Source organism: Homalodisca vitripennis, chromosome 4, assembly GCF_021130785.1.
Source record: "Homalodisca vitripennis isolate AUS2020 chromosome 4, UT_GWSS_2.1, whole genome shotgun sequence".
Classification (NCBI taxonomy): domain Eukaryota; kingdom Metazoa; phylum Arthropoda; class Insecta; order Hemiptera; family Cicadellidae; genus Homalodisca; species Homalodisca vitripennis.
The window spans coordinates 181,166,377-181,397,330 of NC_060210.1; the positions used below are offsets into that span (position 1 = coordinate 181,166,377).

The 230,954-nt window shown below is 32.1% G+C and overlaps 4 protein-coding genes across 14 annotated transcripts; 3 read left to right on the top strand and 1 right to left on the bottom strand.

Moving 5' to 3' along the window:
• Positions 1-5,193: 5,193 nt before the first annotated feature.
• On the top strand, positions 5,194-38,851 carry LOC124360719 (dnaJ homolog subfamily C member 3). The gene is made up of 10 exons (XM_046814557.1): positions 5,194-5,342; positions 9,231-9,355; positions 10,614-10,688; positions 16,729-16,869; positions 20,593-20,774; positions 21,603-21,753; positions 24,318-24,510; positions 30,066-30,234; positions 32,597-32,709; positions 37,930-38,851. Exons 1-10 carry the CDS (start codon positions 5,216-5,218, stop codon positions 38,067-38,069), a joined length of 1,416 nt encoding a protein of 471 aa, XP_046670513.1. The 5' UTR covers positions 5,194-5,215; the 3' UTR covers positions 38,070-38,851.
• A 25,522-nt stretch (positions 38,852-64,373) lies between these two features.
• Positions 64,374-74,136, top strand: LOC124360720. Its single transcript, XM_046814558.1, has 2 exons — positions 64,374-64,495; positions 71,466-74,136. Exon 2 carries the CDS (start codon positions 71,471-71,473, stop codon positions 73,313-73,315), a length of 1,845 nt encoding a protein of 614 aa, XP_046670514.1. The 5' UTR covers positions 64,374-64,495; positions 71,466-71,470; the 3' UTR covers positions 73,316-74,136.
• Positions 74,137-79,090: 4,954 nt separating this feature from the next.
• On the bottom strand, positions 79,091-209,354 carry LOC124360721 (protein transport protein Sec16B). 11 transcript variants are annotated; one of them, XR_006922270.1, is made up of 31 exons: positions 209,187-209,354; positions 202,933-203,060; positions 189,919-190,908; positions 181,032-181,173; positions 178,907-179,594; positions 177,012-177,151; positions 164,531-164,732; positions 163,621-163,803; positions 161,862-161,954; positions 161,673-161,750; positions 160,500-160,579; positions 159,492-159,684; positions 159,134-159,238; positions 156,171-156,265; positions 154,389-154,551; positions 152,716-152,833; positions 150,489-150,669; positions 149,749-149,918; positions 145,799-145,916; positions 142,422-142,888; positions 140,073-140,168; positions 132,662-132,833; positions 130,990-131,198; positions 129,466-129,486; positions 126,833-127,006; positions 122,677-122,911; positions 117,871-117,999; positions 116,351-116,448; positions 100,354-100,405; positions 89,147-89,227; positions 79,091-82,756 (listed from the first exon to the last, which is right to left on the bottom strand). XR_006922270.1 is itself a non-coding variant. In XM_046814560.1 (30 exons), exons 2-30 carry the CDS (start codon positions 203,017-203,019, stop codon positions 82,709-82,711), a joined length of 5,553 nt encoding a protein of 1,850 aa, XP_046670516.1. In that variant the 5' UTR covers positions 203,020-203,060; positions 209,187-209,354; the 3' UTR covers positions 79,091-82,708. The 11 variants fall into 11 exon arrangements, 8 of the variants coding, with proteins under 8 accessions (XP_046670516.1, XP_046670515.1, XP_046670518.1 ...); XR_006922271.1 differs by lacking the exon at positions 89,147-89,227 and adding an exon at positions 101,842-101,871; XR_006922272.1 differs by lacking the exon at positions 100,354-100,405 and adding an exon at positions 101,842-101,871 and having other exon boundaries at positions 82,706-82,756.
• Positions 209,355-210,768: 1,414 nt separating this feature from the next.
• Positions 210,769-222,455, top strand: LOC124360722 (vesicle-trafficking protein SEC22b). Its single transcript, XM_046814568.1, has 5 exons — positions 210,769-211,017; positions 215,216-215,325; positions 215,943-216,103; positions 219,882-220,028; positions 221,968-222,455. Exons 1-5 carry the CDS (start codon positions 210,943-210,945, stop codon positions 222,114-222,116), a joined length of 642 nt encoding a protein of 213 aa, XP_046670524.1. The 5' UTR covers positions 210,769-210,942; the 3' UTR covers positions 222,117-222,455.
• Positions 222,456-230,954: the final 8,499 nt, after the last annotated feature.

Sequence of the window (230,954 nt, forward strand, 5' to 3'; positions counted from 1 at the left end):
CAACTGAATTGTATCGGCTATTTTATTGGTAACATTTTTCTGGGCTACAAAGTTTTTAACTATTCCCCAAATCATCTCGATTGGATTAAGGTCCGGGTGGTATGGCGGTAATCGAAGAACTGAATGACCGAATTGATGGAGGAGGTTATCAAAAACAAAAATGTTGTATCTGTCCTTATGGAGTTTTATTAGTTCGTACAATTCAGGTTTTAGTAATGAAGAGTCGTATTCAATTTCATGTTCATCCAACCATTTAGTCATATCAGCCTTTTTCGAGTTTGAATTTAGAGCTTTATTTACTTGTACGTTGTGATAAGAAGCATTGTCAATGACAACGACCGAATTTTGTGGAAGGTTGGGAATTAACTGTGTTTTTGTCCAAGTCACAAAGTTTTCATGGTTCATTTGCATGTGATAGTCACCTTCGGTTGTTCCAGCCTTCCAAACTAGACATGCATTGCGAATGAAACCCATGTCCCCTCCTGCGTGGACTATAATCGCTCTATCGCCTTTACTTACATTACTTTTGAAACCCTCTAAGCTACCATCACACCAACCTTTTCGAGTAACGTGAGTAGACAAAACATAAGACTCGTCCATATATACGACTGGTTTGTTTTCTTTTCTGATTTCTTTTATTTTTTTCAAATAATCAATCCTCTTAGCTCTTATTTCATTCCGTTCAATTAAGATTTTTCTGTTGTTTTCAATTTTTTTCCATTTGAATCCTAATTCTTTAATAATTGTTCGAAGACTTGATACACTACCTTTGAAATTTAAATCTTCTGCGAGTGTGTTTTTTAATAACTTTAGCGAAGGAAGTGAACGCTCGGATTTGTAAAAATTGTAAATTTTTCTTCTTATTACACATTTGTCAAAGTCGTCAATATCTATGACGATTTTACTTCTTTTCTTTCTCTTGGGTGTAGCAAATGAGCACGTTGTATCATCCGTGGTGTCAAGATCTTTCTTCTCTTTACGAATTTTCTTCACTACTCCAACCGAAACTCCGCAAGCTGCCGCTGTTCTTTCTATACCTTTCTTTAACGGTATGAGGTTTTGCTCAATAGTTTCGTTAAGCATGAACACGCTCACTCGCCAAATTATTTCTCTTGCCTGACTGTGAAGTTTTTTCCCTGAAGTTACCTTCGATACGAATGTTTCCATTATATAGAAGCCCGCACTAACCTAAAACACACACTCCAGTAAGCAAAACTTAAAATGTTAAAAATAAAATTCACACTAAGTTATAGGCTAAGCAATTTTCACGAAGCGATCGTCGAGGTCGCGGCAAGTGAACTGACTGAACTGGCAGGCAGGCAGGCAGTCGATATAGGACAATAAATATACCATAGAGTTCTGTGTAACGGTATATAACTTTACTGACAGTCGATGAGAGGTCCGACCGTCTATTCGCATCTATCCCGCTAGTCACAAGCGCGTGACCTTGAGCGTACATTTGCAGAAAGCCCTTTACAATCCTCCCGCACCGCACCCCTCGCCTACCACCGCTCTCCCAGCTCGAGTCTACGGTTAAAAAAATTGGACTGTAATCAGTTGACTTTTTACATCTGGTGCAGCTTGGCTTGTTTCATATCTTTCATTTATCTATTACTTTTATATTTATTCATTTTCTAATTTTACACAAAGTAACTATTTAGAATAGTTCTTTATGTATAATTTTTTGCAAATTTTACGTTTATCGGTAAAACATAACCACTTAATACGAAAAATAAGCAAAGCTGATTTAATCGGCCCATAGCATTTCTCGGTCAGAATGTATGATTGGAGCACATTTGCCGTAGTGAACTTCAAATGAAATCTGATGGCCAATTAGGTGATGCTCAAAATTAACTGTAAGCAGATTAAATCAATGGTAAGACGGTTAAACCTATTATTTGAAATATGTGGATCCATTCTCAACTGGCTTGTTACTATTGGGATGTTAGGTTTTTATAAAATTTGTTTAATAACTAATGCTTAGTATTTTTATGATAATCCATTACAAAAATATACAATTTAAATTGAAAATATATTCTTCATTTGAAATCTCATTGATCTCCCATAGGAATAACACAAACTTATAGGATTTTACTCTTTGGTAAACTTTTGTTATGTTGGAAATTGGTAGCTTTGTTAACTAACATGCAAGATTCCTGTAAACATTTTAAGACAGTTATGTTAAAATGGCTCAAAGAAAAGGCCTTTTACTCTGTTGACGAAATGCTACGTTGTAGCATGGACAATTTAATGTTTTTAGATTTCTGACCTGTACTTTACCGTATGCAATCTAGTATGTAAGCATAAGCCTAGGAATTATGTGCTTTGTAGTCTGTAGGTTATTGTATTTCTACAGACAAAGGTACACCTTTGACAATGTCAATACATTGTATATGTGGGATGACAATAAACATCTTGATTCTTGATTCTTGTCTCACTAAGGCAATCTGCTCACCTTTATGGTAAATAAACAGTTGTTTAATACACAGGCCTGATATTTGTTTAAACTTTGCATTAGTGTAGAATATTAGTTTCTTGCTGTAACACTAGTGTTAACATTATTAACCGCTTCCCGGTCTACTTTATTTGCCCAAGTTGGTCATATTTAGATCCACTTTTTTTACCATCGGAAATAGTATTTTTTTTACAAGCGAAAAATATTTATATTGATTAAAAATTGTTTTCATGCATATTTCATGTCTTTTTTTTAATTTTAAAAACTATATACAAGATTAACCCGAGTATACTCGGACGTATGTATATGTATATATATTATAAATAAAATGAATGTTTTGCACATGCAAACATACTCACATTTTATTATAAATTGTATCTCATATATTATGTTGTTATATTCATGATATATCTAATAAACTATACAAAAGGAATATAATGAAATTCTGGTAGAGAATAAATGAATGTATTGAATATAAAAATACAACATACAAATATGGTTGTTATGTAAACTTAGCATGTAGGCTCAAATGTTGCAGTGACCATTTAACTGATGGAAGTAAGAGTTTTATGTAATACAAACTAATAAAGTATCAAATGTTTAGATTGAACTACATGGCCAAAGATATGAGTTATTATGAATAGCAACTAGGCAGTATCTTAGATTGAAAATGCCTACTTATAATGAAAATAAAAGAGTTTCTTCATAAACATAAAATCTAACGTATAAAAGAAAACATATTATTTCCAATTTATTACTCACTTACTTTAGTTTATTCTTTGAATTTATATGTCTGACACGGTGTGGTACACTCGAAAACAGGGAGAAACACACAAAGCAACATCACAGTCAGGGCAATAGTAGCATGATTCCCGTCTTATTTTCTTGCCATTAGCATCACGTCCTCTGCTACATAGAGCACACTGGCGGGTAGGATCGGCTTTTTTCTCCGTAGCAGGTAGGTACTCTGGAAAATGTCTCCCAGAAAGTCTCAATGGAGTCATACTGTTGCTTGGCCTTCCGAATTTGGTCCTCATATCCTCAGTATGGTAGGTCTCTATCAATTTTTCAACTACAGCAAGGCGATAGAGCAGTGGACTCAGAGAGCCACCTGACTTTTTGTACAGTACAAGAGAATTCCATAGGGCCAGATCAACAAGATGCATAAATATTTTCTTATAATACTTTTTGCCTCTCTTTCTTGGTGTTGAGTAGTCAGAGAGTTGCTGATCCACCCGATCAACACCACCAATTGTGTCGTTGTAAGCTACAACACACTCTGGTCGCTTCCTTATTTTACCATTCTTCTCAACGTCAATCATTTTTGTTGAATGAATGGTCGGTATAAGTGACATAATTTTCTTGTCTTTCTATGCTATCACAGTCACCTTACCTCTTTGAAAACCCTAAAATTTCTCCTTTTTTCATTTTATTTTTCTTTCAGTTCTTTTTTGTTCAACTTACTAGGAATTTCCTAGGAATATCGATCGTTTCATGTACAGCTGGACGTATGAGCTGACATCAGTGATGTGGTGTGAGCGGGAGTTAGACATGGCGTCAAAAACTGTTGTTGACTGGAACCATTACATGCGCAAGGTGTGTATTTGTTCGGTTGAATCACGAAACACGGGCATAATCAGAGGAAATTACAGAATAGTATAAATAAATGAGAGTTTATTTACAAAACGACAAAGTAATGCTGGATGTGTATTGCCACAACAGTAGGTGTTTGGTGGTTTGTGTAGGGAAACAAGTGAGAGATTTCTTGTTAGAGTAGATAAACGCAGATTAAAGACAATAATAGGGCAGATTGATCTAGATATTAAACCAGGCAGCACTATCATGTCAGATAGCTGGAATGGGTATAACTCGCGAATTAGAGGACGCTGAGTTTACTCATTACACAATAAACCATAAATACAACTTCGTGGACCCGGAGATAGGCGCAAACACTCAGCAAGTTGAAAGGATGTGGGGGTCAGCTAAAAGACATTGTGGTGCAGCACGGCACCGCCTCGATACTTACCTAGCTGAGTACATGTGGTGGTTGGGGCGGTAGAGCATGACGGCAATCCATTCCAACGCAATTCTTCCTGACACCGTCTAGTTCTGGTCGACCCAGTAAAGTGGCACACCATCCTTAAATATTATAAGTTTGTATTTTCATCAATAAAGAGTTGTATTTCAGTTTGGTAGGTTAGTTTCTCTTTATTTTCCTTATTTTCATAAATAATAGGGTGTGCTCGGTATAATACCCAAGTACCAATAATTTAAAAAAGGTTGTAATTTGCAGGTCAGTTTAGTTTCCCATGCACATCCTGTGATCGGTTTACTAAAAGGTGTTAGACATAGATGACACCCAATGTGTTTCTAAAAGTTACAAGTGATGTTTTTATTCAGCATTTATTTTAGCTCTAGGGAGTCTTTTTAATACCTTGATAAAATATTTCATAAACCTTGATTTTATTTAAACATTTTATATTGTTATAACGGTAAAATTATAACAAAAGCTCTTCAGTGTTATAGAAGAATTAGATAATAATACTTTTTTTATTATTGATTACTTTAACTTTATATTATAATTATATATTATTCTATGTTTTTTACTAGTATTGTATATAATGCAATTACTGTTCTTAACGAGTATGTAAATAGAGATTGATGACTATGACTAGAAAATGCAAATTTCACTCATAATGAAAACTTTTCCTTTAAAATTGTTATATGATTACTATGATAAAAGATTATATAATTTCATTGATGATTTCAGTAAAACAGTCACTAGCTATTCCTCAAGCAGAGATAGACAAACATCTAGAAATGGGAAGACTATTTCTCTCTAAAGGACAGTTACAAGATGCTCTATCACACTACCATGCTGCAGTTGGTAAGTGTAACAATGATTAAAATCTGTACATACACTCCAAACGTTCAAAAAGGGGTAGAAAAATCCATCTAAAAGTATTTAGGTCTTCTGGGAGGTAAGTTTTTAGTTAAGAGAAATTTTTTCTTAGTGCGTATGGTATACTATTAATCTATGTCATTTAGGATAATCCTAACTTCCAAGTAATCAAAACTGATCGTAACCACTCGAGTGCAGGTGGTAACTATATTAAGGATACAAAACGTAAATATGCTAGTGTAGACTGTTATCAATTATTCATATTTCGATAATATTTAACCTTCTACTACATTATTCTGGTTATCTAACCATATGATAAAGTTTGCTTTTGATAACTTACATTTAGTCAAATATAGTGTGGTGTATACTGAATTTGTATTGTTACCTACATTATAATTATTGTGTACTTTGGTGAAAACAACTACAAAGTTTATTATTACAATTGTTTTGCTGTTTTTTTGTAACACTGTGACTGTGTTCTTTAATGTGGAAATGTGTTGGTTTTTAGACTAGTTGTGCCATGTGTGAAGATTTGTGGCAACTTTGTTTACTTTCCTTTTAGTTTGTCTAAAATTGTTCGAGTGATATTTTATCTTAAATAATTATATAAATTGTCAAGACAATATTGCCAAAGACGACAGTAGGGTTTTGCATAACTAAAAGGACTGATTTACATTTTTCATTAATAAACTGCCAGGGAGAAGTAGCTGTGTTGGCAGCCAATAACATTTTATGATAATAATTGTTTTCATATCTCACAAAAAATTTTTTTTATATGAATTTTATTAACACTTTGAAGACTAGAATTTTTTTAGTGCCTCTCTTCTTCTATGTAGACTATATCTGTAGTATCTATTATGACTATGATTCCTCCTGTAGACTGACAATTTTTTGCACTTAGCCTTTCTCCAGACGACTGTAGCAGGTACAAGTAAAGGCTTTGGACTGATGGTTTTATACCTTTTTTTTAATTTCATACATAGAAAGCAATATTTTATAAATATGATAACTGTGTTATAATCAAAAAGAAATATAACTACATTTTTATACAAATCAAATGTATAGCAGTAGATTAACACGTTCGCTACCAGGCGGCGCATATTTGCGCCGCCCGGGTCACCGTAACAGACCAACGTTACAAAATGTGGTTGTTCTACACAGACCGAGAATAATTGGCGTGAGACTAACCACAGACCAAGGATAAAATATTGTTGAATTGAGCTGTAATTCAACAAAATAACCTAAAATGTACGTCTGTACTGTTCTTATTTGATATATTGCTAATTTGCGTAACTTTTACGGCGGCGCATATGTGGGACGCTCGGTCTATAGCATCAAAATCTTAACGTAGACCAAGCGTCCCATATATGAGCCACTATTTATTTGCTCAATTACTGTAGGTTTTAGGGTAAGTTTCAATCAAACATGCATATCTTATTATGATAGTATTTTAATTCATGGTACAAAAGCTCAAACAACAGAGTCATAAATACAAGTTCATTGAATGTATTATCATACATATCTTATTAGGCTATAGGCCTACAAGAATTTTAATTTTAGAAATTAAAAAAGTAGAATATAAGAAAATAGAGTAGAAATAAAGTTTATTTTATTTCAAGGTACAAAAACATAAATGGGGTTCTTTTTACTCTACAAGACATAATACATGAGTGTTAACCCATATGTCATAACTATTTAACAAAATAAGTGAACATTTATTAAATAAGTTATTAAATTTACACTTATATTCAGAATGTTCCACGCTACATTATATTTAAGTGCTCACATATTCATAGTCTAATTATTGTGCCACTGGTTATAACAAGTTGGCATGATAGGCCATGATAGGACGTAATTTGTAAGATATCCAGAGACCAAGCGTCCCACATGTGAGCCAGACATCCCCATAGACCAATACAAAAGTATCAAGCCTCTAAAATAGACCAGTGATTTTTCATGGCAATAATAGTGGCATGCAAACAGCGGCGCAAATATGGGACGTCAGTCTATTTGAGGTGCCCCAAGCGGCGCATATTTGGGACGCCGGTGCACGGGAAGAAACCGTGCGGCTCATATTTGAGCCGGCTGGTCTGTAGGTATACGACTTTTCTTAACATGGTGGTAGCGAACGTGTTAATTGAATTTTTATGTCCTTTCGTGCCAAATAGTAAAAAAGTATATCCAAAAGTATTAGGTATATCAAAAGTTGGTTCAAACTTTACTTTTTATAAAAAGAAAAACAATTTTTTTAATTATCATATTTTACTTTTTCAAATCTACAACATGTACAAAGTCTGTGTCATGTTCTCTGTCTATTACAAAAAACATGTAAATATTTTGTTTGGTTATAGTTATTTACTAAGTTTAACTTTCACAACTTGAGCCAAGACAAGAATATTAAACCATCTAGAACAGGACCTACATTATAAATGTTTCAAACTGTAAACCATCATAATTTTTTAAAGAGTGAACCCTTTGAGGTCGGATTTGCAGCATTGTACTCTACTAATAAAGCCTGTTATGTCGTCAAACCTCAGAGCTTTGAGCTTTCTTGACGAGAGAAAAATCAATTCCTGTGCCATCAGTTGCATAAACATCTATTAGATTTTCAAGTGATGCTTCATCACTCCTGCCATATAAAATAACCCAAAATCCGCTCTCAGCTCAGATGTTGCCTTACAATCTCTTTCCCTCAAAAAGTTTTCCTTATTTTTCAATCCAAATATCAGTGTTCAATCTACAAGCTCTGCAATCATTTCGTTGGTAAAGAAAAGATTCCATACATCTGAAGCAATAGTGAATTCTCTAGCTCTTCTATCAACGTGTCTGACATGCATTCTCAAAATGTTCCTTTCTCTCATTCTATTTTGTCTGGTTACAAATCCCAAAGTGTTTCATATTTTTTTAAATCTTCAAATGCTGGGATTTCTTCATAATTCTTATTGTCTGATTGCCCATATTCTTCCCCTCCTTAATTTTGGCCATGGTCTTCATCTGCACTCTCCCCTTATCTTCTTTCCCATAAATATTTCTACTGTCTCCTCCTTCATCAAAAAATAACTGTCTCTTAAATTGTTCCAGCTGGTCATTGAATCACGGTAAACTCTTCCCTTTCAACACTGGCTAATAGCCTTGCTATATATGATCATTGTAAATGTTCATTTTACCAAGTACAATAAAACACTGAATGACCTTTTAAAGAAGCAAAGAAAACTATTCAAACTTACACATTTGTAATTTTAATGACACGGGTACTCACACACGGAAGCAAACACCGAGTTTCATGCTGTATAAAAACTCGCACATGGAACTTACCTCCAGGGCATCCCAAATAGTATTGCCAGGCTAACACAAAGCAGCGTAACGAAACAGAGGAGGGAGAAGTATTATTCTAGGAAAGAAGCTCGTAAAGCAACTAGATCAGAATAGCCGACCCCAGGCTTCTTAGAAAAATTAAGAAATGAACTTTGACCCTGAAGTAACTTCCGTAATGTGAGTTCTGGAAGGTTAAAAGCAAAGTATATAAAAGACAAAACAGATGTCAAGGTCGTATGAAACAATATATAAGAAGTGAAAAGTCAAGCTCCCAAACTTCTTATTATAAGTCAATCACAAAATTATTACCAAATTCCAAAAAGTACGTTAAAATGCTGTGGGTGTGACCTCTTGCTCGTTAATGTTTTATATTTATAAATATTAATTGTATAAGGTTAAATTTAATTATTCATCTTTTAATGATTTCATTTTTGCACTCTTTATTGAATATTGTATGTATATTTTCAATAAAGTTACTCTATCACTGTCAACTCAAATTGACGTCTTCCATTTTAGGCTGAAAAGTAATTGTCTCTAAAGTAACTTGTAATTTTACAGATGGAGACCCTCATAACTACCTAACATATTTCAAGAGAGGAACAGTGTACCTGGCTCTTGGAAAGGCCAAATCTGCTATTGCTGATTTAGATAAAGTTATAGAACTCAAACCAGATTTCATAGCAGTAAGTTTAATGTATTGAAATTAAAAAGAAATGTATGGTATTTATTATTGTGATTTAGATAGTTACGGAACTCAAAGCAGTTGTAGGTTTAATCTATAAGATTTTGTATTAACATGCTCAACTATGTCTTCATGTATTTGCTTCTACCTAGACGAGGGTTTTGATTTGAGAAAACATTTCCTCCATTAGATAGGTATTCGTGTTGATCAACAATAATAATAAAATGCATTTAAACAATTAAATAAGTAATTCGATGTTCTGTGTTGTAATTAATTAGTAATAATAAAAAAGTTAAACTTACATTTATGATTTTACAAAAATCCCCAAACTTCCCCCTCTTGATTTCTCTGAGACTTATTAAAATCCAAAAAGACGATATTAATTTCACTTTAATATTATCATATCAAAACATTGTGATACATTATTTTAATGTCATCTGAAGATAATTAAGTATTTTTTTATGAACAATAACATAGTTTATCCACCGTATCTTAAGAATTTTTCTGAATTAAAATATATTTACCCACGCCTTCATTAGTTAGGATCATTACCTTGTGATCCTAGTGAAATCATACAAGCGTGGGATGATAGTAGAAATGTAGATTTGTGTTACTAGACTTCTGTCATAACTATTTTATATCTTATACAATACTAGTGCTAATTTGCAATAGATTCATACATTAAAATAAATATGAATACTTTGTTTGCCAGTGGAAGCATTGTGAAGGAAATCAGATTTTCCGGTCATTTTTTATCATTCAGTGATACAAAGGAACAGTAACACACTTTTTTGTGTCACTGAACAATTAAAAAAATGTCTGGAAAGATCCTGTTTCCTTCAAAATATGAATCCAAAGCAAAAAGTTACGTATTTGAACTTGAGGAGAGCTAGAGATAAAGTTATGTAAGGGAGATTTTAGGAACCTTTAGAGAATGACTCTCTTGGTCACGTCTGAGATTTTCAGTTTTTTCTATTCACTGTTGACATCAGATGCTATTCAAGCTTTCTGTGACTAGGTTAAATTGTAAGGTTATCAGTGTGACGAATCTCGGTCAAAGAATAATTTTGATATGTCTCATTAACAACACAATACCATTATATTATTTCAAATCAGAATAATTTACAATTAAAGTGCAATCATGTTCTCAAATTTATGTAAGTTTTGAATTCTCAAAATTATATTTTATAAGATTGTTTGAATTTTAATTTTTTCCTCCTTATCTAGTCATACTAAGTATTCTTCTAACTTTGTTATAGGCAAAGCAACAAAGAGCAAATGCGTTTTTAAAGCAGGGTGATCTACATTTAGCGAAGCAAGATTTCATTGATATAGTAAGTATATTATGATTAAACATTTAAAGTTAACAGATTTTTCTGTAAGTTTTAGACACAAAGATACCTAATACACACCTGGTTCTGGACTTGGACTGTATATTACGTATCATAGGTACTCCTGTACAAACCAGAATGTAATACAGCATCACTGCAGATCTGTTGAAAATTGGATAATCTTTATGCCTCATGCTTTCAATGTTTGTAATGAGAACATTTGTTTACAGATATAAGTTAGATTTATTAAGTTTATAGAGTGATTTCTTGTCTGTGTGTATGTCCGCATTGGACATTGTCCCAAGAGCACCTTGACATCTTAGAAATAACCATAATATTTAAAACATGATATTTTAATCCTCCATCAGTAATACATTTAGTGTTGACTGGCACATCATCTTACCACTTCTTGTAAACTTTTTATTTTTATAAAACTAATTATTTAGCAAAATATAGGTTTTACAGTAATTGAGGGTACTCCAAAGGGAAATAAGCTGCAATTGGGGTAATTCAATTGAATAATGGTAGATTTTTACTGTCAGAAGGTAACATTTTTATGTTAGAAGAAATCAGTTTCTGCTTAAAAATAAAATATGTTCCTTGTACACTTTTGTTTACAATTAAAATACAAAATAAAACATAGAACTACATACTATTTGTGAAAATGCAAGTTATCTAAGGTAATATCTACTACAAATCATATTCAGTTTGAGCTCACTTCCATCTCGTCTTTTTATCTCTGCAGAAGATTACAGCAACTTTAAAACCCAGAATTGGTTTTTATTTGTCACTGCTTCCATCTACAATAATAGTTAGATAATACCATTTATTATTACTATGACACACAACAGCATTACTCAATGGGAGCTGATATTCATGCAAATACAAAAAAAGTACTGGTAGACTGCATGCAGAGTGACCACTCAACTGGGAATAGCCAGGAATCTTCGTGAGAACCAGGAAAATTTTAAAGGCAGTTTTTCTGTCTCCAAGAACTTATAAAACCAAGACATAATTTGACAGCTTCGTGAATCAAGAACTGATTAATCTCAAAACATTGTATTTTATGCGACGTTGATCATGAAATTGTGAATGAAGATCGATATATGTTCACGAACTTCATCTGAGAGTTGCCTCCACTAGTGTAGTGGAGTATATTTTATTAGTTCTACTCCTGTCCCGCAGCAAGCCACCCCTCTTCCCTAAAAAAAAAACCGTAACAATGCATTGGACAATTTAACCTCTGTCAGTATGAGGTCTGCTTCCGTGCGAGACTGGACGATTCCTCCCTGAGCGCCCGATGTTGTGTTTGCAGTGCTTGGACGAAATCTCCGTGAGCACCTTATTGTGTTTAGTTTTTATGGAGTAATAATCCGTGTGCGCCTAAATGTGTGACCTGTGATGGTGTTAGGTTTTCATATTTAGTTATAATAATTAATCAAATTTTACGCATAATATAGTTTTTTACTAATAACCAGAATTGTATGTTATTTAGAACTGCTCTTTGCCCACCATTGTTCGATACCATTTTTATTATAAGCCATCTATTTCCACTTATCTTTGTACACACACACACACACACACACACACCCACCTGCATTCCAAATCTATAGTGGTCCGATTGTCACGTGGTATGAGGTGACTTCTGTCGACCAATCAGGCGTCCAAGACGCCGGACAAGAAAAGCTCCCCAAGGCATCTCTCCAGTTCTTCTAAAGACTCCGTCTCGCTAGGTTGTACGTCAACACCAGCTTTAACTAAGTTCGGGCCGTGCCCCCTTGCCTTGTCTTTTGTGAATCGTAAGCCGTTCTATGGCAATTAACAGTCCCCTTGCCGGACATTATTTGGTTAACGAGCCAAAAGTAACTTTGTCTCAACGTTCGTGAGTGAACCGAAAACAGTGTCAAGTGAAGGTGGAATCTTCATGGTGGAATCTTCATCCATCAACAAGGACTCCCCCCGCTCAGCGTTCCTTGGAAGCAACCCAGGTCGAACTACAATCAACCCAACTTCATGTGTGTCGAGGTGTCAGACAATGGACGGTGCAAGGTAACAGTGTTTCATCATTCTTATCATGGTCCTTTGCAACTAAAGACAATTCTCTTCTCAACCAAGATTTAAAAATCCTCAACTAATTCGGACATTTTTGGACATTTTAATAGAAAACGAAAATCATTTTAACACCTGTATTTTGCTTTAATTGTGTACCTTTTTCTAATACTATGTTTTGTGATCTCATTTCGTATTTTTATTTTTCCCATTCGACTAATAGTTATTCTTAGAAAATCAACGTATGGGCTCCACCTGCTCAGCTATCGAAGCATGAGTTTTAAATATTAGACATTTTATTGGTCCTTCGAATATAATTGCGGTCCGCCAAGCCGGATCTCCTAACATACCTTTTGGTCCTTCTGACCGGATCTAACAGATGGTTTCTTTTTAAGTTTTATAATATATTTTATTTGAATTTTGTGAAATGGAGAATAAAGACGAGAGACTTGTCAGACTTTTGGACAGTGTGGAGAGGGAAGAACAGTATGAATATATCCAAAAACCAACCGGTGGATTTGTTGGGGAACTTTTTGCAGATGACGTAGTAGATGATGCAGATTTGGATGTTGGATCAGACAATGAAGAAGAAATGCAGGAGCAATCTGGTGAGCAACAAATCCTTTTTCATAACGAAAATTCAACACATAATTCATTGTCAATCACTGATTTTGATGATTTGGAAAATGTCCCATTGACTGCTAGGCTAAATGAAAATATTGTAACAAGAAGAAATCGGAAAGAAGCTTACATTAGTAAAGGAAGACATATGCTTTGGGATTTAAAACCTAATGAAAATGCTCTGTCTAGAACTCCTAGCAGAAACATATTGAGAATGAGAATGGGGTATGTAGCTCATTGTGCTAAAGAAGCAAAAACTCCTCTTGATTCCTGGAAAACATTTTTTACCGATGATATCATCAATGACATAACAGGTTACACAAACGTATACATTACTGAGAATAGATATAAATTTTCTAGAGAAAGGGATGCTAATACGAATACACCAATTGAAATGAAATCAGTGATTGGGTTGATGTACATGGCTGGTGTCATGAAAAGCAGCCACTCTATTTTAGAAGATCTTTGAGAAAGATGGTACTGGAGTGGAATTTTTCAGATGTATGTCAATCAAACAATTTAAGTTTTTACTTCGCTGTATGAGATTTGATGACATCCTTACGCGAGAAGACAGATTGGCTCTTGATAACATGGCTCCTATCAGAGATTTATTCAATGACTTTGTAGAAAACTGCCAGAAGAATTTTGTGCTTAGTGAATTTGTTACTGTCGACGAAATGTTAAGAGTCATTTCGTGGGCGTTGTGGTTTCAGGGTCTATATGAAGTCAAAACCAGCAAGATATGGACTATAAGTGTATGCATTAGTTTGTGCAAAGACTTTTTACACATCCAACTTAGAGCTCTATGTTGCAAGACAACCTGACGGGCCTTTTGTTGTTGATAACTCTCCCAAGGAGGTTGTCAACCGTATGATTGAGCCAATTTCAGGATCAGGCCAAAATGTAACTATAGACAATTTCTTTACGTCTATACTTCTTTGTGAAGAGCTTATGTCTAATCACCGTCTAACGATCGTTGGCACACTGCGAAAAAACAAACGAGAAATTCCGTGTTCCTTCCTAAACACCAAGGATCGGCCAGTTGGAAGCTCATCATTTGCCTTCAGGAACAACTGTACTATGGTATCGTACAAAGCAAAACGAAACAAGGATGTCATTTTGTTATCTTCCATGTACAGTAGGATCGGTAGTGACTGCGATCCATACAGGTTTATTGTATGAAATATACAAATTCGGATCTCCAGACAATGTTGTCCAACTCTTATTCTTCATGAAAATAATATTTTGACAAAATGTGTATTAGATAGATAGCAAAGCCCTAAAATGTACAGTATTCATCCTATAAACAGGGTTAATAGTTCGGTTCGTTGAATGATATAATATGTTTGACTGTTTGATAAGAGGTCCTTATACGTTTTATGATTACATCAGAATTTCAGTTGGATTTTTACCAGGCCTAATAAGATACCTTTTGGAGAAGAAATTAGTGGGTAAGCTACAACAAGTAAGGGCGTGTTTGCGTCCGACATGTTGCACAGCAATGACAGAATGAGCTGAGGACTGGGCTGCAAGAGAAACATTTATTGTTTAGAATAGGCGGCGGCAACCAGTGTCGGACAGTTGTTTACAAGAACTGGAGATCAATATCTGCTATTAAAATTTCAGTTACAAGTTTCAATACTGTGGTTTATAAATAATATTTAAATTGTTGTTCGTATTTCTATGCTAACATTTGTCAATGCCGTTGTGTCTTTTCTGGTTCATTTCTCTGAATCTCTACAAATTACTTTGAAGTAGTGTGCTATTCTTAGGCTTGCTCCCCCCCCTTCCCAAAGGATAAATTAATTGAGTAGAGTTCAGATGAAAGTATTTCATGAAATATCAGCTGGACCGACCTTGTGTATCGACAAAATCATTGTTACGTACCGAAAGTTTATCCACCGCAAACCTCTGACCCCTAATGCTGGACTACAGTCAGTCCCATGGTAGCGCTGTGTTTGTATTTATTTGTTACCTTTCTTTTTTCCGTATTGGATATATGTATTTTCCAAACATCACAGAAAGGAAAGTTATTAGATATATATGATGTTATGTTGACACATCAAAAGAAACAGAGATAAAAAGTAAGGAGCTTAAAATAGGTGATAGCGATAAATCATCACCGAATTTCTCGCATATCACTAGGGACGAAATTTGGTAGAGCACCGCATTTGTTGCAAATACAGCTGGTTACGATAAACTGTCACTGTTGCACTCAGCGTAAGGGTTTAATACAGTTGTTTATTTGGCTTGAAAATATACTATAGAATCAGTAATTTTTAATTTCAACTATCAATGTTTAAAATAGCATCAACAACTTTATAAATTATTCACAATTCCTGTTCGTCAGTATTAGACAACAGTTGTTTATATATCTGACCATGATCAAGAGTTATTGATCAATTACTCCCTGATTTATATTGAATTTTAATTTAATCTCTCAACATGGTATGATGTTATATGTAGATGCGTCAACTTAAGACTACATTTTGTAATTTGGTGTCTTTATAACACAAGTCAAAATCCCATCTATCTTGCAGAAATTTCCTGAATTATGTATATTTCGATTAAGTAATGAATAGCAAACATTGTAGACAAATCAAGAAACACATGTTTATATTGATGTAGTTGTTTTGTCTTCCTAATTATTGACATTACTCAAGAGGTTTTTATTAAATGATTCCAGAGTATTGTGATTCTTGTTCACTGTGACATATTTCTTTGCTTTTTACGTTAATAAAATTAATTATTGTAGAAAACTGTTTGAGGATATGATATGTTATCTGAAAGCTGTATAAGTTGTAAAAATAACAGCTTAGGACAGCGCAATCTACCATTGGATATACAATGTGTTTTTGTATATATGATAGTAGTATATAAATGTCACCATACAAAACTAATTATTTAATAAAATATTATATATTTACTGTATCTTTCATTGTGAATAATTTATTGTAAAAGTCATAAAGGTGTGAGCAAAGTGAGATATTGAGTATTAAACTTTTTGTTTTTCCTGTAGCTTTGTTCAAAAACTCATTTTTTTATGACAATAAATTTCAGTGTATTTTGCTGGTGAGTGGGACTCGGACAAATACTAAAAACCCAATCAGTCCAACTCCCTCCCTAGACTGCTTTCTGCATTAATTCCAGAGGGTGTCTACTTAAGCCGACAAAGGACTTCTACAGTATTAGTACGTCTGTCGGGCAGTACCAAAGATCCATAGTGATGTTTAGTGTAGCAACAAGGACATTTATCAAATTAGCTAATAATCTAGACTCAGTGTGTATTTAATTCTAGAACTGGTGTAGTAATGCATATTAAAACTAAATTGATTTAAGCCATTTTTACAACTCATTATTTGATTATTTTCAGTATGTGGTTGATGGTAATGAAGAATCAGAACAAGCAATTCAGAAAATAGATGTTTTAAGTAGGTATGTGGACAGTGCAAGACAGCATTTATCTGATGAGAATCATGCTCAAGCAATTGATTTACTTACCATGATTATAGAGGTAAGTTTCTTATATTAATATTATTTGGCTATAATGTATTTTATAGTTTCAACAAATTTGGATAGTGTTTGCTACATCATTATTCCATGTAAAGCTTCAATTCACATTCTTAAACTCACCTTCTTGTCACTATCAAAAGCAAAAATTTTGGAGATTAAGTATCCAAAACACTGCTATAGCCATAAATATGTATTTTGTAGATATAAACAAAATGGAGTGTCTGATATAAATGATTTGACATTCATCCAATCATATTAAGAATTAGCTACTATCTAAAAGTCATTGTAAATATTTAATTACATTTATGTGTGTATTTTGTAAATTTCTTAGACATCAAAATACAATTTTATGTACTGAAATAATTAAATTAAGTCTTGGCATTTCTAGATGTTGCTAGGATCATTAGAGCGTTTATCGTAACAAGCCATACACTTCTCAATGCCAGTGTTTTATTTATCTGCTACCGATGAATTAATCCTTGAAGCTTTTTCCTAAGCACTTTCGTCATATTCATAAGTGTCTCATAATAAATGAGCATTGAAACAGATTTATATTATTTAAAATCCTCAGTTTTGGGAATAAATCACTAGGCGGGCTAAACAGTTATATATCTGGGGGATGGCCAAAACATCAAATTTTAACCATGACAATTCGTACATCAGTAGGTTGATACCTAACACCATCATTAAGAATAGCCAAATTAGAGAAAGGATTCATACTTAGAGACAATTTTCTTATGTCTTGTAACTGGTTTATAAATTCATACGGTAAAACATTTTGTCCATTCATAAATTAGTATTGTAATATACTATAGATTCCCTGTTGGCGACAGTAATATTTATTACAGTCCCCATCTAACCCTCTCCTGCTCATAATAGTTCCAGGGGCTCGCGGTGGTACTGAACGCTATTAATTCACTACACCAACTTGGAACGCGGACTCGCAGCACTATTATAAAATATCAAGCAGGGGGTAGACAGACAGGCGCAGTCAGAGCCTGAGCTGTTGGTTGGACAGAAGCAGTCTCAAGGTCATCTACACCAGACTAACAATCACTCTCAACATCACTGTTTTCACTCCGAACAATGTTGTCACATCTTGTTCGGTGACAACATCATCACTATAATCATTTCATTCACAAGATATCACTATAATCGTAACCATCAAAACATATTTCAAAATCAATTTCAATGTCGTGAAGTGCACGACTTGACCCAGCATGTTTTCAGCTCAATTATCCAAAATTTACTATAAAAACAATTACAGAAAGTTACAGGAAAAATTAAGAGTCTCATTATAGCGAAATAATTGTAATAACATAAAATATCATCGCAAGAACGTAGCTCTTGACGGTAGAAGATGATAAAGCAGTGCAAGTTGTGTGTTCCACAGTGGCGAGTAGTTGTCCAAGTCAAGTAGTATGGTGTGCAGAAGAGGGTTAATAATATTACCGCTGATACAATCTTAACTCAGCTCAGATAACTGTTGTTCACCCTAGTAAGTCTTAGATACAGTGGAAACATTTCTTACTTTGTGATTTAAATTACACAAGAATGGGTTATTTTGTTTAATGTAATGATTCATTTAAATATTGACTAGTTACTGTGTAGAAATTCAATACAAAACTATTTTAAATTAATTGAAAATTCATAAGAACGTCCTCTTACAAGTATATCCTGTGTCAAAGAAGGTTTGAGTGTTCAACACCAGGAGATTTTCTAATCATTAAATGTTACTAAATTTATTTAAGTTTGTATTAAGATATTTATATTAAGAGAAAGATTAGAACAGTTACCTGGAATATTTTGGAATCTGGAAAAATTGGTAATTTTTATGTTTCATAAACCAAATTTAATGAATACTAAACAGCAGTTGACATTTTCAACTGAAGTTCGACAGTGCCTGAAACATTTTATTTAAATTTTATAAAATATTAAGTATACAGTGCTTGGTCAGTATAGTAGTGCAGATAGCAAAGACAAAGTTATACTACAGATTGCGCCAGTGACGAATTGAAAGCATCTAATGCATTGTAAATCCTATTTAACACTCTTATAAAACCAACCTTAATAAACAAAATTGTGAATGTTTTCACATGAGGTACTCCAAACTGGTGGGCTTCCTGGACATTGTGATATGGCATTTTAACATTGCCTTAAGAGAAAATGGTGAAATTAACAATAAAGTCTCAAAGATCCATTCTTCCCAGATTACAGTCCTAAAAACATCACAACATTTATAACGCAAATCCTTATAAACAATTATTTTGAAATGTTGTATGAACTTAATAAGCGTTTCCCCCTTATACCAGAAATAGGAGTTCAGTAAGATTTTCTCTAGACCGTAATAGGATTCTCAATCCTATGTAAGTATGTATGTTTTCTTCACCCGGATTGAGAGTTTTGACTACATATACAATCTTTTAATTGGGGTGATAAGGAAGACTCTATGGGGTGGGAATATAATTAATGTGAACCAGAAATGCTTGTACATGCTAAACACGATATAAGACAGGGATGCTACAGGTCAGGGAAATCAGGGAAGTCAGGGAAAAAAACAGGACTGGAAATCAGGGAAAAGTCAGGGAATCCGGTCTCAAGTCAGGGAAAAGTCAGGGAAATTCGACGTTGGTCAGGGAAAAATATAAAATCCCTTTACACAAATAAACTTACTGCTGCCATTAAGTCAATCTTTTTGTACGTATTAAACTGTGTTCACTTTATTTTTTGCTTTTTTTATATTTGCCACCCTGTTAGCCTCAACACCGCTTTTTTCCACCCATTAATTGCCAAAAACCCTGGGGATTGCGTCGAAAAAAGTCAGGGAAAAATGAAAAATTTGGTCTGGAAATCAGGGAAAAGTCAGGGAATTTCATTATTGGACTCCTGTAGCAACCCTGTAAGAGTCAGGTTAAATGCTTAACCATGATTACTACATCTTAAGCGCTTTTACTAAATATTATAAGAACTTGAAAATTACATGCGAAGCCGCAGGTACCATCTAAAAATACTAAATACAAATGTATATCGGTCAAGTTATAGAAAAAACAAAGTATTAGAAAAGCAGGTGATAGATCATCTGCTGGTCCTAAAATGGTCAATAAAATTAGCCTTACAGATGAAATTTGGTGATGTTGAGATGATACATATTTAAGTATATAACACATTAAATACAAATGTTGAGTCCATTTATATTTCAACTTCCAAATAGTGCAGCGTCTGAAATCTGATGCTGTCACATCAGATAGATTCCAGGAGTCAAGCCTGCAATGACATCATCAGATTTCAGATGCTGGCTGCACTAAGCGGAAGGTGAGATAATACTGACCTCAACATTTGCACATATTAAATTTTATGAAGCAAACATTAACATATTGAAATCGAATAATTCGAGGTACATTAAGATAATAGTGAAATGAAATTAAGGACACACCTTATAGTTTTTTATGTGTGAAAATTTGTTAGCATGGACAAGTGAAACCAATGCTGGAATTCTTGTGACAACTGGCTGCCTTTTTACTGAACAGCTCGATAACAAAATTCCTCACTTTCTTCAGCCATTGATATAATTGATTGATTATATTGAAAATTATGGAAAAGTCTATAGATTATAGAAGTAAAAAATGCATGTTCTGAACAATTCAAAGCTTTCTGCATATTTTAAATTTATGTAATGTATCATAGATCAATGGTTATTATTACTACAAGGTAATTGTGTGTTAAGGACTGTCCATGGTCATATGAGATGCGAGAACTGCGTTCCATGGCTTATGTGGCAACAGGGGATACAACCTCTGCCATTTTAGATCTCAGGTCAGCCAACAAGCTCCAGTCTGACAGCACTGCTGGTTATCTAAAGTTGGCCATGCTGCATTACCAGTTGGGTCAGGCCCAAGAATCTCTCAGGTAATATTATGTTATTGTAAACTTCACTTTAGCCAACAAGCTCCATTCTGATAGAACTACTGGTTATCTAAAGTTGGCCATGCTGCATTACCAGTTGGGTCAGGCCCAAGAATCTCTCAGGTAATATTATATTATTGTAAACCTCAGTTTAGCCAACAAACTCCACTCTGATAAAACTACTGGTTATCTAAAGTTGGCCATGCTGCATTACCAGTTGGGTCAGGCCCAAGAATCTCTCAGGTAATATTATGTTATTGTAAACCTCAGTTTAGCCAACAAGCTCCATTCTGATAGAACTACTGGTTATCTAAAGTTGGCCTTGCTGCATTACCAGTTGGGTCAGGCCCAAGAATCTCTCAGGTAATATTATGTTATTGTAAACCTCAGTTTAGCCAACAAGCTCCATTCTGATAGAACTACTGGTTATCTAAAGTTGGCCATGCTGCATTACCAGTTGGGTCAGGCCCAAGAATCTCTCAGGTAATATTATGTTATTGTAAACCTCAGTTTAGCCAACAAGCTCCATTCTGATAGCACTACTGGTTATCTAAAGTTGGCCTTGCTGCATTACCAGTTGGTTCAGACTATCTCATCTCAGCTAATATGTTATTATTATTAGAGATTATGTACTCTGTCATTTTAGATCTTAGATCATCCAACAATTAATTTGTCTTTTTGTTTCAAGGACAATTATTTTACCTGATTTTACTTGGAACATGTTACTCATTATCTGTTCTTTATATTATAATATAAACAAAATTAATTTAAAATGCAATAAAAAATATGCCAATAATCTTTTATTTACATAGCGATTGTTACATTGTATAGAGAGGTGAGGGAATGTTTGAAACTGGATCCAGAACACAAAGACTGCTTTCCTCATTACAAGAAAGTGAAGAAAATAGACAAACTCATCAGTGATTGTCATAGTGCCATAGAAGAGAAGAGGTATGACAACTGCATTGACTCTGCACTCAAGGTATGGCTATACATTTTATTACTAAAATACTGTTTTAATCATATTTATGTTAGTATCAGTAGCCTATTGTATGATGCATGTTCTGCATGTCATACTTGCAGAAGAGGCCCACATAACACAGCGGTCTTATAAGCATGGCAGTTTCTTTGATCAAAATGAATAATTAACTGGACATGTGTTTTAGCTTGACATTACAATGTAAACACTATACTGAAATTTTGCAATATAAACAATACAGTAGATTGACGTTCATGACCTAAGGTAATAGAGAGCTGCACGTGCAGTGGGTCTGAGCTCCCACTCGGATAACTGCACTCCATTTGAAAATTAATGGTGGAAGCCATATCTTGTGACTAAGTTATTTTTTAAGATTATTATGAATATAAATCTGGTAAAGGTTTTAAAATAAATGTTAAGTTTGCTCCAGTTCACCTTCCTCTTAGTGACGCTGTCACAGACTTAACTCCTGAAACCTGAACTTATGTCATATGAAGGGATAAAAAGATGGTGAGGAAGAAGCTTAATACAATCTCTATTCAATTCTTGCATCGTTTTAACATCAGAGATACCTAGACTTCAAAATATAGTGTAATGTAGGTGAAGAGGTATTCCCAAAGTCTCATCAAGTGAGCAGTTGAGTGCACTAAATGTTTTAGACACAATCCCAAAGCACGGTGAAGCAACCACATTTTTTACACAAAACGTAGCCATGGTAGGAACAGTTGGTTCTATGTGAAAATTGATTTTGCTGTAGTTCACCTTCCTGTACCTTGAATCAACACTTCCCACCTTAGCTGTGTAAACATTTTAAATCAGAAAAACTTACTTTTCTATGACAAGTCTATTATCTTAGTAAACTGTGTAAGTTTTCATGTCTTTTGCAATGTTCCTGTTAATGAAAAAAAGTCTAGTGCTGAAGTCTTTTTTAGCTCATCTTCGCCTAATATTTTGATGAAGTCAATTATAACTTGTTATGTTGCTTAATGACTAATAAAGACATCTTGAATCTTACCTTGATAATTTATTGAAGAACAATACATACAGAAAAATAATAAGTACAAGGACAATAATAAATATCTCAAAAGTAACAAAAGTTTTGATGCAAAAAACTAGCTAAGTAAAAATAAAGAATTGTTTTATATACATTTCAAAGGCACATCTCTTAGGCTACTTTTCAACTGAATTTTTGTTCAAATTGATGCATTTATCATAGTGTTACGTACATTTTTTACTCCAACATTGAAAGAAATCCTCCACTTGAGATCTTAACCACTGGTTAATGCAGGACATAGAGTTCATCACTATCTAAGTACATTTTTATTTGGAGTCAGGTTTACATTGCTAGAACGAGGTGGTAGTCAGTTGGGAAGTAGACCTGGTCCATATGGATGATTATCTCCCATCCAAAATCATACAAGTGCTGTCAGGCTGTTTGTGGGCGTTGTTGTGAGGAAATAAATTATTTAAGCTTAGTTTTTTATGAAACTTGTTTTGTAGCGTGTACCATAGTTTCTGCAGTTTCACAATACCTTTCTGCATTGGTTGTCGAGTCTATTTCAAGGAAATCAAGCAGAACCACACCCATATTGTCTCGGAAAATAGTAGCCCCAATCTTACTGGCTGACAATTTGGAAACATTTTCTAGATATTTTGAAAAAAAGGTGTATGTCCCCACTCCATACACAGCCTTTTTGTCTTACAATTAACACACTTCAACCATGTTTCATCACCAGTGTTAATGATTCGATTCAGAAATTCATTACCATGTTTATAATAATCTTCTAGGAAATTCACCAACGCAGCAAGTCTTTGCATTTTATTTTTCTGTAAGGAATTTTGAATCCCGACAGGCATAAACAATTGTGATAACCAAGCTTCTCTACATTTTTATGAATTTTTTCATTGATTTTCGTCAACCAGTAATCAGGCTAGACTGACCACTATGATCCTCGTCATGATCATTGGTCATCATGCCATTTTTTAAAAATCAATGCACTGCCTCACTGTTCTTTCACACATTATTCCACTGCCATCAACGTTACAAAGTACGGGATGGATTTCAATCGGTTTGTAGTTTTTACTAACAAAAACCCAATCACTGAACGCATTTCACAAGTAGTGGGGTTTTTAATTTCAGCGTACATTTTAACTAGTTACAGTGAGAAAAGCAAGGAGATCACCCACTACTACAGCTAAATGTGTACTGAGTGAAGGAATCTTTACCCCATGATGGCGGCTCTAGCCCTGCCCACTCAGCAGTTACAATTATTTTCTGGACAACTCATATTTCACAGTTACTTTTTGCATTCTGCAGATTATGGGTGGAAAAGTTAACATTTAAGACCTGCATTTGGACATGATAGGAACATATCTCATAAACCTTTTACTTAACCTCGTTTCCATGGTGGTGCAGACTGATCAGTACCTTCCTTGACCTGCTCTTTGAGAAAACATTGATTATAAATAAATATATAGTCATTCCTTGTAAGATAGCAGAGGTATATATTTCTTTTGATACGTTTGTTAATGGTTTATAATTTATTGTTTATGATGAAATTGTACAGTTGCTCAAGAGTGAGGACCAGGTGCAGATGATACAGTATGTGGCCAAGGAGAAACTTTGTCACTGCTACTTACAGAGTGATCAGATCACTTCCAGTCTCCAGTACTGTGGAGCAGCATTGGCAATACACAAAGATCCTGCTGTTCTGTGTGACAGAGCAGAGGCTTATATTGCTTCCGATATGTTTGATGATGGTTAGTAATTTGCATTTTATATTTTAATTGTAATTTTTTTACTGTAGCCTGTAACAGTTACAGAATATTGTAAATAATAGTGTTTGAATTTTTTATTTAGTAATTATTTATGTAGAGATAGAATTTTAACATAATTACATTTTTTGTAGAGTTTTGGGCCACTTATTTTTTATGTGTATGTGTGTGCATGAGTGCGCGTGTACCAGTATGTGTTGATCACCATCTTTTATTATCAATATTATATGATATTGGAGTTAGAGGTATTGCACTGAATTGGTTCAAATCATATTTGACGGGTAGGAAACAGTTTGTTGAAATAGCTCATAAGTCGACAAATAGAACTTTTATTTAACAAGGTTTAAATCTAAATTAGAGCAAAGTGTAATTGGAGTCCCACAAGGGTCAAATCTTGAACCTCTTCTTTTCTTATGCTATTTGAGGAATATTGAAAGCAAACTATCTTATACTGCAAACAGTACGTTGTGTTTATTTGCAGATGATACAAATCTAAAGGTTTCTGCAATTTCGAAAGAAGAAGTTGAATTCATCTCAGCAATTGAATTGGTTAATCTACAACAATTTTTTAACAACAAAAAACTTAATTTAAATTATGAGAAAACTAAATTCATTAATTTTAAAACTAAACAAAATAATAATGATTATGACTTTGATATTTTTATAGACGATTCAGAGATTGAAAATGCATAAAAAATTAAATTTCTCGGATTGATCATGGATTGTCACTTGAGCTGGGATGAGCACATTAAATTTGTGCTTGGTAAAATTAGTTCTGGCTTATATGCAATTAGGCAAATGTCTTGTTTAGGTACTACTGAAGTGCTAAAACAGATTTATTACGCTCATATACATTCACACATTGCTTATGGCATAGCCATATTTGGTGCCACAACTAAGAAAAACCTAACTGTCATTTTAAAGGTGCAAAAACAAGCCATTAGAAGTATAATTAAGCTTAAATTCTCAGAATCTGTTAGAAATTGCTTTAAAGAATTAAAAATAATAACAGTTTTTGGACTTTATATATATGAAACCATCCTATATTTTAAATTCAATCATGGCCAACAAATTAACGTAGAAAATAATGTGCACGAATATAACACACGCCATAAGAATGAAATCATCAGTGATCATAATAGACTTGAAATGTACACGAAAAAAACTATGTATATCGGGAAAAGATTTCTGAAAAATATTCCTCAAAGCATAAAGATGGAAAATAATATTAACAAATTTAAAAGAAAACTAAAAAACTATTTGATAGATTTAGTTTTGTATTCAATAGAGGAACTTGAGTATGTTTAGTACTTTTATATATATATAAGTAATGTATGACACTATTCGATATACCGTTTTGTACAACTAATGAATAAAGAATTATTGATTGATTGATGTGTGATTGTAAATAAATAAAATTTTGTAGAAAGGGCTCATGAAGAAACAGTTTAAAAAATTTGTGTATCCTTGAGAATCATTAGAAGTCAGCTAAAAATGTATATTTTTATTCTTTTATATTAGTTGGAAGTATTAATGAAAAGGTAAGAAACTTAAGACGTCCCATTCTCTTTCATTTGAGTTCATAGTCAAGAGTTTGGGTGCACATAGGGCACAAAATTTATGATATCCAAGTTTCTCAGTCACAATGTTCAACTTGACACAGAGTTTTTATAGCTGTGGAAAATTTTTTGAGATATCTGTGATTGTAAGCTTTTGATTTTCCTTAACATTATCATTGAGTTGTTTGGCATCATCAGTAATTGCAGGTGGTTGGCCACTTTTCGTTGTGAACTTTAGTTTGTTCTTCATGAAACAATGGACACCATTTTTTAACTACAGTATAGTCATTTTTAACTCATGTCTTCTCCATACAGAGAACACAATTCTGGATGAATTTCCACTGGTTGCATTTGTATACCAAAAGAAATCTGATAATGTTGATGGGAGAGTTGTTTGTGGTGGCCATTTTAAACACCAGTCCACCCCCATCCAAGATGCCTCAACAACTTATTTTCTGTACAACCTCTTGTATAACCAAAAACTGTAAATTATAAAAACTTTATATCTACGTTGTTAAGCCAGAAACAACTTATGTAAAGGTTAAGTGAAAGAGAGTATAACACTACATTTTGAAGATTGACATCCTCTTCTTCAGGCATCAAAAACCCCAATGAATAAAAAAATGTATAATTTTAATTGTGTGGCAATTGACTGTCACTGAAATGTATAATTAAGTGATACCTGATTGGTACATGAAGTACAGAGTGGAGAATCAGAATCTTTATTAGTTGGCCATGGTTGGTAATTATATCTCCAGGTTCATTACTTACATTATTGTCACAATTCAATCAGTAACCAAAGGAAACTACAATTAAATTTTTTGTTTAGTGGCCAATATGTTTAGTGGCCAATAGTAACAACATTTAACAAAGGCAACAATGAAACACAAAAAAAGAAAAAGAATAATAAAAGATAGGACTAGTTTGAATACATCACCTAACAACTAAGCCTTATTAAAAACAATAACAAGGCAAAGAATAACATAACATAAAATTTTAAAATTGAAAACGAGATAGCTGCAAACCATAGAGTACAATACTATTGAAAGAACCAGAATAGGCATGTCTCAGATACGTTTTTTGGGTACATTTTTCTTAAGCTAGCTCGACAAAAATACTACTCTACTTAGCCTTCCAGACACATAATTAATATGATCAGCCCAAGACAGATTACAATCCAATTATATGCCCAACAGCTTTACACACTGACAAAAATCAGCATTACAAGTGGATGTAGCACCAATTTTCTTTAAAGTAAAACAAATTTGTCGAGTTTTCTTCTCATTTAACACCAGTTGATTACAGTTAAACCATCTTTTACCGTTTTATTATACTTTCATTCGTGTAGTTGATTAGCCTATCTGAGAAAATGAACTTTCATGATATCACTACATAGGAGACGAGCACAAACAGCATGTCACTCCTGAACTGATGAGTGCAACACTGACGAGGAAATCAATGTCAACATTACCTGTAGTATCACAGCGCATTATCTGAAACAAAGAGAAAAGGAAGGCAATTGTCGGGACAGTAAAAGTCAAAGGGCAGCCATCTCCGGCTTTATATTTTGGTCCTTGACTTAGTCATGGTGTGTGTACAAATTTTATCGTTTGAGGTTTGCTTTAGTGTACAAATCTTTTTTTTTGTTTCGTAGTTAATTATTTTTTTACATTGGTAGCCAAAGTGACCTAACCTCAACAGAAGGTTGACTTTAGCAGTTGGTCTGTTAATTTTATGACCAGTTAGTCATTGAAGAAGAAGTTCTCTCTGTGTATTATTTTTGCTTCATGTGATAATTTTCAGACCAGCAGTGTTGAGCAATGTTAGATTTTTCCACTAGTCCTTTCTTTGTATTTTCTTTATGTTCTCACATTTAGTGATTCTTTTGTCTCGCTTGTTTATTTCCTACTATAATACATGCTATACTATAAACACCGTTTGTTGAATCTTGTGTGCACTTGTTTGTTTGCACTTTACAGGACTTTGCCTAAGAGTCCAAAAAAAGCAATTCTAATATTGTATCTTCTTATTTCATCCAATAATCGTGGCAAATAAGGGATTTACGTGTGTTCATTTTCCTTTGTTTTCATTTTCTGGCTTAGGATTCTGCCTAATTTATATTGCACTTGTTTATGACAGATTGAAGTTATCCATTGTTTCATCTCCTCAGACACAGATAGACAGCGGATTTGAACTGTCACTGCGTTACAGCATACTCAGTTGAAGATTGTGCATTTCACTCATTCTTGGAGTACCATCCCAGTCACTGTAGGAGACTAAACTCTACTACTGAAACTTTCCTGGCTAAGATAATCTGATAGACTTATAAATAGCTTATGTCTTCTTGGAACCCATCTTTGTCGGAGCACAAGCTGTTTGCTCAGTAAATCAAAGATTTTGTAAGTTTGTTACGTATTAAGGGTTTTGACATCTGAAGAAAAAGATATGTTTTAATCCTCGAAATATAGTTCTATACATTTTGTTACATATAATGAAGGCAAATGTCAGAATCCAACTATCCTTTCAAGTCATCTGTCATTAATTACAAACTTTAAACTATTAATTTTTGTTGGCTTTATCAACACAAGTTTAGAATTAAATTATTGTAGCAAGTTTTAATTTTATTTCCTATACCCATATATGCATAGGCAAGACATAATATTTATATTTTATATATAGTTTAGAACCTTGTGCATCCATTTGTAGAAATATTGTGATATCTGAAAATATGTGATTTCAGTAATGATACACTGGATGTATCATTAGGAGTAGCCATTTCATTTTTTAACTTATTTTATGAGAATCTGTGTGTGTATTTCCTGATGCTGGTTTATTGCTTTTTTTCGGTTAACATGTTCATTATTTGTGATTTGTGTGTGAAAATCTCAAGTTGATCAGTTTTTATCTTAAAGTTGTGGGTGGCTGAATAAGGTATACGATTTTGCGAGATCCTATAATTTTATGTTATTTAGTTTAGCACTTCATACTTTAAAATAAATTTAATTACTAGTTATATTTTTGTGGTGTACACCTGGCAATAACAGACTGTTTTTGGACAAAACCATGTATTACGAATGTTGAGTTTAGCTCCATTTCACCTTTTATGTAGTGCAGCATCTGAAATCCGACACTGTCACAGAAGACTCGACTCATGGAACCTGGAGTCCACGTCTGAAGAGATACAAAAAAGTTTGGTAACGAAGAAGTTCAAAACGAACTGTTTGCATCGTTTTGACATGAGAGACATCTGGACTACAAAAGAGGATTGTCTGGTTTCCCATTAGTCATCCAGTGTAATCCAGATATAGGGGTGTTCTCGTTGTCTCTTTAGGTCAAACAGTTCATTTTGAACTTCATCAGCGATTTTTTTTTATATCTCTTCAGACGTGAACTTCAGAGTCCAGGAAGTCGGACTGTTTCAGATTTGATACACTGCAGTCAACGTGCTGAAGTGGAAGGTGAAATGGAGCTAAATGCAACATTCACGTTGAATCAACCCTTTCCACCATAGATATGTTATAACTATACTAAATTGTAATTTTGAATACTGATTTTCACTTAACCATTGAAGAGTATCTTTTACTGCAAATTCATTCAAAAACTTGATGTTTTTGTTACGTATCCCGATTAAACAGGGCATTTTCCTTTATATCAATGTAACATTACTATGTATGATCCCTTGCTGAAGTAAATCTTTTTGTACAAGAATAAGATGTTTTATCCATGACACCTGTTCTCCATATAATATTCTGAATAAAAGAAATTAATAAAAAATGAACATCTGTGATATGCAAAATACTATTTATGCCTCCACGATACTATCACATGCTTGTTTGAATTTCTAAACATATATGATGTGCTCCTGTCACATTTCTAAGGTTAAATAAACTTTTTTAAATCCAACATTTGTTACTTTTGTGAAAAAGTTGTATTTACAGTAGTATGTTGATTTAAGTATTTCAATTACTTTGTATTTTACAGCAATCAGAGATTTTCAAGATGCACTAGAATTAAATCAACACTTTCAAAGGGCAAAAGATGGTGTCCAGAGAGCTCAGCAACTTCAAAAGCAAGCAGAGAAAAGAGATTACTACAAGATTTTAGGAGTGGGAAGACGTGCTACAAAGACAGATATAACAAAAGCTTACAGGTTTGATATCTTGGCTGCTTTTTATTTATTACAATTATTGTATCATAAGGAATTAACCCTTTGAGAACCACTGTATGTAGTAGTTTTGTAGATGTAGTAATATATGGCACAAGCACAAATAAATTTAGTTCAAAAAATACTATTTAAAATATTTACAAAACATAAACTTGTCTTGTGTATTGAATTAAAACTTATTTGCAAGTGCCTAACAAAACACACTGCATGGCAACCTTCATGGCACTTGGAGCATACAGTTGATCTTTTTCTATTACGTCCAAGTCCAGAACCTCCTGTTGAACACACCCAACATGTTTTTTCTTTTTTACTAGGAAGTTTCACAAATCCCTTTCCATTACTTGTTCCATTGTCACCACTACCATTTTCACCATTAGTTTATTTGGAGTGCATCCATTCTTCCCCCACAGACTCAACAATATCTACATTAAATTAATAGTGGCCTACAAATGTTATTTGTTTGGTTTTGCAAACCTCTTTATACAGAATGTAGGCATTCAGCAACATTCGAGAAATAAAGTTAAATACAACCTTTTTCTAATATTTCACCTGCCTTGTTTCATTCAAATAACAATACAACATCATATTGTTTGAATCTATTTCCCCCCACCATGTATTTATTGTAATCAACACTATGGATGGTTTTTCTTCATGTAATATTCTACCACAGCGTCTTATGGTAATTTTGTCAGTTGAAATTTTGGTTATGGTAAGAAAGTAAGAAGACATGTTTCGTTTGTCTCGTCTTTTCTGTATAACCCAAGAGTATTAATAGTTTTCCATTTTTTATGATAAACTTTTTCTCCTACAAAACATTTTTTTATTTAATATGACATAGTAGGCCCTTCCTATCCTGCTGGCATGTTCCAGTCATGAAGGTTTCTTCAGTATACAGCCAGTTAGCTAGGCCAACTGGGACAAAAAATTATCAATAAACAAATAATAGCCCTTTATTAGATAATTGCATGCCGACAAAAGGTTTTTTTTATAACAGTGAAGGCAAGACCAAATTGTTTTTGTTCAGTTTTATCTTCTTCAGACCTGGCTTCCTTGTATTAAAATTGCTACATACTATTTTAACCCTGCAAGTGATGTTACCGTTTAAGTTATAAAAGGCATAATTTGCACCAGTCAAATTCTCTACTTATAAATACTAATTCATTTTATATAGTTTATATTCGTAATATTACTCGTTGTCAGTTGATATCGATCCAAATGCAGCATACAGCTGACAGACTGTGCAGCTGGTGACATGCTGCACGGTCTTCATGTTCTTTGTTGCTGCCGTTGCTAGCTTATTATGTAGGCTAGTTGTTTATAATTTGATTGTTATGTTGTAAAAAGGGCAATCCTCATTCAAATTATACACGTGAACTATTGTATGATGAAAATATTAGTTCTGATGATGAAAGCAAATAAAGTGCTGATTATAAACTGGTGGAATGTGAGTTTAGTTGTGAAAATTGATTGTGACAGTGAAAACAATTCATCTTTATCTGATATTCTTCTTGTCCAAAGAATTAATGAAACACCAATATGGATGCATACTGACAAAAAAAGTTGTACATACTTTACATTTTTATAAAAAAAACTTTTTTTGTGTTGTAAATAAGTGTATATATGTGATAATATTTCTGTCGACTACAAAACTGTGTATATTTTGTACATTTACAGTATCTTACTATCTCAAGTCATATGAAAGTTACATGGATTGAAACTTGGAAAACAAAAAATTTTCAATACACATTTTTCAATTTATGTACAAATAAAAAAACAATATTCTAGTAAATACTTTTTTGTATTATTTTACATTTTTCACCGGTTTCTAACAAAAAATTTATATATAACACTTATTACTTAGCATTTAGCATGTATTTTTTTTTAATATCCTAAAAATATGCTGTGCAAAGACAAAAACCAGTGTATGATTCTGGGAGTTTCTTATTATCAGTCGGATGGTTAAAAATTAATTACCTCCTATTTTATAGTTCATTTATCATGGTTTATGTCAAATTTGAACAGTAAACATTAAATCCTGTTAAACATTTTTAGAGAAGTGTTCTTCGGGTTCATTCAGTTTGTGTTAATTAATTTGGTTTTTAATAAAATAGAAGTTTTAAAATTATAAAATAATGTTTACAAAAAACATTTTAGAGAAACGTCTATTTTGTATACTTTTGGGTTCACAATTAAAAAAAAAATCAATGGAACTGCTATAAACATTATAACATTAGTCTGAGTTCCCACAACAGACATTTTCACTTTAAACCTCAAGTTGAATGTGTACTATGACTCTCTAGCATAACTCTTGTTGAATCAATTAAGTATTATATCTTTTCCTTTTCAGAAAATTAGCTTTAAAGTGGCATCCAGACAATTTTCAGGATGAAATAGAAAAGAAACAAGCTGAGAAGAAGTTCATGGATATAGCTGCAGCTAAAGAAGTTCTAACAGACCCAGGTGAATTTTATAATTTTCACATATACTTTTAAAGAATATATAGTATGCAAAATTAATGTCATATTGTTAACTGTAATAGTATTGTTACAAAATTATCAGCTGTAATTGTGTTAAAATAACTTGTCAATCAGTGAATGTTAGTGTCGATGAATGTACATAGAGACCTTAGTCTAGTCACAGGCACGTGTCAAATTTCATATTTCTAAGACATTGGGAGTTGGAAAACAAAAATATAATTCTTGTAGGGATTTCAACCCCATTTCGTATTGTTGATCTTCGTGAAAATATTTGTGTTTTTTTATTTTAACCCTTTTAGTGCCAACATCCTTATATACGGACGTTTGGAGTAAAAGTCATACCGCAATCATTTTTTTAACTTGTTATAAATTTGTTGGTATACAAACAATCAGAATGAACCAATCTAAAAAAAAAAATAATAATAGTAATATCGTAAGGTTAGTCAGGTGTTTAGACATGATAGAAATGGCCGTGGTTGTTGCATCAGACAAAGTTGTGTCAGCTGATAGTTCACGTCTAACCTCTGTGTTTGGTTGTTTGTGTTGCTGCTTCCACAGTGTTTGTTTGTTGATAAATAGTTTACTAACAATGTTTTACTAACATAAAAAGTAAACTTCAATAAAATGAAACACTCGCGATCTCCACTTAGCGAGAGTACAGTTTTTGCCGTATTAGAATCAAATGATATGAGTGATGGTGCTTTGATGGTGCCTCACCATATTTGTGTTACCGCCTAACTATAATACCTATGTACAAAAGTGTGTACATTTTTGTTGTTGATATTTTACAAAGTGTACATTATTTTTTAAAGTAGAAAGTAGTTTCAGACAGTTTTTAATGGTTTCATAATGGAAAATATTATAAGCTTTATAAAGAAGCTAAATAGTGTAAATAACACAAAAAGTGAAAATGTAACTTTCTAAAAAAAATTAACATGATTTTTTTTGTTTTTGAAATATTAATCAAAACTTTTTATGTGTGTATTCAGTTTTAATTCCTCTTTCAAGTGATAGTATGTGTTATAGTGAAATAATTTTTTTAAAGTACTATTTTTCATGTGAAACTGGAAAAATATAAAAACTATAAGTAAAATGTCTACTTTTTAAAAATTTTTTAAGTTAATTACATTTAGAAATATAATTTGCTTTATAGTTTTTTATAAGGGAATTTATTTTACTGCAAAAAAAATGAAAAAATTAGGAAAATATCTCAATATTTGTAATTTTTACAATTTTTTTAGTAAAACACTGCAAAACGGCTGAAATAGGCCTGGCATCCTTCAGTAGTATTATGTGAAAAATCACTGGCATTTCTCAGACCAACTTTTGTTTTTTTGTCTGGCACTAAAAGGGTTAAGTCATGAGGGTACTTGTTTTATATTTAAATTTTCTAAAATTTTGAGAAGTTTGAGAATTAGTGATGGGTGAATTATGGTGTAGAGATTTCAATTTTCCACATCTACATGCCCCTCTATACCAATATGTAAAATAAGATCTTTTTATGGTGTAACCTTTTTGGTTTTTGTAAAAAGTTAAGTTAGATAAAAAGACTTATTTTATATATTATTTTTTTGTTTTATATTGAGGCAAGTAACATTTTTAAGTTTGATTACTTGCCTATCTTAATTTATTTTAGTCAAAATCTGAAGGCAACAGTTATAATAATTATGTTATATTCCGAGTTCCCGCATGAAATAGTCAAATTTTGACCAATGAAAGTGTATAAAAGAATACTTATATATTGGTAAACTGTAGATTTGAACCACATATAGTTAATTCCACTTTAGGGATTTTCGTTAGCATTGTTCAGTTGTAATGTTACATCAGTATATGACATGAATAATGTTATATCAGTAAGTTGTAAACAATTAATAAATAAAATTAAAACAATGTGAAATTAAAACAAATTAAAACTTTAATGAAACATTGAAAGACAAATTTAACAAATCTATATTTTACTTGTTGATAAATAAATATGATAATAAACATACATCTAATAGTAAACCAAGAACTTCAACTCTAATCAAATCTTTTAATTTTGTAAATGCGTTCAACCATTTGTAGTAAATGTTTCTCATTGTTGCCTTTAATTTTTGTTATGGATACTATGTGCCTTAGCATGTAGCATCAATCCACTCAAATGATTGCCCAACCATCACAACTGTGAAAACTAGAGAAATAGTTTCAGATCTGGAGCCTTATAAATTCAGAACTCTATAGAAACTTATCTAACTCCGAAATTGGACAGATCGCTATTATCCTGCTGTTTTTAAAGCATTAAATTTTGTTCAATCTTCTTCTAATTTTTACTCATAGCTAAAAATACAATTTTGCTATATACAAAATTCACTTATCCTATGCCTGTCATTGTGTGTAAGTGAATATCTTCTGGAGGCGACAGATAACATGAAATGTTAATCATAATTGTCTTTCTTGATGGATTACACTGACTTATACAGGGTGATTCGGTTAGTGTTACCGGCACTTTCTGAGCTGATTGTACTATAAAAAATAAAGAAAAAAGTTCATATAAACATAGGTCCAAAAACGCTTCGTTAGCGAGTTACAGCTAGCGAAAGATTTCGCCTGAATTTCTGGGTTTAAAGAGTAAAATAAAGCCATACTGAATTCTTGGAAAGGTTAATTAAGTAAGAAATATCGTGGATTCTTATGTATTTTTACCTGATAAAGCTAATAAAATAGGTTTCAGAACTGTACCTGTAGTAGTTTTTTGAGGGATTCAGGGTTAAATGCAAAAATTGGGGCACGAAACAATGTTATTTTAAGTTTGATGTACAATAACCTTTGTTAAATTGATAATTAAATACATAAAATCAACAAACATTAATTGTAGAGAATTTAATTCTGTGAAAATTGATATAATCAAAGTCTAAAATAAAAACAGAAATAAGTACCAAAAATCGATTTTATTCAGTATAATACATTACTAGCTGTAAAGAAATACCGTACGGTATTTAGTTAAAATAAAACAAAAACAAAATGTTTGTTCCTTAATGATGAAATAAATTGAGAAAACAAGATTAACTGTAAAATAAATTTGTTTGTAAATAAAAATATCATGTTTTATTACGTTGTATTTTTTTCTAAATAAAAATTTACATCAAATTTTACATTTTCCCATTATTGTTTACTAATCATCGAAATGCAGTTTTTTGTTTTATTAATTTCTAAGTTGGTAACGCTACGAATAACAGCTGATCAACAATGGTATTCTGTACTGTTACGTTAGAACTGTGTATTAGTGGTGTTTTGCAAGCTACAGCAGGAGATCGGGTTCTGTGAATCGTGTTATTAAATGCAATTTTTCTGTGAGTTATAATTCGATTGTTTATTCAGCGAAAAAATGCCTTACTTATTTACATCAGAGGAATACGCTGATATGGTTTTTATTTTGGATTCTGTAAATGGTAATGCTAGAGCTGCTGTAGAAGAATATGAACTAACGTTACCCTAATAGGAGGATTCCAGATACCAAAACAATTTCAGGAACTTTTCGTACTCTTCGGGAAACAGGATCATTACCAAGTACTAGAACCAATTATGAACGAGCTGTCCAACTTGATGATGATTATTGTTATTAATGCTGTTCATCGCAGTCCAGGTGTAAGTGCACGACGTATTTCTAGGCAGATAGGAGTTTCGCAGTCAACGGTGTGGAGGTCACTTAATCGAAACAAATTTTATCCGTTTCATAAAACAAAAGGTTCAACATCTACAGCTAGGGGATGGTCCGCTTCGCTTGGAGTTTTGCAACTTTTTGAATATTAATAATCAACTCTACAAGCGTATTTTGTTTACGGATGAGGCACAATTCACTTGGGATGGTGTCAATAACTTGCACAATGAACACTCATGGGCAGAAGAAAATCCACATGAGGTAGTGGAACAGAACTTTCAACACCGATTTAGCGTCAATGTCTGGTGTGGCCTTTTGCACAATCAGCTGATTGGACTTTTCATATTACTTGGACGCCTAAATGCTGAGTTCTATTTGCATTTCCTTCAAGAAGAGTTGCCACAGCTGTTAGAGAATGTTCCTTTACCATCTCAGACAAATTTGTACTTCCAGCATGACGGAGCACCTCCCCACTTTTCACGTGCCGTTTCTGCTTACTTAAATCATCAATTTCCTGGAAACTGGATTGGTCGTGGAGGGCCTCACCCTTGGCCACCAAGATCACCAGATCTATCTCCATTGGATTATTGCATCTGGGGATGGATGAAAGACATTGTATACAAGACAAAAGTGAATTCTCGTGATGAATTATGTATTATGGATTCGGCTGTGTAGATACAGGGAAAGTCCTGAAAAATTAAATACGCAACAAAAGCAATACACAAACGTGCTGCAAAATGTATTGATAATGATGGCCTCATTTTCGAACATCTATTATAAAAAGGTGCGTACGGTTGGCCCAACCTGATTAATTTTGCTTAAAACTAGTAATGTATTATACTGAATAAAATCGATTTTTTGGTACCTATTTCTGTTTTATTTTAGACTTTGATTATATCAATTTTCACAGAATTAAATTCTCTACAATTAATGTTTGTTGATTTTATGTATTTATTACCAATTTAACAAAGTTATTGTACATCAAACTTAAAAATAACATCGTTTCGTGCCCCAATTTTTTGCATTTTAACCCTGAATCCCTCAAAAACTACTACAGGTACAGTTCTGAAACCTATTTTATTAGCTTTATCAGGTAAAAATACATAAGATAAGAATCCACGATATTTCTTACTTAATTAACCTTTCCAAGAGTTCAGTATGGCTTTATTTTACTCTTTACCCAGGAATTCAGGCGAAATCTTTCGCTAGCTGTAACTCGCTAATGAAGCGTTTCCGGACCTATGTTTATATGAACTTTTTTCTTTATTTTTTATAGTACAATCAGCTCAGAAAGTGCCGGTAACACTAACCGAATCACCCCGTATATGTGTGATGACACTAACTTTGTAAAGTGACATGCCTTCCGGAGGCGATAACTGGGCTGAAATGATTAGCTGATAAGTGAGACTGACTGTCAAGTGAATCCAATGATTACCAGAAATCACAGAGAAATCATCATTTGTTAACAGAAAGGAAGGAAGTTTCACAACCTCACACACCTCCAATCACTGTTAGTCTAACATAGACTACCATTAATATCTAACCTAAACTAATATTTGTTCACAGAGAAGAGAGAAAGGTTTGACAAAGGAGAAGACCCGTTGGATCCTGAAAATCCTCACAATCAACAACATGGCTTCAATCCTTTCCAACAATTCCATCAATTCCATGGGAGTCCATTTCAATTTAAGTTCCATTTTAATTAGTTTTACATAAGTCTTTTCAAAAATAAATAGGATTGTTAATTTAATACAACTGGGTATTATTTTCTAAGAGATATCTACAGTGTTGGATCTATATAAATATAAATAATTATGTACCAATACAAAGCTTTGCCTTAGTCAAAATTATTAATACTGTGGAAGAACAATGATGTAATTGAGTTCAAATGTTAGCCAAAGGCAGAGTGTTTACAATTTTGTAATATATTATTGTTTTTTATTTGTTTGAATGAATGAGCTATACATTGTAGTTCATTAGTTATTTATTCATGTATGTATTGATGAATGTTAGTTTAAATTATAAATCCTTTTATATGTTAAATGTCTATTGTTACATTTTTATGAAGTATTCCCATACTTTTTTCAAGAAGTTAAGATTTTATTTTTAGATTTGACATCCCCAATCATTTAATTTTGAGTTTTATTGGAAAAAATTACAAGCACTATACTTTTGGAAGAAACTGTTTTGGAATATTGTTGTCCTTCTGTCACACAATGTATATTATGTAATACTTTTTATTGATAAAGTTTGTTAAGATTTGCTATTATAGCAATAATTGATGTACCCTATACAGATTCTTTAATTCTGTAGCTTGATTAATTTAATCAAACTACATATAAGTTTAATAATAGAAATTGACTGAAACGTTTTATATTTTAATTTTGTATAATCATAAACTTAATCTTTAATGTATACAGTGTTCTTATACCATGAAAAATATAAATACTCAGAAGAATTTATAAAAAACGTATGGCTACAATTTTGATATTTGTTTTTTCTTTACATACCATTCCTTTTTGTTTCCAGTGTTTTGGTACCACAGCAAAAACATGTTCCAAACTTGTGCTAAATAATTTTACAAATGTAATACATTTTTCTTTCGTTTTACATATACAAGTATTTAATGATTGAAGTTTATAAAGACTAAACCTAAGTTACTATAACCAAGATATGATGAATAATATGTGATAGAACATTTTTCAAAAGTTGTAATGATTGTCTTCTTTGACACAAGTAACATGAATTCAATGACTACCATAAAGAAAGTAAGTATTAATTGCAGAGTCCTGTTGTTTAGATTAGCTCTTTTTATAATCTTTTTTCAGAAAAAAAATTGTAGCGAGTTGTGTTAACCACCAGTTTAATTATATAGTTGAGGTGTATATAATTAAACAAGTAAGTTACTATTTCAAGTGATAGTCTCTATTGGTTTTTGTTGAGTTTTTTAAGTCTTTTACCACACTGTCCTCTTAAAGTTATGTTTCATGAGGTGTGAATAGTGTATTCAAGATTTGTTTCGAGTAATAAGTAAAATTAAGGTTTTGCTTTTTTGCAGTCATGATTATGTTAAACTATAATATTTGGGGCAGTCACTAAAATTTCCACATTTTATAAGTTACACCCTTTTACCATTTGCACTTTCTTACAAAGTCATGAGAGGAGAATACCACCATTTGGAGGTAAGACCATTTTTTTTTTCATTGTTTAATGGAGTTTTTTGAGAGTCACAACTAAAAATGTTATCACATTGCAAAAGTGCTAGGTGAAATTATGTGGTATATGTAAGAAATGCCGAGTGTTCTAGAATAAAAACACAAAAGGTTTTTTAAAACGTTATAAAAATTGGTTTTACTAACATATTTTGATGATTTTAAAATTTATTTGGTAAACAATTTTGTTCTGTTGTATCTGTAAAGAGTACATAAATAGTCCTAGTAGTTTTCATATTTTTGAAAATATCTATATGCATTTTTAATTTTGAAACTACTATTTAAGTTTGAGAAAAAAATTATTTTAAGTTATTGAGCATTGAAAACCTATCAGAATTTATATGCATAACATATATTTAAAGTAAAACCTACTTGAAAAAAATACAAAATTAAAAACCAATGGCAAACACCTAACTTAAGTTACTGTGCTGTAATAAATTTGTGTTACAACAAATTTCACAAAGGCAAATAATTTTTATTCTTTTAATATCCGTGAAGTTTTTGATACAGTTTAACCCATTCGTGACTGAATAAATTACTATAATTTTTGGACTACAGAACTGGATATTTTCCATGATTTCGTGTAAGAACAGGTGCACTTTGCATAACACTTTCTGTATAACATGCTATGAATATTATAAATTAACCTTAGTTATTCCTTGTTATTGTATGAACACAAAATGTTAGTTTTTTTTTATATACATGTATTTACACTATTTACAAATTTTTATTATACTTCATTAGAAGTTGGTTTGGGTGTGAAACACTTCAAAACATGTTTCTAGATGAAGTGAAACATGACACTTTTTACATTGATACACCGTTTCACTTCTTTTTCCCTGTGAGGCACAAACTTTACATTTTCTTGAGGGCCTGGCTTTGGTGGTTGGAGATATCTTTTCAATAAAAATGCCCCCAAAACTTTCCTTGAAGGGGCAGTGGTGTTTCTCCACAAACGGGAGGCCAACCAAAGGGTTAAATGAGCCCCAAAGGTATCGTCACAGAAGTGATTGAACACATCTGATTCAGTGCAGTTTTCTCTTAACTGCCTCCAAATGATAGGATTTATTCCATGATTGCCGGTAAAACGCATTGTACAACAGTATTTGATCCAACACACCACGCAAAATCATAAGGCCTAGCCAGTGGGTTATCGTCACTTTCATTATTACTGCTGTCATCGTTTGTACCATCAGACATCTTATTATTTTCATGTATCATGTCATCTTGTTCACTGTCACTTTCCTCATCACCACTTTCATCTAAAACATTAGCAACGTAAGCCGTAAAATCATCCGAATTTACGAACACATCATTCCGGTCGCGAGACGCCATCTTGACTGTTTATAAACGAAAGAAAGCTGTTTTGCCAAGATGATTTGAGGCAATATTAGATGATTTTCAGGAACGAAGAAGAAGAAAAACATAGACTAGAATATTGAGAACAAAATATGCAGCAAATGTGAATGCCTCTGCGATCTATCGGCAATATATTCAACTACGTCGATGTCGTGTCTAGCGGACGGGCGCGGCCCGTCTTTAGTCGTTGGGCCGCGCGTAGTGAAGGACGGAAACTGCCCGTCCAATGTCTTGAATGGGTTAAGCTAATATAATTAGGACACTATTCTATAAAAATTATATAATTATAAGTTCCCTGATACAGATGACCCTGGCATTACTTACAGGGTTTCTTAAAGTCAGCTTAAAACAGGATTTCATCAAATGTAAGTCTGTTTTAGGTGCAACCTAGATGTAAGTAGTTTTGATTGCCTCAAGTAAGGCCTTAACAGCCTGAAAGGTGGAATCGTGCCAAATGCAATATGAGAATTAGTAATATTGAGATTATAAAAATACATAAAAGTTGGTATAAAACATTGTTAAAGCCCATTGAGGATCATGAAAAAAGGAGAATTTTCGGAGATTTACAAAATATTCATAATTTGAGTTATAAAAAGTATATGCTAAAATGTTTATGCTAGAATTTTCTAGCTAATTTTCTATCGATCTTTGAGTATATTAGATGGATAGCTATATAGCTTCTTCCACATTAGGGAATAAATATACAATTCATTTTTTTTTATTTCAAAGATTCTACATTTTAGCATTAAAGTCAAAAATATTTGTACTATAGGTAAAAATACCCACTACCACTACAGTTACTGTGTGTTTATATTGTAGATAGATGTTTTGAAAGTACATTTGAAGAACATCAACACAAAATTTAATTTTAATTAAAAAAAATATATAGTTATAAAAATTAGTTAATTTGTATTTATGAAAAATGAATCTATCAAACATTGTGACTAAAAATTCACAGTAGGTTATTATGAGTAGTAAATATTTCAGTTGCATCAATAGGAGAATCATAAAGTACAGAATATATCAAAGTCACCTCACAGTCATTTAAAGAAGATAAAAAATTACTAATTACAAATGAAGGAAACTCATTTCAGTTCACACATTCATTGTCCAATTCATCTTCCAAGTGTACACACAGCATGACATCCTTCTTGGTATTTAGAGTACAATATGGAATATGCAAAAGGTAAGAATAAAAGTTGTTTATTTCTAACTGCAAAACAGCTTGCTGTGACTGCGCCATCAGATGATTAACTAATAATTATTAACAAACCTGTTCATTTCTATTTAGGGGTACTAAAAGAAAAATAAGAGTAATCATAACAGGTACAAAAAGACATATAATTGATGTTTCTAAAGTCATGGAATATAAATGTTCACACGAATCTGTTTATTTGTAACAAAGAACACATTTTGAAGATATTTTCTTCACCAGTCTTTTTATAACCGAACATGGTTGAACAATGTATCGTCCAGATGGTCTTGTATTAAACACTCTACTATGTACGATATATCGTCTATTTGTCCTCAAATGGTTAACCCATTGACCTAGTCTCAAGACCGTATTTGTTCAGTGGTAGAGTGGACCAGAACTAGACTCATGACCTCTGTGTGATTTCAATTTGCGATGTTCTCTTGGCAGTAATAGTACATGGCTCACTCTGCTTTGAAAAATAGCAGTGCAATGTGGGCCTTTTCAAGTAACTTCTTTTAAATTTGTTTTAACTGTAACTGTTCAAACCGTTTTAACCCTTCAAGATGGTAGTGTTATCTCTGGGGGTTTTCATGGTTTGGTGTTATTATGGTTTAAATGGTTGCTCTTGAAGTGACAGGATATTCTGGATGGGTAAGTTTAGGGGTAGGGGACACCTGTCTAGATCCATGAGGAAGGATTTTGGGCATTAATCTCAGAGTCATGTCTCCTTAGAAGAAGGGGAGGCCAGCTCTCTACTAGCCTCTCCAGTCAAAGCAGGCAGTGGTGACATGTCCTTATGTCTTAGCAGGTTACCAACTGTTTTATCCAATTGGGGAAGACAGACGAGCTGGATTCGTACCAAGAGATTTGGAATGAATGCCGAGCAACGAGCTAGTCTTGTCTCTGTTAAGCCATTCTTTTTTGTTATGGGATGTTCTAGTTCTGAAAATACCTGCTAGCTATCATTTTTATGTTCTTCACTGATCCTTTTACTAATAGAAAAATTGCATTTTAGTTTATTTTGTTTCTGACTGAGTTGATCACCTGTTCGAGTGTTTGTCATTGTTTTCGATTGCCAGCTACTGCATGCGTGGTTAAGTGTGTTGTGTGGAAACAAGAAGTTTAAGTAATTGTCCAGCCAAAACCGTAAAAAACATTACTCAAAAATACCATTCACATGATTCATTACTCATAATATTTTCCTTTATTTTATTTTTTATTATTTTAAATTAACTCCCAACAGTCATCCTCCACAGTAGACGACCCATCAATCTACCCTTGCATCTCATTATCTCGATGATTTGTGTAGTTAGTGATGTGCCACTCCTGGAAATCCATAAGGTTAAACCATATAAGGTTGCACAGATTTAACTGACATTGTTTTTTATTGTACCCAGTGTAGGTTCGACTGAAAGGTGTAAACCAGCCAGCCAGAAGTGAACTCCTAGGGATTGTAAGGTATTATGATCATGATTTAATAAAATACACTTTTCAAAATCAGCGTCCGAGAGTAGTGCATAAGACCATGCAACCATGTAGTTTGGACCTAATTTATAGATTTGGATTAGCAGATAGCTCACTTACGATGTCGCTATATCCTGATTCTCAATCAATCATTAGTCAAAGAACCGTTGGTAATATAGGAAGATGACGTGTAGTGTCTGTTAAACCATCTTGAAGGGTTAATTTTTTTGACATCAAAAACCCATTATAGTATATTTTTTATTAATTAGAAACCCATTAATTTTAGTTTGATATTATGCTTCATGATAGTATGCAGTTTTGTTGAAAAGTATTTACTTTCGTTGAAGATACTTGTGGAAAGTTACGTGCTGACTGTATGCAAGTTTATGAGTGGTTTAAATGATTTAAAAAAGGTTGTCAAAGTGATGAGCAGTGTGGAAGGCTCATGATGAGTCAAAGTGATGATAACCTTGACAACGTGCAGGAATTAATGACCGAAGACAATCGATTAATGGTAGAAGAAATCAGAGGACTTAGGAATTGGTGTTGAATTAACAAATTTCTTTTGATAATTTGGATTTTAAATGTAATTCTGCAAATTTTGTCCTAAAAGTGCTCTTTTCTTAGCAAAATGAAGCTTTAATCTCGGCTGCACAAGATCTAATCCAGTGCTCTGAAAATGAAGTTACTTTTTTGTTACTAATATAAATGTCAAATAGCAGGGCACCGATTTCAAGATGTAGGAACCAAAGATTTTTCTGAAAATTTTTCTTGCGCCATTACATTTAGTAGTTACAATAACTCACATTTATTTACTCATGTGGTGAACACAACAAAACGTTTAAAAACTATCAAGTCAACTGGTAACGTAAATGTGAGGTTACAACATGTATCCAGTACACAAACAGAAATAGAATCTGCTTATTACTTGGTACAACTATAAGAAAACCGTCATATGGTAGTAAATTGGGTCTAGAACAAGAGTAACTGTGATCTAGTGGGAACAACGAAAACTATTTGAAAGTGTTTCATATCCATTCCACTAGATAGCATACGTATTCAGGTGAGAGTTTATTCATCAGAAATCATAACTGTGAAAACTGTATAGCAACATAACACTTCTCGTATGGCTATCGTGATTGCTGCAGATGGCACGTAGTACACTCCTGAATTTGTTTGGGGATTACTAGTCACAGGGTTAACAAAATTACATCTCTTGAAAATTTTGAAAGTCAAATAACAAAAAAGTATAATTGTAATAAATTTACCTAATACCAAGAATTTTTATTTCAATTTCAACGAAATCAGTCAACGTATAAACAAGCACTACTACTTTAAAGGTATGTCAGCATAAGCCGGGAGTGACAAACATAACAAACAGCTGATGTCTCTCAGCTGATATAAACAAACTCAGTTCATTAAGAAACTTATATCACTAGATAGTACATTTTACAAAAAAACATCAAGGTAGTTCGTTAAAATCTAAATTGAACTAAGTCTAAGTAGTAACTAGTTTCAATTTAGACAAGTGTAAACAGTGTTCTCAAAAAATGTATGTGGAACTGAAAATGTATAAACAAATGTTCAAAAAGGAATTCTGCAAGCAGTAATGTACCAAATGCCACTACCGTATGAAATTATCCATGTCAAAATGATATGTGGACAAACAAAAACATCAAACCAACAGTTTATTGCAATATTTTTTAAACATAAATACTGAGACTTGCCATTTAATCTTACATACAATATGACATATTTAAATTTGGTTAATAGGCATAACTGAGTTATTTGTTAGGTCAATGCTAATCTTTATGTATGTGCTCTAACATTTGTTAAACAGCATCCTTTAATTTAACAGGCCTGTTCTATTTTCAAGATTTTTACCAGTATAGTGTATTTATTACTTACTACACAAATTATTTATGATTGTTATTTTAACATTTATAAGCTTAAAGTTCAAAAAAATAGTACAAGTATCTTGTATCTAGATGCTTTCTTTCATTATATACAATAGTTTAAATTGTGTATGTTCTCTGTGATATGTGTTTGCTGTTAATTTTAATGTATTACAGGCTTAAAATACAATTTAAAATGAGTTTTTATCACTAGAGAAGTTTTATATTTATTATCTAATGTTATTCGTTTACAGAGATTATGTAAAGTCAAATTTTGTAATTTATTTATTTTTAAGAAACATGCAAGTTAGTTACGAGCAAAGCATAGTTTTGAGTTCATTATGTATAAAGTTATCATATTAATGTTCATTTGGTTTAAATTTTTTATATCAGAAAAGCTGAGTTGTCTCTCGCTGTACTATTATATAAATAACAGTCGGAAAATGTATATCATTTCAACTTAGCCTTGTACAGAAAATATATTAGTGGTAACCACCTGCAACTTTGTGAAACTCTCATATTTTTAATAACCTAGGTTCTTATGTATATACTTATCTGTATTATAGTTTGTATATAAAAATATACAGATTATTAATAATTATTTTACATATTTTTCTCCTGTGTAATGAATTTATAATGTTAGTTGAAATCTATCAAGATTTTAATATTTTATTACAATTATTTAATTAAAAATTTATAAGGAATATGAAATTTCACAATAAAGCTCAAACTTCAATTTTTAGACTAATATATGTACAAGGTGTTTGAAAAGTCTGGGTACGGCTTAATATTTTACAAACCATAGCAGATAACATCTATAAACTTTGCACAGTGTCATATGGCTATGTAAACTATTTTTCCTTGCTATTACCATGACATGCCAACCATGGGGGGACGGGCCCACAGAGGAAAACATGGAAATCTTAAATTAAATCATGGGTCGAGTGATACCTCATTTGAAAGAGCTCACTTAGTAGAGTTGAATGCTGCAAACCGCATCTCAAAAGGTTTTACCAATCAGAAATGGCGGGTTGTTTTAGGTACACATTGTGAAGTACATTATGCGCTGCCATTTCTGACGGGATCGTCGTATTCTGATGTGGTAGACGGCGTTTCATAAAATAAAAGGTTAGTTGCAAATTATTAATAAGTAAGTACTTTGTTCTAAGATTGTATTTTCACATAGTGAATAAAATAGCATTGCTAGTGTGTAACTATGTTAATTCATAAACATAAAGACGACGAATTCATTTTAGTTTTATTTATTGTGTTATAAATTAATGACATAATTTGCTAATTAAAAAAAGTCAGTGAAAACACATCAGTTAGTAGAGTGAAACGCCGCCTACCGCATCAGAATATGACGATCCAGTCAGAAATGGTAGCGCATAATGTACTTCACAATGTGTACCTAAAACAACCCGCCATTTCTGATTGGATAAACCTTTTGAGATGCGGTTTGCGACATTCAACTCTACTAAGTGAGCTCTTTCAAATGAGGCATCACTCGACCCATGATTTAATTTAAGATTTCCATGTTTTCCTCTGTGGGCCGTCCCCCCATGGTTGGCATGTCATGTTAATAGCAAGGAAAAATAGTTTACATAACCATATGACACTGTGCAAAGTTTATAGATGTTATCTGCTATGGTTTGTAAAATATTAAGCCGTACCCAGACTTTTCAAACACCTTGTATATATATTTATTTATACATAAATACATAGATTCAGGGTGATTTGGGTAGTGTTACCAACACTTTCTGAGCTTATTGTACTATAAAAAATAATGAAATACGTTCATATAAACATAGGTCCGGAAATGCTTTGTTACTGAGTAACGCCCAACTAAAGATTTCATCCACAATTTAGTACCTGAGGTTAAATGATCATTTTCTAGAAGTTTGGGAAAATGGATTTAGAGATGAATGCAGTTTTTTCTAATGGTTTTTGACATGATAAATGTAATAAAGTTTGTTCCATAGGTGTGTCTCTCTTATTGTTTAAGATGTACTATGTAAAACACAAAAAAGAGCATTTGAAAAACAATTTTTTATGATTAACGTACAATTAATTTGTTAAATAGGTAACAAAAACATACATTTTTCAGCTGATCAACAATGTAATGTTGTGAGAAGTGGACATTATTTGTTATAGTTCCAAAAAGTGTAGTCTAATACAATACAAATAATTGGAAGTTTATTCCACTGCAAAATGTCTATTTCTTGCACAGTAAAGTTTTGGCAGTAAATTTTAATTTATAATTTTTTAGGTATAACTCAACAAACCTTTACATTTGAAAATTTTTCAAAAACCATCCCTACCCCCCAAAAACTACCCTTTTGGGAAGTTTTAGAGATTTCAAAATAATTTCTCCAAATTCTTTGGGGTCGAAATAGGGGGGTTTAAGTTGTTACGAATAATCTACCTCAAAAATGTTATTATACCTTTATAAACTTCCTGGAGGTTGGTGGTAGAATGGTTTTTCTGTAAACTATACACTCTAACCTGATTTTTGCCCTCCTTTTATTAGTTCAGAAGTATTATAAAATAATGATTCTAGAACCTAATATTTTAACATTTTCTCATGGCAGGGTCCTCGAATCCAAAGTCACACTGGATAAATCCATAACTTTTACATTCTTTCACAATACTACATTCAGACATAAAATCTTCAAGAGCATGAATTAATTCATGCATACCACTCACTTGCCAATTCTCTCTATCGCCAACGCCAGTGTTAGTGTTCTAGATTGGAGGTCTCCCAACCATAATCTAAAAACTCGTCAACACTATGAAATGCCTTCTACGCTAAAATGCGTTTCAGACGAGTTTTTAACGCCTTGGGCGTTTGTTAGATTTTCATGGAATTGGGCAATATACTGATGAAATGAAAATACGCCTGCAAGGCAGGTTTTCATAAACTACCGTTCTGTGTCTACCCAGTTTGGTAGTTGCCTCTGCTTCTCGTTTCATATCCATGTATGTTTCGGCCTCTAGTCAGGTCACATTTTGACATACAGAATAAAATTGCTCTCTTTAAAATTGACTCTTTAAAGTTCGTGTTAGCGATTTCTTCTGCTCGCTTTCTTTTGAAGCATGAAAACTCCAAATTTGATTGTTTGAACTAGTTCCCTACAAAATCACTACATAGCAAAGGTTTGGATAGATCAGACCATAATATGCAGCCATCAGTATCTGACAGGCAGTATTTGGCTTAAGAACTTAAACATAAACTCTAGGTGCTAATTTTGAACAAACTGAAACAATGTGAACATTACATGTCAAACCTTGATTAAGGTATATTTCAAGGAATTTGGAGAAGTAAACTTATTCTAGTGTGGAGACTCCCTGCATTATGTGAGGTCCACACTCAAAGTCCATTGGTCTCAGGGTGGAATTCATAAAATTAGGTTTTGCGGGATTTTTTGTGAGGTTGATGCTGTGGAAGTGTGGGATACAGTTGTTGAGGTCAACAAAAGCTTGTTGTTCCAAAACTTCCTTTGATTTTTCTTTGAAACAGAGAGTCGTGTCAGCAACATAGTGTACGAGATTCCAGTATATAAGTGACGACTCGTTGCAATTGACATATAAGAAAAAAAGAATTGGACTAAGGATGGAGCATTGGGGAACTCCATAGACGGTGATCCAATTGAAAGGTGATTTGCAATTTGGACAATCTGTGTTCTCTGACTTGGAAATGATCTAATCCATGACAGGGGCACACCTTGTATGACATGGGATTCCAGTTTGTCAAGTAGTATATTATTCAACACAGTTGAATGCTTTGGATAAATCGAGAAACACACTTATTCTTCTTTTCCGACTTTCTAACCGCTTCACACCCATTTCGATCAGACTCACCATGTCTAACGTCGATTCCTGTTCTGAAGGCAAATTGGTCTTCAGAGACCTGATTGTGTTCGATAAGAAAACAAAGCATTCTTGTCAAAAATATTTTTTTGAAATTTTGCTCACAGTTGGTAAAATAGAAACGGGTCCCTATTGATATCAGGGGTTTCCATGTTCCAACTCCCCGGTGTTCTGGACACCACCCAGAGGAGATTTCTGGATGCACCACTGCTTGTGGGACATTTTCCAGATAAAAACCTACATTGTCTTGCAATTTAAGATGTTGCAATTTAAATTATGTGAGAGCTTAACCAACACACTAACTTTTCCATAACTTTAGAAATAGTTGTAACTAAGGATACGGGCCTGTAGTTTTTTAGCTCCTATTTACTTTTGTTTTTGGAGAGAATGAACTTTTATGTTTTTAATTTAGATGGAAACGTTTCTAGGGACAGAGATTTATTAATGATGTAAGTGGGGATTAATAATTTCATTAATACAATATTTTACCAACTTGGAGTTCATAGGTACCCCAGTATAAGGTAGTGATTTTAAGGAAGAAAGCGCATTTAAGACCTCTCTATGGATAAAAGTTGGCAGTACGTAAGAGCTGTTTCTGTTTCCCTTGGAACGAATTATATATCTGAGCATTATGTCTTTTGGATGTTAGTCTGGTGTAACATTTTCTCAGCTGCAGTTGTGAAAAACGTATTAAAATGTACACTTACTTCGTCAAGATCACTTGAAGAGATCACAAGAACAATTTCTCGTGGAACTTCCATCAGTCTTGTACGAAATGTGACTATGCCAGACGACAATCTCCCATTGATAATGTTCCTTATGGCTTTTGATTTATTTTTGGATCTAGCAATGAAAAGTTCATTTGCCTCCTGTCCTCAGCTTCAGATCGTAATCCTTTTCTTCTTTGATAGACAATCAGTTTGTTTTCTTTTCCAGTTGATTTGGAAGACCTCTTGAGTCTCGATGAAGTGATTTCTGGATAATAAGTGACTTGAAACTTGGTCCTGTTTGTTTTATTTTGAGATGTCTCTAGAGGACAGACAATGTACAATGCATCTGTAGAAATATTTATAAAATTAGAGTATTTTCATGGTAGATTCTCTCCCAATATTAATGTGCAAGAAGGCTTTCCTTTTCATAAAAGATGATCCTTATTTAAGTGCCTTAAGGTTGAAGTAATATAATTTTTTATGCATTGATAATGCATCAATAAAGTTAAAGGTGACTGACAGTAAAGGTTATACTTTATGAACAATTCCTCATTATTACAAATTTTATCAAAGAAATAACATTGCCATTGCCAAAAATATAACTGAATTCTTTTTATTTATTTAATTTTTTAGTGGTGTTAATCTTCAATATACTATCAAAAGCATTAAGTGTTAGAATGATAGTATTCTTTAGGAATGACAGTTCTTTCGAGATGCTATTACAGCTGTAGGGGGCTACTATTATGAGATTCTATAACAGCGGTTGGGAGTTCATATCGTGAGATGCCACTGCAGCAGTAAGGAGTATCTATTACAAGATGCTACTACAGCGGTTGGGAGTTTTCTTCATGAGGTGCTAATAAAGCGGTATGGAGTTTCTGAGATGTTATTACTGCAGTAGGGAGTTTTTTCATGAAATTCTATTGCAGTAATATGGAGTTTCTATCATGTTGACAGATAGAATACACTCTGGGTGTGTCTTAGTCCACTACCACTACTTGTAAATAGTACCTGGCCAGGTACAACTGGGTCATTCTCAACTAGTAATTCTGGAATTGCACCATTCAAATACTGAAGTCCTCCAATCCCATGGTGTTAGACAACCCATTCCTGAAGGATGCATGGCATAGGAGTTGTGCATTGTGAATGGAGCCTTGGGAAGTTGTACAACTTCCAATCATAAATACCCTTACCTGGTCATACCTCTCACCACATGGACCTGTTATTTCCTCAATACTTGTGGGATTTGCATTTAATCTGAAGCAGAAAATCTACCAAACAAATGTTGATCTAGAATAAATTATTATAGCTGGCATTCTGGCTTTGAATATTTCTGGTTTTAAAATTAATTTATCATAATTAATCACTGACAAATAAATGGCAGTGTAATGTAGAGAGTGAGTCCATGCACACTTAAGCCTGAAAAATGCGAACTGGACTACAATCTTAAGCAACCTTACTCAAATTGTATAAGCAGAAGATAAAAGAGCAAAATATTGGAACTGCATATTTACATTAGTTGGTGAAATAACAGCGGAGGAACTGGGCATCAACATGATTCAACGAACCATTGAATGCAATAATTTGAGGTAACAAACTAGTGCGGGAGTACGTTATCGTTGCAAATGGAAATGCACTAGTGGTGTACTGGTGCCGGAACGCGGTTCCGGTACTGCTTTATGTAAGAAAAGTTAATTTGTGGGTAAAATATGTTCCAGAGACTAAGGCGGCTCGAGCAGATTTTGCTTTGTACATTTAACTTGATGCTTTACTCCACTGTAATTCCGTTATTCAATTAAATACCAAGAAATTATTTTATGGTTAACGCCAACCCGGAATTTCGTCAGTTGGCGCTAGGCCACTCACTATCGGCTGCGCCGACGCGACGTGACATTGGCGTCGATCATTTCCAAGTTTTTAATGTTAATAAATGCAGTTTTTAGTACACTTGGTTTTTATAATAATTAGATCTTGATGAACGTGTTTATCAAGTAACGGTTGTGCCAGTCTTTTTCTTTCAGTTCAGTGTCTATTACCACTAACATGTTAAAAATAGCATCAAATATATAATTAACAGCTACGTTGCAGTTTTTTCACCAGAAAACCATTTCACCAAAGGAAAGAAGCAGTCAAGATAATTTAAAGGTTGGATTATGACCTTCAACCTCAACCTTCACTCCTAGTGGCGAAAATATACAACACAAATCTTACCAGACTCTGTATGTATCTTCATAGACTTGACAATGTGGAACTGAAGATTCGTCGACATGTCTTCATGACTCTTAAAGCTCAACACGAATCAAGCTTATTATCTCAAGATTTTATGATTAGTGGTAAACCTTTTTATATAGTTGTCCTTCAATTTGGACCAAAGAAATCTGGGAATACAAAATGTACGTTTCCTTGGTTGGATTCTTTGCAACGGAAAGCTTGGTTGTAAGATTTGAAAGGCATCTGAGTCGCCCCTAACATTAAAAAAAAGAAATAATTTAGATGTATTTGATGAAATGTTTAATTTTCATTTACTAACAACCGACACGTTTATAGAACAGCTTACTAAAGAAGTTAAATAAATTGCTAAAAACAACAAGCCTTGCACCGACCACTTTGCCCTTTTGGAAACGCAAAAGATAAACAGAGTAGATGACGGATTACTATATCTAAAATAAACAATTGAAATAATAAGCAATTATATGAAAAATATTCAAAAATAAATTTTGGAAGTGACTGGTAGCTGTCATCTCCCGGATGTGTACATGAGGGTGCGCTCTACCACTCAGGCGAATTTTGATGCAAGTGTTTTGAATGTGCCTCATTGTAAACTCATTTTTGACCTATTAAAAAATATTATTTAATTAAATACATTTTATATAATGATTTACCGCTTAGACCGGCATTCCGGTGCAAACTTTTTAATTTTTTTCCACACGTGTCTTCTCCACAAAATACACATTTCACACTTACATCACTCATTACTGTGATGCATATAGAACTTATTGCATTAAATTCACAAAATTGTTTTAAGACACGAAAAAAATCAAAGCATCATTTCAAAAGTTGCCAGATTCTAAAGTCACCATATTCTAAAGTCTACATCAGCAAAGACGTTATTATTGTGATCATCTGAGATGGCGGCATCATGACGGCAGACGGTAGTGTGGGGATGTCGTGATATATATATATATATATATATATATATATATATATATATATATATATATATATATATATATATATATATATATATATATAGAAAGCGTTGAGTACGAAAGAGAGATACGGAGTGGGAAATAAAATAAAGTCCTTGGCAGCTGTATTCTCCGCACTTTATTTATGGTTTTAGCTACATCGCCCCATGAAAATAGATCATATTTTTCCGGAATCCTTAAAGGATTTCCTTCAAATTAAAAAAGTTCAACCATGATTGAGTATTTCAAGATGACGTTTTTTACAACTTTGTAACTTACCCTTTCCTTACGCCATGCTCAAATCGTTAGATTATTGAAATATACTCTGCTCTTCATGAACTTAACTTACCTGGTCTTAATCTGACGCGCTCGAGTTTTTCTGAGGATCGCATTTGTTTACTAATCTGACAGACTGCCCTCAACGCACGCGTCTATATTAAGGGTTCATTCGTGGTAGGGGTACATTAAAGGGTACAAGGATTCTCCCCATATGATTTTCTGACGCGCTCGAATAATGCGCATACTCCCCGCTTGGGCTCCCCTACTACGACATTATTGTCAGTTGGGAGGCATCAGCTGTTTTGACATGTTTTTGCTGTCGACTTGCGCAAGCATAAAAATAAAAAATGGCGGCAGCAACTTAACAACACATTTCTCAACCTATTCAACCCATTTTTGTTTGAAATAATGAGTATTATCATCAACAGAAGTTTTTGACACCCTGTTCTGATATATGATATATCCCGTATTCACACACATGTTTACATATCATATATATATATGTGTGTGTGTGTGTGTGTGTGTGTGTGTGTGTGTGTGTGCGTGCGTGCGTGCGTGTGTGCGTGTGTGCGTGTGTGTGTGTGTGTGTGCGTGCGTGTGTGTGTGTGTGTGTGTGTGTGTGCGTGCGTGTGTGTGTGTGTGTGTGTGTGTGTGTGTGTGTGTGTGTGTGTGTGTGTGTGTGTGTGTGTGTGTGTGCGTGTGTGCGTGCGTGCGTGCGTGCGTGCGTGTGTGCGTGTGTGCGTGTGTGTGTGTGTGTGTGTGTGTGTGTGTGTGTGTGTGTGTGTGTGTGTGTGTGTAAGTGTGTAAGTGTGTAAGTGTGTGTAAACGGCTCAACACTCGCTCTTCCAGTTTGTCTTTAGTTGGCAAGAATGCACCTACCAGAACCTGTAATGGAGTAATCTTATTATACAGTTATGCAAAAATAGCTACTTGGCTATTTTCTAATGCAGACGCAAAATTTTACGTTTTAAAAATTTATTAAGTTATTTTAAACCAGATTTGCACTTACACATTTTTGGTATTTCGTTGGGTTTCAAGACGGCGCTCATTCAAGTTTGGTATGGGAGTGATTATATCTAGAGCAAAGCAAAATAATTTAGAATTCTCAGGTAATTTTCAATAAAGTTGTCATTTCATGTGTTTCACACCTCAAAAGGTTTTTATATAGTGACCGTACAAGTTTTGCATAATACACAGCAACATTGTAGAGATAAATACGAGCATGATAATAGTAGGTATTTCTAACGTAAACACAACAGTTGTTGAAAATTACTTAAGAATTTTAAATTTCGTTTCTATATTGTTCTTTAGTAAATACTAACTGAGATATAACCAATACTTTGGGTAGCCCCTATCTTGACAAGATTAGAGTAATTTTAAAATGTGTAACTATAAAATTATCTTAAGTTGTGAGTTATCTTAGTTCAATTAAGATATTTGAGTTTTCTATAAAACTTGTAATTTTCCTATGTTTAAGATAGCAACTTTTTCAAAGGTTCAAACTACCATTTCAAGACGTTTTTATATAATTGACACTGGCTAAATAAAGAACATATTCAAGATATGTGAAAGTGATATCTCTGCACTCTCTGCAAACATCTCTGCAAAATGTTTGTTTTATTCGGCCGAAACTGACGGAAAATATTGTGTCCACTTCAATTTCCACTAAGCTACATAAACTTATCAAACCTTTGTAGGACCGATAATTGGATTCTTACTAGATGTCACAGAAAATTTTAGGAAATTCCTCGTGAAAGTGGTTAGAATAGATTTCTATAAAATATACACGAACAATATTGTCAACAATTAAAAATCTAAAAGCGTGTTGAGTAACTTATAAACGTAAGTACCACTAAAAATACTAAACCTACCAGCTACAACATTCTAAGACACACTTACATATTTGTTTTGATTAAAATTATTTAATTATAAATGTTACCGTGATTTAGTATAAAAGGTTTCACAGTCTAATAGCAGTGGTTTTCTTATTTTTAATAAGGAATATCTAAACACAACGCCCAAACTTATTTTTGTTCTAAAACCCGAATGAACGGGGACATAAGCCTTACAAAGACTGTGAGCAATAGGAACCTTTCTCTGTTCAACTAAGCAGTTGCTGTTCGTATTAATTCGTTCTAAAGGCATGGGCAAAAGTAGATGCTATCACATATGATTAAGATGACAAGAGACTCACAATTATACTTTTCAACAGCTCTCATGAAATGTGATAGGTTTCCATCATGTTCTCTGAGGTCTTTATCACTAATGGTAACATCCTCATAAGAATCGGAAATCGAGTGAACTGATATGAACTCCCACGTGACTCACGTGCTGTGTAGTCTTTCTTCATCTTTAATATATACTTTGGTGGTAGGCATTTTGCAGCGGAAAATAAAATATGGGAAACTTTTACTACCTAGGCCTATATCATCAATACGTGGAACAAGATATGCACCCAGTAAGGTATATTAGTTGATCGTTTCCAAGTAGTCAATTACCATTCTTTTCTTGTGTTTGCGATTTGATACAACTAAACCCTGGACCTTCCATAGAGATTGACTAGATTCAATTGTCATTTAAGAGACACATGGTTTCGGTATAAAAAAAGCCAAATCTGCTGATGAGTGGAAGTGGCGTCCAGATTTTATAGCGAAGGATTTTGTTCTGTACAGATGGGCCACGGGATCTGCGCTCGTGGGTCGGGCGGGTGGAGTAGAGGGGTGTCTTTTCCAAGAACACTGGACTCTCCCTTAGAGCCAATTCTTCCGTATTTTCGTGTCCCTAGAGGCAAGAACTAATTTATTCTATAACTAGGAATATTAACTAATTCATGGTTATATTCAAATAAACGGTTTTTCGATATTTTAGCTCTCACAGAATGACAGCGGGCAGGTGAGGACAATGTTTCATAGATGGCTAGTAGAATCACGGCCGCGCGCTCAGATCCCTTGGCTTATTTGTATTGGGTGCTTCCGTTTTGCGGTAAGTCATAATCTCGGGACAGACGAGTACCAGGTGTAAAGTATCTTTTGCAGTAGTCCCGACGTGATCATTTGGTAAAATAGTGAGTGAGTTGCCGAGCTCTAAGCAGTTCTGTACTGTGTTAGTGTGTTGCCACTACGAGGCAACACCGACCTTGAAGTCTGGAGATTTACGCGTTAAAACGAGTATTTGCCGGTTACGGTAAAGGAATTAAACCGGTTTAATTTAATCTGAGTTAAAAATTAAACGTTTTAAATAGAGGTTTACAAAATTAAACGCTCAAGATAAACTAACAGCTCCCTAACGTGACCAATGCTGAATTTTGTGGACCACGCGGTGAAGGACAAAAGTTGAAGTGGTAATTTGATAAATCTTTATTTGATATTCTAAAATTACATACCTAATTACAGTACTGGTTTAAACATCTAGTTTGTATAGCATTTGACTTAATTAGATCACAAGTTTCCACGTTATGAATTTTCGAAGCTGCAGTTTAGTTGAAAAGCGCCAAAACCTTATTTATTTTGTTATTATCAATATAAAAACTGGATGTTATTGTTAGAAAACAGTTTTATATGTAGGAAATAAAAAAAATAAACTAGCTACATTTAGATATAACTCCCGTTATTGAATCTCTATTTCTTAATTTGTCAACTTTCAAACTCAGATACACTTTTTGATCCGATAGTATACATTAAGAATTTGCTTTGTCTTAATTTGATTTAAACTTATTTTGTTCAATATTCTGTTAATGTTATGATTAATTTTTTTTAGTTAAATACAGTTCATATAAAATGTATTTGTTGCAGAAGATTTTATTTATCCCTGTATAGGATTCCTGGTGATTGGTAGTAGTGGTTTTACTGTAAACTTTGTACACTCTGACCTGATCTTTGCCCTACTTTTATTAGTTTATAAGTACTATCAAATAACGATTTTATGACCTAATGTATCAAAACATTTTCAGGGGAGTGCCTCCAGACCCTTGCTAATCTTGGATATTCCAAACCCCTAACTCCCCAGTGTTCCTGACACCTCCCCCCTCCCACAGAGAAGTTTTCTGTCTGCAGAGCAGAATTAAGGAGTTTAGCAGGGATGGGGAGAGTAGCCGGTATGAGGCGTCAAGCGATGACTCACCGGAAATACAGTCGACTAGATGAGTCATCTTTTTGTACCTTCAAGTGTCACTGATATTGTTTATGTCGGTGAATTGTTGACATTTTCTGCTAGCTCATTGTTGATTTATTTGGCTACTGCTGATCAACTGAGTTGTATTGGGCTATCTGAGTGAATTTGAGGTAAGTTATATGATACAATAATCATTATCTGTATCACTATTCATGGTGATTATTGATTATCACATTCATATCAGTTAATATTATAAATAATGCGTACCGTAACATTACATTTTGGTTATGTTAATTTCCGTGTCCTAGAGTAACCATAGCACGCTAAGTTGAAACTTGTTTTCTGTTACTAAACTTGTTAAAAAAAGGGATCGTTCTATAACAGGCCTGACACAGCCTTTCTGTACAATGTCTTGTAAGCCCAAGATATATTTTATGTAATAACCAAACAGTTCGCTCAGACACTACTCTTATCGAACGCTAAACCTTTTAAATAAATGTAACGCTTATAAAAAGTACATTTAACCACCTATAAAATTTCAGTTTTTGAAGTGAGCCAACCAAAAAAACGTCCATCTGGGGCTAGTTCATGAACAGAGCTAAAATTAAATCTGAAAAAGTCAAAAAGTGCAGTGGAAAACTGGTTATCACCACAAGAGGACAAGCCTAAAACAGATGAATCGTTTCCTTTAATCTGTGCAAGTACTAGTGGCATCTCTACTGATGAACTCTCTCTTCCTCCACTGCCAGTGTAAATGAACGACAACAACTAAGAACAAATTTAAAACCCGAAACATATTGCTATGATCCCGATCCTGAGAACTGGGTTGTAAAAATAATGTAAAGGCAGTCGCGGGACTGACCAACAGAAGTGACTACTTGTCATAACGGTCTGTGAATATATTACATATATGTATATACATATATGTACATGTATAAATGTATATGTATGTACATGTATATCTTAAAAATTATGTTTTCTAACTATTAAATAGTGTTTTTAAAGTTATACTAATGGTGGTATTTTAAAGTAATATAAAACACTCCTTTCTTTAACATAAAAAGTTTTATATTTTCTATTAATTTGTACATATTTTTAAAATATTTATTATATTTCATATATTATAATGATCACTGACTTCTAACTACTAAAGTAATAAATGTTTACACGTTTTCACTATTCTCGTTTGTATTAGTTTCTATAATTTGGCCAGTATCATTTTCACTAAAATCTTGTATTTCCGAATTAATGACTTCGTTTTCATTCTTATTATAATCAAAAAATGAAATTATGGGTTTATAATAACTGACATAACAAGGAAAGATTTTTGAGTAAAATATTGCTTAATGTCTTGTTGTTCTTGTATTTCGTTGTACTTATGTCCTTATCGTTTGACATTGTTAAATTTAATTTACCTGTATAAAAGTCAATTAATGGTTTTGAAGTTTCTTCAGCGAAATTTATATTTAAATCCGTTTTTACGTAATTTATTTTTTAAGTGAATGTGAGGTAATGCCCCATGTAATTGAGTAGGCTAAAGGTTATTATTATTATATTCAAGAGAAGGACCCATTTTCTTCCAGGATTAAAGTGCACTACGGCTTTTTTTAACTAGAAAAGATCTAATCAATTTATTTTAAATCCTTTTTAAAATCTCATCAGGATGAAACTAGTAGTGTACTGGAATAGGAATTAATATTAACCGTGCTGAAATTCAATTTAGAATCCAATGAGCTTTAAATACTGCTATTAAATGATGCAGTAGGTCAATCACTTTTACGCTGGATTCATTAATAAATGAATTAGTATTTCGTAGATTTATTCAAACCCGTATTGTACCATATATTTTAGTCTGTGTTTGATTTTATTCACAGCTCGAAGAAGAAGTCTCTTCTTTCGGTTAGTCCCGCTACTGTCTTTCCATTTTTCTCCCGTGTAATACGTACATCCACAAGAAGTAGTCATGCCCGCCAAAAGAAGTAGTCACTTCACCAAGCAGTGACAGTAACCTCTCTCTCACTAGCACGTCTGAACAGTTACTGAACCGAACGGAGAAACGCCCTGACATCAATATGGCCACGATAATCCCGCTTCTAGAGGCTACAGAGGGAACAAGCGTGATGTGATATTCCGTAACGCGAAACAAAAGTTGTTCCCCGTGCAAAACATACATCCATAGTCCGCTAAAGTAGTTACTTCAATAATACATTGCATGATAGCGTATCCACAACTGGGTTAGTTCAAAATAAAAATTCAAATTTTTTTAAAGGCAAATGAGATGTATGGAAACCGTTCTTGGCGTTTTAATGTAGGCTAAATAGTTTTTAATAGACAGTTGGTGAATGGATAAAAACAAAACATAGCCTATTTGGTTTTCTCTCCAACTAAAAATGTAGTTTTTTTGTGTGTGGTTCTTGTCGTATTTTTCATTTAGAAACACAATCTTAGTCGTCTATTGTGAAAGAATTCTTTATGGGAAATGTATCATCGAGACTCAAAGAATATGAAAACTCAGTTTCCCACAAAACCAATACAATTATTTTAAAAGAAAGAGGAGATACACTGAGTAAAGTTGATTTCAGACTTACTGAAATAATTGATCAAGAAATGAGTTACTGGAAAATTATACTTCAGAGTTGTCGTTGTGATAAAGGCTTCAGCTTCTCGTGGATTGCTGTTTCAGGGGTTATAAGAAGTATTTGGTTCCAACTCTAATGGGAACTACATGATGATGTTCGTAGTTCTTGCTGAGTTTGACCCTTTTTTGGCCGACCACATTAAAAAATATGAAAACCTGGGAGAGGAAACATTTCGTATCTCTCATGCACTGTGTGCAATAAATTCATTGAACTATGTGGAAAACACTTATCACCTACAGTTTAAATGAGGCTAGAAAATCTCAATACTTTTCAGCTGTTTGGAAGTTCTCATTTGGAATACACTATGTGAAGAAAAGTAGAGAGAGGTTGAAAAAGTTTTATATGTTTACAGCCGTCACTGAGGCTCGGGTACTTTTTGGATTGGACATACTAAAATTCCGTGGACAATCTTACGACCACGCGTCAAACATGTCTGAGATTTATTCTAGTCTACAAGCAAGATTTCTTGAAGTAAGTCCACTTGCGTCAAATGCCACTTGTGCGGTCTATTCTCTGTACTTAGTTGATAAACGTAGTAGATTCCTGCCTTCAAGCGGTACACTTCTTTAATCTCCTTCAAGAGAGTTGTATAATTATTTTTTGTAGCTCAACTTACAAGATGGACAGTACAATCATTTTTAATAAATTGTCTATTATTTTGTCATTTTCAGTTTGAAGAGTACGAAAAATTATCACACGTCAACGATGCAACAGGCGTGACTTATTATTATTCTCTTGCTCTCCTGTGCATCGAAGCCGATGTGACAAAACGTATTGACTTCAACCAGACTATTGACTCGTATTTGAGTGGGCCAAAGCACGGAAAAATAAATTTTGAAACTCCACACAAAGTGGTTTGAGTTTGTACTTGTCTTTGTATTATTTAAATTGTAATTATTATGTAACATATTATTGACTGTAATTAATAACATTGTTTTACTCTGCATTATATAGTTATTCGCGTATTTTTTTAAAGCTTTCAATAGTGCCGGTAGTAGTACACTACTGAAACACTCGCTGAGCTGTCTCGAGGCCAAATGTTGGTACTGTAAGGGTTAATAATAACCTAATTTTCTGTGAGATGATCCCGGACTTCCGTTTGCCGTGAGATTCTATAACCTACCTCCCTCCACTCATACCGTCCCGGTACTGTAAGGGTTAATAATAACCTAATTTCTGTGAGATGATCTGGGACTCCCGTTTGCCATGAGAGTCTATGATCTACCTCCCTCCACTCATCGCGTCCCGTACTGTAAGGGTTAATAATAACCTAATTTTCTGTGAGATGATCTGGGACTCCCGTTTGCCGTGAGATTCTATGACCTACCTCCCTCCACTCATACCGTCCCGGTACTGTAAGGGTTAATAATAACCTAATTTCTGTGAGATGATCTGGGACTCCCGTTTGCCATGAGAGTCTATGATCTACCTCCCTCCACTCATCGCGTCCCGTACTGTAAGGGTTAATAATAACCTAATTTTCTGTGAGATGATCTTGGACTCCCGTTTGCCGTGAGATTCTATGACCTACCTCCCTCCACTCATAGCGTCCCGGTACTGTAAGGGTTAATAATAACCTAATTTTCTGTGAGATGATCTTGGACTCCCGTTTGCCGTGAGATTCTATGACCTACCTCCCTCCACTCATAGCGTCCCGGTACTGTAAGGGTTAATAATAACCTTATTTTCTGTGAGATGATCTGGGACTCCCGTTTGCCGTGAGATTCTATGGTCTACCTCCCTCCACTCATACCGTCCCGGTACTGGAAAGTTTACGAGAAAGCCCCTTCTGGTTAGGGAGAGTAGGTTATAACGAATCATATATTTAGGAAAATATCGTGTAGTAATATTTTAGAATAATTTTTAGAGCACGATAATAATCTAAGATTACTAAAAGTGTAAATATCCTGCTGATTAATTAACGGCGATCAAGAGTGATAACAAACCGTTTCTTGATATTTTATGGTAACAATTCAAGCATAACATTTATAATACCATTCTTAGTAATATATTTTGATCAAAACCGAATTAATCTATATATAGTGTTAAATAAATTCTACCGTCTCATTCGTATAAACACTGAAATATTACAAGGTTTTATGAAACTTCAACTAAACTTATATGTAGTCAATAACCCAAATAGTCTGCCAACGTCGCCAACACATCTTTTTCTTTTCATGACTCTCATTGTACGAGTACAATGCATTGCCTAATATTAAATAGTAAACAAGGATATTGTGCCTTGCTCTCCACCTCCCTAGGTAACTGTAATCTGTTACCTTGTGTAGCAGAGTTGCTGGAATCTGCAACTTCTCAGCTACTTATCAGAAAATCAAGTCTAAATTTATATACATTTGAGGTTTAAGTTCAGTCTCATTAAATTTTGAAAAAGGGCACTCCAGAAAGAAGGAGTATGTAAAAGCGAGTCGAACGCTCGTACCGCCCAGTGAATTGTGATTATCATCAATGACATGACATTTAACCCGGTTGCGCGTAATAGTGATGGGGAATTATTGACGCCATTACAGGTTATCATTTTATAAGGTTGAAAGGGATAAACCCTTTGCCAATTGTTTTAATTACATTTAGAATTCAAAACCAAAACATCAACCTCTCCGAGTATTGATGTCGGCGCACGTTACGTTTCGTGTGTGTCCGAATCTACGTTACGGCGTGGCTTGCATGTTCTAAATTGATTGAGCCTGCGTCAATAAATTACAACCATTCCGTCTTTCAGGATGGAGGTGTGCTTCTGTTGTTTCGACTTTGTTTAGTCTCTTCAGTCGTAGATAGGTCCGAAGACCACTACAAGACAACATTATAGTGAAAAGAAAGTGATGTCATGTCATTGATGATAATCACAATTCACTGGGCGGTACGAGCGTTCGACTCGCTTTTACATACTCCTTCTTTCTGGAGTGCCCTTTTTCAAAATTTAATGAGACTGAACTTAAACCTCAAATGTATATAAATTTAGACTTGATTTTCTGATAAGTAGCTGAGAAGTTGCAGATTCCAGCAACTCTGCTACACAAGGTAACAGATTACAGTTACCTAGGGAGGTGGAGAGCAAGGCACAATATCCTTGTTTAGTAAACATTCTCTCCTCAACAAATATCAAACACCGTTCTAAATTAAATAGTACATATTTTACAAGATATAACAAAACTCTCTACAAAAAATTTAGGTATTTTTCCATAAAATAAGAAGCGCTAAGAACTAAATTCAACCAAAGGTCTATCTCTTTTCGTTTACCGTGTGTATGTAGGCCTATGTGGTTTTGTTTTTATTTTTATTTCAGAAACCAGTAGAGATAAGAAACTCAAATGTGGTAAAATAATTTTTCTTGTAGTCTCAAAATGAATAGAAACATTTGTATAATAATATGATAACAGTTTCAATATGGCAGCGGTTGAAATATTTAAAAGTTCATACCGAAAAAAAACTAATCAGATTATGAAACTTTGTAAAAATGATTAAAAGTGTAATTGAAAAATGTTTATAACTAAATCATAAAGTTTTATCAATAAATAATTTAGATATGGTCTTTTAACGATTGTAATGCACGGCAAAATTGTCATTGTTTACGTATTTAATGGTGTATTACATAAGTTAAATCCCACATCTACATTATTCACGGACCGACGTTTATGTTTTAATATAATGTCAAAATTTGTGAACTGATATTTAGCAGTTTTTATTATTCTTTAAAAAGTTTCATAATATTATTAGATTTACGGTATTAAACTTTTAAATGCTCGTTATAGTTGTTTTAAAGTGTTACATAACTTAATTAAACGCTTGCAACTTCAAATCAATTAAAGGATTAATACAACAATACATATTATTGCATTTAAACTCTGGTTCAATATATTTAACCATTATGTTTTTTGATAAAGTGATATTGAAAATTATTTGTTTGGTGTTACGTGGTCAATGCTATTGAGATATGGTGCGTAAGAGTAGATTTAGAAATTTTGAACGTGGAATACATAATTTGTAATGAAAAACACTGTACATTGCTCAGTAACGACAATGTTCAAATAAAAAAAACCTTAATACTTAAATTGTATGTAGCCTATCGTAGGGCTGTAAATATTAGTATACTGCCAAACATCAGCTGTCGCAACAATAAGAACAGGACCTGACATGAGGAGGACGGCCGACTTGGTTTAACGTCTCCACCAGTCAGCAGCACACTGTCTCTTCAGGTACGGATTATAAATTTGTAATTTTCCTTTTAAGTATCTTGCGGAAAGTTTATCTAACTCTTCAGATCTTTAGATCATTTACGTATTGCCAATATAACGTCATAAAATATTCAGGAATTGTATAAATTAAGAGAGATTAGACTCTTTATATAACCTGTTCATTAGGCCTACTTCCTGAGGGGGATGCATGTGGTTGTATTTTCTACATAAAATACAAATGTCGAAACTTGTGTCGTTGATATAAAATATTAAGGAGGCTAATTGTATAAAGGTCAAAAATATTACGATATTACAAATAGTGTAATTTAAAAATCCTGATAAGAAAGTGACACCTATCTTATTCCAATTAGGGAAGTACTGTAATAATCGCCACTAGAGCAACACAACAGTAAGGGATATGTAATAACCGCCACTAGAGCAACACAACAGTAAGAGATATGTAATAACCGCCCCTAGAGCAACACAACAGTAAGAGATATGTAATAACCGCCCCTAGAGCAACACAACAGTAAGAGATATGTAATAACCGCCCCTAGAGCAACACAACAGTAAGAGATATGTAATAACCGCCCCTAGAGCAACACAACAGTAAGAGATATGTAATAACCGCCCCTAGAGCAACACAACAGTAAGAGATATGTAATAACCGCCCCTAGAGCAACACAACAGTAAGAGATATGTAATAACCGCCACTAGAGCAACACAACAGTAAGAGATATGTAATAATAACCGCCACTAGAGCAACACAACAGTAAGAGATATGTAATAACCGCCCCTAGAGCAACACAACAGTAAGAGATACAGTAAAGGAGATACAAATGTGATTTATCTCGAGTTTTAACTTCCACCCCCTCTTAAGAAGAATATAAAGTAAATAAGCCTAACATGAATTTAAAAAATGTCATATGACTTTATATTACTGAATCATTGTTTGTTGAATCGTAAAGGTTTATTTCCTGTTATTTGCCATCTGATATATTTTTAGGAATATTTTTTTACTTTTGTATACATTTGTACCTATTTGTTTTGTTTTCATGATAGTTACAGCTTTATAAAATTTAGTTTTAATTTTATAAACTCCCCTCCCAAAATACGAATTAAAAAAGAAAATACAGAAAATTCAGCCGATACACTTTCTAATGGGTTCAGAGAAATGTCTTCTTCTAGCCGAGTAGACATTTCCCTAAGAAATCTAATTAAATTAAAATAGTTTATATTTTTTGTTGAAATAAACAGTTGAATCATTCTAAATGTATAACTCTCTGCAGCAACAGTTTATATTATCGAAATCGCCAAACTATAAACTTTTAAATGTGTATAAAAAATATAGTAAAAATATTGGATTATTGTTAGATATTGTTATATAGAGATTAGTGTATAGTTTTAGTCAGTCGCTGTTTTTTGTAATTGTATGAAATATAATATATTAAATACCCATTTTATTGTTTTATTAAACACATGTTTATCACAATGCGTGAATATTAACATTTCGTAGATATGCAATACTACTTATTTTGGGTACCGGTAATAAAACCAAAAATACTTACTGCGTTTCTTTATAATTAATTAATAAAGAAACGCCATTAATACCACCATTAATTAATTAATGGTGGTATTGACACCCACCATTAAACAGAACACCTACGAAAGCATTCAGACTGAATGGTTCTAACCAAGTAGGCTATCCACAAACGCTCTTTAATCATCACATAAGTCTACTTTCAAAATCAGATCAATAGTTTTTTCAATTTTATATATATAACTAAAAGTTTTTTATATTATTAGCTTTTTAACATTAAGATGTACATGATTAAAGATTAAACATTTAAAATCTGGTGTATTTCCTTCATTTAAATGGTGGAAAAAATAATATGGGTTAGTTGTAAACCCAGATAAGTATAGATAACTTATCAGTTCCATGAGCAATATACAGTATCGTGATATTTATAGCCTGATATGACAGGGTCCGCGGAGGGGTGGGGGCGGTGTTGTCAGTTTGAATGCTATGACCGCCACAAAGAGTGGTCTTCACACCACCGGCTCATCGGCGACAATAGCTTGTTGATAAAATACGACATCCGACCTTTATATAACTACTATATTACATTACAATATTAAAATAAAACTCTTTATTATCACAATAATGTGTTAGTTATAATGTTATCATTCAAAATATGTCCGAAACTTAGAACCGCACGAGGTATTTTGGATAGCTTTGGTGGTTTCGATTTAGATATAGCGCTAAATACAACTGTGCTTATTGAACACAGTATCTTTCATATAAGAGAATTCGTATAGATAGAATACTAATATAAAAGTTTAACCCGGTATTAAAACACGTTTTTACCATTTTCAGACATTGTACGTAACATAAGAGTTAAGTCTTGAAAAAGACTGTTGGTCGGAAGCAGGCAAAACTCGAATAGGATTACAAACACAACGTGTGCTCACCACTAGACAATCACTCCACCAAAGCTACAATGGCACTAAGGGCGATGGGAAATTTGGGAACAAGGGTCGTCAGCCCGGCAGAATGAGGGCTGCCCACGACGGCAGCCGTCTCCCCCTCTGGCCACTTTCATTTTCGTAGAATCTATTCATCAGTTCATTTTCAAAACATCGTGCAGACAGACAAACATTTAGATTCGCTTACGCTAACCCAATCACCTTAATAAGATACAATTATCAAGAATGTTTAATTATTTGACTTTTGTGTTTAAACAAGTTGTATTCTGGAATAAAATATATTAAATAGTGAATATAAACTTTTTAAATATGAATAATTCTATTGATCTGAGTTATGTAAACAGATTATATATAATATTTCCTATTTTCACTAAACATGAGGGAGGGGGAGAGGGCAACTTTAAATTTTGCATTAAACTTAATTTTTACAAGAATGAGTTCAATGATGTGTAAAATTTTCAGGTTAACTAGTTTTTTTGTGATTGTCCTTTTGAATTTGTCCATAGGATATCTTGAAATTGAAATTAGCTATTGATTTGACATTTATCATGCAACTTCAGTGAAGCGTGTTATGACACGTAGTGTGGCATACTCTAGCTTTTAGTACCTAGATATTATCCAAAGTTGTGGAAAAAAACCTATTTAGGATAAAATGGATTTCCAGTAAAAACCTGCTTCTGGTGGGTATTGATATCTAAAAAAATGAACAATGGCATCACGCACATACGTACATGTTCAGCGACAATAGCGAGCTCCGGTGTTTGTTATTTATTACTATAGAATGAATCAATTCCTACATATACAGTACTAGGTATAGAAAAGTTTACAGAATAACAAATTTATTTGTCAAGACATAACAATATTTCAGCGTTTGCATGGAAACATCGCTAATGCCAATATAGCCTGACAATCAGTTTGGCTTTGACTTGTCCGCTGATGTAATACTCGTGAAAGGTTCTTTTTTATCTTTGTATAAAATGTACCGAGATTTGTTTTGGTATCCTCAGACAGTAATACTGAGGATTAAGGATGCCATTGGGGGGGGAGGGGGAGGTTTGGCATACTGGGGGGTTTGGACTGTGTGAAACATTCCACAATCAAGTGGAGGCTCAAGAGGTATTCTCCAGAGAAAATTTTGAAATGTAGACATTTATGGATGATTTATGGACAATTTATGGATTTACAACATTTATGGACAATTTATAGAGATAAATTTGTAATTTCAGAAACTTTATTAGTTTATTTTTGGTTACTTTAATACGTATACTGTGCATGTATTTATGATTAAATTTAATCCTTTCTTTATTCAATTATTACTCTTCCAAAATAGCTTAAAGATCTTATATGACTGCAATTAAACTACTGTAAACATTAAAAGCTTTTCAACAGTGTGATAACAACCATTTTTGTTTTCTATCTCTACAGCGCAAAAAGCGATAAGATTAGAGCTCCTAATGTCAAATACATGAGCACAAACCTTATAAGTCTGCTAGAAACTTGTATAGAATAAGAAAGGTACACTTAAAAATGGAATGCTTCTAGCAGTCAATGGCATCATTGGCATCAACGAATATTTGTAAAAGTAATGGTAGCAATAATATAGTGTTAATAGTATTGAATGGGATCTCTTATGAAATGTCCTTGTAAAACTTTTATGTAGGCCAAGGCATTCTAGCATGTGCAAATACTTAGAACAAAACAGCGTTACTATCGAGCAGATGGCAGACCTGCAGTGCAGAGTAAAGCCCTACAGTGCAACAACTCATGGTTCAAGACGTTTTTAACCGGTACACAAAATCGGTTAGGTACAATAAAAAAAATTAAATATGAACTATGGAACTATGAATGAAATATAGAAATTTGTTTATATATATCAACTACGAAGTTGTATCCTGTATTTCCTACTTATAAGTGACAGATGATAAAATAGACTTTCATAATCAGAATATATTAAATTTACTGAAAATATAGAATATAATATGAGTACAAACACCAACCAACATTAAAAACAAATCAAATCTATATTCACAATAAAAAATATAATATATTTACATACGACTACATAAAATAGTCTACAACATAAACTAAAACTTAGTGGTCATCTGTCTGTCTACTGCCATGTTGAACAGCGGATGTCCATGCATAGAACTAGCAGACACATTGGCATTACAAGAACATAGGCATAGACATTGCAAAACTCGGTTAAATACTATTTTTTTAATAACAATATGCTCTATACTTTAGTTATTCATACAAATTTTTTTTACATTTAATAAATATGTTTTAAAATAAATATAAATCAATTATTGTGTAGTTACAAAAATGAAAGTTCAATTTTAAGTTCTCTGCTACAATTAGGCCATACCAACTACCAACATCGAAAGTTTACCATAAAAATCTTAAGAGATTGCAGCTATATATGTAGGTAAATAACGTTAACATTATGTGGGAAAATAAGTCATTTAAAGGCAACATGAACTATTTTTGTCATCTATTACGCCAGCACAGACTTCCAATTTATAAATCCTCAGTAAGGGAGTATAGGATATTTAAATTATTTAATAATACTTTGCATTAATACACTCAAGCGTACACTAATAAAATTAAAAACTCATTAAGTACGTTATGTTTATAATTATAAGTTTATCAAAAGAAATTAATTAAATTACTTTTATAGTTCTATCAATCAATCAAGACATAAAATTAACAACAAAATAGCATCAATGTCTGAATATTAAATTTTTCATATTATTAAATTGTTTTGAAACCATTTTGAGCACAATTTCAGGAGGAAAAGATTGATTTGTAGTAGAAAGGCAAAATGTCAACAACAAAAAATACTTAAAGCAGACCTAACTGTAGATGTTGTAAATTTAATTTTATAAACTATAATCAATAAATTATCAATGGCTGTGGACTTAACAGCATCGTCACCACAACAAATGTTAATGTACTTCATTAGTAGCAATAAATGTATAACAAGAAAGACTGTGGTTCAGGTCACAGCTTGTTCATTAGATTATAGTCAAGTACTCATAAACGTCATGAAGTGATGTGACAGAGGGGTGTGACTATACAATATAATCTCAACTACAATAGAGGAGGCAACCTTAGATTAATACAATGTATAATGTATCTACAGATGTCACAGTTTAACAGATATCAGGCAGGATTCGTGAATACATCACCAATCACACCACAAACTGTAGCAACCATGCCCTCCCAAAACACTCTGTAAACAATTTGGTATTATCATCATCCGCACTGCTTTGATCTTCATTTATAGTTTAAACGGATCACTAGGCGTATAATATAATATATGGGATCATGTATTATAATCCAACTTCCGATTCAAAAAGCTGGTCAATAGATTTATAGATTTATAGGTTTTATAGATTTTCCCAGTTCTACAACAAGACTCCTTGCTTATTCTCAGTAGGGTGGCCACCCTCTCGCAATGTCACAAGATTACGAGACAAGGGTTATCCCCTCCTTAATCCACACCTTCTCTTTTTAAATTCAAATACATCACATTCATTGGGCATTCAATTTATAAACAGAACAATTGGTTCATAGAAAGGTAATTTTAGTATGAGAGAGAATCTATTTTCAAAAATATTTGATAATTAACAACCCAGTAAAAAAACAGAACATTTTCCTGAGAGTGTATAAATTAAAAGCTTATAAATATAAATATTAATATACAATAATAAACTTTTTAACATTTTTTATATGTTTTATTGTATAAAGTCATTTCGAATTCAATGAATTCATCATCAGGTACTTGTAGATTAAGGTAAATGAAATCATTTTATAATTACATCATTTTATAAATACATCAATTGGTTTTAAAAACTTCTAACCTAATAATCAAAAACAAAAGTAATTCAACAAACCAAAAGCAAAATTCAAAATTTAACAATAATGGAGTATACAATTAAATTGCAAATATTATCAAAACCACAATATTGGAAAAAAACCGGCAGATCCTTCAAAATTAGATTTAATGAACATATAAAAGCATTGAAGACATCATTAAATTCAAAATATGCTGACCATTTAAATAACACTGGCCATATATAAACAAACATTGAAAACAATCTTGAAATTTTACACACGTGCAAAATAAAGTCAACTTTAGAATATTTTGAAATTTACAAAGGTGCCAAAATTAATCCTAATGTACTATTAAATGAAAAAGGTTTACAAAAAGTATATTCAATAGACTTTTAAACCATATAAATTGATCACATAAAACATTAAATACAAAAATTTAACCACCAAGGTAGTTAAAAACATATGACAATTTGGTTTAAATTTATTTACTTAATTTACCTTAACCTACAAGTATTTAATGATGAATTCATTGAATTCGAAATGTAGGCTACATTGTACAATAAAATATGTAGAAAGTGTTAAAAGGTTTATTATTGTATATTTACATCAAACACTTTTCGAGCTACATTTCTAATATAAATATTATTTACATCCTTTTATTTTCCAGGAACAATGGAGCAAAACCAACCAAACTGGGTTAATGAAGAATTATTACAGTCGGCTCTCTCAGAGGATACCAAGGACCTGTATGATGTTCAAGTAAAAAATGATGGAGTTGAGCCGTTCTTCTTAGTGGAGCCAGTTGTTGATGAAGAATTATTACAGTCGGCTCTCTTACAGGGTAACATAAACCTGAATGATGTTCAAGTAAAAAATGACGGAGTTGAGTCGTCCATGTTAGTGGAGCCAGTTGTTGATGAAGAATTATTACAATCGGCTCTCTTGCAGGGTAACATAAACCTGAACAATGGTCAAGTAGAAGATGACGGAGTTGAACCATTCCTTTTAGTGGAGCCAGTTGTTGATGAAGAATTATTACAGTCGGATCTCTTACAGGGTGACATGAATCTGAATGATGTTCAAGTAAAAAATGACGGAGTTGAGCCATTCCTCTTAGTGGAGCCAGTTGTTAATGAAGAATTATTACAGTCAGTTGTCTTAGTTGATAAAATGAACCTGGACGATGTTCATGTAAAAAATGACAATATAGAGCCAGTTGCTGATGAAGAATTATTACAGTTGGCTGTCTTAGTGGATAAAATTAACCTGGACGATGTTAATGTAAAAAATGACAAAGTAGAGCCAGTTGTTAATGAAGAATTAACAAGGTCTGTTATTGTAGAGGATAATAAAAACCTGCATAATATTCATACTGAACATGACAAAGAGGAACCAACTGTTGAGTCTGAAAATGACAGTTCCAGCATACTGAATAGTGTTGAGGTTGAATTGGACAATAACACTGAAGAAAGTACAACGTCAAAGTCAATGACAATGAAAGGACCTCTAATAGATGGCCATTATTTTAAAAACATGTTGGATAGTGACAAGTTAGACAAAAATCAATTTAATTTTTACAGGTATATTTTTCCTCAGATTGATGATATATTTAAACGAAAGTTTGGTCCCAAGGTTCATTTGTCCAAATTAGATAATATCTTGATGATGGAAGATATAATAGGATCAGGTTATGTAATATGCAATCGCATCAAACAACTGGACTATCCTCACTGCAAACAAGCAATAGAGACACTTGCCTGGTTTCACGCTGCGACTATTGTTCTTCATAGTGAAAACCCTGAACTAGTTGAACGTAATGGAAGTGAACCTGTATATAATGATGCATTCATAGGGGAAACTAAACTATCTCTCACTTACAGATCACAGTTGACTGCTGTTGCTGATATGATCAAATATTGCGATGGGCTGGAATCTCTCTCATCGGCCATCCATAGCCACAGAGATTCCCTTGTACAAACTATAGTAGACATATTCAAACAGAGAAGAAAGTTTACTGTCTTAAATCAAGGAGACTTTTGGACCAATAATATTTTATTTATTTACGAAGATGGAAATGTTGCAGACTGTAAAATAATGGATTTCCGATTAAGAAGATTTGGATCTCCAGCAATAGATCTCTGGCACTTCGTAATGACAAGTCCTAATAGTGATGTAGATCTCATGAAATTGTTTAAAATTTACATTGAGAATTTGAATAAATTTTTAACTGAGCTAGATTGTTTAATAACATACACTTTAGAAGACCTGAAAAAAGAGTTGAAGCACTTTCTTCCTTGGGCTTTGACTGTTGTGGTTTCTTACTTGCCTTTAATATTAAATGACAATTCATCTTATAGTGAAAACATTCTGGATCTAGATAGTGTGAACGTTGAAGAAGATCTGTATTTGAAACCAATGCTTGGTAGCACATACATGAGACGATTACGTCATGTCTGTGAGCATTTAATTTCATTTGGATTGGTTGATTATTTGATAAATAATAAAATAGAAAATTAGGACATAAACTAGTTTTAACTTAAAGATGATTAAACAATAAAACTGTATTTTATGCATGTGTGATTTTTAACAGATGAATAGATTGTCATCATACGTAGCTGACTAATTCTAGATTAATTGTAATGTATAATTTTATTATGTGTACGTGTTGTACTTTATCAAGTTGTGTTAATAACAATTTTATTCAATCAATGCTTGTTACGATTTATAGTATAACAACATTGTTTCTGAATATTTATTGTATGTAGTATATTGTAGGCAATATTTTACCATGTTTTACTATGTTATCTAAAGCCGAAGTCTTTTTATAGAAAGCATTTTGAATGTAAAGTATAAATAATGTATTAGTGTGTAAAGTATAGCTTAGAATATAAAGTAAATTATATAATTGATATAAGCAGGCTGTTTTATTCATGAAAAACATTAAACATACTCTAAAATGCTGTAAATTTATACTATTGTAACTACAATAAGGCTTGTTAATACTGTAATGCTTTTACTTAACTTAATTATATGATGATAGTGTGCTCACACCAATTGATAAATTTCAAAAGAAAATTTTGGTAATGCAGATTAAAATTTTATCAAATTTAAAGAATTTTTAGAGGAAATTTGTTTGTGACATTATTACTAGAACTATATCCACAATGTAGTAAAAGCTGTGATCCTGTTTCACTGAAATATTTTTATGTTTTTATATGGGCACACAATTTTGTTTCATCTCTATCTTCATGTTAGTAAATACGTTGTCCATATTTTATCTGTATATAATGTAATAATAACATTATTTATTGAATAGTAATTTTTTAACAAAGTATAAATGAGTGGTATTATTCTTTCGAACTAAACCTGTTGCCTCTGTAACTTTTTAAAATTTATATTACAATACTTTATAACATAATTCTGTCATGTAATTAATATTTACATAATGGAATGAACAATTTTTATTAGTATTTAATAGTACGGAATTGTAAAAAAAGTACTGTAACTGTAAAAATTCCCTACTATTACACAGGGATAATAAGAGAAAAATCAAGAAAGATAACTTCAACAAAGAAGATAGTGTAACATTGTAGAAAAGCTAGCAAGCAGTCTGTGGTATTGTCACAGTTGGTTGGTTAAGCTCAGCTAATTGTGATAAATATCCACCCTTTCAACTCACCTCTACATACGAATGCTCATTTTTTGAAGTCTCAGTTTAACATCTGTTGACTTAATAGCACACCTCAGTGAGACCGAAATATTTCAAAAATGTAATTGTGTAAGCAATATAACGACACCACAGCGTAAATAGGAAAACAGATTTGTACTAAAATGAACTGAATTTTATAAATCAGACCAATGCATATATATATACTGGTGCATTATGATGGTTGATTATGATGGCTGTGAGTGCGCATAAGAGAGTGCTTGGGTTGACACTGGATTGATGCTCAAGGTGGTATTACCTTGGCAGCCTGGCGGCTTGTGTATTCTGACGAGAAGATGCCAACCACAATAAACTATCAAAACTTACTTAATTACATCAGTGTTAAAAATTAAATGTTTTAAATAATGGTTTGCAAAACTAACTACATGCCATAGATACTGATTTTAACCCTGCAGCGGTCGCACCTAAAAAATGACGTTACTGGTAGCACTGTATCTGGCAGATACATTTTTCTCCAAACAGCTTTTATGGTATTATGCAGTAATGTATGCTTATGTAAAATATCAATAGCAAAACTATAACTCCTTACCTTCATATACCGGTGTTTGGTTCTTATAAAATACACATGGCTAAATTTAAAAATATATATTTATAAACGCACCACATTTTGAAAGAAAAAAAATCTGACGGCAACGGTCGCACTGTATCTGTTAGGTACTATGTTGGCTACACCTGGTATTATATGTATTTTTTATTACTATACGATAATTTACTATTATCGTATAGTAATAAAACAATACAATATTATCGTATACTAGTATTGTATGTGTTTACAATTACATTATACAGTTTACAATAATTTATATTCCAAACAAGTATTATATTGTCTATATAATTAAAAAAAAAGAATTGGATTGAAATAAAACACAATTTGTGTACAAATTGCCTTATATTACAATAAAAGTAAATTATTAAAAAAGTTATTAGAGGTATAATTTTAGTCAAATTAAAGTCTCACATTGTAGCCTCACACAGTATTAAAATATTTACTCGTCAGATATGTCTTCTTCATCCTGTACACTTGTCATTTTTAGAGCACACTCCTTGCAATAATATGTTTCTGCATGTTCCAAACATATCGAGTTCATACAATGATAGCACATATACTTTGCGTCACTTTTACTCAGTTTTGCACAGCTCACACCTTTTACGCTTTTCTAGTTGGTTTGGTCTCATTTCTGATGGCTCTGGCTCTGCAGAGGCTGTCTTGAATCTCTTGCTGAAGATTCTGAGAAAGCCCTCCTCTAATTGTTGATTTAAATCTTCTTTGGAGATGTTCATCAATTAAATTTTTACTAAGCTTTCTCAGGAAAAATCTTCTACATTTAGTTTCTACTCCATTTTCAAAAGACACTACTAAGGCATTTATACCAGCAACATTCAACATGGAATAAAACACAACCATCGGCCATCGTCTTGTGTTTCGTGCTCCATTGTAGGTTGAACAAAGCTTGTCTACGCAATCTACACCAGATTTAGTTTTATTGTAATGCATTATAACTTCTGGCTTACCTCTATCTTCATTCACTTTGTCATCATGGTGTAGTGAGGAAATCAATAGAAAATTTTTTTTTGGTTTCGGAACATAAGATACCATAGTAGAGCTGTTATCTCTAAAATACTAAAACAAAACAAAATACTAACTGGTCTATTTTTGATGTTTTTCAACTCTTCAGGAATGCTTATTCTATTTTTCTTCAATGTACCAACATAAGATAATCTACTAAGTCTACAGAACTAAACCAATTATCCGCCATCACATTTCTACCACTTACATAAATTGGTTCTGAGTCTTTTTACGATATCTGGGGTTAATTTTGCAGGGTAAATTTCGAGATTGTTAGTGCAAAAGGTCTAGTATCGCACAAAGCAAAAATCTTTATTCCATACTTAGCAGGTTTGATGGAATGTATTGTTTAAATTTACATCGACCCCTGAAAGCCTCAACTTTTCATCAAGGGTAACATTTTCACCTAATGAATATGATCTTTTGCAGTTGCTTAAAAAATCTGAAAATATCTTCCTTATTGCTGCTAAGTTGTCACTTTGTTTGCGGACAGGTCTTGTGGTCAGGTCATCAAATCTAAGACACCGGATCAAGAACTTGAAGCGTCTCAGACTCATGGTCATTTTAAACTTTTCTATACTAGAGCCATCTGTGGCCTAAACTTCCTCTAAATTTTGACTGTTAGAATGGTTAACTCCAAGAAGATAGAGGAGGCCAACACATGCTTTCAATTCAATCATGTCTGTGGGCTTTGCATCACGGACTCGTGCAAAACCTATTCCGAATACTCTCAATATTCTTGTTTGTGAACCTAACAATTGACAGAAGCATCGCCTCTGTAAAAAATGTCTCCAACATTCTAGGGGAGTTTTACTTTGCATTGAAAGTCCATTAACACCTGGATCATCATCCGTTATCCTCATCCGTCAGTGTCAAATTCGTCATCAATTTAATTTAGATTTACTCTATTACCTTTACTAATGTCATTGAACAATATCTCATTCAAACGCGTAATGTCTTCTTCAAGCTCCAAATCAAAATTATAACGGTTACTAGCTTTAACACAATATTAAAATACGAAAAACTACACTAATAATACTGAAATGAACCTAACATTAAGTCACACTGTATCTAGAAGATACAAATACAATAACTGTGGGGTAGGTCGCACTGTATCTGTTAGATACAAAGTGCCTTATCTTATCGCAGGTTAATTCATCAAAACTATATTCATTACTAAGACGTAGGTGGTGATGACGGCAACTCACATACAGGTCGACATTGCTGATAGAGGGGATGAACAAAAAATGGTGGCAATATTTTACTCCCTGGTATCTAATAGATAAGGTAAAACTGCTGCAGTGTTAAAAGCCCCACAACGTGACCGATTCCGAATTTTTTGAATTGAGGTCAAGAATAAAAGTTAAGATGGCAATTTTATAATAACTCTTTTTCATATAATTCTAAGACTACACCCAAAAACGATACTATCTTGTATAAAAATTTGGTTTTAATTGGATTACCAGTTTCAAAGTTATTAATTTTAAAAGTTGCAGTTTGGTTGGGTGCTAAATAAATAATCTATTTCGTTCTTATTAAAATGAAAACTGGAAGTAATTGTATGTAATTTATTTGATTTGTATGCCTAAAGACATAAATACACAAGCTATATATTAATGTAACTCCTGTTATTGTAGCTCTACTATTTAGTTTGTGGTCAACTATCAAACTCAAGTATCTATACTTTTTGATCCATGAGTAGGCTAGAATGGCAATGTTGTTTGAGAAATAGTTTATGGTCCTGGAATTTCAACCCTTTGATGGTAAAAGGTGCTAATGGTTGTTGTTGATTAAAATATCATAAAAATATACGAACCAATTTATGAACAATTTTGTGGATTCATAAGACATAGTTTTGTGGAAAACAATTTAACACCAGCGCTACGCCTCAATGGCTCCAAAATAAGTGCTAGCTAAAAGTACGTCTTATTTTTTATAGTTACATTAGCTTGTACATACCTTGAAAAAGGTTTCCTTTAGAACAAGTTTAAACACAGACCAGACCAGGTCAGAGTGTTAAGCTTTATGTTCACCCCAGACCGCATTTTGGCATGGAGAGTGACTCCCCATGAACTGAAGTTTATCATATTTTTTATATTGATCTAGAGGTAATAGAGGTGGAGTTTCACACCAAATTTCTACCCTTCAGGTTGACTCATTCTAAAGTTATCGTTAGTAGATGGACACACACAGAAATCAGATTTTGTCATCAACTGATGGGAGAAGCTGAGTGTTGGCAAACAGAATTATAATTCTTAGTGGCTAATTTTTATATAAATGAATACATTTCAAAAGTGCAGCCCTACGTTTCATGATCTATTAATTTGTCATAACATTTACTTGTGCGTCTTCTGTACATACATAGACACAAGCTGTAAAAACCTAGTTCCCTCATATCTACAAAATCACACAACTGAATATGAACAGCTTGTGACAAATATCTGTTGATTTTCAGATGCTAGATGGTATTCACTCTGTTTTAAGACCACTACTCTAGCCATATGTGAACACTCGTGTAAAAAGTTATTTATATGCATATATTTTTAATGAAATGTTTTCTTAATTAAAATTTTATATAACAAAATTTCTTTTTTTTAAAGGTTTTAAATTTTATTGTTCTACCATAAAAAAGTTATTATGGTATCAGTAAACTCTTAAAATTTCACCAAAATTTATTGCTGCCACCAGGACTGTAGAGGTTGAGATAAGTACTATCTCGACACCCATTGAACAAGTAAAATTTATTATTAGTAGTTTTTTTTTTGTATTTTTTTGTAAAGGCAATAAAAACATATGATTATTGATTATTTTTATATTTTAATTAAAAACATCCAAGAATAATGCTTCAATCCTGCAGTTTCTGCAATAATGAGAAACCAGATGCCAGTGCCTGCTGGTCTAGTCATATATCTTCTACACAAGTAAGTTTCCACTGATATGATCATACTTGAGATGTGAAAATAAGGAGAAAGGTGAAGAAATAATAATTAATCACTAATATTTATGATATGTTATTTATTTAGTTACAATAACTTTAATACTTTACCACATAATTAAAAAAATTAACTACTTAGTTGATTGGACAATACAACAGTCGGGTATAATCATGACCACTTCCCAATTTCAATTTATTAAAAAATCCATAAAATAAAACATAATACATAAAAGAGATCTAACGTTACCCAAGTTTTACAGTATATTTATAAAAAAATTTAATTAATTTAATTATTATATACCTGACACCGCCCTCAACTTTATACAATCAACAATCCTATTTACATATCATAACATATCTACACACATCTGAAGCATGATGTTTCAGAGCACATCATTTATACTGCATTTTATACTCGACCTGGAACCATATTGGAAAATTCACCCAATTACAGTAATTGATGAGCATATTTTGTGTTGATACAGTGATACAAACAAGAGCCACTTCTTTAATATGTATATGAGTATGGGCAGCTTACTGTGACTTGTGATGGTTTATAATCTTTATTTTAAATCAATACAAATAAACTATTGATAAAACCTTTAAAAAAACAGTTCTACTTACAACAGCTAGAAACAATTGGGGCCAAACTCAAGTCTGTATGTGCAAATCCACTTTTACAGAATTCTTGCACAAAGCAAAATAATTATATAATTATTATGTGCTGTAGGAAAGGTAAATAATTAGGATTAACAGTATATTGTGATTATAGCCTTAAGGCCACACATACAGTTTTAACATGTTATTGTTTGAAACAATGCAAATAACAGTTCCTCTAATTAATAAAAGATTAATAATCACTAATTTAGCAGAGGGGATGTGAGAATGGCGGAACTGGAAAAGTGTTTGTTAATGTGATTTTTGAATCTCCTACCCTTATATTTATAAATAATTTATAAAAATGTCTAATTTTCATAACATTCTGCAGCAATAAAATATTGACTTGTTTCACTTATCTAAATTTAACTAATATTCTGTACTGATTTTAATTGTCTATGTATCATAATTCGCATGTCAGCATTTTTTTGTACTGTGTCTTTAGTACTAGTATTTTATCAAATCACAATCAATAATTGCGTAGAGTTGTTTAAAGATATTAATTGGGTATTTTCAATATACAAGAGTTTAAAGAAGCTAATAAAAGACCTAAAGATGTTGGATTCTGCAAACAAATGATTGAAGATAAGCCTGATATATTAGATCTTGCTTTGAAAACAAAAATATTGAAAGCTCCTTTTTACTCCTTGTGTACCTCTAATTGACTTTAAATTTACTTTAACAATAATTGTTATTTAATAGTAATTAATTAATTATTACTAATTACAAGTACATAATCAATAGGATTCATTTCCTTGAAAAACATTTGTATCACAATAAGGTCATCTAAGGAAGTTCAGTTTTAATTTTGCTAATGGTTTATTTAATTCTCTTTTATAATAGTCAAATTTTTGTTCACTGCCAAATTATTTGATCTATTATATTTTATATGTTAAAAATAAAACTGTAATAACTTTGTAAACATTGAAACAATATTTAAGACCACATATAAAGTTCTTTTATAAAGAAATTAAATGGATAAATAATTTTATGAATTTTAAATTAGACTTACTAAAGAATAATACTAAATAAGTTGTGTGAAAGATAAAAGGTATGTTTGGATATCCCATACTTATATACACATACAAAAATATTCAGACTCTTTAGGGAAAAATTCTCAAGAAATTTAAAACAAGCTCAGTACTTAAACTAGAACAACCCATGAAAATAATAACAATTAAATATATATATATTAGCATCACTCACATAAACAAGTCTACAATCTGAATTAAAATAATCAATTCATTATTTGTACATATAGGACTATCTATAGTTGATACACATTTTAAAAACTTAAAAATATTGTTGAAATATAGATCAACAATTTGATTTTGCTCAGAGCAAAAATGGGTACTTTCCACATGAATAAATAATTTTTATTTCTGTAATAAGCTGCATGCAACATAAATACTGAAGCACTGCTCCAAATAACTTCTATAAACAGGTACACTGAGAGTTAGGTAGTGTTCACTGACAATGACTGATTCAGCACCTAACAGTTTAAGCATTTCGATCAGAAGCATCAATTACATTGTGACAAAGTAATCTTATTTCTTACAAATAAATGGCTGATACTACTACAACGCAGTATTAGTCATTATGTCCTTTGTAAGTTGTGTATACAAAACAGATAAATGTAGCACTTCTCTTTTAAAATAGCTATTTCTACTCAGTCCGAATAAGGTTATGGCATATATATATTATGTATTTGACAAGTACGAGTAGTAGGTCAATCTAGGAGCTATCTGTCCATCACGACAGCCTCTTGAATCAAACCACAACTGAATACAAAGAGAGAGAGAAAATAACGTTTGGAGTACTTATAATATCCCTATTAAACGTTCTAATTTACATTTAAGTGCTTCGTTTTATATTAAAAATACATGTAAAATAACCAAAGATTACAAAAAACCGTTTACATTTTGCAATATCTTTCGAGGAGCAATTATTAACTAAAAACGTAATTTAACACGTATAACTGAAATATTAAATGTTCTGTACCACTAATAATTTATTTCATTTTTAGATAATTTTTAAATTAGGCTATTTTAAAATGTATGACACAATTTATGAAACAATACAGCCTAAAAAATATGAGTTATCTTCAATGATATATTTGCATACATACAACTTCAAAGCTATCAGAGCTTTAACTGTAGTACTATTATACAAATATTCATAAAAGCGTGGCTCACAGATAAGACTCTACATTTCAACAGTCCCGCTTGTTAACACAGTAAACTATCCATAACATATGTTATTGAGCATTGGTTATGTATTTAAGCATTTAACATAAAAAGGTGATAACTGGTAGACATTGAATAATTCTTCCTATGACAATTTATAATTCAATCATACACACATTTAAAATAAATCAGTGTAAAAGTAAGATACTACATACTTTTGCTAAATTTGAGTTTGATTTAAATCCATAAAAATAATTCCAATATAATTTTTAAACAAATTTAAATAATTCATTATTATTGGAAACAGTCAATCAAAATTAAAAAAAGATCCATTTCTCCTTCAGTCAACATTCTCAGGAACTAAGAGCTTGTTTTAAGAAAAGTTCACATCTTTCCCCCATAAGTAACTGTACAGATGTTTTATTAGAACAATCTATTTTGGAAGATAAGTTTATTTACTTACAAATACATAAACCTTTTTGACATGAGATTTTTTAACACAAATGATTACAGTATTTTATTATTACATTTATAAATAAATTAAGCATTCAATTTTATTACAGGTTTAATATTATTTTTAATGTTAGAATCCTTACATTCTTTACAGGGTTCAAAAATAACCTACTAGAATAATATTGATACACCTATAAATAAATTTTAAAAAACAAGCATAATAAAAACAAAACTGATAAACAATGAGGGGCTGTATTATGTATATGGTTTAATCTATATCACAATAAAATACTCACTTAAAGAACAGACACTGTATAATGGGCTAAAATCACTCAGTGGGTTTGTATATTTGACGAGGTCCAATAGAACTTAATACTCAGAGCTGTTATTTGGTCGGATTGTAGAACATAGTATTTCCTTTACCGAATCCACCCTGAAAAATTAAAATACAAGTCATAAGATATTTGCATTATAATTTAACTAATCCAATATTTTAACAATATCATCACCGAAACATCGTCAATATAATGGTAGCAGTATCTTTCTGAAACTGACAATTTTTTTAGCAAATCATTTTGATACAATTTATGTAATTAAATTGTACAACATTGATAGATTTTGCTATGCCATATACCAGAGCAGTTTATCAGTTTAGACAGTACTAGACTAAGGAGCATTCAGCTATAACACTTGCTTTGAAAGAGTTACAAACTAAAAGTATGATAATACATGGTGAAAGTCAACCGTAAATTTTGTATTGCTAACAGACTGTGTGTGTGTGTGTGTGCCCTTAAATGTGATCACTATCTTTCCAATAAAACCGACTCATTCCAAAATTCATAAAAAAACCTGCTTTTACACTAGACATTGGTAGAATTACTGGTACTCAAGGATTAAAAAATAGCAGGTTCTTCCCAATTAAATCCAATTTTAGTTTTTATATTGATACATATAATTATTGTTAAAGAATTTAATAGATACAATTGGGGTATAAAATAATTAATGGAACCATTTAGAGTAGAACTGTTTTTTAGTTTGCACACTAAAACTAATGGCCAGACACATAACCGGTATCAGCTAATTATATAATATGGTACCTTAAAGCAGCGACTATCAGTCTCTTTTACTAGTTATCTAGTGATGATGTAATTATTAATTATGTGTCAAGCGTTAACTAAGCTTTAGGTGTATCAAGCCAGGAAAACTATCTAAGATTTCATATTTTAACCCTTTCAATACACATTTGACCTCTGCCAAAACTACGGCTAATGATCAATTTCTTTCTTAGGAATGATTTCAAGACAAATAAAGTTGTGAGCTTACAGAATATTTTAAACGTATTTTCACCTTTTGATTACCACAATAGGGTAGATAATATTGAGAATGTAAAAATGTATAAAATGCTGGCTTTTTTAGTTTTGGTCATTTGTATTTTTATAATATTTGAATACATATACTAATAAAATATTGTGTTATTTTGGTTATCTAACCATATCACATTTATTTTAATCCACTAGCCTACCTTTACAAGACCATCTCACCAGCATGTAGTTGAATGTTTCCTCACAAAATATCAGCATTATTCATTCTTAACCTCATTTACAGCTTTAAAGGTAAAAAGCAAATTTCCTCATTTATTTTAGTATGGCAATAAAAAAGTCTAAAATAAATATTTTTCAACAGAAAAATTGCTTTTAGTTTAAATATTACTTTAAAATTAAAAAAAAACTATCTATAATAGGATAAGAAAACACTATTGAAATATTAACATAAAACAAAAGAAATAAAACAATTTTTGCCAAGAAACATATATATATATACATTTTTTTTATTAACATGAAATTAACACAAATTGACATTAACTTTTCATCTTAAAGTTAACATAATCTTTATGCTTGAAAACATTATAATACAAAATAATTCTAAGAAAAATAATAACTTAAGTTTTCAAGTTAAAACAAATGAACAAAACCTTAAAAATGAGATTAAACCTTATGTGCCGGGATTATGGGAGAAAATTAGAAGAGTAGGTAGAAAGTACAACATTAGAATCGAGTTTAAAAACAAAACCAAAAAATGGCACACAGGATTCCAAAAACTGTGTTTACAGTATAAAATGTAGTTGCAATAGGGAATACATAGGTGAGACAATGAGACCATTAAATGTAAGGATAAAAGTGCACAAAGAAAACACAAAAAAGGGTCTCACAGAAAAGTAAAAAACTGCACACCATTTTTGGTCCGAAGACCATCATATGAATTGGGATGAAGCTAACATAATACATCGGGAACCATATTTCTTCAAAAGGAAATTAATAGGACCAACATACATTAAATTGGCAGACCAACCAATCAGTCTAGATTAGGCCGCTTTGGTTGCCAATTCTAAAAAATGAACTAAAAAAAACCAAAAGTATCAAATGGATCAGATATTTGAAATAAACCAATGCAGAGTCACAATTTGGTTTTAAGAAGTTCATCTAGCATGAACCAATAATGATAATAAAAAAGGCCAATTCCTGTCCCCCTTCCTTTTTATTTCCGCCATCTTGTTTCTTTCTGCCATGACGATTGCCATTTGCAGGTAGGCGAATACAGACGTATTGTGACCTGTATAATGTAGTTCAGTTTTAATAATTGGTGTTGTGTACAGTTTTTTATTAAGTGCGTGTTTTAGAGTTAGTAAAGTTGACACACAACATGGTGGTTGTAATTCCTGACTTAGGCGTGCCACAACGCTTTGGTATGGTTTGTTTATTTTAACCTAGTTTGTAATTATGTATTAGGTTAGTTATTTACCGGAAGAAGAGACCAGATTGCAGATCTCGAAACGTAGTGTTACTGATTTTTTGGTTCACTGAACAGTGGCACATGTCCAGTAAAATCCTGTTTTCTTTATAGTATAAGTTTTATTAAGGGCTGAAATATGCTCTTTAAAATGGGTTTTAAATGTTCCTCCCGTTTGGACTATGTAAAAATGTTCACAGTCAGTGCAGTTCAATCTATAATCACCTAGATTGAATGTGGTTTTTAAGTTAGTACCATTTTGATGTATAAATAAAGTAAATTTTTTGTAACAATACTTTTACACACACTTTTATCCATACATAGCTGTCATCAATATTTATGAAATTATTGTATAAAATAACAATCTTATGTATATCCTAAAATCAGATATTTAACTAACTTTACTACAACAATAACATGCGTGTGATGGTCGATGTAGAAATTGTATCAGCAACTTGTTCTTTAACGGTAACTGAAGACAATGACAACCATTCTGATGATGAAAACACTGGAGACGCTATGACTCATTATAATGCCACATCATAGCTATATATTTATTTGAATACCATTAGTTATTATACGATTTACTTCCATTTTAAACTATTGGAATACAAATCCAATCAGTTGCCAACAGATTTAAAATTCATGCGATACATAAAAAGGTATTTTGAAGATTAGAGAATGTTATGCATTTAATGTTATTGTTCTACATTAAATTAAAAGTATATTATTGGTCTATGTTTTATCAGCAATAAAATGTGAATATTATGTGTTTATAGTACAAGATTGTGTTGTTGCTGCAAGAGAGTAGCCACTGAGTAAGCATTTCAAGTGAGATTATTATACATTATAATACAGATTATACGAACTAAATAAATAGTATATTGTGCTGGCTCCAACAGTTACGTAGTAACACTTATACCTGTATGTTATATTGCAACAATGTATTGAAAATAAATTCAATGAGCATTTGATACTGCAGTATTCAACTTTTAATTGGTTAGGAAACTCATATTTAGACATTTAGAAATTACACTACAGGATATTACACTCTTATATATATATATATATATATATATATATATTGGTACATTCTGAAGACTAATAACTGTGGTCAAAATTTACATTTATGTACAGGAAGTCTTGATTTGTATAAATATACAAAGAGTTAGTGTTAAGTAAGAGAACCTTAAAATACATATCTCGATTAATAATTTAACTTATAAAGATACTACTTATTAAATAAGGCATGTATATTACAGTTGTTTTATTACCTGTTAATAAAGCTGTTAGTACAGGGTAAAGTTTGTTATTTGCTCTACATAAGCACATGCACATTAAATAAAACCATTCATTAACAGAATTTAATTTTTTACATTCGAATCTTCTGGCTAGGTTTAAATTATTTGTCTGTAGAGCAATTTTAGCTATCACTAGGCTAAGATCTTATAAAATTGTGATGATGAACAACTTTTTATGAGTTTTACATTTAGTGAATGATCCACTAAAAAGAATGGGACGTACAAGCTACACAACACTTAAGATGGCTCTTTTCTCAATTGTTTCATTAATTGATAACAGCTATAAAAATCCCCAATAAATTATTGTATCTGTAACATTTATGTACGGCTAACTGTTATAGTTCAGATTTTACAAAACATGTCCTAGAAATGTCAAACTTTCAAAATTTAGCTTTGAAAATTAATTATTGTGAATTCTAATGAATATGTCATAAGGCCTACTCCTAAATGCCACTTTGTATTTCCATAAATAAATCCTAACTGTAAATTTTAATTTAATGAGATTTTAATTGAAATAGCTCTCAAAATTACAGGCTCAAAGTGATTTTTGTGGATTCATGAAAATTCTTCTATATTTATTTTAGTTGTAAAATATCAAATTAATTCGACAATATCATATTTTAGATCAATAGACTAAACATTTCTATTTTAAAATTTCAAAATAGAAATTTAAAAATAATAATTAATTAATTTAATTTAATGATAGTGGGTGGCTTTAGAATATGAGATTCTTTTATGGTGCAACAGAAGTAATGCTATATTTGATGAATGGTCATAATTTAAGGGTTCCTAAACGAATGTCACACTATGCGTTTAGTAGAGAATTATATCAGCAGCAGTCTTCTCTCAAATAAACCAGAAAAGCACATTCTTTCAAAGATATTTCATCTAATTTCCTTATTATTGACACTAAATTTTGAAACACGAAGTTTTTAGCACAACAGTAGTTATTATCAGATTGGGCTAAAATTTCACAAATGTGCAGACACCATATCCTGTGGTTTTGAGGAGAGTTTAAACATGTTATGAATAAATCGTAACAATTTTAAACACTGGTACTAGTGTGTACCAAACACAGTACAGTACATAATCATTTAGCTTGTTGTTCATTAATGTTGAACCTACTCAAACGCACCTTAGATCTCAAAACAAACATAAAGCTAATATGTCATATGTCAAAAACTTAAGCATCACAGTGATTTGCATAATTATACAGATTTTATCTATAAATGAATTACATTATCTTAAATTACAATGTGTTGTGCTTCTTTGGGTCAAGTGAAGAAATTATAGGAAACTATGGTATTTGTAACAAAGAGCTGGGTAGAAATATAAAATAAACCGATTCACACACAGGCTATATAAGTTGGAAAACTGTTTGTAAATCCAGACTGGCACAGACCCAAGTTCACAAATTAAGAGTCAAGAGTTTCTAACTAAGATTCTTATCCCACCTCTTTTTGAACTGCCAAGTCTATAAGATGATAAAAAGGACTGAAATACTGTCAATACAGATCAAGATCGCCCAGTGACGAAGGATCAGTACTGTGGGTTTACAAGTTAAGAAACAATTTGAAATAATAGCCTGATATAAAAGTAATACGGTAAATGGTTAAGGGCTCAACACCTTATATCACCACAAAAATCCAAGTGTTATAGAGAGCAATGTCTGATAATATAAAATAAAATATGTATCAAAACATTAAATTACAAATTTTGGGACATCAAAAATTATTCATTACAACACATCAAACAGACCATTACGAGAATCCAGGCCCTAATGCATTACTTTAATTGCATACAAAGTACGTAAGAACAGAATATTTTGGATTAATTTATCTAAGTAGGTTTTAGTTCAACATAGTGATGTAAAATGCCTATATTTCACAGCAATTAAAATAACCAGTTCACATTCAATTTAAATTAAACTTACACACTATAAGAATAGTCTATACATTGCACTCAATTATTTTATGGCAATTTTATTATATACATAATTTAGAATGCTCTATAATTTAAAGAAAAACTAAAATACTTACCACTTTATAGTAAAAGGAGACTCTATTAATAGGAAAAGTAACAACAATTTTGATATTTTGTTTATAATTTGAAGAAAAATTTCATCAGAGATATAGACCTGATCTTGTTACAAGCTACTTCTGTTCATTGTTCAACCAAATACATATGTTTTAATCTTCACAGGAACTTGAAAAACTAAAAAAAATTTAAATAACAAGTAACTGGAAAAAATAAATGGAAAATTAGACTTCTAAGCTGGCAAAGAAAAGTGAGTAGCTGAAATACTCTTCAATAACCTTCCACAGAACAGTATTTTCAGTTTTAACTGATTATCTTTAGTGTAAAATGAAGAATGAGGATTCAGGAAGTTGCAAAAATTTTGTTAATATTTTAGACAGCACAACCAATAATATGTAATGATAATTTGGTATAAAATTCCCACAACTTTTCAGTACTTGTAAATTGTAATGTTCAATGTATAAAATTTCAAAGTATAAAAAACTGTTTTTTTGTGTGATTAATTAGTACATAACATTGCTTAACTTTTGTTTTCAAAACTATTTCAAAAACTTAAAGCTCAATAAATTATTAGGTATTATTTATAGCCTTTCTGTTTGACTTTAACAATTTTGAATACTTTTGTTGTTTTAAAACATCTACTACTTTTTAGTGAATGGAATTTGAGTAGTTCAGTTGATATGGCCATTATTACTTACCATCCGCGGGTTGGGCTGTCGCCGGCTCATGTAATACGTCACTTCACGAGAGAGGGAGCTGGCAGAGCTGCTACGGGACAACTAGTACAACAAACCTGGGCTATAACCTGGTCTGTCCAAGTTATGTTACGCATACACTTCAGTTACTATTGGGATTACAAAGCTGTGATTAACCCATCAAGTTTCAAAATGTCATATCTCGTAAAATTGTTTAATAACAAGCTAAATTTAAACTTTAACAATTTCAAAAGATAACTGTTAATTATCAGGGTTGCTATAGGAGTCCAATAATGAAATTCCCTGACTTTTCCCTGATTTCCAGACCAAATTTTTCATTTTTCCCTGACTTTTTTCGACGCAATCCCCAGGGTTTTTGGCAATTAATGGGTGGGCCAGCCGAGCCGCCTCGACTGCCTGCTTCATGCGCCGCGTTGTCTGCAGGCTTGGACTCGGCGCGGCGGCAGTAAGTTTATTTGTGTAAAGGGATTTTATATTTTTCCCTGACCAACGTTGAAATTCCCTGACTTTTCCCTGACTTGAAACCGGATTCCCTGACTTTTCCCTGATTTCCAGTCCTGTTTTTTTCCCCTGACTTTTCCCTGACTTCCCTGACCTGTAGCATCCCTGATTATATTACTTATGGCAACTACACACTATAAACTATGTCAGTTTTTACACTGTTTGTCTTTAATGCTTTAAGGATTGGAAAACCAATTTTTTAAATGCGTATTAAAATGGGTATTATTGAGATTATTACATTGCATGGTTTGCTGATAGTAAAACCCCCTCTAGTTAAAGGTTTATATGGAAAACTTTCTTGTTAACACGGTTGAAGTTGCAATTTTAAAGATTTTTAAAGATATCAAAGCTGAATTTTAATAGTTATATGGATATCTAAATACTTTGTCAAGTTATGACCAAATTTAGTGCAAGGAGGGGAATGAGAGGTGTTATCGTAATTTTCAAAAACTTATATCTCTGTCCACTATTTATAGAAGGCGTGGAGAGGGGGTAAAAGTGGTATGTGAGGATAAAATTTTACGAATCATTGCATATAGCATATCATTAGAAAGCTTTTAATGAGCACTATAATATTAACTAATATGCTTGAAATATTAAAATAGATATATGTATATTGAGTGTATCCTGAAGGTTAATCATATGACATTTTTCAGTTCGTTATCAAAAAAATGAGATTGCAATGATTGATCTTCTGCTGGGCTAGTTCAAGCATAGGTTCTTACATCTAGATATTTATGCTATGTAATGTCTCGTTAGCAGATGTAATAAATCCTCTCCAGGTTTGCTGGCTACTACCAACGGCAGACCATCAACATATTACACTGCTATGGTTCCATCGGGAAATTGTGTCCTTAGCATACTAACCTAACATATTGGTCTCTACAAAGACAACCTCTAAGGTACACCTTGAACTTTGGCACTAGGGTTCTTGGCTCTTAGCAACCAAAATACAGTCCTGCAGCATGCGTAAAGTACATATTTATTAATATTTGTCTCATTTAATGTATCTACTATGTGCTGCCACAATGCACTGCCAAAAGCATTCCTGACATCCAATCATACCACCACAAGAATTCTGATTGTATAATTATGTGGACCAATTGCTTCAGCCTCCACCAATTCAATCACCTGCGATAACTAGTACTGTACAGCTTCCTTATCAAAGCCATACTGGTTATGTGACAGCCCACCACAACGCTTTCCACTTTCCAAAAGCATATTGCACTATATGAAGATGGAACACATCAACAATTACTTCCTTCCGTAGTATAAAACTAAATTTTCCAAACTGATGAAAATCTCCCATTTTCCAGCACCTGATTTATCATCCAGAGTTCTACCCTTAATCTCACCTCCATTGTTGTTTGAATCACTACAGCCTGTTCCTGGACTTTACTTGGAATTTCAACTGAATACTTGTCATTTTTTCGCTTCCATGAAGATGAGATGTCTATGATTGCAAGCTCATCATACCTTGCTTCTGCATGCTAGGAAAAAAAGCTCATTTGTTACCACTAAAAAAGTCTCTAATGATGGTTTATTTCGGTGAAACATCTGTGACTAGTTTATACACTCTCCACCATAAATTGCTGAATACATAATTTTTTCCAGCACTCAACCTTTCTGCACCTTACCTCAGCATTCAAGACACACAGTTTCTTGTCTGAAAATATTCTTCTATTGATCAAAATCAGTTCCTACAGCCATAAAGCATCTACTATGGCTGTTCCTGCTTCATTGTCTATTTGCCAGTGTCTTCTTTCATGTCCTAACAATGTTTGTGACAAACGATTCAGGTAAAAGATTTTTACATCCCAGGTAATGCTGCAGTGCATTCTTAAGTGAATATTCTTACACAATGCTCCAGCCCTTAATGCCTTTTTCTCTGTCCTAGACCTCCTCTTGTTTGCAATCTTCATTTTAATATATCAATGATCAACCACCCTACATGACACACAAGTTCAATTGATGATTAAACCATATTTCTCCTTTTCAAGGTGGGTTTTCTTTATTGAGACAATAGCTCTGTAGTCCATGCAAACAAAAGTCGGCCTCTGATATCTGTTACTTGAGAATTCTATTCAGTTGCCTTAGCATTAAAATTACCGCCAGTCAAGGATCTACTTCTTCTTTGAGTAGTGCTCCCATGTATTCCAGCTTTTAACTAAATCCACCTACTCTAGACAGCATTTGGTGAAAAGTAGCAACTGACTACTAATCGGTTATCTAACTTTACAAAAAGTTTTACCATTCTAAGAATTAAGATACTGATATCATTTTTATAACTACTTGTTGCTAATATGAATAGAGATGGTTGAGTGAATGATATATCTTTGTTCTTTAGAACAGTTTTTTTATAAAATGTCTGTATTCTTCAGACTTTTTATGGTCTGGGCCACTGCAACCCTTAGCCATATGGGTTAAAACATTATTTCCGGCCATCTCTTCCTCATCCTGCATCTTATCTACCTTGGCGCGTCCTCCATAGAGAACTTTGAGGCCAGTTCTATATGGCACTTAGACTGCAGCATTTTGGATTCCTGCAAAGCCTGTATTTTTATTAGCTTCTTGATGGAGGAATCTACAGTTGCTTACACAAAGACCTCAAGAAGTTCTTCTTGAGTATATTCTCCATCCAGGTCTTTTATATATAAATCTGTTGATGGTATCTAGACCACCATCTTTATAATGTGAAGAGCAGCTGATATGATCTCCTTCAACCCTCCAGCATTTCCTTCACTCCGACTACAAGTTACCTTCACCCTTTTGGGCTACTAGTTACCTTCCTCATGGCTACTGTGTGAGAACCCAGATTTATCCTTAATTTGGTTTTTAATGCCTTCAAGACATGAGCCTAAAATGGATGTAAACCAAAGTTTAATTGGAAAGAGGGCAGAAAAGTTTCTTCTTCGACACACTTGAGTGACTCAAAATTATTGGTTTTGGTGACATGGTCGTGGGCAAGCAATTAGGAGGAGTTCTTCCTCAGGGAATTAAAAAAATTGGATTTAAATAGTTTTAGTGATTTTTAAATCATTAATTGAATTTTCAAATTTTCGATTTGGCAACGACGAATATTCGTCGCCAAAGTAGACATGTACAGTTATTGAAATTGTACAATTAAGGTCATATAAATGATTTTTATTTGATATATTCTGGAAGAGCAATAACTATAGTACCAATTTACTGTTCTTACTTCGATTATTGTCTTCTTTGTTTACCGTAAAACATTGTTTTTTTTTTTACAGCTGACGTGAACGTAGTACGGGTCAACCACATTGTTGTTACACTGTAAACAAGTGCCGGGTTTTGTGTTTGAGGTTACGAATCCAATAGTATTTGGTGTTGTTATTATTGTTTTTTTTAGCTTTCTTAGGTTATAGTTTTAGTTGCTCAGTATGGGTGAAAACCTTAGAGACCAATCAAATGATCTTAGAGAGCTCGCAGGGCGGGATCTAGTTATTTATATATTGTACAAATGTAAAATAAGGTAAGATTAAAATGTATTATTTTATTTTATTTTTGTTTTAACTGTTATACTTATATAAGTATAAATGCAGTCAAGAGGTTATGTTTACCCACGAACAATAATATTTATTTAGAAATGTACGCATTTTTGAAAATAAGTAAATATGGGTGCTTTTTCATACAAAGCCCTGTAACATATACGTTTTGAGGTAAAAGTTACAATAATTATTTATTTTTGGAATCAGGACAAAATTTCAAATAAGTTATACATTCACGGTTTTGATGTAAAGCTTACTGCTAAGCAGTTACACAACGGAATATTTACAAAAAAAAAAATCCAAAAAACATTTTTCTTACATTTTGTAAAAAAAAAATAAAAATATGTTTCCATGGAAATAATAAGATATTGTTATTATAATGCTCTCCATGTAGTTGTGAATACATTTACAAATAATAGTTTATATTTGGACTAACAGTTATGAAATGTGATACAGTATAAGAAACGTCTGCGAGGCTGTTAAAATAGAGCCGCCAGTACAGAGTGACACCATTGCCAGCTCTAGGGTTAAATCATTAATTAGTATGCTCTGGCTCATTGTCTGAGTACATACAGCACTGGACTATCAAAGTGTACTATTTTGGTTGTACCAGGTATCCCTATTGTGCGAGCAGCTTCATCTCTGATTTATGTATTTATAGTACAGGCATATGTGTTTATTTTTGTTGCAGTTAATCCAAAAAAACAAAATAAATAACTAACTAACTCTCTCTTGGTCATGGCCATTTGATTTATTGCAGTGAACAAAACATACAAATACAAGACTAATTTTGTCCAAACATTTGCTTTTTGACATCAATAAAATTTTACTCTCACCTTGTCTTATTTTCTCTCATTAAGATCTTTATACAATGTGTAATTTGACCTTTGATACTTAACATTTTCTATTAACTTCTTTTAAGTTAATTAGGTGTTCAAAATGTTTCCCTCTGGACATCTGGCAATGTGCTAATCATTATCAAAAATACCTGCTACTAAAATAAGTACTTTCTTTTATTAAGTGAAAGTAGTGGGCCTGTTATCTCTCTTTATCAGTTGTACTCAGTTCTTTTGTTCAGTTGTGTCGCTCAGTGAATGTGAAAAATTAAACTTTTAATGATGCGTGTCTGGGGTGATAATGTAAGATGATATGCAGAAGTTACAGATTAATTCAATAATACTTTTCCGGATAGCATTTCTATTTCAAATTCCACAACACAATACACAGTTTGCTCACTTTCTAGAAATTGGTAGTGTTATGGATTTTGTCAGACCTGGACAACCGACTACTGTGACAGTCAAAGACGGCTCATTAGACATTCTTCAGTCTTTCATTGTAAATCCAAATGAATCACTTCGGAAAATTTTAAAGAAGTCTGGTTTCAAAGCATTCAGTGTTATCCTGTTGCAGCAACTGAGCGAAGGCGATTTTGATTTTTGGATGGAGTTCTGTTAAATTATTATGAATAGAATTGACCAAAGCCAAATACGTTTGGACGATATTGTATTCTCAGATGAGTCGACTTTTATGTTAAATGGCTATGTTAACAGGCATAATTTCCAGTATTGGGATAATGTTAACCCACATTATATGTTAGAGTGTTACACACAATATCCCCAAAAGTTAACTTGTGGGCAGGTATAATACGTATTTCAATTATAGGAGAATTTTTCATTGATGGAAATTTAAATTACAAATATCAATATATGCTCCAAAATGAGATAGTTCCTGTTCTACAAGCTAGTCTGGGCACTGACTTCCAAACATGTTTCTTCCAACAAAATGGGGCACCTCCACACTACTGTATGGTGTACAAGTGAGGTAATACTTTGATATAATATTCCCACACAGGTGTATTGGAAGACGTGGAGCGATTGAGTGGCCAGCTCGTTCCCCTGACCTAACTCCGCTTGACTACTTTTTATAGGGCTACCTCAATGACGAAGTTTATAATACTCAGCCTACAGATCTGATCTAACTCTGACATAGGATAGCACAGGAAGCTCAAGCTATTCCACGAGAATATATTCAAAATGTAGTAACTAACTTTTATAACTGGTTAGCAAATTGCCAGACAGCCGGAGGGGAACACTTTGAACACGTAATTTGAAATTAGTTCAGTTAAATAAATATTCCCTTCAACTTGTATCAGGTACAGTATTATTTCTTATGTATGATGTATTAAACATTTTTGAAACTTTAAACAGCAATTTATTGTGACTAAATCAACCTTTTAAAGTCCGGTTTGCGGCATTCTTTTCAGTTTAAATAGACCTTTAAAATGATGAACAAATCAACATAGATTGTCATTTAAGACTTTCTTCTTACCCTCAATGGGCCGTACCTCAAAGGTGACATCCGATCACCAAGTATACAGAAAAGTAAAGTACTATTACCAGTAACGGTATGCAAATGCAGAAATCATGTTCTGGTCCATTAAGTAATAAGATGTATTTAATAATAACTTAAATGGGTTATTTTATTTTTAGACTGGATGAAGAGAAAAGAGCCAAATAAAAAGAAAATTAAGTAAATCTTTGCGATTACACATTACCAACATTTTGAGCTTAAAGATCCCTTTTTTCAATAGCTAAACATATAATTTAAATGTTGGAAGGTAAATAACAAAATTCTGTGTGCAAAAAAAAAAAACCTGGGGATTGTCCTACACAGGAGATATTAGTAGAAAATAGTAACAGATCTGTGTAATTTCAGCAAAGACTCTTGATTCAAAATGCTAACACATTATCCATTTATGTAAAGATGTTAACCAGCTCAAAATTAATTTAAACCGTATTTTTAGGCTAGTTTTTGTTTTAGGCCTTTTTTAAATTTTCTCAATATGAAAAAGTAAAAAAAGAAATTCAACATATTTTAATAACTCACCAACATGTTATTGGTAAGAAAACGAAGTGGTCTAAATGACCGTCCATATATGACTGAAAAAAAATTGTGTTTAAATGTTCCATAAAAACTGCTTTTCACGCATGGAAATTACCTAATTATATCAGTGGCTTATACAGTGAATCATTTAAAATTTGTAAAATGCGAAGCTTCTATGTTGACCCTAAGTCAGATTATAACCATAAAATAAAATCTCTTCTACGATGTGTCTTATAGGTTTGATCATAGTTTATTTTAATTTTCAAAAAAAGCAAAGTAATAAGTTGTGTAAAATTCTAAGTTGGACCAGATTTAAATTGTAAGTAAAGCCTTCTCAAAGTAGGAGTTTCACATTGGCAAAGTTTCAATTAATGGTTTCCTTGGCAAAGTTTCAAAACTTCTGTATTTTATATAATGTCTACATCTACATCCCAGCAGATAACATCACAGCTTTGCAATTCCAACATTAACTTTTGAACCATGCAAAAAACTTTATTATGTATTAGAAAAGCATTTCTAAATTTATCACTAAAATGAGACACCACAATATGTGAAGCTGTGCAATAATAAATAACTAAAATATTTTATTAAACACTTTCATTTACACAAAACTCAAAAGACTATAAAAATCAACAATTAAAGAACTATTTTTGGAGACAACTTGAAGATAACAGATATAAATATATATTTGTGTGTGTATATGTACAGTATGTTTGTTTATATAAGTTGGTCAGTTGTATCAAATTGATTGCAGCCAAAGCTGTTAACAGAAAAGGTTAATATAAAAGTTTCCCAAATACACACGAGAAATAAAAAATCTGTCTTTAAATAAAGGGTATACCACAAACTTACAGTAAACTTACAGATTTGAGATTTTACTTTTCTAATCACATTTTGAATATATGCACATATAAATAACCAAAAAATGTTAAATAAGAAGAATATATTATTTTTGACCATCATCTTAGCAAAGAAACTCAGCTCGAAAGTTTCTCCAAAATGGATGGTTAATGGATTTTGCAAATTTGTTTGTGTAAGCCTTAGAAAATAGTGGTTACACATTTCAAATTTGTGTGCACTAGTTTGAAAAGGCTTATTTTAAGTGTTTTTCTTTTTTGTGAAAATATTATAGGCCTAATGTAAATAAGCTTGAATTAAAACTATGTACATTATCCAGATTTACATTTAAATAAGATGGTTAACATATTTTACTTAATTCATAATGATTTGGAGATTATAAGTTGATTTTGAATTTTGCTAACTAAATTGCTCGTAAATAAATATGAGACAGCTTAGATACAACAAATAATTAGCATAGTAAATTACTCATGAAATAATCTAATTTTTTTATATATAACTAGTTTGATTTCCAAACCAATGAAAAAACATATACGTAGTATCAGTATTTAATCCATTACAAGCCATGTGTATATGGAATATATGTATCTTGTTAGTTCATTACTAACGTTAGTTACAAACCCATAGCCATACATTTCAAACAAGAAAATTAATGTTCAAAGAATCAAATTTCAATGTTGGGAATGTAAACTTTCTAACTACTACATCATACCTGATTACAGAAACAAAGGTTTTAATTATATTTTAAGTAAAAATTATGTTTCATATAATGAATAGTCACAAAAAAGACAATATCTATATAACTTTCAAAGGATTTAATAACAAAAACTCAAGTTAGTTTGAAAAATAAACAGTGTACTAATAGATCAGAAACACAGAAAAAAAACATTAAAAATTCAAATACTTTACGCTGAAATATACAATACAGCCAAGAACCACAAACACATGCACAAGTATAAATTAAGCAGTGCAAGATCAAGCATGCAGCAGTGTTAATGTATTTTATTATATACATATATTTTGTATGATTAAGTTTTGTACTATATATAAGTGTACTAAAGTTAAAAAATAAAAACATATCTGATCTTGTCAATAAGTAAACCATTAACCTCAAAACTTAAAAAAGATCAATTTAAACTTAAGGGACATTTTGATGAAATTTTATGTTACACCATCTAGTGATTGTTTTAATACTGCCAACAATATATGGTAATGAACCAATGCACTTGGAGAATTGATTCATACGGTTTATGTTGAAGATTACACAATAAAACAGTATATTTTAATCGTGATTATTTCACTAACATTACAATTCTTGTTTTTATACAAATTCTGTATATATTAAAAAAAAAAAAACTTATAATTACTTGTTCAAAAAGGCACACCACACAATCATGTAATAATAACAAGAGAAAACAAAGATTTGTAAACAGATTTTTAAATGAGACGAATTACAGGCTTTAAATATATATATACATAATCAGGAATGTGAAAGATCTTAATTTGACATATTTATGGGATAAAACTCAAGTTCAGTAAATTGCATGGGCAATAAAAACAGTAATAGGCCTATCTCGGTTATTTATATTCAAATTATAAACAAAAATCGTACATTGTAATAATACAACATGAATTGTTTTGTATCAATACGTAATAAATTAGTACCACTCTAATAAGAAATTATCAATAATCATCCAATATATCGGACAGTAGACATCTAGTATTGCTGCCCGATATCCTTTATACAAGATATTTCCATACTTTAACCCTTTCCGAGCCAATGACGTTACTAAACGTCATGCCTAAACTAGCGCTAAAAGCCAACGACGTCCACTGACACAAAATCAATTAAACAAAAAAATATTATTTAAAAGCATTTTTGGGTAACAAACTTAGTAAAAACTGTTAAACAAGGGACAACCGTTTGTGTCTATTTTGAAGGTCACGGCTCTTGTTCGAGCAACAAAATGGCGGGCGGCCGGATGTTCATAGTCTCCCGCAGAGCCAACGACGTCTACTGACGCGCGCTCAGTATTTATATTTTCTCTAAATAAAAATAACTATATGCTTGTTTTTTGTAAAATATTACAATAATTATTGTGTTCTACTATTGTTAATTTTATATATGAACACATAGAATGTCAAAATTAAATTTTTTCAGTGAAATTAAGATTTTACCATTTTTTGGCTGTAAATTAACAATAAAGAGTGAAAAAAAATATTTTGTCGTTTTTTTTACCTCTTATGTTTATAACATAAGAGGTAAAAAAAACTACAAAATATTTTTTATGGAATTATAAAAAAAAAATTGGTTTTGGTATGTGGGATTTTTTTTATTTTTAAGGTGTATGGCTCTTAGGAGTAGTTTTGGTTATTTATTTGTGGCTCGCTAAGGGTTAATGTGGCTGGCTTATGAGATTTCCAAATGCCACCAGGTTTGGTATAGCGAAGGGGGAACAAATCAGCTACATGCAAAAACCATAAACCTTACTATTGGCAATGTATTTTGTAATTTGTGAGAGCAGTGTAGTTATCAGTGTAACCATTCAGATGACATCAACATCATGTACTTGTTCATGTTGACTGTTTATCAATAGGTGAGTTTATGTGTTTAAAACTTTTGCTTATCATGTTATTTATTTATTGTTTTTCAGTCAAATACAAGTAAACGTTGTAGAGAAAAATCTTCAGTAAGTGAAAATAAGAATGTGAGAATTGTAAGAATGAGTCTCAATTCAATCATTGTAAACATTGTTCATAAGATGACAGGTTTTTGGAAATTTGCTGCTGTTACTATCTGTAAACCTGTTACGCTATCTTTTTTGGCTGAGGCTATATCAAAGAAGAAGCCTTTAAAAGGTATATGGCAGAGACTCATTTTCTATTTTTGCTGTTATTAGGATCATTTTGATTAATTTTTTACTAAAAAAAAAATATATATATAATATCATTACAAAATAAAAATTTTGGGCTAAATATTTATGATTAAAAATCAACATGGAAAAACAATTTATATGAAATCAAAAAAACATGTTGGCCTACACTGTTGCTTACAACTAGCTGTTGGAAAGTAATTTGATAGGGTTTCTTTCCTTCTCTCTCCTCTTCCAATAAGCGCTTTGAACTCAGATTTTTCCACAATCACATTATTAAAAACATGTTTTTTTGTGACTGAACTGTGCCTTTTTTACAGTTGGACTATGTCATGATTTATTAAGTTATTTGTAGTTATGTAATGTTTTTTTCTCATTAGAAAAGTTGTTAAACGTACTTCATAAAAATCTACTTACAACAGTAGATACACAAGCAGGTGGGAATAAGTTTATAAGTGCAAATAATTTATAAAATTAACTAAACATTATTATTAGCAACATGCTTCAAACGTCATTAACAGTTTAATGAAATCATTAAAATCTCAAAATCACACATTGACAGTACCGAAATCCAATAGCTTCAATGAACCAGACTTTGTATTGGGTAAACCAGAACCCTAAAACACCAATATCTGATTAATAACTTATAGTTTGAAGGATCTTTTCATATTTAATATTTTTAATTCTATTGATTTCCTAATTAGAGTGGATCTTTCATTTAGTCTTTCACTTATTTTGGATCCTAAGTAGTTTTCAGCCATTGAAATTCCCTAACGCAGTGGTTCCCAACCTTTTGTGATTAGCGACCCACTTCCAAATGTTTTTTCACATTCGCGACCCATCCCTCACCCGTGATTTTATATATACAGGTACATATGTATATTATGTATGTACATATGTATATATAACATTAAAATAAAATACACATGATTTATATTGATATACGTGTATAGAAAAAAAATGTAAAATGTAAATAAATATGTACACAGCTTAGTATTGAAAACATAGAAAGAGTTTATTGGTTATTCAAGATTACAAATAATTTTTTCTATAATACTAGTGGGACTTCTGACATTGTTTTGACTGAAAAAGTAATTCAATTTCAGGATTAAAATTAGATATTTTGAGGCGTAAATCACTTTCAACGTCCACCAGTCTGTTTCTATACTTATTCTTGGTGTGAACCAAGGTTGAAAAGGCACGCTCACAAAGATATGTTGTCGAAAAAACCATTAGGAATCTCATTGAAAATGTTGACATCTTGAAGTGGGATACTCGGAGAAAAAGGCAAAATTGGGAACACTGGAAGTAAGAAGAGCAAGAAGGAAGCTAAGAATTGAAAACGAACAAAAAGACAAGGAAAGAGAAGGTGTTATGCTGCTGGTTAGATATGATAAATTAAAATTTTAAACAATTTTAATGTAAATATTAGTGTTAAAAAAACTTTGACAGCGATTTTCCGAAACCTGTGTTTTACGTTACCGTCAAAACTCAAAAACTATTTGTGCTACAGCTACAAAGTTTTTACGAGTTACTCAGGACACATATAGCTGCAATGTGAACTACAATCATAAGGGTGAGTAACGACATTTTATTGTGTACTGAGCTTCCACCCTCCTAGAAACACGTGGCGTTGGCCGCGGACGCGGATGCGTGTCTGGTAGTTTGATGGGGTTCGAGACCGTCGCGGCATACGCGGACGTTCATACTATGGATGGACGGACGCGACGCCACGGCAGTGTGACATAGCCTTACGAGTGACAGTCACGCCGCGACCCCACCTTAAATCCGCCCGCGACCCACTAGTGGGTCGCGACCCACCGTTTGGGAAACGCTGCCCTAACGAGTTAATGGACATTATAATGAAACTGAAGAATTACACTTTAAATGCTAAAGTAATTATAGTACTTAAAAGACAATAACATATTAAAAGTTCTTATAAGTATAAAATGTAAATAGCATTAAAAAATAAACAATACAAATAACGTGTAAAGCAAAAATGTGCAGCAAGAGGCTGTGATACACAAGCACACTGGGTTGTACCAACACTCACAGATTATTGTGAATCTCCGTCTCCACCAGGCTGCTCGAAAAGCAAACAATGTCAATAAATAACAAAAACATGTTACACTCAAACTAGGAGGATTGGCCACTATGTATTGAACATTTGCCGTGTTTGTTCTTATCTGTTTAGTAAACCATATTTATAAAAAACATTTTCAAAATTTGCATACACTTTGGACAAAATTTACTTTAAAAAAGAAAACAATAAAAATCCTGCCCTTTGAACATTTTAAAAACGTTTAGCTAAAGTTTAAGTAAAGCATATAATATTTTAGATTTTTACAAGCACACACCAATTTTAAAAAATACTGGTGAGGCAGTGTAAACATCTACAAATATTAGATAGATCAATATAACAAATTTTTAAGAACTAGTATTGAGAACTGATGACAAATTAAAGGTTAATTTAGCTCACAATGGATGCTTGTGTTGATGACTGGAAAAAAAACTCTAATTATAATTAGACTATTCTCAACAAAAGGCTGACAAAATATGTTACTGAATTGCCACATTTATTAGGAGCACAAAATGTCTAAAATATTACAAACATGATAGTCATAAAAAAAAGTTAAGACAAAAATAAAAATTTAATACCTTGCTGGATTCAGGATTTTCTTGCTAGTGATACAGTATTTTTGCACAAGATAAGGGGAAATAATACATTTCTTTAAGTTCATATTTAAAATAGAGTTCCCTGAAGAAATAGCAGAAAGATTTTTATTTTATGACTGTTAATGTATGAATTATTTCAATCCTTTGAATTACTTAAATAACGTAGTTAAAATTTATGATTTATTCATTTAGTTTTTAATATTTTAATAAAAAGCAACTTCAATTCATATAAAACTCGTTCCAAACAAAATTCCACCATACTTTTAGAACTTTATTCCCTTTCTTCTTATAGCTGAAGAGAAACTAATTCGGTTTTAAATTTAAACTTTTTCTTTATAATTTTTTTACAAACTGTAAATAAAACATATATGTCCTTTAAATATTGAAATGTTACATGAATTATAAATTTATAATTGCAATCCCCTTTTTTGCATTATAAAATTAGTAACACCCTTTAGTCTAAAGTGAATAATTAATTCAATTAGAAGCAAATGCATGTAAATAAATGAATTAATTTCCTTCAAAATCATAAAAAAATGAATGTTCTGAAAAATCATGTAGTTTTTTTACTTGGTAGGCCTATGGTTGTCTCTTGGTTCTAGGGAGAACCCTACTGATACCAATATCATTTATTATCTCTGATGGGTCTTTCAATAATCCGTTATATTGGTTTACTGTTTTCCAGTTCAACCCAAAGTCAATATTGATTATTAAATTGTGATGTAATAATAAATAACATTATATTACAACGGTAAATACTGATATGATATTTAAACATTAATTTTTGTTTTTTTTTAACCTTACTTAATTAATTTTATTAAATATTATTGGTTTTAATGAATAAAAAATCTAGTATCATGAGTATTCTTAGTTAAGAGCAATAGTCCTTTAATAGCCTAAGTAGCCTATTTTATGAGATTACAAACATGTTTATGCCAAAGATTGTAGAAGGTTATAAATTATATAATAGTTGTGTGATTTTTGTGTGACTAGTAAAAACGTTAATGAGATTGTTAAAATTCTGTATAGTTCACTAAACAATTTGCTTGTAACATATACTATTTGTGTAATAGTTTTGACCATATTTTAATTTATACACACAACAGCATAAGCTTGTAAGATATTAAATAACCAATCTATCTGTTCACTAATGACATGTAGTTATAAAAACAAATCCAGAAAACAGTATTTCCATAAATCAAACATTATTATTTTACTTATTTTTGTTCAAATATTACATGAGAGTTGATTGATAAATTGTCTTAGGGCAGAATTGAGATCCATAGTCCCCTCCAAGTAGTCACACTGATGGAAGAGGCCGCATAATAACAACAATGTTTCAGTAAAAACTAAATTATTAGTACTCATGGACAACTCTTGTATAAGCAAAAACAAGTGTATGTTGTGCATTATAATCAATAACATTTGTTAGTATAAGGTTAACATAATGATCTCAATTCTTAAAACAACAGATAAAAAGGATAGTAAAAAAAGAAAACAATGTTGTCATTATTATGCTCAGAAATCTTGAACTTGCCACTTAGCTTTTTATTGGAGTATACTGATATCCAAATTTTGTGTTTAAAGCAAGATAACTATTTAATTATCATCGTTTTAATGTATATCTACATAATTATTAAAAGATTTGGCTCATATTCCAACTTCTTTTAATTTATTATTGAGTTCACCTGATAATAAACAAAAAGAAAGAATAGAAAGCGAGTGAGTGTATCCTATAGTTTTGTATTACACATGTTTCATTAGAATATGAATCTTTTATTCACTCTTTGAACCACACTAATATCATAATCATGTGGTAAAACACCCTAGGTTTTCTGTGATTCATTGCAAAGGCACCAGGTCTTTAATGTGTTTCTACATTACACTGTCACAGTTAAAATTACAGTTTCTACCTGTATGTAACAAAATTTTACACCTGCACAGTTGGAGGAATTTAGCTGTGCTCACAGGGCCCTAATACTACCCTTTCAACAAATAAACGCTATCTGTGAGGCGGGTTGCGTTTACGTGCTAGCTGCTGAAATGAAGGCACAACAATCTCTTTAAACTCACGAGTTAGATTTGCAGATTAGTATTGACAAATATGTTATTTTCAAAAACACGTTAAACAACACTATAACAACTGAAAAACAAGGATAAGTCCTATTATTGCTATTATTTGGTATTCTCTTATTATTTAATTCCACCACAATCAGCACTGTCACAACACAGACTGATTTTAGCAAATGTGATTAGTTATTTGGGTCATTACGATTCCTGAAAGAAGGGTTTTACCCATAAGTCACAGGAAATGTTTTCGGGACGCAGCGCATAATGCTACCCCACCACCCCTCCCGCCTATAACCACACACTCAAAGTCACGTGCACAGCTAAAGTCCTCGAACTGTATCTTCATGGTCTTTTCCCAATTTCAAAGCTAGCCTATTATGGTCTCATTTTTTATAATACGCTGTATTTTTGTTTGTGCAAACTTTTTTCAGAAGTATTATATATTATATTATATTTTATAATGTAGTCTATCAAATGCTATTTTATATATAGTATATGAATGACAGACTTCCTGTTAATAATTTGTTACTCATCTCATCAGCAGTACACTTATAAAATAATATGAGAAAACATTTTACATAAATTGTAAATCAATTAAAATAGCAAATAATTAATAAATGATTTATTGCATTAGAACCCTGTGTATTATATTATTATTATTATTAATGTTTTGTTGTTGTTTATGAACTATAACTTTTTCAATAGTCTTGTGAATAATAAATTTAAAAAATTGGGTAAAGTTTTACACAGGTATAATTCAATAAAGTTTTACACAGGTATAAAAACTGTCTAGTTGTCATGGGCACATTTTATAAATTGGCTACTCATGACTTTAACACTTTGAATGGCAAGAACCATGAACTGAGTCTAACTTCAGCTTATTTCCAAATGAAATTATTGTATTAAAACAATATCAAAACTGCTAGATATACATTCCAATATCAAGGTAATATATATATGTTTTCATATGTTTTACAATATTAAGTATTCAATGATGATCACAGTCATTGTTAAAAATGTATAAATATTTTGCCTGGCATTGCATGATGGTTGCCAATATGCAATTTCACTAAAATAGCATGAGTGTTTATTCTCCCTAAACTAAATTTATTCTTATCACTGAAAAGAATGACGAAAGATCTTTCAGAATCTTTCAACCACAATAAATTTACGTATCTGTATTTACTACAATAAGATTAATTAGAAACTTCAATATTCTTTTTATATGGAAGAATCAATATGATTAGTTTTTTGGAATAACTGATTTATTTGCATATATATGTTTGTTTTTATACTTCCGTCAGATGGGAGCAGAAAGAACGTAGCTTTCATATAAACAATTACAATTATAAGTAAACTTAAGTTCAATTTATTTACAAATATTTTCTTTATGCATTATTCTATCCAGTTTACTAAACCTAAACATTAATTTAGTACTATTTTGTTTCCTTTTTAATAATTTTTAATTATATTTCCCTTAGGTATGGAAATACTATATCATTATAAAGATTATAAACAACAGTAAAAAGATATGTTTAGTAAATATACAATAATTGTTTATTAAAAAATAAAATAAAACTTAAGAAAATCAGGTTTTTCAAATTTTCAGTGTTTAATTTATTGTTTGAGTACCAAGCAAATTTGTATGTACAAAGTTTATATTTATAATAAAACAGAACATTTTAGCCAATTTTTCTTTTACATAAATACTCCTAAAATAGTACGAGGCGTGTCAGAAAGTAAGTACCGTTTAAAAAAAAAACAAGTAAAACTTTTTTATTTCAACGCAATTTTATTTATACATGAAAGCCCAAACCTTACACTATTTTTTGACATAGTATCCACTGATGTTCAAACACTTGTCATAGCGGATGATCAATTTGCCTATACCCTCTTTGTAGAAGGTTCCCGCCAATGAATGTAGCCACGACTCCACCACAGTTTTCACTTCACCGTCGGTTCCAAAGCGTTGGCCGCCTTGCTCATGCTTTATGTGTAGGAACAAGTGGTAGTCAGTGATGGTGCCAAGTCCGGGCTGTAGGACAGGTGATCAAACTGCTTCTAACGAAATTGTCCAACCAATGTTTGGGTGTCACCAACGGTATGGGACCGAGCATTGTCATGGAGAAACACAATTCCGTTATTGAGCATTCCTCTCCATTTGTTTTGAATTACCTGTTAAGATTTCACAATACCTTGCCGCATTAATGGTTTCACCTCTTGGGAGCAAATCAATCAGCAAAACACCCTTCTGATCCCAAAAGACAGTGCACATGTTTTTTTCGTGTGCAGACATTATTGTCTTGAAATTTTGTTTCTTTGGGAATTGCGTGTGTGGCCACTCCATTGACTACTGTTTGGATTCCGGTGTGACAAGATGGACCCAAGTTTAATCACCTGTCACAATTTTATTTAAAAAAATCCTCACCATCATCACTGTACCATGTGAGAAAAGTCAAAGCACTTCCGAGTCTCTTGGTTTTGTGCACATCAGTGAACACAGCTTGTGATAACCTAAGCAATCCGTAACAATTTTGTACAAAAGAGTGTGTGAAATTTGTTGGAGATCGCCAATTTGTTGTCATAGTGAAACATCTGTTCTCTTGGATTTTTCCGTCAACTGCCCTTACTAGATCATCGGTGACGAGAAAAGGCCGCTACGATCCTCATCATGCACATTTGTTCGATTGCCATTGGACATTCTAACCCACTTTCTCACATTCCTTCACTCATCACATCTTTCCCGTAAAAATCTCAAAGTTGACGATAAATATTCCTCGAATCTCACAATCGGTGGGATCACTAATAATTGTCTTAAGCATTTTAAAGGTTCAGAGAAAACTGAAAAAACAATGTAGAACAAATAAAATAGCATGAGTCGATAGCCAGTGAACAAGGACGACTAGTGCGCATTGCGCAGAACACAGATTGCAGCGCTACGGCAGCGGTAGAATGAAACGGTACTTACTTTCTGAACACGCCTCGTACATACAAAACAAAACAAGTTGTGTATATTTTATCTTTTAGGAATAAATATGGAACATCTTATATAGTCTGGAAGTTTTATCAAAATAACCATAGCCTACAAACTTTTGAGGCACTAGTGACATTAATTTTTACTGTTAAACATTACTTTCTTTTCTTAAATATTAAAAAAAGATATTAAACATAGCAAATTAAAAAATTAGCTGTTTTTATTATTTATGAATTTGTCCTTTATATAAGTATGCATATACATTTCAAGGCAAAAATGTTTACACATGTTTGAGAAAGTTATAACATTTTATCAGAAAACCGCTTGCTACCATGCACACATTTCCCCTTGTCATTCGCAAGAGGGTAGTTACACTTAGTTCAGATACAAAACTAATTGTAGGATATGAATGTTGTATTTGCACCTGGTAGCCTATTGAAAAATTTATGCCAAAACTCTTTTGTAACTTTTTTTGTGAAATCAAAAATACTTATTTAAAGTCTATTCAATTTTGATGTTGTCTGCAATGAATTCTGCCTTCAATTTCTTTATTCTGTGCAACGTGTTCATTACACTTTTGCTAAAGGGTTCAGTTGAGGCTAGTCTCACAGTTGTTAACTAAACATGAGCTTAAATTAATTCTAAATAATATTGAACAGAAGTAAGATAAACTTGATTAATTTAAGAGTGTACATGGAAATAAAAGTTGACAAGACTACATTTAACTTATATTTTGTGTTACTAAGCCTATTTTGTCTTAAAAATTAAAATCAGTTAATATTTTACCATTTAAAGAAAAAAATTTAAATTATAGATTTTGATCAAATATTGGATTATTAACATGACATTTTTTACTAATTTTACTATATTATTGAAACATTTTTAGGAAAGAAAAGGATTATGATTTTTATGTATAGCCTACATTATTACCAATTAACTTTTTGCTACAAAGGATGTCCATATAGGTACAAAACCTTCCTAGAATAAAATAATTACTTTAACGAATGATCCTTCGACTTTTGTATGTACATAATGGCTTATAGTTCCTTACAGCTCCATTACATAAAAAATGTCTTCCCAAATACAACTGCACCGGCGCATAATGATGTTAAAATACACTGGAAATGTGGCAATATTCAGACACACTGCTCTGGTTATATGTCATCACTGAACATTATAGGAGCCTTCATGCTGTTAAAATTGATACATGGTAATCAAAGGAATAAAATCTTAAATTTAAATATCCAATTTATATATTTGATTACTGTTCCTATAAGTTTACAATAATAAGATATTTTACAGTAATAAAGATTTTCTGAGTTGGTATAAACTATTTAGTACCAGTATATATACAAGAAAGCAAATATCCTTTCCAATTGACCAAAGTAAAGCAAAAATAGATGACCAAATCTTCTTTTTTGTTATTTATTGGATAAAAACTCAGGGATCAACGTACTGATTCAGGTGTATGTTTTTGTATTAATTGTGGGAATATTACTGCAGCAAGCTTAGCAGCCACAGCTTGATTGATGTTCACTCTGCACACTGCCAAATTAAGCTGACACAACATGAGGATATGTTGACCATGAGCAAATTTACTCTGGGCTAAGCTAGTATATAACACTGGAACTGACACTGTAAGTGTAAGTCACCAAATTTACTAGTTGCAGAAACTCATAAACTAAACTTTTAAGGGAAAATTAGCATTTAATAATAAATTGTAATTTATATCAACGTTGGAAATAATCCAGCTAATCTTACAACAAGCATCTAGTAAGTTACATCATTTCTTGCAACAAAAAATATGGTGAATTTTTTACTGTTTTCAAGTACCTTATTCCACTGACAGTGCATTCTGGTGTTGTATATTATTGATTGATGTGCATGACTTTGCAAACGCAGATGTATTAAGTGTATATGTAATAAAACCGTACATGGTATCCAATAAAACCATACATTACACAAATTGTATTTTGCTGATTAAAAAAGAATCATGTTTCCTGAGTATTTGGTCACATAAAAAAATTATAAAATACAGAAGTGTGCGAATAGTTCAAAATGTGATCTTTTCATTGAGCTTTTAAGTATTAGTCTGGGACTTGAAATATTTTCAAAAGCTTCACCACTCTAGCTTAAACTCCATAACACAAAAGAGCAGAAACAACAAAACAAATCATAATTTTTTTAATGAACCACACTTTTGCATTATTGTACAATAATAATACTAGTCTGAGTTCTTATCAGATTCATTCTAAAGAAAATAATGCATTAGAGATGTTGAAAATGCATCTAAAGAATAAATTAATGAGCAGAACCAACTTTTGTTGCATCCTCAGAAAGGCAGAGGCTCAAATTTATAGTTTTTCATAAATGGAAAAATAACTAGAAATACAAAAACCAACATGCCAAAAAAAATAAATCTCTTGTTTCATAAATGTTAAGTATTTCTGTTAGAATAAGGGATTATCTGTATTAATTTCCCTCTAATGACATAAAATACCAACTTACTAGTACTGTATGTATATAACCAAGATTGAAATGAAATCTTCAAATTATTATTAAATAATAATTAGGTAATTAATTTTAGGTAATTATTAGTAAATTATTTTCTGAAGTTATTTTTAAATTTAATTTACACAGTATATTTGTTAAATGACAAATTTACTTAACTGTAATAATTAAAATCTATAATTAGTTTTGGCCAATTAAATAAAATATCAATGCTTTGTGAAAAGTTGATTCATAACCAGTTACAAAATAATTATTACAAAAATACAATGTGGGTACACACCCTTTAAGTGCTGAAGAAAATTTGGCCTCAATACAATTAGCACACATTTCAAAATTTTTTAAATTCTGTTTTTGCCAGGGATAAATTTATTTTCTACTTTTTCTGTGAAGAAATAACGAACAAACCAATTTGTTTTAAAAAAAAGCTCTACTAGTTTTACATGTACACCATATACGTGGACACACTGTATGGTTATATACATAATACCACACCTCGCATTGTAAGATAAAACACCAATAAAATAATAGCACTGATTTTTTATTGATTTTTCACATGATATGTAATTTAATTTGCTTCTTGACAGTTATAAATCAATACATTTACGCATTCCTACACTTTCAATGCATTTTCATAAATTATAGTGTACACATTAAACTAAAGTAAGACAATACGGATATTCTTTTACTCTGCATTTAACGCAATTCTGATGGTACAGACATATCCGTATTCTATGATGAAGAGTTAAAGATTAAAACTTTAATGTTCAGTACTATTATTTATTTATGTGATATATTATTAATTTTAACTGATAATTAAAACTGCTATGTTATCTGAAATGATATGCAACAAAACTACTAAACTTAAGACATGAGACTTGAATCCAGTTTTAGATAAAGAACCAGTTATGGTAGTTCCCTTCCTCTCCTACCTTTATCATTTTATTTTTTATTAAAACACTATTTAAATAATTCTAAGTTTATGATTTTTTATAGGTACACTTTAGTATATGCATATTAAAGAACTACTAAAATGGATACTATCGGACCTGGCAATGTGAATTAAATGCATATTTTATATTCTGGACAAATTTCCTAAATAGTAACTGACATAAATTATTAACAAATGACCTGAAATTTTTTAAATGGACTCAGTTCACCGCTTGAATAGTTTAACGCAATGTATAGAATCATCTTATTGACAAAGCAGAAGCTTTTGGCTTGCTTTTTTACATGTCATCAAATAGTCAGCTGCTTCACGTGATGTCACCATGGTTTTATGTTGAATGAAATGATTAGTGAATTGTTAGATGATGACAGTTTTATTTACACTAAAAGTCTTTTTAGTGATTCTAATGCTGATTCTGACCTATTAAATATGTTTAGTTTACATTGTAAATAATAAAACATATACACATTTTTTTGCAGAAACATATGATGAAACTGTCTTATTTCACTTCAAAAACTGTTTTCATTGTCAACAGACTGCAACAAATTTTAAACCGAAAGAAAGAAGAAAACAAGATAAATACAGGTATACAAGTATTTTTATGTATATTAGTTTTTGACTTGTAACTTTTGTTCATCTCTAAAAATGGGGTCAGCCCACAAAGTGTTGAAATAAAAAAAGCTAGATTTACACTTAATATGGACTATTATCATAATTATTAATAATAATGATAATGATAATAGAACACTGGTTCAATAGTTGAAGAGAATTAGATCTCTTATTGAGAAACTACTATTGATATGTAAAACATACCATGGACAATGTTATTCCTTGTGCTTTAGACGTTAGCAGTAGCCAAGATATTAATACCTTACAGAGAACACATTATTAACAAATTTGCTGCAGCAGGTATCATTTGGCATTTTTCATTGGAATTATTTCGTGACATGTTAATCACTATCCCAGGATCATTCTTTTTCAGATTTGGGAAGTATTTAGAACCGCACAGAATCCTGAGCATGTCGATTTTATACAGAGAATTTTATGATTCAGAACTACACCAACATAATCTTTATTCTGTGTTTATTTTTACATATCACTGAAAAATAATAATAATAAAGTGTTATATAGTTCTATTAACATTGGATTATTTTGGTTTTATTTTAAAATATGTATACAGCACCAATTGGTATTACCCAGGTATTGCAATCTCAATGATGCAGTATACTAATGATGACAAATGGTGTTATAATTTATTTTAATAAATGAGATCACTAAGTGTATAAAAATACACCATTTATTTTTAAGCAAAAATATGTGCATAACCTAATAAGATATTTTGAATTCACTTTGGAAGCATATATTTTTTTCACCAGTGGTTAAGATTGGATATTTAAAGGAATCATAATGAAAATTAAAAACATTGATGTGTTGGTATGAAACTGAAGAACTTATAACAAGTGTTATACAAAATAATGATGGTTTTTTTTTGTACAAATTAAGTACAGTATCTTCTGGCATGTATAGCTAAAAACTTGTGTATTTCTAAATTTATGACTGAATAGTATTTGCTTTATGAATAATAAAATTTAAACAATTTATGTACTACACAACTTGCGATATGGTCAAATATTAGTCACACATGAAAGATTGAATGTTCATGTAGCATGCATACTATACAATGTTAACCACTACAATACAACTAAGTCAATCTAATGTGTTTATTTACAAAAAAAAATTATATTTTATCAACAAAACTTTGTGTACAGGTTACATGAAGAAGAAAAATATAAGTTTATCACATTGATTAGTGATTACAGTCGAACCTTGATAGCTCAAACCTGAAGACGAGAAGATAAGTGTGTCACTGAATACTTTGAAAACAAGATTCAAGTTACTGAGGGTGACGATCGCTGAATCATGAGTTCTAGAGGCCTAAGAAGGTTATTAAACTAGTCTATCGTGATGCTAGGCAATAATATTGTGTAATTTTTGTTTATTTGTACACAATAGATACAGCATCTGCCATCACATTGCAAAGAGAACAGTACTAAGAAAGATAAATTGCATTGTATAATAAAATATACAGTAGGTAATGTTTCACATTCACTAATGTGTAAGATCGCAAAACACACAGTGGGTTACAAAACAATGCAATAAAGAGGTGAATTTATATTCCAGTGGCAAGGTAGGGAAAATTCTAGTAACAACGAGCAAGTTTCCATGGTAACTGTTGGTTCACATACCAGTACAGTTGCTCTGAACTCAAATTTATTGAGGTGTCTCACCTTAAACTTTGATTACAGAGGAGCATTGGCTGAAACCTCAACTTAGAAAGTTAATATACTGTTCCAGACAATGGAACATTTAACTTATGAAGGTTAAAACATAGTATTGATGTAATAAACATGAAATTAACATTGACTGTTATTAGATGTTCAAGAGGATTTGAAAACATTATCAAGGAGTTTTTAAGTTACTGAGGGTTGATTTATCAAGGTTTTACTGTAATGCTGAATTTTAGAGGATAGAAAAGTAAGTTTTCCATATCAGTGTCTCATGCGCAAAGATTTTTCAGGTCAGGCCTTTAGACATCTGAGGGGTTAATTTTACTTACTATAAAATGTTTTAAAATGGGTTACGTCAAAATAATGTATAACATGTTTTGTAGAATAATTTGTAATATATGAAATATGCTGCTTTTTTAAAATAAGAAGGCACATGACTTGTTAGTATAAATATATTCTTATGAATTATTACTAAACCACATTTAAAATGGTAAAACAGTAATTAATTATTACTGGACATTAAAACTAACTTCACCATCCTCTCCACAGTTTTCTGTCCTGTTGATTTTGAGGAAGCACTGAGCATTACTAACACCATGGCACCAATCTAGTTTGATTTTTATTATTTGAAATAGCTTTCCAAGGAAAATTTGTTTCAGGATGTTCAATCGTAATACAAACAGACACTTTGGATATTTTGCTACAAGTTTTCTCAAAATTGTATTGTAGTTTGATCTGAAAAGCACTATATTCCCATCAGTTGAAATTTATAACGTAGGTGTATTATATGTTTTTAAGAATGAAGCATAAAACATGCTTCATTCAAATAAATTGTATGAAAATAACCTGACATTATATGTATCACTAAATACATACACTATGCTGTTTAAAACAAGTGCCAAAACAAATTGTAAGGTTACCAAACATTAATAACTATAATTTTAAAAAACTGCCATGAAATTTTAGTCTCAAGAATTTGAATTTATATTTATTTCAATCTTGAAGCTAACTTTTGACTCTATTTAAAATCTTTCTCTATTTGAAGCTAGCTAAAAAATGTGTTTATAGCTCTTTCCCCTTGAGAAGCTGGAAAAATTTCATTGACTCGAAATTACATGATGCTTCATTTCTATATAAACAACATCGAGTTTGATGATTGGGTATGTCACTAGATGGCGTTTGGCTAAGCACTAACAAAGCCTATGACTCAGAGTGATATCTCCAAAATGAAAGACAAGCTTGAAATTTTGCTTAGCTATCACTCGCAAAATTTTGGGCAAAATTCCTCTTATATCTATCTCCGCCTGTTTGTCTGTTTTTCATTTGATATCTAAAGAACAAATTGAGCTATAGACTTGAAATTTTGCATGTAACCTCATTTCTACATGTGTTTGATGATGGATATGTCACTCTATGAAATTTGGCAGATTCTTTAAATAACCTAACTATTTGTAGGATATCTCGAAAAGAATTTCAACTGTAGACTTACAATGTTGCATGGAACTTCACTGTTACTTAGACAAGAATAAGTTTGATAAAGGTGCATGTCTATCAATCACTCAGTAGACTGACAGATATTCTCTTCTGTCTGCAGGGAGTTGTACAAATTTTGTCTGTATCTGACTTCTGTTTTTCTGCAAGACATTTTGAGAATAAATGAAGCCTAAAGGAGTGGTATGGCTGGTATGACTCCTACCTTGTACTACAACCACATTAAAAATCTTTGCTCTTCCCTGTAATGTTAACTTGTATATTCAGTTAGTAATATTTTAACCCTTAACATGACTAATTAATTAATTTTTGTACTGTTTGTCTAAAAATGAAAAGTTTTCTATGAGACATATAACACAAATACGTTGAAAAGTTGAATAGCTGACGAATCACCAAGAATCACACGGCATCTATGTAACTTTCTTGTAAATTACACCTAAGTATAAAGTATCTGACTCAGCTATTTCATGTGTAATTGTTTAATTACAAATGCAGTTTACACAATTTTTATTGACATCTAACAGGAATATTAATTAAAAATAGAACAAAGTTAAAGTAAAAAACAAAAACTCATTTTGTTGATAATTACAAATTAAAATTATAAACAAAATTTTATCAAAACTGTGGTATAGTTAATTTGGTCTCTCTAGCAAATTTACATGTTCTTGTAACAAGAATTAGGGAGTAATAATATGTACACTCACGTAGCATTCCTCAAGTGGAAAGAATACCACCATTTTCATACTGAGATACATAAAAGCTTAATGAAAATTTAGATGAATTAATAGAAAGGTTGTGCTCTAGATTGTCTTTAGCTTGTTAAAAATAGTGCTACAATTTAAAATTCTACCAAATATGAAAGGAATGGCAAGTAAATTGTTTTAATAATAGAAACCCTTATAACTGTTACTTATTGTTCATCTGTTTATCAATAAAATATTATTAATATACGTATTACAGTTTATATTCAACATTGAATTTGAATGACCAAACTGTGTGAATATTAATGCTGATTCCTAAATTTCAGATATTCGCACACCTCTAGTAATACTGAACGTAAAATCTTGGCTTTTACCATTCGCTCTACAATATTATTCTTGACCTGACCCAATTTTAATTCAAAAGGGTATTAAAAATTGAACCCTCCAGACCTGGCCAAACTGAAAAATCGAGACCCCATAGCTCCCAAATCCTATTAACAAAACGATGCATTATGTTCATAAAAAAAGTTTTGTAAGAAGAAAGTAATTTTTACATCCTTAGATGAAGCGTTAAATTAATTGTATTACCATACTTTATTAAACATATAACACATAGGCTTAAATAAAAAAAGAATTTGAATTCTATAATTTGTAAGTAATGGTAATAACACTTACAACATGATCTTGTTATATTATTTATAATATAAGAAAAGTAATTCATGAATTTAACCTTGAATGAATTATTAATAAGACTTTATTCATGTCTAATTTAAATAACAATTATTAAAGAAAAATTTTAAAAGCTAAACAATATTAGATTAAAAGGTAACACAGAGAGTATATAGAGAAAATAAATACTAAAGTCTGATATTTGCCCATGGTTAAGAAAATGTGAATACACTTACTGGTGGGGGCTGATCGTCTGACTTGTTTGAGGTGGGTTCATAGCTGACAGGACCGGAAGGGCTCAGAAAATCCACAGGAGCATTTTCATTTCCAAGCACTGTAACACAGTTCTATATTATCTGACCAGAGCAAATACTATGAAACATATTTTATAGCTTGGTAAAGATAAGCTTAACCCTAGATCTCCCCCATGTTAAATACCATGGTCGTTTGGTAAAATTTTTTAATGTACAGGAATCTTTTTCTTACCCTTTTTGAACATATTAATGTAGTAATTATTTTCCAGCAATAAGTGGAGACAGTAAATATATAAAATATAACAGACACAAACACACTACAAATTGTATGAGCAACAAGAATTATAACAGTTGTTTTTCTTAAAAAAATTTCAAAAGTGAATCCATTTGAAAAAAAAAAATTATTATTTTCTTCCATTAGTGTTAAGAGTTAAACAATTGTAATTTTATTTCTCTACGACAAAATAAAGATTTTCAGACATACCAAAGAATAAAATTACATATTTTACAATACTTTTATAAAATAGATGGAGGTTTCTATGTATATGTTAGAGAATTGGTGGACCTGGTCTGCCTTAACAGTCAAGCTTAAGTACTGCTCTGCATATAAATGTGCTTTTACTGATTAACAACTTGATTTAGTGATAATGAGTGCCTCTAGACATTTATATTAGCTTTCAACTCGACATGGTTTGAGTCATCACCATCTGAGCTCAACTGTAAGTAACGTAATTGTCGAAACAAGTAACTAACAAGAGAGGTCAGCTGACATGGAGCGGTGATGATAAGAGTTATCAGTCCGACTGCGCAGTTGATCTGAGTCGCTACCAACTCTACAGACTGGGACATGTAAATTCCCACTAACTCAACTCCCGCCTGACTGTACTCTACAGAACAACTCTACTGCCGTCACTACGCTACGGAAGGATTATCTTGGCGCCTTCAATTCTGCACAGACTGTTTGTTGACTTGCCTGTATGGAAGACGTTGTTCTTGGGTTTCAGGAGTTAGTGTCTGTTGTGTTTTAGTCAAGCAAAAAATTAATCTAGTCATAAATGTAAATTAATATAATTTATTTATTTATTCTGTTACCTATAGTATTAACTTATTAGTTTTAGTTATTCTGTCATTATTGATCGTACGTGTTTAGTTTACAAATAGACTTTTATATTATAATTTAATGTACATAATTTTATTTTATTTTTAAATAAATGTATATATTTTCAAGACAAAATAGTATTATTAATATTTATTTTTTGCTAGTTTATTATTTATTTGTTGCCATTTCTAGCCTAGGCCTATTTAATAGTATTTTCAAGGATATGTAGAATGTGCGATCCGCAGAATAAGTATAGAACAGTACCTTCCATTATTAGTTACATGGTAAATTTTAGATTTCATACCCAAATACAGCAATCGATTGTCAAATACAAATTTTTTTGAAGATTTTGTGAATTCAAGATTCAGCTTCAACCTATAATTAATTTTAACAAACCACTGACCTGGAGCTGGAACGAAGAAGTTTGTGACAGGTGCTTGTGGCATTGTAGTAAATGGCTGAGGGAGGTTTGTGTTGGTAGAAACTGGCTTTTTGTTAGATCCCATTACATCAACGTAATTTCCTCTCATACCTGAGAAGTAACAATGTGAAACAATACAACAATATACAACAATAGGTGTGCGATTACACTTAAAAAGTAGAAATGCTTAACTTGTTTAAATCAATGCCTGTAACACTTATAAACTGTAAATAAAATATTGTTAACATTTTATGCTAAATAGATTTGTGTACACATTTTTATTTACCACAAAAATGCATAACATCATTGACAAAGTTATAAATACAGCTCATTATTACAGCCATGTTAAAATCTAAAAACTAACAATAATGAAGCCTATAGAGCACAACAGTTGTGCAGTTGTCCCTGAGCTGTGCAGTTGTCCATAAAAACGATAACCTTTTGCTTTTCTTTTATGAACTTTTTATCTAATTTGATCAGCTATTTTTCAAAAAGATCACTTGTCATCCAAGCGTTTGAGCTGTCCACATATTCGATCGGTTTCGACTTTACATTCTTAAAACTTAGGGGGTTAGCAGATTCCCTTATCATTAATAAAGGCAGCTTTTCCGAACCGTCCAATTGCACCTACCAAAAATTATCACTCTTTTCTTGCTTAACTTTTCCCTGTGACATTTTGATGAAAGTGAAATGAAAGTCTTTTTTTTAGTCGTGCATATATAAAATAGTCCAGTTTTGTTGAAATTAAAAATATACTTTGATTCTCTTTCCTGTATCAATCTGATCTAAATCTTGTTTCCACTGGTTGGCATCCACCTGGTTCACGGCTCTACTTTTGCCACAGATTGATTTGAACAAAATTTTGTTACGTTCTTTGAAACCATCTAACCAATCAGTGTTAGCTTTGAAATTCTGTTTTTCTAACTTCTGAGCAATTTGCTCGGCTTTGGCCCTTAGTAAAGAACCACTCACGGGAATTTTTTGTCCCTCACCTGTTTAAACCACTTTAATATGCATTTGTCCACAACTGGGTTGTTGACAATTAAAGACAATTGTTAGGTTCTCGTAATCGTTCCCTCTCTTTATCAACTTCCCCTGCACTACTGAGAATTTTTTTCTTTATTTTTCAGGAAGGTTGATAAGGTGTTCGGTGGGATTCCAAATTCTTTCGCAATTTTGATCACCGCTACTTTTTCCGTTGTTAAAGTGAGGGTTTTATAGGATCAAGATTTTGTTGACGACATGATCACTACACTTATTTAAAGTTAAGTAAAAACATCTAATCACTTAAATAAAACACTGTACAAATGAAAACACAGAAAACCGATGACAACGAAATGCGGCACTGGAATTTAGAAGTTAGTTTGGCAGATGGGGGAGGGAAGGGGGTCGCAGTGTCAAATAGTCTTGGTGTTGAGTTACAAGCGGCATTGGAGCGGGGCAGGAAGGAGAAGGGATATATTGTTCGACTGTAACCTGACACGCCATAGGTTTGGCGTTAATTATTTGCCGAACGTTGTAGCAGAACACATTTTCTGATGAATCTGTAACTATTTTCAGTCGTGGAATAAAATTAATGTATCTTAATTTGGCACTTTAAAAATTCGAGTTATCAAAATTAAAATTGAATTATCCACTATTTTTTTAGCATTGTTTAGATTTAAAATACTAAGGACAAAGATAAATATTCAAATTAAAGAAGATTTTGAATTATCCAGATTCCACTGTATTTCAATTAGTTAACCTAAAACAGGAATCACAGAAACTGACCTGTAGCTTTGAGGTTGGTCCTTAGGACCACATTAAAAACATTGGACACGATATTGAGATTTTTAGTTGCTCAGGAAAAATACCATCCTGAAGCAGATAATTTATGGACACTGCCAAAGGTTCAGCCACACCAACAATAATAATGTTCAGTAAATTGTTGGACATATTGTATAAATTAAGACTATTAGAATTGCTCATTCCCTTGACAGCATTTATAACATCATTTGGTGTTACTATGCACCATTTAAAATTAACAGTATTATTAATAATACTTTAATCCATGATGTCATAAAAAGTTATAAATAAAAAATTTTTGCAGCACATAAAAATTGCTGCGGATTACCATTAGGGGAGTGATAAACTGAAACCACTAAAGTTCTACATTCATCCAAAACTATAGCTGCTGCTTTAAAGTTAATTCCTCCCCAAAGTTTTGATATATCACAATGTCTAGATTGGTATTTATTGTTAACGAATATACAGGTTCCACCTCTTATTCGGTTCACTCTAGAAAAATAAGCAGCACAGTAAAACCCATTGGGATATGAACAACTGATCTCATCTCCCAACAACCAATGTTCAGTTAGGCACATCACTGACACATTAAAATTTACCAGGAAATTTTACAAAACAGAAACCTTATTTATGAGCCCCTTAATATTCAAAAACATCACATTAAAGCTATCGTAAAATTGGTGTACAGAGCCTGACATATCTGTATATTGAGACGATTCACTAAATACATTGCTCTGTTGGACCAAGAGACAGAGATAATTTAGTTTTACTGATGTTAATGTAACTCACAGCAGCATTCAAATTCATCATGAACTATACACCACCACCAACCCCATCAAGAACTGCACAAGACAAATCAGCACTTATATTTTCAGCCACTCTGTCATTTTCATTTCCATTTCGAAATGGAGAACAGGTGTTGGTGTCGATGGAGACTGTGAAGAAAGGTCAGTCAGTGCCCTCGCTGGTGTCCCCCGTGTGGATGAGCCCTTAATCTGGCTTTCCAATGACCTTTGCAGATTCCGATGTTGTAGAGAGATTGATAGTTGTAACCGTTTTAAAACCCAGAATATATTAAACGATTTCTTAAATCTCTAGATGTTTTTTTGTCAACAGATACGACCTTAATTGTTGCTCCAGGGCTCCAGTACAATGTTGAAAATCTACAAGTCTTTTAACAAAATGTTCAATTGGGACTTTGTCCCGCACACAACCCATTGGCGAGCAAATGAGATGTTTGAGATTTTTTGAATCCTGTAGAAACTATTCAAAGCTTGTATCATAGTCCCACCACGTTAAGCTTTTGGTAGTACTTGTTGACAAAATCCTTGAGTTGCTGTCTATTAAAATTTTCTGTAAAAATCATTGCCACATCATGCTCTTGATTCATGCTGAATCATGCTCTTTTCACTTTGAATGTCAGGTGAAATGCAATGAGAGAATGCTGTATCTGTGGAATCTCTATACTCCTCTATGACATCAACCATACTTAATGTCTATTATGCAAATTGGTAGATTAGTATCTTTTTTCTTTTCTGCACACTGCTGAAGGTAGCACTTAGTTTATCAGTAATTAAATATGCCAAATTGGATATTCCTCTATTGCTTAGATACAATCCTTGATGTGAAGTGAAAATGCTTGAGTACCGAATCCAGGTCCACCAAATACACAGACTCCAGATTACTTACCAACTCCCTTATGTAGTAATTAGCTTTGTCTATGTCAATATGATAACTGTCTGTGATAGGTAAGTCACACCTCATTGGGAATGTTGTTAACAGTACAGGCATTTTCTTGCTTAAGTGAACTAATTCTTCTTCCAAAGATGAGTAAATTGGAAGTAGGTTCCCATATAGTGACATTAGTTCCACCCATCACACAGATGACATCATCCCTTGATTGTGAAGCAGTCTCAGCTACTTGAAGGAGGCAGGCATCTGGCATGACGGAGCCTACTACTAGAAGATCGTTTTGATTAATCCACTCAATTTTCCATGAAAATCCCCCACCCTGATTATCTGTGTATAATGCAAGTCTCAGTTTCCTTCCCATTTTTTGTTTGAGATTGAATAGCCTTTTACTAGTAGATTTCTGATTTTCACGAGGTTTCCGCAGATTAAGTAAGTATACTTTATCTTCAGATTCTTGTTGCTATAATTTATTACCAGACAGCGACATGTACTGATTTGATATTACCATAGATGGTTGATTTTTTGGAGGAAATTGGACAATATTATTAGGTTTTTTAATAGGGTGGTTTATACTCTGTTTTCTCTTTACACCACATTTTGTATATTCCTGTTTGTTTGAAAATGTATCATTCACTGTCTTGTTATAGCATACAGACAGAGAGAAAAAATATTGCTTATTTAATACTTTCTCTTATTGATGATGCCCAATAAATTAAATATTGCATTTATGCAAAATTCATACATATACATTAGACATCTACCTTATTAAATTTATTGTTAATGACTACTGTTATGTCCAAATGAAGAAATACGTGTATTTGGTAATAATTTATTGTTTAGGAAGAATGTTTCAACATAAATTATTCTGCCTTGGCAAATTCCACAATCTGGAATTTATGTAAAAAAATGTAAAAAAAAAGTTTTTGAAAATCTTCATAGCACAGTATTCTTTTGAAGTAGATCTTTCAAAATGTTGTCAATGGCAACAAAAATGGATCTAATTTATGATTTCATACTTAAAATACAAGTATAATAATAAAAATCATGTGCCAAATATTTGTTTGTTTTTTACAAAAAAATGTATTCATATTACTTTGAAAATTAAATAAATTATCAATTTGTTTCAAATTTAAAAAATGACATTAATAACCATGAAAACTCCTAATTGTGAACCAAACAAAATTTACAATCTTACAAATCTAATGAAAAATAAAAAGTATAAAATGGAATCTTCACAATCTAAAGCATTTAAGGCTGAACCATGTTAGATATCACTGTTGAATTACTTCACAAGTGACTGGTATCAATTACCTTTGCCCCGTTGCAGTTTGTATATGTTAGTAGAGGTGGTAGAGGGTGGAGGCAATCCTGAGGTGGCCATACCAGGTCCAGAGGCTGGAGTGGATGTGGGTGCTTGTGTGGGGGCACTTGGGATGGCAGAACCATTCAGCTCACTTGCCTTAGGCGGGGGTTTCAGCTGTGCACTCTGCTCCTCCTCAGAGGCATCTGTGTTCACCCATCGTTTACTCTTTTCATCCCACACGATCTGGAAAACAAAATATCATAAAGCCAAATCATTTGAAACACTCTTATGAAGAGATATGTATCCATTCTCTCAGTACTAACCACGTTAATCACATTCTGCTAAACTATTGTATAAACGCACCTGTGACCAACTTGCCATCAATCAAAATTCTGCTCTATTTTAGACTACTACACCAAAATTGTAACTATTTTGTGTGTGTGTGAGTTAACACACGTCTATGCTGCACCATCACATGTTCAGTCTCAACTAACCTGTATGAAATATATCTGTCTGCCAAAAACGAATCACACGATTGTGCAACGAGGACAGAGCTATTGTTGACAAATGGCTATGATATATCAATTCTCATGGTAAACTATGATGTAAATAGAACACATGTATGCAGTTAACAGTATAGTATCAACTTTTCATGTGTTTACTGTATATATTTTGAGACTTCAAAGGTTTCCGACGGCACTGCTAGATGTGATATTGCATCACAGTGATTGGTTCTGAATATAAAATTTAAATAATGTTATTTTACTAATTTAAATGTAATTTGACCCATTTTATCTTGAGCTAAGAACATTACTTGTTGAAATAACTGATTTATTACGTAATTGCAATGAAAGCATTTTGTACAAATAGTTGTTTTAACATATCTCTGTTCTCATTTCATCAAACCCTTAAAATTTAAACAATTTGATCTGTAATTACATTTAGGACCTTAAACTGATGATTATTACCAGCCCCTTGAAGAAATAAAGTGGTACTAAATTTTAAAAACTGAACGATATTGATATTCAAACTTTTGTATGATTAACCATTGAAAAAATTGAACAACTTATAGCACTACGGGTTATAGGTCTGATCACGGGATATGGTCACCTGAGGAAGCATCTTCACAGAGTCGGCATCCTTCAGGAGGATCCGCCCTGTAGAATGTGTGATGAGGACGATGAAACTGCTGAACACTTGCTCTTGATTGTCCTACAATAGCAAAGGAGCGGTTTGCCATTTTTGGTAGTTTGGACAAGGGTGGTGAATTTCCTCAGAAGGACCTGATAAGTTGTTTTCCGCGGTTTGTGGAACTGCTGAAATCATAGACTGGTACGCCTCATGGTGTGCTTCCAGGGTGCGCAAAAGGCCCTTGAGGCTTAAGTGCATGGCAGTAGGCCGCCCCATAGAAGAAGAAAAAACACTACGGTTTTTTTGAGTAAAGGAGAGTTTTGATATGGTAGGAAGAACAGGTTACCAAATCAGAAGTTTAGTCCTCTTCTTTTATTTTGATGTTAGCCTCATAAGATCAATCTTAAATTTCAACTAATTTTGCATCATTATTTTTAGTCATAGAGTATATGAAATATATCTCAATTTGAATATGTCATCAATATGCATTAAAATGCATTTTATTTTATAACATTTCTTAAATTGGTTATTAAGAAAACCTCGAGATGTGTTGTATTTTACTATTCAAATATGCTAAAAATATACACTTTACAATAAAATTCAAATGCGTTTAGAAGCATATTAACCCATTCGTGACTGAATAAATTACTATAATTTTTGGACTACAGAACTTGGATATTTTCCATGCTTTCGTGTAAGAACAGGTACACTTTGCATAGCACTTACTGTATAACATGCTATGAATATTATAAATTTACTCTAGTTATTCCTTGTTATTGTATGAACACAAAATGTTAGTTTTTTTAAATATAAATATATTTACACCATACAAATTTTTAATGTACATCTTTAGAAGTGGTTTGGGTGTGAAACACCTCAAAACATGTTTCCAGATGAAGTGGAACATGACACTTTTTACATTGGTACACTGTTTCACTTCTTTTCCCCTGTGAGGCACAAACTTTACATTTTCTTGAGGGCCTGGCTTTGGTGGTTGGAGGTATCTTTTCAATAAAATGCCCCCAAAACTTTCCTTGAAGGCGCAGTGGTGATTCTCCACAAGCGGGAAGCCTACCAAAGGGTTACCTGAGCCCAACAGGTTTCGTCACAGAAGTGATTGAACACATCTGATTCAGTGCAGTTTTCTCTTAACTGCCTCGAAATGATAGGATTTATTCCATGATTGCCGGTTAAAAACGCATTGTACTAACAGTATTTGGTCCAACACTTCACGCAAAATCACAAGGCCTAGCCGGTTGGTTATCGTCACTTTCATTATCACTGCTTTCAACGTGTGTACAATCAGACATTTCATTATTTTCATGTATCATGTCATCTTGTTCACTGTCACTTTCCTCATCACCACTTCATCTAAAACATTAGCAACGTAAGCCGCAAAATCATCCGAATTTACGAACGCCATCTTGACTGTTTACAAACGAAAGAAAGCTGTTTTGCCAAGATGATTTGAGGCAATATCAGATGATTTTCAGCAACGAAGAAGAAGAAAAACATAGACTAGAATATTGAGAACAAAATATGCAGCAAATGTGAATGCCTCTGCGATCTATCGGTAATATATTCAACTACGTCGATGTTGTGTCTAGCGGACGGGCACAGCCCGTCCAATGTCTTGAATGGGTTAATTATATAATTAAAATGAGACATCTCCCATAATTCTAAGAAAAAAATAAAAACATAAAAGTGTTTCAAATTTAATATTGTTCTTATGGGGTAAAACTAAAAGTCATTTCATACAGCCAGCTCTTAGGTCGGAAGAATAGAATATTTGTGACCACAGGACACTGTCAATTGCAGAAAAAGGCACTACCGATTTTCAAATTTGCATACAACCTTATAACAAATTCTCAAACAGTATGGTGTGTTACATGCTCATTACTAGACTGATTGACACATGGCTAAAAAAATCAGTTTCATGCAGACAGCTTTAATATAATTCAACTGTTGTTAACCTACAGTGGTGGTGGCATTACTAAAGTTCTTGAACATATTTATGCAAACAGTTTTTTTAAACATTGTCCATAGTACTGTTGTAGATGAATAGTTTATTCTAAAAACCATAATGTATCTCAGAGAAATTTACAGCACTTGCCAAGGCTTGTACTTCAATTTTCTTCACCTGCACATTTCTGGCTATGTGTAGTATGTAAAATATGTGTAAAAACTAATATAATTTTATTGGATTTTGAATATCTTAACCCTCTCCCACTCGCATTGTTTCCAGGCGCTCATGATGCTTCTAACCTCAATTAATTCGCTCTGCCGGTCTCGCTCGGTAAAAATACGCGGCGCCTCAACTTACACACGTTCTGTCATTGTAATTAACTATAATTATCTATATTAATTATTTTACTATATATTGGTTCAATGAAGTTGACTGTACGAGACCAGGAAGGGGGCACACGGACAGCTGGGCGCCGGTGGTGCGGGATTGTGTGTTGCGCAGTTACTTGGTGAAGGTCATTGTCTGGCTCGCCGTCACTGCCACTGTGATCACTCCGAACTACATTCATAATGCCACCAACCATTTCACAAGGCTCTGGTACATCACTACACTCACTTGAATCGTCGCAATCGCTACTAATAACGAGATCGATTTAACTGTCACGAAGTGTACAACTACAACCCGCCATTGTTTCCGCAGAACTAATACAAATAGCGAAATAATGGAATAAATCTACTGTAAAAGTAAAGTGAATGGTCTCCTGATAGCAAACAACCTGTAGTAGTACAACATATTGCTACTCGAGAGCAGCACTTATCGGCTCTAGTAGATAAAGCAGTGCGTGCCGATCTGTGCCGTTTAAGCTGCAGTGGCTATGTGGTGGCCGTGCCGATTCATGCCTTGCGAGCGGGAGAGGGTTAAAGCAAAACCACTTAAGAAGCATTTTATACTAACAAGGATTTTGTAGCACAACAAAATTTAATTAGAAATAAATATTATGTAGAAACAAAATATGAAACTGGGAGAAAGGTGAAATACAACACAAAATATTTGTTAACTATACTTACTGAAGGGTTTTTATCATCAGGAAGTTTCATTTGGTTATTTGGTCTCCGTGCAAGTTTGTCCCATATACCACCAAACCACCCAGACCCACTCTGCTGTGTTTTACTTGTCCGTCTGTTGGTTTTATCTTTGTTTTCAGACTTCTCAGAGGGATGAGTCCCTACTGGTTTTTCTATCTGAAACCACATATTTAAAACGCAGTTACAACACTAAAACCAATAAAAGTCACAAACAGGTAATAAGCTACAATCATAAAAAGAACTCCTATAGTATTAGCAAATAGTGACTACGGCTGGGACTCAGGTAGTTTTACACCCACACACACACAACACGCATGCGCATGCGCGTGTGCAGGGGATTAGGACTATCAGCTTTTTTGCCATATTAGTTACCCAGTGCACTTACCCAATCCAACCCAGACTTTTGTTATTTATAATGTTATCCTAAAGTGATTGGTATATATAGATTGTAAACATCAGAACAAAAGAAAAGGTTATCAAACAACATATTATACACTGAAATTGTCACAGAGTATTGCTTAGTCATAAGTCTAACATATTTCCCACCACCGCAACCCCTAATTGCTAGTACTATAGTAATTTTATACAACTAAAATATTTTTAGTTTTTATACACTATTATAAGTTTCTGTTCTAGTATACACAACCATTTATATCTTCATTAAACATTTTAATATGCTAGAACAACAGACACGTTGATTAGTTTAGCTATTGAGGGCTGTTACGTATCCAAAATTATAGACCAGGTCAGGTTTGAAAAAGATTGATGATTTAACGAAGATTTCAAAATTTGAACATAAAAAATTAACCTTCTTAATGAAATTGCCTTTGAGTTGAAATTTATAACAATAATTAATAACACACCACACAAGGGAGCATAGAATAAGTCAAAATTTGAATAAATTAGATAAGTTTAATTCACATTCAAAAATTTAACTAATGTATTTCAGACAGGTTGAATGGCTGTTATTTGAATATTTTCTTTATTTTTGAGGTTTTTATTTTCAGAGGGGGAGGGCCCCCCCCTCCTTAGTTACATAACTGATAATAATCAATTAAGATGAATCAGGAATGAATAATATCGTATATGAATTCCTTGACCAGTAAGCACTTAAGTTTACTTTGCATTTTCTATTTCCTCATATCACAAAGAAAAATGGTAAAAAAACTCATAAGACACGTTGATTAGTTTAGCTATTGAGGGCTGTTACGTATCTAAAATTATAGGCCAGGTCAGGTTTGAAAAAGATTGATGATTTAACGAAGATTTCAAAATTTGAACTTAAAAAATTAACCATTCAATTAGTGCCAAATTAAACCCATAGAAGATAAGTAACATATAGAACGTGAAGCAAACTTTGAATACGATATTGAGTTTTGGACTATTAAAGAACTAGATGGTGGTCAATTTATGTTATTTAATTTATTAGTCTGTAGTACTAAGTTTGTAGTAAACTTTTAAAAGTTTGCAGTATTGGAAGTTGGATGTATTTTATATGCATAATTTGTTTGACTAAGAGCTTTGTTATATAGATTGATATGATTAAGTGTTACAATAAACCAAATATATACTACACATTGGTAATTGAAATCTAACCTCTACCTAAGATGGATCCTAACACGTAAGATGAACAACTAACATGGTAAGACTATTTCTTAATCAAGTTTTCATGACAAAACATAGTGATTAATTATGTTTAATTTTTACAAACATGTGAATATGTCTCAACAGAGAGTAAATATAATTTCTTAATCAAGCCTATTATAGGCTTCACTTTAAAGTAACTAAGTTAGCATTACTGTAAACAAGTTATCCTTTTGTAACATATTTACAAGTATATATTACAAGTACATATTAACTACTTTAAAATACTTTTTTCACAATGTTAAATATTATATTTATATTATTTTTAATTTTAAGAGAAAATACATGATCCTGATAGTACAGAAATAGCTTTGTAAATATCTTACCAATGTATCAATCGAGATGCGAGATGAAGTACTGAACACTGAATTACAATACTTCAAAAAGTAATATGAAGGGTCAGTATTTCTTACAATATTCCTTACATGTGCGTTATTAAAATGTTTACTGATTCTATAGCAAATTAATTTTTATAAAAAAACCACATGAAATTGTCATTTGATAAAAATTTAACTTGTATAGTTCACAAATTTATAGTTGAACATAGTTGTTTTTTTGAGCACTTTCATAGAAAATTTAAAAAATGGAAAAACATGTAGGTGTACTATTTCAAATTAGTCAACCAATGATGACAGTGAGGCTTCATCATTCATGACCGGAACGGGCAAATCAATATCAAATGTGGGCACTGTTCTACGTCTGTAGCCGAGTGGTAGGTCTATGGGGTAGGTTCCTCCGAACACTATCTTTGGTTTCACATATCTAGGCTGCCGTGGTGAGCCAAAGAGGTTAAGGCCGTGTCTTAAAGTCTGAAACAGTCTCCCCTGGCTCCAAACTTGTGGGTGGATGGATTTCCCGATATTGTCCACTGTCATTATATTCACAGATGGGACTATAGCAAGAGATTTGAACCGTACACTGGAGTCGTACTGAGAGCAAGTGCTATGATGACAACAGTAGTGTGTACTTACAGGTTCAGGTTTGGGAGGGGTCTGTTCACGAGCGTCCAGCATGCCAAACAGTCATCAAATTCAAACATCTGTTACATTACATCAACTAATATTGTTCTATAAAACTAATGTGAGTTTTGAAGCTTCAACTTATACATTTGTAAGACTTTGGCGTACATTAAATTAGACAATTGTCATGGTTATACTAATATATGCTTACAACTTATAGATATAGTGAATGAGTTTTACAATGTACAAAACAAACAACACATCATTTTGTAGAGTTTTAATAAGATGTATTTCACCAGGACCAGCAATGTACTTATTAGTCATTTTTTTTATAAAAGCAACATATTTCACATTTTACGACATGCAGTAATTGAAGAAAAACAGTGTCAGGTAATGAAACTGTTAAAACATTATAACTCTCTCACACGTAACTGCCAATATCAGCCCGCTGCACTTGACCCATCTAATTATTAGTGGCTAAAATCAGCCTTTAACTTGTGGTTAGATTTTTTTATAATTTGTGTTGTACTGGTATCTAGCAGATTTCTGTGTATCTCTGTATACCTCTCCGCTAAAAGTAGCATAACTTGTCAATTATTCAAGAATGTATTGTTTTCTAACACGATAAATACTGGTTTGTTTCATTTTATTAAGTGAACATGGCATGTTCAAACCTTTATCTAAGTATTGTGAATTACCCAGCAATTAATTTTATGATATTAGTACAAGTGGCAGTGAATGTGTACTTTGAGAAGATTCGATTCTGAAATAAAAAATTTGTTTTCACAATAAAACACAGCCATTGTCAATTTTGCTAATTCATTAAAAAATTCAAAACTGTTTGTCAAAATAAAATTAATTTCTATATTGAAATAAGTGTGTGCATATTTGTATTCAAGTCCGTTTGATAAACTTTAAGGCAGTTTGTATAAAACAATTTTAGAAACACAGATGCTTAAAATATAAACTAAGAATGAACATTCTAAATAGAATGGATCCTCACACAAAATGAACAAAGAATCTTCCCACTGAAAATGCCAGAAATAACGTCCATTAGGAGTGGATGAGTCACCGCAATTCATGAGGTAGAGGGTAAATGAGTTTCTACAGCCTGCTAATTTAAAAAATACAGTAATTGCCAACAGATTATATATTAGAAGACAAAGAGTGTTACGCTTTATAGGGCTAAAATAGTGTAAGATGTCCTGCAATTGACATAATGCATTAAACTTGGAGCAAAATTAAGTAACTATCAAACAAAAAAGTTCAATGGTACTTAAAATATCTTAATGCAGAATAAAATAGAACTAAAAAAACTATTGAACTTAACAATGAAGCAATATTGTTTTACCTTCAAAAGAGTTTTTTATCTATATATTTATTTAGTGAATCTCTAAACTTTATCTTCTGAGGTTTTAATGAACCTTATTATGATCTTATGAATTAAAGTAACACATAAATTACTATGCTTTACGATAATTTGAAAATATTGATTTCTTTAACGTTTAATAAGTCTAAATTCATAATTTCCCTCACCTGAGGTTTAACATTTTCTTCTGAGTTTGCAAAATAACCAAAACCAGGTTTAACAGAGATCTGGGGCTGGGAGTCCAAACTGGTTGGCTCAACCATGGCTTGTTCCTGGACGGGGGTGGACTGCTGGTCCCACCCTCCTGCAGTAGTGGGCGTCCAGTATTCCTGTGACGAGTTCTCGGGTGGCAGGTGTTGTTGTTCTGCATTATAACCTGCATGTTTACATAAATTTTATGCATCATAAAAATAATTTTTAAATAAAAAACACATCATTTTTATAATGACAAAATTCTGTTGCTATTATATGAATATGAAACATATTTTAATAAACAATACAAGTTTTCAGTGCACATTTTAGTTTATTTTATACACTAATTTGTTCTATATACCAAAAAGTTATAATGAAATCAAAGCTGAAATTAAATTTAACATTACAAACGTAGTAGTACGTCACACCTAGTGTCACGTAACATGCTTTGCTAAGGTTTCATTCAGAATTTTAAGTCTATTGCTTATTTCATTAGGCTACATGTGTTACTATGGGGCATGTTACGATATCTAACTGTACTCAGTTTAATTACAAATTTATTTATTCTGTTTTTACTCCTTGCTATCATGTTTACCTATAAGACCAATATAAAAATGTTCACTCATGCTCAGCCAAATCCAATGAATTTGGCATGCATCATCATAGAACTCGATGTTGCCTGTATAGAAATGAAACCCAATGCAACATTTTGTCTATTTGTAAGTTCATTCTTAAGATTTCGTACAGACATACAGATAGAAATTAAATTTTCCCAGCTTCTTGAGTGACAGTCTTTGCTTACACTGAATCAAATACTTATGTACGATGAGATTTTGAAAATCCAATACCAATAATATATATATATATATATATATATATATATATATATATATATATATATATATATATATATATATATATATATATATATATATAAAATTGTGAGGAAAGCGAACAAACCCTACTTAGAAAATATGATACAGGGATCAATATTAAGACTGGCTACCAGGATGTGATAAGTTCATTTAATTTTGTATAGGTTAAGCATTTTTGTTATTTCTATTTAAAGAATAAATTAATAATTTACCACAATTATATCAAACTATTGTAAATTTACTGTATACAATATGAGGTTGAGTGGTAGAGAAGACTTGATAACTCCATCTCTTTAATAAAGGCATTTTTCATTAATTCATTAATATTTTTACAACTTCCTTCTACTAATATTTATACTATTTAACATTGTTGAATCATGCTTGATGACAGCATTTCTATGTCAAAAGACCTATGTCAAATAAATTTAAAATTATTGGGCAATTTGTGTTGTTTGTCTACCACAATAGTCATCTCTAATAAAGAAAGCACCTCCTTCAATAAATATATTGTATGTTTTATAAATATGTTGTACAATTTCTATTCAATTGTTTTACCCAAATTAAAATATTTGCAGTAACCACATTTTTAAATCAGTCTTTAGGGAATTAATGGAATGCAATTTGTAATATTTTATGTGAAAAATTCTGTATGCCATACATTATTATTATTATTTTATTGTTTGATATGTGTAAAAAATTGATCACAATGATATTCATAACCTTCTTGTTTAAAGGTTATTGAAGGAATAATTATACTTCATTACACACCAACCTGGAATTTGGTGAACTTCTTCACTTGCATTCAAAACTTGGGGAGCGTTGTAATAACTGTTTTGTGGCGCATTGTAGTAATTATTCTGTACATATCCTCCAGTACTCTGATCAGTTGTAAACCCAGGCATATTATGCTGGTAGGCTGGGTGGCTCGTATCCTGTCCTGTAGGCTGGAATTTTACAATCAATAAATTAATTTATACTAAATAACAAAACAAGTTACATAAAATATGTATCATCAGTTGCACATTCAAATGATAGGTTCATTTAATATGATTTAAGTGTTGATTTTTTGTTGTATGACATGTATTAATAAATATTTGATCAAAACATACATACACTGTTGGAAATAAAGCTGAATATAACATACCATTATTTGCAATCAACGGCAGCATTAGTACCTCTTCATAAAATTTAGTTAACAACAAGATCTTTAAATTCTGAAAAAACTGACAAGGAATACCAACAAGGTAGGAATAAGCCACACTATGTGTCGCGCAACAGGCTTTGCTGAGGTTGCGTGCACACTTCCAAGTCTATAGCTCATTTCATTCTCTAAATCACACAAGACATCTTACAGAGAAGAAACTTTTACATTTCCTTGGCAGACAAAAGATACACTGAGTTAGCCTATTGAGTGATAGGATTCAATGATGCTCAGCCGAATTCCATGATAGAACGCACCATCATAGAACTCATTCTTGTCTATACAAAAATGAAGTTTCATGCAAAATTTAAAAATCTACAGATGAAATATTCTGAAGATATCTTGTTACACGATGCATTCACTTTTATTTCATTGAGTTAGGTAATACACTGGTGTTTAAATAATAACAGTTCCAATGAGGTAGGGAGGAACTGCAAAAAAATGGTTTAACCTGTTGACGAGTGCGCACGGCATTTGCCGTGCCGCTATGACGGGCCATACTGAGTGCCTCATTGACCAGTGACAGACTGTTAGGGAGTAAAACAAAAAAAAACTTTTAAATGTTAATAAACTTGTTTATTATAGTTTAAATGTATATAAAAATACATTGTAGATTGTTAAAAGCAATAACCTCGTTTTAAAACTTTGCTAGTGTGTGATACTGCTCAAAACAAGGATATATACAAAGAGCGACCTCACATGTTGAACATTCATAGCTGGTTTCTTTTCTTCTTTGTCCAGTTCGAGTGGTGTGTTTGCATGCACACATAGCACTGCCTGAATAGTTTTCGCTTCTTTGTGTTATTCTGGGGGAGTGGCCTTATAAAATGGCGACCTTGGAGGCGTAGCGGGTCTTGTGTCCCGCCTCCGTAAAATAGTTTTTAAAAGTTATCACCAGGTACCGCCACGATACAGGACTAGCAACACTGTACAGAGACATTATTAGGAACAACTGAAAAGTTCCAAAAAACTCCGTTAGACGTCACAGTAAGTCAGTGAGAACGAACTGACAGTCATTAGTCTGCAACGGAAAATGCCGTGCTCCCTCATACGGGACCAAACGGCAAATGCTGTGCGCACTCATTTGGGTATGTTTTGCTGCACTCGTCAACAGGTTAAAAGCTACTTAGAGGGACGACAACAACTCGTTGAACTGAAACATACACACAGAGGAATCACAGAAGAAATAAGATCAACGCCTCTTCCAGTTCAAATAGGCGTGCCTCAAGGATTGGTTCTAGGACCAGCACTCTTCATCTTGTTTGTAAATGACTTGCCTCACTATGTGGGAGAATTTTGCCTACCTCTCATGTACGCAGACGATACAACCCTGCTACTTAAAGGACAAACCGCAGACGACCTGGCAGTATCATCCTACGTTGCCCTCAACATGGCATACCAATATTGCAATGGGAATGATCTGGTCGCAAACCCGACTAAAACCAGCCAGATAGCATTTGGAAGAATGACCGATGTTCAAATCATCCCAGATGTACGCTTGGAGACACATGTTAAGTTCTTAGGCTTAACTATAGATGAAAACATCTCTTGGACCCCACACATAGACAATCTGAGTAAAAAACTAAATACTAGCCTATACATGATAAAACAAATAATATCTCTTAGCAACTTAGAAACAGCTAAAACAGCTTATTTTTCTCTATTTGAATCACACGTAAGATATGGTCTTTCTGTATGGGGTGGTACATCAAAACTCAACCTAAAAAGAATCCTGACACTCCAAAAGAAATGTATTAGGGCCCTTCCCGGCCTACACCACCTGGATAGCTGCAGAGATGCATTCAGAGCACAGAAAATCATGACTGTTGTCTCACTCTACATCCAAGAGGTAGTGATGTACGTAGATGGAAAAGATCTGCCAAGGAACAAGGACACTCACCATCACAACACCAGAAACGGTGAGCTCTACATCCTGCCAGCACACCACCTAACGCTATTTGAAACTAAACCATCCTACATCGGCAGAAAACTTCACAATTCACTGCCTCAAGAAATGCACACCAAGAGAGGGAACTCGCTGAGATCGGCACTAAAAGCATGGCTCCTGGACCGACCATTTTACAAACTCGAAGAATTCTACAGTGAAACTCTCATCTAAAACTGCTTGAAGACTCAAAACTCACATTATTGTAAAAGACACTATTTGTAATCTCAATGATTGTAAATAAAGATGATTCTGATTCTGAACTTACTACGCAAGAGTGCGCTGAAACCTGAATCTTGTCACTGAGTTTTATCATTGACAAACAAAAAAATAATGGAATGGTTGTTTGTTCCATTCTATTATTTCTTTCTTTTTACTACATAAATAAGATATATGTGTTAGAATGTAATATGCTATATAAAAATCTAATGGTCTCTGTCTGTGTGCTCATATGTGTGTTACTCAATTACGTAAAGACTACTGGACCAATTGTACTGAATTTATACATAAACATTATTAGAATCCTTGGTTAACATATAGGCTTATTTTTATTTCAAAAATCCCTCCGGGTTACGCTCCACTGGTCTCCAAAATTGTAAAAATCCTATCTTAGTCTCTATTGTTGCATTACAGTAAACAAATATTATTAATTGAAAGAGCCTGTTAACCCTGCAACTGGCTTTAAGCGATTATCAACATATTAACTACATTTTCAAATGGCACTAAGCTATTTTCGACGCATTAACTATGTTGTAATATGATCTCTCACAGCAAGTCTATTTTTATTTTATTTAAACTAAAACGTAAGTAAATTTAAAGATAAAGATTTAAGGTTTCATATTATACCGTAAAACATTCTATAGTTTCATTTAATTCAACTTGCCATTTGAAAATTTTTAACTTGAATTTTCACATTTCTGTTCGCAATTTGTTCATGTAATTGCTGAAAACACAAAAATTACTGTATGTTTGTCAAAATTCCCTGTCAAGAGTTTACGTTCTACACGATTGAGTGTTGTTATTGGAAAGGGTGTAATCTTGGCTTTCAGAAACATCGTTTCAATAGCCTGTAAGCAAATAAATGTTAATACAATATTTGTTGGAAAAGGTTATATTTTTTTTAATTCCAAAATGCCTAATGCGCCAAAAAGAGTTTCATTAAATTTTATTATTATTACTTTATTTTTGTACTTATCGTTGTCTCGAAGTAGTGAAAATCATATAAAAAAAGAAGAAGAATTTTTCTAAATAACAGTATTGTTACTGAACACAATGAACTATTATTTTATTTTCAAACTGTTTCACAACCACCTACTTATCTAGTAGATAATAATGTTGTATCATGTGGTTGTCATAGTGATTTCTTATTTGTTATTTCACCATTTGTCAATACTAGTATATTATTTGCTATTTATTTGTATCTTTTATATTTTTAATCGTTTAGTGTGTTTAATTAAACGTTTGTGTAGTGTTTTATAAATTATTGGAGTAAAAAAATGGAAGTTAGTGTAAAGTTTTATGGTTTAAAGTTATGTATAGTTTTTATGGCAGCACAACCACTGTTTAATTAATTTAACCACTATTTTCAATTTGTTTTCATTTATAGTCTTGAAAGCATAGAGTATCTTGACAGTAACATCATTTCTTATTTCAACCTTTTCTGCAACTGCTGTTGAGCACAAAGTAAAAATATATGCATAGAAGAAAATTAAAGTTTTAATAAAAATATAAATTTAACTATACCTTTTAGTAGTGATATGTGTTATTTAACGTAATAGGATAAAAAACAATGTTGCTGTGGGGCAACAACAAACAACAGTTAATAAACAACAGAGTTGTAATGTGAACATTATTATTGTCATTGCAGGAAATCTACCTACAGCTCGATAATCACAGGTTGTTTATAATTTTTATAAAGCCCTAGTGTAATTTATATTTATTATACAAAATAAATTGTTCATACTGGCTATGTTCTATAGTTGTGTAAAGTTACTGTAGTGTTTATATTTATGTAATTAAAAAACTAAGATTAGTTTTATTCTATTTCTTACTAATTAACGATTTAATTATTCTATACATATTGCAAAACCATAACATAGATTTTAATTGTATGATTAATTCTCAAGGATCAAATTATATGAATAATTAATTAGTTTAAAACTACATTTAAGAGTTTTATTAAATTTTTGCAATACTTTATTAGACCAAAAGACTGTGTTTAAAATTTTAATTTATTATAAATTATCATAATCATAAAGAAATTTAATGAATAACGTGAGATTATGTCATGAAATTTTGTTTTTAATTAAACCAAATCTACTTTTTATTGCCTCAAAATAAATTATAGTTATGAGACTAAGCAGATTGAGTTTGGATACATTATGATGGTACAAAATTCTGATAGTTAATCCATGTTTTAGTGATTTATTGTATTTCAATAATGTTCCATAAGCAACAGACACTGGAAGACATTAAAATAATGTTGTAAAATAGATAGATGGACGACCGCTTTGCAACGGTTAGTCAGTAAAAGCTGCTGAAAAAACATGTTGTCACAACCTGTTGTCATTTGGTAGAATAGCTTAGCAACATGTTCCTGCTAAACAACAACAATTATGAACCTCATCCGGAATTTTTCCTTTCTGCACGAGGTAATGGATGACGCTGCATATTTCGCACTTGGCAGGAGATTGGGTTGACATTTTTCACAAAACGTACTGTCTCAGTTCTCAACATACTGACCTCAAACTGGTCTCATTGCAGAGGGGAGGAACCACATTACTATGTAGCCAACATATTGAGAAAAAAAAATCCTTCCCGCCGTGAGAGCCTCAGTACACGAACTTTCTGGATATGCCTCGTATTTTGATTGTGGTTCAGTGGACTTGGCAGGATTTAGTTGTAATAATGATAATGATGGTTCATCAATTTTAGATATGCGGATGCATTGATGTGAGTTAGGCTTTCTGCAGTGTCACTTTTCTGGGGATAATGGAAATCAGGATGAGTACCAATTTTTCTACCAAAACCTGACATGACAAATCAGGAGATTCTAGTAGTTTTGAGAAACACGCTATATATGTGCTGACTGTGGAGAATCTCTGTACGTGGCATATACACTAGGCAGTAGCTTTTCACAATACCACTGCAAGCTCTGCACTTAATGATTAAATAAAGACTATCTTTTTAATTAATTTATTTGTTACTATTTATGTTTTATATTTATAGTCCTAGGAGACACTGGAGGGTAGTGATGAGTCAAAGCAAAATCTTGAAATAATCAAATTTTTAATAAGAACTGGGATTTAAGAATTGTTTGATGAAATTTGACAACTGAATATACCGGGATTCACAGCTTTATTAATTATTGGCTGATTGGCAATATGCAAATTAGCAATCTCTAAATCATGTTTTTGTCATAATTTATGTTTGAAAAACTGTAGATAGATAAAATAATTAAAAGATTACTATAGTTTTTAAAAATAATACTATCCTTGCTGTTTTTATTTTCTATATTTATGTTCATGTATGAACACGAGTTTGCTGTGTTCATTTGCAGATGATAGCTGATTATCAGTAAGCAAATTACTTATCACTAAAAGTTGTTATTGTCACACTTTTTGTGGAGAAATATGTAGATAGATAACTAAATTAATAAATAATTGTAGTTATTTATATTATATAATATTTTGCTTGCTGTTCGTATATTCTATATTTATTTCTGTACATTGCAGTGTGTCTGCTGAATTTGTATGTTAACCCTTTCAGGGCCAGAACCAAATATGAGATGTTGCAAAATTTTTTCACATATCATATCCGTTTGTAACTAGTCAAAAGTGCCAGGCTAAAATTGGCGATTTTGCAGTCTCTTAGATTAAAATTTATAACTTTTCATAAAAATTAGAGAATGACCTAAAAGTTGCACCAAATTACTCGTATAGATATATACTATCAAGAAAAAAATATATAGATGTAGTTTTAAGTAATTTTAAATTTAAAAAAAAATAATGTTTTAATAGATTACATACAAAAATTTTATTTTTTTATTTTTTTGTAAATAACTAAAAAAGGAAAAATAATTTTACTGTGGGAAGCTATTTTATTTATTGTACATTTAGAAAGGAACAACCATACAAAATTTTGTGTTATTTCTCTCATAAATAAATTTTTTATAACACATTTTGTATAAATACGCATAATTGTACTTTGCAACAAGTGATAAAGCAACTGACTCTTACACTGCAAGAAACTTAAAATAAATATTCACATTATGGATGTACCGGTAAACAGATGATTGTAGGATCCATAAACAGTTTCAATACAGTTAAAAACACGATTTACCAAGAAATATTTACACAATTTTATTTGAAATATATTTACACTTTTTCTATTTACAAATATGCTACTTAAAATTTCACTCCCGTGAGATCGTAAATTGTCAGTCATTGTAACTACTACACACAATAGCTAAGCACGTAACTACTAACACTACTAATATTTACAACCACAAAATAAAATAATGAAGAAGAATCCAGCATACAATAGTACGATTACACTAAAGCATAAAGAATTAACAACAATAGATTGAGTCAGCTGATAATGTCAAAAGACAATTACGAAATAAAAATGCATAGACCTCCAAAATAAAAAAGATATTCATATTAATTATCTACAAATATACCAGGGAATAAAAAAACATAAAACTTTAATCATTTGACGTCGTATTTATTTAAGAAAACGACGAATATCAAGGTGACTATATATTGCCGCCTGGCACTTTTCAGACGCGATCTATGGCGGCAATATATTGCCACCTGGCCCGGAAAGGGTTAATATAAATTTACCTTACATTTTTATTTACAATTAACTTTTATTTAGATTACAATTTCTGTAGTTGTATAAATATTTCTTCTATAAAATATATGTATGTTTATACCTTAGTATTATAAGCGATCAAAATGCACAAATGGGAAAATCTTTGCATGGAGACATGTTATAACTGGGTTTCATTGTATAATATAGGAAACTACTGTTTACCTGAGAAACAAGTTCAACGCCATTTACAGTGTCCAGCTCAGACACTGTAGATGTGGAGATCCCATGGGTTAGGCCTCTTGCAAGGTAACTTGGATCCTGAAATCAAGAGTTCAACCAAGAGTGTTAATTAATTTTTTACAAATATTACTTGCTTAAACAAATTCAGTTCTTTATTAACAGGTTGTATATTTATCTCCATGAAGACAGCACACATTGCAGACATAAAATATACAAAATATTAAGACAATGAAATAAAGGCAAATTTGAAAACACACAAAGTAAAACACACTAATAATATATCCACATACAACAAATAAATGTTTACAATAAATATCTTCCTCAAAGTTGACACGCTGTACTGTGTTCAGTGTACTGTTATCAATGAAAAATATCTGTGTACAAGACGATTAAAGTCTTCCCTTGCTAATTTTTATCAAATAAAAATTAAACTTGGGGATATTTTTAAGTCAATATTGCCTACTTTTTGGTATATTAAAAACTTTTTGGTGGTGAGCTCTCAAACAGCAAACCCTCAAATAAAAATAATCATAATGTAACCTCATTTATATGATATATTTTTTTAAAGGAGAGAAATCACAGGAATTTGTGCACATACAGAATGTTTTTACCTTTTTTTTTTGTTTCAAGACATATTAGGTAAATGTTAAAATTAAACAATCTCAGGTTTTCTATTGGTTTAAATATAAAATACAGAACAAACTGTTAAAACCCTCCAAACAACACCACTGAGTTTTAAACACTCGTTCGTAACTGAGAATTGCCAATTTTCATAGAATATCTAGTGGAATTGGAGCTCCTTTCACGTTTGAACATCTTAATGACAGTTCAATGTCTCCCTTTAGAATTCTGAGGGCACTTCATAATTACCCATTGAGCAGGTTTGAGGCAAGCTAAATATTGATCAATGAATATATTTGTGATGTCAGTGGTCCTATCTGATACATCATAAACGGTAAAAGGCCCTGAAGTTTGTTTTTATAGATAATGATGTATAAAAACCATATTTATAGTTTATACCTACAATGTAGTAACATTTTTATCATAATGATTCACACAGAATCAGACCGTATGAGCATAAAACGTAACGAATAAAAGACCAATAATTAAGATTGTAAAAACATTGTTAAATGTTACTTCAATTAAACAAAATATTTTAAGAAAAAGAATCCACTTGTCTTAAAAATATTACATTCATGCTAATTTCAGAATAGTTAAATGGTAGCACATTTATCTTAAACACATAAATATACAACGTGTAACTATGAATAATGAGACTGACCCTGCTGCGGATCAATAGAGGCATGGATTAACCATGCCATTAATCAACAGCTGTTTAGTGTGAACCCTTCTTTTTAGTGTGCAGCTAGTCCTGCTTCTGTGAACAACACCATTTAGTCAGAGCCTACATTTGTGTTATTGTTGTTTTTTGTTTTGTCAGATAAAATGGTTAGTGTAATAGTAGAGCAATGAATTATTTTGAAATTTTACTTTAAACTTGGAAAATCTGCTACTGAAAGAAGCATATAATTCTAATTATAATTTACTGAAAGAAGTGAATGGCATTGAATGTTTATAGCAGGCATGTGTTTTTTGTAATGGTTCAAGCATTTTAGAGAAGCCAGGTCGCCCTTCAGTTTTAAAAAAATGGATGAAAATGCCTAAAAAGTCGGTAATTTGTTTCGGCCTGACCGTCGATTAAGTATTCACGCAATTGGTGAAAGTATAGGTATTGATAAAGAATGTGTACGGCAAATTTTACATGACAATTTCAACATGCAAAAATGGTGCCTAAAATTGTAACTTTTAGAAGTAGCTCACAAAAATGTTTGTAGCTGTGTAAAGAAGCATTTCAGGAATATAAATAGATGTTCATGGAACACTGAGTTTTTATTTATCTTTTATTGAAGATCTTACTTATATAGGATATTATAGATTATATATAATTTATGCAAATATAATGGAAAGGATTCTGATCTAAGACTAATTAATTGTGTTCAGTAAAATATGTCTTTGTTTCGCACAACAATGAATACTGCAAAGATGGTTTACTTGAAATAAAAACTGTGAAAAACATCTTAAACTGGCATCTGATTACTAGACAAAATCAAAGACAGCTAAACGTGAAGAATAACTCACGAGATTCCTATTTGTGTAACATTTGGTGTGGTGGTAAAAAAACAAGTTATTTTTAGTGATAGCTATTGCCACAATTTGTATCAGTTGTACCTAGTAAAAAGTGAAGTTATCACAAATTGTTGGAGGGTTATAATACTCAATACTAATTATAAATTTTATCCATGTAGTTTTCAAATTTGGAACTGTACTCACATTAGCTTCCTCGACATGGATCTTGAGCTTGGCAAGCCAGTCCGGATCACTTGAGGGGTCAGACGAGAATGAGAGTGTGCTGTCAGCACACTTCAATTTATCTGCCATGTCAACAACCAGCTGGGCAAGCGCCTTATCATCTCTCCCAGGCAATTGTACCATATCCTGTGCTAGAGCCTCCAGGTATGCTAGGGCAGCCTGCAGGTTACCATGATCCCATAATCGACAGGCCAGCAGGAATTTGTATGGCCGCAGGGTCGGGATGCACCATTCCTTGTTGCTTAGCTGCTTGGCGTACTCATAGCACAGAGTGAGCATGATAGCTCGGCACGTAGCGAACTGTGATAACGGTCTATCTGGAGAAGCACCTAATAGCACCAGTTTGGCGTGCCGGTCTGAATAGTTGGAAAACTCCAGTTGGGCCGTTAAATAACAAAAGTGAGATGCAAACAATCTACCTCTTGCACCTAAAATAAACAAAAAAGATTATAAATCATTGAATTCCAGATGTACTATCTGCTATAATCTTATGATATTAGATTCCAATTTATTCACATTAATTCTGTCAATGTCACTGGCACTTTACTTTTTCACAGACACCATTTTTCTGTAAAATGTGCTATTGGTATTGGTGGATAAAATAAGTTAAACTTTAAAAATTCTTTTAAACTGAAATTGAAGTTTAGAGTGTACAAGCTGTTGAAGACAATCCAAAGAAGACATTTTATATTGCTTAAGTATTTTACATTGCTCCCTCCAAATCATATTTGCATTTTACTGTCAACCTACTTTGAGTAGTTTCTGGATATGTAGGGTCCACAGTTTAAATGTTTCTTAAAATACAGGTTAACTCTAAGACATTCATCATATAGAGGTTTTAATAAAGTTTTAAGAAGCCCTTTAAAGTGAATACTGAATTAGGAAATCAACAAATTAGAAAACAACATATTTGAAACCATTTTTAGAGGATACATATTGCACTGGAAAATTATATAAATAGATTAAAAAAGAAATAAAATTATTAACAGACATGATTTTATTACAGGAACAGATAGGACTACAAACAAAACACTTCACCCATTCATACACAAATTGTACCAACAACTAAACTAAATTATAGTGCTGCTATTAGACATTTCACTTATGACAAAACTCTGACTACAGATTCTTAAAAAGTATATACAAACAATTAATAACAGATGTATAATATTTACAACTAAGTTTAATTAGTATAAGATTAAATTTCATGGATGAATTAGGTTTGTATTCATATTCTCTATTTAATACTTGATAAGCTGAGCTGCACTGCACGATACATGATGGCGTAGAACCAGGCGGGTGCTGACCATTGGCCATGACAAAGCAATATAATCTGACATCACATGACATGGAATGACCAGTCGGTAGAGCGTCCCTTGTCCGTTGCATGGGCAGCAGTCATCCAAAATGTGACCCTGTGCGCACTCTCCCTCTCCCTCTCTCTCCTCCCTCCCCCCCTCTCACCCCCCCCTTTCTCTCTCTCTAGTATGCAGGATAGCAGGTTATTTAAATACCACCAGTACCAGTGATTGTATGACACCTGCAGCCTAGTAGATTCCGCAAGTAGAACTCTAAATCTGCACAAGCTTAGAGTTCTGAACTATTCCAAAACACCTCTGTCCAACATGACTCTAAGAGTCTTCATGTTGTCAGTGACTGATAGTATTTTTTCGCCAAGCGTAACCTGCACAGAGGTTTCATTGAATGTCTGCACTAATTCTTGTGGAGCAGTATGCAAGACAGTGCAATTGCTCATATTGAGTCTGAGACCATTGCACTCGGACCATTTGGGAATGTTAAGCAGATCAGAGTTGATGGCATCAATTGCATGATGCATTAAGCTAGGCTCATATAACAAGTTCAATTGGCAATCATCAGCATACTGATAAACAGTGCAGAACTGCGCAGAACCAGGATGATCAGATGTGTAAAGGTTGAACAATGTGAGCCCCAAACAAACGCCTTGTGGAACACCACATTCGTTCAACCAGCCCTGATTTCTCACTCCTCAGTTTTGTGACCTGCACTCAAACTTTCAAGTAAATTTGAAATCAGGCAGCAGTCTTATCCATAAAATTTTAACTTGAAAATCAGCATCTCATGGTTAATAGAACCAAATTCAATAGTGCTGTTCCTCTAATATATTTTTTTCTGAAGCCAGATTGCATAACTGCAAGATAGCGATCTTTCTAAGTATTTTTGACATGGCAGGAAGAATTGTAATCGGTCTTAGCTGCTGTGTTCTAGTGAGTCTGGTCACCTTGGGAAAAGGGATCACTATGCTTTTATTCCAGTGTTCAGGGAATTTACCATCCATCAACAATTCATTTATCAGTATTTCTAACGATCTGAGGTTTGATTTTGTTAATCACCGATGATTTTGTTTGAAAACGTACTTAACCCATTAACCACTTATCACATTACTGTATCGTGACAGCCGACGCGGTACAAAACACAATGATCACGAGACGGTACTGTGATGACATACCTTATTAAATATTTTTTTAAGCAATAGTATGGACTCAAATAATAAAGTTTATATATTAACATTAAACTAAAGAACATGTACTATACATATAAATATGTATTAATTCCATAAAAATATAAGTGTGGTCAGCGTTTTGATACCACGTCGGCCGTCACGAGACGGTACCATAATGACGACATACGTTATTAAATATTTGTTTAAACATTAGTATGGGCTCAAATAATAAAGTTTACGTATTAAAACTAAACAAAAGAACATATACTATAGATACAAATATATATTAACCACAGAAAAAGAATGTGAATCAAGGTATAATACTATACCCTTGTGCTTTTTTTGTGTTTGCTAGGATTTGTGTAAGGAACATAAATGTCGTATTTTACAAAAATCTATGTAAAATTTGAAAAAAAATAGACAGTCAATGAAATAAAATTTTCCACTTAAATAATTAAATTTCCTATAAAATTAATTAATAGATTATAACTGTGTTTTGCACTAAAAATAATTTCTTGCTTTCAAAATTTACAAAAAAAATAAAATTTTTAAAAATTATTCTCGAAATTTAAAAAATCTTATACAATTTAGTGCTTATGAATTACAGTATATTATAATGTGTTTCATTAGCTAAAAACAATGGCTCAGTCAACCAAATAGCAATAAAATATGTTTTGTGAGAGTTTTACTAAACCCTTGCATTTTTTATATTTAATGCATTTATATAAGGAGGTTGGGTGCAAGAATATTGAGAGGCTAATGGGTTAAAACCTAAAAATAATCCTTAAAAAATTTACTGAAATAAAGAGAATTTTATACTTATTCAGTTTTACACTATGAATAACTCGTAACTTACCTAGTGAATCTCCTAAAGTAAGAATGGCTTTCCTATCCAGTTCTACGTTAGCAGTTCGGTTGCTAAGCATCATAGCCAGATGAGGTCGCCAATCACCCCACTTCTTATCTGCTGCACACTGCAAACATCCATTCCTCAGTTTATGGTATTATGTTGGTATAATAAAAAAAATTTAATATCCACTATTTTTATTAAAATTGAATTCAAAACTGAAGCTACCCGCCAGAAAGTAAGTACTATTAATTTTTTTAAGATTACTTATTCACATCATGTTAAAATGTTGTTAAAAGTAGCACAATTACTATCTTGTGATATTTCAGCTTCACTCTAGGTCTTCAAGAGATGTTAAGCTCAAAACTTAGAAGATAGTCACAGCACCAGCTGTGTAAGCTAAAAACTAAGATTACTGATTATTTAGTTGCTTTAAAAAAATGACATGATTTTTTGAAGCAAATATTAACAAACCGTATTAAATATAAAAAAAATTAGATTAAAAATTACTAAATAAAAGCAAAGATCACTTAAATCTTTTGTGATAAACATAGTATAGTCTTTTCTACGATGATTTATCTTCTATATTACAAAAAGATTTATTTGTTTCATGCATGGAATTTGTTTCGTAACTGTTCTTTCATTAGTTTCGATTGAGGCACATTTTATGTGGAAGGTTATTTAATTGTATTATTTAGCTCAGTCATCTTATTTTTGGATTCAAACATTTTGATTATGTTCATGTGCCAGTCTGGGGCAACTCCTCAGCAAAAAATGTGCAACGTATCCTGGTAATTCAAAAACAAGCGATTAGGATCTTAGCCAACCTCAATCCACTTGACTCCTGCAGAAGTACATTTAAAGAACTAAAGATACTAACATCAGTATCCCTCTACATCCAGGAAGTTATTCTTTACACTACTAATCAAAATCTAACAAGAACTGGACAGCTCCATTATTACAACACCAGGCATGGAAACAATTTCATTTTGCCGAACCACCGTCTCAGCCTATATGAAGAGAAGCCAAGCTACATGGGACCAAAATTGTTTAACTGCCTTCCTGACTACCTGAAGAAGATCTCCAGACAAAAACATTTTAAGAGGAAACTTCAAGAATGGCTCCTGGAGTGGTCTTTTTACTCGATCAAAGAATTCACTGACTTAAAACAACAACATCAAAATTTGTACAATTAAAAACCACTTTTGTATATAAAATATTACTTTACTACCATGACGCCATTGTATTTCTCCATGAAATTACAAATAAAGAATTTTTGATTTGATTTGATTTGATTGGTTGTCTAAGTTCGTATTTGTTGGTTTTGAGATCCCTGGGTCACGTTTTAGTAATGAAATACATATATTTTTCGTCACAAGCGAGTCTAGACAGCTGATCATAGGCGCCGCGGCTGATCGTCGGTACTGTCAGTTTGCTTTGTAGTGTTTCACGTTGTGTGTTGTCGTGAGTCTTAGTGATATCTTACTAAGTTTTCTACAAATCTTGCCGACAAATACTGAAACAAATATTATTATAATGTATTCTAAATGTGAATTTATACTCCTTTGAAAAACCATACACGGTCTCTATCGGAAGTAGGGAGGAATGGATTAAAAGGGAGGCCTACCCTAAAAAAGGAGTCCTGAAGTTTTACACCAATGGTTCACTCCTAGACTCTAGGGCAGGATATGGAATACATGGACCTGGAGTTGACATGGCTGTGCCCCTAGGAAGACATGCCTCAGTTTTTCAGGCGGAGGTCATGGCAATAGATTCATGTTCTAGAAGACTCACACAGTTGGGGACAAAAGGATTATCATACCTAATACTCTCTGATAGTCAGGCTGCACTGAAGGCACTGGATACCTGTTCGATTGATTCGAAAGCGGTCTGGGAATGCAGGAATGCTCTAGCAGAGCTAGCAACAAATAACAGAGTAACACTTGGATGGGTGTCGGGTCATGAAGGAATTCATGGGAACGAAAAAGCGGACATCCTCGCCAAAAAGGGAGCAGAATCCACATTGGTGGGGCCTGAGCCAGGTTGTGGACTATCCTTCTCCAGCATTAAAGCTCTGGTTAAAGATTGGGAAAAGAGGACAAGATACAAGAATTGGAGCAGAGCCTCGGGTTTAAGAATATCCAAAATGTTTATCTCTCCTTATGCAACAGGGTGGACAGCTCTCCTAGACCAGAATAAGGAGGATATAAGACTGATATTAGGAATGTTGACAGGACATGGCCCTCTAAGGAAGCACCTTTTGAAGGTAGGCCTTAGTCGGAGCAGCGAATGTAGACTCTGTGGAGAAGAGGAGGAGTCAGCAGAGCACATTTGGTTGGATTGTCCTGCCATCGTAGAGACTAGGAAAAGATACTTGGGAGCATATCTCCTCAGCCCCAAGGACATCAGAGAACAGGAGCCCTTAAATCTGATTGGTTTTTGCAAAAGCCTCGGTTTTTGAGGGCACAAAATAAAGTAAGGGAGGCGCAAAGGTCCTTTTAGGACTAAGTGTGGGGACAAAGTGTCCTCTTCCCTCAGAAGGAAAAAAAAAAAAAAAAAAAAAAAAAAAAAAATGGGAATTTAACTGTTTGTAAATAATCAGAACTTTAGTTTCTTACTGAATGAAGTAAAGGCAAATGCAAGCAATGTGAGGTTATCCGTGTGTTTTGTTTCGTATTTACACTCGCTTTGTTCTTTCTTTTCAACTTTCCGTTGATTTTCTGTTATATTCTTTACTTATTATTTTCGAGTTTAAATAATATGGGTGATGAAATCAAAAGTGATGCAATTCGCAATCTTTTGTTTGTTTGACTCCAAGTCGATGATTTTGAGTGACGATGATTTTGATACACACCTGGAACCAAATATTGATTTTATGAACGATCTAAACGAAAATGTGCCAGATCCTGTATTTGATTCAGACCATTGTGCTTTAAAAATTACCACACTAAGGCGAACTACCTGAACTAACAAGCTATGCAGCAAAAACTTTTTTTGTATTTTTTACATAACATTCAATATTATGTAATAATTTTATTTTAAAAATAAACTTTATATTTGTATACATTTAAAAAAGTATGTATCTCTATCTTTAAAAAGATATATAGTATGAGTTTATAACATAATTACTGTAATAACACAGAATTTTTTAAAAGCATCATAAAACCCCCAGGGAGCCATGCCGAAACATGTATTAAGGGCCCAGGGTACAAAGTGTTAAATCATTTAATATGAATTAAAACATTAAGTGTAAAAAGAACTTATTTTATTCATGTGACTGTGATATACACCCTATTGTGGCGTACTGAACGGTTAAGAGTAATTAGTGTCAATCAGTATACACCTGCAGTAAAGGTGTTAGTTCACATTTATTTGTATTTTTAAATTACTTAGGAATTTTAACATGAAACATTTCTTTATGCAATTTTATACAGTTTAATATATATATAATTATTAATCCAGTATATCTCCAAATAGTTGATAGTGAACTTAAATAAAATATGAGCTCATCACCCAACAGGATATTGGCGATGTTTGTGTTGTTAAATATTAATTTTTATTTTTACATTATTAACCCTTTGACTGGCAGGTGTAAAAAAGTGCTTGGTGGCAAGCATATTTATTTTAAGAAGAGTACATGCATATTTTCAAAGAATCATAAAATATTACTGTCTATCATTCATACATAGCTTTATAAATGATAATGACTCATTTATGTGTCTCACAGCAATGCTCAAATCTGTACTTAAGAGATTGAGTAAGGACCATGAGATTTAGAATCTAAAACAAACATTCCATAAACCACACACGCAACATTTTTGAATTGAATATGTGAAATTTTAAAAATTAGATCCACTGATTCTATCTTAACATACCAAATATATTTCTCACTCAGAATGAAACATAACAAACATTAAGGCTAAAATGAACTCTATATTGTAGTTGTGGAAGAAACTCACTGTGGCTGCTTGGGGCTCCCTGCCTGACATCAGCTGATACAATGTCTGCAGGGGGTCATTGTTGGGGAGTCCATTCGCAAACCGAAGCATCACATTGTTGTGAGTTCTCGAATCCATTTTTGATGCCAAAAATAAAGCGTGTCCCCAGTCTTTGTTTTTCATTGCCCATTCTAAAAAGAACAAAGGAAAGTTTAAAACTGGATTGGCTTTTCTTTCTTATAAATAAACACTTGAAGAAAACAGTTCACATTTTTGTAAACCAGCATAAACTTAATACTTCTACTTCTTTTGTATCCAAATACCCATAAGGACTGAATGATTGCCATCTAGGACTATATACAGAAAATAACAAATAACTTAAAAATCATATTCTCCATAGTTAAACTTGTAAGTTTCAGTCTTATAATGTTTATAACTAATTTATCATGATATAACGATACTGTGTATTTGAGGAAGTCCTTTAAACTAAACATGTAGCCAACGTACAGCATACCAAGGGTTTAAATTACAATAAAGATAAGTGAACTGCCAGACCACATTGTTGTGATACAGTAAGAATGTGTCAGGCACAAATCAAATCATATACAGTGGAGTGTAAAGGAACTATGGTGAGATAGTACAATTTGTAAATAACATAAATTATCACAACTAACATACGATCTGAATTATTCTAAAATTCAACAAATAAACAATTGAAAAAAATTAATCGATATTATGCATGACATAAAAGAGAGAAATACCTAGGGCTTCAGTTTTGTTTCCCTCCAACAGCAGCTGTCTGAACTTAGAGGTGATTTGATGGGGAGACAATGGAGGTGACCCTTCAACAATTGGCGTTGTGTCCGGGAAGTCTTCCTCTTCATTGCTGCTGCTTCGGTAACTCTCCATCAACAAGTCAGCAACGTCAGTCATATCAACTACCTGCAACATCATATCTCTCTTCACAGGTTAAATTCACTGCCAAGGGATAAACATTTTGATATAAATGTTGTACAGGACTTCACTTGATATTATGAAAAAATACAAAGTTTAGTTTATTCATTATTCCTGGACGTACTGCCCCATTTAGTGTCATCTTTACCAGGGGATTCCACAACATTCGTTTTAAATGTTGTGACATTAAATGTAAACAATGAACAATGTTTTCTGAAAAACTTACCTTTTTTGAACAATTAAAAAGCTACAACTGTTCTGACAATAAAAACACTGTTCACTTAAAATTTCTTGGCAAATATATTTTTGACATAAAACAATCCTGCTACGGCTACATTGTGTTTTGTTTTTCCTCTGATTTTAATTCAGGTCAAAGTCTTTTTCAAAACCATACAATAGTGCAACTCTGTTCAGGCCATTTGACAGACTCAAAAATAAAACAGGGATAGTCAGATCCTGAAAAAACAAGAAACAGGAAAGGTATTTCTTTTCTTGAGTAATTGGGCAGAATCATTTTACAAAGAAAACTTTTCAATGTTTGAATATTATCAGAAATTTTATTTCAAGAATCAAGAATATTTTTATTGCCATCCCACACAACAATGCATTGACAAAGTCATAGAGTTTAAAATATGTCCTTAAAACATATATAATATACAATATACAAATACAAACACATACACAAACCTTAACATAGCCTACATGGCACAGTTATATCCTTAATGCTGAGCATACATGCATGAACTACGTGAAAATCTTATTACTTATATTGTAAAGATATATTTCTTCGATAGAATAGAATGCATTTTGCTTCAACCATTTAGACACAGCTATTTTAAAATTATTACATGAAATTTCCCTAACTTCTAATGGTAACTTGTTAAAGAGCTTTATGCCTACATACAGATAACTATTATGGGTTTTAGCTAGCCTAGCATGTTTTTGGTTGATTGAGTCTTGGTTTCTTGTATAATGAGTATGTATTGAGCTTCTTAAGTCAAATTGTTCTAAATTTTCTTTTACATATATCAAACTCTGCAATACAAAAATACAAGTAAGCATATCATATCTAATTTCATATCATTAGTCCAAATCAATATATATTTTAGGGATGGGTTAATTCTCAATACCAATTTATGAAAAATAACCAGCAAAATAAGGAACATCAATACTGATACTTCTTGGTTACAGTAGCATGATGTGCGTAAATGAGACATGGTGTGGCATAGCATTAACTAAATTGCGCAGCATAGCATTAACTATTACGCAGCATAGCGTAGTATGGTGCAAATTGATAAAGTATGAATGAAGGAGCAGAAGCAAACAAACAACTAGGCATAGTTCAAACAATTACAATAGTCTACTAATAAATAATTAATGTTAAACATGAACCAATGGGCTAATAATAATATAGCACAATATAATGAACTGATAATTACTGTTCCATGATTCATTTTAATAATTTTAATTCGTTCTAAACAATAATAAGGACCAAGTTTTAAGTCTTTAGGACCTTTCTATCAAGAGTTATCGTACAGAATGGCAGATGAACGGAAAGTGAAACAATTTTAAGAAGGCCCTTTCAAGTCTTGTATTGAACTTGTTAATAATATTTTACAGGTAAATATTTAATTTCCATTTTTATTAATAAAAATTGTTAAATATTAAATACAAGTATTCAGGAAATCGGAAAAAGAAAAGTTGACCTTTCTTGCAACTCCTGAAAAAAATAAAAACAGTCTGTGATAAAAATTATATTGTGAACTTTTTGCAATTATACTTTTTATGCTGTTCCCTTTAAGTCCCTTTATGTTGAGGAACAAATTATTTACCTTTATGTTGTGGAACAAATTATTAGTAACTTAAAAATGTTATTTCTTTGAAGTGTAAATTTTAAATTTATACTCCCTTTTCAATGAAGAAAATACAGTTTAACTAAGAGCAAGCTAATCTTATTTTTTAACTTAACTTGCATCAAATATAAAATCTGAACTTAAAATTTACAGTGATTATAATTAGAACAGAATTACTTACACCATTCAGTTTTATAACAAGCCGTATTAAATCATAAAGGAGTTTTTCAGATGAGTGAGTATACTGACTACACTGTTTCTTCAGATATTGGAGAACAGTGTTCTTGTGAGTTACTCCACTGTAACATATAACAAATCATTATATTCAGGACAGTACATATAGTAAAACAAAGCATATATATATATATATATATAAATTTTCTATTGAATTTAATTAAATAGTGGACTTTAAAAATGACAAAATATCTGGATTGGTTGTATTATACTATGGTGTTGAAATCAAGAATCATAGTTAACAAAATAACTGTATTGTTATTTAATTTATCACAGAGGTATTTCTATGGACTTAATATCAAACAGTTTATGAGTAACAAAAAGTGAGGAAAATGAATAGATTAAAATGGAATTTGAAAATTAACACGGCAACTCTCAGCACATTCGAGATTTGATTCTTGAATCTTCTCCATCAACACTCAAATCCAAATTTTGTTTATATTTTTGATAGATACGTTATTCACCTTTAACATACCACTAGCTTGAGAGTAATAGATCACCCACCCGCAGATCTTAAAAGGTTTAAAATTCTACTAAGAGGTAAAACCTAATTGGAACTTTATTTGTTCTACATAGAAAGGACTATTAAAACTGTTGATATGTTTCAAAAGTGAGTACGAATAATCACAATCCACTACAATCATTAAGAGCTCTTATTTATGCTTTCCTCTTCAATGTCTCTATTTGATCAAAAGTAGATGGACAAAACATTTCCTCCTATTAGAGTATATAAAAGTATTTTGTTTTTGTAATGTTAATATCTGAGTATTGGACATTTGTTATCACTAGCAAATTTAATTCAATGCTAGTTAACCCTTTGTGCGCTGCCGCTCCCGCGCGCCGTCGTTCGCTAGACCGCCAGACGTTTGAGCACCGCACGGATCCAATACCGCCAAGGCAAAATCACCCGTTTTTGCATGGTCACATATTAAATTACATAACTTTCGTAAATTTTGAGCTAGCCTTTTAGTTTTGGTTTTGTTTTTGAGGGGAAGAGATGTACTTTCAGTTGATGAAATAAATTACAGTTTTATTATTTTTTTTACATTTGTTTAGTAGTATGTATGCCTGTCGTAATTAAAAAAATAAAAAAATAAAAAATCTTAAGTTTGAGGTCCAAAAACACACTGAATAAGTAACTTGGGTTCAAATAACGTTTTTTTAACCTAAAAGTATGTATTGTTTTGAGCATATACTAAAAGTTACAAATATATTCCACAGAAGTTGCATAAAATAATGTAATTTAAGTAAAATTCAAAAAATTCCGCTGTAGGATGAAGATACACTTGTAACTATAGAAACAAGTAAATATCAATATTTTATAGTAGAAATGAAGCAGAGCAATACAATTCAAAGTTGATATAAGTATATTTAAATATATTTTATATATATTATGTTTAAACTATAAGGACAAAGACGTAAAGTTCACAGAGCCACTATAGTGGCAGCGCTCAAGGTACCGCATACGGCGAGCCACTATAGCTTAAGGTACCGCATACAGCGAGCCACTATAGTGGCTCACGGCAGTCAAAGGGTTAAGACCATCTACAAAATACCATTGTCATTCCTTTTAATTTATATCATTATATTATTGATTACTGTATTTATATAATCGGATACCTGATGAAGGGTCCAGGGTTGTGTAGGAACTCAAGTGTGTCAGGAGTATCGGCAGCATTGGGCCCAGCAACTTTACACACTGTCACTGTTGGCTGGTGTTCCCCATAGCTGAAGGGATCGTGGGGGTTCACAACCACTAATTGTCCCAAAGTGTTCATATTTCCTGAAAAATAAAAACAATTTTAATAATTTTGTGAATAACTATTATACAATAAAATATTCTTGTTCAGAAGTACTTTGAGTGTTCCTCTAAAAGTTTTCATAAAGTTTTCTGTGAGAGTGTTTAACTACAAATGATCGCCAAAAGATAAAGGCGTTGAAATAAAATACTGATTTCATTAATTACTACAAAAAAATCTCATGGTACAAATAAAACCCTTCTTAAACACGTTAAATCTAATAAATCTTTCCTAGTTAAAATAATTATACTAACATCATATCAAAATTTCAACCCATCCACAGCAATACACTAATGGCAACATCTAACACATTTTTTTTCTATTAGTTTATTAAAGAAAACTCACAATTCTCCAATAATTTCTGTATTTATCACAAGGCCTTTTGACATCGAAGATGCCATCATCAGGTGTGAATCAACAATTTAAAACAAATATCAGCTGAGTAAAACTCAATACAAAATTTATATGGTTAAAAGTAAAATAAAATAAATATTAGTATATGTATAAAAGTTTTGGTCAAAAAAGAATTTAGTTATATTTTAAAGGATAATGAATTTTGAATCGGTCCAAAATCATTGTTTAATATTTTATCTTTATGTTTGGTTATGTATAAGATAAAATATTAAACAATGATTTTGGACCGATTCAAAATTCACCATTCCTTTAAAATATAACTAAATTCTTATTAAAACAAATCTTAGAGTACAATGTGTTATCAATAAAGAGGAGGCCTATTATTTACTGTGCAAAAGTGCCAGCCCTCACCACCACCTAGTGAGGATTTTCACGTACCCAAAATCTCAAGAAGTGAAAGTCTACATATTCATTAAGAACAAAACAGGTTTTGTCTAAAAATCTAATGACTTAAAATCATGATCTGTCACACTTGTTTATTATGAGTTCACAAAATTCAATTGACATCATCTTTAGTTCTTGCAATAACTGAACTTTGTAGGAATTAGAAACTATTATCCATGAAAACGTTTTGTACCTATAATGTATCTCATGCTATCTAGTCCCAATTACAAATCAACCATAATTTAAAACCATTTCTCATAGAGAACTATTCTTAATTTTTCTTAGAGAAAAATGTGGATATTCTACAAAAATCTGTACAATTTTAAAATTATGTATATCGTCAATTTATTTTTTCTCTTTCACAATTCAAATGGGTTCTACACTGATTTTTAATTTAACATTTTGAACAGTTTTTATAACTGTTGTATGGTACACTGGATTTCTCTCTAGAAATGTATCATTAAACAATTCCTGTGCTTTACAATAAGACCTGCACGGGCACATAACCCTGCATTATTAGTAACATTCACCGTTAGTCAATGTCATTGTAGAATGAAATATGTACTCTTTAATAGTTAACTTGCTACCTGTCCACTATAGTACAACACTGATACTGGATTCTTATCAGTAAGATTACTGATAACAAAAGTAGTATTTAAATTATTTTTATGAGAAAGTGAAAAAAAAATTATTTTAAAATCTATTTAATAATGATAATCAAACATATGTAACATATTCCTGTATTGAATAAAGAATGTTCTGATTTTCATTCTGAAAAATCCCATTATAAAGGAAAGGCAGTTACCTCGAATGTGGGCGGAGGTGTAGAGGGGAGGGGTGGAACGGTGAGATGCTGTGTCGTCCGCTTCTGCTTTCACACCCTCCTTATCTTCCTCATCACTGAAAACAAAGAAAAATATGTTTTAAGAATAAAATGAAATTGGAAAAAAATTATAATATAATATCGCCTAATATTTTGCTCCTTAGTAATTATAATATTATACCAAATTTATATTGTTGTTGAAGAGTTCTGAAAAAATGTTACTCAAGCTTTTGCTATACTTCTGGGTGGAGAGAAGAAGACAATACAGAGTTAGGTTAGAGATGCATCAACTTTATAAGATTACGTATAATAAATAAAAATAAGGCTTTGCAAACTAACTAATAAGACTATACAGATCAATTATACAATATTTTTAATTCTAAGAAATATTATCTTTTTTAAAACTTTATTTATCCAGAATTTGTATAAAAAGTATTCTGTTATGTTGTGAGTTACAGTATAATTTACAATTATTCTTAATCCGTGGAGACAACATAAGTTGAAAAATAAATTATACTTCTTAAACTCTTTAGCTGCATTCAAGGAAAACAACAAAGTTTTCAATTCTGTATTTTTCAAAATATATTATGGAAATATATTATACTGTTTATAAGTAATTACAGTTTTGGCCATTCTTAAGGTGTACCCAAATAGGCCTTCAAATTACAAAAAAATCCAATAAAATTATACATGAGTTTATTAGGAATTGTTCAGTACATTGTATATCTACCAAAAATACTAATCAACACCTACCCATTTAATATATGATGCATCAAAAAGCTTTATTCTTGAACATATAGTACAGAATTGGTGTCAATAAACATTTCAATAATTAATGTACAAAAAACATGAACACAAACAACGTTTAATAGACATTCAAGCTGAGCAGTGAGCCATCAACTCCTTCATTGTGTAAACTGATCTCTCCACAAGCCATTTTCACAGCTTGTCTTCAGCACCTTAACATTATGTGTCTTGAAGTAAATTGAAGAGCTTTGCCCCCACATATGAAGGTTTCTTTTCAAACAGAGCAGTTCAGTGGGATGGAATATTGTCGCCTCTTGCATGTTGTGTAGACTGTACATGAAAATCTTTGTTTCTTGGCAAGTCAAAATTGAAGGGAAGCGAAATCCCATCAAGTATATACAGAGATGTAACAGTAGGTACCAACTGGATACCTCCAATAGAGATAGCACAGGTTCAAAACCTGTCTGTGATCAAAGCACTTTTTATCAGTACCATTGATCTTTTACTGGATCGACACTCCCCTTTATTCTGTTTGATAAGATTCTCACACAGGCCGGTGGCCCATGAGGACGGACAGAATAAGGCTTAAAAATGGATCAGCCTCTTCTTAAAAAGTATATTAAGATTCTTGTAAGTTTCTCTACAGCTGTCATATTGGAGTAAGTTAGCTATAATTCTCAGAGCTTTGTTCTGTAGAACCACGATTATTTACAGATTTTCAAGGGATTAAATACTAGATTATGTAAAGGATTTCATTAATCATGTGTATATTCCTAAACTAATATTAATCCTTGTTATTTTTCTTGTTGTTATTTAGATGTGTTATTTTTATGTACATATAGACTGAGTAAAAGATTAATTAACAATGTACTGAATTACTTATATTGAGGAGACCTAATTTAGGGTTTCTAGTAAAATCGTTCTAATGCTTTATACTGACATGGAATCTAGGGCAGGGTTTAGCACATACGAGCCAGGATCCAGACTGGTGGTGCCTTTAAGAAAAAACTGCCATGGCAGAAATCATGGTAATTGAATCATGCGGAAGAAGGCTCATCCAAAATGGACCTAAAGATGCTGAATATCTAACACTATCAGATAGTCAGGGCACCCTTATGTCGCTAAATGCCTACTCTTTTGATTGAAAGGTACTGGGAACAAGGAAAACTCATTGGAACTGGCGAAACAAAATTGGTCTTGGTTGGGTGCTAGGTCATAAAGGTATTCCTGAGAATGGAATACCAGATGCCCTGGCCAAGATAGGCTTTGGAAGCCTTTTGGTAGGGCCAGTTCCGGAGAAAGTGGCTAGAAGCCCTTCACATGTGCAAACAGGAGCCCACAAATCGAATTGATTTTTTCAGAAGTCTCAGATTTAAGAGATAAATACAAGTAAAGGAATCACAAAAATGCTTTTAGGACTAAGTGCAGGTTCCTAGACTGTTCCCTCAACAAATTTTTTCTACTAATTAACTAAAACTAAACTGAGTATATATCAGATACATATTATTTCAGTGTTCACGATTAAGAGTATTGTTAATCGAAATGGTAACTGGGTATTAATTAAGATTTTGCATGTGTTGGAGCAATTCTGGTTCGAATGAATTATATCTCCGATGCTACAAGTGAGTTTACATCATTGGGCCAATCAAGATATATAGTCTGAGAAGACAATTAATTATGACTAAAAAGTGTCTATTCCAGCAGTTAATATTCACTTGCGGTATAATTTATTTACCTTGTCACAACTAAGTTTACTTTGAGAAAGTATATACATATAAAGGTCATGTAAACCTTCTTCGGTAATAAAGCATCTACTTCCCACTTCACTTATTCTGTTTACACATACTTAGTTCTTTAACAGAATCTATACAACAAATACTACTCTACAAATTGTGAGGCATATTATTAATGTATCAAACAGAGTTGACTCCAAAACAGAATCTTGTAGAATATCTTGTAAACAAACAACTTCTATAAAAATTACCATCTACAAAAACTTATTTATATCTTTTGCCACTTGAAACCTAATAAACAGATTGTTGTAAGGGCAGTTTCTCAATCAAAACAACACTAGCTACAATAATTGTAAAAGCCTGGAACATGCAAGAGCTACAGATAACTTTAAAAAGAATGTTAAATTCAACATCTCACAACGTCTTTTAATGATTAAAGTGACAACAGCAGACATAGTATCTTACAGACGGGAAGGGAAACTGGTAAAGGACCAATTGTGAGAGAAGGATCTTGACTTGACTAGGGTGGCAGGTGAACTGATAGGAGTGGACATTGGTATCCTTCTTCTCCTGGCAAACACCAGACATCACATACTTCAGTATCAGATACATAAACAAAATAAATATTTAACTATTCATCAACTAACTAATTATACACTCAACTTATTCATGTTACTGTATATTTAAACTGTAAATGACCAAATGTGTACTTAAAAGCATCTAATAATTATTGTTTAGTATATAAAAACACATCATTAGATAATAATATTGCATTATTAAATGAAAAATATTTCTTAGAGAAATAAACTTGTACTGAACCCACTTTTCTTGCAAATGGCTGTTATCATTAGCAGAACTTCGCCCAGAGTGAACGCTTGCCCGGTCATTGCTGGCATTGCCAAACTTCTCTGCCATGTATCGCTCGTACCACATGGCATATGCCTGGGGGTCATTCCTCCTCATGTTCTCATAGTATTGTTGTATTTGATAGTAGTGCATATAGTTTCCCATCCCACCTGCAAAAAAAAACACTCATCACATATCTAATGCCAGAAAATACATTATTAATGAGAAATGAATCAATTTTTAAATCTGACTGCAGAAACTCATACACATTTTTTTTAATGCATAGATTTATGTAGTATTTAAAAATATCTTTGCATTATTACGTAATAAATTAAACACACTATAATGTCAGTAATTGTCTAAACTACAGTTTTATACTGTGTGCAAGCTGAAATGCGTGATACATAAACACACAGTAACAGAACTAAAACGGATACCTAATATATCATACCCAATTATTTATCATCATAATGTACAGTACTTTGTATAAACCAGCACCATTGGATACATTACATTGAAATTTATTTAGGTGTATACATACATGTAAACATAAATGATTAGCATAGCTTCAACAATACTATATTAAGGGCTTGAAAAGGAGAAAAAATTCTCTAAACTCAAGTAATGTAATGGATTCATAAAGGACTAGTACATTTACATATAGTAACCTTATCCAGATTCATAGAAAAATATACACTAAGTACTTTTTCTTTGTTATTTGATGAGGATTGGGGGTACACATACAAATTTACACTTCAAGTAGTATAATGGAAGAGAATCAGAATTCTGTAAATGATATAGTTTCCAATTTTTATTTTTATTTCATTAAACGTTAAAAATTTGGTATAAACATTTTTTTAGTTCATCTACCATTCGAAAATTGTACTTTTTCCAATTTGATTAACGCTTCTAAAAACATGTTTTGATTAACACTACCTTACAACAGACTAAATTAATTTGTAAACATAAAGTTTTACAATATTACCTTGCTCAGGATAATAAGGTTGACGAGGATAGTCCCTGTGCCGACGGTACTCTGAACCTGATCTGCTCGAGGGGCGAGATCTGAGAGCACACAAATATTATATTTATAATAATAACAAATCTATGTTATAACTACATATATAGTGTAATTATTTTAATGTAGTTATTATGTTAAATAAATAAAGTTATATAACAGTAACATGTTTTTAGATTCACTTTTATAAACTTTCAAAATCAGTAAAACGTTTTATAATGAACAAAATCTCAAGTCTGCGTTTATTTATTTTAAATTTTAATCATGGTTTGTTAACTTCAATTAACCAAAATAAAAAATATATTGAATAGCACATAACACATTTAAACACTTATAACACATTTCTACAAACGTTTTACAACAAAAACTTGGTATTTGATAACCACCTTATTTACAGAGGTAAACTTACACATAAAAAATTCAGTTATATTACATTAAAATATGATAATCTTTTAATTACTTTACAATATATTACAATCCAAATTATTATACAAAACCAAAACAAACACATCCCATTGTATAACCTACACCACAAACCAAACACAAACTTTTAAAGGGGCTTTCCCATTATGTCAAAAACCATCTAGACTACATCAAAATACCTACTTTCTTACACAAGTTAGCACTAATACTCTTCTCCCACTACTGAAAAACAGAAACTGGTGGTTGAAAATGGCTTAAAAGACCTCTCTCCTTTTATTTTATGTCATATTTCCTATAACCAATAATCTTCTTCTCTCAGACAACTTTAAATTTAGGGAGGAACAAAAAACTATTACAGAGCTGTAAATAATATAACAAAGTTCTCTATATATCAAAATATTAAACATTTTTTTGCAGCTACATCATTATTCCAACAGTAGAAGATTTAATGGCATATTAAAAGCAGTGTTCAATGAAATATGTCGTATTTATTCCTGCCCTAACAACAAAGTAGTATTCACACAAAAATTATAACAATAAACTGATGGATAGTGGATGAAAAATGACAAAAAATGGTGAACAAATTAAAATTAATTAGTGCAAATTTACTTTAGTTTTGCATAAAAATGTTAAAGAGTTACTACAAAAAGCCCACCCACAAAGGGTTAATTATATACTACTGACATAACATAGACAAATGTGAGCACATGATCATACCTATTTTCTCTATAATAATATGGATCGTCTTCATAAGGCTCATAATACCGCCTATCTCGTTCTCTGGGTGGTAATTTCCTAAAAATGAAAAACGCAATAGTTAACCAAGCAACACACACAACATACAAACCAAGCAGTGTTTAATTGCCAATCAAAAACAGTAAAGATCTTTATAACAACGTTGTTTACCTCGGATCGTCTCTGTAATACGAGTCATAGGTGTAGTCTGGGCTTCTCCTCCTCCGGTCACGGTCACGCTCACGGTCTCTTGGACGGTCTCGCCTGGTTAACAGGTTTAAAATAACAACAGACAATTGTAAAAACATTATTTGCAGACATACAAGAAATGAATTACAGTATGTGTACATGTGTTGTTTTGTTTTAATTTTTTTTTTAATTATTATTATTATTAGGTGTATTCTTAAACACGGGAATAACACAATAAAATGTTAATGTTATTCCAGACCACCGTTGAGGGAGGGGATACCAAATACATCCTGGTTTAAAATTTATTCAATCTTACCATCTTGTTTAACCCTTTGAACCCCAGACCAAAATATTGATGGTGGGAAAAACGTACCAAAACCATTTGACCTAAGAACTACAGAGAATCCCCGGAGCAGAAACAGCTGTATTGCATACTGTTCGTAAAAAATTAATATTTTTGCTATTTTTTATGCTATTGTCTTGTATTACTCACCAAAATGTCTAGAATGAAATTGTGTACACAGAAAAAGGTTAGTCTGAAGTATAAAAAATTGTTTAACAACATTAAAATAACTTAAAAATATATGTTTATAGTTTTTTAGATAAAAAAAAATAGATTTTAAGATTTTTTAATTCAAAAATAAGAAAAATTTTTACTGTAGACACCCACATTTTATTTTTCTAAATTTAGTTTTATGTATGTACAAAAACAATTATATTGATATCTCTAAAGATAAAGATTTTGCAACCGCGATCTCACTGAGGCCGGTTGGTCATTGTCCGGAGTAGGCCTAGTGGCGGCGTTACCGCGAGAAGTAGATAGCTGACTAAATGGCATTTCTTCGTCATCTGAGTCCAGGATAGTTGGCCTATAGGTAGGATCAACATCAGTGTCATCACTGAAAATTGATGAGACGTCAGACCAATCGTCATCTGATAGGTCAACATCCAGTTGTCTGTCCAATTCACTCGGGTGATTTACAATGTTGTCACTCATTGTTCACAGAACTGATTATTACTATAAGATTAAAACTAAAGAAAAAGTGACTAAAAAACAGTCCTCAATTACAACATTTAACTCAATTCACACGCACAAAGACAATATACGTAACATTAGACCGCTTTGTAAACAAATACAGCTGTAGCAACAAAGAGTAATATATTTTTTGAGCATAAATGTTATTTTAAATACACTATATTACTAACAAAAAATTTGTATTTTACTAAAATACTCATAAATATGTATTAATACTCGTAACATAAGTATTTTACGGTTTCAAATAAATATGTATTAAACGCATATACCATGGCGACGATATTACGTTGCCCGGGGATTCTCGCATCTTCATTGGCGACCATACATCGTCGCCGCAGGGATCTTCGCGTAGTTTCTCGGCGATGATATTTCGTCGCCTGCGGTTCAAAGGGTTAAAATGTATCCAAATGTACAAGAAATCAATTTTATTCTTTTATATTGTCATGAATAGTAATAAATTAGAAAGAAATAGGTTTATTAGCATCTGAGTTACGTTGTGTAGGCGGACATTTTTCTTAGTTTTATAATAGTACTAAATATGGGAAAATGTTTAAAAACTGTCAAAATGGAATGAATTGCCGGAAAGGGATAATTTGGAACATATAGTTATCAAATTCAGCCCTCCTCATCAGTTTTTTTTCTCAATTTATTTCCATGTTTGACTGCAATCAGATTAAGTTGATTCATATATAAAAGTAAATATACCTATCTCTATCTCGCCGATCTCTGTAATCCTTTCTCTCGTACTCTTCATGGTCACTTCCATATTCAGGAGATCTGTTGTAGCTGGTGTCTCTTTTCTTTCTGTATTCTCGTCTGTCATCACGTTTCCCTCTGTACTCTCTTTCACTTGAATAATCCCGTTCTTTCCTTTCATCGTCATAGCTGCTGCAAAACAAAGTTAAATTTTATTTATCATGTTCAATGGAACTTTCATAAAATACAGTTTTATTCAATTTAAAATTAATTGCATTGAATTATTTCTGTCCAGATGTAAAAGCGAGGCACTCCAGTTTCCAGTTCAGAGATGCTTTTTGCGTTTAGGTTTGTTAAGTAATATAATATTAGAACTAAATTGAAATGCTTTATTACAAAGTATGACAAATCATTCAAATTGGAAAATGTATGAATTAATACAGTTTCTCGTATTAAGCAACATACAGAAGTCATGTAACGTTAGTTATGTTAAAATGATCATTTATGATGTTTAAGTATTAACTACCTCAAGAGAACACTACAATATTATAAAGTCCACGAAGAATTAAGTCTACTTCAAACATCATGCTATTTACACATAATAACTTCTTTAACATTACTGTTTAATATATTTAAAAAATTTATATTTTTTGAACATTATAAGAACATGTTTCTTCTGTTCAACCTACTCATACGTCTTGTTTATGAATTTTTAGACATTGTATAAAATACAACTATACAAAATATGATTTGTTTGGGCCCTACAGCAGGTGGCTTACAACTGTGCTCTCATCATTATCAAGCAGGTAGGCTACTTATAAAGACCAAATTACTAAGCTGTCAAAATCCCACTTTGGTAGCTTGACATGACTATTTCAAAATTCTTCTTCTGTAAAGGTTATTAGTAGTTATAACTTACTCTCTGCGATGTCTCTGTCTTCTTCTATCTGATTTATAATCCGAATCCGAGTCGTCTTCCCTATCATTGCTCTTTACAGTTTCCTTCTCCTTGTCATTTTCAGGATCTACTTCTTTCTCCCGAAACTGTCCAACGACAAGTCTATGCATGCCAGGAGGAACATTGCCTCCTGGACTTTCTTCCACTCTCTCTGTCGTTTTAGCTGCAACAAACATTTCACGTTGGAAGCAACTGAAAATTTTACTTCATAGAAGGATTAATGACAGATAATGATTCAGTTTTAAAATGTAAATTTTAACAAAAGAACCAATTGAAGATACAATATGCAATGTAGTTAATAGTCATGATAGTTAATTTGAGATAATTTTCACAACTGAGATTTTTAGACGAACAGAAATTATCTAATAATGAACACACAGAAGACACAGGTAATTATAACGATATTTCATGTAAACTATACATACAGACGATACAGCTCATGGCATAAATAGAGAAAAAAACAATTACTAGTAAAGATAAAGTACCTAACAGATCATTGCCAAGTATAGATTGCCAAAGTGATGTTTACAAGAGTAAGATATAATAATGTTAACTTTCAACCTTGTGAAAAATACAGAAATATATTCAGCTAATAAAATATGATGTTTAGACCCTTATATTGTATTATGAGACAGAACTAACTTTAATATTATTGATTATCTTGGTATTTGATCAATTTTGACAACTATGAACAATGCATCATGCATAATCCCATTATTAGTGTTGATGGTATACAGTCCACATTAGACAAGGACAGTCATCATTAACAATAAACAAATACTATCTAGGACTATAGTAAACAACATTGGAAACCTCAGCTATCAATTTCCAAATCAGGTCTGTGGCAACATATAATTACATGCAGTCATAACCCAGCACTGGACATTTAATTGCCACCCTGGGGCCAATTGATTGAATCTAACCAAACTTCACATTATAACTTGGAAATCTATTCCAAGGAAACAGAATTTACTCATACTATTGAGATATTATCATTTGGACTCTTACTCTCTGTTCCATCCCTCAAACTGTGAAATGCTCTGTCACACCATTACTTCAGCGTGCGTTTATTATAAGTATTAACATTCATACTGCCAACAATATTTTACTGTACTATGCATAAACTGCCAAATCATTATTTTAATGTAAGCTTTTCTTGTACTTAATGAGAAAAAATTCAACAATTAAATTTTGAAAACAGAACCACTGGTTTGCAAGGGATACCAGACATTGAACTGGAAAGTGAAGCAAAATATTTCGGAGTTATAATTGATAGCAAACTCACTTGGACATCACATGTAGACCACCTTTAAGGAAAATTAAATACCAGCCTTTATGCACTCAAAAGAACAAAAAAACTCATGTGACCTTGAAACAGCAAAAGTAGCATACCACTCGCTATTTTAGTTGCATATTTGGTATGGAGTTATAATATGGGGAAACTTCTCTACCAGGAATGTAAGCCAAGTCTTGGTACTATAGAAAAGAGTAGTGACAACTTTAATACACCTAAACCATTATGATTCTTGTCAAAGTGTGTTCCAAGAACTTAAAATACTGACTGTCACATCACTTTATATTCTTGAAGTGGTCAAACTTGCAGTAGACAGAAATCGCCAGAGACTAAGAGATGGTCTCCAATACAGCACTACGAACAACACAAACTTTGCCATGCCAATTCACCACATGTCCCTCTACGAGAAGAAACCATGCTATGGAGGAGCCAGGTATTTGTTAAGGCAAGGGTATTTGTTTGTTTAAAACAGCAATATAGGTTTTCTTGAGTTCTTCACTTTCAGCATCCAGCCTTGGCTATGTTATACGTCTTTTTTGTCTAGCTACTATGTATGGACAAACAATGTTCATGGCTTACTGAAGGATATTTTGGAAAGTGTAGAAAGAATCGTCAACATTTTTTTGTAGGTTACTTGAGTCCAATCCAATTACTCCAGTCCAATTATCCTGCCAGTAATGTTCTTAGCTGTTCCAGAGTTTTAGTGTTGATGTGATGTTGTTTTGATGAAGTAACTGAATTGCTCTTCATTGTTATATTGATACTGCAGACAAGCTGTATGATCCGACTGACCTTGTTGTCAACAGTTTAAAACATACTTTGGTTTTATTTAGGTTAGTGGCAGATGAAGTCAATGGAGATTTGACTGCTCTGTGTCACTATTATGGTTGGAAGATTCAGCCTTACTACATCATAAGCTATCAAAGCCTCTTCTCAAATTTCTTTTTTGTTTATCATTCCTGAGGCTATCAATACTAATGTTAACCATGACGATGATTGCCTTGTTCGATGTCATGGTCTCATTCAGTTCCGCAGAAATATGTCAACGGTATCATCTGGGTTTGTTGCTTGGTGGTAAATGACACTCAGAATTTGAAGACAACCTTTCCTGGTTGTCAGTTTGTAATGACTTATTTCACGTATAAGTTGTGATACCTGGTCAGATGTTCTTACCAGTGAAAACTGATCTTTCAGCTCTTGTTTGACATATGCTATCACACCACCTTTTCTATATTATTCTCAGGGCAGCTTCCCAGTGCTGCATATCCTGGTATCCTGCAGCCATGTTCTGTTAAAATCAATATGATTATCAGTATCTGTGCTGTAGAGAAGATGGGAGAGTCTTTCAGTTTTGTTTATAAAGCCATTCATATTTTGGTGTGTGTTATTTTAGCTGTTTGTCTAATAGTAAGTTAGCCTGTTTTACTGGATGAAGTGAGTTTGCAAACATCATCATAACTTGGTACTTTTGTATGAATTTACTGATTTTCACTGGATGCCTGTCTAAAAAATGCTTATTGATGTACACCATAAGTACATCTGACTAATTTTTCTCTGCAGTAGTTCTCGTTTGTTCACTTGGCAACTCCCTTTCAAGGGTGTTTAAGCTGACACAAGACACATATCCTGAAGTATGAAAATCATACCAATGGTGACAACTTTATTGATAAGGTTTTTCTCTCAAAACTAACTTTTCTAACTAATTTGTTTTAAAATTACTAGCACAAATATTTTAAACCTGTCGACAAAGTGGAATGTTTTCAAAATAAACTCGATCTGTGGAAGGCTGTCATAGCTGAAGACGATTACACAAGATTTTGAACAGTTAATTGAAGACAATTATTTGACTGTGAAAGAAGAGACTAATGATATGTTTTTGCATTATTTTTCCAGAGATTTTATTTTGATGAATACCTCCCAATCAGTGATGTCAACTCTATATATGGTATCAAATCCATAAAAAGAAGAAATATCCCTATAAATCTAAACACTGAGGAAAATGAACAACTGATTGATATTCAAACAGATACTTCATTAAAGAATGGGTTCAAAACAAACTCCTTGCTAGTGCTTTAGTTTAACAACAAACAACAATACCCACAACTTGCCAGGAAGACGTTGCATGCGTTGATACCGTCTGCTACTTCCTACCTTTGTGAGGTGGGTTTCTCAGCTGTGGCAGTCATCAAATAAAATAAAGAACAAACTTACAAAATTAAAAAGAAACTGTGTTTTAATATGAATAGAAGTCCAGATTTTTACCTATTAATTACAAGAAAACAAGCTCATCCTTCGCACTAGACTTTAAGCAAATATGCTCGATTGGCCTACGTAAAACTTTAAACAAATGTTATAAACTGTAATTATTTTGAGTAAATATGATCTAACTAGCTAAACTGTAATTTATATGAATCAATTATTACGTTTATTAAAACGTGTTTTTGAAGTTTATTTACTTTCATCTATTTATTTACTTGTTACTACTCCAAGTTAAACAATCCAATATATCTAGTTTAATATAATCCATTAAAACCGTGTTTTAACTTGAAATTTTTATGATGGCTATTTAAAAATACTATGTATACAGGCAAATATTGTTACCAAAGTGAATTAACTATTATGTGAATTATAAACTCACAATATATTATTGTTTTTCTTCATCAATTCTAATAAGGTGATTTGAGGATTGCGGATGAGGAGTTAAGTAAGAGAGGTTTAAGAGAAGGTAGGGCACCACGGACAGTAGTATAAACAAACCAAAATGAATCTTGAGTCTGAAAAGTTTGAGAAACACTGAAGTACACCCATCACAGAAATATTACTTGCACATGCCTGGATAATTCTATTAACCAATCTCAACAAACAAATGTCCCTGATGGTTGCTGTATAAAATATTGAAAAATGTACAACAAAATTAAAGCAAAAATAATGCATGTGAATACGTTTAAAACATAATTTCTTACTTATTGGAATCAAACCAAGCATATTTGCACATTTATAAAAACCACTTATACATTTATAATGCTTTAAAATTTGTAAAGTTTTAAGAACACAGAGCTTCTACATTTTTTGAAGTATTACAATAAAATTTTAATTATAGAATTGTCATACTCACCGGTATTGTAAAAAATAACCTCCAAAACTAATAACGTACTTCAATTTTATATTTTGATAAACCACACACACATGGAATCCACCTGTCTTCCAACTTTGCAGGAAGGTTAATTATTTCACACACAGTACCTCAAATTTATATTCCATTTATATTATATTTATATTCCAAATTTACTGTATTGTAATGTTCTAAACTTTGTTAAATTGTTATATAAATAATTTTTTCAATGTATTATATAGTATATTTTAAAATACTAAAATATAAACATGTAAACAACATATGGAAAGAAGGTTACCAATGCTAAGGATCTAAAGCCAAATCTACTTTACTCATATAAACTGTTATATAAACTAACCAGATTCTTTCCTATTAGATCCGAATTAAGTTTTAGTACTCAACTACAGAACTTAATTCATTGTCTTCATTAATAGTAACTTGCCACCTCATTCTGTTAGCTGAAAGAAATAAACTGAGATGCATAGTGCTCAAGGCTGGTGATAAGATAGATACTGTTATCAGGAGTTCCTAGCCAGTGGGATGAATGGAACCTACATAATGTGTGTGTGTGTGTATGTGTGTAAATATTTATACAGAAAAATAAAAACCATTATTTACTTTTTTTTAAACTCAATGTTAACATATTTTTAAATGAGAAAAATTAGTGCTCTCCCATTAACAAAACTTTTTTAAATACATATTCACCACTTTTTCCTAGGTCTCTTTTCTATCATTGCACACCTCTTTTCTAGCTAGGCTCTTCTATCAACATAGTACCTGATTGTACTAATTGGTAAAATGTGAAAAATATATATTTTTAATTCAAAATTTCTAGATGTAACTTTTTTAATTACCTCATTAATGTTTTAATACAACTTGAATCTTAATCTTAGTTCTGACATTTGAGAACTCTATTAGAGTTGGATTATAATTTTCTTGAACTAAATACACTCAATCTCACTTGTTTGATTGTTAATGAATTCTAATTTCTAATTATGAAGATATTGCCAAAGCTGAGATGTGTTGACGCAATCAACAAACACATTGATCAGTGTGAATTTTGCTACTTTCTCTTGAAGAGTTTGTTTTCACTTTTTGTTTAGTGTTTTAGTTAGTATGACAAAAACTAATGAGAATTGTGATGAAAACATATATTACTGTTTTAGACTAACCATTTCTAAGTTAGATTTTGATTAGTTCTATTATTCTCAGAAACTATTTTGAATGGCTCAACGATTGGAGTAAGAACCGAATTACAAAATGTATACTTAAAAGACAGCCAAGAAAAGCAAACTAATAAAGACAATTTTTTTACTATCTAAAATATTTACATTAGATTTTAGGCAATGTAATATAAATTTGTCTATTGCAATAGCCCTCATGATGGAATGTCTGGAATATTGTTTACAATTTTTCTGATCATGACCCAAAACCACCATAATCCGAAAATGGCTGTATGAGTGTGTGTGCGCACAAGCATGTGTGTGTGTGTGTGTGTGTGTATATATATATATATATTTATTTATTTATTGTGTGTATGTATATATATATATATATATATATATATATACAATGTTTATTAAAATTAAATTCGGTTATTGCCATTTGTACAAATTTAATTAATGTAAATAAGAGTCATTTGACAGATATTTGGTCTTCCAATCGTATGTTAATTTAGTTAACATATGTGACAGAAATCGGCCAAATACAAAATAATTTAGTCGTAAAAAGTAAGGACTCTGTGGTGTAGTGGTAGCACTCACCTGGCAAGCAGTGGCGTGCGGTGGTCATGTAAGTGGGTGAAGCAGAGGTACTGTAAGAGGGGAGGGGGAGTCCTGAGGGTTCCCCCAAGCCGAAGGGGGGAGAATTTTTTCATATATTTAGACTATAAGCGTACATTTCTACATACATTTCAATGCAATTGAAGTGTAAGAAATCATAGAAATATCACATGTATAGTAAATATTAGGTTAAATTTATATAAAAAAGGTAGAATTTAAATTAAAAACCTTTTTATGAATAATTTTATATTTATAAAACTGCTTTTCAGTAAAATTTGAGTTATTATTTCTGCATACTTTTCAATGTAATAAGATAGGCAAGTTGATAAATGTACAACTTATGCACATTTATACTGTTGGCGAGAGAAAAGAAGAGACCTGGCCCGTACCGGCGCACAGATGTGTACTAGTGTGTTGCCGCGCGGTAATTTCAGGCGCTTCGCCCCACAGCCAACCCTGCGAATTGTTTATCCTAGCAATGGAACAGTGAAACAATAATGGAATTACGAAACAAGGCGCGGCAACATACTAGTAGTAACGCCTGTAAATTTCAGATAGGCCAGAATCCAGGTCTCTTCTTTTCTCTCGCCATCAGTACAAACAAGTAGCTTTTAAATAAGATTTATTTTTATGAATTATGATAACATTGATTATGATGTTTTATGTTAAATTATGTGATTAACCAAAACATGCTTATATTAGTACAGTTCAAGAGATGTATTTGTATAAAAAATAGCAATGAAAAATTACAAATGTACATAAAATGTTAAACATTAACACTATAACTCAATCAATAATAGGTTACTTAAAGCAGACACTTAAAGAGTTGAAAACACGTAATTCTTTATAGGCCAACTAATGGAAATTGAACTCCATTCTTCTGCCCTTAACAGCAAATGTATTTACTACTTCATGAAAAAACTTTCCTTTGATTTTACTTCTGCCAGCAATTCACATTCAACTTAGGATATGAGGCCTAAGTGAGAGAGTCTCTGTTGACCAGTGGTATGTCTCGAATAAGTCTTTATCCTTTTCAGTACAGAAAAGGACTGTTCGACAGAGTCCGTAGTTGCAGGTATCGTGTAAATTAAACTTACCAACAAATTAATTTGTGGAAAAGCTGATCTGAGGATAAGGTTGGTGTCAAATAATTTGCTCAGATCTTTCAGTGGGTTTCCTTTAAACTCTTCATTGAAATAGAACACTAGTAGTTCAACCGAACATGGTCGACAAACTTGCCATATGCATCCAGCAAGCTTTTGAAAACTGTTTCCGGAAATGCATCATAATGCTTCAAAAACATTTCTGTTGCAAGTAGTTGCAAAAAGTCCAACTTTGAATAGTCTTCAAAGCATGATTGGAAATGTCCTTTCCATCTATATTATCAAAGATTTCACAGTACACCCTTTTGTAGTTGGTTTGCCTCCTCTTTGTAGGTGGTCTAACCTCCTCCTCATAATTTTTGTCACAGTCACCATGAAGTTTGACAATGCTTTGATGAGTACTGTCAATTTTCTTCCTACAGTACACTATATCACTTGATGAGAGCAAAGATTTTGTCAAATACACAAAGGAAAAGAACAAACTGAAAGTCTTCCCATACCAAAAGACACCCATTCACTGGAGCCAAGATGTAATCTCAATTCCTTTTGGATGTTCAAGCATTGTGTTGAAAACCTCGCAAAGTTGAACTCTATTGACGAGTAGTTCCAGCGTGTAGGGCATACATTAGACAATCTCCTTTTCATTAATTCATCTAGAAACAGCACGTTTTGGCGATCTTGAAAAAAATGCTGCAATTCCATTAAGTGTACTGAAAAATATCTTGCAATCAGGAATCTCACTAACACTTTGACTTAGTCAACAGCCAACCTTTCGACTATCTCAAAGTGTTAGTGAGATTGGCTGTCAACTCACTAACAAAAAGTGCTTCTGGATATACCTCTTTAATTCTGGCTTGTACTTCAGATACACATCCAGACATGTACTGGCGCCATCATACGTTTGAGTAACAAGTTTTGCATTGCTTTCTAAATTATTTAAATATCAATAATAAGCTTTGCAATAGCAGCAGCATGATTGTCAGAGCTTATGTCACTAAAACCTAAAAAACGTTATAACTTGCACATTATAAATATTTCAAAATACGATAAGAGAATTGAGCTTTGTTTGAAACATCTCTTGTTTCATCAACCAACACAGTCATACATAAAAAGTGCTTTCTTCAATTCTTCCCTTATTGATAACAGAAGAGACGATCCCACAGCTTCAATCAAATCATTTTGAATGTGATTTGAAAGTTCTTTAAAAAACATGTTTTTGGAGTTCGAAAAAACATGTCAACAATTGATGCTATCACAAGCCTTGTAGATGCGATAGTAAAGGGTTAAAAAACATGTTTATGGAGTTCGAAAAAACATGTCAACAATTGATGCTATCACAAGCCTTGTAGATGCGATAGTGAAGGGTTTTGAGGGTGGTAGCTCACAATTGGTGTATTTATCGATCTTTCCGAAGGCATTTGATTGTGTTCACCATGCTACTCTTTTGCAAAAACTGGAATCGTATGGGGTACGTGGTCTGCTACTGAAGTGGTTGAAATTGTATCTCAGTGACAGATATCAGTTTGTAGAAATTTCCAATGTTCAGTCACAGAGAGTTCCTTTGAATCAGGAGGTCCCCCAGGGATCTATCCTTGGACTTGTACTGTTCTTAGTTTATGTGAACGATCTTGGACTATCAATTCAGAATGGAAAGATAGTCCAATATGCGGATGACACGACTCTCTGCGTCAGAGCAAATTCAAATACCACTCTGGAAATAGAAACTTTTGTTGAACTGAATTCTTGTATTCAGTATTTCTCGGACTTAAATCTTAAAACAAATAATACAAAAACGAATTATATAAGTTTTTGTCTCCGTCAACAAGTTAACGAAATTCGACCCATTGCCATGGTAGAGGACACCCTTTTATAGGAAGTGGAATCCATTCCATTTTTAGGAATATATCTCGATAGAGGGTTAACTTGGACAGATCATGTTGAGCATATATGTGCAAGGGTTGCTTCAAGCGTTTTTGCCCTGAGGAATTTGGGACAGGTTTGCTCTTTTGACGTTCTAAGGATGGCCTATTTTGGCCTTTTATATCCCCATTTGACCTACGGCATACGCCTTTGGGGTGGATGTGCCAGGATCAGATTCAACAGAGTTTTCAGGCTTCAGAAAAAAGTCATTAGAATCATGTGCAAATTGAATCCTAGAGAGTCGTGCCGCGATGCTTTCAGGGAGCATGGTTTTCTGACTTTACCCTGCCTCTATATCTTGGATGTAGCTCTGTATTGCCGATTCCGATGTGAGTTAGTGCGTGGCAGGGACGTCCACAGGTATGATACTAGAGGTGGGGACAGCTACAGGATGCAACATCATAGAACACTGGCATCTGAACAACTTCCTTCACAAGCTGGTGTCAGATTAATTAATAATCTCCCTGAGAGCATAAAAAATGTCAAAAATGTCAATGTGTCTGAAGTGTTTTACTCTGTAGATGAGTTCATGTTACGCCGCTGGGACCACTAATTTTTCGTAACTTAGTACCGATACTGAAGCCATGTATGAATGAGAGGGAGAATGTAATTTAATGTATGTATGCGAGCAGTGAATGAATCTTAGAATAGCAAATTGCAGGATTTTTATCTTTATTTATTGACGTTTGCAAATACAATGTAAAATTGTTTGAAAGCAATAAAAATATGACTGATTGACATTAGCGTTTTCTAGGTGTTCTGCTAAAAGAGGATCGCAACCTGCTATGTATTTCAAAAGTTCAGTGTAATTACCTCAATTAACAATTTTTCAGTCTCATCGTGACCTCAAAACGTTAATTCTTGTTTACCCAAAAACATACAGCATTGATCAGACTTTTAAGAATATCTCTATTTTTCTTTACCTTTTGATTGTGAAGAGAGATGTCCGTCTTTAACTAGTCATCTAATGCAGTTTCTTTTCTGCTCTGGCCAAATGATGCAACACTCAAAGACGATTGCAAATGATTCACTGAAATTTCATGTCTGTGTTGGCAATTGATTACCAAGTTCCCTAAATGGGTGAATCCACCTTTGGTCCAGCTAGTATTCTGATCTTTACTAAATAATAAACAATCCCAACAAAAAATAGTACTCAAATCTATGCTACCAGCCAACCAGTCACATTTTTTGTGAGTTTGATTGAAAATGTGGGGTAACTTATCACTTATTTACTATGTTTGGTAAGTCTGGAGTAGGCCTTCCAAGTTTTATTATTTCCTTTTCTTCTTCAAAGAGTCTAGATGAGAAGGGTACATGTATAAGGCGTTTAATAATACACTCAGCCTCCACTATCATGAAGAAACAAGACACAGTGGTGCTATTCTTTTATTTTAAATCCACAAAATGGTAAAATGACACTATATATAACTTGTAGTTTCCTTTTCCAATAAAGCTAATAACAGCGACATCGACAACATTATACAACATACAACACAGAAAGATGTGTGCGAGTGGTCTATAACATAAGCCTGGACAGGGCTAGGCTTGCAGACAGGTTCGGGTCATGCGGTAAGCATTCGGCCCTTTGGCAAAACTCGGAAGACACGTTTGGCAGTAGTTGGGATCACTTGTATGTCTCCGTAAAGATAAGCTAGCTTCCCTGGCCACTTGTTAAAACCAGCTACCGCTCCCGCTCCCCACAGCCCCCTAACCATGAACCCTATGCGCGCGCATCACAGCCTCACTTCAGACGCGGAGCAAGAGCGGAAGAACAATATAAAAAAATTGTGTTTTTAGAGCAAGTCAGGTTTATTTCTAGTAGCATTGTTACCAGCTATAGGTACAAAATATTTAAAAAAAATTAATTGTATCCACCTAATGAAGCAGTGCTTGTACGTAGCTTGGTTCAATTCATTAGCCATTCCTAATCAATAAAAAGTTTCAAGATGGCGGTCATTCGCATTTGGGCAATAATTTGATCTCAAATATTTCACAAAACTATTTTGTGAATTACTATTTTAGGAGTATTTCACAAAATAAATCAAATGATACTTTTCCTAACATTTTTAAGTAATTACAAGAAACCACATTTATTCTTATGTATTTTTCAATTAGAAGATAGATAAGAACAAAATTTAGGTACAAGTTATATACGTTTACAAACAATTTCGGATTAATTTTAACTAAATCAAGTTCATGTTTTACAAAGAAATTTATATGGTTATCATAATTTTTGTATTGTAAGGTTTCAAGATTATGGACTTCCGTTTGAAAGTGTTAAGATTATATTAACATGCTAACATCAAGGGTTATTTTCCCAACAGGGTTGTGTGAATCAAACATCTAAACTAATAATGCATTTTTAGTTTCACATTTCAAGATGACGAACTCATAAGAAATCTACCTTTCCGACTGAGCCAGAAGAGATATTTGCCTTGCTAAATTATTTTACTAAAACCATTTTTTTTATTAACTTGTATTTTTTTATTTTGAGGCAACTAATTAAAACTATAACTCCTAGTATACAAATACACACGTAACATGATAAATATAAAACTTTTAAGCTTGGAATCAACGTCATTCAATTTAATAATCTGTATTATAACAATCAGTATGAATTTATTGAATGTACCATACAACTAAGTTGCCTTCAGCGAAACCCATGCAACTTAGTTGTTCATGAAGGTCATGGGTGATTTACTCTTAGCATAGACTGTACTACCTGGACTAAATGAGACTTTTTTTTCATACCACAAAATACCCTGACTAAGTGCAGTTTCACCAAAGTTCTCTTGCGCAAAAAGCAGTCTAATATCAACCAGCAAGCATGCAAGCTGTTTAACTCTACATAACCAAAACATACTTCTGAATATAGCGAACTAATTGAGAACTACAATAACAAAACAAGGCTGCAAGTAATTACTACTATTATGGCATTTCAAGGGTTATATGATATACCAGAGCTATAATTTAAAGCGGTTTGACTACCTCCTTAAATCTTGGAACAGATAGTGGCAACTGTAATCCTAAATAATAACTATATTGAAATTAATTACAAGACAACACTATTAAATACTAAATACAGTGTGGAATAATAAAAATGTAGTAAACAAATATAAAGTAACAAAGTAAATATCTATGGAAGCAGAATATATATTTTTAATAACTTATTAATTCTCTAGAAAAATGTCCATATCTGAAATCCAAAAGTCACATAAAATGTTGAACCAACCTGTCCCGTGTTCTGAATCGGTATTAGCTTCTGAATTCAGCTGTCCCAGTACTAACCGATGCAGACCTAATGGTGGTTGTGCAGCAGACTCAACAGTTCCATTCCTCTGTCCCATCATGTGTCGAGTCAAGTCTTGACCACTATATCAAACAGTGCAAATATCACATACACACTAAAATTCACATTATTTTATAAACCACTTAAGATCTAAATGTACAATTTTTAGGGCACAACAGAGTGCATATGTAAAGCGGTTTTATTCTATGTAGCTTCTACAAATATTTCTGTTTAATCAGGCTACATTTATATTTTAAGTGGGATACAAAGCTAGTTTAATGTTGTATATAATTTATTGAATAATAATGCTTAGTATTTACACTCCAAAAATATAAATGTGCACACTGTGTTATGTTTAAACAGGGAATTTTATGTGGAAATTACATTAGCAACATCACTGTGTGCCATTCTCAACAAGAACATTTGCTTCAAGAGTTTCATTGTGAATGTTGTTTATACTGTTTTCTTACTGGTAAGTAATAGCTAATACTTTTTTTTTAATTCTTATTGAGTTTTAATTTTAATAAACTATATCAACATCTTCATTTTGAAATGTTTGAAGATGTGTTTTTTTACAATGCTAACTATTTATTCATAAGATGACAAAATACATTTCAGAACGTTTTTACTTCTCTGCAAAACACTTTTTACAGACATATATTTACATTTTTTATAAGATTTTGTTTGTAGCAAGAACAATTTTTTATTTGAAAAAAAAAAACTCATTAAGATCCAAAAATAATGCTTACTGGAATGTACTAAACAAGAAAATAACAAAGAGTGTATAATTTACTACAATAATTAACAATATATGAGAGGGTACCATTTCAACACAGCCTACAAAGACGCCACTATGAGAAAACTAAAGTGTACAAGTGGTTTTCTCGGTTTCAAAATGGCGACTTGTCCATTGATGACAAGCCTTGTTTCAGATGTACATCAATAGCCAGAACAGATGAAAATATTCAGAAAAATGTGCTTTCAGACCGTCAACAGACTATTTATCAAATGTCCGAGATTATTGGGTTGTCTTGGAGCTTGGTTCAGCAAACTTTATCTCAAGATTTGGGAATGAAGTCTCTGCCAAGTGTGTGCCTTGCATTCTGACTGACAATCAAAAAGAACGTCGAACTCCGTGTTAAGATTTTAAAAACAACTTGAAACCATACTGGCTGTGTTCAACATTAAAACTTTTTCAATGGCATTTTTATCCACAGGAAACAAAATTTCACAGCTGCACGCTGTACAATCAAACTTACTATCATAAAAAAAAGGAAATTAGCACAAAAATCCAGGCAGCACTGAAATGGTGAATGAGTTGTGCTACCAACACCCAGTGGCAGAAGTTTGTACTGCACAAACCTCCTCCCACAACAGAGCTATTCCGGGAACTTTAGGTTACCCCTCGTACTTATGTTTAAACGGTTATGTGCACAGTAATGTCTCCCATTATAGGTTTTTTTTTTTAACTGCCACATCAAGGGTTAAAGTTTGAGTTCAATGCACTATAACATAAAAATTATTTACATCTCTTATTTTAAGTACAAATCAAAGCTCTTACTAGTTTTTAACTCACACTAAACCAAAAACTGTACTGAAATCCACTATTCATGAATTAATCCTGATTTTTTGTATTTTTGGATAAGATGTTTATTTATTTACTGTCATTCACGTAGTTTATATTAAAATATACATAATTTCGATTATTTTTGACCAAATAATCAAACCTAGAGTCCTAAAGTTAGTTCACTTTTTTTAAATAAATTTGTATTTACATTTTCAATTTCTTATCAACATCTACAAACAGAAAAAGTATTAAGCAGAAACATTTCACTTACCCAGGTAAGGAGTTGTCTGTACTGTCCACGATTCCTGCACCGGTGACAAGTCTCTCAGGTTGAGTCTCTGACTGGATAGGATTTATGACAGGTGGCACAGTCATCCCAGGTATCATCCGTTCAGAGCTATTCCGCCTCTCATCATCCATCGATAAACTCTGACTCCTTGAGTCATCTGACATTCCTCCAGGTACCATTCTCTCGTCATCTGGTATCTCCTCAGGAAAACTGATCTCATGTTCTGACAAACCACCAGGTATCATTCGCTCCATATCATTTGTGTTAACATTGTTTTCATCATCGCTTAACTGACCTGGAATCATCCTAACACCTATTGGAGGATCATTCTCAACTTGTCCTGGAACCAAACGTTGCATTTCTCCTTGTGGTTCTTGGTGATTGGAAAATCTCTGTAGCAACTGTGAGTCTTGAGATTGGTGTCCAGGAACTAAACGGTGAGAAGAATTTAATGGGATTTCTTCATTATTTTGCTGTCCCGGTACCAATCGTTCAAGACTAGAAGGTTCTGGAGAGGCACTGGGAGTCAGTTGACCTGGTACTAGACGAACAAATCCACTATTATTCTGAGGTGTGCTTGGTGGTTGACCTAAGACGGATCTCTGAGATATCGATTCCGTTCCTTGACCCGTTACCAATCTGTGTAAACCTGGAGGTGGCAACGGTTCCCCTGAAACAAAATAATGCTATTTCTCTACATCTAATAATTACATAGCAATTTAAATATAAACTTTACCAATTCATTTTTATATTTCTTCTTCAAAACTTGTAGAATACTTAAAATAAATAACTGACAGTCAAAAGCATACAAATTATTGGTATAGATTGGGTTTCAAAGTAATGAAAATCTCCTCGTCCAGAGTATGTCCAATTCATACATCTCAAATCACAACAGTGGAATAAAATTAATAGCAATTAAAATTGTAACAAACGAAACAAATAAATATTAAACAGGTAAAAATTATAACAGGTTTAACTTATGTATTTTTATTAGCTCTGCATATCTGTGTATACAGAGAGTGCACTACCTTATTTTTATAATTTATATTTTTTCAAATTCATTAAAATAGGACAAAGCAAAAGGATAACAAGACTGCTATGGATATATTTCATCACTATCTTACATAAAATCTGAAAAAGCCATTTTTAAAACTGGGATTTGCTATCTTTTACGGGTAATATAACATCAGAAAAAGTACATACAGATACAAACATTCACACATGTAGCCTCCTGATAAATTTGGGAAAAAGTTTATGAGCAGATTTATCTCAAATTGACAGTGTTTAAAAATATTGTATAGAAAATACAATATTACCAAAACTACTATTTAAAATTCACTACTAATATCATCAGAAAATGTCAGTACAATACTTTTTTAATGTTCGCTCTCTCTCTCTCTCTCTATATATATATATACTAGTTTTTGCACGCAAGTTCATGAGTTTGGCATCTGTATGAGCACTTCTGGTTCAAGTGAATTATATTTCTGGTGCTAATATTGAGTTTTTACATACATATATATATGTATGTAATTTCAATAAACATTGAATCACAAAAAGGACTTTCTTCACCAGGATTCAGTCATGTTTAAAACCAATTTTTTCCAAATATTTAAAATTTACAATACTTATTATAAGTATTAAAAATTCATACTAATATGTTTTGCAAGTAAATGACATATATTCTGGTAGCCCATTTTATCATATACAAAAACACACGTTAAGATATGATTTTTAGTTCCTAAAATACAGCCATTTACCCAATATTCTGCAAATCCCATTAAAATACTATATTTCTGGGTAACTTCTTGTAATATAGACTGGTCTCTAAAGGGTTAAATGATGAGTACAGTACTATCAGTTTTAAAACTTTGTGACACCATGTATATGTACTTATTCAAAATACAACTCATAGTGTTCTATCTGAATTTTTCTAAAAAAACTGAAGCATTAGCTTATAGATTAAAATTTAAATATTACAAAATACACAAACAGTAAAATACTATAGTGGTACATAAAACACTGTATATAAATTAGCACATAAAATCTGTTCATTATCCTAAAAGAGAGAGAGAAAGACTTTAATTTACGTTTCGGTTATAGATACCTTCATCATTATTATCAGTTTCAGGAGGTACTTCTTCTGTTTCATTGGAATCAACCAGCTGCCCTGTCTCCAGATACTGATTTCTGTCCAACTCGCAGCGTGGTGCCACCTCTTGGTTCTCCCACCCGGGAGAACTGTTCCACTAAACACAGCAACAACTCTTTAATATGAACAAGTTCCCGTTATGAAACTAACTAAAAAAAGTATTGCCAAAGATAATAGGATTACAGAATTTTGTCATTGTTGTATGTTACAATAACAGAAACAATGTTTCACTATTCCTCTCCAGAAATCGTATCAAAACATAAGTATTTGACAAGTATTCAAAACGCCAGATAACAGTTCTTAAAATGTAAGATAAATGATTTAGTTTAAATTACAGGCAAATATGATGTTATTTATTTATTATTTGTATTGATTTATTACACAAGATAGATACACATTGTTACATGCACAAATAACCAAAAGGGTAAACACCCCCAAAACTGAATAACAACTTGACAATATTATCTTAAATAAGGATGTTCATTATTCTTTGTAATTCTTGCTTTAAAAAAAAAACATAATAATTCAAAATTAACTGAGATTTCTAACAATTTATTTATGGACAAAAAGCAAACCAGCAGTACAAAGGGAGGAATTCACCAACTTAAATACTTACTTTAGTTCCAATTCAAATTTATAAGAAAATTTAAGGTACAAAAAGAAAAGCATAAACAGGATTATGTAAAACAAATATGAAGATTTGAAACAGTTAAATAATAAATATACAAATTATAAAAAAAAACAACGCAGTAAATTTACTATTTTTCAGCAAGCGATCAATATCAAATTGAAATACACGTACATGCACACACCAATACACAAATTAAATAGAATTACACCCAATCAATTCTTTCAACCCCAATTTTATATTTTAACTAAAGTTTTCTACTGCCATATTTTTTATTAAATCTAGGAATAATAGAAGGGGTGAGGCAAAGTTGCCATCATCAAATTTCACCAGCAGCTGCCGCACAACAATCGCATGGCGCATTGTCATAGAAAAGTTTCCAATTCCTCTCAATGGCTGAGCTTATAATAATAAATAACAGCCATTAGATTAAAAAATGCCTCAAAACATTCATATATTTTTTTTAACATTGTTTTTTACTGGCACACATGTTACGTAATTTTGCAGGCGTGTCAGTACTTGCTCATAAAATTCAGCATTTAAGGTCGTTCCAGTAGGCATGAATTCCTTGTGAACAATGCCATTTTGGTTGAAAAAAAAATAATCAAATGGTTTTGATTTTTATTTAGACATCCAAGCCTTTTTCGGACGCGGAAACTCTTGCATGTTTCATTCTGAAGTTTGACATTTTGTTTGCATGTCGTACTGGAACACACACTATATATCACTGGTAATAATGCAGTCGAGAAAATCTTCATTTTCCTGAACACAGTCCAAAATTTCTTGGAAAATTTCCACCTGCGACTGTTTTTGTTCCTCGCTCCAGCTTTTCTGTACCAGCTTCACACACACTTTCACATTGTAGAATGTCAAACGCTTTAGAAAAAACAATGAACGTTCTCAATATTTTATTTTTTAAATCCAGTTCATTATTTAGATGATTAGAGAAATCTTGCAGAAGTGTTTCAGTGCTTTTATTCTTTAGAAAGCCATACAGACAATAATCTATTATTTTAATATTTTCTCAGTAGGTAGTGAGATGTTTAGACACATAATGTTCCATTATTTTATCCACTAATGACAAGATCGATATAGTGCAATAGTTTTCAAAAAGGACATAGCTTCCTCCATTGTATATAGGTTTAAGTACAGCAGACTTAGATTTTACAAGGACTTTACTCTCCTCAAGGAATGAATTTATTATTTTTGAAATAATCACAGCAAAAGATTCAGAAAATGTTTTTACATGTTTACTTCTAATACCATCCGCATCCGAGACTTGAAAATCACATTTTTTACATCACGTGTGTTTGATTTTGGTATGGGGGTCTTCTGCTAGCTGTCTAGTGCATAACAAACTACATTTTTAGTGCTGAAATATTTAAATTTTTACTAGTTTCATTCATAAGTAAGTGCCAAATTTTAATTTTAACTAACAAGTGAAGTTTATTTTACCAAGTGGACTTGTAAATGTTTATTTTATTTTCACAGACAGTTGATTAATATAAGTAATTCAATACTCATAATTTTTTCTGTTTGAAACCACCTGTTTTGGAACACAGTTGTGAGGCTTAAATCTAACTGTGGAACAAAAAGAAGCTATATTTCTTGTTTACAAGTTTCTTCTAGTATGCAGATTTACATTTAAAATTCAATATTGGTACCCAGGAACAAAATTAAATACTGGTTTTATTATATGGCTTACTTGCTTGACTAGTGTAGCTGCTTCCTGTTGAATGTTGGAAACTTATACTCATTAACTTCAGTTGTTCATTTAACTGTTTAATCATTTGTTTAAAAATATGCAACAAAATTCCAACATGCAGATACTTAAAAATAATAATTCATAAATTATTTATTAATTAACTGATAATAATTTTAAAAGCACAATAAATTAGTTCTGATTGTGACACAGTGAACTTGAACTTGGCTGTGAACAACACTGTATCTTGACAGTTGCCAGTATCCAGTTCATTCATGTCTTCTGTCAGGGATAAACCTTCTTATATAACATGTCACTGATTGGAACATCTGAGTACAAGTAAACAAGAACAACCAAGGTCAAGCTAGTGGAACATAGCTGGCAGACAACCACTTGTTTACACTGGATTAATAATCAAATATCTTACCTATAAGAGAAACTCAGATTATTTATTTTTCACTTGATATATGGTGAATTGAGTAGCTATATGCCAGGTGTTAATGCTTTATAACCAAGATTATTTTGTATAATATAGGCAGATTTAAATTAACAAAATTAAATTAAATTAAATTAAACAGCATAAATTAAATTAACAAAACTTGGAAAAAATATTAAAAATGGATGCAAGTAAATTCCATGAAGGTGATTTTGTCTTTGCCAAAATAAGGGGCCATGCAGCCTGGCCTGCTATAATACAAACTGTTGAAAAAAAGGGAAATATGTCCATATTTCATGTTATGTTCTATAAAACTAAAGAAACGGGGTAATGTCGTTTAAGTGAATTGACTCATTATAGAGAAAGCAAACAACAATTTTCAAAGGGAAAAATTATGAATAACAAAGATTTTTGTTTAGCAATAAAAGAGATTGAGGAGGAAATCAATAAAAAACAAAAAATGAGAGTTTCTATAAGTAATAATAGTGCATCTATACGGTGCTCAACTCCTGTTCTCCAAAGCTCTATAAACCGATCTAATGTAAGAAGTGATGAAATAAATTTTGAAGATAAGGCTGTTAACACTCCTAGATATATGGATCTGAATTTTCAAGTAGAAGCTTTGACTGAAAAATGTATAAGCTTAGAACAAAGTATGATAGAAAAAGATGAAATAATTAGTTTGAAAACGAATGAAATATCTTCTATGCTACAAGAGGAACATAATACAAAAGACTTTCAAACCCAAATCCTAATACGGGAACTCAAAGAAACTAAAATAGAAAATGAAAACCTAAAAACTGTTATAGCTATGATGCAAAAGGATTATACTGACCTAGAAAACAAATTTAAAAATACAAGAGAAAATACACTTAAATGTTTAAACTGCTTTCCATGCTTAGATCAAGTCAGGACTAATTCTAATCTTTCAATGAATTGGCAAAAACCTACACATACATCAAAAGTTCAAATGGAAAAACATAGTTCCACAATTTATTGCCAAAACAGTTTTGAGGTTCTGTCTGAGGACAATAGTGAAGAGGAAGAAGAATTTAGCAACACTCCTGATACCATAAACTCCCTTAGTAAAAGAACCAAAAATGTAAGTAATACCAGGAAAGTAAACATATTGAAGAAAATCTCTGCACATACTCATGTATCTCTGGCTGCAAAATCCAAATTACTAATAATGGCTGATAGCCATGGGACAAATCTCAGTAATCTAGTGCAGCAAAAGACAAACTTAAATGTAACTGCAGTTGTGAGGCCAGGTGTAAAGATAAATGGGGTAATTAAAGAAGTAGAGGAACTTTCAAGTGGTTTCAATGAAGATGATTTTATTCTTGTAATGGAGGCACAAACAATGTTGAAAGCACTGGAAAAAAGCATATCTTGGAAGAGTTTGGAAGGTTAATGGAATGTACAAAGAAAACAAATCTCATTGTTGCGACCTTGCCTATGCGTCATGACAAGCCAGAATTAGACAGTAAAATTGATACAACAAATACGGAACTAACTACCAAGATTTCAAATATGGACACAAACATTAGACTACTAGAACTTCATCTATTACCACGTCATCTATATACCAACCATGGTATGCACTACAACAAAAGAGGAAAAAGAAAAATTGCTGAAGAAGTTTTGAGAACACTGCAATACTCTCGCTCCACTCTGACTGCAACTACGACTCCACAAGTTGTAAGTGAATCTCGGCCCTCCCATTCTCCTCCAAACACTGACTACCCTGCTGGAATTGGACTAGTGACCCCTTCAACTGCACCACGCATTCCTGCTATAATCTGTAGTCCTAATCTAGATAGTGATAAGAGTTTTTTAGAAAATGTAGAAACATCAATGAAGGAAATCTAATATCTGGAAAAAAGATAAACAGTAGTATAAAAATAAAGGATAATAAATGTCCCGCTATGCTACATTACAACATCCAAGGTGTTAAGAGCAAAATTGATGAACTAGAGTTGTTAATAACAAACTGTAAATATGATGTACAAATAATTTGCCTTAATGAACACAACATAAAAAATTCTAATCAAACTTTTTTAAATAAATTAAATGGTTTTAAATTAACTGATGAATTTTTTAGAAATAGATCTAGGGGAGGGTCTTGCATTCTAATTAAAAACCATTTACAGGGTACTCCTAGACCGGATCTCTCAATCCTAAATGAAGAGTTCATCTTTGAAGGATCATTTACAGAAATCAAATCTCTGAATTGTTTAATTGTGGCAATATACAGAACACCAGGCTACTCAATGACTAACCTCTTTATACATAAATTAAAACTTTTAATGCAAATACTTGAAAAGGACTCAAAAACAAAATTTGTAGCTATTGCTTCAGACTTTAATATTAATTTGTTACAAAATGATAAATTTTCAGAATCATTTCAGGATTTAGCAAAACAATTTGGATATAAGATAAATAATAGAGAACCAACTCGAATAACTGATACAACAATGAGTTGTATAGATAACATATTAACCAGTTTAAAATGGGGCAGTAGCAGTGTTCTCAACACAGATCCTGGCCTCTCAGACCATAATGTACTTATCGTTTCCTTACCATACTCAAACAATTCTCAAAATTATAAAAAACCAACAAAAATATCAGAATATATAATGGAGACAATTCATTTTGTTTCTTAATAAACTTAGACCGTGAAATGAATGAATTCCATTTCCTGGATTGTGTAGAAGCAAATTATAAGTGTTTTCTCCATAAATTTATATCTTGTATGAATGAGGCTTTTCCTTTAAAGACTGTTAAAGTAAATAATATGAAAAAAATAAAATGGATTACGGAAGGTATAAAAACGTCTGCTAAGAGAAAAAGAGAGTTACATGTCATAGCCAAAACAAACAAAGATCCAAAATTCCAAAACTATGTTAAGAACTACAAAAAGTGTTTTTAAAAAGTAGTAAACAAAGCAAAAATTATAGCAAATGAAAAGTTTATAATCAATGCAAAAAATAAGTCAAAAGCCACTTGGGCCATTGTGAAAAAAGAGCTAGGAGTACAATGTAGCAGGGATGACAAAATCATTTTAAGCATTAATGGCGATGAGATAAGAAACCCCCATGCACTTGCTGAACAGTTTAATGCCCATTTTGCTAACGTTGTTGATACGCTACATATACCAAAAACAGTACAAACACATAACATTGATGCTAGATCAGTAAACAAACTACCAGAATTAGATTTTCTTCATTTTGTATCAGTTACTGAGGTAGAAAAGATAATTCTTAGTTTAAACAATAGTAAGGCATGTGGCTGGGATGGCATACCCATATCTTTACTGAAACTTTCGTCCAAAATAATAAGCCCAATATTGACCAGGATAATAAACCAGTCATTCCTCTTAGGACATTTCCCAGATAAACTAAAGTTGTCTGAAATCATACCTGTATATAAAAAGAAAGACTCCCCTAAGGACATCTCAAACTATCGACCTATCTCTTTATTGAGCAACATTTCAAAAGTCTTTGAAAAGGCAGTACATTCTAGATTAACAAAATTTTTAGAAAGAAACAAATTAATATGTGATGAGCAGTATGGTTTCAGAAAGAACAGAAATACAGAGTTAGCTATGGTTTCGTTTGTAAATAGTGTTTCAACTTCCTTGGATCAGTCAAGGTATACCGCAGGTATATTTTGTGACTTATCAAAAGCCTTTGATTGCGTAAATCATAAATTGCTCCTCTCAAAATTATATCAAATTGGAATTAGGGGTCTAGCTTTGGATTATCTGCAATCATATCTAAATAACAGGAAACAAAGAACCATTATCAATGAGAATTCGCATAGAGTCACATCAGATTGGGAAAATATTCTGTATGGTGTCCCTCAAGGCTCTATTTTAGGGCCTACCCTTTTTCTTATATATATTAATAATTTACCAATCGACATACCAAACAAACAATTTATTTTATTTGCAGATGATACAAATGTTCTTATTACAGAAAAAAACTTTTTCAATATGGAGGAATCTATAACAAGAACTCTTCAGTTGTTAGAAAATTGGTTTAATTCTACTGGACTTCTGTTAAATCAAACTAAAACCAATATAATAAATTTCAGTAATAGCTTCTTAGAAAATTCTGGATTAAATCTAGTGGACTCTCACAAATTTTTAGGTATCAAAATTGACAAAAACTTAAATATTGGAAATGCCATGTAAACCACCTTGTAAACAAATTGAGTTCGTTCCGATTTGCAATGAAGATTTTAGTAGAATCCGTATCTATAAACACATGTAAAATTGTATACTTTGCATATATTCAGTCAATTCTTAAGTATGGTATAGTAATATGGGGATCATCTCCTGATTTTGAAAAAGTTTTCATGGCACAAAAAGCAGTGGTAAGAGCAATGATGGGAGCAAACTTCAGAGAAAGCTGCCGTCCTATATTTAAAAAAGCAAAAATACTTACACTGCCATGTTTATACATATTGGACATTTTAAATCTCGTCCACAAACATCCAAATATTTACAGTTCATACACAAACCAGCATACCTATAACACCAGACATAAGGATCTTTTGTTGTTTCCAATTCATAAAACTACCTTATTAGAGAAAAGTCCTTTATATATGGGTATTCGTGTGTACAATAGTTTGCCAACACCATTAAAACATCTTGGAGAAGCTCAATTTCATAAATGTATTAAAAAAAATATTATTGAAAAAAGCCTATTATAGTACAGATGAGATATTAAATGACAAGACAATTATATTTTAAATAAATAAATTTATTTAAACATCCCAGCACATGCACAAGCATAATAAGTGTGTATGTTGAATACTTCTGTCTTACTTTTAGGAAATTCCACTGTTTTACTTTTAAATTTAACATTTTATATTAAATTATGACAATGCACCTGTTTGTATTACAAATTGTAATAATGTTCAAATGTAATGTGCAATAAAGACTTTGACTTTGACTTTTGACTTTGTAAAGATTTTTATTGATTATATTTTCTTCATGGTTTAAAATATCGTAATTATTATTTGTATTGTCTAGCGATTTAATACTGCATTTGTGACTTATATTCTTTATACCCTGGGTAAACACCTTTGCAAATTAATTAGCAATCAATTCTATATTATCAACTTTGCCAACCACAAATTTATTAATAATGTTATCTATATTCAACTTTTATTTCTATCCATTACTTTATTAATTTCTTTCCAGGTTTCCTTAACATATTTTCTATTTATTTCCAAGTTTCTCTTGTGATCATTAATTTTTGCAAAATATGTGTCCTTGTTTACTTTATTTCTCAAAGTCTTACACTCTGCAACTAGTAAGAAACCACCAGGATTTTTCTTAGCTCTTTTAAATAGCCTATCATGTTTTATGATTGATGTGGTTATATTCCATACCATCCAAGGTATTTTTGGGTGGGGCTTCATCCTTTTATTTTCTAAGCACAAGCTTTTTCATAAATAAAATGTTAACTATTAATGAAACAACAATACATTTTACTATACGAAAAATTGTTATTAGACACAATGTTCCAATTGAAACTTACTAAATTAGTTTATATACTTTTTTAATTTAAATATAAATATTTATAATTACAGTTGGTTGTATATAGGTCAATACTCAGACCGGTTTTTCAAACAATTTTCCAAAGGCCCAGACCGAACCCTGTCACACATCTATTTAAAGGGACCATGTGGAGAGACGGCAGTGGTGGGACATGACGGGGCCCAGTCGAATATCTATTCCAGGGCCCGCCAAAGTACTGCAAAAGCAGCCCGCCACAGGAAATGAGTTAATGAGGTCAGAGTTGATTAAATCAGTTTTATTGAAATCTTGTTTGAGTTCATTCACATGCTTTATCCTATAAATAAACTAATATTTCTACTAAAAATTAAATTTTGAAGGTAAACACTTGTGACAAAAACGCAGTGGAATTTTAACATGTCTTGCTTGCTACTCTAAAAAAATGATTTTTTATGATAGATTTTTATACTATATTATGGAATAAAACAAGACAATAAAAGCAAGGTATATTTCTACACCTTACAATTACTAAATAAATGTGCTTACCATCTCAAGACTGTTTCCTGAAGTAATTTTCATTTGGCTCAGTTTATGAGGCAGATTTTGTAAATGTTCTTCATTATCTGGAACTGTTTCTTGATTATCAGGAATGCTTGTTTCATCCACTGCTCCCTGATTGTTGGCTTGGTTTACTTCTTGAGATTTTTGCGTCTCAGGTTCCTGTGAGGGTTCCGGTTGACTAACAGGTGCAGCAGCTCGTTCTGGAGGAGCAACTTCCACATTCTCAACTTCTATTGTGTTTACATTATTTGGGGTAGGATTATAGGCAGGCTCACCACTCGTAGGTGCCTGAATTGGTGTATTATTTAAGTAAGCATTTTGTTCATAATAATTGTAATGTTCCTGACTTGTGAACTGGTTGTGATCAAAATAGTTCCCACTTTGTTTTTGAGCAGACAATTGGTTATTCAGTTCAGGCTGATAGTATTGAGAGTTTTGATACAAATTTGGAGTAAGTGATGGAGGAGGTTGTTGAAAGTACGACACCGGCTCGGAGTGGGGTGGGGGTGGCTGGTGAAAGTAGGAAGCTGGAGTCGGACATCTGTTTATAGCATTTTGAGGAGGCAGTTGTTGGTACATATGATAATTTTGTGGAATATTTGGTTGTGGAAGCCTTCTGACCTCATTGGGAGGGTATATGGGAGATGATTGATGGTTCTGACCGACCAAATTTATGTTTTCAAAAAAATCTGATGCATTGGAAGTTTGGTTATAATGCTGTTGCCCAAATTGTACCACACCTCCTCTGCTGCTACCATTGTTAACCTTTTCTGGAATAAGGTCAGGTGTTCCACGTGCCTTGTTTTCTGGTTTACTTTGATGGTAAAGGGACGGGGGAGGATTAGGAATTACATTTGGTACAGGAATTGGAGCTTGATTCCAACCATTACCCCATTCATCTTGTTGAGCAGAGTTTTCTTCCCATCCCCAATCCCAAGGATCAGTACTCTGCCGCCCTGGCTTAGGTTTTGGAACCTGCAAAAGTGTATGGTAATTACATGTGTGCAAATTTATAAAGATGTGCATGCTAATATGTGGTGTGCTTCATGTGTACACATGCATATGCATGGACACAAATTCTATAAATTTATTAAGTTAATACTATGTTTATAAATCTAAGAATACCTTTTAGTTATAACTCAGTGCAAAAACGAAATTTCTTTCTTTTTCCTAAATATGCTTCCAAAAATGGTTTTTTCTTATTATTATCTTATTAAATTAGCATATCTATTTTAATAAATATTTCCATCCAAAAAATATCCTTAACTTTGGAACATTTTTGAACCCAAATCTACTTGTGTGATATGTTTAATAACATTAACTAAGGATATTTTGCAAGGATTTCAAAATTATTCCCCTCCTCACTAAATTGGGAAATAAAGGCAACACAATTTTAAATGGGATGGTATATCATAAACTATCTTAAATTAAATATCTTGATGAAAAAAATCAACACAAAAAATCCAATATCTAACAATCAACACTGATAGAGTAAAATTGTAACTTCAATAGGATACCATTTTGGTTGGAGCCGGTTTAGAGATCTCTAAATTTCAACTTGAAAAAGAGGGGTCATACAATGTGACTGTTGGGTAAAAACCTATTACCTCTACAATCGCGTAATTTTAAGTGAAAAAGATAAAAATCTTAAGTAAATATTTTAAAATACAAAACTAGATTATTGCAGAAGGAAATTTCTATTTTTGGCGCTTTTTATATTTTCCTTAATAATAGATATATAAGAACTCAGTGTTGAGTCCTTATGGAATTTGACATTGAGAAAACACTTTTATTTAATAGACGTCCATTCTGATTTAGATAACACACTAAACTGTAAATCTAAAATCTTTAATTTAAACATTTTCCTTTGTTTCTAGGATATTTTATATATTTGTAAACAGGAAAGGAGATTTATTCACATTAAGAGCAATTCTGTTCGTTCAAAGTGAATAAATAGAAAATAATGCTCTGCTCAAAAAGCTTTTTATTTATTTTAAACCTTTATATTTAAACCTTAACATCAACATATTCAACATTTTTTAACTAGGCAATTGGCTTTGGATATAGTTCTTAAAGAGTTGAAACCAGACATAATAGTACTAAGTTAACATAAACTAAAACTTGATTAAATTAAATTTGTTAAAATTAATAACTACTCTGTTATAAATCATTATTGTTGTCAAACATGTGGTGGTATGATTTATGGCAGTAATTCTTACCAAATTAACAGAGTTGTTATACCTAGAATTAATAGTTTATGTGTAGATAAAGAGTTTGAATGCTGTATTGTTTCCTGCCGAGCATTTGACTTTTCTTTTGTACTGGTTGGGTTGTATAGAACACCAGGATTATTTTTTATGATGGTCCCTTCTTAGATAAACTTGATACTGTTTAACAATTTTAACTGAAACTTATGACAATGTTATTTTGTTAAGTGATGTTAACATAAATGTATTGCAATGTTCTAAAAGTCACGTAGATTATGTAATATTTTAAGGCAACACAACATGAAATATCTAGTGAATTTTCCGACTAGAGCTGGACTCAGAAATGTGTAAGTGTAATTGATAATATTATTACTAATCTACCAGGGAAGTAATTGATAATTGAAGGTATACTAACTGAGCTCTCTGATCATGACGCACAACTTTTAAAAGTTGAAATATGTAGTAAAAAAGGCAACATGCAAAACTTTAAATCAGATACACAAAGTTTTCTAGTAAAAATGTTGGAATCTTTAAAAATAGTTTTATAAAAAACACTAAATGCAATGTTTTTTAAAAAAGAAAAAAAAACAAATTATAAACTTAAGGCAAACCATCAGATTAATTAGATACAACACAAAATAAGCTATTAAAATATATGAAAAAATTATACTAAAAAATTAAACAACAAAAAAGAATATATTGAAAATAAAATTAAAAATTCCGAAAACAATTGTAAATCTACCCAAAAAATAATAAATAATAATATAAAAAATTAGTAGAATATTAATAAGAAAATTAAATGGATATCTGAAGGCCATGAATACCCCGAACCAGAGGATATTTGTGAAATTTTTAATAATTATTTTATTAACATTGTTGATAAAGAAGTAATACCAAACTTATCAACAAGCATCACAATTAATGCTAGTTATTCTAATAATTTTAATGGCAGTTTTAAAAGTAAAGGGTTCTACACTAAACTAGTAGGCGAGGAAGAATTGAACCAAATTATAATGTCAAATCTGTTACAACTGTTGGGACACATTTCATTGAGACCATAGTAGACAACATGTATAAAAGGAATCAGACGAATGGTATTTTTATGGATCTTACTAAAGCATTTGATAGTGTATCAAAGTATCATAGAAATTTTAAAGAATATTGGTATTAAAAATGTTTCTTTAAATTGGCTGGCTTCTTATATTTCAAAAAGACCAAATTATGTTGACTTGCCATTTATAACTTCAACAAATTTAATCACACATACAAAATCTTCTTTACAAATAACATGCCATGGTGTGCCACAGGGTTCCAGCCTAGGACCTATTCTTTTCCTGGCTTATTTGTTGGGTTTACCAAATGTTTTGACAGAGCAAACTGTGTTTATATGCAGATGACTTAATTTAATAGTTACTGGTAAAAACTTGAATGAAATATAAATTGTAGCTAAAACGGAGCTCATGCATATCAATAATTATTCTTGTAGTAAAGATTTATTACTAAATTTTAACTAAACTCAATTACTTTCTTTCTGCACAAAACAAAATAGGAATGAACCCATGCCACATATAACAATAGACAATGTACAAATTTCTCAGTTTAAAAAATCAAATTTCTAGGATTACTTTTGGATAGGAACCTAACTTGGGATGAGCACATTTTGGCTTTGCAAAAAAAGATCTCTTTCGGATTATTTCCTCTTAAATCCATCTCCTAATATTACTCAATAGAAATTCAGAAAACCATTTACTACACCCACATACATTCTCATATAACCTTTGGTGTTGCGTTGTATGGGGCCACTAGTAATAAAAATCTGCAAGCATTCTGCAACTTCAAAGAAAGGCAATTAGAAAAATACTAAATTTAAAGGACCGGGATTCTGTGTCTATTGATTCTGTGTAAAATACTATTTTTCTAAATTGGGAATTTGAACTGTTTATGGAATGTATATACTTGAAACAGTAATGATAGTCAGATCAAATGTTTACAAATTACCTTGATTAGGGTCAAGTCACGACTACTTTACTCGAAATAGAAACCAAGTTTGGCAGATATAAAGTTTATAAATAAAATTCGAAAAGACTTGCTCAGTATAGAAAAACATTTATTGTTAAAAAAACCCCTTAAAATATGTTTTACTAATAATGTTTTATATTCATTTGAAGATTATATGGCAATATAAAAATATTTGAAATAAAATATGACTAATGCTGTTCATTACTTGTATGATTTTAAATGTAATTGTACAAATTATATGAATAAAGTTGTTTTGAATTAGTTACTAAACGGTTACGCAAAACAAAAAAGTTGACTGCCATATTGGAAAATGACAAAAGTTTTGGAAAGGTTTAAAATAAATATTTTTAAATGTCTCTAAAAACAAGGAAAGGTTTCCCATTTAAAGTTTGCTGTTAGATTTATAGTTTGTAAGATGACAATGGTGACCCATTCAAAAATGATACACTATGGACCTGATCAGATCCAGTGAGTGACCTTTGAGCACTTCCTGACCAGCACCACCATTATCTAACTGTACAGTGATTCAGCTTTGAATGTTGTTTTTATTTATTTAAAATAATTGTTAGTACATGTTTATTAAACAACAATATAATCACTTAGTGCAACCCGGGTTTATGCAGAGGTTGCTGCCCATCTATACTTTTAAAACTAATATTCTTTTAGCTACTATATATCATACACCAGTTTTGAACTTTGATTGTTTCCTACCATTATTTGACACTTTTGCTAATTTCTTGTATAAAAAGTCCCCTTCCAGCCATGTTGTTATTTCAGGAAATTATAATAATGATATTTTGAAAGATAATTTAGATGCTTAAAGTTTCATCAATCTCTTACCATCTTTTCATTTATACTGTTTAAATAGTTAATTAATAAGAAATGAAGCTTGTTCAAATAAAGTTGATAGCAGTATGTTGAAAAATAATATAAGTCATCGAGCTTCATATCTCTGATTGCTCTGGTGTTTGGGCAGTCTTCCATAATATTTTGGACAGCAACTTTAATAAACAAACAAGTTTTTTTTATTTGGATTTTCTTATAGTAAAAAAAGTAATTGGGCTCTATTCAACAAATTTATTGAAAATTTCACAAAATTATGAATACACTGTTGAATGTTAATAGTCAAATGTTCAAAATAAAATATTGTGGCATTTTTTAGAAATATAACAAATAGCACAATTTTTAAAACTGTGTCTTAAAAACAGTTCATTATTTTACACAAAATATAAAGTTCAGGGAAAATTTTTAAAAATTAACAAACACACAAGTAAAACTGTCAATTATGCATTGTAAAAGTTATCTAGTTCTTCAAGTAGGATAATGTCTACAAAAATACCCATAAACTTAACAGCAATTAAAAAGTAAACACTTGGATTACAAACCCTTTTTGCATTTTCTGCACATAAATGTTGATTTCTTCTCTTCCCACCAGCTTTCTGCTGGCTCCACTACAATTACAATAGTTTTCCTAGGTCAGCCACATTTGGTCTAGACTATTGTTCTAAAAGCCCCTGTCTTATATTCTACTGTAATAAACTCTTATACTAATATACTATATATGGTGTTTATGTAAAACCATATGTTTATAAATAAGAGAATGTATTTAAATAAATAAAATAATTTTTTCAGAATTTTTAATGATTATTTTTGTGACGCCGCTTTATGCAAAGTTTTTATACGTATGTAGGATTATAGGACTTTGGCACTAAAACGGTTATAGAGAATAAACATATATTTAGTAAAAATAGGTTTAAAAATAAGTGATTCACATCAGAGTTGAGGTCATATAGAGATGTTGTCATGTATTTATATAATTGCTTCAAGAACAATCTACACTCATCTATATCTATCTGTGTGTGTGTTTGTCTTGTTGAAGAAAATGTACACTAGGGTATTAGCTAAAATGCTCAAATACTACAGGGGTATCACATACATATCACATCATCCAGGCAATGTAACCCACCATCTCAGATTTTGATGAAACTTGGATGATATCATCTTCCAACTAAGAAATAAAAATATTCCAAGTTTCAACCTTTATCTCAAACGGTTATTGTTTTATAGCATTTTAAAGCTTTGAAAAACGAGCATTTTCGCTCTCTTCTAGACTTACAACAGTGAATATTGTCAGATCAAAAAAAATCTGTATCTTAGGCATTTCTGGTTTAAATTTCTTGAAAAAAACAGTATTGTCAAGTTAATTATGCTGATTGATACTGTTTTGAGTAACTGTAACAAAAATAAAGTCATCTGTTGCAACAGTTCTAATATGTAATGTATGGCAAAAAATCAAGTTAATTTTACAAACACACAATATTCAAGTGATGTTTATTAAATAATGAAAATTACTTAATGATGATCATCACTGCTCATATTTATAAATTGAATTTTGGACTATTTTTAGGCTGAGGTGTCCTGCAAACCAAAACACTGAAAAATTTTTTCTTCTAAATTTAATTTGTAACTGCCTAAATTTGTAAATCTAAACCATTCTCGAATCCACCTAAAGACATATAAAAAATATCATTAGCACGGTCCAGTCATTTAAGAGGAGTTCAGTGACATACAAGCACAAAAAAAAAAAAATAAATATATATATATATATATATATTCAGTTTGAGTTAAAAGTATGGATACAATCTGTTTAGTTTTTGATGGAGAAAGATGGAGGGATGGTTACTCAGGACATCTTTCTAGAACAGTTTCTTTCTGTTTCTAGAAACAGAAGTGAACTTTTTAGTCACTGTTACAACTTTTCCCATTTCCCAAAAAAGGGATTTAACATTTTTAAATGTAAAGACCCATTTAGTGACACCTCATTTGTCAGGTGTTGATAAAAGAAGAACAGTGGAAACTAGAGCTTTCTATTTCAACCCTGTACAAAATGGCAGAGTTGTAACAGCGACTAAAAAGTTGACTAATATTTCCTAGAAAGATGTCCAGAGTTCTGTTCCTCCATCTTTATCCATAAAAAACTAAACAGAGTGTACCCATACTTTTAACTCATACTGTGTGTATATGTATATATACACACACACACACATATACCGGGTGAGTCTAAAAGGACTTTACAACTTTGAAATTATATAGATATTTATTGACTTTACTTACAGACATGATATATGTGTCATTTTGTAGCAAATTACTTCAAGTTTGACTCCCGTAGTGCTGTAGTACCAAGTTCCGCCACTGCGAGCACCAACTTCGTCTGTACTAAAATGGCTACTTTCACTGGTGCGGAGTGTGCTCGCTGTGTGTTATTGTTTCATGAAACAAACTCTGCTACAAGTGTTCAGTGTAGATTTCCCACAGAATACGGAAGAGACCCTCCAAGCAGGCCTTCTATTTACAGTTGGCACAAGAATTTTGTCAAGACAGGTTTTTGTGTTCGTCATGAGAAATCGCCAGGTCGCCCACAGGTTAGTGATGCTACTGTCGAACAGGTCAGGAAAACCTTTGCCCATAGTCCTAAAAAATCAACGCGGCGTGCAGCTGTGGAGACTGGAATTCCTCAAAAGACAGTTTGGCGAGTGCTACAGAGACGTTTGCACTAAAAACCATACAGACTTACGATGGTACAACATATCTCTGATTTAGATAAAGCTGCTCGTGGAGAATTCTGTGCTGTAATGTTGGATCGAATGGGGGAAGATGAGACATTCCTGAACTCAATAATCTTCAGTGATGAGAGTACCTTTCATATCAGTGGTAAAGAGAACACCCACAACTGCAGAATCTGGGGGAACGAAAACCCACGAGGGTCCATTGAACAAGTTCTGGACAGTCCAAAAGTGAATGTGTTTTGTGCAATGAGTAAATTTAAAGTGTACGGGCCATTTTTCTTCATGGAGAGAACTGTCACTGGTATCATTTACCATGATATGTTGCAGAATTTTTTGATTCCTCAAATTGATGAAGATGAACAACAAGATGCTCCTTTCTACTACCAGCAAGACTGAGCACCACCTCAATACCTAACAGATGTTAGGAATTTCCTAAACGGTCGTTTTCCAGGTCGCTGGATTGGGCGTTCAGGACCAATTGCATGGCCACCTCGTTCCCCCAATTTGACTCCTATGGATTTTTTTCTATGGGGTTTCATTAAAGATAAAGTGTATGTTCCACCTTTACCAGCCAGTCTTGCAGATCTAAGAAGAAGAATCACAGCTGCGGTTGCTGAAGTTACGCCAGATTTGCTAGAACGGGTGTGGCGAGAAATTGATTACTGGTGGGATGTTTGCCGTATTACTAATGGAAGTCACATCGAACCGAAATAAGAATATGACAATAAACTTGAAGTAATTTGCTACAAATGACACATATATCAAGTCTGTAAGTAAAGTCAATAAATATCTATATAGTTTTAAAGTTGTGAAGTCCTTTTAGACTCACCCTTTATATATATAATTGTTTAGTGAAAGTGAAAGAAAATCTTAACGAGTTTAAGATGCGTCAAAACGTCCATAACTATAACACAAAGGTCAAATATATATGTTAAATTTAATTCCAGTAAGATTTGAGAAATTTTAAAAGTCACTATTTTACAAGTGATTCAACTATTCAATAACCAACTGATCATGTGTGGACAACTAAGTCTCAATCAATTAAAAATTGTTCTTAAGAATCAGCTTAAGATAACTCCCTTATACACTGTCAATGAATTCTTTAGTCTGTGATACAAATATCATAATTTTTTTAACTGTAAACTTTGTTATTTTTTTAATTATTGTAGCTGTTTTAACTTAATGTATTTTATTTATTAATGTTGTTTGGGTGATAATTTTAAGTGTTAAAATTGAAGCTTTTTAGTCATACTGTTAGTAGTTGCTTTTTATTTTCCTGTTTTGTGTATTCCTATGCGATGTTTTATTTGATAACATTTTAATCTTAACGCTAGGATATGTTTATCTAAATATGTTAAAAAATGTTTAACTGTTACATAGTTTTCATTAGTACTAATAGTACATGTTTACTACGTTCCTGACAATGTCTATTGTACACGTGTTATTTAATGATAATAAAGCTTCTTGATTCTTGTTATAAAGTGATGTAATTTTGTTTCAATAGCTTATTTTACTTCTAAATTATTATTTTGAAGCACTCTTACATTTCTCATATTTACATTTTCTATATATTATTTTAATGTTGTTATTTTTAAGTGTATACACCTTTTCGTTCCTTTATCTTCTCCTTGTATCATTATACAAAACTTGCAAGATAAGTCAAACATTTGACTTAACGAGTAAATACAACTTAGTTCTATTAGATAATTTATAACCTAGTTCTAATAATCTAACATTTTTAAAATTAACTAATAAACAATTAAATATAAGGTTTTGTTCAATATCTAGAAGGAAAAAACTAATAAAGAATTATATTTGATTTCATATAAAGAGTGAACTCGGGATCTTTATCAGAATTTAAAATCACTTTAATGTCCGAATCTAATTCTAAAGCCTCTATAATCTCACTATCTTCCATACTTTGTTTGAAGGTTATTTTTGACGATGGAAGGATTGTGAAGGAAACAGGATTATTCCGGACATTTGCCATCGTTCAGTGAAACAAGAAATCAGTAACACTATGTTTCGAGATCTGCAATCTGATCTCTTCTTCAGGTAAAGAACTAACCTAATACATAATTACAAACTAGGTTAAAATAAACAAATCTTACCAAAGCGTTGTGGCACGCCTTAGTCAGGAATCACAACCTACATGTTGTTTGTCATATTCACTAACTCTATAAACATGCACTTAATAAAAAACTATACAAAACACTAATCATTAAAACTGAACTACGGAATACAGGTCACAATACGTCTTCACTCGACTACTAACCACCTACGACTGACCAGAGGGTCTAGCCAATGGTGATCGTCACGGCTGGCTAAAACAAGATGGCGGAAATAAAAGGGGAGGTGGACAGGAATGGGCCCTTTCGTTATTATTGGTTCATGTGAGATGAACTTCTTAAAACCATATTGTGACTCCGCATTGGTTTATTGCAAATATCTGATCCGTTTGATAATTTTGGTTTTCTCTTTAGTTCTTTTTTTAGAATTGGCAACCAAAGCGGCCTAATCTCGACTGATGGTTGACTGATTGGTTGGTCTGCCAATTTAATGTATGTTGCCTCAATTAATTTCCTTTTGAAGAAATGTGGTTCCCAATGTATTATGTTGGCTTCATCCCAATTCATATGATGGTCTCCGGACCAACAATGGTGTGCGATTTTTGACTTTTCTGAATCAGAAGAATCATTCCTGAGTCAGAGAAACAGAATTGTGATAAATTTGCGTTTATGTCAATCCCTTATGTGCCGGGATTATCGGAGAAAATTAGAAGAATAGGTAGAAAGTACAACATTAGAACCGCGTTTAACACACACAACACTCTTAGACAAAGTCTCGTAAAAACCTAAACCAAAAAATGGCACAAAGGATTCCAAAAACTGTGTTTACAGTATAACATGTAGTTGCAATAGGGAATACATAGGCGAGACGAAAAGACCACTAAACGTAAGGATAAAAGAGCACAAAGAAAACACGAGAAAGGGTCTCACAGAAAAGTCAAAAATTGCACACCATTGTTGGTCCGAAGACCATCATATGAATTGGGATGAAGCCAACATAATACATTGGGAACCACATTTCTTCAAAAGGAAATTAATTGAGGCAACATACATTAAATTGGCAGACCAACCAATCAGTCAACCATCAGTCGAGATTAGGCCGCTTTGGTTGCCAATTCTAAAAAAAGAACTAAAGAGAAAACCAAAATTATCAAACGGATCAGATATTTGCAATAAACCAATGCGGAGTCACAATATGGTTTTAAGAAGTTCATCTCACATGAACCAATAATAACGAAAGGGCCCATTCCTGTCCACCTCCCCTTTTATTTCCGCCATCTTGTTTTAGCCAGCCGTGACGATCACCATTGGCTAGACCCTCTGGTCAGTCGTAGGTGGTTAGTAGTCGAGTGAAGACGTATTGTGACCTGTATTCCGTAGTTCAGTTTTAATGATTAGTGTTTTGTATAGTTTTTTATTAAGTGCATGTTTATAGAGTTAGTGAATATGACAAACAACATGTAGGTTGTGATTCCTGACTAAGGCGTGCCACAACGCTTTGGTAAGATTTGTTTATTTTAACCTAGTTTGTAATTATGTATTAGGTTAGTTCTTTACCTGAAGAAGAGATCAGATTGCAGATCTCGAAACGTAGTGTTATCTTCCATAGTTTTACATGAAGAACACTCTATCTACGCTATGACCACTATATAACATCCAATCACTCTAATAAGTTAAAAACCATAATTTTAAATTGTGTTGAACTTATATTCATATTTTTTTTAATCGCAGGGACCAGATGATACTAGTGAATTTTAATAAGAATATGAACAAAATATTTGCTTAGCAGTATTTTTGAAGGTTAGTTTTTGCTTTTTATAATATAATACATAAGACTAGTGAACACAGATATAATACTACTAAATTGAAATTCAGCTTCCTACAAATTTAAATATGACAAACAAATATTATTTGGTTAACCATCTGACTATGTATCATGAAATCAAACTGCAAGAATTGAGCAGTTCGTGAATATGTCTAATACCATTTACCAAGAAATAATAATCTGATTATGAACTTCAGAGCATACTAATGTCTCCACAGGTAGTTTTTCAGTTTTCAACAAATCCTTTCGTACTCCTACAAGTTCCTGATGTTGCCAGAACAACTCATCAGGCATTCCTGTGTTTCCTATAAGTACTTGAACTGCCAAATGATTTTAATAACTAAGAAACTTGGTATATTTTCCTTATCTGTCTCAAATCTGTTATTTACAAATATACTAATTTTAAAAATAACAGTATCATGTCTACTTGCTATAATTAAGTGCTACATGAGAAGGGTTATTTTCAAGATTATCATTTTCTGCTTCACATAACACAGCATTGGCTGATATGCCATGGCAAGTCTTCATCTACTTGTATATAATAAATAGTTCAAATAATAACTGTCTCAAAACTAAGAAACACATCTTTAACCTGTTGACGAGTGCGCACGGCATTTGCCGTGCCCCTATGACGGTCCATACTGAGTGACTCATTGACCATTGACAGACTGTTAGGGAGTAAAACAAAAAAAACTTTTAAATGTTAATAAACTTGTTTATTATAGTTTAAATGTATATAAAAATACATTGTAGATTGTTAAAAGCAATATCCTCGTTTCAAAACTTTGCTAATATGTGATACTGCTCAAAACAAGGATATATACAAAGGGCGACCACATGTTGAACATTCATAGCTGGTTTCTTTTCTTCTTTGTCCAGTTCGAGTAGTGTGTTTGCATGCACACATAGCACTGCCTGAGTAGTTTTCGCTTCTTTGGGTTATTCTGGGGGAGTGGCCTTATAAAATGGCGACCTTGGAGGCGTAGCGGGTCTTGTGTCCCGCCTCCGTAAAATAGTTTTTTAAATTATCACCAGGTGCCACCACGATACAGGACTAGCAATGCTGTACAGAGACACTATTAGGAACAACTGAAAAGTTCCAAAAATCTCCGCTAGACGTCACAGTAAGTCAGTGAGAACGAATTGACAGTCATTAGTCTGCAACGGAAAATACCGTGCCTCCTCATACGGGGCCAAACGGCAAATGCCGTGCGCACTCATTTGGGTATGTTTTGCTGCACTCGTCAACAGGTTAAAACTTAAAAACTGTAGCGCTTTGAATCATATTGTTAAAAACATTTAAATGCACTTACGGTAGCGATGCGAGAATATGGGTTAGCTGCTGAGTTGTAGTTATCACCAGATGAAGTTCTAGATGGGGGACGAGGGTTTGACCACATACTCCTTATTTTATCTTTAAATCACTATAGTGTATTTGAATCTGAAACATTTTAACAAGTCCTTTATTCACTAAAGCTGTATATAATCTATAAAATTATTTATAAACTTCTGTATATTTTTCTTTATATATTATATTAGACCTACTGCCTATCACAAACATTCCAATAGAACCATCACTTTTATAATCATCATGTGAAGAGTTACAAATGGCCATTTTGCAACAATTATAAAATAACTTACAGAATCTTAACAATCAGCACAATGATGAGTGTATAATAGATACTGAGAGCTGTGGTGAAGAACATGTAATATCAATATTTGATAGGTAAAGCTTCCATCACAATAAATTTATATCTAAACCTGTGGGGCATAAGTGCTAAACATTCATTTTAGTATGGAAATATGAACAAGTTTAGTAAATATTAATAAGGCCAAGAAGGTTATAACAATTTATGTGCTACTGGTGCAAGGAAATAACTTGAGTTAGAGATTCATGAATCCTACAATTAATTGTAAAATTAACTAGTTATTTCGTTGGTATTTTAACTTTTCTAACAAGCAATGAAGAAACAATATGAAGGCAGGATTATAAGATTTACTAATATTTAGAACTTTTTAATCATTGTGGTGGAAAAGTATATCTACATTTATTATTTAATATGGTGACAAATACAGATAAAAATGTTGAATAAACAGCATTTGTTTGAATTATTTAAAATTTAATTGGAATTTTAAAAACTTTTAGGTCCCAGCCTGATATTATTGTATTGATGTTCGAGCTTATGTGCACATACAATATACTAACAACTAAATTCCAATGACTATAAACCTTAAATAAAGGCTGCTGTAAACAATCATAAAGCAGCACAGTTTTAGAGTCAAAAAGCAGTTAAAACTGAATTTACTGAATTTACTGAATATCACTCTGATTTAACCCTCTCAATGCCAGGATTTTTTCGTGGGAATCTGCCTGAGTCCCAGCTCGTGGCACTGAGGTATCTTCCACAGTCCCTGTAATATTTTACTAAAAATGAAGATGTTAGCTAACAATACCAAATATTTTTCATTTATTAATAAAAATGCATTTATATTTCTTTTAATTACTTCTCAAAGCCTATTCTATTACATGCATTTAATATAATTTTTCTTATCCTGTACAAGAATTTTAGTACTTTGGTACTATCCGGAGGCCACTATTAAATAGTATATAGGTAACTATAAAAATTACATGTCATTATGACAATCAGTTATTCTTTTTTGCCTCCAAAAAGGAAGTAATGTTGGCGAGAAGCAGGCCACAAGAAGTGATCGTCATAATGACATGTAATTTTCACAATAAGCCAAATAAAGTACGTTTTTTCTCATAATCTAGTTATTTTTGAGTTTCCTGAAGAAAAATTCTTCCAAAAATAGTGGCATCTGGATAATATAGAATTTTTTTACCAGAATTTTTTATAAAGATAAATGTTACACCAAAAAGTTTATTTTTAATTTTAGATTCCTAATAGTTGAGAGTATTTACACAAATTTTTGAGCTCAAAATAGTATGTTTTTCTACTAGTACATATAAAAATTAAATAGAACGTATTATGTTTTCGGTGAATTGTATTAATAAATAGCTGAGAAAATTATAACAGAACAAAATATGCACTTTTTGGTTCCGTTAGCATAACAAAGTTAAACTGTACTAAAAAGGTACAAAAGTATTATACTCCAGTTTAAAATAATGAAATATTGAGAATTTACTCACAAAATGTAAACAAATTGAAAGTAATAAACAATGTTTACAAAGATCAATTGATTACATTTGACAAGCTCCTTCAATTAATATTTCACTACTTTAAAGACCCGTGGGGCAGAGCCCGGAGGGATTTTCAACATGAGAATATGCCTATATTTATAGCAGGGACTGCAAGAATGTCTATGTAACATTTAAGTACGATCGGTTGAATAGTTTACGCGTGAAAGCAAAACAAACAAACTAAGGAACTTAAAATTGTATTTATAATATAATTAGAATATATGAATTTAAAAATATTTTTGCAATTCTTGCATTCTTATTTTTTAACTAGCAGACCTTTCTCTAGAATGTTTACTCACAGTTGACGAATAAACACAATAAACATGAGGTTTCAATCATGCAACATTAATATTTGATGAACGATGAGTCATACTGACATTGTCTGATGGCTGACACAAACTCAACTAAACTGCTCTCACAGATACAATGGCTGCAGTATAGTACAGTAAGCAGCCACCACCACAACTGATCAGGGTACATTTATCAATTATAAATTCCTAAACAATCAAATATAAAAACATTCTAATTATAGTTATTTACAATTAATTACTATCAGCTCTTTTTAATGTACTGTTATTCAATATTGTTCCAAATTGATTCAAAAAACATAAAATCATTTTTATTGCATTTGAGTAATGAATGCAAGTACAATTACAATGTACATGTTTTATTTGTGTCACAAGCAGCCATACCCATATATCCCTCAAAATAGTAAAAAGTAATTAAAATGTTATACTGTTTGGGATATTACATCTTATAAACATAAGTAACCCACATAATATTTATTATTCATTAATTTTTACTTTTCTTAGATATAAAATAAAAACAGATGAACTATACTGTAATTTGAAATACATATATATGCTAATTCAGTTCCACATTATGGTTTCAGTAGTATAGATAATCATGAATATTGATTTGATTATTGTGGTGGCCGCTTACTATACAGCAGCCAGGTAGACTTTAATAAGTAGCCTACACTTATAATTCAGTTGTTTTTAACAAAAGTTTCAATTTTTTGTGTGAAATGAATAATTTGATACTACGACCAATTTAACTTAACAAATGCTTTCAACTACTTAATTTTAGTAATGTTTAATATAAACAATATACAGAAAGAAGTAACTAGAATTTGGAGAATTTATAAATGGCCAGGTGCAGTGCCCAGATCTCCTTGCCGAGATTGAATTTAGAGTTCCCTCCGCTAACACTAGATCTCAAGAACTTCTTGGTCTCAGGCATCACTCCACCAACTTCGATTACAATAGTCCTTTGGCAAGATTTGCTCGATTGGGTAATCAAATTCTATGTGAATGCGATATTTTGTGGGACAGTATCCATTGTATTCGTTGCCATGCTTTGAATGTGTTTTCCTCTTAGTATATCAATTTCTAGAAGGCCTATTATGTTAACTTTACCTAATTTGTACAGTATTTTATTTAAATATTTCTTGTCAGTTCCTTGGTTATAATGCATGGTTATGTTTGTGTTATGTTTTATGCTATGTTACATTTTAGATATTTATTTTTGTTAATCACATATTTTTATATGCAAGTTAAAATTTGTTGTCCTAGTTTGGTTGCATTGTTGTTACCTTAATTTTTTTTTATATTTATATACTGTATGTGACTTAATAGCAACTGCAAGTCTTCATCAAACTTGCAAATTTGTATCATGTACAAGTTAGCGTATTTATTAATTAATATTTATAGAAATATTGTCGTTTTGCTAACTTGTATTATGCATGTACTTCTTGTAATCAATTGTAATAATGGCTGCTGCCATTGGAAGTAAATAAATAAATATGAGGAAATTGTATGATATGCAATTAAAAGTGACCGTTCTTGGTGAGCGATAAACAGAAGTTTGAGGAAGACTACCAACAGACCAACTTTGTGAGTTTTTTTATACTGTAGTGAAGTGCGCCTGTCTGGGGAAAATTCTTTCTCTATTTCACAAAAACCGTTACTACTAATATCCAGGCAAGCTATAAATACTGTAATGTTTCTTTGATATGTAAGACTATACAAAAGTTGGTTTTGTTATTTTTTGTAAAGCCATTGTTATATTTGTTTTATTAAAAATTTTAATTTTTTTTAATAGTATTATATTTCTTGTTACCTATGATTATTAAATAATATTGATGTTGGAAAATAAATCATTTAATAATAAAAATAGACTGAGTGTAGGCCGTTTATTAAAAGCTCTCCCTGCAGCCTTATATATAGCAAGCTTTGGGATATTATCATGTTGCTGGTTTGTTCACAAATCATCATACTGAAAATGGTAGCATTTGTAAATTGTTAATTATTTGGTTAGACTTTATAGGAATGCCTACACTTGTTATTCAGTGTTTTTATCGAATGGTTTGATTGTTTTTATTTAAATGTATTAGTTGATATTAACATTTACTTAACTTAATAATTGATTTCAAATTTTTAGTTACAGTAACTTTTAATGTAAACAATAGGCCTAAACTCTAACTAATGTTTTTTAATGGCAATATGAATGAATATGAGGAAATTATTTAAGACATTTCTCAAAAGGGATGATATTTCTTTCAATTTAAGAGGCTTCAGCTTGTGGGTTTGGCAGTTGTTCTTCACTAAAGTGGTTGCTCACTGCTATTCAATTCAATTTTTTTTCCATTTGAAAAACTTTATTCAAAAAATTTTTTTTAACATTTTATCATTCCCCATGTGCACTCACATATGCGGGGTTATTTTTATTTAATTTTTATACACTGTATTTTATATGGCTATATGTGCAGTCTTTGTTGTACCACCATCTCCCTGTATTTGATAAGCAATATAATTCAACAAAATATATAAAATAACTTACAAGAAGGAATAACAATAAATTAACAATATAACTAACATAACAATAACAATTTAATACATAACAAATAAACTTATTCATAACTAATGTTGTATCCGAGCAAGGTATAAATATTGTAACGTCTTCCTTATGTAGGTGTAGGCCATAGTTGGTTTTGTCAGTTTTTTATGTTATTGATGAATTTATGTCACTAAATTGGGGTAGGGTACGATAAGCGAACCCGGTTTTTTATATCGAAATTGGCAAACGATATTACTTAATCATAACCATCGATATAATTAATCGATACTGATTAATTATTTTGAACAATGAACTATAATCTATATCAACAGCTGTAAACACTTTCAAATAATTCACGTAAGGTATATTTCAATTTTACATTAGTAACATTTGATTATTAAAAATGGCAGTCAATTTTAAAAAACTACACGACATTATTTTAAAAGATGATAATACATGTTTTTCGTGGCTTCAACATGCTGGACTCTTTAGTTTTCCTAATTTTGGTTATAATAATTTGTTTCATCACTGTAAATATTAAATTCTTATTTTAATTTAAAACATATGATTGTTACTGAGGACTATAGATACTTTTATATTCATTGATAGTTTAGGATTTGAGATGTGAATATAGGTAGGTATTGATGATTACATTCTTTGATATAAAAAACCGGGTCTGCCTATTGTACCCTACCCCTAAATTGTAATGTATTATTCTTGTTAATGTATTATAATTCTTTATGTGTACGATTATTATATAATATCGATGTTGGATATATGGAATTATTCGATAATAACAATTGAATTATGAGTGTAGGCTGCTTATTAAAGTTTCCCCGATTATTATAAGCCAGCTACATTAAAATATGACAACATCAAATATAGGCTACACGTATTTTGGCAATTCGGCACAGTCTGCATTCACTGTCTTATATATCGGATGCTGGGGTTAAAAGAGTTTAACATAAAAAACAATAGCAAATACTGTTCTATTTACAACAGAATCTTTTAAAATTTTTCATACAATAAATTAAGAAATTGTATCATAGTCGATAAACTCAATGTTTATCCATAGTTCAGTAAATTGTTACCCACCACTAAAAACAAAACACAGACAATTCAAACACAATATACTATATATACCTCAAATTAAAGGCTGTTGTATTTATAACATCACAGTTATGGAGTCAAAATTGTATGTTTACTCATGAATTTTTATTTTTAATTGTTTATTATTTATATGAAAGATAAAATAACAGCTCAACTCACTTAGCCCAAGTAAAATGAAATTGAAATGAGGCCCAGTATATTAACAGCCCTATTGAAATTCCTTATATCATATCCATATTTGTTTCCTTTAGATAATATGAAATATGTAATACAACTAATTATTAAATCGTTCCAATGCGTACATTTTTATACAGAAAAGAATGAAAATTCGCTTTTAATTGTCACACACAGTCAAAAATGCCAACACATATGGAAAGAGATTTAATCTATATAATGACATTGGTTTAGAACTCTTACCTCTTAATTCGATTTCCACAAATATTATGCAGTGAACTGCATTTTAAAAATAAAATATGAACATTACAAATAATATTAGAGCAAAAGCTAGATCTTCATTCCCATAATAACCTAGTTTTCCTAAACTACAAACGTCACTCGAAAATTTTCTTCTGCAATAAATACCGATGCCACAGCCACCAATTTGTTAAGACGTTTCTTTGTATCTTGGTATTTACATAGCGCTTCATCATTGCGGGCTATCAATTTTGTAATATAGTATACGCATGTAGTTTATGAATACCCCTTTGAAATTTAAAACGAATTGAGAGAAATAAGTGCAAATTAGAATCCATCCATAAACATATTGGTAATGTTTTAATAGTGATGAAAAAGTGCAAGATTATATATATTATGTACTATGCTCAACATCAGCTTGAAAGATCTTAAAACAGATATTAAACATACACTACTACAGTATACATTACATTAAATCGATGAATTCTAGGTATTACAACGTTGTGGATGATAATTTTAAAGAAAAGTTGAGAATATGTCTGTGCTGCAGAAAAGCATTTCAGAGGGAATAAATGAGGATTATGATACAAAATTAATCTGATTTATTCCATATTGAAAAGTGTATTATATATAAAGACATGTATTATATATAGCAGGCTTCTCCTGAGTAGTTAATTTCCAACAAAAACTGACTTCTAGGAGAAGCTGAAACAATCTATGATCAACCCTCAGGTATAGAACGATTCCGAGGTCATTAAATAAGAGTTTAGGGTTGACATTTGGGACATTTAGTGCCATTATACGAAGTAACTGCGCAAAATGATTGGATATTAGAGAGGACATCAATAATGAATCATTTTTTGGGGGGAAGTTACAGGATTACTCTGGCAGGTTTCGTGCCTAGTCAGGCGGCTCAAAAATGAGTGTCCATATTTTTTACATTATTATAATGCATCCCTTGTTGCAGGCCCATTACGTCAGGGAGATCGAAAAAATTGCATTATACACAGCATATATTTAGTTTTACTAACAAAGCTGTCATGGGATCCTGCACTAATACGATGCTGAAAAGCATGAGGTAACTATAATTCCAGGGAGAATACACAATGTAGTAACCATGCCTCACCCGTAATTACTACTGAAAACGTACAACTCTAACCCTTTTTTGATTCGAGGCCAACTTTGACACTAAATGGTCTCTGATAGACGGAAGGTACTTATTAACAAAGGATAGAAAAATTACAAAACTGCCCTCAAACATTTGAAATATTAAAATGGTAAATCTATAATTTTAAAATTAAGAAAGCGAGAAGTAAATTAATTTTGTTATTAAAATATTAAAAAAATCTTTAGGTTTCTTTTAAACATCGAAATGAAAGAAGACTATTCAGTTAGGAAAAATGTAAATATTAAATTTACAGCCTTCAATTTTTTTAATAATAATTTAATTAAATAATATACTACCACATTTCGAGGAGACTACTATCTCTGACAGCTTTACAAATTTTACTGCTTTGTAAAGAACTAGTGATGCCTTTAGGGGGTGATCAATGAGGCGCTGCACAAGAGGCGACGTGTACCAGCATTCGTTGTCACCTGTCAGCTGTTAATGGTATGTTGACACAGTGTGAGTGTCTTCGTCAACTGTGTTCTTAGCAGTTTTAGGTTATTTAATATTTTTGTATATTTTTATATTATGTATGAAATCAAGTTATATTAATTTATTGTGAAAATCAGATTATACGTATATTCTGCTAAAATGGTTTTGATGACTACGATTGCACGTATACACGATGGATTGCCACTAGCTGCTACTATGCAGGAAGATGAGCAGGTGTGAAGAAAAATTATGAATAACCCTAGCTATAGGCCTAATTTAAATTAATTTTACAAATTATTAGACACACAATTTTTTGTATTAATTTTTTACAAAGAATTATATGACTCATTTCATAGAGTAGGCTATATTGGATAACAACTAGTCAGCTAATTAAGGGTGGGAAAGTCATCATTCTTAGTAACTTAGTATGTAGGTAGATTTAACTAAGGTATTGTCTTCCTTTATAAACAAGACTTGTTTATGATACTTGGTAAGGGTTGATTACAATAAGCAGACCCAGGGTTCTTAGATAAATAAAGTTTGATAAATGGACCCAGTTTTTTATATCAATATTAGCAAATGATATTGCTTAATTACACCCATCAATATAATCAACAGCTTCAGTATCATCATCGGCCATCACCACAATTTAATCATCGATACTTATAGATATTTTATCTACTGAAACCAAAATGTCAAACCGAATTACATTAGCCTATAGAATTTCAAATTATAGTATGATTTTTTTACTGTCCGGGCAATCAAAGGTATAGTTCAGCTGTTTTTATGTCTATAAAAGTAATAATTTGATGAATAAGTAACTATCTTAGCAATGTCTATTTATTATATGTAACCATAACATTTTAGTTACTATTTTGAAGGATAAACTTTTGTGAAACAAATAACACATGTTCATCACCATTGTTGTTGTGGCCATTACTCAAATACCATACAAATCATTTTGAACAATATTCTTTTTCAGTACATTAAAATGAGCTGCAATAATTAATTTATTGTAAAAACTATAATTAAAATGATTTCTATATAAGTTTAGATATTTCTAATCAATACTTTGGTTTCCTGATTTGATTGTGGTATAGGCCGCCTAGTATACTGCAGCCTAATCAACCGATACTGATTAACTAATTAGAACATTTGATTGACAATCCTCTTTACTGACGGAAGTTAACAAAGCAGTTTATTCATAAGAGAACATTGTACTTGTCATATATTTAACAGATTTGTCCTTGTATAAAGAGTGTTTACAACTTTGTCTCTCTTTTGTGATAACCGACCAATGTTTGACACTGTCATGGCAGACCATTTGAGGAAGTACGCATTTTTTTGGCCCCCAGTGTATTTTGTCGTAAAGCTCTATCAATACGTGTTGCAGATGTTGAAGGTCTCCCTCGTTTAGAAACACCTTTCATCAGTTTACATGAGTCTGCCACTATATTTTGAATTCAAGGTCTATTACACCTGGACTATCTAAGGGAAGAGCAATTAGCTTTAACATGAATGCAAATAGTCCATATTAATCCAGTGCATGATTTACATTTTCTTGAGTATTTAGTAATTGTTCCTCTATAGCCCGTTGTGCCACACTTGCCACGAACACCACTTGGCAATTTTGTACTTTGGTGTCAGGTGGTTGCATTATTGGCACAAACACATTGTCATTCTTAAAATGGTTATAATATAGTAATGTACATTAACATATTCATAATGGTAGATTATGAAATTAATTCATGGTTTAACTTCATTAAACTATTATACTCTGCTCGTTAACAGGTTTAATTGCTTCTTTTAATTTCAAACATATGACTTTTGTTTATTATTTTAGATATATTGATAGTTCTGTTAAGCAATATTGGGTTCGTGTATCGTACACTGACCCTAATTAAGCCATTTATTGATTTATTAGCCATGAGTCGCTGGGACACAAAACTGTTTATAAGTACTTGTTACTTAAGTGTCAAGTGGCCTTCCTAACTTTAATAGGAAATGAGCTCTCAGCAAGCAATTTACAAGTAAATTTGTATTTATTTAGATCAAAGTAAAGAACAAATATCAAGCACTAAATACAATGGACCGCCCTGAACTCTCTTATAACTACAATTAATACAAAAAGTAGTTAACAAATACTAATTTTAACTTTGCCTTTTAATTAAGCGATTCAAATATTACTTGCAATCAGAAGAAATGTTTTATATTACTAATATAAAGGGAAAACTATTCAGTGTCGTACTCCAGATTCTTCTGAGATAATTTAGATTTAATAATTGAAGAGTAAAGTAGTATAATTTTTCCGAGCCAGTTTCAATGAAAAATATGTAATTTGGTGTGTTATAGGGAAATCTAAACATTTTTTGTAATACATTCTTTGAACTCCTCAATCAGGACCCTGGCTAGACTGAATTTATAACTAATTTTGATATCTAAATTTTTCTTTTTTTCCCACCGATAACTGTGATATAAATTTGACACCCAATTATTTATATTCATTTACGACCTCAATATCTGCCTCTTGGTACCGCAACGTCTCATTTTTGTTTAGTTTCCCCCTTTTCTAAATCATTAATCATATGAGCTTGTTGCTGTAGATGCAGAAACATATTGTCCACGTAAAGTAACATATTTATCATGGTTTTCTGAAAGTACATCCTCCACCCAGTAAATCCGGCAAATCGTTAATAAATGACAAAAAACCATAAGGGACTCATTATACTGCACTGCCTTAAACTCATTTCATTTTAAAAGCAGGTGACACTCCTTTCATTGTACATCAGACGAAGTTCCATTGTACATTGCTCTGAGTATATGTAGCATGTGAGTCAACAACCCAAGACATTACAGCTTGTACAACAGAGAAATAATAAGGATTGAGTTTAATGCAGAAGAAAAACCAATACAAAAACAGTATAACGTGCAATTTTCTTTTGCCGATTGTATATTTACCATGCAAGTTAAATTAAAAATTTTATCTATTGTAGAATAACTTGCTTGGAGCTCAATAAAAATATTTTGTTCGTTTACCCATTTTTCTAATCTGTTTAAAATTATGCTGCAAAATATTTTACATATGTTATCTACCCCCTGTAATTTTTTACTATTTAGATGTCATGCTTTTTGTATAATGGGCAAATAACAGAGTTTTTTAAAGCTGCCCGGTATTTGGCTGCTTGAATACATGTTATTATAAACAGTAAGTCATTTTTCAAGTAGGGAATATGGAGCATATTTAAAGAATTTATCGGATACCGTGTCATAACAGGGAGCCCTATCGTCTTTCAGATTACTCAGTACTTCCCTGACTTCACCTGTATCAATTTCCTTATCTAGGGTTTCATTCACAATTAAAGGTTCTGCGTAGCAAATGCAATTTGATAATAAGGAGAGTTTTTGCAGGCTCTTGAAATGTGCAATCCACTGACTTACTGAAATATTTCCCCACCAATCTCCCATTTTGTTTTTTAAAACTATTTATCACTTCCCAAAACCTCTTTGAATTCAAAACGTTATTCATATTCAAAATAATTGAATTTGAGTTAAATTTATTCACATATCTATACATTACAATCAGTTAACAAAAGGACTCATAGCCTTACAGTAAAGGTTTTTATTTTCCCCCCATTTTTTATATATGTTAGTATATATACATCTTATGTATTTTTACATAGTGTTACATATTTTATTATTGGATGGTAAATTCAGTGTCTTGACTATTTTGTTTTTTTTCTACATCTGGAGTAAGAGGTGTTTTATGATCCAGACTATTGCTTTGTGAAAGATTATATGTATCTTACTTTCTATATCTTTAGTGTAGGTTTTACTAGTTTCAAGTCTGGTTATATTAATCACACATTCAAGGCACAGTTTCTTGAGTTAGAAGATTGTTCTAAGATTTTTGGCTGTAAACTCTTTTTAATCTTATCCATTTAATGTTTCTGTTTGGTATAATTGGGTAAAATGTTATTTTTTGTTACCAGTTGGTTTGTTGTTTCATTGTTTATCTAGATCATTAACATTAAAATTAATTTGGTGAAGTTTAATGATATTTAACATAACCTGCCATAATATATTTTGGGCCTGCATTTAAATAAATTGACATGGATATTCTATAGAGACAAAGTTAATTGTGCATAGACAATGCATTCCTTTGAGAGACTAATTTGTCACATTGATGTTTTGTTTTTCAATTGTTTAAGTATATATACTATACATTACTGTATTTAAAAACTATTTTATCTTAAAACTCATTTTCCGAGATGAAGTATGGTTTGATTGGTATTTATTAAACGTGCCATAATTTTAAGTTAATGTTGATTTTTTTGATTCTGTAGTTTCTTTAAACGAAGTGCAGTATATTCTTGGTTTAGTACAACATAGAATTTATCAATACTTGTTTGATTCTCATGATTCGTATTTTCAGTCCGGACGAAATATTGTTGAGTACCAAAACCAAGCTAAAATGCTCTTCAGGAAATTGAATGCCCAAAGCCCTCCCCAATGTACTATTGAAACAGGACCATACTTTTTTCAGTAAGTAAATTCCTCAAAGTAGTATTTTGTTTGGTTAATTTTATTTACTATATTATTGTTGTTGGATTGTAATGGAAAATAAAACCCAGTTAGTAAAGTAACAGAATAAATGGTGTTAATCATCTCAAAACAAACCATAGAACATTAACTAACAATACATAATAGTAAAGTAAGTTTTGACAAAACATATTATGTGATTTAAACATACAGTAGTTTGTTGAATAATGGAGCTTGTATTGGCTACTTGTTATCTTATTTACATTCAAACACATAAACCAGTATTTAAAACTTTTTTTTTTGTGAGGCCTTTTGATAGCAAGGCTATTGAAAGGTCTCACTAAAATGAATTTTTTAAATATTGGTTTGTGTTTGACTGTGAATAAGTTAATATGATAGTTTGTATTAATTAATTATTCACCACATGGATGCAGAATTCTTTTTTCAGCTATTCCATAACAGCAAGTATTAGTTTAGATCTATTATGGAATTAACAAATATGTAACTCGTACTTTTTCATATTTGTTCTCAACGCAATAATATATTTTGTAAACAAGTGTTCATTTAATAATTCAAAGTAGATTGTAATTAAAAATTCATCATAAACCTTATTTTTGCAGTTACCTCATAGAACGGGACGTGTGCTACCTTGTGCTGTGTGAGCGCAACTATTCCAAACGGTTGGCATTTCAATACCTTGAGGATATAGCTCAAGAATTTTATTCGCAACATGGTAAAAAAGTTAACACTGTATCAAGACCATATTCGTTCATTGAATTTGGTAAGTTATGTTAGTTTTAAGATTTTTTAAATTACAAATTTTATAGTTTTAAAGTTTTATAGTGATTTACCATAAGTGCATAAGCATTGATGGTAAATGAAATAAAGTATTTGTTAATAATCTGATACTAATGACTTGTGAAAGACACAGTTACTTTAATGAACCTTACTTATAGTTTGTTTTTCTAAATAAGATCCCTGATGGCGCCTGGTCCCGGCAACATCTCTCACACACTAAACATCTGCTATATTAATACACTTATATTACTCGGAAACAACTTTTTGCATTAGTGTGGATTGTTATAACCAAAAATATGGAGACAATCAGTTTTCTTTATAAAATTTTAGCTTTCTCCATTTAAATTCATTATTATTCAAAAAAAGACAGTAAAAATATTATTATATAGCATTTTTTGTATGTCTCTTGAAGAATGACGTACTAAAATTGAGAGTTCTAAGTTAATAATTAAAGGCGTAATACACATTTTTTGTAAACCCTTATGAATTTGGGTTAATATGAAAATATTAGCTATCATTTTATAATTTGGTAAATATTGCATTATATTACTGGTTCTGCATGTGAATGCTGATTTATACTATTTACAATTGTATTTATTTTTAAATCAGATAATATTTATTTCAATCTGTCTTTACTTGTGAGTGGAGGTGCAGATCAAGTGAGGTACAGTCATGATACTGAATTCTAGACATGTTGCGCCCAGCCCGCCTCTGTGCACAAGCAAATTTCTTGAGAAGGAGCATCACTAGCTGGACAAAACAGCAATACTCTTTTTGGCTAATGTGCTCAATAGCTCGTAATAACTCTCACCCTCAATAAAACATATTCAATTTTCTAGTGAAAATATGCTTTCAAACCATAGAATGTCCATTCTGGAAATTCCAATGTTTCAAGTATGGGTATACTTTGTGCTTTATGTGGGGTTCTTCATTTGTTTCTTTGTGTTTCATAAATGAATGTCAAAAATAGCTAAACAATCTTATAAAAATTACTCCACTAGTTTTTGTCATAAATTTGGTGAATGGATGTCACCATTGATTTAGTAACTTTATTCATATAAACTAACAAGAACATAATGATGCGTATATGCCGGAAATATACAGTAGCTATAATTACATTTAATGTGGGTAAGCTAAATTTCATGCCATGAAGTTGACTTTTTCACTTTGAAATAAAATTGTAATATGTTTATTTTTTTTAGTTAATGATAGTTTTATGGAACCAAGCAGTAGGAAAAGATCGATTGCGCATAAATCGAAAACCTAATTATAATTTGTTTAATATGGGTAAGCTATTTTTCATGCTGTGAAGTTGGTTTACCCACATTATATAAAGCTCTATAATGATCATAACGATAGTCATGTAGAAACTAACAAGAACTACTGAAAAACAAACAATAGGTATTTTGAATACATGATTATCTTTATTTTATGTAGGTAATCTAGATAGTTTTCATGACGCGAAGGTGGCTTACACATTAAATCAAGCCTGCAAAATAGTTAGTAGTGCTGATATAATATTTTGTCATGAGTACTTACAAGAAGAAATGATAAATAAATAAATATATATACCACACACACACACCAAAAACCTAATTATCATATTTTAATGTGGTGGCTAATCTACATGTTATGTTGTCAAGTTGACCTACTCAGTTTTAAAATGATTAATATTGCTTAACTAATGAACTTCTTAAGAAAACAAACAGGATCTACCAATCTAAATGGAAAAAAGTGGAAAAGTTATTTTGGATATGTCAACTTCATAGACCTCTGGGGAACGATGACGCTTGGTTACAGTTGTTGCCTGAAGACACAGATTGTACTCATGACCCAGTAAGCAGTGACTGCTCACATGTTGTAATCATTTAAAACTCTTGAGATATCTTTCATTTGTGACATGGTGTGAAATTAATTAATACAAATCCTAATCAATATTCTCAACCAGTACATACAGTACTTTCAAAATTATAGCTAATGTATAATTTCTTAAGGGTTAAAAAAAATGAACTACACCTTTTATTCTCAATTTTTAGTATGTTGTTCTTCAAAAGACATACAAGATTATTATATACTAGACAACTGTATAAGATTTTTTTACTGCATTATTTTTTTAATAATGATTAATTCAAGCAGTGAAAGCATAAATTTTAAACAGAAAACTGGGTTTCTCCATATTTTTGGTTATAACAATCCACACAAACACAAAACCTATTTTTCTTTCACTCAAATACATGAGTATATACAAGGCACGTCTAGAAAGTAAGTGTACTGGTACTCTCACCGCTGTAGGGAATACTTTTTTGACATGTTGGCAACACTGCCGCGTAGCCTGAATCCTCCCCTTCAAAACGAGACCAATCCGAGGTTTGTGTGTTGAAAACTTGTCACAGTAGCATCTCTCGCGAAAAATATCTATTATATCTCCTGGCAAGTGCGAAATTCGCGCCGTCATTCGCTACCTCGTTGTGAAGTGAAAAGCTCGGGTTGGAATTTATAATGAGGTGAAAAATGTTTACGTTAATATGAATCGTACGTAATATTTTATTTTATTTAACATCAATACTCATGAAAAATGTACACTTTTTGCATTATGTCCATGGTGTGCATGTTTTACGACTTAAATGAAACAATTATAACAACAATTGCGACACAGTAATGTTAAAAGCAAGCTAAATGACTTAACAACACTAACAAGATAATTGATAAATTTTTAAATAAACTTTTTATAGTATTATAGATAGGCAATTTAAGTGTACTGGGAGAATATTGTTATCTGCTAAATCAAGCAAATTTGCCTTGAGCATACATTTAAGCATTAACATTTCCTAACATAACCTATAGTAGCTTTTGTAATGGTCTCACAAAAAATTAATAACTATTTTTATTTTTGGCACAACAAGGTTAGTGGTATCTAAAATGGCATCTCTAACCTTTTTTCAAATGTTTGAATTTTGTACAGGAATGTTTTAACATTTCCAATTATTTATTAAAATTTATTATTGATAATGATTGATTTGAAAGGATAACATCATTTCAATCATTACCATTGTTGTGTGTTACAAGGACAGAACACATCTATCAAATTGTAAACATACAACAATGGTATATGTTCAAAATAATGTTATCCTGAGTTTGCTAAAAAAACCTAGAAAATTAAATGATTAGACATCAATCATTGAAGCCATTGGATAATTATATTTCACGTTTACATATAACTTTCATGTTTTTGCATCTCAAGAATGTTAGAAAACTCACTTTGTCTTTGTATTGATTTTACAACTTTTAATACACTAATATTCAGTTTGTAATTCCTTTACTTGTCTGTCTGTAATTTTACTGACACATAAAAATGAATCACCTTGAGCAATTTCCAAGTGGGTGTTGAATAAATTGTGGTACCACTCTGAAAAATCTTGCTGCATCCAAGATTTTCTTACAGTTCCATAACTGCTTGGACCAGCCCTTTTACCAACAAGTACTTTACACAGTTCTCATAAATGCCACCTTAAGCTTAGTAAGTATTCGGTTAGTAAACCACAGTTACAGATGTACTCCAAATCAAATTTCAGGAAAGCTGTTGTTTTTCTGATGAGTGAATATCACAATTTATGTCGATAAGATAATGCAGTTAAAGTGTAGTTTCCAATTCTTAATACTGAAGTTTTACACACTAAATTTGTGATAAATATCCAAGAAAGATAAAACTCAACAGTCTTGCAACAAAAGATGTGTATAAACTTGTATATTCTTTGTTTCAGACACTTATATACAGAAAGCAAAGAAAGTTTTCACTGACTCACGAGCACGTAGAAATTTCAACAATCTCAGCACAGAACTACAGGATGTTCAGCGAATAATGGTCCAAAATATTGATGATGTTTTACAAAGAGGAACTGTTCTTTCAGGTAAAATATTATAAAAACCTGTATTTAATATGTGTTTAAAAGTTTTAAAGAATATTATAAACAATATTGTAAAACAATTCCAATAAGGTGTTTACTTTAATTAGATTGCTCTCCACAATGAATTAATATTTTAGTAGTGGCCAACCTAAATATTAACTGCACAAACATATAAATCTGATTAAGTTATATAATATAGTAAAAACTGAAATAACTTTATTAATGTTAGCTTAGTGTTCTTAATTATTTTTAATTTAATTTTAACAAACATATAAAGTACCAACAGCTTTGACTTTCTTTGCACAACTTAGTTTTTAACATGCAAGAGGTTGCACCAACGGCAGTTTACAGCAATTTTTGATCATTCTGTAGTATTATGATTAACAGTATTAGCAATTTGAGAACTCTTCATCACTTCTAATATATCTATTTACAAGACCTTGTAATAACTGTTAGTCTTTTACTCACTTTGCTTCAAAAATAATTGAAAATTTGTTGTCCCTTACACCCAATTCGGCAATATTCCCTGATATAAAAAAATTTAAATTTATAAATAGAATCACTCACAAAAATTCAAATTAGATTTTCCATGTTGTTATTTTATTAGACAGATTTTCTTTTGAAACATAAAATAATTTTTTTATTTACATGCTTAAAAAAGTAAATGTGACAATTTGCTTATTTGTGACTCCCTTGTAGTGTATATTTTGTGGTGAATAGTAACTTCTAATGTATTTTTATTGATACAGTTTTATTTACAGATAATTTAAAGTAAGTATATTCTGAGACAGGTAGTCAAACTAATCACGTGATGTTTTTGAGATTTCCTACTGAAGGGAAATAAAAAATAATAAAAAGTAAGCATATGACCAAATTGTCTCTGTATGCAACCTCTCACATCTTGGAACGAGGTTAATAATTAAATTTTTTAAATGAACATAATTTTGAAATAGATTAAAGCTGTTCCAGTTTAATGTCTAAAACTTTAAAAATCTTATACTATAACTAATTTAATTAAAAGTAATGAATGTTAAGTGAAACAAGTAGCGTTGCAATATTTTATTGAAACTATTATATTTTATAAAACATTTAGCTCTACATATCAAACTATTATTCCATGTGTTTTAAAAGTAACAATTGTAGAATTAGTAGTTGTTGGTGGGTATATCCAATATGGAGTGTCCTGGGATAAATGACTGACATGAAATGCTGTATTAGTTCACTAAAAACCATGGTCTAGTAAAATAATTCTCTTAAAACAACATCTAACAGTCTTAACAATTTTGATTAAAATTGCATTACTTACAGTGCAAATAAAAAAAAAATTACAAAAAAATTTACAAAATGGTACAGACTACATATACATTAAACTTCTCGTTAGAAGGTTATAAAATATTAAATTCTAATCTCAGATAAAATAAAGCTATTTTGCATACAAAATGGATAGTAGAGAAAGTTATTGAGATCTTTGCTGTATGGCTAAATGTTTATCTACTTTCTCAAATATTTCAACAATTATTCTAAACATTTCTTAATAAAGCCTATTAATATTCATTACCAAGAACAATAGCAGTCTGTAACAAAAACAAAGCAGGACTTACAGAAAAAATTTGATTACTAGTGGAAATGGCCAAAACTGGCTAGAAATATTTTGTTGTATTGCTTTATTAATGAAAAAATGTTTGTGCTCCTTATATTATAGTATATTATTTTGATTATTAGTACTTTGTAACAAAGTTTCGAACATGTTTTTATTCTTACCTTTCAATATAAACCATACTTCTTCTTTATAAGCAAACAATTGAAGAAAAATTTTCCCATGCACTATGTGAACGAACACAACTAAATTATGGCAGGTCTGTGTCATGGAGAGTTTATATTAAATTTTAGTATCAGTACAAAACATATCTGTGTCTAATAACATTGTATTATATTTTTTCAGAACTTGATACCAAAGCACAAAATCTGTCAATACTTTCACAGAAATACAAAAAGGATGCTACGTACTTGAACATGAAGTCAATGTACATGAAAGTAGCTGCGGGTGCTGTAGTCATGTTTGTTTTTGTAATGTATTTTTGGATACTTTGAACAGGTGATTTCTATTGATCTGTCTTCAAGACATAAATAATAAACAAATTTTGCTCCAACTCCTATGGAGTTGTTGAAAATCAAGTCAACTATATTTTGGTCATATTTTAATACCAGAGTAAAACATGCTTGTGTAAGAAAAATATTATCTGTCAAATGTATCATAAATATTTGTGGAAATTACATTTAGTTTTAAACACCTTTTACACTTTTGTTCCAAAACTATGTAAGATAGATTAAGTAGAATAATATAAACTATACTCTGTATCTGTTATGTACATAATATTGATAAATGTTGTGTTTGTAATTAAATGGGATGAGTATGTTCTTATTGATTAATTCATGTTTCCTTTAAAACCTTCACAAACATAATGTTATGTAATCCAAAAGTAAATATGAGATAAGAGTAAAAGTCTGTACTATTCAATGTAATACTTAATTACTTTAATCCATTCAAGAGTGAAATAAAATACTCTGTTTATGGGAACTTGGAAACTAAGTGTTTCATGTTAAGAAAAGAAAAAAACTCAAACTTTGCACAAAACAGTGTACAACATTGTATTAATAATTCAAATTTTTAAATGTTTGTGTTATGGTCAGTTACACCATCACTAGCGTTTTTGTTCGTACTATTACTAAATTATAATTCACTTGGAATTTGTTCACTGCGTTACCACTTTCTTCCATAACATTTTCAATGGGCACTGTGAAATCAATTAAATTTACAAATAATGCTTGAACATAAATATATAAAATACGAATTGCAATCAAAATATAATTAACGAAACAAAATTGAGTGAGTGCTAGAAATTACCGAATGTCACGTGAGACTGGTGAGTAAATTCCTAATTATGTGCAGGAAGCGCACGTGTCTGGTTAGGGCTGGAAATAGTCTAGTCTCATCATAGTAATAGTAAGAATACTACATCTTCCAGCAGAGTTAACATTATATATTTTGTCTTTCAACACCACACACACAAATCCAGCATCCCATCGTTTTCTCTTCTGCAGATTGAGAACAAAAATGTGACCTTTTTCTTTTAGACCGCATTTTTACCATTTATGAATGTTGGAACACTCTGATAAAGGTTTTCAATAGCTGGGAATATGTAATGATCTTCAAATAGTGTTTATTACATTCTATAAAGTGAAAAGATTAACTAGATTATGAACAACTTAAATACAAGCATTTCTTAATTTGATTTTATTCCAATTTAAATTATTTAACTATGTGCAGTTTTACTGGCGAAAAATAACTTATGTCTATATTATAATCATTAACATATAAACTGCTTTCAGCAAGTAAATGGGCTAATATACAATATAAAAATTGTATGCCTTAGCTTGGATAAAAGGAATGTTTAATGACTGTTTACTAAAACAATTTCTGTGACACATGCAACACTTTCATAATGTGTGCCTTTCAAAATAGCTTCTTCCTCCTTGGCTGATGATGGACATTTATTTGAATTATTCATATTTAATTAGTCAATCTGGTGTAGCAGCAAGGAAAGGTCCCTGCCTATTGCTCTTCATGCTTATCCATGAAGAGGCAGAATTACATAATATTCACCCCCAATGCTTAATTTATGAACAAACACTCCAATAAATGACAAATTTTTATTTTTGTGAGGCCTTTCGTGCTCACTCACATCAATGTGTTCATTGACAAAATAAGAATTTGTCATTTATTGGAGTGTTTGTTCATAAATTTAAGCATTTAGTTTCCAATAAGAAGCTGGTAAAATGTATTCACCCCCAATGCCTTGAAATCTTATACGGCAACTGCCTTATTTTACTTGCCACATTTTAAGCTCCGAGCATAGATTTCCTTGCTGCAGATTAAACAGATTACAATATGCTTTTCACAGCTCACACGAGTTAACTTGTTAAATACTGCTCCAAATTTGGAGGCATCAACAACTTCCGTCAATCTTCTCTCCACTTTTTACTTTCACTTTGCATGCGTCTCATTTTCAGTAGCAGCAATTTCTTCAGATAGTTATTGAAAAATTTTCCAAGAATATGCATGCTTTCTGTATCAAGTTCTCATCCGTTTGAAAGAGCTTGTAAGGCGGATCTGGTTTACTAGGTGTCATAAGGAGGCATTTTCTACTTTTAGAGTTTTTACATCTAGTTTTGGCTGTCAGTGTTATTGTTTCCAGCATGTAGAATACAGTTCTGTTATGGCTTACTAAAGCAGCAGTGCATTTGCCTGGTATGTCTTTTTGGGTATAATGAATTCTTTTACCTTCATTAAATTTGGCGACATTTGAATTGAAATGCTCTGTGAAGTTTCTGTTCACGTATTATACGAGGCTTCTAGCATTATCCACTAAGGTGCCAACAGCTGTAATAATTTTACTGTACAAATCCAAATCTTTTTATGTTGGTACTGCATTACTTTGTTTGGTTAGGGCCATCACAAAAATGTTGCCTACCAAAAAATTGCCTGGCTCATTGAGCATCTTTCTTGAATTCCATGACTTTGAGATGAGCTAACATTTTGTGACCTTTCCTGTATTCAATTATTTTGTTTACCGTGGCTCGAAGATGACTAATTGAACTTCATATTTATTTTCTTTCTGCAACTATTGAATAGTTCTCTTCATTTCCGTTTATCTGTAATACACTAGTAGTGGCAACATATGTTGGCCAATTTATAACTTATTACAGTAATTACGTAACAAGTGATTTTTGCATTTCATTTTTCAACAGTCAGATTCAAGTATATTTTAATGCTATTTCTAAAGCTTTGTGTCCTTTGCTGTGCGAAACGTTCTGTGCACTTTCCTCCAACACCGTATCGTATCTTCTTCATCTCTCCTTTTCTGTTTGCCATGTTCACTATTTCTTCATCTGTCTCTTCATATTGTTCGTCTCGAGCAATTCTAGCAATCCTCTTCTGTTGCGTTTGTGCAACCCAGCACTTGTTGTAACATTGAAAGTAGGCTAGTATTGTCCGGTTCGGTCTCCTTCTGTACATTTTCACCATACAGAGAATCTTTCACTTTGTTGGAGCAAAACTTTCCAAGATTTAACAATGGTGTTTGCTCCAACACTCTCCCATGATTGGGCCAAGTAGGAAGCCACGTCTTTCAAATTAAGATGACACAATTTGTTCACCATGTCTTCTCCTTTGTCCATACCATCAATTACGAGAGCTGGTTTCTTTGACAATTCCTCTTCATTGCCTATAAGGATTTCTGGTCCATAGCCTGACATCAGGAAGTCACATTTGGAGACAATACCATGGCCTTTATTTCCTCATCTTTAAGTTCGTCCTCGTCAGGATGGCAAGTAGCATTTTCAAGCAATATTGCTTTCCATGGCAAATGTTTGAATTTCAAAAACTGTTCAGTTTGTGGTATAAACTCTTTAAAATTTCTGAGCTCATCCAAGCATTATTTTATTGTAATATTTCACTAGTAAAGCAGTTTGAAAACATTAAACGCTCTCGGATTGTTTGACTTGCCTGTCATAGCCAATTTCATTCTTATATTTGCCGTGGTAGTACTGCATGCAAGAAATGTCGCTCTTTCTTTGCTACGTTTGCAACCTGTCGCCTGCCACTTCGGCCTTTCACACTAGTGTTTTTGCCAGTAACAATTTGTAATTGAGACCAGTCTCATCACAGTTGAAATTTGATCACATGATAGGCATTTAATCATGAGATCAAATGTGTAATCTAAACGATTTAATGGCTTTAAAGTTTGCTGAAAGGTTCTCGTTGCAGATATTAAGCTGCCAAATTCCATATCTTTTCTTTCATTTATCGATCTAACCTACACTAGCTGTGTATCAGGTTCTCCTTCGTTCAGTTCATTTCAAAACTTTAAGGCTTTTTGTTGTAGGATTGGTGCTGATATCGGTACACCTTTATCTCTATGTTGAGTAAACCACGGGTACAAAGCTTCACTTACATTTTTTCATAATCTTCAGATTTTCCTAAGCAGTGGCTGTGACTCGCCGAGAACACCATTTTTCAATGTCATTGCGATTCCTCTTCCAATCTCCTACTATTGTTTTTCCCACATTATAATCTTATGCCACTTTTAACAAAGTTTCACCATTGTCTAATCTCTTCAAGGCTTTCAGTTTTTCTTCAATTTCCAAACCACCTTTTAACATTTTGAAGCCATCACCACAACTTTTAGACACAAAAAATCAAAACACAACTAACAGTCTAATAAAACGGCAGAAATGAAAAAAGGAAACAATGCACAAGACAACTTCTCAGCGAAAGAGCTACCTAAGCACTGAGAACTATAGCATGCCAAAACAAAGAGAAAGCGAGGTAACCCACCTGGTGCACGAATATAATACGTACAGTCCGGTAAAAGAAAGGGTGTGCCTCACGTGGGAATCGTTGCATACAGTTGGGTGTGACAAAAGGGGTTGCCTTATGTGACATATTGCGTAAAATCATGTTACATGACTTATTTCCCCGGAGGATCAGATAACTGAGAATGTTGGATAACCAATACTACTCCTGTAACACTGAGTTCGATAATGGTGCATTTCACTCCATGGGAATTGGCTGAATGTTAGCAAATATATTACCTAATATAAATCTTTCTTATGGGTAACCATGGTGGCAATGAGAAAATAGCTGAATGAATAAATTTATTAGCAAAAATATTACATCTTTATGATTCAGGACATTCCATGTCTCCACCAAGGAGCATGGTGCAACATGAAGGCCCAAGCACTTACCAACATAGATTCCGTACAGAAACACCATCTTCTTTGATTACATGAAAATGCATTAACATGGGGGGGGACTAAATCTAAATAATCAAAGTTACGGCTCTTTCACGGTTTATACAACAACAAAATTAATACCACGATCAAAATGTCTGTATAAACAATACAGATACAAAACAAAAATAAAAGAGGATGTTGGAAGAGGCAGAGCGGTGAAATTATTCACAATTTCTTTTTCTTGTTTCACTGAAAGTTTTTAGGGTTAATGCGTTTCCAAATCTTTTTTATTAAGTACTGGTAGTTAAGCCATATAAGGTCTCAAAGTTTCATTTATTGACTGACATAAGGCCTTAAATTTGTTCAATTTATAGGTAATCACAAATTATATTTTATTGTGTTAACAGTCATTACACAATGCATAAGACGGCAACATAAACCCTACAGAACAACATTTTCCACTTTAAATTAAAATAAAATAAGGAATGTACTAACACTAGATTAGTTATTTGTATCCTTAAAAATAACTTCATGTGTTAAAGATCAAACTGTAAAAAGAAAAACTTTAAACAGCAATCTGTAGATTAATTAAATTGTGCTCTTATTTATCTCACGTTCAATCGCAAGGAATAGGAAAGTAGACTTTGTTTGTTTACAGTTGCATAGTCATGACCTTGACCTGGCAGTCTGACAGATAGACGTCACATGATTTAGGAGAAAATGTCTTCTCCCACCAGCCTTTTCTTTCTTTCACTTTTTAAAAACTACATTGCCAATAAAATTGTGCAAAGTGCAGCACTAGATGAATTTCAGAGTTTGTTCTCTTAAATTAGTTGCGTATTAGTTATTTACCAATCAATAGTGATACTCCATGATCTATGAGTCTGATGACAGATTTGGATTCTTTGATTTGCCAAGTTGTAGAGATTTCCATGGTTTGTGAACGGCTTAATAATTATTTTACAGATTTCTCCTTTTAGTCCAGGAGAAATAGCAGTTCAAAATTGTCAAATAAATAAATGTTTTCTTACAGCAAACTAATGGCACAATTTAGTCAAATATATCATAAATAAATAAATAAAACATTCCGAACCAAAATCGTCTATTAGGGGGTATAGGACGGGAGGTTTTTAGGGGTGAAAATGGTTTTTTGCAATTTGTGACTAAACAATGCATCCTATTGAAAAAAGTCAAATGAAAAAGTTGTTGGAAATAAAAAATTCTACAACTTATGTACTAATCATTTTTGCCCTAACCTCAAAAATTTCAAAAAAAAAAAATCCAAAAAACAGTTTTTTTTGTTTTTAATTTTTCTTTTACAAAAATGGATCGATTGAGCTGACAGTTTGATCAAATATCTAAAAATACTGAATTTTTTTCATTCAGAAATATTTAGCCGTTATAATAAAATTTCACTTGAAAAAAATTTTGATAATTTTCTATCACCATTTTGAAACATTTTTTTAATCAAAAAAGGTTCTCTGACAGCTCATTTTTTTTGTCTATTTTGAAGAAATTAAATAAAAAATATGTAGTTTAATTGAAAAAACTGCAGAAAAATTGAAATTACACTATAGACACTATAGTGCAAAATATCATTCAGTGTAGACCGCAGTGGTGTTAACTGCATGTATTATACCTAAGCAATTATTGTACAGTAGTTTAACACACTGACTGAGGCAGACACTATAGTGCACAATATCACTGTGTAGAGCAGTGGTGTTAACTACATGTATTATACCTAAGCAATTATTGTACAGTAGTTTAACACACTGACTGAGGCAGACACTATAGTGCACAATATCACTGTGTAGCGCAGTGGTGTTAACTACATGTATTATACTAAAACAGTTATTGTACAGTAGTTTAACACACTGACATGTGGTGTTTACTACATGTATTATACCTAAGCAGTTATTGTACAGTAGTTTAACACACTGACTGAGGCAGACACTATAGTGCACAATATCACTGTGTAGAGCCGCAGTGGTGTTAACTGCATGTATTATACCTAAGCAATTATTGTACAGTAGTTTAACACACTGACTGAGGCAGACACTATAGTGCACAATATCACTGTGTAGAGCCGCAGTGGTGTTAACTACATGTATTATACTAAAACAGTTATTGTACAGTAGTTTAACACACTGACTGAGGCAGACACTATAGTGCACAATATCACTGTGTAGAGCCGCAGTGGTGTTAACTACATGTATTATACTAAAACAGTTATTGTACAGTAGTTTAACACACTGACTGAGGCAGACACTATAGTGCACAATATCACTGTGTAGAGCCGCAGTGGTGTTAACTACATGTATTATACTAAAACAGTTATTGTACAGTAGTTTAACACACTGACTGAGGCAGACACTATAGTGCACAATATCACTGTGTAGAGCCGCAGTGGTGTTAACTGCATGTATTATACTAAAACAGTTATTGTACAGTAGTTTAAAACACTGACTGAGGCAGACACTATAGTGCACAATATCACTGTGTAGAGCCGCAGTGGTGTTAACTGCATGTATTATACTTAAACAGTTATTGTACAGTAGTTTAACACACTGACTGAGGCAGACACTATAGTGCACAATATCACTGTGTAGAGCCGCAGTGGTGTTAACTGCATGTATTATACTAAAACAGTTATTGTACAGTAGTTTAACACACTGACTGAGGCAGACACTATAGTGCACAATATCACTGTGTAGAGCCGCAGTGGTGTTAACTGCATGTATTATACTTAAACAGTTATTGTACAGTAGTTTAACACACTGACTGAGGCAGACACTATAGTGCACAATATCACTGTGTAGAGCCGCAGTGGTGTTAACTGCATGTATTATACTAAAACAGTTATTGTACAGTAGTTTAACACACTGACTGAGGCAGACACTATAGTGCACAATATCACTGTGTAGAGCCGCAGTGGTGTTAACTGCATGTATTATACTAAAACAGTTATTGTACAGTAGTTTAACACACTGACTGAGGCAGACACTATAGTGCACAATATCACTGTGTAGAGCCGCAGTGGTGTTAACTGCATGTATTATACTAAAACAGTTATTGTACAGTAGTTTAACACACTGACTGAGGCAGACACTATAGTGCACAATATCACTGTGTAGAGCCGCAGTGGTGTTAACTACATGTATTATACCTAAAAGCAGTTATTGTACAGTAGTTTAACACACTGACTGAGGCAGACACTATAGTGCACAATATCACTGTGTAGAGCCGCAGTGGTGTTAACTACATGTATTATACCTAAGCAGTTATTGTACAGTAGTTTAACACACTGACTGAGGCAGACACTATAGTGCACAATATCACTGTGTAGAGCCGCAGTGGTGTTAACTACATGTATTATACCTAAGCAGTTATTGTACAGTAGTTTAACACACTGACTGAGGCAGACACTATAGTGCACAATATCACTGTGTAGAGCCGCAGTGGTGTTAACTGCATGTATTATACTAAAACAGTTATTGTACAGTAGTTTAACACACTGACTGAGGCAGACACTATAGTGCACAATATCACTGTGTAGAGCCGCAGTGGTGTTAACTACATATATTATACTAAAACAGTTATTGTACAGTAGTTTAACACACTGACTGAGGCAGACACTATAGTGCACAATATCACTGTGTAGAGCCGCAGTGGTGTTAACTACATGTATTATACCTAAGCAGTTATTGTACAGTAGTTTAACACACTGACTGCAGTATACACTATAGAGCACTTGTTGTAGTGTTAACCCTTAGCGAGCCACAAATAAATAATCAAAACTACTCCTAAGAGCCATATACCTTAAAAATAAAAAAATTTCCACAAATCAAAACCAATTAGTTTTTATAATTCTTATAACATAAGAGGTAAAAAAACGACAAAATTTTTTTTCACTGTTTATTGTTAATTTACAGCCAAAAAATGGTAAAATCACAATTTCACTGAAAAAATTTTATTTTGACATTCTGACATCACGTAATAATACATAAACTACACTGTACATTGATTAAAAATATTGATTAACATCAAAATTAAAAAGATAAATACGCGGTTTGAAAATGGAAGGGCGAATAAACACCTAACCCCACGGAAGGCTACAGGCAGACTGAGCGCGCG

Coding starts and splice junctions, on each gene's coding strand:
- LOC124360719 (XM_046814557.1), top strand. CDS start 5,216: ATGATTTCAGTAAAACAGTCACTAGCTATTCCTCAAGCAGAGATAGAC. Junction 16,870..20,592: donor TACTTACCATGATTATAGAG/GTAAGTTTCTTA, acceptor TTGTGTGTTAAG/GACTGTCCATGGTCATATGA. Junction 32,710..37,929: donor AGAAGTTCTAACAGACCCAG/GTGAATTTTATA, acceptor ATTTGTTCACAG/AGAAGAGAGAAAGGTTTGAC.
- LOC124360720 (XM_046814558.1), top strand. CDS start 71,471: ATGGAGCAAAACCAACCAAACTGGGTTAATGAAGAATTATTACAGTCG.
- LOC124360721 (XM_046814559.1), bottom strand. CDS start 203,019: ATGTGGTCAAACCCTCGTCCCCCATCTAGAACTTCATCTGGTGATAAC. Junction 163,804..164,530: donor AGACAGAGACATCGCAGAGA/GTAAGTTATAAC, acceptor TTTGTTTTGCAG/CAGCTATGACGATGAAAGGA. Junction 159,685..160,499: donor ACCTTATTATCCTGAGCAAG/GTAATATTGTAA, acceptor TTTTTTTTGCAG/GTGGGATGGGAAACTATATG.
- LOC124360722 (XM_046814568.1), top strand. CDS start 210,943: ATGGTTTTGATGACTACGATTGCACGTATACACGATGGATTGCCACTA. Junction 211,018..215,215: donor CTATGCAGGAAGATGAGCAG/GTGTGAAGAAAA, acceptor TCGTATTTTCAG/TCCGGACGAAATATTGTTGA. Junction 220,029..221,967: donor AAGAGGAACTGTTCTTTCAG/GTAAAATATTAT, acceptor ATATTTTTTCAG/AACTTGATACCAAAGCACAA.